The 253059-nt window shown below is 37.7% G+C and overlaps 4 protein-coding genes across 9 annotated transcripts; 2 read left to right on the forward strand and 2 right to left on the reverse strand.

Moving 5' to 3' along the window:
- The first annotated feature begins 48037 nt into the window (after nucleotides 1-48037).
- LOC580280 (hydrocephalus-inducing protein homolog) lies at nucleotides 48038-143396 on the forward strand. 2 transcript variants are annotated; one of them, XM_030977907.1, is made up of 90 exons: nucleotides 48038-48198; nucleotides 54313-54475; nucleotides 54872-54997; nucleotides 55682-55801; nucleotides 56308-56442; nucleotides 56992-57191; nucleotides 58006-58130; nucleotides 58644-58845; nucleotides 59421-59547; nucleotides 60042-60317; nucleotides 60754-61045; nucleotides 61886-62100; nucleotides 62609-62709; nucleotides 63097-63232; nucleotides 63818-63982; nucleotides 64358-64510; nucleotides 66773-66876; nucleotides 67672-67806; nucleotides 68641-68782; nucleotides 69296-69408; nucleotides 69967-70117; nucleotides 70872-71009; nucleotides 71552-71680; nucleotides 72176-72401; nucleotides 73370-73375; nucleotides 73988-74014; nucleotides 76400-76536; nucleotides 76981-77268; nucleotides 77874-78038; nucleotides 79149-79358; nucleotides 80184-80405; nucleotides 81017-81265; nucleotides 81817-82004; nucleotides 82695-82968; nucleotides 83584-83778; nucleotides 84799-84819; nucleotides 86306-86452; nucleotides 86868-87107; nucleotides 87887-88100; nucleotides 88652-88819; nucleotides 89541-89705; nucleotides 90290-90544; nucleotides 91187-91512; nucleotides 92038-92221; nucleotides 92980-93124; nucleotides 93711-93794; nucleotides 94248-94508; nucleotides 95053-95225; nucleotides 95895-96061; nucleotides 96633-96806; nucleotides 97264-97415; nucleotides 98308-98386; nucleotides 98945-99168; nucleotides 99719-99901; nucleotides 100664-100943; nucleotides 101513-101685; nucleotides 102265-102463; nucleotides 103254-103453; nucleotides 104132-104300; nucleotides 104967-105217; nucleotides 105817-105861; nucleotides 108704-108793; nucleotides 109757-109768; nucleotides 112225-112426; nucleotides 112938-113222; nucleotides 113838-113990; nucleotides 114442-114675; nucleotides 115253-115355; nucleotides 116257-116520; nucleotides 117152-117429; nucleotides 117757-118041; nucleotides 118789-118949; nucleotides 119810-120085; nucleotides 120791-121001; nucleotides 121751-121903; nucleotides 122431-122596; nucleotides 123313-123460; nucleotides 124264-124471; nucleotides 125076-125303; nucleotides 130283-130452; nucleotides 135276-135441; nucleotides 136215-136520; nucleotides 137311-137480; nucleotides 137930-138065; nucleotides 138617-138913; nucleotides 139365-139528; nucleotides 140055-140205; nucleotides 140607-140837; nucleotides 141653-141877; nucleotides 142409-143396. In XM_030977907.1, the coding sequence occupies exons 2-90, from the start codon at nucleotides 54347-54349 to the stop codon at nucleotides 142889-142891; spliced, it is 16236 nt and encodes a 5411-aa protein (XP_030833767.1). In that variant the 5' UTR covers nucleotides 48038-48198; nucleotides 54313-54346; the 3' UTR covers nucleotides 142892-143396. The 2 variants fall into 2 exon arrangements, with proteins under 2 accessions (XP_030833767.1, XP_030833771.1); XM_030977911.1 differs by lacking the exons at nucleotides 73370-73375; nucleotides 73988-74014.
- A 1208-nt stretch (nucleotides 143397-144604) lies between these two features.
- Nucleotides 144605-162592, reverse strand: LOC115918425 (negative elongation factor D-like). 2 transcript variants are annotated; one of them, XM_030977921.1, is made up of 15 exons: nucleotides 162427-162592; nucleotides 159811-159959; nucleotides 159039-159148; nucleotides 156774-156883; nucleotides 156137-156244; nucleotides 154909-155061; nucleotides 154078-154208; nucleotides 153229-153349; nucleotides 151039-151218; nucleotides 150076-150215; nucleotides 148606-148720; nucleotides 147735-147830; nucleotides 146655-146795; nucleotides 145887-146016; nucleotides 144605-145495 (listed from the first exon to the last, which is right to left on the reverse strand). In XM_030977921.1, the coding sequence occupies exons 1-15, from the start codon at nucleotides 162472-162474 to the stop codon at nucleotides 145464-145466; spliced, it is 1764 nt and encodes a 587-aa protein (XP_030833781.1). In that variant the 5' UTR covers nucleotides 162475-162592; the 3' UTR covers nucleotides 144605-145463. The 2 variants fall into 2 exon arrangements, with proteins under 2 accessions (XP_030833781.1, XP_030833790.1); XM_030977930.1 differs by lacking the exons at nucleotides 159039-159148; nucleotides 159811-159959; nucleotides 162427-162592 and adding an exon at nucleotides 157658-157759.
- Nucleotides 162593-162652: 60 nt separating this feature from the next.
- On the forward strand, nucleotides 162653-172682 carry LOC115917952 (small nuclear ribonucleoprotein-associated protein B'-like). Its single transcript, XM_011667587.2, has 7 exons — nucleotides 162653-162784; nucleotides 167896-167977; nucleotides 168487-168668; nucleotides 169412-169574; nucleotides 170105-170155; nucleotides 170812-170928; nucleotides 171507-172682. The coding sequence occupies exons 1-7, from the start codon at nucleotides 162782-162784 to the stop codon at nucleotides 171521-171523; spliced, it is 615 nt and encodes a 204-aa protein (XP_011665889.1). The 5' UTR covers nucleotides 162653-162781; the 3' UTR covers nucleotides 171524-172682.
- Nucleotides 172683-182187: 9505 nt separating this feature from the next.
- On the reverse strand, nucleotides 182188-223930 carry LOC100892326. Of its 4 annotated transcripts, none has more exons than XM_030977949.1 (25): nucleotides 223803-223930; nucleotides 221059-221414; nucleotides 220278-220439; nucleotides 218239-218746; nucleotides 213464-214020; nucleotides 212217-212249; nucleotides 209715-209759; nucleotides 208862-208894; nucleotides 205994-206869; nucleotides 205081-205474; nucleotides 204349-204717; nucleotides 203738-204025; nucleotides 202466-202623; nucleotides 197072-197259; nucleotides 195101-195212; nucleotides 191865-192065; nucleotides 189980-190180; nucleotides 189412-189585; nucleotides 187994-188092; nucleotides 187010-187217; nucleotides 186394-186512; nucleotides 185550-185663; nucleotides 184763-184917; nucleotides 184087-184255; nucleotides 182188-183315 (listed from the first exon to the last, which is right to left on the reverse strand). In XM_030977949.1, the coding sequence occupies exons 2-25, from the start codon at nucleotides 221347-221349 to the stop codon at nucleotides 183262-183264; spliced, it is 5508 nt and encodes a 1835-aa protein (XP_030833809.1). In that variant the 5' UTR covers nucleotides 221350-221414; nucleotides 223803-223930; the 3' UTR covers nucleotides 182188-183261. The 4 variants fall into 4 exon arrangements, with proteins under 4 accessions (XP_030833809.1, XP_030833815.1, XP_030833818.1 ...); XM_030977955.1 differs by having other exon boundaries at nucleotides 223641-223927; XM_030977958.1 differs by lacking the exon at nucleotides 208862-208894.
- Between the last annotated feature and the right edge of the window lie 29129 nt (nucleotides 223931-253059).

Genomic DNA, 253059 nt, shown 5'->3' on the forward strand with positions numbered 1-253059 from the left:
TAATTATTCCGTTATCAGTAGGCTATAATTTTCAATTATGTAAAACAGAACTGCATTTTGAGACTGTCCAGATTAGCAGAAATGTTAACGAATGAAGGGGACTTGCTGAAGTTCCCTTATACCAGAAGCCACAAAACCATTGTACTTCATTGTTGTTGTTTATTTGTATGTTCGGTTTGTCCAGGACGAAAAAGCTTCTTTGTATGGTTTGCTAAGTGACCATTACACATTTCCATTGCGTTGGTTTAAATCAGAGAAATCGCCCCCCTTTTAATCAGTAATAGAATTCAGCTTCGAAATATGTTTCTTATATACAATTCTCAAGTACGAATGGATTGACATGCCGAACAATATGTTTTATATGGCAGTGATTTTGATGACATCATCAAGTTCTGAATACCTGATTTTGAATGGTACATTAATTGTGCCCATTGGGGGTTAATTCTCTTGTCAATAATTGCTAAATACTTCCACGTCTTGCATCTACAATGCTACTAACATAAACTGGCTGGCTATTATAGTCTTACGGTCGCATCTTGGAAATGAAAATGTTAATGATCAATCTCTTTAAGAATTCTCTCATATTCATAATATCAATTTGTCTCTGTTGGCGTTCAATTTCGTTCGTTTCGATCTCGTGATCAAACTATCATAAAGATCTCGATAAAAGGTATCTACGAAAGAGTAAACACCCACCGGTGACATGATAGAATTCCCTTCCTTCATTTTCTATTGATGATTAAGCATCAATAATGGCAGGTCGAGGGACTAATAATCGGGTAATTAAACAATCCAGGGGTTGAGTCCACGTCTTGTTGGAATCCTTGTAAATAGATTTTAGCGGTCAGTGCCCCCTTCTTGTATTGGTGTAAGGGTAGTTTCCATTGGCATTTTTTTCTTAAAGGCATCTCTTGTTTTTAGTCTTGGCAAAAAAAACTGGTTTCGCTAAAATGCAAACGTTCCTGAATTTTCACTTTCCAGAGCAACATGTTCAAACATTTTGAGGACATCCCATAGTAGTATACACGGACACCTTTAGCCAAGAGGACAGGATACAATCTTTTGTCTATACTTATAAGCGTCCATGACCAAGATGGCTCTACCTTTCAGCACGTTCGGTTGTAAATAAGAATAAATATGAACACTTTTAACAGAACGACATTTTTTTCTTCTAACATACCTCTACCACAAAAGCTCTTCAAGTGAGCGCCCTACAGTTTAACCAAGGCTTGGCCGACATCATGCATGCATGCGACTTCAATTCTGACAGATTTCTGATTAAAATACGAATTCCAACAAAACATTTGTAATCTGTATTTCTTCAGTGCAGCTTCTCAAATCTCATTCACAACCTAACTCATTCAGACCCCTTTAATTGATCTCTTTACAAATTGTACACTTCTATATATCCTTCGGGAAAATGTTCTCATCTGTTCTATTGTCGGTCCATTGTCGGTCTTGTCGTGATTACTGGGGCGTTAACATAATTAACATTTCGTTGATTTATTTTACTTCTTTCAAAATGCGCCACGAAACCTATACCTATCCAATGGACAAACAGTATCGGTACCATTATTGTGATGTATTGATGCAATATTATTGATTTCTCACTTCAGGAAGAATCTTTCATATATTAGTAAACATGTGTGAACTGGTCCCGGGAACTGGTAAATTAAGTGTGAACGCACCAACTCTAATAAAGTTGGGTTGTGATCAGTAAAGTATGCGCTGGCAAGGGGCATTGACCGAGGGCATGAGGCGCCACAACCTGCTATATACAGTGACACAAATGAAATATATCGCTTGATGATTTGTTTATAGTTGGGGAGCAAACCATTCCCATTTATCTCCCGCTTCCCGTGAACAAATTTAGTTTAGATTATCGTATTTGCGCCTCGCTCCTTCAAAAGCTTTTTTTGTTGCCGGCATTACACTCGGGTGAACCTGGACAGGGGATATTGGTGAAAATAAGGTGATTGAGCGGCTTCTCGTATCTCTGAAGAATTCGAAGGAATTCGAGCGATTCCGACTTGATTGTGCTTGATTTCTTCGACTCGTTACCAAATTGATTTGTTTGTCCTTTTTTTTCAACAATTGTACCCTCAACATGACTGATATAGGATACTTGAATGAATGAACATACCCAATAGGCCATAGTCTAATCAATTTGCTTGAGGTAAGGTATTACTCGAGTATTTTGTGTCAAATATTTGAGCAGATGAAGTGCTTTTGTTGACTAGTTTTGAGATGAAAGGTGTTTCTAGAATGGACAAGAAAACATCTATCAAACGCTTTCTTATCAATTATACAGCTTACACTAAACACATTAAATACAATATTTATCGATTCAATTCAATTCAAAGGTTTATTAAAAACATGTGTCGCAGCCCAGTTGCATATTTCAAACATAAAATACAGGTACAATTGATTTCGCAATATTGAAATATATATATATATATATATATATAGTTAATATGATAAGATTACTTGGGCAGCAAAAATTAAAAAAAGAATATAACATGAAGTCAGAAAAACGAAGAGGAGAAACATGAAGAAAAGAAGTAAAAGAGGAAGTTGTAAAAAATGCATGTACATACAAAAATATGATTTGCATACATGTATTTTTAAAGAGTCATTTAAGACAATATACGAATATAAAAAATAGAAAAGAACATATTTTTTTCATAACATTATTGATGTTTGATATTATATGACGTTTGATAGCATATTTATAGATATACATGTCATGTACCCCCTCCCACACCCCGTCTTTTATCGACCTCAGTTTCTTTTATTTATGATAAAGACTTCACAAAATAAAATGTATTCACTATAATATGAAGCAGAAAATTATTTTGTCTGATGTAAATTCACTTGAAATGGATTGAAATTGAAAACCGACAAGAAAATCGTTTGTGTAACCTCAATGCATTCGTAGACTTCCTTCTAATTAATAATAAGAAATTAACATCTTCACAGTTTTTACACCATGATACCATGATCTATAATAATGATACCATGATTTATAATCTAAGACGTATTCGTAAATATTTAGATAAGGACATTACGAAAAACCTTGTTCATGCATATGTATCACCAATAAGATGGACTATTGTAATGGTCTACTGTGTGAGATCCCTGACTCTCAAATAGCGAGATTGCAACGGGTGCAAAATACCTGTGCAAGACTGATCTCTGGTTGTTCCAAATTCACACGGATCACCCCAATTTCAAGAAATCTACATTGGTTACCAGTACGCCAGAGAATAACATTCAAAATCTTGCTGATATAAAGCACTTCTTGGTCAAGTTACCACTTTGGCACTTATATCAAAGAACTGTTGAATTTCAAACTTAATCAACACAATCGCAACTTGCGCAGTTCCCGAGATACTTTGTTGCTGCAGATCCCATCCTAGCAAAACAAATATAACGCTAGGTGATCGAGCGCATGCCTTTGCAGCCCCAAAACTCTGGAATAACTTGCCATTTGAAGTCATAAAATCACCATCTGTAAATATCTTTAAGTCAAAACTGAAAACGCATCTTTTTAATTAACTGTAAATCTAAGAATATCAGGAGCTCTTGTAGCGCAGTAGAATATATACTTAATGTTGGATAGTTTCTGCGCTCTATAAATGTATTATTATTACTCCTGTTTTTTTCTCGTTCTGTATGGACATCGGCAACGGTTGTGGAAGATTTCCATCAACCTTGTTTACCAAAACGTCATTTCCTCCCTCTCTTGCTTTCCGTGTCAAAATTAACAAGATATTCCCTGCTCGTGGCCCTAATAGGCCTATCGTCATACGTGTTGAGTTATCTTCCCGTGACTATTGATGAGTATGCCTTACCTGTATTGTAGAAAGCGAGAAAAAAATGATGAAAGAATTAAGATCATATTTTATAAAAGGAGCGATGTTACCCATGCATCCATTTCCATCGGCCCGAACTCGTTGAAAGCAATGCGTATCCAGAATGCCAGAGATTGGGAAGTGCGATTGTGATGGGAGAGAAGCAGAGGGGGTGAAAGTAGGACAGAAAGAGGGGGGGGGGGGCATATTCGAACGGACTGCATGACTGTGGGCTTCGTGACCCTCTGCCTCTAATGCAAATAACTTGTGTTATGATTTGGCACAGGAGCGGCTCTACTAGATTTTTGTTATTGAGGGGGTGGGAGGGGTGGAGTTTGGGGGTTCTTGCATTAATTTTCTACATATTATCTCTAGCGAAAATGTTGGGACTTGAGTCGCCCCCCCCCCCCCCCTCGGAAAACGCCGCTAGAACCGTTTCTTATTTGGCAGTTATTCAGTATGGGGCATGAAAAGGTTTCCTTTTTATTAGTAAATCTTAAACAGGAGAAGTGGGTTTTCCTTCAATTGCCATCTAAACAGCTTACGGGACGAAAACGTGACATTTTGAAAGGCAAAATTTTAAATATTCATCTACATGAGAGGTCATTGAAACGCAATAACTCACTCATCGTGCCATGATGCTGGCGTTTTCAGCCCCTTCTGGAATAGAAATAGTGAGATATGCTACGCTCGATTGATTTTGAGGCAGCGCGCTGACATCTTTCTCTCACTCATCACCTAGTCTTTGGTTGCAAACACTTGTCTGCTTGAACTTGGTATGAAAATACTGCAACAATAATATTGCAAGCAACAAAGTTATTACTTCAAAATTTATGAGTTTATTTGATTGACATTTGTATTGCAATATACACCACCGTCCGTTTCTAAATGGACGAATATGATAACGAATGTGTTAAAGAACATCTCGGAAAGTAGTTCTTAGTATCCGGATTAAGCTTGTCTAATGTACGTGCATTGCCTGACATGGTGTCAACGAAGACAATTTGAGGGGTCAGAATTCAAAGACTAAATTTCACCAGTCCGGGGATCGCGCTGCAACTCAAGCGCGCAGGCGATCGCGCATATTTCATTTTAAAGCTCTACATCACAGTTTATCATCGTAGGAAGACGAAAGGACACTGGCAGACAAGGGGATGAGGCGGGGGGGGGGGGGAGTTCTAGAAGAGGAGCAGGGGCTGGAGGCCGAAGACTGGAGAATGATATGTCAGTGGCGGGGTTTTGGTACGAGGAAGATCGAGAGGAAAATGTGAGCGTGTGAGTCAATGTAGTATCCATGTGGTATTAGTGTGTGCGCGTAAACTGTGCGAGTGTGTATGTGCGTGTGTATATTAAAAACACGAAATATATGACATGTTGACACAATTCATGCAAATTATGCTGTGTCATTCATACAATGATATTCCAATTAACCTTATTATTGATAAACCTTTCCACCTGAGCTTTGGAACTTACTTAAATGTAATTTCCGACATATTTCTGCGATTACCGGGCCTTTCAATCGCCCTACTGGGATTTAGAAATATCGAGAAATTAATGAATGAAATTAACATCCCGTGTCGGCAAATTATAAATTAGCTTGAAAGTCCATTAAAATAATTAATGGGAATGATCTAATGGAATTCAAAGTTTATACCCAATGACAAAAGTCACCCATCGCTTGACTTTACGACTAGGTATACTTTTATACGACGTCATAATAAAAGCTATAAAATTAGTTAATGAGTATGGACGACCTTTTGTGAATGACCATGTTTGACAATATTTTGATGAAGTTCACTGACATCTCTTTCAATAAATGGATGGTTCTGGACGTGTCCACTTTTTAGCCAGGTTTAGATGTTGGGTGTGTTTGACGCTTGTACTTGCGACCGGTTTAATCATATATGAAAAAAAAACTTTGTCTGTTTACACAGGGTAGCAACTCAGTATTATTAATGTTGTTCCTAGCGACCATGTAATAAGGAAGTTTACAGATACAATCTGCGCATGGGCAGATAAAGGTCATTTGTACCAAAAAGGTAAACCCACAGAGATGAATACTGGATATGCGCTCATGAAAGTTATGTAACATTATTCATTTATGCACCAACGGTACTCTATGATACGCAGGTGGAAGTATTCTTTCCAAGAGGGCAAACAAAAGCTATTTATGAAGCATATCTAGGACTTTGGCAGTTATTATTCTAATATGCTTAAAGTGGAACTTCTCCATGTGTTAAAGATCTGTGGATATTTGGGGTCATTTGTACCATGTGCTATCTGTAAAATCCCTTATTATGTCCCAAGCTTTGCCAGGTAACCCATTTAAACCTCGGTAGAGAGGCACAAGATATGTGGGCAAAACACCCTGTCCAGGGACGTAAGGTCCGAGCGAGGATCGAACCCTGGACCTATCGTATATGAGTCAAGATCCTTTACAATAGGGACTTTTAGATTCTGCAGGACGAGAACGTGGACTGCCCTTTTAAGGCAATGTGACGTCCTTTTAAGGCACTGTCAGTGACGTCACATTGCCTTAAAAGGGCAGCCCGCGTTCTCGTCGTGCAGAATCTAAAAATCCCTAATATACCACAGAGATCAGGTACACTTGGATCTGTGTTCCACTTACAATGTAGTAGAACTGGGGCTCGGTTTTCATTTTACTAATGGGACGTAAGTAGACGTTTGGGACGAAATTATAAGTTAAAGATAAAGACAAGTTATGGTCATGCGATTGCATTGTGAAAGAAACGTGGAATCGATCAGAAAAGGTTGATCATCTAGCATATAAGTATTGGTGTGTACTGCAAGGTTCTGGAATCATCAAAATGATAAGAAATTTGGCTCAGTCTTCGTGAAGTTACAAGCACTGTACACAGAAAGATGTAAATGGGACTACGCACACGTGCACGACACGTGCGTTTATCTCTCACACACCAATAGATAAACTAATTTACCAAATATATCAATTAGTAGTCGGTTTTCCGGCAAAATTTGTATCATCATGTTTTAGTCAAAACATACTCTTTCACATGATTGGTAATAAGAGCTTCCGTTTCATTTTTTGAAATTGGGGCGTTTCCAATACTGCATGGTCTTTACCTTTAATGTAGGTAAGAACCATTGGTCTTTAATACTCCTTTGCGATCAGTTAGAATTTACATCTCTTCCTGGCCATTGTTGGGGACAGGTCTGGTTGTGGATATGCACTTGCTAAATAAAACAAAAGAACCTCACATTAGTGTATGATAACATCTTGCTATAGGTCTATTAATCAACTGGAATCAAAGAAATCCGACGAAATTTGTTTTGATGGCTTACAAAAATCATACCGTGGGCGGTATGATTAATGCAGTGACGACGACCATTATTGCCTCCTGTACAATATCTTCAAGGAATAATTTTCTGGCTTCATTCACATTCCACTTTGTGTATTCGCGATCAATGCTACAGACTGGCATAAAATATTGTGTGGTGATGTTTCAAAATGTTTATTCGCATGTACAATATATAATTAGTTATTCTGGTCACATTCCGTTACTTACGGAATTGTCCGTGACCTTCAATCAAAACAGTCATTTAATAAGGAAAAAATTGCATACCATATCATATTTCAGATACGATATTTTATCATCTATGCTTTCATTATATTGACAATGATTTACATTCCTCCATTATACGGAGAAAAAAATTGCACAAAGAATGAATATGAAAACTGATATTGATTACGACAATTCAGGATGGAAAGATGATAATATTTCATTCTCAAGTGTGTGATTAAATGTTGACACACGTCTCGACTCTCAAGGCATGTTCCGGAGAGGGAAAGGAAGAATAAAATCTTGATGTAAAAAGAATGTGTAATGCTATTTTTGATGGGTTTATTCATTCCATAAATCAGCAGGATAAATTCTTAGAATTCAACAGAGACGTTTGACGAAATAAGCAAAGAAACCATACGCAGAAATGGGGAAGATGTAAGGTAATAGAGCTTAAAGTGATGTGTTCTTTTTGGAAATAAAAAAACAAACAAAAAGATTTTAATACAAAATAGGGGAATTTTGCAAGTTGAAAAACAGAAAAATGAAGACGAAGCTTGTGGAAAAGAGTCGTCACCCACAGACCTACTGTTATCTCTGACCTGTATAAGGCTAGCTTGAAAAAGATGATAACACAAACTGGTGCTTAATAATAATGAAAATAGTGATAAGCAGGACAAGTTGTAATGAAATATAGAAAATATAGTTTCGCCCCATCTGGTTTGTCTTTATTCCATCGTTTGAGATTAAACTAATCTCAATTGGCCTTCTCTTTTGTTTGAAGATTCAATCTTTAAATCATTACATCTACAAGTACACTGATCTTTGTCGTTATCTTTTGGCTGTATTTCAACTATCTTATCGTACTGTTCGCATTTAGTTGGCGCCATCAACCCCCTCAAACTCTGATTTCAGCAAATAGTAAATACAGACAATGGTTATAGGCTTTTAAAAAAAAAATTCAACCCGAAACTTGAATCACAGATTCAGAAACAATCAAGGTAGTTATTATTTTGTAATATGCCAAACAACGTCACTGAAAGACACGGGCGCTGTATGCTTCCCCCTTTCCTGAGCACACTTTGAGGTTATTATTCACTTGTGTTTTTTGACCAAAATATATATCTATATACATATATGTGGTAATTTTTAAAACTTATCGGTTATTATTTAACTAACGCCAATTATGGTGTTTAGTTTTGTTACCCGTACGTTCATAATAGTAGCAATAACATATTATGTTTTGATTTCCAGGGTAGTCTCATTAGTATCAATAGTAGTGTTCTCCCAAGACATCCTATTAGTACAAAGAATACCCCAGCTTTAGCACGGTGATTTGAAGCAGTCAAGGAATTTCTTTCGGGTTTGAGCCTCGACACGGCACCGTTGCCATTTGGCAAGGCATTAATCTAAAGTTGCCGCTCTATACCAGGAGCAAAATGGGGACCTGGTAGGATGACAAAAGCCTTTGAGTTAATACTTACCATATGCCTTCACGGTGACCATATGGTAGGAATACTCCCCAGGGAGTAGAGATGGTGCGCATTGTGCGTGAATGGATCTGATGCACGGGGTAATAATATTTATAAAGTGCTCCGAGACGGTATTTCGTATTAAGCGCTATATAAATCCAGATTATTATCATCATTATTGTTTTCATTATCATTATTACTAATATTACATGTATTATTATTGTTAGCAAATGACCGTCGTGTCGTTGCAGGGATTCGAACCCCATACCTTGCGCTTCATAGTAAAGTGACATATCCATTACATCAAAGAGGATCTTGAAATTCATATACTTTTATACATGTAAGTTATCCCTTTGTGAGAATCCTTGATAATGAACGTCATGACGGATAGTCTACTGGTGCATCACCATATTGTTTATACTTCTTGATGCGGATCGGTGGACATATGGGCTTAATGCATGGCTCTACCCTCAAAAGACCGGACAGCAGTGACCCTTTAAGATGACCTCAGCGCAATGAACCCTTACGCGAGGGCAGTGGACGGCTAGGTCATTGAACCTCACCCAAAGCTCTGCCGGACATTGTTGTAATGATGAGTCGGCCTTTATCCTATTTGCGACTTAAGATTAATCAGCTCTCTGCTTGTAGGCTGGTAGTCTCGAGGAAAGCAGACCACTTTCTTAACCGCAATCTCGATTCAATTAATTAACAATGGACGAATCATTTGGTTTAATGTATTAATCATACACTATGAGCAATTCATGGATGACCTCTGTATCAATACACCAAAAAAAATGTGAATTGTGTTTCTCCAAGAAGTTACCAGCTTCTTGGTTTCTCTTAGAAAGGTAATTCAAAACGTTTTGAAATTATGTTTACCTATATTTGCTATAATTATTAATACGCATATCGATAATAAATATACTTAGTTTTGTTCACATTATCCTGTATTCCATGGATAGAAAAAATCAACAAATATGAATCATATCTAACATAGGGATATCATGAAGCATCACGCTTGATGAAAGTATCTGTCTGATGCTCTCTGTCACACGCACACTCAAACACACCCACACGCAACACGAACACACACAAGCACGCACACTCTCACGTCTATTTCTTTCTCTCTCTTTCTCTCGTTCTCTCATCTTTTACATCTCACACCCTCCCCGAGGAAAAGGGAGGAAGACAAGCGCCGACATAGTAATACATAAACATATGGATATATCAGAAAAGAAGAAAGTATAGTTGTAGACTAAACCATACCGAAATATAAACCTGTTCTTCATTGTGTCTCGTCTTAATGTCAACTTGTCTGGAAATAAATTTACTGATTGGTTCCAGACAACGATGACGTGGAAGTATCCCAAACACGTCTTTGGAAATTAAGCCCTTTTCGTACATCTCTAGAACGATAATTATGCCGTAGAATTCGTTTGTGTATTATTTTGTAAACACACACAGTACACACAAAACCTGATTAATAACGAAATCAAGGGTCCAAGTATTTTGTAATTCAACGCAGTAAACTATAATCTGTCTGACAAATCTTTTAAATACTTTGGGTAATTTTTTTTTTTTTCAAGTAGGCCCTGATTTTGTGCACTCATTCAATCATTTTCATATTTTAATAACAGAAAAATAGATATAATGGATCACTCTTTTTTTAAAGTCTTTGCTGCGATCATGAAATATTGTTAAAGTTCAAAATTATAGTTTTTCAATATGTTTTGCTTAAAAACACCAGTCGACTGTGCCGGCTTTAAATTGAGCCGAGATCGAAACTGCCGATATCAAACACAGAAAAGGGAATATATGACACGAACATTTATGCTAAATAAAATCATGTTTTCTGCTTGTCCCAAATTGGCGAATTAGATGGGTGTTTCATGATCCCGATTCTGGCTTTTAGATGAGCACAACCTTAAAGGCCTGAACGCACAGACTGGTCTGTCATGTCAAGGGATAGTCGCAACCACACCATTTTGTTCATTCTGGCTGACCTATAAGAAAAAGCGAAAAATACTATCCAGACGTTTGATTAACTACTTGTCAATTTTCATTTGGCGATCGCGAAGATTCACCGTGCCCCCTCGTCTATTGAATTAACCCGGAAAATAGGCGGGAGAATAGAGAAGGGACACGACTTAATAAATTTGACCGGTAGACTCATCATCGGTAGATTTGTCCAACATATATCGGAGCGCTGACCGACAGCGAACGGACAGCCGTTTGGTGCTCGTTTTTCCTTTAAAGGGATCCGGTAACTTTGTCTCAGATTCTGAAATAAAATTCTGGATTTAGCTCATGATGCAATGATAATTATAAACCTTTAGGTCAGTCAGGAACCCCATGACTTTTACAAGCCGATCGCCTGTCTGATAATCAAGATATTTATGATTGGAATTACAAATTTTGAAAACCGTTCGCCTGACGGTTTTCATAACACTACAGTCTATTGGGGAAAACGAGTATGGTAAAACCGGTCACTCAAAGATTTTTACTTTTTTGAGGCACTTCTTGATCATTTTGAAGCGCAATTTTTTTAGGGCTTCAATATTACACCATATCACAGACACTGATATCACGTAGGGCCGTGTATCTTAGATTTAATATTGTTAAACGATCCCTTTAAATAGAAAGTTACGCTCGTGATCATATTCTTTAATTATTAAGCCTTTGGTTGCCTCAGCTATATTGGCATCGCCAGTATCTTGATATTAAAGGCTGGAGTGTTGTTCGAAATTTGCCTATTTCACGAAGAGGTAATATTGTGAAATTTGCCGACAGGGGTTAAAGGTACTATGTCCCTTTTGCAGCCAACCTCAAATTCTGTAGAACTTTGCAGGAATTATGAACATGTCATGTATGTCCTATCTGTGAAATTTAAACGTTAGCAGTGTCATCATATTCAAATTATGCAAGGAAACCCGTTTACTTGCTAGACTTCACTGTCAGACACTATTGAGTGACTGACTGGCTTTTTTCCTTCTTTGGTAATAACATACATGAAAAGAGTTGTAAAGGATACATGAGCATTTGTCTACATCAATAACCCACTTCTTGTGATGGCCAAGATTAAACTGATTGAATCTTTGCGCAGCATAAAACGTATGACTATTCGGTACAATTGTCTGAAAATCAAGACTATTACTTTTGGGCTCTATAGCCCTAAAGTCGATTTGACAACTAATAGTCGTTATTTTCCCACTTGAAGACATTTTCAAGCCCCACCTTTTTTAGGGAAGTTCTAAATTAGTATTATCTTTCAAATGCAGTTGGAATTTAACTTTTTCATTTTTTGGGCCTGCAAATGGGACATAGTACCTTTAAACAGTACACCATGTTTTCAAATTGTCATTTTGTCAAATGTTCTTACGAAAAGGTCATTGATTTCTTCTGTTCGTTTAATATTTAATCGCTGCAAAGAGAGAAATTACTATCTTTATATAAATAGTAGTAATGATATGTCGTGTTTACGCAGGGTAGTCTCTGAGTCAGTTTTAATACTGTTCTCCCTGAGGGCTTTGCAATCCTAGTATTAGCCCTACTTTAGCCGAGCTACCAAGAAAGGTGCTCATGCATTCAAGGAATGTCTTCCTATATTCATTGTATATACTCCTACATTATAATTAATACATTATCAGGATGATCTTCAATGTTTTTTCTTTACTTGGTCCAAGATACTGCTTCAGCATCATTATACTTTTCTGGTGTAAGTGATGTTCAAAATATTGACTAAATTTGAAGATTTTTGAGATCACATCGCGACCGATAAGTTCTCTTTATTAGAAGCAATAATCAAATGAATCCTGAATATGATTTGGTAATATAATTGTAGTTGCCTCGAGTTTGAAAACTGGTACATTGTCTAAACCTTTATATTCCTGAACAAAGAGTTATTGATTACCTTGGCATTCTATGAAGTTCAAAAGGGCATGAGGTTTTAAGTATGATAGGTTGGCAAATGCATCTTTCAGCAGGTGAATAGAATATGTCGTGGTAGTTTTTAGTCGCAAACGTTTAAGTGCAGAAAGGGCGCATTTCGTATACATATATAATAAAGGGACATTTGATAGCTTTAAAAACGAGCACGTTTATGTTTCTAAAAAAAGTAAAAGGAGCCTAGTTCGTTCTTATGACATTTGAGGCATAGTGTTCATTTTCCATTCACGTTTTTGTTCGATGTCTTTCTTTAAATGGCGCATGTTAATTACTGACGCAGTCGTACGTCAGACTAATGACGCATCATCGATCATGTGCTAAAGGTATTACGATGGTTGCAAAGAACAATGATGGTGATGAAGACAGAAATGCATTTGTATAGGTTATGAAAACCGATAATTATGTAACATGCAAAACACCGATCGGTAATTCTGGGACTCTAATCTTAGATTTAATCGAATCCAATTTCTTGCAAGATCACATTGCTTGTGGAATTGGGTTTGAAATTGGCGACTATTTTAACTATTCTTAGTAACAACTCGGGAGATACGGTAATCAATTTATAATGTAGTTGAAGACTCATATTCCTCTTATCTCTTTAACAATATAAAGAAATATATAACATCACCACTTTCATAATATGTGTAAAAGTGTGACTAATTCAAGTGCCATGTAATCATCCTTTTCAATTTCCATGAAACGAAAATAGACAAGATGATCTTAAAACATTTAAAAGAGAAAATCATTTTGTACTGACAGGACTGTTTTGAATCTTCGTTTCGCTTCGAAGAAACATGACAATCTGATGGGCTCGGAGGAATTTCAGTCACTACAAAAACAACTCGAACTTCAATTGCTATCGAAGACAGTTGCGAAAAGAATGATTAAAAAGACGAGATTATGACCAAATTGTTTGGAAAAGCCTGGTTTTCCATGAGATCGGCTTTCAATTTTCAGTGATTCGGATCCGAAGGAAAACAATCTGGCAAAGTTTTTAACCATCGCTCACCCGCCTCGCCTTTCATCTTCAACCATTTACGACGGGCGTTGACGGACAGCCGTAACCCGAAGGTGAGTCAGTGGCTTCGTCACCCGCAGAATTTGGCGGTTTTATCGCCAATTTAGTAAAGCAGCTCGGCCTTCCAACGTCAGCTGGTTGTCCATGTTCGATGAAGTGCTTTGCTGTAGATCGGAGATGAGTTGGAAGAGATAGAAGGGGATGTAGAAGAGGGAGGATAATGAGGAAGAAGTGATAGATACGGCGCATGGAAGTGAGAGAGAAGGATAAAGGAAGAAGACAGGATGGGCAGAGGGGCTTGCAAAATGCGAATTATTGGAGGGGCGTTAGTGCGATCATGGGAAAGATGAAATATATTAGATCGAATACCACACACCTCTGATTAACAGGTAAACGAAAGATAAAATACGTCAGAACCAATGGCGAAGGAGGAAATACAGGAGGCGATATACCATCTTTAAACATAACAAGGAATAAGTTGAAATTGGGACGAGAATGAAATGCCGCCAGTAAATATAGACTATAACATATATACGGATGACATAAATAACGACTAAATGGATAATCTGATAAAGTTATCCTATATATTATAAGCTAATAAGGAATGTCCTTTAATTATCTCAAAAGCCTTGATATTAGGTAATGTAATTTATGGTCACGTCTAAACCAGAATCGAACCACAGATCATTAAGAAGAACCGCAAAACCTTGAAGAAATCATGTCTTACACCATGTACCATAAGCGTTTCGCCTCCATCGTATCCCTCCAAGTGGGAGGGGGGGGGGGGGTTAATCTGTGAACTTTGCAGGACATTTCCCGAGCTTCTTCTGCTTTGAGCTTCGCACCAACTGGACAATTAAAGATGCCCTGGACTAAGGGGACACGTTCAGAAAGAGGGTTTACCCCTCCCCAATAATCTTCCACAAATTCAAACCACGTCACTTAGTTAATACACAACATACATGTATTTATTCTTGAGAAAAAAATAATGCAATATAAAGAATTTCTACGAGTAGCATATTCAGGATGAGAGCATCCCTAGATTTGTTTAAAGTGAATCCCCCCCCCCCCCGAAAATTTGGAAAGAAAAATATGTACACCCATAATACAAAAACATCTTCGTAGTTATACCTAATATCTTAAGATGCATGAACCTCATACCTTTCAGCTGACTCCGAAGTGCTCAAGAAAGGAGAAGGCAAAATTTTAGGACCCCAATCGGTTTCTCGCGTCTCTCACGTAAAATCAAATAAAGATGTTCATGAGATACTGTTGATTGTCAGGTTGGTATTTAGGATAAGTCGTAAATATTCAATCTTTGTACAAACTGACATTAATTGCCTGTTTGTACCTGCTAGAGAAATTTGTAATTTGTAATGTAGCCTTCTGCAGAATGCAGTGGTGGACAGCTTTGGGGTACATCACTGACGAGAAAATATTCAACGCCCCCATCCACACCATCTGCAATTTCAAACTCGGGCAAACGGTTTAATCACAGTCAAGTTCCATCGTACTTGCATGTTCACGATCCCTCCCATGCGTTATTACAGTAATGACTTATTGGTTCGACCGATCTAACCGCAGTGGTTCATTCAACAGGTGTAAGATCTGATTTTTAAGGTAAGCCTGCATGAGGTCACATTCATCGAGATGGTATGACACCTGTGACATAAGACGAAATACCAGGGTAGTAGATGGAGTAAGAGGGAGAGAAAGAGAAACTAAGAAAAATGGGAGAGGAAAAATTGTGGAGAGAAAAATAGAGTGAGAAATTAGATGAAAAAGTATCGAATAGAAGGGGAGATATATAGATAATATAGACAAACTTATTATGGAGGAGGAAAGAGAGACAGACAGAGAGAGAGAGAGAGAGAGAGAGAGAGAGAGAGAGAAGAGGTAGAGGTGTGAGTGGTGCGGTGTGTTTTTTGTTCGTTCGCGCGCGCGCGTGTGTGTGTGTGTATTATGTGTGTGTGTGTGTGAGAGAGAGAAAGAGAGAGAGAGAGAGAGAAAGAGAGAGAGAGAAAGAGAGACAGGCAGACAGGGCCCTAAATCCATGTAAAGACATAGAACATGTTGAATAGTGCAATATTAGCTACTCTACCAGCATGACCAGTAAAACACAAGAGAGAGAGAGAGATAAAAACACAATAGAAAGAGAAAAATAAAGTAGGAATATGAGTGGAGAGGGGAAGAGAGAGAAGGAAAAGTGAATAAGAGAGAGAGAGAGAGAGAGAGAGAGAGAGAGAGAGAGGGGGGGGGGGGGGGTACGTGGAATGGCTATATTGTGCGTAATAGCCGTAATTACCTCGTAGTTTTCTGACCTTCGCGTATCGACGAGAGACTTTCTGGCTTGCTGCGTTCGGCACATGAGAAAACAGCGAGACCCATGTCACTCCAGTTCATGTTCAACATGCTTACTTAATGCTCAGGGGTTGGTGAACTTTTCATCCTCCTCGCTCACTGGTAGCGGGGAAACCTGGAGGAGAGGGGAGAAAGGAGGTGGAGGGAAGGATGCTGTCTGCGAATATCCATTCAAGGAGACACTCATATTGCTTATTTATTGGCAAATAACCTTATAACCACGACGTTGGGACAATGTTCGAGCGACATTGATAATGAACGAGACGGATGACGGATACGAGAGAAAGAGAGACAGAGGGAGATGACATGGGACAACATTTCGTGATACATTCCACAAAATTAATGGCCAAGATATTTCAGACGTTTATAAAAAAATGAACGCTTCTCAATCGATTACAAGTGCACCTATATTATTGGTTACCTCCTCGATTTCAGAGTATTTATTTCAGCGACACATTGTAAATGATTTTCATATGAAGAAGAAGACACCATTAACATACGTTTGACAGAGAGGAAAGGGCTCAGTACACAGGGCACCCGTCTTTGAACCATGGGGTCTATAGGTTCAAGACCCAGGAAAGTTAATAATTACCCGAGTAGTTGGTACCCCGGACTGCTTACATATAAGCAAATAGTAGATTGCTTTGCAGGTAGAAATATCAATTGTCTTATGATCTTAGTATTGCTGTGAAGTAAAACATGTTATCACCAATGTCTACAAACAAGTCTGCATATTTTATGTCTAAATATGATTCGTTTCCCTACAGTTTCAGTGATGGGTAATTCTTCAAAAAATATTCCTCAATTGCGCCTTTAAAAAATATGCAGCTCGAAAACAAAGCAAAATCAAAGTAGCATATTATCTACACGCTAAGAGATGATATGTTTTTTTTTAAATAGATATTTTCATCTTTAAAACAAGAAAGAGATTGTTTACATCCTCTGGCGAATACTCCTCTCTCTGGCTTCAAGACATGGACGTCTTCTGGACGAAAGCCAAGTACTTTCGGTTATAAGACCTGCCAGAGACGTAGTAATGACGTCACAATGATGGGAAACAATATTATTCATGACGTGCAAGGTCTAGAAAGACCATTATTGTATCATGATGTTTTCCCAACATATTTTGCTGACTCTGAATTCCTGCTGGCAACGAAACTATGGTTCAACGCCCCTTTTCGACGTCTGTTTCAATGTGGATCTTATTTCTCCTCACTCCCTCTCTTGTCTTTCTCTTTTTTTGCATTCTTCGAAATAGCCCTGGAAATAGCTTGTGCAACCGAAACATTCCTCGAGTATCGTCATTCGCATGTTCTTCTTATAAAGAAAAAGATTTCAAAGATGGATGTACCCTATTTTGGCACATTATCTAACAATGTAGTACTCTATATAGGAGGGAACACTAACTTGTCTTTTCCCGATGTATACAAGATGTGGTAAACGTGGGATATTGGCTAAATATGATGATCTTGGAAACCACAATTTTCCCAAGTTTGAGACTTAGCAAGTGCTTTCGAGCCCTAAGGAGTGACGTTCATCCCTCGAATGGGAATAAATTCCCCAAGAGAAAGCGCTCTACTTGCTTTCATACTCAGGTGGTGCAACAAGTATGTAACACATGAAATCACAAAATTCAAACAAAGTAAAACCACGAGGTGTGGAAACATAATCATGATAGTGATCGCACTTTTAACTTTGCTGTTGGGAAGTTAGGGAAAGGAAATGAAATGGGACAGTGTCAGTAGTACATGACCGTGGTTAAAAACGCATGCAATAATTTTTGTTTTCTTCCGATTCAATTGTCCTAATATAATGCAATTCTCCCGTGTTGTGGTCAACCGCTGCCGATTAAAGAAAAATAAATCCTTATGCCTTTTCAAAAAGGGTATTGCCACAAAAAACACAACCTAGGAAACAAAATGTTTTCGCGGATTTACAGTTTGGCAAAACTACAGATCTCGCGCTACACCGATCAACAAGTATACCACTAAAAGTGACCTGAAGAATAGCAAGGTGGGGTCCTCGCAAGTTCAAAATTTAAACTTTTTTTCACCCCTGTGGTTTTCCATCGTTACCCCCCCCCCCCCCCCTCCATTTGAAATAGCTCAATGACCTATAATCTCCGTTGTAAAATTAAAAAAAGCTTTCGTGACGAACACTTCTTCCAAATGTGATCTACATGTATGCAAGGAAAGCTCTAAGTGGTCCTTTCAACATTGAACCTATTTTTATCTGTAAATGTGTAATTGCATACATGATTTCGATGACGGAACATTTTTTCTCTTATAAGTGAAATCATTTGGACTTTTTCCTATGTAAATGTTCCTTAAGTCATGTATAATTTACTTTTCATTATTTTAGGGGGATTGATGATCTCTGTTCTTTTAATGAACTAACACAGGTTGAAGAAAAAAAGTTTTATAAAAAAGTAACAGTGGGTAATTGATATCTTTATCTAGTTACACCTCGATTCCATGCGTATGACTCATTTGTGAAGCATTCTTCGAAATGTGCTGAGAAAGAATCAAAACTCAGATAAAGAAATTAATTGATATATAAATCAATCCCCCAAATAAAGCTGTATTTTCATCGGCGACGTGGATTGGCTAGTCCTTTAACATGATATGTGGTTATATTAATCGTTCATCATACTAAAGCGATCCCTGTGTGCTCATGAAATAATCGCTGGAGATAACATAACACATTATCCATAGTCATATTGTTAGTCATGAATTGATTTTCTATGAATGAACATTCATATATCATAATATATTGATTAATCAGCCATTTATTTATTTCTAACATTTATACAGGTTAGGAAACTTTCACCAATAATGCTGGTCTTTCATGAGACACCGTTTGGTAACAATCAAATGCAACAACAATAACGAATTTAAACTCAAAACATTAACAGAAAAACACAACATAGAAGAAAATAAGTATATACATGTATATAGATTCTTTGGTATCCTCGTAATAAATGTCAGACTGAGGACAGCTTATACAATTAAATGTGGTTCATCCTCTAATTTTACCGAAAATTAATTAGTGTTCCTTTCATATGACTTTGAAAACATAGCCAAAGTTATATTGACCCCTAGCCCATCATTCTCTCTCTCTCTCTCTCGCTTTTTTCTCCTCATCTTTTTCCTCAATTCCTCCCTCCGTGTCTCTCCCCCTCTCTCCCGTTCATTCATCCCTTCTGGCAATTCAGCTACCCTAGTAAAACGTGCCCCCAAATCGGTTGTTCCTTCACATACAGCAGACGACAAGCCTTTAATATGATGGATACATTAATTAGGTCACATCGCGATTTTTTCGAGCAGAACATCAAAGGAAACGTAAATGGCGGGAAACAATGTAAAGAGGAAGCCCATTATCAATAGCTTTTTGGTAGACGGGGAGACGCTCTTTGGAACAATTAACACGTTTTCGGCAGATAACTCGTCACGAGTCCATCTGCTTAGCGATCTAGGTCTTTGAACCCCGCAAACTTATGTTCTGGTCTTTTTCTAAATAGCAACTGAATGATTATCAAAGCAGACAGAAACAACGAGGGGAAAAGAGATTAGAGAGGGAGAAAATAATGTGAAGAAGAAAATGTTTAAAGATAAACTTTAGTACTGGTAATGCGATTGCATTGTGAAAGAAAAGGTGTGGAAAGGATCAGAAACAGTTGATCATGTAGCATGTAAGTATTGGTGTGCACTGCAAGGTTCTGGAGTCATCAAAATCATAATAAATTTGACCGAGTCTTGGTAAAGTAACAAGCACTCACATAGAAAGCTATATATGGGACAACACACATGGTGTCGGGGCTAGTACTATCTTGATTTCCTTGTCTTTCTATGCTCATTACTCAGCCTGTATACATTTTCTTCCAAACTTGTTTGGCACATGTCATTTATTTGTAATCTTGAACATTCAGTGTAAGTTTTGTTTGATTCTGTGAGAATTATTATTTTTTTTTTACCAGTACTGGAGTTTATCTTTAAATGTATTAGAGGTAAAAGGTAAAAGCGAATGGAATGGCTAGCTTACGGTGATGTGTATACAACCAAGATAAGAGCAATGAAATACAAAATACTGGCTCTTTCAGGTGCAGGGATTTCAAAGATTATTCCTGATTAAAAGAAAACATTCTCAAGCTTGCTGATGCAGTTATCAAAGACATATTTAACCATCTGAACCTTTCATATCATGACTATTCATTGTTTACCTAAATAAACGTTAAGCAATTGGTGTCACTTGCATAGCCTGAGGTTGGATGGGATTACAATCCCATTCAGTCTTGTTATTACTGTTTAAAAAAAATGATACATAAAAAACCCATCTCATCAATCCTTTTGGCCCGACAGCTCACCCCTTCCCCATGTTGATGTTCCACAAAGCCTTGAATCGGAGAAGATGGTATAGGCCTAACAGCTTCATCGAAAGAGGACATAATGTACCTGCACAACATACATGCCCCCACGAATACCCCCATGTTATCATTATCATTTCATGTATCTAGTTTCATGGGGACAATTAAAAAAGATTAGTATTTTAATATTTAATACTTATAAGAGCCGTCTCACACCAAATCCGCATGCAAATTGATACCACAATTTGGGTTTAGAGAGTGGGTAGTACAATAGCCTAACAGGAAGTTGTTACAAAGATTCTTCCCTGGTCGGATGGACATAGGCATGATTAAGGTCCGAGAACAAGATTAAAGCCCCTCCAAAGTGTTGGTAACCCCATCTTCGCAAAAAACTTGATGGCAAAATTACACTTGAATTGTATCATAATGTGAAAGCGAATGTCATTTTAGAAATACTTCTGCAAAGACGCCCCCCCCCCTTAAAAAAAAATGTGTTTGAAGACAAATATTGATAAAAGTATACATAACTTGGGTTTTCTATTGTACGCAGAAAACCTAAATTTGGTATTCTTTCAGTAATATTCGACTTAAAACACATTTCTTTTGAAGATCATTGCAGAAGTGTGTCTTAAATGACATCCGCTTTCGCATTATGATACAATAATATTTAAGTGAAATATTGCCATCAAATTGTTGAGGCTCCCAACGCTTTAGAGGCGCTTTAACGAGGACTTGTAATGCAGCCGGTACTTTTGTTCAAACTCGGTCGTAGCCGAAATCTTACATTGTGCTTAATACGAGTGGATTTAACTTGATTTTAGTGGAAATAAGGTCCTATACAGCCTAGTGAGAACAGCTCTCCAGAGTGTCAAATCCTAGAGCCTCGTTAGCGCTCATCAAGTTCATCACCCCCGAGCCCATCCCGACACAACTCCGTGTTGCATCGCAGCTAGGGGGCCTGCATGCAGGGGTGGGTGCCAAGTCGGACTACCGGTAGGATCAGGATCTAATCTCTAAAGTGTCTTCATCCTAATCTCTTCCATACACGGAAAAGGGTGCAAGGAGAGTATCGGGTTCCCTGATGAACCCAGAATGAGGACGTCGAGGGTTCATCGATTGCTTCAGGATGTGGTAGAGATTAGAGATGGTGATGACATTGTGACAGCACATACATACACCCGGGCATTCTTCAAGCACATAGCCATTACACCCCGCATTCAATGCAATGTAAATGACGTCTCGTGTACAACTGGTGTAATTGAAACGAAACGCCAATTTGATTGCATTAAGCCTTTGACCACTTGTAATTATTTACCACTAATTTAAGGGGGTAAGATGTAACTCTCACATGGCGCACTAGTCGCTGATTGCCGTTACCTATACATGCTTAATGCACACAAGGCGTTACTTCGGCCTGTAAACTTAATTATTGTATCTGCCAGTAATTTTTTTTTTTTTTTTGCTCCCCAACGTCAGCAAAATGACGCCGAGTGTCCAGCAGCTCATTATACCTGTTGCATACGAAATGTCATTTCAACTGCGTTATTACCTACGCTATTAACGAAACATTATGCGCCAATATAATTCAAAGCAGAGTTTGCTCATTCTGTATTTGGCTTTGGGTACGAGACGCGTCAAAGATCATGCCAGTCGCTGACGCAGTCCTCCGTCAGCACATTGTGATTCGTGTGCAACGGGCATTAGACGACTTAAAACGATGTTTGAAAGTTTGAAGTGGGATCTTCCCCTAGAACACGAAGACATCTTCAATGTAAAGCTAATTTGACTAAGCTTGATAATACTTGACATATTATCTAAACTGATGAACCTCAGATTTGAAAGGAACCATACGGTCACGTTAAAAATTACATGTTTTGATTTTGAACTCTTTTGAAAAAGAAAACAAATAATCAGTAACAATTACAACTTACAATGCGGCAATAAAAATCCATTGCTCCAATCGTCTTTGTTCGGCCACCGGTGATCAATTATAAGGCATTGAACGAATCTGAAAGACGGGGAGTATTCATTTCAAATCGGACACATTACATTAACTAAACGTTGTTGGCAGACCTATTTTGGATACGGCGCCATCGACTGGGGATGGGACCGCTGCGTAGGAAAGCGATGGCATTGGAGAGCCTATAGCGGAATCTGGAGTACAAACTAGGCTAGATCTTTCAGATTTGACGGGTCGAGTGTCTACTCGTTAATCCTGCAAGTGCCTGGGTGGAGGAAATCTATGTTTCGGGTGAAGATAGATGGGGAAATAAGAAGTGAGAGGTTACGCTCAAGTCTGTCAACGACTGGCTTCAATTAGCATTTCATGCTATGGGTTTTAATGATGTCTATATTTCATTAAGGTAAACCACAGTGTGAATGAAGGTCATTTTAATTGTGAAAATGTGTTTTCACTGTTATTTTGGACCCTAAAATAGCATCACTAATAAATGGGCAAGTGATCGAAAGGACCTCAATATCATCAAAAGAGTCCGATTTCACAGTCTGGCTGGATTAACCATTTCCCCTAGAAATAAATTTTTTCTTATTGTATTTATGCGCTCTATTATTTTTTTTAATTATTATTTTACTACACATCCCTTTCCTTCTATAATGTAATGATTTTCCTTTCAAATTATCTCTCTCTCTCTCTCTTCTCTTCTCTCTCTCTCTCTCTCTCTCTCTCTTCTCTTCTCTCTCTCTCTCTCTCTCTCTCTCTCTCTCTCTTTCCCTTGCTGCCTCCCTCTATTTAAAGGTAAAGACCAGTATTGGAAACGCCCCAATTTCAAAAAATGAAATGGAAGCTCTCATTACCAATCATGTGAAAGAATATGTTTTGACTAATACATGATAATAAAAAATTTGCCGGGAAACCGCCTACTAATTCATATATTTGGTAAATTTGTTTCTCTCATGGTCTGTGAGAGATATAGGGTAGTCCCATATACATCTTTCTGTGTATAGTGCTTGTAACTTTACGAAGAATGGGCCAAATTTCTTATCATTTTGATGATTCCAGAACCTTGCAGATGCTAGATGCTAGATGATCAACCTTTTCTGATCGATTCCACAACGTTTCTTTCACAATGCAATCGCATGACCATAACTGGTCTTTACCTTTAATTTCATTTAACCATTATCGATCTTTCTCTCACTATTCTCTTGAATATGCACGATGACTATATTGCTTGTAGATGGATCAGGGCTAGCTGCGAGGAAGATGAAGCATTGTTAGAGGAGGATGGATTGACAACTGTTATCATTTCAAATTTGATAAACTCTTAATGAAATGATTTAGGCCTATTACATAAATTTAGGCCAACTTGTCAACGTTGATCCGACGTAATGCAGCGAGGCCTTTACAAGGGTTGACCCGATTTTATAAGACAAGGTCAGCTATGACAAATGAGGATACCAGGGTTTGTGTCATTGCCACTTCTATCAATTTATATATTCATTTTGTGTGTGTCTCCCCAGGACAGAATGGATTTTCAAGCGTATAGGATCGGAAATTGGACAAGAAAGCGAGAAATTACGATCGAGGGAGTTCGGTCGGAGCAACATCGCCGTTTAAAAAAAAAAAAACCTCCTACTTCATTGCCCCATTTTCAAATGACACAAGATCTTAATACTTGGATGCGAGGAAGCAGAACGGTGGCGTATCCATTCCTTAAAGAAGGTGGCGTACGCCCCTCCCGCTGAAGGCCCGAGGAGGAGCGGGGATCATTCAGATTGCAGTGTGTCTACGAAGGGCAGCACAGATATACATTCCAACTCGGGGTATGGAATGGACAATTTACAAATGATTGAGAAATAGTTGAGTAAGTGTGGGAGTACCTTGATATATTGATGAAGCTCTTGACTCTCGTACGAGAAGTCCCAGGTTCGATCCTTGCGTGGTGCTTACATCCTTAGACAAGGTGTTTTGACCACACCTGTCCCTCTTGACCCAGGTATATTTAATGGATACCTGACAATGCTACATGCATAGGGGTAATAACTGCATGACCCGCGCAAAGAGTAGTATTAATATTGATGTAGCCACCCTTGTGAAATAACAGCAAATTACTACATCATGATTATTTTTAAAGGAAATAATTGAGAAAAGTTAAAATCAAAAGACAATTCAACCTCTCCCCTCCCCTCCCCCCCCCACCCCACTTTATCAATCTGGATTCGCCACTGGCAAGATATTTCTAGCGTGGGAGAATATACATCGATTTTGAGATGGCGAGGTCTGATTGGTGAGCGGGTGTGTTGATATGAATGGTGCCAAGAAGAGTTTGATGTATCGGCCCACTGCCTCGGAAGGACGTGGATCCGTAACAAACTTCGAGCCATGTTATATTGATCGTCGAAATATATAGAGGGACGTACGGCAACGAAAGATAAGTAGTACAATATTTTTGCTTTCTCTTGAGCAATGGCGTAGCTAAGAGACCGCGGAGGGTACGGGGAAGGGGAAAAAAGAACAACGAAAGGGATAAAGAAGATAGGACCCCCTTGCACCCCTCCCCTATTCCGAAGGGCTTTGTTAATTTGCACTTATACAGCTATTAAAAACCAATTCTCCACTTTATATACTGCCCTTTTCCTACGTCACTGCTCTTTATATTTTGCGAGATTGCTCTGGATTTCATTTGAATATTGGCTGTATCAATTAAAGAAAATCATTTTCAAAAAAAGAATTAGCTTCCTGAAATCTTTCTAGTGGTGTGAAGGCGGTAGTGGTTAGGAAAGGATTAAATGTGACATATTGAGATTGGTAACGCTTATCTTCTCAATGTCTCAGGGTTGGTCAGAAGTGAGGATTGCTTTATCACAACTATCACTCAAATACATTCCCGAAATAAAAGATCTAATTTCATTTTAAAGTAGAATTTAACATTCTTAATAGTTAACGTCGGAGTGAACGAAACCTTTAAATGTGACAGATATAGATCGGTAAGCGACAAGACGCGACCATTATTCAATCACAACTGTCACATAGAGCTGTCCCCCTCAAAAAAAAAAAAAAATGGGTCACGGATCCCATAAATAAAATTTCATCGAGAAAATATGGAAAATGTTGGAGTTAGAGTGCATGGCGGTCTCGATCAAAATAATTTGTAAGATTAGAAAATGTGAGAAGGTCTGGAAAGGGATAATTTACATGAGCTCGGGCCTTTTTTTTGCTATAAGTGATTCAATTCATGTTTTCTTCGTCATACAAATTTAAAGGGGAAGTCCATCCTGATACCAAGTTGGTTTTGATAGAAGCAGACAAATGACAGAAATAGGTCAGTGAGAGTTTCAGAAGAAAAAAAAAAGATTAAAAATAAGAAAGTTATGAATTTTGAAGGTGTGATCAATCAAACACAAATTGGCAACACTTTGACGTACCTTGTGAGGTCCCCTCTCATTTACCCTGTACTAAAAGACTTCATCAAATTATATTTTCCCATAAAAATTAGTGAAATGTGTATCTCTGATGTTTCTGCTTGTATCAAAACCAACTTTTATTATCAGGCTGTACATCCCCTTTAAACTTCGATTGTAGGGCCCTCATCGACAGTCCTTTTGTCCACATTTACGTCGACAAAATTGGACCTATGCAGATGTAACTTTCTTTCGTCGAATATGTAAGACAATTTCATTTTGTCAGAGGATTAAAATGATAAATACGATATGATTAGAGAATATATTTTATTAAGCCACTTTATATTCTTTGCCTTTAAATGCATGAAACCAACAATAACTTGTTTAATTCAAGAAATGAGTTCGCAAAATGTGGTTTTTGGTTTAATATCTGAAAACGTATGGCACCAGATGTCGCTCTGACAACTGATATAAAGGAACATAATTTTGTTAATATCCTAGATTAAATATTATGACATTAATAACATAATGGATAAATATAATATATGAAGGGTCAGAACGTACAATTACCAATGTTGATATAAGGGATGACACATTGGAAAAGAAGAAATGGAGTCAATTATTATCCCTCGAAGAGTATTGAAGGAAACAGGGAGGATTCCGAGCTCTAACTAGTTGGAGAGAGACGTATAAACTAATCGCAGAAAATGTCTTCTAAGACGATCACTTAATCCCGAATTTCTGTGGCAGGCAGGCAGAACGGTGGCAGTGCCCTCGGGAGAACATGTTGCAAGGAATATATCGCTAATTGCTACCGGATTGAGTGAGAGGCGAGAAATAAAGAGTGATGAGACACAGCGTCTACTTCACTGTCTGTTTCTTTTCTTGTTGTGTTGGCATCGTCAGTGAGAGAGGGAGGGAGGGTAGAATGCCTGGTAATTAGGTTGGACTTGCCACCCCTAATCACTCATGTACCCCTATCTTTAATCCAGTTAAAGATTAAAGAAAAGGGGGCATTGCCCCCTAAAAGTGCTCTAATTTTTTACAGGAGAAAAGAGACCGAAGACGATTTGGATAAACATGAATGCTCCAGAGAGCATTCGGGTATTAGTGTGTTCGACATAAGCAGGGTAAATTAAAATTGAGGTTGAAAATCTCAACAACAAAAAACAAATGTGATACAGATTTTATTTCGGTTTCAGATATTATAATCACGGAAGCTGTAATCGAAAGGAAAACTTTCTAATAGGATATGAATTTATAGAGCCCTGTCTTCCACGACGACATACGACCCCATACGACACTCGAATATCCATGTATGGTGAAAGCCTCTCTTCTATGTTTTCAAAGTTACCAAGTATATTTTATTCCCAGGGGATGATTAGATGAGCAAGTTGTACCTTGTTATTCACTACTCAGGTAGTGAATTTATCAATTAAAAAGAAACATAAGTCAATGCACAAAGATTGTCTCGCTGTTTATTGCATTCGAATTTGTTCTCCATAGTCATAATGCTTTCCATGTAACGCTTTTGTTATTTTGTGCACCATAGCCCAGAAACTATTTTAAAATGCATTCGGGTATTTTTCTTTCTCAAATATTTGATAATTCTTTTATTTGCAGATTTTGTAATGATGACGACATCATCATGATCATCAAATCACCGTTATCATTCATCATCGTCATCATCATGATTTCATCATCATCATCATCATAATCATCATCATCAACTACAACAACAACAAAAACATCACCACCATTATCATCGTCATCATTACATTATCAACATCGTGATATCAATTAGTGTAAATACACCTTGTGTATCATTCGAATAAGTTGATGGCTTCCTGTAATTAAGAAGGCCTAGACCTAGTAAACAGTAGGCCAAAGTAAGTAGTGTGGTTAATAAGTAGTAGGCCAACTGAGCACTATAGTAGACCTAGTACCTGTACAACTGTAGATCACCTAGCACCGGTTTTTGTTAACACTCGAGGGGTTTCCTTGCGACGCGTGTCCCTTGGAGCGCGTCACCTACGAGTCTTGCGTTACAGGAAGCTAGACGATTGGCTAAAAGATAGTACACAATAAGTTGTAGAAAAACAATATCCATAGAGCAAGAAAATGTGTTCCTGAGTTAACAAATTACCTGAAAATTGGGTCCTGAAGACATCATAATAGGAGACGGAGTGAAATTGAGTAAAGTTCCTTTCGAAATGATACGAGGGCTCCGTTTTATGGAGAGCTGCGTTTCGTCCGAATTAATATCGCTAGTCACATATCTCTTGTTTAGATAAATTTCTCTTTCCTTGTCTTTGTTTAATTTTTTTTAAATTTCATTCACAAAACTTGACAGGTATCTAAAACAGTTATTTAAACGATCGGAAACCTGACAAAGGATGACCGGTGATGTCACTACTTTACGAATTTCAGGCATTTGCAATCTCGATATCACCAGCATCAACGACAATAGGCAATATAAAATGCACCTGTAAATATGTATGTCTTATACAAGATCATGTTTAAAACTCATTTGCCTCTAGCTCTGTATGCGACGCTCCGACATTTGCTCCGTGACCACATTTTGCCTTTAGCTTTATCTCGGAAAAAATAACTGAATACAAATAATAAGTAATTCCAGTATCTAAAAAAAAATGTATTGACCTCCGAGTTGTCGTGCATCGGCCAGCATAAGCCTGACGGTACTTGGCAACTGAAAACTATTTGTGCTGCAATTCTTTCCCCTATATTGTAATATGTTAATTGAAAAACGCAATCAAAGGTATGCTTCAGAGGACAAAAACAGGGAAGATATGGGGGTGGAGGAAATGGGGGGGGGGGGTACAAGCTCCCACTCTGGCACATCTTAACTATATCTTAAATACAGAGAGAGAATGCACAATAGGTAACAATTTTAGACCTATGTGTGACCAATTGTATTACAAAATGATAATGATATTAACAAAATTGGATTTGTATAGCGCCTCTTCCTAAGGATACAATGCGTTGTATATATATTTTGTTTCTTTCTTTCTTTCTCGTCAATCATGGATCTGTCACCGTAAGAGGATTTTGATCTTTCACAACAAGTTACAAGGTCTGTCCACATCTCGCATCCTAAACATGACCGATCTGCAAATATGATGTATTTTCCCCGGTGTATGTGCCTCATCGTCAATTCCATAGAAAGTATTCAATATCTATTTTCGGACTACGCCCAGATACATATCTTGGCAATTTGTTTCAGATGCATTACATTTAGTTTCCAGCAATCAAATGCCCCCCCCCCCCCCCCAAAAAAAAAAAAAAAAAAAAAAAGAAAAAGAAAAAAGAAAAAAAAAAAGAAAAGAAAAGAGAATCAACAAAATCAACAAAAAACTTCCCCTGTGATGTGAAAGGACTCAATCCAGCATACCTTCAGAACCCACTTAATTCATAAAAGAATATGCCAATAATCGCTTCCCCGCATCCATTTTAGTTCCCTAAATGAGCACCAAATAATGCATTTTCATAACTTGTATTTTTCATGTTTTATCGCTTACTTTTTACCCATTCTCATGGCTTGTGCACCCCCCCCCCCCCAACCCCTCCTGGCCATGCAGAGGATCATGGATCAGCCAACGATCATTACCTATAAGATCGAGGCTAGGAAAGACTCCATCAGACATTGCAGAGCCTAATGGGTTGGGTACGGTCTTTTCTCTCGCTGGTCAGGGTTATAGGGGACGATTGATACCCCTAAATAAAAAAGAAAAGGAGAGGGAACAAAACTGGGAAAATTTGTAAAGAATTGAGAGTGACGTATCCCCAAACGACAGCTGTCTGTCATGCGTGGAGGTGTGGAGAGATGTGTATTGTGTAAGAAGACCGTCACAGGGCACCGTGCCGAACCCCGAGAGCCGGGCAGGCGAGCCGTGTCACTCACATCAATCATCGCCGTGTTAAGGGGGTCAACGTGACTGACTGGCTGACTGACTGAAGATGGCTCGATTCCGTTCGCTCAGTTTGAGCGAACGGGAGTGAAATAATGACGATACGTCCATTCATACAGCGCAGCTACTCTACTATACTATACTCTACTGCGCTTTCTACAAAATATCATATCAAAGGATTAAACGTAATGACGATGGGAACTTATGACATGGTCACAATCAAAAAAATTTAACGCGATATCTTCTTACCGAATCATAATTGTCGAAGCCATCGGTGCGTCCTGAGCATCATTCTTACCATGAGCATCACCATCACCTTTCACATAATTTTCCATATTTTAATCGTTGGTATTATCACCAATACCATCTCCATTAAAAAAAAGGACTGGCCATAATGACAACTATGTAACCATTAATTTTTTTAAGCTATAATAACTTTGAGAGATGGGCACAGGAGAAGACAGATTGGCACTTTGACGCCAGGTAGAAGAGAGGAACGGAAAGGAGGAGATGGATAAAGAGAGAGAGAGAGAGAGAGAAAGAGAGAGAAAGAAAAGGAGAGGAAAGAAATAGTGGTGACGGAGGTGGAGATATATATATTTTTATATATATTGTTTATAGAGAGGATGAGGAAAAGAGCGAGAGAAAGAGTTGGGAGAGTTTTAGAACCGGAGATGGAGAGGGAGTAGAGGAGGGTGACGAGAAATCAGACTCCTTTGTCAATGTTCGTCAAATACTGTTTGCACGCAGTCGCGCTTTCAGTTTCACTAACTTTGGCGAAGGAGAGAGAATGCCATTCATATAGCAGCCAGGGCGAACAAAACATTAGTTGACATAACCCGATCAATTTTTCAGGCAAAAATGAAGGTATTTAGGAATGCGGAGATCGGTTTTCGTTGGCTTTATCCCTTGGCCTAAATTCCGAGACATGGAGATTAAATGGTAAAGCTAAAAAAGACGGTAAACAGTTTTGAAAGCTATCGACATGTGAGTTTATCCCCGAGGGTTATGTTCATGGCTAGAATTCTCTGATTATTATGAGCCCTTTTATACTCTTTTCCTCCACCCTTTTGATGGTAATTGAGTTCTCAATTTGTAATGGTGGCGCAGTTGTGAGCATAACAGGGGCAATACTCTACAGTTGCTCTGGGACGAATCTTTGGCAAAACATCGAAAGAGGGTCAATACTCGAGCGGAATTGAAAGAAAAAAAGGGTTTGTCCTCCGTCATGATTGATTAAGTAGAATTTTTAATGATAAATTGAACACATACAAATATAAAGATCAGAGGTATAAGATATAAAGTAAATTCCTGTGATATAGGTTGGTTACGAGATATGCCTTTGGAATACCGATATACATGTACATGTATACTAATAACTTATACAAGCAATACAAAATATTTTATACTTAAAACTCCTATAATTTCCGAACAATATTCCCCCTTTTTTCAAACCCATTTTAGGAGGGGGGGGGGGGGGTGGGGGGGGGGGGCAACACTCAATCATAACAGAAAATGGAATAACTTTATTTTTCTTATATGAGGTAAGGTAATATGATTGCCGGGCCCTCAGAGATAACAGTATTGACACTGATGATGCTACCATAGGTAGACAAGGCATTTTTATTAAGATTTATTATTTTTATCGGAATATTTCCTTTTGCATCTTCAATTAACATATAGAAAGAAGATTAAGTAAAGAGTATACAGGTACATGGGGAAAAGGTCGTAAAATATACAAATAACTTTTTTCTCACTGATCACAAATTTGTCATTGAAATTATGTGCAGTATCTCCATTCACAGCGAAATAACCCTTCCCCCCCCCTCCCCATCGTCCCCATCGTCCTCCTTGTAGACAACTGAAACAGCTGCTCTGACCGACAGCCCTAGATGTTTACACGGTCTAGAGTTAGAAAAGGGCGAAGTCTTCAGCTACCTTTAACCCTTCCTCTCCCATGGCATCCATTTCGCCCTTCCAATCTTCCGATTCTACACGGAATAAGATCCGAAGGCTTAAGGGGAACTGCATGCCACTAGAGGGTAAGGCTTGGCCGAAAACAAGTACCCCTCTTCTATCACATTGTCGGCAGTTTATAGGACACATCCGCTTGCTCCCTTTGAATGGGACATCCTCAATTTGAAATCAAAATAAGCGAGTCTCTGATGAGATGATTATCTCCAACATTCAATTTACGCAAATTCATCCAAGATGAGAACCTGCATTAAATTGTTGCACGTGATCGACAAGCGAACATAATTCTTTTTTCTTTCGTTATTACAATCGAAACTCAAATTCGATGAATATTATGGATACATGAAGATGATAACATTTTAAGAAAGGCGAGAAGTGCTGGGAAGGACATGTTTAAAGTTGGTCTTAAAGTTTCAGAATTATGACGATGTACTCAAAAAGATAGTTCAATTCATAATTCAAAAACAAAATATTATGGAAAATAGATGCCATAACTTGGTATCTATGCAGAATCACTTCATAAGAATTACCGGAAAAAAACGCGATTATATATCTGTACCTAATTGAAGAGGAAAAGGAAAATTTAGACGTCATGATCATATTTAATTAAATTTAACTAACGAGACCCTACGTACCAATGACAAGAAAAAAATACCCCAAGAAAATATATTTAGGGGAAATAGAAGAAAATGTTATGATTGCAAGCTTCGCTTAAGATGACATTTGCTGTTGCACACGAAGCGTCATTTTACTTGCGTTATTACCTCCGCTAATCAAGCATATGGAGGCAATAATGACGCAAGCAACCTAATTCACTGCAATAACTTACTTTTGATTCCGATTCACTTTTCGTACGTTTTCACGCTTGCATGTCGCGTCAAATATCGTGCAAGTTGACTCACGTCATCAAATGGTTCAAGAATATATTTACTTAATCGTTGGTTTTTTAAAAGCATAATTTTTTATGCCACATATAATTCGTTTAATGCAGACATAGAGGTTTTTTTTCCTTCTCAAGAAGTATAAATCTTTTTCGGAACTGCTTAAAAGTTTAAGGTGGAGGCGTTTTTCTTAACCCGACCCACTTTCTAATCCCACGTCCCTCGAACCCCTCTCTCTCTTCATCTCTCTGTCTCTCTGTCTCTCTCTCTCGTGCGCGCTCTCTCTCTCTCTCTCTCTCTCTCTCTCTCGTTGTGTATCTGGCTATCTTTAAGTTTGTTTTCTCTTTCCCCTATCTTAAACTGTCTGAAATATTTATCTATGTATTTTTCCTACACTTTATTATATTTCACCTCTATATTTTATCCCTATCTGTTCATCCCACCCATTCTACATAATTATATACATATACATACTTCAATTGTGCAAACTTGTTACGACTAGAGTCATGATAAATGAAGACGATGATAAAGAATAAAGATAAATATTGAATATAAAGAATGAAAGAAGTTGATAAACTACATGTAAAAGAAATAGAACTACGATTTGAGCATGTTGAGGGTTAACTTAACACCTCCTGTGCCCACCAATCAACACCCTCTCCCTTCAAAATGACTCATCATAAATGCATCAATTTCCTTTCATTGTGCCTCGTCACCCTATTGTTATCCAATTCTACCCTGTACCCCTTTCCCCTGTCTTTATCGCCCTTCCTTGTTTCTTTATCCTATATACCTAGCTTCGACAAAAGAACTTGCTTTCGTGTCCCAGGGTAACTTGATCAAGAAAAGAGTTTCTTATTCGTCAGTCCCGTAATTTGTTTCGTCTCGATTGCCGATCTGATTTGGGAGGGTGTCGGAGGTGCGTCGGGGTCCTCAAGGTTTACTGACCTATCCGTCTGATATGATAGCAAGGTCAAAAGTGTTTCTAGGACATCTTTCCTTGTAGATAGGGTCCTATGGACAATTACCCAGAGACGGTCCCTATAAGCTCCCTATTTGACATTAATTCTATGAAAACTGCTCATTCGACTATCACCCCTGGACAACTTCCAGCTATTTTCTGGAACCACTATTCTCCAAGTCCAAGGATGAACATCATGGAGTCCCGGCATGACAAGCCTGGTTGGTATATAGGACAATCGTCATCCTCACTCTGATAACTCCCCCAGGACATAAATTGTATAGGACAACTACTCCATGTGCTGCCACACTCTAGACAATAATTAACTACCTTCTCATAATCTTTTAAGCGGTGGCCTTCTCTATACACTCAGTAGTAGTCTGTGAATGATAAGTGTCTTAGGGTTGGCTGTCTGGAGGTGGTAGTTCATTATCTTGATGCAACCCCGACAATTTAACTCCCGACAATGATGAGGCAACTAGATGATGAGCAGAGAAATAGTTAGGGGAGGGAAATAAAGAGAAAACAGATGTAGATAAAGAAGAGAGAAAGGACAAATTAAAATGAAATCAAAATGGTACGGAATGGCACATCGTAAATCTTACATTCATAAAAGTGAGCTCTTGGCACAACCTTAAACTTCAGAACGTAATAATCCACTTCCAAAGTTTGATTTATTGTTCTCCAAATCAAAACTCAGTACAGACACATGACCGACATACCCTCAATCGTTCTGAATCTCACTTACATTAAAGTCAATTCAGATATTTATCACAGCACTCCTCCAATTTTATTGCCTTACAAAGAGAAACGTGTTAAAGTATAAAATAGTCCAACGACACATTAACAATTTCGCCTATCCACCATGCCTGCCCCCGGCTCGCGAACGTTGAACTGGGCAACCGATTATTAATCACCTTTCCAACGGCTCACAATACAGGCTTCAATGAACAGCTTTTTGGTGATGTTATTCGTGCTTTTTTTTAAATAATAAAGTTGAAGGGCCTTCCAAAATTAAACCACCTCCACATTTCATGCTTTGGTATTCGGCCTTGATTGTGCCCAAATGCACATTCTATTCAACCCAATTTCGCATTGTGCGGTTCTCAAAGATTGCATGATCGGGTAGTGCCAATGAACTCCAGCGCAGTTATCTCAGCATCTTTTCAAAAAAAATTCTTTTCTGGTGTTATTCTTTTTTCTGTCTTTTCATTCCAATCACACCATTATTTTGCTTTAGCTTACCCTACACTCTCTTCTCCACCACCAAGGTTTGGAATCCTCAGCTCTCTCACACTTTACCGGTCCCTTTTCCACCCGATCTTGTTTGGGATCTCTGTTTTTGTTGTGATTATGTTCCCACCAGGTTAAGGGGTTTTCACGAGTTCAAAAGACTCACCGCATATACACCTGTGCCTGCATGGCGCCTTAAAGACCAATGCTCAGACCAAAATATTTCCCTGGTGGAGAACCGTTTCGAGATCGATGATTCCTATTCAATTTTCGTCGTCCTCCACGTTCGTCGTCTATTTCTTTGTAATTCAAAAAATTCGAAACCCACATGTAACTTTCGTACGCGTTGCACACGAGGCGTCATTTGCCTGACGCATGACTGCGTTAGCGACTAGTGACATCTTTGACGCTCCGTGGTAGAGCGTCATCGTAGGCCAAATGACTGCAAAGTGGACAGTGCAAACAGTATCCTGTGAATAAATGACGTAAGTAGGTTAGTTGCTGTCAAGGGATTGTTTAGCGCAGTCGAAATGACTCCTCGTGTGCTAAGCAGTCAGCTTAATCAGTCAAACGATACATTTATGTTAAGAGTGTGCTTATTCACCAAACTGCTCAGAAAGTGATTAAAGGCTTGTCACATGGTATCTCCAGGGGGACCTAAGGCTCAAAAGTTCCAACTTGGACTTGAACTTTGTCACCTCCGTTTCTAAGACCAGCACTCCACCCTCTGATCCGCACCGGTCTCCTTGATAAACTATACATGTTTTTGTTCCTCGACAGAAACTAAAACGATCTATCACTTTGTCACGCCAGACAGGATCTTGGCGCCCTTTAACTCAGGCTAGATTTGCACCTGCGTACCGCTAGAGGCAGGAATCCTCGCTTCCCCCCAAAGCTGTTTTGAGACCTGAGACCAAACTATGCATCCATCGAAACCCCCTTTTCTTTACCCTTATAGTTTTCTGAAAAACCCCTAACTTAACCCACTTCATAACATTCGCATTACAGGGAACAGCCTGGTAAAATAACGACCGACGGCAAAATATCATGGGTGCAAAAGGTTTGTGTTTTGTTTATGTTTGAAACGACAGTTGTTTTGTGATGGTGTTTAACGCAATCGTTTTATTTAAAAATAAAACGACTGCGTGCGTGACATCTGGTCTGGTCCAGACAGACATTTTTTCTCCTTCAATTTCTTATTTTTCACCGTAAGAGTACGTCTATGCAAGCTTTCATTTTCCCCAGCCATGGGCCTTCTCGATAAAGTTTTGCTGTCCATACGGGATGATGCCCTTTCCACACGTGGTGTCTGTTTGATTATGTGTGTACCCACCCTATAATAAAGCCTATAAATGAAATAAGCGATTGTGCTAGTTATTGCGCGTCAAAGTCTGCGGCAGTAGCTGACGCAGTGCCAGGTCAGCAAAAGACGCTTCGTTTGCTCCTGCACCGGATTCAACATTGGCCTTGATGGAAACTAAAACATGCTTTTCTTTTTATTTCATATTTGTTTCATATTTTACTGAACGAGGCAAAAACTTCACAGTCGTTTAAAATTGACTTGCTTTTCATCCATTAAATTAAATGGATTTTGACAAACAGTTTTTTTCATGACTAATTTTACAAATCGGCTTAATTTCATGAGACGGTGTCATATATTGCATTGTTAGAAAGGCAAAAATATATTTTTGTCTAGACACGGCCAGGTGATTCAATCAAATTCACAGTAGTCGTGACAAATCATGCAGGACTCGGCTGCAAACAGACAAAGCCCGGCACAAATTCCACCAGCATTTTTTAGGGTGAGCAACAAATGGTAGAACTAGAAAAAAACTTTCGGTGTTCCAACAAAAACAAAAATGCGTTCATGCCATTGAACTTGCTGTCAATTTTTTTGGAAAATGATGTAGGTCAAGGCACTTTTTTGACTGAAGTTTAACGACCTAAGCGAAGCGAGGCAAGTCTACCAATTTTTACAACTTTGTAATTATGTTTCATTTGTAGAAAAATACAGATCGATAAAGGTACAAAAAACTAACTGTTGTTTACTTCGTAATCAAACGCAAAATAGGCCATAAAATAGATTGGTGATTGTTAATATGATCAATAGAAATGATGTAGTGTAGAAAGACTGTTGTGAGGTTAACAGATCAGTTATACTTTCGCATAATGATGATATGGTCCCAGGATCCCTCAGTAGCCACATTATACTACTCTTTCAGCAGGCTCTACAATTGTTATTACCTAAGCAACATCAGGTACCCATTCAATACACCTATAGGTTGAGAGGGACAAATGTGGGGAAAACACCCTTTCCAAAGATGTATGCAGCGAGCAAGGATCGAACCCGAGATAGTTCGAATTTAAGAGCCTTCACTAAATTATTACTGGATAAGTCACCGGACTGCGTGTCAATCCATAGTTCGCGGTTCGAGTCACGCCGCGGCACCAATGTCCTTTGGCAAGACGTTTATCTACATTTGCCACACTCGACCCAGGTTAGGTAAATGGGTACCTGGCAGGAATTAATTCCTTGAAAATTAATGCTAGAGCGCCATAATGGCAGCCATGCTGAAGATGGGGTAATAGTTGTGAAGCGCCAGGAGTATCAAGTTTGACAGACAAGAACCCACTATCATTATTATTATTATCATTATACAGGGCTCCAGTAAAATATGAACATTTAGAAGGGACTTCAAATGCACTTTATCATAAATATAACATTTAAGAACATCGAATCTCCTTATGGTATAGCCAGTTCATCGTGTCAGGGAATGGTCTGATGGAGAAGTCTCCGGCTGGTGCATTACCACAAGGTAGACCTACGGGGTTCGAATCCCTGCTACGTCCTTTGTCACACTCGACCCAGGTGCAGAAAGTGGGTACCTGGTTGGATTTATTCCGTGAATGCACTGAGCGGGGAAATGATATCTGAATTCCTTTGGAATGGCATAAATATAGAGACGTTATATTATGCCTCATACGAGAACGGCATGACTGCTGGGCCCTCAGGGAGAACCGTGAGGCTACCCTGGGTTAACAAGACATATCATTATTATTATTATTATTATTATTATTATTATTATTATTATTATTATTATTAATATTATTATTATTATTATTATTATTATTATTATTATTATTATTATTATTATCATTAGTATTATCATTAGTATTATTAATATCATTATTATTATTATTATTATTATTATTATTATTATTTTAATAATCATTATTATCACATTTAACGACACGCATTCTCTAAAAATCAATTATTTAAGGAGGTAACTGCACCTGGCTACATCCCCTTAAGCTCATAATATGAATATTCTGGATTGATATGTTAACGATGTCTCTAAGCGTTTTTTTTTTTTTTTACAGACAAAGCATTACACATGCAAACGCATAGCCCATAATCCAATAATGCGCACGATATTTCATATCGTTATGCCTGTCATGTTTATATCTCGAACATCAACAACTTTAGTCGATAACACAATAAATCATTACTTTTGTAATTTATTTTTTTACCAACATTTCCATCAAAAGAAGTGAGTTGATGCACTAACCATATCTTGGTCATTGAACTCGAAAAGCTAGCTAGGTGCGAGGTTGAATAAAATTATAATCATCATTTTAATTCAGATTTTTTTTTTTAGTATAATGAAATGAAAAGTCGCAATTTTAAAACATCGACGATCCCTCAGGTGACAAATTTAACACCCAGTAAGAGGAAATGTATATAAATAGGCATTTAACTAATTATATCATAATTATCCTGTATGCGATTAGCACGATCGCACAGACTTTCCGAATAAAAACGAACAAACAAACAACCTATGGTAATTTAAATAGCTTTGTTTATCACATATTGAAATATGCGAACGTTGAACTAATCGGCATTTACAATCATGTGGACATGTTTAAGAGTATTCAAATACAATCGAGGTTTTAAGAATCAGCTAATATAACCAACAAGGAATCAGAAAGATTAACAAACTCACTTTATTTCAAAAAGTGGAGAATTGATCTTGGTATTTAGCTTATACACTTCCCTTAATCCAATTTGCCTACAATACTGTTTTATATATTATTATCATTATCATTATAATTTTGACCAATCATAAACAATAGAATAATTATATAAATAGATGTGTTTATAAATTCAAATTCTGTAATTGCTTTATTTTGTTTTTGATCAATAATGTCTGGTAAGAAAAACAAAATAGTGCATAATTTACCGATACTGATAAACTTGGAAGATAGTACATAATTTTATTAACTATACTAATGTTTAGGATAATGCAGGAACCAGAATTCATAACTTTTATTCAATGATACTTTTGAAATAGATGATATGGTCTAAATGATAATTTCAATTAAGTTCGTTTCGAATCTATTGATTATGAAACATGTTATCTCGCGAAGAAAGTACAATTACTTTAAACAAATCTGAGTTCGACGATTGCAGAGAAATGTATTAATTATTAGGAGAATATTGCGGTGGTAAATGACAATAATATAATACTCTTTCCAAGAAAAGGCCACACGTACCACAACAAATCGGATAAAGGGGGAAAATGCCCCGAGAAATTTGACAAAAACTCTATTCTGATTTTCTCAGACTATTTCCGAACCATTGAGAAAGAAGATTTTCCCAAAGTTGGAGAAATGGTTGTTTATGCATTTGGTCAGCCAGTGTATTTACCGATCTTTTGTTCTGTCAAACAGGGGATATATCTTAATGCTGACCACAAGTGGGGAGGGATAAAAGAGGATAAAGCTTTAGCTTCGAGCCCCTTTATGCTCTCAACTAAATAGAAGGAAGGAGGGAAAAAGGGCGAATGGAGGTTCACGCACTAAAGCGGGCGCTTGTCTCCTTTCCAGCACAAATGCAGACGGGCGTAATTATACTCTCTGATTATATATGCATGTATAATATATAAATGTGGCATACCCAGGCGTTCAAAATTACAAAATATATTATCCGGCACCATTGTCTTTGACGACACAAGTTGCTCATTCATTCAAATTGTCATTACTCCATCATTATTACATTATCATCATCATCATCACCATCATCGACATCGTCGTCATCATCATCATCATTATCACCAACATTATGTTAAAAAAACGATTACCACCTTTAAAATACCAATATCGCCGTTAATATATCTATCGTATAGGGAAATCGAACTTGTTTTTCTTGTGTATTTTTTAAATAAAAATCATCACATTTTATATGCCCAAGTAATGATCCTCCCCCCCCCCCCCCGCATTTCCTTTCTACATTCCTCGTAGAATCTGTGCATTTTGCCTTCTCGCATTTATTTATCTTCTTTGTCGTATTTTTCTCAACAACATTTTCATCAACAACCACAAAAACCCTCACCATTATGTTCTTATCCTTGACGATTCTCCTTCAACTGCCGAAGCGACTAGATCAAAACATTTCTCTTGATTATACATCAACCATGAACAGAGTTCGACAAACTTCCAAAGACGCCGTGACTCGCCGAGCATCGTATAAGCATCACCAACCCGTGCTTATCTCAAGAAAGATTCATGGTGCATTCCAAGTCCAAGTTGTTTAACAACCATAAACAGATAGCATCTTTTCTCTTAGAAAGTTCGACACACTTCTAAAGATGGCCAGCACGTCGCCGAGCAAGGCGAAGAAATCGTATAAGCATCAGGAACCCGTGCTTATCCCACGAAAGATTCATGATGCCTCACAAGTCTTAAACAGATACCATCTAATACTATCCTCCCAGAGAGTTCGATAAACTTCCAAAATGGGGCGGGATGTAGCGGAGTAAAGCGAAAGGATCGTCACTTTTCGTCGACCAGTGCCCATCCCGCGACACATTCAAGATGAAATCCAAGTCCAAGTTGCTTAACAATCACAAATAGATAGGGTAAGGTAGCGTGGCTAGAGGGGCATCGGTATCATTGACGGAGAGGAGGGGGGGGGGGGCTTCAGTCTTATTTGCCGGGTGAAAAATGAATACACTAGATAGGGGGAGGTGAAGGGGTCGTAGCGTCTTTTTTTCAAGTTTTTCTTCTTTTATTTTCCCTTCTCTTTATCTTTTTTTTCTTATTATTATTATTATCATTATTATCATTTAAAAAAAAAATCTTTCGCGGACCTACGGCTACGCCACTAACAGATACCATCTCCCATCCAAGAAAGTTCGACAAACTTTCAAAGACGGCCGACGTATCGCGAAAGTGAAAACATCGTCAACTTTCCCATCCCAAGACAGAATCTTGATATTTTGTTCCAAGTCCGAGTTATTTTACAACCATGAACACTTTTCATCTACCCTCCTCCGGTCCATCCCGCCATGCCCATTAGTATGATATTTACGACCACTTAAAATGCCCCATGATCACCTTCGGTTACATCATAACAACAACAAAAACAAACAAAAAAACGAAAGCATTTTAAAGCGTTGAAGTGAATGCAAAAGAAAAAACAACTGTCAAAATTATAATTGTTTAAGTAGATTTTACCAACAAATAGAAAATTCGTTAGAGACCGCTATAATGCCCAACTAAAACCTTTATCAATTCTCTGAAGACACATTTCTTCACCACTTCATGAACCCAGAGCATTGTTTTTTTTCTAGAGACATGCAATTTTGCCTGTTATGCGCTATATACAAATGTTTAATTATTATTATCATCATTAGAGTTTCAAATCAATAATATGAACTATGACGACGATAACTATCACTCGTCAATTTTTAAACTGACCTATGACCTCTTGCAAATCAGGGATCCGGGGTGGCTGTGGGGAGGGGGCTTTGGGGATTGAAGCCCCTGGATCCCGCGCTGTTAGACGGATGTGGACCAGATTCTGGTCGTTTCAAATGTACCTTACCTTTGAATGAATGCGCGTGCTCACCCAGCGAATCCACCTACCCGAAAACTTTGTTCAGAGGGTCTGTATTCGCGCCTAATTAAGTTGATTGGGAAACAAAACATTTTATTTTAGCTCCCCTCATCACGAAATTTTGAACTAGATTTTGGAACCAAAATTAGATTGTTATATATTAATGAGGATGATAATCGTTTTCGAACACCATAAGTATTGAATCTTATTATCATTTTGATATTTACATCACAGTCATATGTCGCCGTCCAACTATTCATAGTTCGTCAACCCGATAGTTCGTCAACCCGACATCAATATGTGCTAAAAGTGAAGTTCTTGAAGATAGAGACAACGAGGGCATCAAACTTTGCAAACTCTTTTATTCATGACAAGGCATAGGACTGCCATCATTCATGCCACTCAGTTATTCCATCTCGCTATCGTAAAGATGAAGATTTATGGTATACCGGCCTTCTTATAATCATAAACATACAACGCCCCTCATCGGCCACGTTCATGCCCCTAATCCTGTTTTCATCCGGTCTCTCGTTATGACATCTAGCCTATTCTCTTGATATTTTATGTGTCCGTGGTATTTTTCGAATTACGATGGCAAAGAGAGATTGAGGTAGGGTTGGATGGAGGGAGAGGGTGAAGGAGGGAGGGAAGGGGGTGGGGTGGAGGGAGCAAAGAGAGGGACAGGTGGTTTCAGCTGCCACATCCAACTAAATTGTGCCCGTTCTCCCATGAGCACCACCACTTTCTGATACGATGGTAGACTTTTGTTGTATTGGGAGGTGTTAACCGGAGTTAGACCCCCACCCCCGATCAGGACCATTTCAAGAAAAATAATGAGGGGGGCTTAGGGGGCTCTTGCATTCATTTTGTACATATGGCCTCGCGAATTTTTTTTTCGGGGGTGGAGTTCTTGAGACTCACAATCCCCCTCTAGAACCATGCTGTCCGTGATACAAATTTCCCCCTCCCGCACAAAGCGCGGAAGCTTAACTTTTCATTAAATGATTAGAGAATGAAGACGATTCGTATTGCCCGAAATTATGAGCTGACGGTTGCCCGAATATTTGCAGTTTCAAGATTTCGCGTTATATGCCTGAAGAACAGAAAACAAAGGCGAACTGGAAATGGGGTGTGGATTATGGTTACTCGTAAGCAAGTAAGGTAAAAGAACTACAATTATGTCACCCTACCCCTCCTCCAAAATATGCATAACCAACCACGAACTTTATTTTGTCAGAATTGTTTAAATGTATATCTGAAAAGTTCGTCCTTACACAAACGCTGAATTTGATTTATTTTCGACTGTCAAACTAATTTCACTTGAGATTTTCCTCCTTGATTTATGGCCTTTAGACACGACTTGTTGTACACTGATATACAAAAACAATTCCCCCAGACGACGAATGGTAATTTAAACTATAGACAAAAATGACAGACTATACAATGTTCCAAAAGATATTTACTATTCAAGCGACATATACTTGTACAAAAATTAGGTCTTTCGATCATATTTTTTCCTTTTTGGTTCCCCATAGAATATTTTATTTTCCGGCCTGTCGTACGAAGGAAATTATAGCTGAAGAAAGGGAGCGGAGCTATAACTGCCAACCAGTCATAATTCTTGAAATTTGGAAGTGTTTATAGTCATTGATTGGAAGAGGCCCTAAAATCTAGGCAACCCAGATTTCCGAAGTTCGCCAAACTTGTTTGGAGTTCATCGACCGTCGTTCGATTTACGAAATGCAAAAGTATCAGTTTTTTATTTTGTCGCTATGGAAATGTGATTTTAAAAAAATACAGGTATCAGGATATAATAATCATCTCATATGGATAACAGAATTTCTTTATTCAGGTTAGTTTTTCGAATTCAGTAAGTTTATACATTTCCTTTTGCTGAATCGTCAAAGGAGCGGAGAATGTGCATACATTGTGTGCGGGTAAGCCTGAATCCGATGACCGGGGTAATAATATGATAGCAGGGCCCTCAGGGAAAACAGTATGAATACTGATGAGGCTACCCTGGGTAAACAAGACATATTATTATTATTATTATTAAGACAAGGCCCTTTTCGAAATCGTTATTTACTGAAATATAGGCTTATAGATAATATTGATAACCTATTTTTAAAATCTTAAGTTGATTATTTGCAAATGTGACCGTTGTTAGTTTTCTCCCTATCACTGAATTAGGACGATTAATTTCACAAGCTATGTATTCCTGAACAATCTAGCTATATTAGAGGCGGATGCAAGGGGGGTGGGGGGGGGGGGCTCAAAACTATTTTTTTCGAAGAAATGCGATTGGAGAGATTCTATTTACGTCCCATAACTTGGAGGCCGTTCGGGCGACAATGAAATGGACCTTGAGACACAGGTTCTTCATAACTTCCTGTCTTCAGCTGTTCTGGCCGCCTACTGCTTGATGTTACCAGTCCATATCCTAGGATAATCCTAGTTGGTCTGCCTCTCTTTCTTCTCCCACTAGTTATTCCTCGCAAGATGGTGTTTACCAGACTATTCTTCCATATCTGGCATTATGTCCAAACCACTGGGAGAAAGTAAACAGTAATTGTCTCTATAACTTACACTACTTAAATCATCCTTCATTTATTTTGCAAGTCTACCTTGTAGAAAAGAATCTATGTTGGGCATTGATAAAAAATCTTTTTCTTTTCATGATTTTCTTTCTCATTAATTTGCAATGAAAGTAGGAAATTGGCGTTTGGTAGTTAAGTACAACGATATCAATTTTGAATTTAAATCATTCAAACACTCGGGGTGAGGTGGGGGAGGGGATAAATTGTTTAACAATTAAATTGTGGAGTGTGGAAGAACCACACTTCTCTTGCGGGGAAAGAGGGGGGGGGGTGGTGGCAGGCGCGTACGCAGGATTTTTTCAAGGGGGGGGTTTTAACATTTATAAATCGGTCCGAAAATTTCGCAACGACTCAGCCAGCCGCTGAATAAGCGGGGGGGGGGGGGGGGGGGGGGGGGGGGGGGGGGGGGGTAAGAGGACACATTTTTTTTTTTTTTTGGTCCCAAAAAAATCGCAACGACTCAGCCGACCGCTGAATAAGCGGGGGGGGGGGGGGGGGGGGGGGGGGGGGGGGGGGGTAAGAGGACACATTTTTTTTTTTTTTGGTCCCAAAAAAATCGCAACGACTCAGCCGACCGCTGAATAAGCGGGGGGGTAAGAGGACATTTTTTTTTTTTTTTTTTGGTCTCGAAATTTGGAAATTTGACATTTTGCTCCGTTGGGGGGGGGGGGGTAAGGTCACCTTTTTTAGGTCGGCCATGGGAATAATTTTTTTTTTTTTTTTTTTTTTTTAATAATTAAAAAAAAAAAAAAAAAAAAAAAAAAAAAATCCAAAAGGGGGGGGTTTTAGGTTTTTTTTAGGGGGGTTTACACACAAAAAATTTCCAAAGGGGGGGGGGTTTAACCCCCCAACCCCCCCCCCCCTGCGTACGCGCCTGGGTGGTGGTATATATACAAATCCGTTTTTGCTTGTTCTGTAATCAATCTGAACTGAACATTAAAAATACACCCCCCCCCCCCCAAAAAAAAAAAAAAAAAAAAAAAAAATCAAACATTCAAACAAACAAACAAACAAACTCAAGACAAATGATGAAATAAAAAGAACACTTAACCGTCTAAATTGTTGCTGGGGGCACAGTAAAAATGATGCCAAATTAGATTTTGTTGGAAGGAGGGGTGAGGGGGGGGGGGGGCTCAAATGACACCGGCAGCCGCCGGACATGTAAATTGGTGTTTGTAGGAACAGTTAGAGGCATTTTGTTATAAGATTAAAAAAGATAACCAGAAAACGAAAAAATTGTTAAAAGGTTCTCCTTTAGGAGATTATAGGCCTAATCTTTTTTTTCCTTCCAGTTACATTTTTGTTTCTCTTTAATCGTCTTTCTCCCAGTTTGATTTTTTAAAATAACCGAACGGAGTATTGTTTTAGATTTAACATTGTTTTGAACCAATATTTATGCTCAATTAATCATACTTTTTTAAAAAATTAGCTAGCAAAAGTATACACATTGATTCTATTGCACTTCAGAATCTGTGTATACATAGATTTCCAAAAACAATCAGGGTCACTAGAAATTTAGTAGATTTGCATCAATAATATTTCGGGCAAAATTGTTAATGATATGATATCTACTATTCAATGAAATCAAAATTTATCTTCCAGAAACTTTTGTCCCGTGTTGTCATTTTTCGCAACCGAATATGCTTGAGGATGAAGGTGCTTTAACTTTGCATATAATTCTAGATTTTAAATAATGTGTTCTTTCGAACAAGAATGAAATAATAATTTGAATAAAGGGAATTCTTGCTTAGAAACATGTGATACTATCAAAGTGAGAAAGGGGGAAAAGAGGGGAACAAGAAGGAGGAGAGAGAGAGAGAGAGAGAGAGGGGGGAGGGGGGGGGGGGAGTGAGAGAGAGAGAGAGAGAACCTAGAGAGTTGAAGCGCGGAAGCTCTTACGTTTCATTAAATCATTAGGGAAAGAAGACGATTCGTTGTACCGTTCTCGACTTTTAATCCTCATCTGAATTCAGTTTTTCCCTTCCCCCCTCCTGCGCGAAGCGCGGAAGCTTTTACGTTTCATAAAATCATTGGAGAAAGAAGACGATTCGTTGTACCGTTCTCGACTTTTAATCCTCGTCTGAATTCAGTCCCCCCCCTCTCGCGCGAAGCGCGGAAGCTTTTACGTTTCATTAAATCATTAGAGAAAGAAGACGATTCGTTGTACCGTTCTCGACTCTTAATCCTCGTCTGAATTCAGTTCCCCCTTCCCTTTAATGAAGCTTTTACGTTTCATAAAATCATTGGAGAAAGAAGACGATTCGTTGTACCGTTCTTGACTTTAAATCCTCATCTGAATTCAATTTTTCCCTCCCCCCTCCCGCGTGAAGCGCGGAAGCTTTTACGTTTCATTAAATCATTAGAGAAAAAAGACGATTCGTTGTACCATTCTCGACTCTTAATTTCTTTAAAAAGGGGGTGGGTTTTTTCTCTCTCTCTTTGGACTCCTGAGAAATGTAAAAAGGAGGTTATAAAATATCTTGAATATCATAGAAAAATTGATCAAATCCCGGGATCAAATTCCTGAAATTCCTGCTAGCTTTGAAAGCTCATTCAGGATTATTTCATTTTGAAAAGTAAAAGTATTGGCCCCCAGTCCCCCTCGATCGACTAGAGCTCACCTGAAATGGGGGGGGGGGGGTTGTACATTTAGCAGTGTTCCGGATTTGGGGGGGGGGGGTCTCCAAGGTAGGAAAAGCCAGCGAAAAGCCGGCGAAAGGGGGATTCAGAAATGTTGGCAGTCCTGAGATAGGGTTGGGGGGGGGGGGGGGGTGGGGGGGGGGGGGGTGCTTTTAAAGGGCGGGAACGAGCGTACGCGTACCCTAAATAATACTAAGTGGGGGAGCCGGGCATCTACTGTACATGATTGCACTTTTTAAGCGCTCGCGCGCTGGCGCACTTTACGTCTGGGCTATAATAATACCTTGCAAAATAACGAAAAGTTATTCTAAAGTTTATGAAGTGCTTGTTCGCGCACGTCGCGCAACTACTCTTAATGATCGTGACATACTATATCCGTGTAGGCTATACAGTTATACTTACATTAAAAAAATAACTCATTTCTCATGTATTATGCTAAAATTGAAACAATCACATTTTTTTCTTCTTCTTCTTCTTCTTCTTCCTTTTTTCTCTCTCTCTTTTTTTTGCAATATCAGGGGGGGGGGGGGATGATTGTACAGGCCATCCCCCCTACTTCAAGCCAGGGGGGGGGGGGTACAGCCCCCCATCCCCCCCCCCCCCGGGATTTACGCCCCTGGTTGAAGGACTCAGAAATATATATAACGAAGGAGAAAAAGGATAGATCGAAGAAAAATGAAAGAAATACATGACAAAGGAGAAGAGGATAGATTGAAGGAGAACACGTACATAATGAAGGAGAAGAGAGAATATATTTAACCCGAAACAAATAACGAGTGTGTACACATTGTGCTTTAGTGTGTTTAATAAGGTCACTTTTAAAAGATTAATATCTATTTTTTAATCGAGAAGAAGTTTTTGCGAATATCGAACAAGCACGAGCCGAACCCAGGGTTTGGAAAATGCATATTCATAAGAAGAATGGTAGTGGTTCTTACGCAGGCGTTCATTCGTCTGTTGCCCTAATTTGCATAATTGATATGCTTCGTACGGCCAATTAGAGAAGTCGATAGTGGAACTCTGGATGAATCCATGACAACCTAAACAGCTTACGAGAAAAATGGCGACAAATATGTTGTTTTGACGAGAAGAATTGCTTCAAACTGTATAATATGGATAGAAATTGAAGTTATAATTTGTAGAATTTGATACTGTTGCATCCAATTTCTTGCATGGTATGTATGACGAAGAATTGTTTATGTGAATGATGGTTTGCCGAGGCATTGATGTCGACTGTTTTTTTCGGGTCAGAGCAAAATCTGGAATTGGTCCCACTCGTTCTATTTGGTGTACTGCTTTTGCGTCTGAAATCACGATGTCGATGATTGATTGCCATTCGTTATGATTTCACTATTCCGCGTGTGGGGTGACCAAAGTTCGCGGAGATTTAAAAAAATGTAAGAAATGTGATATTCGATCTATGATTTCTCATATTTACACAAATCTAGACTCTATTTAATTTAGCTAGAGGATCTAAATAAGACTTAACTCCGGGAAGCTCCGACGCCGATGGCGATGCCGAAGGCGTCGGACTCGGAGCTTCTTCGGGTGTAGACCGAAAGCTTCAGTCTCTATAATCGTCGGTTGTTCCACTGAGACTACGTCTGGCTCCACTAGACCTCCGGTTATAGAGACTGAAGTCTGAACGACTGCCTATGCCAGCCTGTGTTGAACTTATTCCGCTAGATTTTAGCCGCTAGGCCCCTCCCACAAACTTGCCACGGCCGTATTGTTATGCCCCCAAAATCCCCCAAAATGTCATTTGACCTCGTTCATTTCCAATTTTAAATTAGGCCTAGGCTATAATACATCGGTTCCACTTACTAACTTGATTGATATAATCCGTTTAATGGTCCCTTTTAAGGAAATTATCGGTCAAAATCGACATCCATGTTGAAAATCTTGCAAGCCGTGTTAAACTCTCGCTGCCGTCAATCTCATCCCTTCTAGTCTACGCCGAAGGCAAAATGATTATGAAGGAAAAACTGTGCGCCATCTACACGTTCGTAATGGCGTTATCACAGTTTTTCCTTCATAATCATTTTGCCTTCGGCGTAGACTAGAAGGGATGAGATTGACGGCAGCGAGAGTTTAACACGGCTTGCAAGATTTTCAACATGGATGTCGATTTTGACCGATAATTTCCTTAAAAGGGACCATTAAACGGATTATATCAATCAAGTTAGTAAGTGGAACCGATGTATTATAGCCTAGGCCTAATTTAAAATTGGAAATGGACGAGGTAAAATGACATTTTGGGGGATTTTGGGGGCATAACAATACGGCCGTGGCAAGTTTGTGGGAGGGGCCTAGCGGCTAAAATCTAGCGGAATAAGTTCAACACAGGCTGGCATAGGCGATCGTTCTGTCTCTATAACCGGAGGTCTAGTGGAGCCAGACGTAGTCTCAGTGGAACAACCGACGATTATAGAGACTGAAGCTTTCGGTCTACTTCGGGTGATGCATCGAAAAACATTCTAACAGCGGGTTGGGAACCATTATCTCAAAACATGCAAAGGGGGTAATTACAATTTTTGACTTACTAGGTTGCTAAAAGCTAGATCTAACAGTTAGTTAACTTAGATCTCATGATAGGTGTCTGATCGCGCACCCGATGTTGTGTGCTAAAATTCTTCCCATAGAGATTACACGCATCCCTATGCAGTGTACATGCATTGCGCGACCATGCAAAAAAAGTCAATTTTTTTTTTCAATTCGAGATTCAAACCTTTATCTGTTGTGATCCTGAAGGTGATACTCAATAAATGAGGTGTCATATGAAAGAGCAGGTGAATTCCAATATTTCCAAAGGGGCGTAGCCCCGAAATTCTAAAAATATCTTGGTCAAAACAGCAATTTAAACATTGTGTCCTGGCTAACTCTGAGGTCTGTCACTTTTGAGATATGACGCCCCGATCGATAAGTAGTCCCAGTCCTAAGGAACAATTCTATGTGCTTATATTTTCGCTAGCCCCCAGGGATCACAACTGATAACAGTTTAAAAATACCCTTCTCGCTATTTGGTGGATCAGCTAATTAGGAGGCGTGCGCTCCGCTCAGTCCAAACCATGGTTACATCGCGTAACATTTCCGCGTACGAACGAAACCCAAATTCAATTACACATTATAGTGAATGAAAGTATGGGTGGCCGTTCGCGCAATAAACCCGGAAGTGAATACACGTTATAGTCGATGGCAATATCGCGGAGACAACATGCACGTTGTCTCCGCGATATTGCCATTGACGATAACGTGTATTCACTTGCGGGTTTTATGGTGCGAACGGCTAGCCATACTAGTCAATGGCACATATTGTGGAGACAGCATGGCTCAAGCTGCAAGTTGCGCATGACATGCGTACGCTATGCATACGATTGCATATCGCGCGATACAGCTGTTTGGCTAAATTTAGCAAAACAACATAACTCTGCGTGTACGTCTTTTTCGTCGATTCTGAGCAAAATCCTATGAATATTGCAGCGTTTCGGAGGGGCTGTATCTTTTGATCGTTCGTTCGTGTCTCCTTAGATCAAGATTACTGTAATCTTGATCTTCGGAGTAGTTGCTACAACCGGCCGTGTCAGACACGTTGCCCCGGGGTGCGAGATAGGACTCTTGTAGCGTGCCCCCATTTAAAACAATTATACAGTTACAGTTAACAATACATTTAATTAATAGTATGAAACTATTAAAATTACTCTCATGTTACGGGAAAAAATATTGCATATACATGTATTATGAATCAATTGATTTGGTCGATCTTTTGATAGAAACATCGGTGAGACTTGAAATTTGAAATGTATTATTCTGATTACATTTTTAATTCAAATATCAAAGAAAAATGGTGAAAAACAATCCCAAATTGAAAATCGTTCAGACACCCTACAAAAAAAATCCTAGGAAATTTAGGAGACTAGATCATAGATGATTGATCTAGTTCTAGTGCCAGTAGTGGGGTATTGCAAGAAAGTTGAGTTGCAATCGATTGCAAATAACATTATCAGTTGCAAATTTTGCAACTTGCAATAATAATTATTTTTGCTTATACTACACTATAGTGCCTATCACTTACTTTAACACAAGTAAAGGAGGCAGTTTTCGGCCACTAAACAGCAAAATCCTATTTTTTACTCTTTACTTCCTACTTATTATCATTATTTGTTAAAATCATGAAGCCAATACTATTATTATTTAAACGTGAGAAGAATCCCCGAGAAAAAAATCATGATTGCCATGGCAATATTTTACCTCCGAAACAGTGAACATGAAAATGAATATTGCCATGGCAATTCATTTCCTTGTTCACTTTTTCGGAAGCAGTTTTCGGACGATAGTAGGGAGCGCGCCGTGTTTTCGCCTGCTGATCTATAGCATGTGCGGCCAGAGCACGTAACAGACCTGCCAACCAGTACGATTTAGTCGTATTTAGTACGATTTTTAGAAGCAAATACGACAGTACGATTTTCTTTAATAAAATACGATTTTCAAAAAAAAAAAAAAAAAAAAAAAAGCGATTTTTTTTTTTTTTTTTTGTTTTTGTTGTTTTTTTGTTGTTGTAAATTGATATTTTGTGGGTGCGTCCGCCATTTTCAATGGCAAAATGTCCATTCTGTCCTGTAAAGTATCTTACAAGCATCTCACATCGGCAATTTGGGGATGTTCATTGGTTTATCGAACACACCAGTCATGACGAAATCATGCATATTCAACCAATGATCAATAAAAAAAATTCTTCCTGTAGGTAGAAACTGTAAGAGGCATTGATCCGCGTAAAAATCCGTGTTTATTTTCAAGAATACAACTTTTGTCAGTAAAATACAACTTTTGGGACTAAAGAATACAGTTTTTGAACTCCAGAGGTTGGCAGGTCTGACGTAATCCCCCGCACAGCCAAAAACTACACCTGCGAGTGCGGTGATCAGAAATAGGAATCTAAACTCAACAGAGATATGGCGCTATAGTATCGGACTGCAGTGATAGGATACGTGCGGTGAGATACTTTTGAGTTTGCGGTACTAAAAAAATCTGGCTTTAAATCTGAAAAATACTTGAAATACAGCTCATTTTATGGTACCCATATTCCTTACAGATACGCGTAAGATATTCAATTTTTCAGATTCGGGTAGCGGGGTAACCGATTACATCGCTAAAATGTGATACAATGTATTTAAGGATACATTTTCCTTTGCAAATGTGGTTCGGCGAACGGTTTTCAAAATTTGTAATTCCAATCATTAATATCTTGATAATCAGACAGGCGATCGGCTTGTAAAAGTCATGGAGTTCCTGACTGACCTAAAATTTTATATTTATCATTACAGCCTAAGCTAAATCAAGGATTATTTCTAAAGGATCTAAGACAAAGTTACCAGATCCCTTTAAAGGGAGTGTAGCTTGGCAAATACTGGTTAGCGCCATCTACATCTTCTTTTGGACAACTGCACGTAAATGAATGGACTTGATTAACGGTAGTCAGTGACTTAATCTCTACATGGTCAGCGCGTGCTAGCGTTCACGAAACAGACCGAAGTTCTCGATCCTCACGCTTCGGTTTCTGCGTATGTTGCACGCACGTGATTGCTGCGGTCGCGTCGTCTGTAGTCATATTATACCTGATTGGCCCCGAGTCAGGTAAAGGTTTTGTTATTGAATTAAAAAGTCTTTCCAATTAAAGCTTGGTGCATGATACATGTACAACTCTGCCTAGTATGTCACATTTTCAAGAAAATGTTTGCTCCCATGTCATGCTAAAAGGCATTACATCATATGCCAAGAAATCTTCATTTACCGGTATATATCTCTTGTACACGTTTGTAAGATCTATTGCACACTTATTCTTAGGGGTTAGTATTCTCCTTAAACAAAAAATATGAGATTTTGATACCGGAGTGATAACAAATTGCTTACCTGACGTGTTCCTGATGATAATGAGTTACCTTGCGATTTACATTACAAAAACACTGACCTCTTAAGAGAGTTGATGCTGCATGGACCCGCCTGAAATGCAGATACATGCTGTGTACATGAACAAAAACCCTGTTTTCTCGTTGCCAATTTGATACTCTATGATAATGGCGCTGGGGTAAATTCACCGAACTCTGTGTGTGCACCTAAGAATACTTAAAGGAGCTACACAAAGAAAATTCACTAACAACTGATAATTAGAACAAATTACAAATGGATGGAAAGATTTTCTCTTGAAAAACATGAATAATTTGCTGAGAAATCATATAGATATCGTGGAAAGGCGTAAAATGCAATTTTTCAAGACCCTTCTTAGACCCCCCAAGCGCCCCCGAACGTAAGCCAAACACACGAGCGTAGCGAGCTCTGAATAGTGACGTCACACACTGGACAAACGGCTCAGTGCCGTGTAGCAGTCTGCAGCTAGCCAGCCGTGTTCCGTATGTGACGTCACAAATATTGATGCTCTATAAAGGACCGCTGATTAAGGCTGAAAATCTGGATCTCAAAACTAACATTTTTGAGAGTTGATTACTGCGGGCCCCAAACATATTTTGAAGAAAAGAGTTGTTGTATTTGATCAGCAAGGCTTCCCCTTCGCAATGATATGAGTTTTGCATCAATGTAAAACACTTTTGATTCTTTGTGTGGCTATACTGTAACTAATCAGTAAAGTGCCCTTGATTTTACCCTTTATGAAAATTATATGCCACCTTGCGTATGAATTTTGTGCTGATGATTCTACAAACAATTGGTTTGATCAAACTATCTGTGGTTGTTTCAGAAAGTGCATACCGGTATTGTTTTTTGTTTTTTACATTTCTTTTTTACTGAGGTTGGTTAAGTTTATATTACAGCAGTATAAATTTGATTTGGATGATAATTGAAAACAAAAGAAAAATATATCAAATTGCCTCAATTCAACTGCATTGGTTCATGATACAGCAGACAATGTCAGCGTTAACATGCCTGCAAATTAAGAGGCCCCATGTTATGATCTTTTACTTTCTGAAATGCATTTGATGGAACATTAAATCATCTCATTTATAAAAGGAATAAATAAAATTCTAATAGTTCATAAACACACTTCATCTCATATTAGTTTCCCGAATTTCAACTCTTACCTTGAATGACCATGAGAAAGATATTCTGAAATTCCATAGTAATCCAAGCTCAATGAAATTATGTAAAATATTAAATTTTATATGCAGACATGTCATTTAGCCACCTGAATTACCGGTACTATAAATTTTATTCTATTCTTCAAATCCCAAAGCTCCCCTAATATTTTTAAAAATTTGCATACAACCTTATCTCCTGTGCAGAATTCTTGAATGTGCTTAGACACATACCGGTACCATGCCTACTGGATTGGAGAAGCAGACCGCCCAGCGGGCAACAGACTGCGGGGAAACACCTGCCTATGACAGCAAAGTCACAGCTCCCAGGAATCCAAAACTTATACGAGGGCCTAAAGAAGAAATAAAGGTATGTTAATAATGTCATTCATGACTTTGAGGAAAATCGTAACATAAACAAGAACTTTTTTTTACCATGAAATATTATATATAACACCTACATGTATGGACCTTATCAAATTATACAAATGTTTTATGAGGGGTTTACTCTTCATGCACTAATTTTCATATTTTTAATATTTGGAAAATATTTTGATGATCATTCTTTGAATTCAATTAGGACTGTTCATTTGTTTTAAATCTTTTAAATTGGTTGCAGCCTGTACATTGATGAAATGTGGATTTATCAGTAATTGGATATTGTTCTATTTTCATTCTTGTCCAATGCTGAAGTGTCATTTTTTTTTTTTTACAAGTTAACTACTTTGAAAATCTTTCTCAATATGATGTTCTTGTCTTGTTACAGATGACCCCTTCTTCATTTATGAAAGAAATATCACAAACAACAGAGGAAAAGCTGGCAAACACACACTTGATGCACATACCCAAAATCATTGAGCTTATGGATATGGGTGATAATACTCACCAAAAGGTAAGCATAAGATAATTTTCACAAATGTACCGCCCCTCTTGCATACAAAAGTTGTTGTTAACGTAACTCCAGTCCCAAATACGCATACCTGATTGGTTGATAATCAAGTTGTGTTTGATTGTTTATTTGCATTTAAATGCAACTTTTTATGCAAAAGGGCTCTGCTAATAAATGTAACTGAAAAATCAATGATATAGCAAACAGAATTAAGTAACAAAAATGACCTCAGAGAGAAAAAAAATATTGTTGCATAAATACAGTATTTACAAAAATATTAAAAAAAAAACATTATTGCGTCAGTATGTCAGTATTGTGTCAATACAGTACAAACCAGAAAGAATGCTGCGTTCCAGTAAAAAAAAAAATATCATGTTATGTTCCAAGAACTATGACAAAATATTACTGGGAAGTGTCATTTTCATATGCAGCCACTATTTTATAGAATAAATTTCCAGAAAACCCTCGAAATAATAGACACAAACTAAAAGTTCAGAAGTAGTTTGAAAACATACTTATTTGGCGTTTTGTAAGAATCTCACAATTATGAACTCTGTTCTGTAACGCGCATAGGGACATGCAATTATGCCTATGTGTTATGCGCTATACAAAAAAGTTTTATTATTATTATTATTATTATTATCATTAATATGATTCATGTATTTTTACCTACTTGTGTACATACAGTTCTCCAATGTTGATATAGATGAGCCTCTGTTCCAGCCATTCCCATCAGAGGTCACATTCCAGCAGTTTGAGCCTCACATCATCTATGAAGTCCCTCTTCTACTCAGAAATAATGACAAGGTATTCAAAAAAAAAATATATGTATATACATTCTTTAATGTGAGAGTCAACTAAAGAGACCCCAAAAGAGAGAAAAAGTGATCTATGGTGTAGTGTTTGGATGCAGTGATATTTCATGACTGCCAAAAATTCCAAAATGTCACTACATATTGGTTTTTCTTGTTAGGTACATTTACATTTGAAATGATAAGGACTTGAAAAGGGATATGTTTGAAACATAATCTGTTAAATTTGAATCTACAGAGTTGAAGACAAACTGGTAACATTATAATTTGTCTGTATAATTTTATTCCTGTATGTGATTGTAAATTGCAACTCACAATTATAAACCTTCATGTTTTTGTTCCTGTATTTATTTTCAAGTTTAACTCACTACTAGACTGTAACATTAAAAACAAAAAAAAATATCAAAGAGTTGCTACAAAATCTTATGTCTCTCCCTCATATTTCCCTCCTTGAAATAGAGTAACACAAAAATCATTAATCTCATCTTGAAATATTTGCAGGTTTCCAGACTGGTCAAGGTATACCAAGCAGACTCACCGTACTTCAAGATCATCAGTCCTCCAGATGTGACTACCAAGGTTGCTCCTGGTATGGCTACCATCTTCAGGATACAGTTCACACCATCAGAGAAAAGGGTAGGCAAATGAACATGATTTTAACCCATTCTGTGTTATGGGCAGCAGATCCAGCACTACAAAAATGTACAATGCACTGTATGTTGGTCTAAGAATAGATTGTCATGGTCTTTTATTCCTGGACCAGAAATAGATAATTTATCATTCATATTTACAGAAAGTTTCATGTGATCATTTTAAAAGTGACCTCCTCCCCCCAAAAAAAATAAATGAATGAAATGCAAGTATTTTAATAATTGCTTCCAAATTAAGTATAGGATGGTTAAAAATGTCAAAATGATGAAGTTAATTATGTTGTATTTCAAAGACTTGTTGATTGTAGGTAAGTGTCTGTCTATAATACAAAAATGACAAAGATAGACATTAACAAGGAAAAGAGAGGGAAAATTCAATTTCTCTGACAGTTTGGATATCATTCTCTTTTTAAAGCTAAATAAAAATAATATATTCTGCTCATACACACATGTTCCTTACTGCCTTTGTTCTTCTTGGAGAAAAAAAAAATCAAGCACTTATGCAATTCTGCATTGTTCTGTGACTTATCAATAGGACTACATCCACGAGCTAATCTGCATGACGGAGAGGGAGAAGTTTGTAGTCCCAGTGAAGGCCATCGGAGCCAGGGCCATGCTGGACTTCCCAGATGAGGTCAACTTCTCCATGTGCCCGGTCAAGTACCCTAGCACCAAGACCTTACTGGTCAGGAACATTGGCAACAAGGAAGCTCACTTTGCTCTCTATACTTCAGGGTGAGTGATCTAGAGCTAGAAAGCACGGAACACCAAATTTATACCACTATGAACATGACGGACAAAGAAAGAGGACAAAATATACAATTCCTCAGGTAGACAAAGGATATCCCTTCCCTGCTATCATGTAAAAATGTGTAGAACAGATGTCACATGCATATTCACCTGTTCTACATATTTTTACATGATAATAGCAGTGAAGGGATGTTCTTTTGTCTACCACAGCAATTGTTGAGGGTAGAATGAAGAACTGTATATTTTGTCCTCTTTCTTTGTCCGTCATGTTCATAGTGACAGATGCAGGATATGTGCCATTTTCCTTTTGTTTATTCATTTGTTTGTTTTTGGAATGAATGATAACATGTCTGGAAATAGCTGGTATGAATGACTGAAGAGATTGAGAATCGAATATACCATGATTTTTATTGTTTACCATTATTTCTATTATTTTCAAGGAAAATTTTTACTCTCAAAATGGCGAATGTCTAGGACAATAGAAGCTCTGGATTACACATATTATGAAAAAATTATTTATTCAATTTATTAAAAAAAATATGGATTTGACAGTGCATTATATATTCTCTTATAAGTTATGTAAAAAGTCTGCAACAAATTTGTTAAAAGCTATACTCATTGCAGATGTATTTGTTCAATACAGATGTAAAAATTGTCCATTAAAAGTAGTAATAAAATGGTCATTACTTGATTATAGCTGTCAGAGATCTTACTACTTTTTAAATTTTGTAAAATGAATGCAGGAAGAGTACTTTGTCAATGTTGATACATTATTTCTCTTACACATTTCTCGCTGTAGACCATTCTCAGTCTCCCCAGAAAATGGGTCCCTGGCAGTTAACGACAGCCTCCAAGTGGAACTGACCTTTCAACCTATGACCGTCGGAGATCACAACGATAACCTGGTTATCAACTTCGACTCAGGTATTCTAACGTAATGTCATTCCTCATTGAATTTACCAAAGGGTATCTTGTAAATAGCAAACTATTGATTTGATTTTATACTCATTCTTTCATAATGAACAGGTCTTTATTTTATTTTTTTAATAATTTGTTATTAATTTATATTTTGTGAACAGAATTTAACAAAAATGTAAAGAATTTTTATACATTAACCATGACAATGAAATTCTCAGTAGTTCAGCATTTACAGTGGGATAGTTTCAAAATTAGTTGTACTAAAAATCAGATGTAGTTTTTTTGAATGTCAACAAATAACTGATCAGTCCTCTCATTGATTAAGTCATTCATATATGAACTAATACCTGTCAAAAGCACTTAGAATGGTAAACTGATTAAATACAAATGTTTCAATTTGCACTGCTTGTCCAGACTTCTTAAGCTTAAGTTTAAAGAATGTCAGTTTGTCTTTCTGTAAAATTGGAGCATTTGAAACATCCCAGACTCAATCAATTTCTTTTCCATCTATCCTACCAGGTGAAGATGTCGGTGTGAATCTCTACGGAGGTGCTTACGACGCCAACGTGCGACTTGACAAGAATTCTCTGCGCATCGAGAACACCTACATCTCCATGGCCAATCAGAGGACAGTGATTGTCGCCAATCGCAGTGATGTCATCGTACACTACAAGTGGAAACAGTGTGCTACGGCAGAGGAGGAGGAGCAACAAAAACAAGGGTGAGGAATCTCAATTAGTTCCCTAGGCCCTGTCTTACAAAGAGTTGCGATCGATCCAAATCAATCGCAAGTTTGCAGTCTATTATCTCTTATTTACATAGTTGTGATTGATATCAATCCCAAATAAGCTGCGATTAACATCAGCGCTAAGATGGGCCCTGATGTATTTATTGTCCTAATTTACAGTAATTTTCTGATAAATCATTAAGTGTCACCACTAAAGCATCGCCCTGCTGTTCAGAATGGACAGACATTCAACAGGAATAAGTTTGGTATCTTACTAATGTATTGAGATGGTTGGCATCCCATTGAAAATTGCGTTTGAAGGTCTGCAATCTTTCTAATTGCTTGCCTTGATTACTAATGTATGCAAGGTGGAACACATCTTAGACACCTTTACTACAGAAGTGCTATCACACATAACAGCTGAAGCAAATAGTTTTGTCACTAAATGGGAAGAAAAGTTCAAAACTGTAGTGTAACAGGTTCTGTGTTATATTTGCCAAATTTGTGTGTAACATTTGCTCTGACATCATCTTAATATATATTCTTCTTGACATTTTTTTCTTGTGCAGATTTTTTGGTCACATAGAGTCCGAGGAGTCAACAGAGCATGATGCCTTCCTTCAAGAATGCATCATGGACCCTACCCTGAGGGATCGTATGGCTATCCTCACACGCACGTTCCAGAACAGACGCACGGTGAGTACATAGAGAGGATATATTCCCTTACTACACAGTGCAAGCTATAAACTGCAACCAGTCTTTGTAAAGAGTTTTTAGTCCCTTCTTTGCATTTTCAATTTCCGTTCAATATTTTACTGTTATACTTTTCAATTTGGCCGAATTTATCTTGGGGCTGAATGAATGAATGATGCATGTACTTTAATACACATCTGCTTTATACAAAGAAGAAAAAAGAAAGAAAAACAAGCGTACGTAGCCAGAACATGATGTATAATATCCAAATTTGTGGAGAGAATTTTCTACCAGACAGTACATAAAGGATCAAGAAAACATTATAGAATAGTTGAAGAGGTATATTTCTTTTTTATGTCCTCTAAAGAATTATTTGCGTTAGAGATAAAGGTTCCTTTGGTAAATATGAGGTGATGGAAACCAGGGTTCTAAACAACTTAAAGAGTAGAGTTCTAGAAATAATTTGTCTTTGTCCTTGCATTTTTGTTCTGCTTCAGCTTGTTCGAGGTGACGAATTGTTATTCACGGACGATGCCTTCAACATCATGCCCCAAGAGGGAGACATTTGGCCCAATTCAACCTGCGAGATCAACGTAGTCTTCAAACCTACCGTGGCCAAGGCCTATAACCAGATTGCCTACTGTGACATCGTCGGTCGTGAGACCAGGCTCCCGCTCAGACTGAAGGGAGACGGGATCGGACCGCAGGTCTTCTTCTCCTACGACACCATGAACATGGGACACATCTTTATCAACTCCAAGCATTCATACGAGGTGAGTGATGGGGTCTTACCGTGAATATTTCTAGCAGTTGATTGACGGTTCTAATCAAGTGTTAAGTAGGAATTCTTTTTAAAATCCTACTCTGAAGCAACATGAAATAAATAGCAGGATGGTAAATGATAAAATATGAGTTGGATAGCGTTGAAATTTACTTCGCATATTCTGTGCAGGATGGACCCATTCCCTTCTTTTACGTGGCTATTTTCACGAGGAAGAACTCTCGATCAGCATAATTCTGAAAAAAAGAATTGTTTGATGGGCATAGACATTCATGTTATGACATATCTGCACTTCCAATTTTGTTTAGTTGTAGTATGTAACCTGTTTATGGCTATGGCAGTATTTAATCTCGGTCATATTCATTTTTCCTTTCAAGTCATCATGGTAGCTTCAAAATTTTTATACTGATATCTATTTACCGTTGTAGGTGGTGCTTGGTAACCGTGGGGACATCGATGCTGCCTTCCGCCTGGTGCCCTCCGACTCCACCTTTGGGCCTTACTTCAGCTTCTCCCCCAGCTCTGGCGTGCTGGAGCCGGGAGCCTTCCAGGCCATCGATGTGACCTTCTCCTCCCCTCACCTGGGGGACTTCAGTGAAGACTTCTTCTGGGAGGTGGAAGGGCTACCCTACCAGCACAAGCTCAACTTCAGGGGCTGTGTCATAGGACCCACCTTCCATTTCGATGTCCCCCGCCTCAAGTTTGGCACCATTTCTTATGGTATGCATGAAATAAAATAAATTAGGAAGGGAATGGTGAATTTTGTCTTATGGCAGACCCATAGTAGGTGATTGCACACAAATATTTTGAAATGTGCCTAGTGACAAATTAGTGAATTCACTTGCTCCATATTTTTGTACCTCAGAAGTCAGAATGCATAAGTTTGTTACTATGTTTGACAAGCCTCAAGTAATTTTATGGGTGGCACTAGTTATTGTAGTAGAAAATGTATACATATTTAATACATTTGTTAAGGGTACTTAAGGGGAATTGATGAAAATCATGTTTTTTTTATGTGATTTGTTAAAGTACAAGCTTTTGGTTTGTAAAGTATTAAAGTTTCAGATGTATTTTAGTCATGTTATGTGATAGCACTGTGAAGTCTTTCCACATTGTAATATTCCACATTAAACACAACAATATCTTACTAATCAATTTAGCATCTTCACAAAAAAATGGCTTGTCTGTGAGCTGAAGAATCATTCAAGATTTTAAAAGAGAAACAAGTTTATAAAGTAGTAAATGTACCCTATCAGATTTTTCTGTGTATTCCATTCAATACAAATTCAAATTCAAATGACTTTATTTCTCATGCAAAACATAATACAACAAATAAGTATATTACAAATGTAATAGTAATAGCACGAGAAAAGAGGAACTAACTAGAAGCAGAGCTTGTTGAAGTATTATTTGCTCAGAGGCTGTTTTACAATATGTCTTGGAAACAAAGTATACATATAAAATCAATATATTACAAATTTGTAGCAAAGAAATTAATACTTCCAATGAAATGCCCCCAACTCATCATTCTTACGATACTTTCATATCTTCTTCATGAAGGCTTCAAGAGCACCGAGGTAGCCACCTTGGTGAACACGGCCCTGGTACCCATGGGCTTCAGCCTGAGAGTGCCTGGGGACGGGGAGGGTGATGTGGTGTCTGCTACCAGTGGTGAGGTGACCCTGGGCAGGTCCAACCTCAGCACCCCGGCAAGGGAGTTCCAGATCGTCCCATCCTCAGGCACGGTGGACCCGCAGAGTGAGGTCAAGATTGAGGTCAGTGCGCAATAAAATATACAAGTTAAATATTGGCATGATTCCTTTTCAAATCATGATGATTTTGTGCTCATTGGTGGGTTATTCATTGCATTTGTAAGTCAGAAGAAAAGTAAAGACATATTTTCATATGTTTTCAATTTTACAAAGCTGTAGATTACCTGTTTTGCAGTAATTGGTGAAAATCTACTGGGGATTTAATCTTTCGTCTAGTCTGCACAGGGGAGCCATGATACTATGAGTTTCATTTTTTTTCCAACATGTTGCTATTCAAGAGCCCCTACAAGGAAAATACATATAGTTCAAGGAGGTTTTGCTGCTTATGCCTGTATTACGAAAAAATGCATGCCTGACAGGCTTACTTGACCTTTACTTATAATGTGAAACTCTCTGGTCCGAATTGTGTCTAAGATAATTCAACCATTTTTGTTTGCAAATGTGATGTTTACTTATGTGGAATCATATATATTTATTTTATTGAACATATTTTGATATATATTTCTTCCAGGTTGAGTTGACTTCCAACTCCCTCAAGAAGTATGATCTAGCCCTTGTGGTCGATGTAGACGGAGTTGGACAAGAGCTGCTCTCACTGCCCATATCAGCAAAGTAAGTCTCAAGTTTTCCAAGGGAAATTCTTCATTGTTTCCTAATGTATTCCCAGAAACTTTCTTGATATGAACTTTTGTAAATTGTTAATAATTGCTCCTTTTGCCACAAAAAACTTTCCAAGATGCCAATATTTTGTATTGTGATGTGTGATTCATGGTATTGTGTATCTCAACCACTCGTTTAATTCACAAAAGCGTCCTTTACTTTGAAGTTTCTGGTTTTACAATAGATTTTCTCTAAAGAAAACTGTCATAGAATTTATAAAAAATACAGATGATGCTTTGAGAGAACTTGGAAATTGATAATCAGGGAAAATGCATTTGTATATCAGGGTAAGCTAAATGCAGAACAAATTTCACATCTATATTTATGTTCTTTCTGCAGATGTGTAGTGCCTTCCATCTCTGTGGTGACACCAATCCTTGACTACACTCGCTGCTTCCTGAACCATCCGTATGAGCTCAGTGCCAGACTCTGTAATGACACTGACCTCCCTGCTAAATATGACCTCGTTCCACAAGTAAGTAGCAACCTCAGTCTACGAACAATTGTTTTAAATCAGGTATTGGTAAGGATTTAACTTACAGAGATTGTGGTTCCTTTCTTCTTAAGCCTTGTGATTGATTGAAATCAGTCATAAATTGATATCAATCGTAGCTCTGTACTAATGAGATAGGAGTTTTGTGTAAAGGACTAGACCATGTGGTTTGAGTTAATGATTTTTTTTTTCTCCAGCAAGTTTTGATTAGTTTGTATTTTCTAGTTTAGACAATTCATTCATTGTATAATAATTGATGCAAAGTTTATTTAACCTAGATTCCTTCAAAATGTATTTCCTAGCTTTAAAGCCCCGCTGCACTATACTTATAGCTACTTGCACCCTCTATATATAGCAAACAGTGCCTAATCAGTGACCATTGGTTCCCCATGGTCCCCTTCTTCTTATGTTAACTGAGAGCTGATTTGATGAGATAACCACCTGCCAGTGACCACCCAGGGTGGTCTAATCCCTCCTGGCCAAACTAGTGCAGATGGGCTTTCATTACCAATGGCAGGTGCAGGCCACTGAAACCCATTTGATTGTATATGACTTTCTTTGCTACAGGAGGTAGATGAGATGAGCCCTATGCTGTTCAGCAGTCCAGAGCCGACAGGGATCCTACCCCCTCACACTACCCGTCGGGTACCCCTGGTCATCACCCCTCAAGGTCTGGAGGAGCTGGAAACCTATGCAGAGTTCAGTATCTTTGGTAGCATGGAACCTCCTCTGGTGAGTCCTTTGTTCTTGTTCAATTCAATTCAAAATTGGCTTATTAATTAAACAGCATGGTTTGCAGAAGTAAGTAGAATTGCACATGGATACACGTTTAAAAACCACTTTAGAGAAAGATGATCATGAAGTCAAATGAATTATTGAATTAATAAAGAGCTTATTTTGTAAATCCTATTTGGAAAAAGTTTGTAAGAAATTGTTATTCTTTCTGTGTGAACGAATCCTTATTAATTTCTGAAATACAGCAGAAATAGCTCATGTGTTTACATGACTCATAAGTTTATTGTCATTGTTTATTTTTCATTACAAATGCAAAGAATGCAGTATCTAATGAAAATCAAATACATTAAACCTTTGTTCTTCCCCATCCAGCAAGTGGTGTTGAAGTGCATAGGGGAGGGGCCAGTGGTCCATGTGACCCCTACTGAGATGGACTGGGGTCAGACCCAGGTTCTGAAAGACATCTCCAGGATTGTGACCTTGTCCAACGAATCTCTCATACCAGCCCCATTTACATGTCACATGGTAAGAAATGGGTTTACATAATCATAATGATAATAATGATAATTATAATCTGGATTTAGGTAGCGTTTAATAGAAATTACCGTCTCTAAGCACTTTACATATATTTGTACCTCGGGTTTCATTCACGCACAATGTGCACCATCTCTACTACCTGTGGTATTCCTATCTACACCGTGAGGGCATATGGAAATTTCTAAGACAAAGACTTTCGTCATCCTACCAGGACCCCATTTCTCTCCTGGATATGGAGTTGCAAATGTAGATTGATGTCTTGCCATAGGACATTAGTGCCATGTCTGGGATCAAACCCACGACCTTCGCATTTCAAGTCAATTGCTTAAACCACCTGTCTACGACACATTTACATAGTAGGGACCATATTCACCTAAAGATTGACATAAGAGTGGTTGTAATACACAACGGTGTATGTATTTTCAGAGATATTTTGAAAATTTTGCATATATTCCCCTCAGGCGTATGCACTCTGTTAGCTGAAGCCCCATCTTCAGTTTGCAACAAACAGATTGTCACAAGGATTGTGGTTGTCTAATTGGCGATATACACATATAAAAACAATCAATGAAAGAAGAATAAGATGATAGTGTGGATTTTAATTACACAATACAACGAGATGCAACATAAATTCAAGATATTGAGCGTTGACAAATCCAAAATATATCAGCTTATAATTTCCTAAGAGGGTCAATTAAATTAAGGCTGCCATTATACTATTCGTTCAAAGGATAACGCGTTACAAACGTTGGAGTGCGTGACAAAGTCCACCGCGTCAGACGATTGTGTGCGCGAAAATGACCACCGCGTTACATGACCGTGGAATCATGTAGAACGAGAACTGGGTCGAATGGCTCGATGGCTCGTGATGAGTTCACCATATCGCAGGGTAGAAAACAGTCTAAATCGGTCTCTTGTACTTCGGAGAGTCGATCAATGGAATGTGGTTGAACACCACCCTAAACGGCTGTAATACAATCAATAAACAATAATAAACATGGTATCCCATCATATTTTTGATACAAAAATACATCAACAAATGTTCTTAACATGTAAGGACTTTTTCACAATATAAACATACAATGTTGACTTAAACATCATTAATAGAAATACACAAAATCAGTTAGCTTTAACATATCTAAAGACGGAAACTTCCGTTCCATGTATCTCATACCAGCCTTTGTAAACAATGCTAATAACACTTCAAATTATTTCTGACTTTAGAAATGTTTATAAACAGAAACAGTTAATGCATTCTGTTTGCATCAAAATTCAAGATGGCTACCTGCCATTTAATATATTAAAAATGGCTGACATTCAAAATGGCTGACTTCCAGCATGGCTGACTTTCCGTGTCTGCCGGAAAAAAAGGCATTTACAAAAACAATAAATATTTCAAACATGTATTGTGTCGTTTCACATGACACAAATCCCAATTAAATTACTTAAAAACAAATATTCATATGCAACATCTAGAAACATTTCTCCAGGCATCCGTTTACACTATAGGGCATAAAACAGGGTCATAAATGTGAATAAAATGAGAGTTGAGCTTAAAGGTAAGACTTACAGTTATTCTGTAGATTGAAGACCCCGTTGCCTGCCTCCCGGAGGGATCGTGTCCGAAGGACGGTTGTCTGCTCTTTCCGCTCCCAACAGCAGAATGAGAAAGCAGCAATAAAAAAGGGGACCACACTCGCTCTGAACAGCAAGCCCAAAAATCCTCCCTTCACTGTCAAACGTACTCCCTCCCCAAGGGTGACACAGCAGGTCCTTCTCTACTCGCAACAAAATGGCTTCTGCCCACCACTCTCGCTAACGTATAACACGTACACATTCACACTCTCCCAAACGTAACCCAGTCACATGCGCGCTAGTGTTAAATTTGCATATCTAAATTCCTAGGACGAAGGAACAAAGGAAAAGGAATGGGCGCATCCAGACTTCGCATCTGAATAAGAATTAGAGAGTTCAGAGGGCAAATGGAAAGCTATGCATGAATATTCACCCAGCTGGGAAAACCATTAATCAATGCATTTTATTTTGACACAGATCTCACATAACATGTGTATCCATTGTCTATGGTTAGAGTAGCAAAACAATGACTAAATTATATACAAATACATCATAATGTTAAACTTGTTTGCTACTCAGACTCTAATGCAATGTGACCCTGAAACTAAGAAAACATGCAAAATTACACAGCATCAGTCTCAATATTTGTGCCTTCTTGTCTGTCTGTCCGTTCAGGTTCGTCCTAACACCTCGTGGAAGGTTGAACCAAGCGAGGGTGTGATACCACCAGAGGATACTGTGGAAGTCACACTCACTGTCAACCTTGATGATTGCATCAGGTAAGGAGTAGTCTTGCCAATTTGATGCACTTGTAGTGAAGGATTCACATTGCAAAGGGAATTGTATGAGGCCAAAAATAATGTCATATTGTCGTTCATATATAAGCAATGTCTTTGTGAAAAATTTAATCGTACTGCTGGAAATGTTGAAAAATATGACCTCATGATCAGTGGTCTTATTGTAAATGAAAGAACATGTGGTGTCATTAAAAACCTTTCTCTTTATTAAACAGTTGTCTACCAAACCAATTTGTTTATGCTTTTAGCATGCTTGGATTTCTTTGGCAATTTATTTCACTGTATTTCAATTTATTTCACTTGGATCAGGAGTGGCAAAAGTACAAGGATGTCCTGTCTCCAGATATGTTTCATATGAACAATCTCACTGGTTTATTGCTGTTTGGCCTAAAACCAGTTTCTCTACTTCCCAATTGGTCTCTTCCCATATGGTCTAATAATCATTTAATCATAAATAATGATAATCATCAAATGATTATTAGACTTTATGAATAGAAGACGAAATGGGCATTAGATGAAACTGGGAATTAAACTAACTGGTTATTAGACCAAATGAACGATAGACCAAATGGGGAGTAGACTAATTTGAGATTAGACCAAATGGCTATTAGCCGAACTTGTCATTAGACCAAATGATAAGAAGACAAAATGATTATTAGACCATGTGGATAGTACACAGACTGGATGTAGACCATATGGGAATAGACCAATTGGGTAGTAGATAAACTGGTTGTAGACCAAACAGCAATCCACCATCTCACTGCTTATTTTGAACAGGTTCCAGGATAAGCTGGCCATTGATTTTAAGGATAGCCAGACGAGGATCATCAAGGTCCAGGCCTATGGTCATGGGTCCACCATAGTCTCGGACCCACCTATGACCCCCACCATTGAGCTAGGCCATCATTTCAGGTAAGACCTGGTTAGTTTATAAGCCCTATCCCAGCTTTTGCAAAAAGTCATTGGAAGTACGAGTAGGATTTCCATCAATTTTATAAATAAGAAAAAAGCAATTACACAACCTAGATGTGAATGACTATAAATCAGAAATACATCACCTATTGACACAAAAATATCTGTTTCCAGACTACTGTGTAGCATCTTCACTTTCATTTAATTCCTTAAAAAAAAAAAAAATCTGTGATTCCAAACATGTCATCCCCTTTTCTTTTGTACTCTTATTTTCTAATATTGATTTCTCCACCATATGTCCCCCTCCCCCTCTTCCTCTCTCTCTCTCTTCTCCCCTCTCTCTCCCTCTGCCTTACTCCATCCTCAAAACTACACATACACTGTAATAAAGGATTTATTTTTCAGTGCTCATTATTTTGTATATAGTCAAAACATTGGAAGCTGCTAAAAAGAAAAAAAAAAACGACTTCAAAAGGCCTGTCCTCATCAGCTCGAGTTTGCCAAATAACGCACTATTTTAATTATCCGATCGCAGATTATCCAGCTAATTTACGTCTTCATCAGCTCGCAGTAGCAATGAGCGGGATATTTGTTCGAGAAAATATCCAGAGAATTCTTGGTCTTGTCTCCGAAATAGCAGGCTAATTTGCGCACGTCCGAGCTAGTTTGTGATGAGCGTATTGGTCTGGTGAAGACGCAATTTTGAGCTTCGGGATAATATCCAGAGTCTGAAAATAGTGGGTTATTTGTCAAACTCGAGCTGATGAAAACATGCCTAAAGTGAATTAACTTGTGTCATAACTTCCTCTCTTCCTTGAATCTTTTTTTGAGCAGTAGTAAGCCTAGCACAAGGACCTTCACGCTGACCAACAAGGGACGTCGTCATCAGCAGCTATTCTGGACCACAGAGGGCTTTGCTCCTATCAAGATTAAGAGCAGAGAACCAGAATATAACCCACTGGATGTCAAGTATCAGGTATGTATAGCGTTCAGTACTCTTACTGATTTATAGTTGGATGGGGAAGACTTAACTTGGTCAATGTGACCTTTGAGCATCGATCTACTCCATGTAAATCTAAGTGGGATGTGCACTGTGGAGTTGTCGTGGTATAGTGGTTCATTCACTTAACACTCAATCATAAGGTTGAGGGTTCGAATCCCAGCCCGGCACTAAAGTCCTTTGGTAAGACCTTAATCCAAATTTTGCCACTCTCCACCCAGGTGTAAATGGGTACCTGGCTATTGCTGGGGTAATAATAATTGCAGGGCCTTCACGTAGAACAGCATTGAAGCAGATGAGGCTTCCATGGGTAAACAAACTGTTAAATTGTTAAAACTTGTGTTAAAGAGAAACATTATCGCTCCAAACTGTCGAACCTGCACAAGGTCTTCATCCTAGATTGTTAATCATTTTTGCTAATCATGTGGCACTTGAAAGGGTAAATTGCTCAGACATTAATTTGGCCTCTTTTTTTGTCTTGCTTTTTAGAAAATGCCGCCTCCTGCTCCACCTCCAAGACCTGTGTTCAGCCTGACGCCCTCTAGGTTTGAACTTGAGGCAGGAGAGAGTATCGAGGTCCATCTTGAAGGAGCAAGCTCAGAGTAAGTCATCTCAACAGTTCCAGTTACTAGATATTGTTCTGAATTTGTTAATATTGAAGTCAAGATGGATTATTAAATGTTCTGCAAGAATCCCTTTTGTGTAGTTATAATATCTAGGGCCTTTTCAAAGGCCTAGATCGAGCCATCTAAACAGTGTGATTAAACTTTATGATTGACAACAAATGTTTCTTTTGAACAAGCAATGATTTTTTTAATATTTTTATCGCAATCTGTGCAACTTTGTATTAATATTTCTCCACTAAAGATGTTTCTTGCCATTAAAACATGTCTGACCCATGGCCTAGGAAACTGAAGCTAAGGAATATCTGGGAAAGATCTAAGACAAATGTATTTAACATGGCGTTCTGAACTCGATTGTTTTACCAAGTTGAAGAACAAGCATCACATTCTATAACATGGCTCCTGAAATATTCCTCTGAATTTCTCGAATTGAAAATTTTATCTTTATTTGCACTACAACACTACCTAATTAAACAAATTGGATGAATTAAGTGGCTGTACGTAACTACTTGAATGTTTCATTTCAATGTTTTTTAGACCCAAGACAGTGAAGGAGAGGATGTTATGTCATGCCATCATCGGCAGGACCAGTGGCAAAGAGAAGATCATGAAGACAGACATCAGTATCACCTTCATCAGCCCTGTACTAGAGTTCTCCTCCAAGCAGGTGGCCTTCAGAGTGGATAAGGTAATTTCCTGTTCAGTCCAGTTCAATCTGCTTTAAAGCAGTTTACTTGAGTCAATTTCAGTTTGTCTAAAGGTCGCTCATCTTATTCAATTCAACTGAATTCTTTATTCTTACAGCCAGCGTGATTATCAGAAATTAAGCATGTCAATCGAGGTGCAAGATTGTACCCTTTAGGTCATTTTATATTATAATTTTTGCTCTGTACTTGTAATTTTAGATCCAAATTAATGGTTTGTCTTATTTTCAAATATTAAGTCACCATTGCTTGAAAGAAAATTGAATAAATCAAATAGATTGAATCAAATTGTCCAGTTCAGTCCATTTGATGGATCCATACTCCAAGTACCTTTATGGTATAACTTTGCAAAGGACTTGCACATGTCTTTGAACTTCAAAGCATTCATCAAAGAACTCTATAAACTCCATAAAATGAAGTTGCTGAAGTTTTCTGTGTTCAATGTTTTTAAGGTATTTGTAAATTGAATTAAATTTTATGTTAGCCTCAGGACTGCCATACCAACTTAGGAAATCCTTTTGACTTTTTGTCTTACGTTTATTTCAAAGCATCCCGCATGCCTTCAAACTTCAAAGTATGCATCAAAGAGTTATGTAAATTGCGTAAAATGAAAACGCTGAAGTGTTCTGTGCTCTTTGTTTTTAATGTATTTGTAAAGTGAATTTATGTCAGCCTCAGGACTGCCATACCAACTTAGATAAATCCCTTTGACTTTATGTTTGACATTTATTTGTATAGCATCCTGATGATGTCTTGACCATGCAGTACAATGAACTGACCATGACCAATGTGTCGTCACTGCCCCTGCATACCACTGTCCAGCTGGAGAAGCCCTTCCAACTCATTGAAGATGGAATTGAAGCCCTCTCCTGTCTGGTAAGTCTCTGATAGGCTTTCTATTCTCTTCTGTTCATGCCACTACTAAAAGCGGTGCTCGAGGCATTATGCCTATGGATTGTTTTGCTGGTCCGGCTTAGCATTTGTAAAGAAATCTTGTTGCCGTGGTAAGCAGTGCTGATGGGATGATTATAATTTTAAAAAACAGGTGAAATATCTGAGGGAATGGAAAGGTACTGATTTAGATTTTGATATACAATATGACAAAGTTATCCAGTTTTTATAGATCATAATGTTGATTAACAGATTATTTTAGAACCATATCTAAGATTTGATAATTATATGAAAATATAAAAGGAGATAAAGTATTCAAAGTTGCCAACTAATATTTGGCAATGATGGTTTTGATGGGAAGGATAGGAGGAGAATTGTTCCACTTTATGAAGTTTGAAAGTTAGCCACTAAATAGTCTAAATAAAATCAACAAATGAATGCTTCTAAAGGGACTATTTCCAATTTTCAGTCTTTTTCATCTGATAACGTATTTCCTCCCCCCCCCCACCACATTTTCTTATTTACAGGAGGTGCCTCTGGAGGTTGGTGAGAGTAAGCTGATGACCATTCAGTTTGATCCTGCCTATCAGAATGATTCACACAGCCGTATCGCTGAGAAACTGCTGACTCTCACATACCTAGAGCATCCGCACACTGTAAGTAGAGTTTCCTAGTAATTTTTTTCTCAACTTTTTTTTTATTGATATGACTTCTAGAACCATCTGCTTTTTAGGTACTCATAAATAAGGTTAACTTAACATTTAAATGGTAGTTCCTGCTCTCATAATCATTCAGCATAACTATCAATAATTTTTTATTAAACCTAGCACATAGTTTTTTAGTTACCCCAACCACTCTTCATAATATTCCTTGAATCATCCCTTTGAAACGGTTTTGTACATTTATATGCTGTAGCAGCATATGTCACAAGGGTCAACACAATAATACCTTGAACTTGTACTTGATAATAATATTACATGTATTTTTATTGGGATTTCACAGTTTGATACTGTATTCAAAACAGTGTCTTGCTATGGAAAGAATTTCAATCTATCTGAATCATCTAAGTAGGATACAAATCAATGACCGTTTCTGCCACCAGTAAAGTAACTGGCCACATTTCAATCATCATTGGTTTTAATCATGTTCAGGACTACGTCAGCCTGCGTGGCGAGGTCTTCTTCCCCAACCTGACCTTTGAGAAGATGCAGGTCAGCTTTGGTTGCATCCTCAACGACACCGAGGTCACTCGCTACGTCAACATCACCAACAACAGCCCCATGGCCGTCAACTACCGCTGGTCTTTCCTGGAACCTGAGACACCCATCATGCTCTACCCCCTACCAGTCCCTGCACCGCGAGTTGAGCCTGTGGAAGGTAAGATACTATCCTCCTTCTGTCCTGGTTCTGTCCATTTCTAGTATTTACTTGATACACATTGCTAATGTGGTAATTCTCAAGTTATCTTGGGCGTATTGAAGAATTCGATGATGCAAAGGAAATGATTTTCTTTCCGCGCTTTAGAAGATGCAAGACTTGCAAATTTTTAGCTATTGATCTCAAATTGAAGTGGTTAGTCCAAGGAAAATCATTGATATTGTGTTGATTTTATCAAACGCAACTCTTGCTCTAATCTGCACCACATTATATTGTCAAAATATGTGTAGTGCTCTTTATACATGGTATTGGTAATGCCCCCCCCCCCCTGTAAAAAAAGAAAGAAAAATCTGGAAATTATGTTGATTCTGTTATGTTTATCAATTAATTCAGTTAACTGTTTTCATCTGCATTGAGATTTAAAAGTAAAAAAAAAGAAAGATAAATCTGGACATTATGTTGATTCTGTTATGTTTATCAATTAATTCAGTTAGGTATTTTTAAATGCGTTGAGATTAAAAAGTAAATAAAACAAATTCTTAGGTTATTGTTGTACAATCATGTCAGTATTTTTATATTGTGGAGGTATAATATTCTCAAATGGCCAGACTAATTGAACCTTCATTGAATAGTTCATTTGCTTCTGTTGATTATCCATGTCATTCCTGCTAGTTAAGTTCTTTAGCTTTTGTGTTTTACATGATTTTATTTGATGAATGTATAATAGCCAAGAACAGTTTTCAATTCATCAGCAAAAAAAACAAATTGACAGTGATATATATTATTTAACATAAATCAAATAGATTTAAACAAAATATTTTGAATCTTTTGAAGGGTTGGTCCGTTAAGGAGATGAATGATTACATTTGCATGCTGCTAATTCATTCTTCTCTTGTGCATGGTAAATCATGCGTAACAAATTTAGACTAAAATTCCTCATTTTATTTCCTCTGTTCCACTTTTCCCAGAATATGGTAAATGGTTTTGTGTAGCCTATTTAATATTTCATGCATTGAACACTTTTAGTGAACAAATATACACAGATATCACCTTTTCACAATTGATTTTACTGATAGTATACTTCACTGAGTTCCAAGTTCTGCCAACTTTTGCAGCAATGTGCACTTTTTGTACTTGTGCTTTTAGAGATTTGTGCACCATCACATCACATATTCAGAAGAAAAAAAATATGTAGATTGAAATTCAGTGCAAATAATGTAGGCATAAACTGGTGTTAGTTTTAAGTTATAGTTTTGTTTATAGTTAGCATTTCAGTAGGGTGTGACATAACCATTTTGGTAGTATGTAGATTTTTAGTCAAGCAGTTATGGTATAATGCCCTTGCCAAGATAGAGAGGAGACCATTTTCTCATTATTTGATAAAAATTTATATTCAGTTGAAAGTTTATATGATTTTGATATCTAACCATTCTGAGATCTGAAAAGTTGTTATTATAGAACTGCTTGCCCTTAGCCTCTTGGTTAGTACACACAGTTATAACAGAAGTATTCTGATTGTAGAAGCTAGTATTAGATAAACCGTTTTGCACGCACTTGTACTTTCCCAACTTTATTCTCTATGCAAGAATCCGAGTCGGATGAGGAAAGCGAAGGTGAGGTTTTAAGAGATAACTATGGGCATCAATCCTTAGGGAGATACATACTCCCCTTGTTTTAAGGCAGTGGACATATCCCTCACCCCTCCCCCTCCCCACCACCACCACCACCATTCCCATCTCACCCACCATCACATTATTTAAACACTAAACATTCCTCTATTTTTCCCCCTGTCAGATAGTGCCCAATTTCAGCATTTTGTGTGTGATTTGTCTCTAAAACCTTTTGGATACTGATGAAAAGTTGAGAGCCGACACCCTCCTTTTCTTTTTCGCTGGTTAAAGTTTTCACTGTGTCCCACCTGCAAATGAAAATGGATTGATGCCCATGCTTGAAACTACTAGATTTTAGATCCCATCCTTATAACCATATTGTAATTCACCCTGATTTAGTTTTCTCCACTGTTTAATCATTATCGTTTTGTTTTTACCACCACTAATCTAACATGTACTAAAAGTCATATCCACGACTTGGTATAATCATATCAAAGCTAGTTTAGAAATGCCATTGAGAACAAGATGAGTTATTTGTAGGCGATGTAAATGCAAGATGATCAAGTGCTTTTTAGGAGTGCTGATTTTATAAAAATCTTTGTATGGTATGATAAAGTGCATATCAGTATACTATATTTCAAAATATATTTTGGTACAGTTATCAAATGTTATATATTCATCAGCAAATGAGAATATTCATATTTCATTTAAGTGTACACTACCAAATCGAGGAAAAAAAACCCTACTAAAACGAAGAACGAGGATGCAAAATACCATGCCATGACAAGGAAGTAATATTCTTGAGTCACAAATTCTATTCAAAGAAAGCTGGAAAATAAACAAAGAGTTCTAATTTATTTTTTTAACATCAAATTTAAGCATATTCAGCACTTGAGGAAGTAAGTGTGTTTGGATATACTGTTGTGTTAATTTAGACTAACCCATATTAGTATAAAATCCACTTGATACCTCTTCTTTCCTTGCTTTTAAAAATCTATATTCATCAGCAATTTATCAACCTGTTTAAAGCCAAGCTTTGTAATGCTTTCCCATTTTACATTAGAAAGCATTTATATTATCAAAGTGATTTATGCCTATTTCAATCCCCCCCCCCCAAAAAAAAATAGTTGGTATTGTCCATTTTAATTCAGTAGTTCATTTGACATTTTTAAAAGTAGATTTCATAAAATGTCATGTCTGTATTCATGTAGAAAATGACATACAAGAAAGTGTGTATTCATTTACCAGTTCATCCCATTTATATATTTCCAAACTTAAAGTTTGATTATATACAATATAAGAAAAATTATTTTATCATCCATATAGAAGGTTTGAAAGATATCAAACATCTTGAGTATATGTACATCTGAATTCCATGGATTCTATTATTCTTTAGTCTAAAGTGTAGTAAATTTTCAAAGAAATTATTTTTTACTCAAAAGTAGTCACGATATGCATCCTAAAGACAATAGGTACAACCTATTGAACCATCGAGATAGAGCATGAGTGGACTTTCAAAGATTACAATATGCTTTATAATTTATATTTATATTGTATTTATGTCTGTAAAAATTTAACAATGCTTCCTTTTGTTTGAAATTACCAATGACATTCAAGTCCCCATGTATAATATCCAATTTTTGAGTACCCGGTGAATAACAAAATAATACCCTGTTTTTTATGTGCACGAGATAAAATAGAGTTGCACCTATTATTCAAATTTGGTGTGCGATCAAGGTATGAATTTTTGTGACCCTGTATATTGTTTTGCTTCAGTTTGAAACTAAACTAATCAACACCATAAGAGAGAATAGACTTTATGAAGAATATTGGGTTGTCAATTATTGTGCTTACTTTATTTAACAAGAGAATGATAAAGATGAAAAGAATAAAAGGGATTGGAGGATAAGAAACCTAAGTGCTATGAATATGAGTAATTAAGAACTAAATAGTAGAAGTAGTATTGGTATTGTTATGTTTTTAAATCTATTCATGCTGTATATAAACTTGACATGTTGTTGAAATACTGGTACATGTATTCCAAAGAATGGTTAATATGGTAGAAGTGATGGTAACAAAAATATTAGTGATACAGTATATATCATGCTATACTGTTGGCAGGTGAGTTGTTAATTACATTCTTTAAATTTATACACAGATTCAGTAGTAGTGTAAATTTTGTAGTCCTAAAATTGTACTTGTAGTATGTAGGTTTAGAGATGTTATGAATATTAGTATTTATAACAATAGTTGTAATATATCTACCAAGGTAAACTTATACCTGTAATGGTTGAATATATTCAAATATATTCAAATATATTCATTCATTCTACGGTCTACTTGTACTCAGCTACCGGTATTCATGAAATATTTATGTTTCCCAAGCAGCAGAGACACATGTAGCCTTTGAGGAACCTCTCCTTGGTGATGATGATCAACAGATGGAGGAAGGTGAACAGACAGGCCAAGAGAAGGGTGAAGGAGGAGGAGCAGAGAGTGGAGAAGAGAAGATGGATGAGATGAAGGTATGATACTTCTTGCTACTGAGGATGGCCAGGAACAAGTTAGCCAGTAGTTAGTGTGAATGTATAACCTGTAGCTCTTGCTATGAATTTAGTTCATTGGCGTAAGAACTTGAAGAAAATGGAGAATATTGTTAACAAAAACAATGTGAAGTGGAAATGGCAATAACAACAAAACACAAGAAAAAGTGAGTTTGGATTTATCTAATACCGGGAGTATAATTAGAGAACGAAGACACGATATCTATATCTGACATGTATGCAGACAATAAAGAAAAGGTTGCCATAAATATTGAAATAGATTACCAGTAGAACCTTTTAAGTCTTTGGGTCATGAAAGTTTTGAATGTAGTAAACAAGGGAGGGGTCCCAGATTCTATATCCTTTCCAACATTTTTCTAATATCATGACAACCATTTCAAATCTCTTTTTGATTATATTGGGCAGAATGCTGATGACCAAGCACCTCCAGACAACGTCATAGAGAAGCTGGACATTCAGATCCTCTCTCCAAAGCCGCCCGTCGATGAGACCGACAAGGCGACCCTGAAGTCCATCAGCCTTGCCGACGTGACCTCCGAGAAGGAGAGCAAGAAGGACAAGAAGTTGACAGCCAGTAAGAAGAGCCCACGCAAGTCGACGGCAAGGAGCGGAGGCAGCAAGGCAATGAGTAAGACCAGTATCAAGAGCGAGGACAAGGCCAAGCAGGATGATGAGGTTGCTACAGTGGACCAGGTTTGTGCCAACCATGTTTTTCCTTTGAAGCCCCACTGCACTTCTTATAGCTACTTGCGCCCTCCATATAGCAAACAATGCCTAAGCGGTGACCATTGATCCCCCATGGTCCTCTTTTTCTTATTTTAATTGAGAGCTGATTTGATGAGATAACCACCTGTCAGTGACCATGCAGGGAGGTCTAATCCCTCCTGTCCAAACTAGTGCAGATAGGCTTTTAAGAGGGAGGATATGGGTAAATACAGGGGTTGCTCTCTATATATCTTCTCTGCAAATTTGGGGGCTCATTTGACCCACTAAGTAGATCTTTATTGAATTACGAGGGCTCATAGAGAATGAGAATAGTGAAAATTAAACTTCATCAAGAAATATCAAGTAGATGCAACATCAGTAGGAGAGATTGCATCACTAACTTATACCTAAATTCCCTCTAATCAACCTCTAACAAACATGATGCCCTTGGGTAGAAATGCTGGACCAAACTGTCATCTAGGCTCAAGTATTTTTTATCTGCACCTTTGGCAAATGGTAAATACAAGAAACAAGCACACAGCCTCCATCATTATAAAACTTTCTCACTTTCTCACTTTCTCCCAACCATGCAGCCCCTGAGTGACCGTGACCCTCCAGTCGTAGAGGATGAGGTACCGACTGCCCGAGCTCCTAGCCCACTCACAGCTCTGAGGCCTGGTACAGCAGCCAGACAGAGGCTCAACAAGCTCCAGTACATCCAGGCCATCACAGAGCCAACTGCTGTCGGCATTGAAGAGGTACGTAAGGCAATTAGAATTGTGTACACTTACTATTAAACTTGCGTACTCGGTGCTTGCCCAAATTTCTGATCGATTTACTAATTTACCAGACTGCTATGTAAAGCGAGATAAGGAAACGTTGAAGCTTTAATTCCTTTCGAAGTGACTAGGTAATTAAAGTGTAATACTGCACCAAGAGCAAAAGCCATTGGCACAATTACTAGGTTAAAACCTGGAACAAGACTTCTGATCTACACTGAACTGAAAATGTTGCTTGTCAAAGAATTTTAAAAAGAATTTAAAAAAGAATTGCAGTAAAAATGCAGTTATAAATGCTCTAAAGTCCCATGAGACAAGACAAGTGTACATTTTGACCTCCCTATTAAAACAATGACACCTAAACAAAAGGATTGAGTGCCAAAAGCATTTTTTTGAAGCTTTTAGAGCTTCCCAAATAGCTCATTATGTGGGTGCAGATGAAAAGTAAATGCAGTATTTGTCATAATATTTGCATTCGGTAATAGAAAAAGTCCCCAACCACTGACAAGTATGATAGAAGATTACAACACTTTAATACCTATGCATATTGGAGAGTTATTCACACATAAAAATCACAAGTCACTTTTCCAATAGATTGGCAGCTGATATCTGTATGATCCGAGATCCCCTTGTTCTACCAGGATGCATTAGAGTGACTCGGTAACATTGCCTCAGATTCTAGAACAAAATCCTGGATTTAGCTCATGCTGCAATCATAATTAGAAACCTTTAGGTCAGCAAGGAATCCCATGACTTTTACAAGCCCATCGCCTGTCTAATTATCAAGATATTTATGATTCGAAATGGAAATTTCATTTTTCATTTTCTCAACGATTTTTATAACACTGCAGTCTGTTGGGGAAAATGAGTATAGTAAAACCGGTCATTCAAAGATTTTTCCTATTCTGAAGCACTTCATGATCATTTTGAAGTGCAATTTGTTTTAGGACTTCAATATTATACCATATCACAGACAATGATTACATGTAGGGCCATGCATCTCAGATTTAAAATTGTTAAACTATGCCTTTAACTATCATCTCAGTGGTGTAATCCTGATAAAACTTTTTGTGCCATTTTCTTGTTCAGGTGTTTGACATCCTACCCCTGTACGGCACCCTGCTCCCTGGCGAGTCGGATACTGTGACCTTTACCTTCTATGGTCATGCAGAGATAGGGTCAGAGGCTAAAGCCCTTTGCAATGTAGAGGGTGGACCCTGCTACGAGCTTGACCTGCAGGGGGAGGCATCCATCGTCCAGTATGAGTTTGACCTCAAGAACATTGATTATGGCAGACAGGTAGGCGGACAATTAGATATATATATATAAGTATAACTATATATATAGAAGTATAACTATATATAGAAGTATAACTATATATATTGAAGTATAACTATATATATAAGATTATAAGTATAACTATATACAGTGCGACCCAGAAAAAACAAAACCGAGAATTATCAATGTTTTATCATAACTTAATCACAATTATGATTAAGAAATGACACATATTTGTAAAGCTTAGATCCTCTTTCATTTGATACAACTGATATGATGCATATTTCAGGCATGAGTGATTAAAAGCAATTTGAAGGAAGAAAACCAAAAAGTCATTTGGCGGGCGGTATCTGAATTTCAAAGAAAAATTCACATTTCTAGAAAGTTCAGTTTCTGCCCTTTCATATAACACCTCAATCAGGAAAAATGAGCAAGGAATAACAAAGTTCTGTTTGTTTAAAGTGATGCTTGCATTTCTATAATTTGATTTAAAAAGTTCTTTTTCACTGGCTGCCTGCCGTAGCAACAAGCAGAATTGACAAAAGACTTCACTCTGTTTCATTGACAATCAGCCATCAGACAATCAGCCATTGCCAATAGGTTTTTGTCTTCAAACATAGGGAGCAAATTAATGGATGCCATTTCCCAGTATTAAGGGAATATTGAAAATAATGAATACAGGGTTGCATGCTGCTTTGTCATGCAAGCCACAGATAATTAATATAGAGATACCTCTGCATGAGAAGTATAGTCAAAATATGATTGGTTCAGCAGATATCAATATGTACTAGATATTTTTTGAAGGTTAAATCTCAAAGTGACCACCATTCATGTGTTCCCCACTAGATGTACGACCATGTATGCATGGCAGAGATCACCCTGAGGAACACCGGCAAGGTTGAGTTTGACTTCCGCGCCCTGAACATGGACCCATCCACCAGCAGCCGACCTCTGCCAGGGGTCCCTGTCATGGTACCTCACACCGGCCATGTGGAGGCCTACAGCGAGCATAAGCTACTGGTCAAGTTCCTGCCAGGCTACCCGGAGAAGTTCCACAAGAGCTTTGAGGTGAGGGCTAGATGATTCTTGATTCTTGATTACCAAAGGGATTTTTTTCTTCTAGAATCGTCCCCATGAAATTCCTACTGAGTTATAACACATTCAGCTTGTAACAGAGGCCACATGAATTGGAAACAGAAATTACATTTATCTTTTGAATTTGTAAAAACGTCAATAAGATTTTATAAAAAACATTTGATATGTAAATGATACAAAATAGAGTGCCACTTGCCAAGGCCAAGTTATTTTCTCCTGTCTTCATCAGAGATGTTTGTATACATGGTGATTGTATTCAGAATATAGGTTTAAATGGAACAAATACTGTTGAAGATTATACTTTTAAAATTATATTCATTATTCTACAATGCTTGGTGTATGGGACATGATATGATAAAATACCGTAGACGTATAGTCACTTCAGCCAAATTATCTCTTAAAGATGTTTATGCGTGGATAGTCGTTCGTGAAGTACGCAACTTGGCGATCATTACATAACACTGAGCCAATGGGTATTACGCTCCTGTGAGTACGTTCGTGTGCTGCCCTCTATATACCCACTTTAATATCCTGTCATCTCAAATTTATTGTATATTTGTTTGTTTTCTCCATGTGTTCCTCAGATCCAAGTTGCCCACTTTGAGCCTGACTCCATCAACCTGTGCGGAGAGGGTGTGTTCCCACGGGTCTCCCTGGACCTGCCTCGCTTCCCCGATGAAGAGGGGCTCTACTGCTCCCTCATGAAGGAGGCCAAGGAGAACCTAGGGCGGGACATCAAGAAGAAACCCTTGATCCAGTCTGGATCCCCCGTTCCTTCACCTACTCCAAGGGATCCGTCCCAGGAGGATGCAAAGTCCATCATGTCACTGCAGGTGGGTTGAGCAAGCGACATTCAGATCTATCTGGGGGGTGTTTCACAAAGATCCTAAGTTTAACTTATCTCTAAGTTGACTTAACAATTATGGCAAGCCGTTAGCATCTTTGAAAATAATTTAAAAGGCATACTTGACTTTTGACTTTGCAATGCTCAATGCTGGTCAGTATATTATGAAACGAATGACTCTTTTCTAAGTACCCTTTGTCTTCTTCACACATGTATTTATGAGCTTTCTTCTTTCTGAACTTTTGATCTTTGTGCCTAAATTTAGTACACTAGCTGTCCGTGCTTGTGTATTTGAACTAAGTGACCAAAGTTGCTTTCAGTTAAATAAAAGTTAGGTGGCTGTAGGAAATTTGAATAATTTGCAGGTTTTAGACTTATTCCTGTGTTTCAAAGACCAACCAATTTCCTTATAATGCTGATGACATAAGCTATTAATGAAATTCAAAATTTCCATGTACCAATTATACATGTTGTTTCAGTATAAAAGTGTATATACACAAATTATTAATTTATGATACTTCATATGCATCCCCTCTGTAGAACGAGTTCCCATCTGAGTTGGAATTCCAGTTGGAGGTTGAACGATTGCTGGTCAAGGAGTTTGCCATCGAGTATCAGCAGCAGAACGTCATGCTGGACACTGACCGGTCAGCTCAAGCTCTGGCCACTCCAGGAGTCTTGATGGCCAGCGTCATGACGTCCAGAAGCAAGAAAAACGTCAAGGCTAAGTAAGTTCACATTCATTTTGTAATGTTAGCAAATTAATACTCAAGTGCCTCAATAAAAACTAGTTAAAAAATAATTGTATTTCAATAGTCAAAATGTAAATTGCATATATTATTTGTTGTTAGGTAGGGTAAGTCATAATGTTTGTCCTACCTAGCAACAACTATGATGTATGGAATTTGAATTCTGACTATTGAGACACATTTATAGGAAGAGTTTAATGAAATAATTCATTTTGGGGCCTTTCACAAAGGCATGTGCATAAATTTGGTTACATTACAAAAATGGCCTATTCAGAAGCAAGAACTTTGGTTCCTTCATTCAGAAAGATAAAGTAGGGTATTCAACGTGTTGAGAAGGATCAACTCTAGTTTGGGATATTTGAGACATAAATTAATCACAATGTGATGACATATACTCTACTTCATTCTACTACATTATAAAAGTGAGGGCTTGTATAAACATTTCTATCCATTCAGTTTTGTAACTTCTTTCATCCAACTCACTTTCTATTTGTCAATTTCTTCTTCTTGATTGTTGATTTCTCTCTCTTTTATCTGACACTTTCTCCTTTTCTTGTTAGTAGTGAATGTGTGTTTGATAATACTAAATGCAGTGGAAATCAAGTCATAAGCCTTTCCAGGTCGTTACATTTTATTTTGGGACCCGTCTTCCTTTTTTCTCTGTTGCAGGGCTCGCCTGCCAGATTACATGCTTGATTTTGGCTACGTAGTCCTCGGCACTGTCCGAACACACATCATCCGAGCCACCAACACCGGCTTCTTCCCCGTCTCCTTCTCCGCTGACCGGATCTCTCTGGCCGGAACCGGGTTCAACGTGGAACTTGACCGGGTGCGTCACCTACCGGGGTTCCCAGACCACGAGACTGTGGACTTCAGGGTCAGCTTTGACCCCCTTGGGTCTAACCTGGGACTCGGAGATGTGGAAGCGTTGATACCGGTCAATGTAAGTATTCAGCCACATTTTGGCCATTTGTGATAATTAATGTGTCATTGCATTGAATGGAATGGCCATCGTGATGTTTAATCTGTAATGTTTGAATATCACATTTTACAATATTTCATATTGAAATTGTGTTGTAGCATTGATTCATGTTCAGACGTTGAAGTTTTGAAGAATTATCTCTGTAAGATATGTAAGATTGCATAGTGCTCCATTTGTGATCTGATGACAAACTTTGCATGTACGTAGTAAAATAAGCTGAGTAATGTTTCATTAATTTGTTGTCTTTTAAATATGATAACATAATATTCCTTTAGATGTTGAGTTCTCAGGGAGCTTAAAGATGAAAACTCTTATCATCAAAGATTAATGTCTTACCCAAGGGCATTAGCACACCAGCTCCTGTCTTATAAAGAATTGTGATTGATCCAAATCAATTGCAAGTCCTCCAATCAATCGGTTTGCAGTCTCCTATCTCTTATGTACATATAGTTGTGATTGATGTCAATTGCAGATAAGTTGATATCAATTCTTTATGAGATGGGGGCCCAGCCATGACCTCCCTCATTCCAGGCATTGCTGCATATCATCCGAGCTTTCATTCTGTTTCATTCCCAGATCATCAATGGACCTTGTGTATTCCTGCGGCTGCGTGCCTGTGTCACTATGCCCGACATGGAGATCTCAACGGACTGCCTGGAGTTTGGAGACGTCCAGTGCGGTCAGTGCAAGGTGGTGACCATCCAGCTTCACAATCACAAGGAGGTCAAGTGTGAATGGTCATCACTACCCACTGAAAAGGAGAAGAAGTTGGTGAGTTCTTGACCATTATATGTCCTCTTCCTATAATTCATTTATTGAATGCTTCTGAAATCGGAAAGTCTAATTATTAAAAAAAATGTATTTGTAGTGATAATTTTCTCTCACTCTCTCTCTTTCTCTCTCTCAGTTTATCCGTTTCTGTTTATCTGTCTCTGTTTATCTGTCTCTGTCTGTCTGTCCATCTCTCTCTCTCTCTCTCCCTCCCCTCTTGTTGTGTCTCTCTGTCTCTTCCTCCTCTCTTTTTGTGTCACTCTGTCTCTGTCTCTCTCCCCGTCTCTTCTTTTTGTGTCTCTTTGTCTACCTGTCTCTCTGTCTCTCTGTCTCTCTCTCTCATTTTTTATTGCAGTATGTATCTTGGTCAAGATGTGATAGAACATCATAAGAGATTTCATGTTTATGGCATATTGCTTGCTTTGTCCTTCCAAAACATTTTGAAACACAAGATTTCAGCCCACAGCATAGTACTAGAAGTGTCATTTATTCATGTACATGTTTCTCTGTCCATCAGCTCTTCAAAAACTGCAGTAATACTCTAGCACAACATGGATGTATATTTATTTTTTTTATTCTGTATACCAAAGAGCCATGTTCTGTAAATTCCCTTTTAAAACCTTACAAAATGTGTTGCTTTACAAAAGGAATTAAGATATGTTTAGTTATCTTTTTCTTTTCTCTTCATTTAATGATCATGACAATTCTGTTAATTCATTGTGCAACTATACTCTTTTAATACAAAAACTGTAAATATCAAGGTGTTAAATATGTGCAAGTGTAAATTTCAATGGTGTAAATGGCAAACTCTACATGGTAACATTGGCATTTATCAGTTCATACATATATCTTGATCTCCTATATAATTTATATGTCTCAGCCGAAAATTCAGACATCTTATTTTCGCCTACATCGAGTTTGTATTTTCAAAGTACAATCTCACTGCTCTCATCATTCATACAAATAACATTTAAAGTGTATTATGTTATACTATTATTTGTACCTTTCTGTTTTCACTAGCTTCTGGAGAAACAAATGAAGGTACAATTTGCCAATTTTAAAGCACGCACCCTTGTCACAACATTGCAAATTTCACCCTTGCCCCTTTTGTCATTTTATTCATTATTGCTTTTTTTTAGTGTGCCATAACTGAATCAAAAGTGTAACATTGATCATAAAAATTTGTCAAACCTGCCTTCCAACCAAACTTTTGTATAAACCAAAATCTGCCTTTTGGTTTCCAAATTGATGTATTGCTGATATTCCAGTGAATATTGAACATCATACTTCAAACTTCAAAAGTAGCTTAATAAGTAAATTATTTATAATTCAGCACCAGTTATTGAATTCAATTTGATGTTGGAATATATTTGGAATTGAATTTGTTTACAATGGTTCTTGTAACTTGATATTAGGCCTCTAGCTGTGATCAATGCTACTACCTTTTGAGATTGCACTTTAGTACCCAGAAAGTTTATGAAAATTCAAAAGGGTTTCCCCCAAATATCCTTTTTGTGGGTGTCTGTGTGGTAATTTATCACTGTATATGTGTGGAGTCTGCCCATGATTTATTTGTGTGCAGTGGAATTATGTGACGATTAAAAAAATATATATATATATTTTTAGACATTTTGAAGTTAGGATCTCACTCACAAGACAACTCCATTAACAAAGTTTATTTGGATTTTGTTGTTGTTGTCAAACACAATATGCATTTTGATTAGTGTATGAAAGATAATCCTACATAATATCTATATGTAAATCTTGTGTGAAACGAGTTGCCCTCTTCATTTTAATTTTTTGCAGTATGCTCCCTGCTATGTGCTTGCAGTATAATGTTCTCTTTTAAAGATATGCTGTGTCACTGTGTGTATTTGTTTGAAACAAGCTTCTATAGTGAACTGAGCTACAAACCAAATATTTTATCACATTAAATTTCATTTAATAGTTTTTGTAATGCAAAATTGCTAGACATTGCTGTTTGTACACTCTTATTTCATGAGATTTAATTTTTTTGATAAACAGATTAGATTTATTAGCCAAGCTGTATGGGCTGCTTTTACATGACCATTTTCAAAACCGCAAAAAGAAGAAGAAAAGATATGTTGAGCTGTATATGCATCCCTGATCTACAATGTATATATCCTAAAACACAGATCAGTGAGTATTATATGCACAAGGGTATTTGTACACAACAATTTTGTTGGGTACATATACCTCCCTTCCGCCTCAATCCCCAGCATTTAAAAAAAAAAATCTTTATTTTGGCCATATTGTCACAACAAGGTGATTTTAGATAATATAGTCAAATCTTCCTGTACTTCACAACACAACAGTAGCAACAGTATTGAAACAAAAACAAATAATAAAATACATGCAACAATCGCGGTCGTGGGTTTTTAATGAAAATTTCCCCTTCACAAGCGAGTATTGTTACAATATTGTTTCAAACCGTATACATGAAGGTTCATAAGAAAATTGAAAAGATTTCTAGTGATAGGACTCCTTCTTTATCTTCTCTCTGCAGGTCGACAAGCATATGCCTCTTCATCTGAGACGGAAGCTGAAGCCTGCGAGGTCCATACCTCGTAACTTTGAGATGATGCCCCCTACTGGTATGCTGCTGCCAGGTCAAAGGGTCAATGTACAGGTCAAGTTCATGCCTACAGAAGAGGTCAGTCAAATTTGTAGCCTTATTGTTTGATTATTACATTTATCTTTACCAAAAAAAGATTTGCTGTTTTTGTATTTATAGGAAGCAATGATATGTTACGAAAGATAACATTGATACAGTCAAACCTGTCTATAGCGACCGCCGAAGGGAAACACGAAAAGTGGTCTTTGTAGACAGGTTCCTTAACTACATGTTTCAATGAAAAACCTTTTTCAAGGGAAACAAAAAATGTTGTCTTTGTAAAGCAGGTTTGACTGTATTATAATTCATAGCAAATTTTGATAAAAGGTGAATACAGCTAAAGGAAGGACTAGAGCTAAAGCAAGTATTATCTGTAGATTTTGATATAGATTCTCTAGGTAGACGATGCTATGCAAATGCTTACAATCATCCACATCTCACCTCTTGACCCTAGAAACTCTACTCTGAGCGTATCTCCCTGCGCATCAACCAGAGCAGCCAGCGCCTGACCATGATGGCCACCGGCATCGGCCTGGAGCCACGGCTGGAGCTCAGTCAATCGCTGCTGGAGTTTGGACCTATCCTACCACACAGCGCAGGAGATGAGAAGGAAGTGATCGTCAAGAATCCCTGCACCTTCCCCATTGAGTTCTACTCCTTAGAGTTTGATAAGCAGTATCTGACTGAGGAGAAGGTGAGAGCCAGCCAAGAGATCTATGATTAATAATTACAGTGCTTATATAGCGCCTAACACTTACTTTATCAGAAGTCTCTAAGCGCTCTACAATAATGCAGCATAATTACCCTGGCTTTAGCAGTGCAGGTGTTACGCATGCTGCGTTTCAAGGAATACATTCCTCCCAGGTACCCATTTACTTCACCTGGGTTGGGTGTGGCAAATCAATGATCAATGTCTTGCCAAAGGACATTGGAGCAGCGGCGGGACTCGAACCGCGGACCTTGTGATCGACAGTCCGGCGACGTATCCACTCGACCACAACACCTCTACATCTTAATTGCGCTATGTTGCACTGTAATGTTTCATGCATCATGATTCTGTCATATTACATTGAGAGAAAACTTGATGCCAGTTGGGTATTACAGCTTCTCTTAAATTCTGGTGATGTCATTCTGATTTGTTTTCTTATCCATTAAACTGTAAATGGGTTGTTGGGACCAGTCAAAGGTAATTAAACTGAGACAAACATGCTGAAAATTATGTCATTAAAAGCAACTAGTCTTATATTTGTATATATTTGAAGGTGTGTTATACATTTTGTAAAGATAGAGGAAAAGAGAAAGGCAGAGACTACAGAAAGAGTTATGCAGAATGTTCCATTGTGGTAAAGTGTGGGAAGGGATAGGAAGGTATCACAGCAACCAAGCTTTCTTCTCAAAGATGCATAATATCTGACAATAATGAACACAAAGAAACTAATACATGGCTCTCTTTATTCCAATAACCTTTCCAAGATGCTCCGCCTTATGAAGGACTATGACGAACACGGCACCCTGCTCCTGCCTCCCCGTATTCAAGGCGAGAGGCTCCCTTCAGAGATCCTGGAGTTCTACGAGGAGCAAAAGAGACGTCTGGAGGAGGAGGAGGAGAAGGAGAAAGCCAAGGTGGAGGCAGAGCTGGCAGCCAGAGCTACGGCTGCTGCTGCTATAGAGGGAATGAAAGGAGAAGGTAAGGTTCTTGGTTGTTGTATTGCCACAATGTACTTGTTTTTGGTGGTCACCTGTTAAGAATGATCACCAGCCGTAGAAGTATCATTGCACAGTTTCTAATAACTCTAGGTTTTGAGAGCAAGAGTTAAATTAAGACTATATTTATACATACCAATAATTATAATCTTCTTTTATGATTAAAAAAAAAATATCTATAGCTTCGTCATTTGTAAGAGACTTTAAAGCCCCACTGTACTACTTGTAGCTAATTGCTCCCTCTATGTAGAAAACAATGCCTAAGTGGTGCCCGTTGGTCCCCCATGATCCTCTTTTTCTTATGTTAATTGAGAGCTGAGTTGATGAGATAACCACCTGTCGGTGACCAAGGTGGGTGGTCTAAGCTCTCCTGGCCAAACTAATACAGACATGCTTTAACGAGTAGGCTGATTGCATGATCAATGACATACTGTACATTTGCACTCCCGTTCTGTCTTTTTGTGCACGTAGTCTTGTTAAATAGACATCAATTGATTAATCACTAACCAGGAGTCTGATTTCCTTTATTACTAGGAGGTGAGGAGGGCCAGACTGCATCCCAAGCTCAAGCCACACCAGCAGCAGCAGGAGGCGTTGCATTCACCCAGCCATCTACGACTGGTGCTGCAGAGGATGGCATGGGACAGGATGGAGAGAAGGACAAGACAGAGGGGGAGAAACAGGACGAGGATGACACACAAGGTACGATGATGTCCTTGTTATTACAAATAATTTCAAGATAGATATTTAAGATATTCAAGATATTTTATTTAACCAAACCTTAAAAACCATACAAACAATAATAGAAAATACAGTATGGATTATGGAAAGGGCCAAAAGAAAAGAAAATGGCCCTAAAATTGAGAGTAAAAAACAACAAAACAAATACCAAGTAGATACAGATTCAAATTAATCAATTATAGAAACTAAATTGCACAAATAAACATTCATACTCACCCTCCACACACAAATGTAACTATCCTAGGTAGCCACAAAATCTAATTTGTTCATCTGATTGATTCCAAAGTTTTATCCCAGTAGAAGATAATGAGTTTAGAGACAATGTTTATTTTACTTTAGGTAAATGTTTGATATTTTTGCACTGGTGTAGGCACCCTCCCCCTCATAGAAATAGGTAAGGTACTATACCATCCTATTATCCCTTAGTCTAGTCTTATACAGCATCTACCTGATTTAAAATTCTCAATGAAATGTTCTGTTCATTTTTTAGACATAGGTAACTTTTTAATGGCCATGACAATTCAACCTACCCAACAAGATTTCTCTTATCGTTTCCATCCTTTTGTCTCCTCTCTTCTTTTTATAAAATAAAGTTTAATTATTTTTGCTTTCTTTCTCTCAAACTTTGTCTAACATCTTTTTATCTTGCTTTTACTTTCTTTACCATTTCTCCTACGAACAGACAAGAAAGACTCTGCCAGCACCGTTGGAGTTGGTGAGCTGATAGAGATCACCCCTGTCTCTGCATCCATCGCAAGGCACCTTGGCATTGACCTGTCCCCAGAGGGCAAGGCTGCCATGAGGCGTAGAGGGCTGGCCTTGGTGGTCCATGGAGCACCTCTCGCTGGTAAGGATCGCTAGACGTTTCCATGACTTTCTAAGGCATTATCTCAAGTGCAGTTGCTGTAATAAGAATTCTTTTTCACTAATTGCCTTTCTTGACCCGGGTGGAGCTAAACAGGCACCTGTTTGCAAAAATGGATCACTGCTATGTCTTCAAATTGTATAGATGCTCAGAGAAAAGTACATTTTCACATATTACATGACATAACCATCACTTTGATTTCCTTTAAATTTGGAACTTTCTGATTGGAACTCATAGGTGAAATATATAAGTTATAGCTTAGTTTAGTTTATTTTTTAATAAAAAAATCACACCCGTGATTAGACGGCAGGCCTAGAAAGGCCTATGAGTGATACATCAAAATAACAGTCATAAACAATTTGTATGTTAATCAAATCTTTCTTATGATGTATTACTAAGAATTAAGTTAAACTTATTTCAGAACTTATATAACTTTTTAAAATCACAACAGCTCATATTAAAGATTGAAACTGATTTATTAGTAGAACTGTCTATTTGTCCTTAAATCAGATTTATAACTAATCATATAAAATGACTATGCCATCATTTTAATTTTCCATCAACAGGCAAGACCACCACATCTATTGCCTTGGCCAAACACTACGAGGCTGCCCTCCTGACTGTGGACAGCGTGGTACTGGATGCCATCTCTAACGGCAACACCCCAGCAGGCTTGAAGGCCAGGGAGATGTGTGCCATAATGGCCCGAGCCCAGCTGGCCAGGGAAGGGGATGGCAGTGAGGCCCAGGCCCAGGGTACGGGCGGGGCTCTCAGCATGGAGGCAGTCTATCAGCACACGCAGGGACTTGGTGCTGCCTCAGGTACGACTGTCACAGATCAATTCCTGGATTGTGAAGAAAGTAAATGGTTTTGGAACTGTGGAAAAAGAAAACTCATTGCTATGTGCAAATCTGTAATGAAGTTGATAGTTATTGAGCATTTCTGAATCTAGGTTAGGCTTCTTTGAGAAAGGTAGAATGTAGGCAATTTTGAGCTCAGAGGGTACATGGGCCTGATCAATACTCAAATTAACAGTCTGTAAAATAAAAGAAAAAATCGATAAAGAGCAGCCCTTGATGAGAATAGTGTAGACAGGGTCTAGTTGACCTGACTTCGCTGGACCCTGTCTACCCAGCAGTGCTTGGATCTCATCTAGTGTGGTAGGTTGGATCATCTCAAGGGACGATGAAGTGAGAGGATCGTCTGGAGTCAGACTGTCTTGAGTATTATGAATCTGTGAGTGGAAGAACTGAATAAAACTTTAGGCCAACACCTTACTGTTGACATGTGAGCTCTGTTTAGGGTTCAGCAGACGGTTAGCTATAGAAAACAGTTTCTTGGAGTAATTCCTGGACGACCGATAGTTTATGAAAGCGTTTTCTCCACCCAAACTTTTCTTAATATCTCTGTTGAATGCACTGAAACTATTGTGCTAAAGCCTCAGTTTCATTTGTTTTTAATAGCTTCTGTGATGGGCGGCGCCCATTCTGTCATCAGTAACCGCAAGACCAGCACCATCTCCGGCCACAAGCCTGCGCACAGCATGGTAGCGGGCGAAGATGGAGCCCCAGCCCCGCCCCCGCCCAAAGCCGAGAAAGCGGACAAAAAGGACAAGAAGGGGGCTAAGCAGGAGGGTGATACCACCACCCAGCTGTCCAGCAGCCCCCCTCCGGCCGCGCCCATCGCTAGAAGGTTGAGTGTGAGTGCTAGCGTGGCTGGGGAGGAGGGGTTGATGAGCTGTATCTTACCTGAGGAGCTGCTGGCTGAGATCCTGGCTGAACGTATGCAGGTGAGGACCTAGCTGGATGCCATTGTCCACGAAGCAATCTAATTTACACAAACATTTGATTTACATGTTTGTGTTGTTGAAGTTGTGTAATAATACACGTATGTATCATTAGAATAATTTCATAGCATTTATATAACAAACTGACATGGAAGTTGTTACCATGATACAACAAACCAAATTGTTTTAACCAGCTGGATAGGATTTTACTTTGGTATTACATTGATCTCCATAGACTCTGGCCCAAGTTATCTTGTTCTTATCTATCATGGTTACAGTGTTGTGTGCTCTCTTGACTGGCAGACCAAGATGTCCAACAATGTTAAAAACAACAGCTGAAGAAAGCATTTTTATTTTAGATAGTGTCAAACTGGCATATCTTAAAAAAAACTATAAAACAGTAGTGCATGCTGCTGGTCTTATGAAGTGGCTTATGTCATTGCTTAATAAAATGTGCTAGTTTGTGAAACCTTTGAGAAACTGGCTTTTTCAATCATTTCGTATTTTCATTATTTCAATTTCATTCAGTTGAACGACTGTCACAAGGGTGTGGTCTTTGATGGCTTGGAGACACTCTTCAGTCCTAACCAGACTGCTACAGCAAAGGCTCTCCTTGGGGCTTTCAACAACAGGAAATACATCTACTTTGTCACCCTGAAGCTTGACCAGGTGGTCCTACAGGCCAGGGAGAAGAGACTACAAGAGGAGAAAGGTAAACTCAACTGTAGTTTCATATATATATATATCAATATTTTGGAATGGGTATATATCTTCTAATAAAAAAAAGAGTTCGTAGAGGATGGTTTTGATTGCTTCTATCACATTCTCCTGAAAATGTATTGATAGAAGAAGTCGACAGAATCATGATGTAGAGGTGTCGTGGTTGAGTGGATATGTCGCCGGACTGTCGATCACAAGGTCCCGCCGCGGCACTAATGTCCTTTGGCAAGCATTGATCTACATTTGCCACACTCAACCCAGGTGATGTAAATGGGTACCTGACAGGAATTAATTCCTTGAAATGCTAGAGCGCTGTATAAACAGCAGCTAGGCTAAAGTCGGGGTAATAATAAATGCGCCTCGGAATAGAATTATCTAGATAGACAGCGCTATAGAAATGCCTATTATTATTATTATTATTGATATATCAATTTCCTCCATTGTTATTTTATTTAATTTCAAGGTAAACCATTATGTGAAAGATTTATAACCCAACTACTTTGAAGAAGAAAAAATAATCCAACCAACAAATTTTTCCATTATGGTTTCTTTCTTTTCTGTTAACTTTTCTGTAAGGCAGTAAAATTGCAGCGTAAAATTAACTTGTCCAAATATCCTCACCTTACATGACAATCCCCATGTATGCTTCATGAACAAGAGTTGTAGACAGTTTCTCTGAACGTGAGTTTCACTATCAGAATCCAACCTTACCTTTCATGATCAATCCCTGTTGATTCCCCCACCTTGCAGATGAACGTGAGAGGGAGGAGGAAGAGGAGGAGAGGCAGAGGTTAGAGGAGATGTCTGAGGATGAGTATGATGCCCTGACGGAGGAAGAGAGAGCTGCCATCGATAGGAAGAGACTCAAGACCAAGAAGGAGAGGCTCCACAAGAAGTGAGCAACCTGTCATCTTATTCGTCCATTTCTTTCTCCAAACTTATTTGCATTCTGATGAAAATTACAGAAATATTAGCAATTAAGAAACCGCAGTGATGAAGGGTGATTGATGAAAATAATTATAATCTACAATACTTCTGTTTTTGGAAGACAGTTATTATACATAGATCTTAATCTCTCTCCATTTCTAAAGTAATAATAATGTCTCTGAGCACTTTACAGATATATCATTACCCCGGTCATCAGATTCAGGCTTGCCCGCACACAATATATGCACATTCTCCACTCCCTAGGGAGCATTACAGCCAGGCGTCATTTTACAGATGCTCACAATGCTGAGCAAACTACATAAGATTTTAATCAGTGCTTTGTACACTGTGACTGAAGTCCCAAGGGAAACACAAAAAGTGGCCTTTGTAGACAGATGGTCACTAAAGCATGTTTGACTGTAGCTACTTTATGAGCTAATACTGCATTTGGTCAGCAGGGCTTTAGTATGAGGATTGGAGCATTTTGTTCATTTTGCTTGTGTTCCAGATTTGATATCTAATATTGATAATTTTGGAAAATATTATTATTTCAGAGAAATGGTGGAGCGTCTTGAGAGGGAACGAAAGGAGAGGGAGCTTCATGCCTTGATGGAGGAGAAGAAACTGGAAGATGATAAGTAAGTCCAGGGTCCCTTCTTTATACAAAGATTTACGATTGATCCAAATCAATCATAAGTTTGCAGTCTATCTCTTATGTACATGGCTGCAATTGATATCAACTCTTTGTAAGAAGGGGCCAAGAAATCTTCAAAAATGATTATAAAAAAATACTCATGCATGAATCATTTCTGTTGCACTTCTCTACTGGGAAATTAGAAATAATTGAATGATTGATTTCTAGCCAAATATTTCATATTACCAATGCAAAGGAAATAGTATGACTAATTGATAGTATACTGTAATCATAGTAGTTCTGTTAGATTTGGTGGTATCATTGATACATAATCTAGCCCATATATAATGCTTACATCTTCAAATAAGTTTCATACAACTAGACAGAGCTGTATGCATGCTGCGATTTTTGCACAGAGATCAAACTTCATTTTTTCTTCATTCTGTATTCCTCACAGAGGCAAGAAGAAGAAGGGTGCCAAACCAGGAGACAAGGATAAGGATAGCACCAAGGGAGGACCAAGTGGAACCGCCCAGGCTAAGAAGGGACAGGATGGCAAGGTAGCCATGTCCTCCAGCCAGGCAACCATCAGGAAGGGGCCCCCTGACCCAACGGCTCCATCGGACCACGCCCTGAAAGGGGTGCAGTCGGTTGCCACGGACAGACCGGAGTCACATGGTACAGCTGGCAGTGATCAGCCCCAGGATGAGGGAACAAAGTAAGTGAATGATGATGACGGTGGTGATGGGGGTGGTTACTGTGGCGATGATGATGTTGATGATAGTGAAAATGATCGAGGAGGAGGAGGAGGATGGTGCTGATAATAATAGTGGTGGCTTCTTATAGCGAACATATCTGACACGTCGTGACGCTCCTTGCGCTGCCCCTATTATTACCCTGGCTTTAGCAAGGCGGCCATTACAGCGTTCTAGCATTTCAAGGAATTCATTCCTGCCAGGTACCCATTTACATCACCAGGGTTGAGTGTGGCAAATGTAGATCAACGTCTTGCCAATGGACATTAGTGCGGACCTTGTGATCGACAGTCCGGGTTACGTATCCACTTGACCACGACGATGATGATGATGAGGAGGAGGAGGAGGAGGAGGAGGAAAATGATGATTATGATGATATGAGGTTAATGATAATATGTGACAATAAAGATGATGTGCATAACGATGATGATGAGTTGGTGATAACGTGTATTGATAATTGGGTCAAAGTTATCATTAATTTGCTATGCTGGTTATCTCCTTTATTAGGAAAAAGAAGAAGGAGAAGGGCCGTCCCATTTCCAACGAGGTGGCGGTAGAGCCTGAGGTTGAAAGAGACCCTGCTAAGGAAGCTGAGATGTATCTGACTTGTCGCTTCAAGGCCTTTGAGCATGGCATGAAGGACATTGACAAGATGCTGGCACGATGGGAAAGGACCACAGGTGAGTTGTTTAATACAGCGATGGAATTAAAATTGAATGAAAGGAATTATTTACAATTATCATAGATCTAAGTTATTGAAGAAATGAGAAAATTCCTGCTGATAATAGAATTCAAAAATTGTTTTATGAACATGTACAAAGAAGACAGGGAGTTGTCTGAAATACGTTAGAATTGTTTAGAATGGTGTGGGCATTAAGTGGAATGTAAGGAAATAATATGGCATAACAATCCTTTTTACAGGAAATTATATGAAATAGGAAGGAATAGGAATGGAATAAAATGGAATGGGGTTGAAATCAATAGAAATGATTTTGAATCAAGTTAGATAGAATGAAATGGAAGTAAAGTTTGAAAATGGAAAGGAAAATTTGAATTTCTAGGAAAAGAATGAAAGGTATATGGGTGGAAATGGATTAAATTCAAATGGAAAGGCATTGGTTGGAATGAAATGAAATTGATATTAGAGAGAGTACTATATAGTGCTGCATCTAAAAGAGATTTTATATTCGGAACTCGAGGTAGAAACAAAAAGAGCATATGACAATTACTACCAACACATTGGATGTACATAATGAAGCTTAATATTTAAGACTAGCTTCATGTTTTAAAACGGAACCCTGGTCACAACTCTCTTATCTCATTCTCCACATTCCTTCATGCACCCTCAGGTCAGATTGTCCCAGACACATCCGGTGATGACCTGGAAGCAGAAGAGACCCCTGCCCATCCTCCCTCAGGCAGGAAGGGCAAAACCAAAGCAGAGAAGGAGAAAGAGAAGGAGCGAGAGAGGGAACGACAGGAGAGGGAGAGGCTTGAGAGGGAGAAGGCCGAAAAGGTAAGGGTTTCTTGTTTGCCCTTTTAAAATGTGTTTCTGTTATGGTATTACTAAGCATGAAATAAATCTTGACAAAGGCAAATGTCAATACACATTGAAATGTATCATACAGTACTTTATGATATAAAGGGTCACAATAATCAGCTAATATGGTTTTCATCTGTTTTATACAAACAACTTTTTGGGTGCTCATCACCACATTTTCGAAAATCTGTTGCAGCAGAAAAAAAAAATCTAAAAAATATTCTCATGCATAGGAGTTGAACGGTTAGTGTATGAATAAACAATGTTGTATGTGTAGACAAATATTGCTGTGCAAGTACGGGTAGGTCCAAATTTATATGGAACTTATAACAGACTTGACATAGGGAAATGGCAGTTATTTGCATGTATGTTATCCAGTTGTCTTAATTTGACGGGCATTTGCTAAAGAATAAGAAGAATGCACTAGACAATTAACTTGTTAAACCAGAGCTTTCAGGGGCCTTTAATATTAAAGCACTGTCTGCTGATAAGATAATCCCTGATAATCCCTGCCATTGTTTACTTTGACATCGATCCTCTTACTTAGGCTGCAGCCGAGTCTGGAGAACAAGGAGAGACCAAGGAGGGTGAAGGAGAGGGCAAGGAAGGAGAGGAGAAGGAGCAGCTTGGAGTACCTAACATCGTCATCGATGCCAGCGAGCCTGATGACATGATGGGTCAGAAGGTCCTGGACATTGGACAGTTGCCATCCTGCCAGGAGGTAAGACAGACATGCTTGATATGTTCAGGATTGCTAGAGATAAGTTATGGTTTGACTTTGGCAGTTTCCTTGATGCCTGGAGCAACTATTAAAAGTTTATCATTGAATTATCAAAAGAGAAAAATAAAAGGAAGCAAAAATACATGCATTAAGTTTCCATTGAAATGCTAGTAAAGTATCACTGGCAGATTCAAAGATTAAACACTGATTAATTAAACCTGTTAGCGATCCTTGTCATTGATGGATGAAAATGATGTACAATAATCTAACATGCTCATTTTCTTATAAAAAACTCAGACTTTTCAGGTTATTCAGTATGCATGTGACTATACTTTAATAATTACAGTAATTTACTGTTTATTTGTGCCACACAGAGTCAAAGAAATAATTGATTGATAGTTGCAATGTGTATTCAGAATGAAATGTAAATGAATTTCACAAATCTCTTTGGTTCCAGGTCTTGGATGGTCTAGGTCTAGGACCTAGTGGTCCACCCATCCCACCTCCAGCATCATTTTCAGTCATCCCCTACCCTGTTAAGCGTAAGCCACCCCTTGGCTTTGACCCTATGGGGCACTACTACTTTGTTGCCAATGGACCCGATGATCCGTGAGTATCCATTGAGGGATTTCAAGTTGGGTGTTAGTGTTAGTGTTAGTGTTTAGAGCATTCAAGAGCTCTTAAATCGAGCGAAAAATTTGCTGATGAAATTAAGAGCCCGATACCGATATCAAAACGTCACCACATACTTGATTTCACGAAGATGATTAAAAAATAGTACATCAAAACTAAAGATATCATGAAAAGTACAGAATAAATTTACACCTATTCCTCTTGTCTTACAAAAGAATATATGAATTACCTGATTCACATATTTTTATTTGATCGTCAGACAATAAATTGGCGTCGTTCCTGTGCTGACTGTGTGCGGGTACAACACTAACACCGAACTGGAAATCAACATTTGCTTAATCCCTAGGGGCTAGTGTTAGTGAATAGGACATTTGTACGTAAAATATAAACACCAGCCACAAAGGTCGGTTCAGCAGACGACAATTTTGCAAAATCGATAACACTAGCTACCGGAAGTTGACGATATTCAGAGGTCAAAGCCTTAACACCAGCTGATTTCCATTTCAGTGTTTAGGCTGGTGTTAGTGTTTATTAAACACTAACACCAGCATTAAACACCCAACTTGAAATCACTCATTGTTACCTTTACAAATCTTAACGATTCTAACATCATGCTAGTCTCATATGTGCGTAAATGTAAGTTTGGTTGTTCAGTGCATTTGAGTCCCAATAATGTTTCATTAACTAGTTATCATTATGCTAGTCCAAATAATCCATCTAATGCGCATGATAAACAAATAACGGTAGCTTTGTCACTTTCTCTCAATTGATGTATATTTTCATTTTCATTGCAGAAACTCTTTGAGATTAGATTTATTTTCAATGTTCAATGTCACCTGTTCATATCTTTCATCTGTAAATTGTTTAGTAATATTGGACAAGAAGAGAAACCTAAAGAACTTGATGGAGATCTAGAGGCTGGGACACCAGACAAAGGAAACACCAAGGTAAGAGGAGTAACAATAATAATAACAATAATAACAACATTTCATTTTTAAAGCGCCTTTTCATAATTAAGATACAAAGCAAAAGAACATTTTCATACAAACCTTACATTGATTACAAACAAACATATTTATTTTTATACACCTCTTGAAAGCTGCAAGAGTATGGAAATTCTTTAGAACAAGGGGTAAGGAGATACATAATAATAATAATAAAAGGCATTTTTATAGCGCTGTCTATCTAGAAATTCTATTCCAAGGCGCATGTATTATTACTCCAGCTTTAGCCTATAGCTGCCATTACAGTGCTCCCAGCATTTAAAGGAATTAATTCCTGCCTGGTACCCATGTACTTCACCTGGATCGAGTGTGGCAAATGAAGATTAATGCCTTAATCTATTTGTAACTTTTCCATAGATTATCTGAAATCCAGGTTTTGGGGTCCGTACCTGAAAAAATATAGTAGAAGTAGGAGAAAAGGTACACAAGTTGTCCTAACAATGTACCACAAAAATAGATTATTCTTTGAAATAAAATTTACCTTCCTTTTTAATCCTCCAGGATGACTTCTCTACCCCTACCGGTAGAAAGGGAGGCAAGGACAAGCTCAGGCCTGGAGCTGAGAGCACTGGGTCACGCCGCCGCTCAGCCAAGGGTTCTCGTAACCGTAAAGGGTCGGTCAGCGTCGCCTCTCCGCCCCCAGGTACCACCACACCGGGGTCAGACTTTGATGGCCAGAGCAGCACCACAGGGGATATGAACCTACATGACTCCAAGAATGTCAGGTGAGGCCATATGGTTTATTTGAACAATGTTTTAGTCTGAGATTATCTTCACCTGGTAGATCAGAAACACTTCCCAATTTTATGAGGACAGTATTCTCAGAAATAATGAGATTTGCTTCATATGTGTTTTTAACTAAATCAATAATGCCATACTCTCAATTGTATATGCTGGCTTTCTCCATCATATGTATCAATTTCTTTATAATATTTTGTCATTTTCATAAAAAAACATTTCCTTGATAAACTTGATTTCATGTAAAGAAGCCATACTTGTCAATGGAAGTCCTTTGGGATATTTTGAATAATAATGTTTGAGAAGACAGATCAAGGAAAGTTTATTGAGTAAAGACAACCCTAGGGAAACGGAACAGCTGTCTTTGGAGACAATAATATGATAGGTGATGATCGTTATAACCTATTATAACCAATAATATAAGTTATTTTTTGTTAAAGCAGATCCGAATGTACCTTTCTTGGTAAAGATATATGCCAACAACTATTAAGATGTTAGATTAAATAATGTCACCTTCAAAATATTCTTCCGATCCAGACTATCTATCTTCAGATGGACCGTACCAGCCGAGGGAGAGGTCACCCTCAAGCTACGCTTCCAGTCCGATGAGCTTGGCCAGTTTGACCAGACGCTCAACTATGAGATCGTTGGCACCAGGAGGCGCTATCAACTCTTCTGCAGGGGTGTCTGTTCCTTCCCCAACATCAGCAGAGAACCAAGGTAAGAACAGCTAGGGCCCCATTTCACAAACTTGTCATTAGTGACAAATGACAGTCTTTGTTATAAGCTACTGAAATCCCTGCTTCTGATTGGTTATCAGCAGATTTGTCACTGATTTTTGTAATTTGTCATTGAAAAAAGGCTTTGTGAAACCGGTCCCTGATTTGAAGGGTTGAAGGCACTGTTTGGAGAAGAAAAAAAAAACAGAAACATTTGCATATCTTGAACTTGCAGCAGATTATTCATGTATTTTGATTATAGAGAAAACAATAATTAAGAGATGCCGTAAAGTGTGTGTGCAGTGCTTTGTAACCGCAAGGAAAAGGCCATATATCAAATATCTTTTGGATTGGATTGGATTGGATAAAAAATGCTATTTAGATGTTTACCTCTGGAATATTTTTGTTGGTGATACTTGCGTTTCTGTCCCATAGGAAATCCATTATTCTTCATTTGAGTTAGGCCCTTAATTGGCCTAACGAAAAGCAAGATGGGAAGGGAAACGTGGGGAAATATTTCAATAATAATATGAATACATTCATCATGATACTATGAAGTCTTCCCAAGTCTGCATTATCAAGTCTTTTCATGTCTTTACAATATGCATTCATTTTTGAAGTTGCTGTCTACATACATATCTACATTGCGTCTCCAAAAGGTGAACAGGAACACGCTATATTTTGTTAATACACTATAGTTCGTTAATTGTTACTATCACTTCTGTGTACGTGGCTTTTAACCTGTCCATATTACCCCCACCAGGATTGTGTTTCCACACCGCAAGAAGAGCAAGAAGGCAGATGAGATAGTCCACAAGAAGTACATTCTGAGTACGGAGGTCCTTCAGATGGGACCTCTGCTGGCTGGTAAGACCAGGGACCGTTACAAGGAGGGCAAGTACCCAGAGAACATGGAGAAACTGACCATCAGCAACACGTCCCCGCTGGAGGCCGAGATGACCTTCTGCTTCCAGCACGATGGTAACGGAGCGACCTTCTTGCTAGATCCACCCAACATGGTGCTCAAGCCCAGCCAGACACAGGTAGGTATCCTCTGTGAATGTTTCATCATACGTGTGTCGTGATAGACCATGGCTTCTAATGGTCTTGGTCCTTGTTTCCTGTCGTATGTGTGTAGAAATTGGATTTGCACTTTCAATGTCTTTCTGACGATGGAGTCCAGTTGTGAAGTTAAATGAGAGACCTTTCACACTGAGCTTTTGCTTCATTGCCTTATTCTGGCGGAGACCCAACATTTGCTTTAGCGACATATGCTCTGGATTTTTATACATGTATGTCTTCAAAGATGTAGTTGACTAGGGCTTGGGTTGCCATTAAATTTTAGGTTAAGTTTAGGTTGTGGTTAGGTATAGTCAGATGTCAAGGTTGATGTAAGTAATCAGTGCTACAAATTGGCTGTGGAGCATTTATTGCTAGAACATGTCATGTAAATACTGTGATATAGTTTTAAATGTGAATAAATCCTAAACAGGTTTTTTTTCCTTTTTTCCCTCTCATTCTTTTCGATTAAGTCTTTGACAACAGCATGAACTCCCGCACCCTTTTAATAGATCATTGTTAACCCAAACTCCATTTTTATCCATTTCCATAGGAATTGACAATGTGGGCGTACCCCAAGAACCAGGGTTACTTTGAGGATACCATAGTATGCTGTATCAAGGAGAATCCAGAACCTGTCCAATTCAAGATCGCTTGCTACGGAGTCAGACCAGAGGTAGAACTTGATAAGAAGCAACTCCACTTTGAGAAGGTGCTGCTCCACAGGTAAATCTTGAACATTTACGAAGCGTGACAGGAAAATGTTTTGTCACTGTGATCTGGAATGTTCTCTTGGGCTAATTATTAAAAATTGTCTTTGACAACGATTCTTTCCCCAGACATCTGCTTTCTCCTGTGAAATAAGAACAAGTTTAAACTTGACTCTGGAAAAGAAAGACAAAAATTATCCAAAACTATATGTCATGAAAGCGATATAATAAGTTCATTTTTTATTTGAAAGTTTCTCTCAAGTTAGTTATAGTGTTCATACCATTTGCTGGTTCCTTTCATTATTAATAGGTTTGCTGTATATGCAGGTTGCTCGCTCTTATCATTGTGAATGTAACATTCCAATTTTGTTTTTTCTGCCTGTGAACTTTTGTAGACCTCCATTGCTTTTAACCTGCATCCAAGCAAGTTAAGTCGTGGATAAAAGAGATTTAAAAACAAACTTTGTCATTAGATGCTGCTTAAGAAAGAAAGATTACTGACAGTCCTTGTCAGCACTCCCCAATCTTCCCCCTCTCCCACATGGTACAACCGCAAGCCTACTGTATAAACTTTCTCATGTTTATAACCCTATAGGAAAGACACCAAGACCATCTACCTTCGTAACAGCACCCTGCTACCCGTGGCATGGAGGGTCAGTGGCCTGGAGTCTCTTGGTGATGACTTCTCAGTCAGCACCGATAGTGGCGTCATCGAACCCAAATCTGAGTTTGCCCTCAATGCTCACTTCAGGGCCATGAAACCAGTCAACACTAAGAAGATGATCCGTCTTGAGGTAAGCAAACAAAATTATAAACTGAGATGGGAAGATGAAGAAACTTGAGTGGTCATTTGATGTATTCATCATTTTGAAACCATTTTCAACCTCTACTTCCATTACATTCTATCTAATTTGATTTAAAATCCATTCTTCATTGGAAACTTTTACTACTTGGACAGCGATTTGTGATCTTAGAGCAAATTTGTTATTAAGATTACGTGCAAGTTAAGGTTCTGCTATTGAAGGTGATGGGTGTTCAGTAAGGAAAAGTTTCAAGCAAAACCAAGAATGAGAAGAAGAGAGATGGTTAGATTCACTGTTTATTGTAGGAGACTCTATACTGCCGAGACGCCTTTTTTCTTTTTTCCTTTTTATATCTCAAATAGTGTGCGTCTGCCAAAATGCATTACATTTGATATCACTATTAGCCTGCAAGTCATTGTTTGTTGCAGTTTTCTTCAATGTTCTGCAGGAATCGTTGTTCTCAGAAAATCATTAACATACAGAATAGATATGACGTATGCCTCAAACTTTTGGCAAATGGAAGGGTATAAGCACAGATAAGATAGGGTTTCCTATGGCAACTAGTTGATTCCTTCAAAAAGAAAAAAAGAAAAAAATGAAAAGAGAAAGTCATACATGTCTGCACTTCATGATGATCAAGTGCAGATCTGTAGAAATTGTAGAAGATATTAGAAGGTGTTACTTTTTAATTCTTGTTTGAGTATATGGTTGCCAACTTCTATAACGATCAGATGGCTTTTGACTAGTAAAGACACTGTATGCTCCTTCTCTCCTTCTCAAGGTCTCTGATGTGGAGAACATCATGGGTCTCCTGCAGACAGAGAACATCCAGGTCCTGGCTGAGGCTTATGACGTGGCCCTGGACATGAGCTTCCCCAAGGGAGCCGATGGAGGTCTGGACTTTGGCGTGATCAGAGTCATGGACGAGACCAAGCAGACATGCTCTCTCAAGAACAAGGGCCGATACGAGATTGCATTCAGGTAGAGTAGCCACAATAGCTGGGGTTCACAAAGTAGATGAGTCCGCCCCCCCCCCCCCCCCCCCCCCCGGTCCCCTTCTCATTGGAAATAATTTGACTTTTATGGTATATGGACTAACCTTTAAAGAGGAATGAGTATCGACAGGAGAAAGATAGACAGGATTGTCCAGTATACTCTGGGTTATTCTTTGTACTACAGATATTGTTGACGTAATTTTCATGAAGTCATGATAAAAAATACCATGAAGGGTGGGGGAAGAAAGGGACACTTCTTTTCTGTAGGAAGCACGCTACAACAAAGCTAATTTGTGCCAACTTGGTCTGAAGAGGAAGCTAGAGGCATCTTGGGTTTGATGTGATAATGTGGCAGGAAACTAGGAAAGCATTAAGTACATGATTCTAACCAGCAAAGTAAATAACAAAAGCAGAGAGAATTACATGAACAAATATGAAGAATGGAGAAGCTACCCACTGATTAATTCTCTAGACAATTAAGGACCTTTCCAAAATGTGAAACAAGCAAAGCACATACATAATACAGTACAAAGGAAAAGAATAAAGAAAACTTTATGATAAAACTATATATATACTGACTAGTTCCATACTTGCTAGAGCCATGCAGTCATCAGAGGTCCTATATGCTTATGCTTATGTTTTCTTCACCCTTTCTTCTCATCAGCTTCATCTTGGAGGCAACTGCTACCAGCGGTGAGGAGATCATCAACCTATTCTCTGTGATCCCAGCCAAGGGAGTCCTGGTCCCTAACGATAGACCGACTCAGGTCCAGGTCATCTTCAAGTCTAGGAAGGAGATCACCATCAAGGACCAGCCGATCCTGAAGTGCCAGGTATGATGTCTTCCAGCTATCCAATCAACTTTGCAAAGGCTTGAAAAATGATTTATCTTTGCTTTGAAACTCCCACTGTATTATTCTTGAATTTTACTGATTTTCTTTAGTTACAGTGAAACCTGTATATGAAGACTGCTCAAGGGACACAAGATATCTACAGATTCCTTCAGTACATGATAAATGTTCAGTCAAGTGCAATGATAAACCAATTTCAAGGGGGAAAAAATGTGATCTTCATAGACAAGTGGTTGCTAAAACAGGTTTGACTGTAATAAATATCCAATCTGTCCTGCGGTCTTCCTAATTTCTTAAAATCAACTTGAAAAATGCTTTTGGATACTAGAAAAAAGTTATAAATTAAGTTGAAATTCATATATCCTGCAAGTGGACTTAATTATTATGATAAGATGCTTTACCTAAGACTGTTTTTTCAGTTTTTATGGATTGGGGATTTCATACTTGAGATGGTGGTATGCATGTGCACAGGATATATATTTTTTTTAGCTGTAACTTCCTTGATAAGAGCACTGCTGTCTGCTACAGGTCATCGAATCGGGTTTGTTAGATTATGTTGAAGTAATTATTTGTTGTTGTTGTTTGATCTGTCTTCTTGAAGACTAACATTAAAAACTAAAACTAATGTTGTTCAAATTTCTACCATAGGTGATTGAGCCCAACCTGAAAGATGGTGGAGAGACTATCGCCAGCATCCCGGTCAAGCTCAGCGTCCGATCCATCTTCAGCAAGTATAACGTCTACCCCATCAACGACATCAACTTTGGAGCTGTCCTTGTCAATCAGCGTAAGCCACGCACCTTCCAGATCGAGAACAAGGGAGAGTTTGACTTCAAGTACACCGTCAACCGCATGGTACGCGACATGCCCATTCAGCCGGCCATGCTGCGAGGAAGAGCGTAAGAGATTTTCCTTTCTTATCCCTTTACAACTTGAGTTTTGTCAAGTATTTTTCTGGTTTGGTCTATGATTCTCAAGTCATATTTGTAGTTGAAATTTCAGAGAGACTTTCTGTCCTTTTGCTTTACAATTCTTGTTTTTCATATGTTTTCTTCCAGGCTCCATCCAGGGTTGGTTTATGCCCCCTCTGTAGTTACAAATCCTGAATGGATTTCTCTTTGGAACTCTTGTTTTCCAGAGACTTTTTCTTCTTTGCTTCCAAATTCATTTCACAAGTAGATCTTCTTCTTTTAGCATAGTTAGTTTACTTGAGAGCTAGATTCTTTGGTGTTAGCCTTTTCAGCTTTTTCAAAAATATGAATATCAAGTCATCATTTTATCATTTTATCTTTTTATTTGATACTGTCTAACATTTTTGTAGATTTTTTTTTTTTAAATGACTGCATGGTTTGTTCATTGTTAGTAGTAAACCCTCTTTTGCATGCATTTCTATCCTCTGTTGTTTTTTCTTCAATCAGTTTAGTTCATTTACTGCATGCATTCTGGTTCATATGTTCTGATTAGTAACCGTTAAGTCACCATTTTCTTTTCTATAAAGTGGATCGAGAGCTTCCAAACTTTCCATGTCAATGTCTCTGTTGAGGTAATTATTCTCAGAGTTTGACCGTTTGCATCCAATCTGCCATCTTGACCACTGACACAATCCCTAATCTTCAGTCATACCGTAATATAATTACTACCATTTCATCTAACAATATTCGAGTGGAGTGTATGCCATGCACATTTATTTTGACCAGCTGATTCCATGCATATATGGGGATATATCATGTATGTAAGGGGAATGACAGTCAAATGATTAAAACTAAGTTCTTTTTGTCATTGTTTATCTTTTTTCTTGTTGAGGGTTTTTAATGTGGGGTGAGAACTATGCACAGTGCTCTCACAAGTGTTTGATAGATTCTTTACGTGCTTGAGACATGTGTGTACTAGTGTGGATGTTTTGATTTGTAACCCAATTTACACTCTAACATCCATAGCACCATGTATCCTAAATTTGAAAGATTTTTCTTTTATTCAGGTCAGCCATACAGATTTACTCTATGGCTTTATTTATCAATCAAGCCATTCTTTTGAATATACAGGCCCAATGAATCTAACTTAGCACACTGGATTTAAAAAACAAACTTGTGTCTTTAATCACCATCTCAAAGATTGTTTGTAAAAAAAATGAAAACTTTTGAGTATTACAAAATATGTGAGTGAGGTTTACGGTTACACCAGTATTCTTTCAAGAGTGATAGGTGGCGCTGATAAGGGCTCACTCATGCTCAACATTTCGATAGGTAGTACCTATCGTCTTTAGGGTAATTAATGTACAAGGAAGACAATGGGTAAAATTAACCTATCAAAACTTCAAGCATGACTGGGCCCTTAATTATTTGGGCCACCTAATCATTCTCGATAGAATATGTGGTGTAACCAAAACTCTCGCTTGCATCTATCGCCATGGAAGCCTTCAAATATTGACACAGTGGTAATGCTACTAATATCTCTAGATGCCCAGCAACAGGATTTAGTGGTGATATTAGAGTTTTTTTTGTGTTTGACCTTTGTGTACCTGCATGTGTCGTTATGCTTTGATTTTTGCAGACTTGAGTGATAAGAACGATGTGCCGTCACATTATGTCATATTGAATATAGCATTCCGCCAATTATCATGTGTGTGCTTGTGATGGCATTACACTTAAAGTTTGCACTGATTTTACAGCCAAAGACGTGTCTATATCCCACTGATTTACAATGAACTTCAAATCAATGCATAATAGTGCCATTAATGTGTGGAATTAATCTCTTTATAAAATGGGTATAAGCTGTTGATAGTTTTTAATAGATTTTAGCATTATGGTGGTTGCAGAGATCATGTATACTACCAGTATTCAATTCTGAAAACAATTGGAGAGAGAGATTGAGAGAGAGAAGGAAGAGTTGATAAAGTTCATCGTTTTCTCAGCTTTATAGAATGAATATCATATGTATTCACAGTTATGAAGTAAGTCATTTATGCAAAATTGCTTTAGCCATTAAATATGATATGTAATACTTCTCTTATGCATGTGTATATTTCAACACAACCATTCCATGTATCTGTAAATGTAATTGAAAATGTGATATTGTGCTTATATGAATTCAATCACAATTACCTCCCCCCCCCCCCAATTAAATCTAGATTTCATAATCATGCATTTTGTATGACAGACAACATATTCATCTCTAATAATCCTAAAATAACACATTTTGAATCCAAAGATTATTCATTGATACTGATAATGTCTCATCTCATATTCCCCATTCCTCTTTATTAGACTGATATATAATAATCACCACATTTCCATAATGTATCATTGGTATTTCATCCTGTGTACCAAGTGATTTTAGTGTTTACTCTAACTCACTTGTTATAAAGTAACTCCATTTTAATCCATGCCATGTAAAATCTGGAAAGCCAACTAAAGCTTTGTGCACATACTTACCTATTGAGAGATACATGCAATAAAATAGCAGGCATTCACAAACGATATTCAATATACTACTAGTTTATTTTTAAACACAATCATTTCTTAGTTCGTGGAGAAGTCGGAATACTTGCACTGTGCCACTTTATCGACGTTTCTCTTTTTTAATGTAAAATTAGAACCAATTTTCATTATTTGACTTGACATGCACACATGTTTTGTTTGACTTCTTTGTAGTTTGCTGTGCAGTACACTTAATGAGATTCAGTACCGTAATTAACGTTGTATAAACCGCCCTCGTGTTTTTTTTTTTTTTGCCGACTTAAAAAACAGTAGAGAACCTAGGATAGAACCTTGTGGTACGCCGTGTAATAGAAGAAAAATTGGAGGAATTATTATTATAAACTACATATTGAAATCTATCAGAAAGATTACTTTCATACCAAGATGACAGACAAATTTGAGTGTTGTGCTAGTTTCCGAGTGGTGAGTCAACACACCGATTACTGACCTGGGAGACATTGCCAGGCATAGCGCCAGGTAGAGGGGCATAAATCGAAACTTTAAAAAAAAATTGTGTACCGTGTATAAACCGCACCCCTTTGAATTTTTTCTGTGGCAAAAAGGTGCGGTTAATACACCATTAATTACGGTAGTAAAAATATACAAATTAGATCTAAATACATATATATATATATAAATTTTATAGCACCAAAAAAAGAATTGGAATACCGGTACTAATATTCAGAGTACAAATTGAAATTGAACCTTAACATTTCAAGTGTTCGAAAATAAGATTTTGTGTGAAACAAGGAAAATTGATTTATACAGACACGTTTTGTTTGTAGTTGGATTATGAGCTTGAAATTAGGTTGAAAGTTGAGTTAGAAAATACCTGATAATCCTTCTGCCTTTACATGTACCTACAAATATTTTCATGCATTTCTTTCCTATCTTGCGTTAATCATACAGACCACCAGGTACAAACAAGCGTAGCAAGTCCAGAGATGGGTCAAGCTCAGGCCGGTCAGTGGCCAAACCCAAGAGAGCAGAGTCCATCAGGTAAGTCAAGGAAGCCATTGACCTTCGACCTTTGACATTTTGCCCCCTTGATATTTCTCCAATGGAGTTTTGAGTAATTGCCTTCTCTGGTCAGATTAGATGTCATGATATTTCAATTTCTGCAATGGACTGGTTTACTAAAATATTCAAATTTTATGGATGTTTCTTTCCTGGGGACCTATAGTGACAAGGAATTCCACTAATTATACTGTTATTAATGAATGAACTACAATAATACTTGGAATCCAGTCTGAATACATTATTTGTTGTTTCTTTAAACAGTATGCATAAAATTTGAATATATTAGTAAACTTGTCAATTCTCCATTATATATATAGGCATATAGTTGATGACAAGTGTGGTCACACACATCCTCTGTATACGTGTATATGATGAAGGAAATATTTTTAGTTTTAATAGTCAACAAGTAATAGTTCCAAAAGGCTCCATTGTTTATGATTTCACATTTAATCATTAGGTGGGGAAAACAGACTTTGATACTTTGTCTTCCGTATTTTATCTTAGTCTGTAAAGAAGGTTTCCATCTCCTTTGGAAATTTCCCACAAATCAGGATATTTTAAAAGTTTGGTACATATATTTGATATTTCAAAGTACATTGATACTGTAGCTCAAATCTATGGCATGTGTGAAATTTCAGTGAAAATAGAGCAACCAACTTTCAGTCAGACACTCTGGCTGGTCGGTCATGTGATAAAAAATGAAAATGTAAACTTGCATCTTATCATTGATTTGGATTTGTTTTAAAAAGTATACTCTATCTTTGGCATATTGTTTTTCTAAAGGAATCCTGAGGACAAGTAATATTTCAAAATTCACTGCGTTTTCTTTCTCAAAATGCTCTTCTTAGAAATTCACCATAGTTCTGATTCATCATCTCAACAATGCACTCATATATTTAAGTCATGCTTTTTCCCCCTTGGTATTTCTCTTTTGGTCTAAAGATTATCCACCAGGTAAAAGGAAGCTTGTGTTTTTCTTTCATCAATATATTTCCTTTCTGTGTTTCAATGTCACACTATAGTATTCTCTTTCCGCAATTTGGTTTTCCCAGTATCATTTTGTGCATTTTTGTCACTTTTGGTATGCAGTATTTAGCAGTTTTATAGTGCTGAGGTTGTACCCTCCACAAATGCCATGCTTCCTTCTCTTTTTTGTCTTCTCACTTTCATGCATTCCTCACTTGTCTTTTATTGAATTAGTTTTAGCATTTCATGGACAGATTTAGCATACTTTTTATGTAAATAAACAATATGCTTCTTAAGGCCTTCTGTCAAAGAACAAAGGAGAGAAAAACAAACAATCATATGTGATGATGTAGCCTGATAATGGACCAGTGACTTGAAATAAATTTTTAAAGTTAATTTTATGTGATGCACATATTTCAGAATAATCATTTTTGTATGCAGATTTTGGACCTACTCATCCATTTAAAGTCAATTTAATAGGCATTTCTTATTTACTCCACAATGAATATTCAACACATACATATACTGACACTTAATGTTAAACGTATGGACATCATGAAATATATATGAATATGAATATGAAGTACATTCAGCCCGGGCATTGATACAAGATATTCTGTACCTAAGAATATTCTGTACCTAAGAAAAATAGACTCATTGTCAATACTGGTAGATTGTTTCGTTTTTTTTTAAATTTTGGATTAAATTACAGACCATTTCTAAATAATGTAGTATCAAATTAGTCTCCCTTTCCTTTTTTTGTTGGGGGGGGGGGGGTAAGATTAGCAAATTGTTTTATTTTTCATATTGATGATCAAGCAAAACTTCAAAATTTGATTATTTTCTTTTCTTTTTCTAATGCAGTTGATTTTTTTTGGAGTGTTAAATGTTATTCCCCCAAAGTACCTCATAGTGTGAATTTTGCTTCAAATGAAAATGTAGTTACTTAAGTAGCACTTTGAAGTTGTCAATACAATGTGTTTGTAGATTTCATGTTTTGGGTAATTGCTGTCAAAGTGTGTTGCATCTCATATCTGTGTTTTTTCTTTTGATTTCTTTTGGAAAAATTAATATTGCAGTCTTATGAGTATACTCTTTCAAATATTAAGCTTGGCAAATCCTTCCCTCTGTATTCTAAAAGGCACACAATGAGTCTATCTCTTGTTTACATTATACTTTTTACTGACCCCAACCTTCTATACATCTACATTTGATGTATCTCTGCTTTTAGTTTCTTGGACTGAGATATCTTCATATTGCCTATAATCTATTTCATGCAACTTGTTTGCTGTCCTTGTTTACAGTAAAATTTGTTTGCTTTGATGCTTCAAGATTTCATGAGTGGAGGCCTAGAAGGACTTGTTTACACAGAGTTATTGCCCTTCTGTATCTTACTACACAACACACATTCTGTAACTTCACATAAATCACTTCAGTATATCTACTGCATTTAATCTCTTTTTAATTTCAAGTACAAAGTGTAATTTTTGTTGCATTTCTTTATTTATCAGTTACTTTAATAGTATACAGGTGGGTGTTCAAATCACAATATTCAATGATTAAACATTGTAATCTTAACTCTGGGAAGTAAAATGTTAAAGAAACTTCATATTTAAGATTCCAAACTATATATTTCATCCAATTCGTTTCTGTTGATCAATATATATATGACGTATTAGTCCATACAAAATATTATCATTATCAGTATTGCCATCATAAAATTGCTATCTTCATGATCATCATCTTTGTAGTAATTTTTATCATCACTATCATTATCTTTTTCTTAATCATCATCATTCAATGTCATCGTCATCTCAATTTTCAACTCCACCACCATCATCATCATCAACATCACCATTATTATTATCATCATAATCCTCATCATTATTACTATCATCATCTTGTTCATTATAATCAACATTCATTGTCATCCTCATCTCAATTATCACCATCTCTTTCATCATCATCATCATCATCACCATCATAATAATCATCATCATCCTCCTCATCATCATCTTGTTTATTATAATCAACATTCATTGTCATCCTTATCTCAAGTATCACCATCTCCTTCATCTTCATCATCATCACCATCATCATCATCATCATCATCATCATAATCGTCATCATCATCATCATCAACGTATTCATCATCAATATCATATTCTTCATCATCAACGTCATGATTATTATTATCATCCTCCTCATCATCATCTTGTTTATTATAATCAACATTCATTGTCATCCTCATCTCAAGTATCATCATCATCATCATCATCATCATCATTATTATATTCATCATCAATCTAATATTCTTCAACATTTTATCTTCATCCTCATGTCAATTATCATCTCTGCCATCATCATCATCACCATGACACCCTCAAAATCAACATCGTTATTTTCGTGATTATCTGTATCATCTATTTTCCTTCCACCTTCAGACAAGATGTGGGTGCTGCAGGAGGAGGAGGAGGAGGCGGCGGTGGTGGAGGCGGAGGAGGCGGTGGTGGTGGCGGTGGTAGTCAGACCCGTCTCCAGCTAGGGATGTTCACAGTCTATCCAGCCTATGGTTTGGTATCTCCTAACAACCAGGCTACGGTCAGCGTGGACTGCCTTCCAGAGGCTGTTGGCTCAGGACTGGAGGTAAGTTAGGACTAATTGTTCAGTCTTTATTTGGTGTCCCCAGTTTCAAGTATGAAATATGTGATAAAAGCTATTGAGACACTTAAAATTTCATGTATTCTTCAAACCTACACATTTTTTAAATATTGTAGATATGAAAATGGTGATTCAAAGCATATTTCTGTCAACAATTACAAGCATGGAGATATGCCAATAACAAGGTTGACTGTCTTTCAAACAGATGAGGAAAATACTCATTCAAAGGCTCCTCAAATGATAGTTTTGTGGGTGATGACCCAATGAAAATAAATAGGAAGCAAAGACTTGTAAACCTTTTGGTATCTTTTGGACAATTTCAAGGTGTAAAAAAACCACTGAGATTTAATGTTCTGTACCATATGTTGGGGGTGAAATGTCTTATTTGATCCTCTCTGGTTCTATGCACATTTCATATTGTTTTTTTCAAATGATATTGCTGTATGATATTGAATGTTGTACTAGCTCCTCTGTTCTTTCTTCTTTGATCCATCAGGACCTCGCAATAGAGATCTCCGACCGTGACCCGACCGACCACCCCCAGGGCATCCCTTACAAGGTGATGGCCGAAGCCTGCATTCCTGGTATCAACCTGACGGACTTGGGCTCCATCTTTGAGGAGCACCGCATCGTCAAGAACCTCAGCGTCTTCCTCAACACCCATCAGCTGGAGCTGGACGGAGGAGGAGTCTTCGGGGAGGACGAGAACAAGTTCATCTTTGGTCACGTGCTGGTCGGACGCAAGGCCAAGGCGCGCTTCAAGATCTCCAATCCCTACAAGGTATGTCAGATATTCTGCTAGAAATTACTTTATGACCAGCCTACATTTACTTGACTGATCTCTGAGAAGTGACTAAATTTTGTTTATAAGTGACCCAAACATTATGGAGGGGTGTGTGCAGCGCTTTGTAACCGCAAGGAAAAGGCGCTATATCAAATATCTTTTGGATTAGATTGGATGTTGTCATTCCTGTCCCTGTTTAATACAGGCTAGGTTCCTTGACCTATTTAGAAGACAGACTGGAATACTGGGATATGTTTTTTTATTGGATCGATATGTATATAAATATAACTTACATATTGGAGTAATGAATGTAAAAGAAGTTTCAGGTATAACATAATTCTGGAATTGTATCATTTTAATATTTTATTGACTTCATGCTATTTTGTTAAACAAAGTAAACTATGTTTTAAGATAATCAGCTTATCAGGATAATACCCATTTATATTATTTGAGAAGTGATACTTATATTTGGTTAAAACAATTGTTGCTTTAATTTGACAGCCCTTCAGTCAAATTCTAGAATGAATTTCCACCATTTAACTCAACTATGCCGTCTTCGAAATCGTACTAAACCAATACCTTAATCCTTCATCTCTTTTATTTTCCATACAGGTATCATGTGATGTGTTGTTCTCTTGCAAGCTCCAGACGAGTAAGCCTTCATCTAAGCTCCAGGATATCTTTGATGTGGAGCCAGCTAGAGCCGCCATCCCTGCTCACGGTAGTGTCTATGCCACAGTCACCTTTTCACCCCCATCCATGCAGGTGTGTTCTAATTCTGTGCAAGTAAAGATTTTGATTTGAATAACAGTTAAAACATGTCATAGTGGCCACCTGCTATGATAGCAGTCTCTGATTCTGTTTATCCAAAAACATTTTTGTTATGGTTCCTCTTTTCAAAAACATTTTTTTTTCCTTAATTTTATTTCAAAGAATTTTCACTAATAGAAAGAAAGAGTCTGAAAAATCTAGCCAAAAGAGAATATAGCATTCCTTCTATGCAATAGAAAATACAGATAAATAGAATTTATTCAATAAATAGGAGAAATCTTGACAGTGAATGCCTTAAATGTTTGTTTTTTGTAAACCCACTTTTTATCGTGGATCTGTAACATAAATGATCATTATTTTTTTCCCTCTTTTATGAAAATGTTATACTATATAGTGCATGACATTTAGTCTAACTTTATTTTTGCACATTTTCTTCATGTTACAGACCTACACTGGTCAGTTTGAGGTGGCCATTGAAGGACTAAGCGGACCCCAGGCCAAGCTTCGTAACCTGTCCTTTGAGGTGCAGGGAGAGGGTAACCTGCCCCGTGTGACGGTCCTCAAACCCTCTCTGAGGAACAAGAAGGGTACGCCCCTGCTCCTCTTCTCTCGTCTACTCAGCGGTAGATCCCAGACCCTGCCCCTGTGTCTGTCTAATGATGGCACCCTGCCCAGCAAGGTAAGTGCATGGTCGATGGATAAAACGGGGTGTGTAACTTTACATGGGGATGATTGAGAGATGCCAGCTTCTATGCAGTTGCTAGGCTCAATGACTTCTAGTTCTTATTATATCCCACAGCTAAAACTACTCATATTGCAATATGTCATGTATCTTTGGAAAAAAAAATCACCTACTCTGTCCCTGCATAAGCTAAAATATTTTACTTAGCTAGTATTTTGACATGATATGGAAGTATACAGTTAACAACTAAATTATTCATACCCTTAACATGTTTTGTAATTTTTCAAGTATGTGAAAAAAAAATTTGTCTCAATTTCTTGAGAATGTAAGCTATTATAGCTTACATATAAAAGTATTCAACATAGGCCCTAATTCAACAAGTCCATCTTTCATTCTTGAGTTATGAAAAACACAAAAAACATCATTTTTACAAGGGATATATATGTCTCTACTAATTATGTTCATGGCGTTTCTTTGTGTACATGTTTATTTTGATGTTTAAAAAAACGATGCATGTTACATATATTTCTCCTATTGAAAGATTTTACGCTTTGCTTTGATTGTCTTTATACAGGTTGATATTGATCTTGAAGATACATCAGGTTCGTTCAAGCTTCAGAGTTCTGCCAGAACCAAGCTCATATACCCAACCTATAGTGACACTCTGCTATCAAAAGGTAAGAGATATTCTGTAGAGGTGTCATAGTCCAGTGGTTTAAGCACTTGACTTGAAATGCAGAGGTCATGGGTCCAATTCCCTGACATAGCACTAATGTCCTTTGGCAAGGCATTAATCTACATTTGCCACTCCATACCCACAAGAAATATGGGGACATGGTAGGATGACGAAAGCCTTTGTGTTCGTAATTGCCATATGCCCTCACGGTGACCATGGGGTAGGAATACTCCCCAGGGAGTGGAGATGGTGCACATTGTGTAAAAATGAATCCGATGATTGGGGTATTAATATCTTTATAAAGCGTTTAGAGACTGTATTTAGTATCAAGCACAATATAAAACGCAAATTATGCTGTCATGTTTGCGTATTGATTCCCACCAGATACAGTTATTAGCAACTCAATAGTCTGTACTAATTTGAGTCAAGGTCATGTTCGTGATTAGGTAAAACCACCTCACAACCTCCCTTCATAGACAGTGTTACCCGGTAGTAGCTTGCTCGATGAAATATGATCTACCATATTAAAGCCCATCTGCACTAGTTTGACCAGAAGGGATTAGACCTTCCTGCGTGGTGCACTGGCAGGTGATTTTCTCATCAAATCAGCTCTCAATTAACATAAGAAAAAGGGGACCATGGGGGATCAACGGGTACCGCTTAGGCATTGTTGGCCATATAGAGGGCGCAAGTAGCTACAAGTAGTGCAGTCTCGCTTTAAGGAATGGTTTTGAGATGGTATTATGAGAAAGTGCATACTTGAACCATTAGATGCTTCATCTAATGACTATTTGAAAAGCAATAAAAAAATTCTAATCACCATTATAAACTCTATAATAATTATAAATATAAATATAAAAGTAAAACATTGGATAAAACTTTACAATGTTGCCAATTTTCAGCCGACTCCACCAAGCAGCACCCCCATGCTGCATCCCTCATCATCCAGCCTAACGAGAGTGCAGAGTTCAACGTGGTCTACACCGCCTCCAGCACAGGACGCAGCGCTGCCCAGGTCCGCATCGCCGTCACCGATAACCAGTTTGAGAACCAGCTCATCCAGCTGGTTGGAGAGAGTTACCTTGACGATGTGACTCTGGACAACATCCATAGCCTGGTGACGGAGGAGACCCTGGATGGTACGGTGGAGGAGGAGCAGATAGCTGGTGAGTGATCGATGTTTTCTCTATTTTGCCCTGGGACCCGTCTTACAAAGAGTTGATATCAATCGCAACTACATGTATATACATAAGAGATAGGAGACTGCAAAATTGCAATTGATTGGAGGACTTGGGATTGATTTAGATCAATCACATCTCTCTGTAAGACGGGGCCCAGTATATGACCACTTGACATGAATTGGCCTCTGTTTGATGCCAATCCATATATTTGTCTATTTCATATTTGTACACTGATATTACCCCTGTTACACGTTAATCAAAGACAATGGAATTGGTTGCACTAATCATGTTGTTGATAGTATTTTGATGATACACATTCTTTGACATGTTTTGGCTGGTGAATAAAAATTGTGTATTCGCAGATTAGGTGATTATTTAGGTGAATCGATAATCGATTTTGTTATCGCTTGATGTTGAAACCCAAAGTTTCGATTAAACGCATATGGAAGACAGGAGTATACCATAGGAAGCATTTAACCAACCAGATTATGCTCCAATGCAGTCCTCTCATTTCCCAAAGAAGATGGGGAAATTTTGGCGCTCTCCTCCATATATCCATTTATCTTTCTTTGGGAGTTTTTATCTAAAGCATTTCTCAATTTTCCTTTGTTTGCAGCTGCTCCATCCAACCACATCCACTTCAGTGACTGTTACATCAACGATGCCCGCCAGCTGAGTTTCACCATGACCAACCACAGCCAGACGGACACCATCCGCTTCCACTGGCCAGAGAACCATCCCCAGCTCAAGTTCTCTCCAGCCATTGGTCATCTCCATGCCGGCTGTGCCAAGGATGTGGTCATCACATTCAAGACGACCACCGCCGTCACGCTGACCAAGGCTTTGGTGGCATGCAAGATGTGCAAGATCAACTTTGACAAGCCAGTGGATCAGGTGAGTACTCAAGATTTTTCAGCTCATCTTTGCTACTAAATTTTGCATTGACTGAATCTAATGTTATATTATCCCTTTGCCATTTTATCCTTGAAATATACAAGGTAGGGGATGTTCAGAATATACAATTCTTAGAGGCTTATATATATATGATTATTTTATTCATTCATTTATTGCAACCTATGGAGGAGAATATAGAAAGGCCATAGAACTATTTTGCATTAATTAGCATAAAAACTTTGAAGTCCACACTATAACTCTTGACTTTTGTGTAGATTTTGAAGGAACGTTCTTTCATAACAAAGCGATGCATTTTATATTTTCTAGGTAATGGACTGGGATGACCGCTTGCGAACGGTCAACTGGGTTGACCTACCAGTCGCCAATGCTCGACCAGCCACCTCTAGCGAGCAGACTGGCGGTCGGCCTCGCTCCACCCAGGACCAGAAGCGAGAGGATCGAGAGAGCAGGACGAATAAGAAGGGTGCAAGCAATGCAGCCGCCCAAGCTGCTGCTGCCGCTGCAGAGGCTGCAGAGAGGGAGAGGAACGAAGAGGAAATGAGGAGGAAGATGAACGCTACCAACGAGGTGCCACGCCCAACCAAGAAGAAGGTAAGAGAAACGAAGAAAGAAAGAGAGATATGCTTAAAGAGAGAGAGAGAGAGAGAGAGAGATGGTGAGGGTAAGAAGAAACTGCCATAAATCGAGACAGAAGAAGGGATATAGAGACAGAGACAGAAAGAGAGAGACAGAGAGATATGTTGAGGTTATGAGAGAGAGATTTTGAAGATTAGAGAAAGAATGAACAATAGAGACACATAAGACTGACATATTCTGAGTTCTGGTTTATATTAAACTAGAGTTTAAATTTGTTCTAAGTCCAGTCTAAATCAAAAAGTCCGGCCTAAGTCTGGTTTAATTTTGTACAAAATTTATATTGCACCAGACTTTCAGAAACAGAAATGGAGTTAAACCCGACTTACACTGGACTTGAAGTCTAATTCATGTTTAATTAAACTCTGATTTAACTTCTACTGGAGTTTAAGTTAAACCCGACTATCTAATACAGGCCATAAAGAAGAGATAGAGAAGGAAATGTGTGAGAAAGAAATATGATAAGAGTTAGAGAGAAAGACAGAGAAGTGGTATACAAGAAAAAGAAAGAGATCGATGCCACCATTATTTCTCATTTAAAAACATCTAAACATAAACCTAAGAAAATGTCTTGCCAGCTTCACAAAGTGTCTTGTTTGAATTGTAGAACCTTGAGATGTCATTATGCCGTTGAATTCACAGCAACAAATGTTACAAAACCACATCATCTTCTCCTAACAATCCCATGCATTGTATCACCTGTAGGTGATTGAGACCGAGCCTGAACCGACCCACTCCGTGAAGGAAGACTCTAGCCGAGAGATAGAACTCAATGTCAGTGCCATTGCAGACTATTGCAAGTTCAAGTGCAAGACCGAGGCTGTCCACTTCAAGGATACACTTATGTTTCAGACCAGGATCTTCTCGTATGTAGCCCTGTTTTGATTTTGAACTTTTTATTATAACGTTATACCTCATAGTAACTGTCATTGCATATGTTAAAACTTGTGTGCATAGAAAATTTCATGTCAACATTGCCCGAACTTTATATCTGCACACTCAAATATAGAAATGAAGCAAATACATATAAAAGATATATCCTTGTTTTACCCTTGGAGGCGAGTTGACCATTTAAAAAAAAAAGTACTTTCATAAACATACCTATGATGTTCCTTTTCCATTCTATATTCCAAAATGATTTGTAATATTAAGTTATTTTGTCCTACCAAAATGAAATTAGGACAAGGACTGTGAAACAGGCCTTGTATGTTTAGGTGTGCCCATGTCTGTGTGGTTAAGAGTGGGTATGTATCTGTTTAAAACAAATTAGTGCTAGCTTTGCTTGTCCATTATTTTGTGACCAATCTTGATCTTCAAATCTTGATCTTGTTGCATAGATTTTGTTTGACTTCATTGAATTTATGTGTGAAAGTCAGGCTAATAATGCACTCTTGCAAAAGAGTGCCAGAAACAGATCTGTGCAAGACAATGGAATTACACAAAAGAGAATAGCTTAATTCTATTTATATGAGGTGTCTTGGTCTAGTGGATACGTCATCGGACTTATGATCACAGGTTTTGCGGTTCAAGTCCCACTGTGGCACTAATGTCCTTCTCAACCCAGGGTGTCAAATAGGTATCGGCAGGAAGGAATTCCTTGAATGCTGTGAGCACTCATGTGGTAGCCTAACAGAACCGGGGTAGTATTGGAGTGCCTTTAGCACCTTGGATGATGGATATGTGGCTATATAAATATCCAATATTAATATTCTTATTATTATTACAGGTTTTTGGTGACAAACAAGGGAACAGTGGGGCTACCATTCAGCTGGCAGGTGGTCATGGAGGATGATGCATCGCACCACAAGAGTGTCAGCTTTGCCGATGGTGAACAGCTGAGACTCCCGTCCCGCTGCAGCACTGCCGCTGATGGCGCCGTGGACGTGTACCCCTTCACCGTAGAGCCGGACATGGGGTCCATCGGGCCGGGCAAGAAGCAGAACTTCAAGGTCAAGTTTGCTCCCTTGGATATCAAGGATTATGAGGGCAGGCTCATCTGCAGGTAAATTGATCTTGCTTATCAAATCAAATTGAGTGATCTTTGAATATTATATTTAAATAAAATTAACATTCTATGTTTGCAATCGGGAAAGAAAAAACATTGCACAGAGAAAAGTGTTGAATCATATTTTACTTGCAATCATCATACCAGTATATTGATTTCACTTATGAAAAAAGAGAATACATGCAAGAAAATGACAATCTTGATTGGTTAGAAAAAGTTATGCCTTTTGAGAGAGAAAAAATATGTGATCCCCATTTTGTAGAGCAAACAAAATTACTTTATAAACATATAAAGACAGCTACTGCCTGCACTCTGTATTACATCTGCCTGATAAGGCAAGTCTAGTATTTGCATTTATCACATTTTCCATTTAAATTGGTAAATTGCCATTTGTGAAAATGTTATTTTGTTTAAACCACAATTAACAATGACAATTCCACGTTTTCAATTCAGGTTTTATTTCGGAAAAACAGAGTACAATGATGCACATGCTGCAAGCTAAAAAGCTGAAATGTATGTGTTTACAATGATCAAGGATACATATAAATAGAAAAGAATATCTATTCACAAAACAGAACATTTCTACTGTTTTAGTATGGAGAAAGAGCTTAAGAATAAATTTTGTTGAGGATGTTTGAAATCAATCAAGGAAAGATTTTGTAATTAGTCTTTGTTAATTTATCTGTATTTGAATATTACCAGAGTGCCCAACCTAGAAGAGGGCAAGCAGGGACCGGTCCTGGCTGTCAAGGGTAAGAGTGTGATGCCTTACTGCCACTTTGATCTGGAGGACTCGGACTACATCAACGGAGCCAGGCGCAATCCAGAGCTGCCTGGACCAGGAGGGGCTCCACCCGGCTCCACCCTGGATCCCAATACCAGGGTCCTGGAGATGGCCTCCATTGGTGTGCAGGTGAGAAGGAATGGAAGGGTGAAGGGGGGGGGGGGGGGGGAGAGGAGGAAGAAGAAACTTAAGAGAAGATACCAGGGGTATAAACAGTAAAATAATGTAAGGGAGTTAGTGAAAGTGGCTCTTGGAAAATCAAATGCAGATTTGTGTTCAGGAATAACAAGAGAGGGAAGGAGTGAGAGAAAAATGAAGAGAGTATATACCTTGCAATTTGCTATCAATATGGAATTATTAATGTTTATGAGCAAGGTAATCTGTGTCTTCAAGTTTACCTTGTGATTCGTGACACAAGACAGAAATACATGTAGCATTGTTCCAGAAGAATAATTACAAGAAATGAGAAAATATATGCATTTCAAACAAATGAAATACATTTACATTGTGCGTATTACTTAAAAATTTGCTAATAGTACAGCATTTGCAATTCAAAAGGAAGTGGAGATCGAGCATTATTTCATTTACATTGTTTCACTATTATATAGTATATTTGAACATAATATCAATCTCTGAAGACAAGAAAGAATATACCATAAATAATAGGCATTTATACAGCGCCGTCTATCTAGATAATTCTATTCCGAGGCACACAAGAAAAATAGAAAGAATAGCTGAGTTTGGATGAGTGTCATAGTGCCAAGTACAGGTACGGTATTGTTAAAAAAAAGATGAGATTTCAGCTTGGATTTAAAGGTCTCTAAGGAAGTTACGATTTGACTACCAGTATTGACCATACGGCTGTGTTCTCATTGCAGGTGCGCAACACTCGTCACTTCTTCATTGTGAACCCGACAGCCACGCCCTACACCTTCATGTGGATGTGTGAGGATGAGGTAGACCCCAAGAAACCTACCGTCTTCAAGTGTCTGACCACACAGGGCCAGGTGGCATCTGGCAAGAAGACACAGGTATGTATTGTAGGGATTTGAACTGTTAGCCTGTAATGAATGAAATATATTGTATTATGTACAAGTTTAAATTGCCAGGCAGGATGCGCAGCAGAAGCACGAAACGGGATGATATTCCCTGTAAAATAAACAACCAATCAATGAATAGTGATTAGGGCAGTGTGACTCTGTAGTTTTGATACTAAATCAATCCCTTAGTTAACAAGAATTAAAAGGCCCTCCTGTAATTGACTTTGTGTTGCAATTCAGCTACAATATCTCTATCTATATGTATTTTACTGTGATTATTAAGACACTTTAAAATGATTTATGAAAATAATGTTCATATTATATCTATTCTTGAGAACCTACATAAAACAACCTATGTTTTCCAGTAGGTTCCTGTTTCATTTCATAATTTTGAACTTACTTTGTCAACTATGTTCTTTATTATGCAAACAATTGATATGAAATGGAATAAATTTGAATCAATCAATCAATCAACACTTACTCAATATCTCACTCCCATGTTCGTCATTACCATGCAGGTGAGCTTTGAGTTCTTGCCAAACCAGCTGGGTGTTGTGGAATCCTTCTGGAGGTTCACCATCCCTGAGCAGAACATCTCCGTCCCGTTCCTCCTGGTAGGTGATGCCCATGAACCTGCCGTCTCCACAGATAGATCCCACATCAACTTCAAGTCCATGCTTCTTGGTAAGTATTGATTCATTCCTCGATTTCAAAGGGCTATAGTTCCCACAGATTACCTGTTATGGACATACATGATTATCATTTGCTATGTAGAGGTGGGGAAATTTGTTTTGTCATTTCCCTTTTTCAATGGATAATGCATTTATGCACACCACTTTATATGTCCACAACAAATTTGAACCCTGCAACTTAAAACGTGCCATTCATACATTAGTATATGGGCTTCCATTATACTTTGGGTGCATTTGTTGGAACGAGCCCTCAGCTCATCAGAGCTCATTTATCCTCACTGTGCATACATGCATGTACAATGCTATTAATATAAAGTCATCAATGTTATTTCTACATTACTAATGTCCTGAAGGTGAAGTGGAAAAACAAATAACGTTGCAAATTTAACTCACAAAGATGGAATGCAGCTTGTTGCCAGGATGGGTTAACTATTCAATTATTTGCTTATTTATGTTGTAATAATGATTTAAAAGTTCTTTTATCACATCCAAAAGGAAGCAGTTACCTGTAACAGTTTTGATTTCTAGACTTCTGACATCTTCCTCAGACGTGAATTGGCAGACAATTGATGTGATACAAGAATTTTCAAACCATTATTCCTTCATTTGCTGTAACCCAATGTTCTGTGACATGCAGTTCCTGTTTACAAAGGTGGCTCCTGTATTTAACATGCTTATAATTCCAATATTATCATCCTCTTAATTTAGGAAACGAGGCCTATGAGAGAATTTTCCTGATCAACAACGAGGCACGAGCCTTTGACTTTGAGATCAACGAGACGTCTTGTCATTCAGAAGCATTCTCATCCAGGCTCCATTTGACTCCAATGAAGGGCACCATACTACCCAATGACAGGTGAGTAGAGTCAGCTAGTTAAAGGGGGAGGGTCGTCAGTTTCCTTGTGCAGAAGGTCATATCAATTCGTTGACACCAACTCGGTTGGAATACCATTAATGGGTGTACAAGTTGGCATACAACAAACCCGTAGTCCTATCAAGAAATAACCCCCCTAGTCTCTTGGAGAGTCTTTTGGTGAGGGAAATGTAAGATAATGACTTTACCGTATGAGGGAATGAGTGGAAAATGTAGTGCGTTACATAAGGTCTGTTGGTCATTAAACTGAAGCCTGCTAATCCTGGTGATTGACAAAACTTGTTATTGGGTAAACACCTGAACGGTGTCAAATTCCCCATGAGAGCCCTCTACAAAGTGTCTTTAAAGATATTTGAATGATAGACTGAAACATAATACAATAGTGTATTTCACTAGCTGAGATAATATTCTACGAGTCAGCACTAGTGAAATATTTTACTGTGAGTGTGATACCCTTGTGTTCCTTGAGATGAACTCCTTTCATGTTTATAATTTGTGTGAAGATTACCATCATTCTTTCAGTTTTCACTGCCATATCTTCACTCTGATAACATTGTGAAAGGAGAGTGCATCATCCCAGCATTTTGCCAGCCTGCTTGCATTGAAACACACATTTGCCTTTTATACATTCACAAGTTGTGAGTTATTACAAGGTTATTGGGAGTATCGTTTTTCAAAATCTTAAGAAATTGAATATCTAATGGCTATTGAATAGCCATCCACGTACTAAGATGCACTGTTTTCTGATAAATAATAATCTTCACCATTTCCTTCTAATTTTGCAGGATTCCCATCGATGTCTCCTTCACCCCCCGTGAGGAGAAGGTGGTCAACTTCAACGTCCAGATCCAGGTCCGGAAGAAGACCCTACCAATCTGCCTCAACGTCAAGGCCGAGGGCTACTCCATGAACTGCATTGTCCAGTGCGAAGACTCGACCGGTCAGAAGAAAGACCTGTCCAGCACAGGCGTCAACTGCATTGACTTTGGAGAGGTCAGTCATATCATTTTTTCTCAACTGGTCGTTTGACCTCTCAACTTGTTGTTTGACCTCTCAATTTGGTGTTTGACCGTTTCACAAAAGCGGAGAGACTTCAGTTGTTGGGTTGCTTTTGACTTGCGATTGAGAATGATCATAAGATTTTGATTGAAACATATTTATTCCTTAGACAATGATTTCCAGTCAAAGACCAGGCATTTTATAGCGTGTTGTCTCTCTCAACCCAGGTTTAGTAAGTGGGTAATTAGTTGAATTCTATTCTTGAATGCCATGTAAGCTACATTATATACATTGCATGCCAATATGTTCAACTAGTCAGAGTAATAGCTTTTGAAGTACACAGAGACATGATGTGTTTAATACAAATGTTATATTGTTTATGTGCAGTGTGACAAGTAAATGAATCTTTTTGATGTATCATTGTATCAAACCGAGTTCAAGTTCATGTTTGTCTGTACCACATCTAATTTTGATGGTCTGCAAAAAACTAAAGATTAAACAAGAAAAAGAAGAAGAAGAACAAAAAAAGGATATATCACAAAAACTGAATATTGAAGTGCTGCATTATTAATCCCTTGTGTAATCTCTCTTGTTTTAGATTGAGGTGAACGAGAAGGCAGTGCGTTCCCTCTACATCATCAACACCGGCAAGTTCAACTTTGACTTTGAGTGGTTCTTGAAGGAGGAGACCAGGGGAAGCAACCCAAAGCTCTTGAGTATCTCACCAGACTTTGGTGGTGTACCTTGCAACGATCGCAAGCGTAGTGTCCTGTCGTTCAAACCCATCTACAAGACGACCCTCAGAGGGTGTGAGCTTATCTGCAAGGTGAAACATCTTTTCTATGTTCTTTCTTTGTTTAACTTGTTTCATTCCAAGTTCCTTGGGTTATATTTTATGCCTCCGCCACCGAAGGTGGTGCCGGAGGCATCATGTTTTCGGGTTGTCCGTCCGTACGTCCGTACATGTACGTCCGTACGTCCGTCCCGTTTGACCGTTATCACAATATCTCAAGAACCATTTAAGATTTAAACTTAAGACTCGGGAATAGTATTTATCACCATAGGAAGACGATCTGATTAGATTTTGGAGTACGTAGGTCAAAGGTCACAGGTCACAGAGGTCAACTTATGAAATTCCTTGTATTCAATTCAATTCAATTCAATTCAATTCATTTATTTTTTCCTCTTTCAATCGTTCATATTTACAATGATGGTATATTTTAACATATTCACATATTTATATACATATAGATCAATTTGCACAATACAATACATTAAAAAATAAACATGAAATTGAAAGGGAAGGAGGGCCGACTAAAAAGCAGAGCTTGTAGGGTGTAAGCCCCCCTGTAAAAGTAATTATCATGAATTATCATTTTATGAGAAAACAAAACAAAAACAACAATAATAACAGTAACTGATTCAGTAATACAAAAAAAAACAAAAAACTTTTAAACGCAAAACATTGATAAATACATACATGTTTATAAAGAGAAATAATCAAAGTTGCATAAAGTCACACTACAAATTATATTTGATTGGGGAATGCAATAGCCTAGTAACTATTCAGAAGAAAGCTTTTAAGTCTCCTTTTGAAAATTTGTATCGAATTACACTGTATAATATCATTTGAAAGAGAATTCCACAGTTTTGGACCTGTAAAAACAAATGTCTTTTGTGCAAAAGATGTTCTATTTAATGGTAAATGAAAAGAGCTCGCCTGGCGAGTGAGTTAACTATGAATCGAATCATTTCTTACGAACATATCATTAAAAGGCAAAGGTAATTGTTTAGTGTTGAGCTTGTACATTAACTGTCCAAGCTGAAAAATATACAAGTCTTTAATTTTCAAAATGTTATTATTCAGAAAAAGATTATTCGTGTGTGCCCGGAAATCTGCATTATTAATAATACGAATCGCTCTTTTTTGTAATATAAAGAGTCTATTAATTTGGGAAGTTGCTGCACTGCCCCAGGCAATAAGTCCGTAATTCAAGTAAGGAAGAATAAGCGTAGAATACAAGGATAACATAATATAATGGGGTAGGAAGTGTCTTAATTTACTAAGGATACCAGTGTTGCGAGCAATGATTTTGCAGATATTGTCAGTGTGCGCTTTCCAAGATAGTTTTTCATCAATAACTAGCCCCAAAAATTTAGTTGTTCGGGCCCTTTGAATGACAGTACCATCAAAAATTATACAATTAGGCAAAGTTGCAACCTTATTACTAAATAGCATGTAACTAGTTTTGTCTAAGTTAAGTGACAGTTTGTTTGCTTTTATCCAATTTGCCACATTTTTAAGTTCGTTATTTAGTATTTGCGTCAATTGCTCTGGATCGCGATGTGACAAAAAAATATTTGAGTCGTCAGCAAAAAGTATAAATTGAAGCAGACAAGATGACCTCTCGATGTCGTTTATATAAATAATAAACAAAAGTGGGCCAAGAATACTTCCTTGCGGAACTCCGCAAAGGACAGGTTTACTTTCAGAGAAATTACCATTCAGCGAAACAAACTGGGAGCGCCCTTTAAGATAATTCTTGAACCACGTCAACGGTTTTCCCCTAATTCCATAGTGAGAAAGTTTGTAAAGAAGTACATCATGATCAACAGTATCAAATGCTTTAGAAAAATCTATGAACAAACCAACCGTATTAGAAGACTGATCGATAGCTTTGGCAACCGTTTGAACTAAAGAAAGTATGGCATGGGTAGTGCTACTCTTTTCTCGGAAGCCAAATTGAGTATCAGAGAGGATGTTGTGCTTTTTAAAGAAACTCATGGTCCGTATGTGGACCAACTTTTCAAGGATTTTAGACAAGGTTGTAAGCAATGAGATTGGTCTATAATTACTTGTTAATGTACTGTCACCCTTTTTGAAAATTGGGATTATTTTCGAAATTTTCATTGATTCTGGAATATGTCCAGATAATAATGACAAATTAAATATATAAACGAGAGGATCAACAATATAATTCATAGTTTTCTGTAAAAGGTTGTTATCAATTTCATCAAATCCTGCACTCTTATTTATTTTTAGGCCAGATATAATCTTAATTATCTCTTGTGGGTACGTAGGAGAGAAAAATATAGAACTTTCATTTCTCTCCCCCAAATAGTGGTGAAATGAACGGTACGTGGATGGTATGTGCCTAGCAAGATTAAAACCAACTTGAGAAAAATAATTGTTGAAAATATCTGCCAACTGAACTTCATCTTCAACTATTGCATCATTATGTCTAAGCTTAGTAATCTTAGAATGCTTTGATCCATTGTTGATGGTAGAATTGATGATCTTCCATGTTCTTTTAAGATCATTTTTGCAACGATTGAATTGATCATGATAATAATCTTTTTTAGCAGTACGTATCACTCCTGTAAGTTTATTCTTATAATTAGTATACTGGATCCGTGTTTGATCAGTTAATTTAGATATATATTTATAGTATAATTTATTTTTTCGATTTATTGAACGTAGAATCGAATTCGTTATCCAAGGTAGTCTGGGTGACTTCTTATAATTTTTAGACTTGGGTTTAGAAAAAGGAATATTTCGATTTACATGAGACATAAAAATTCCAATAAAGATTTCATACGACTGGTTAACATCATCTGTATTAAATACGTCATCCCAAGATTCTTCTTCTAGGCTTAGTTTCAATCCACATAGGTTTTCGTCATTATATACACGTCTTTTAGGTGCATCACTAGGAGAGTTATTTGCCTGAAATCGTTCTGAATAATACATGAAAATCGGGAAATGATCAGAAATATCTGACAGAACTATGCCAGCTTTAAATTCAGAGCGTACATTTGAAAAAAAGTTGTCAATAAGAGTTGCCGAAGTATTGGTTATTCTAGTGGGTCTAGAAATAAGTGGCAAGAAAGAGGCAGAGAGGAATGTCTCTAAAAAATCATGTGCATGAATATTAGCATCACTCGTTAAGAGATCATAGTTGAAATCTCCCATTATGATACACTTTTTGTTTTGAACGGAGTGATAGTGTAATAAATTATTCAAAGTGTCCAGAAAATCAGCATGGTTGCTCTGAGGTGGCTTATAAACAACTCCCAAGATAGTTTTTCTTCTATTGCGATCAGTAATTTCAATAAACAAAGTTTCTGCAATTTCATTCATCACTTTCATGTCTTCGATTACAACATATTCAAATTGACTTGGCACAAAGAATGCAACACCACCACCTATTTTGTTTGTACGATTATTTGTAAGTATATCATATCCAGGGAGAGAAAACAGTGTATTATTTTGATCTGAAAGCCACGTCTCAGTTACGCCTAATACTGTATTTTTGGGAACTCCTGTGTTATCTATAAACGAACGAAACTGTTCATAATTCTTGTTGAGACTTCTAACATTAAGATGTAATATAGACAAGCAAGAATCAGTTATACTTTTGAAAATATTTTTGGCCGAGGACTCAGTATAATAGTTTGAGGAAATGAGACCCGAAGCATTATCATTTGGATCCAATCCACATTTCAATTCATCATTATTAGCACATAATATATCCTGTGTGACATTATCAGAATCACTGGAAATGTTCGTCATCGTGTCAAAGTCAATCATTATTTACAGATAAAATTATGAATGTACAACAAGGCAGAAGCATACTAGGCCCTACTTAATGTATTGAGTTTGTTAGCGCGATATCTCAAGAACCATTTGAGATTTAAACTTCAAACTTAAGGATAGTATGTATCACCATAGGAAGACGATCTGATTAGATTTTGGAGCACGTATGTCAAAGGTCAAGGGTCACAGAGGTCAACTTATGAAATTCCATACATTGAGATTGTTATCATGATATCTCAAGAACCACTGGAGATTTAAACTTCAAACTTAATGATAGTGTGTATCACCATAGGAAGACAATCTGATTAGATTTTGGAGCACGTAGGTCAAAGGTCAAGGGTCACAGAGGTCAACTTATGAAATTCCATACATTGAGATCGTTATCGCGATATCTCAAGAACCACTGGAGAATTTTCACTTCAAACTTAATGATAGTATGTATCACCATATCATAATATCTCAAGAACCACTGGAGATTTAAACTTCAAACTTAATGATAGTGTGTATCACCATAGGAAGACAATCTGATTAGATTTTGGAGCACGTAGGTCAAAGGTCAAGGGTCACAGAGGTCAACTTATGAAATTCCATACATTGAGATTGTTATCATGATATCTCAAGAACCACTGGAGATTTAAACTCCAAACTTGTTTAAATTGCTCTATGGCGGAGGCATAATTTTCGACTGCGCGCAGTCAAAATTCCATCTAGTTTAAATTTGTATTTGTGTAAGTGACTAGTTTTGATATGTGTATGAACTTAAAGGAACTCAGTTGAAACCTTTTCATTTCAGTGACACTGTGTGTTTGATTCTATTGGACACTCAGCTTGTTTAGCTCTGTATGTACCACTGCAAATGAAAACATGATTATCATATTGCAGTCCTGTAGTTATTGGATTGATGAAGTAATTATTTTATACAAGTGATAAGAAAGTATGTGTTTTTCTATACACATGTGTCAGCTCCAGATGACATGCAGCTCTATGTCTTATTTTAGGTGTCAATTACTTGAGGATGGGTGCATTGTCCTTATGCCTTGTGACTCTGATGAAGTCTCAATTCTAGGCCTTTCACTTCCAAGACCATTGCACCATCTACTGAGTCATACCATCTTAGTATCGTATCAACTAGAAAGTTACCACCTGAGATGTTTATGTTTATCTGCTCTGAGGTTTAACTATACCATTTGCATTCTTGATTCTTCTAGATTGCCAACGGTCCGACCTATGAGGTGAAGGTCATCGGCCATGGGGTAGCGCCTGGGCTTCACTTCTCCTTCCCTCAGTATGACTTTGGGCCATGTTTCATCCACCGAGCCGGGATGCCCACCCACTCTAAGATCCTGACACTCACAAACAGAGACAGCAAAGACATCAGGTGGGTCTACACATAGAGAAATTGACAGGGGCCAGAGCGGTACAGTTATTGTGGTACAGTCGATAAGTCTCTGGACTTTGAACCACGAGTTACAGGGTTTGAATCCCTGCCGCAGCACTAAAAACCATTGGCAAGACGTTAATCTACAATTGCCACCCTCCACCCAGGTTAGGTACCTTGAAGGATTATTCCTTGAAATGCACTGTGGACTGATATAACAGCGGCCAGAACTAAATCTAGAGTAACAATATACAACAACGGAATATTATTATTATTAAAAATACATTTACCTCGTGGGCCCCATTAAATCTTTATTCGACCATATGTAATACATGTTTTAGCTGTCACCCTGTCCTAAATATCCTCTTAGACTGCCCACAAAAATGTAGATTTGAGCTGCCTCTTCACTTTATATTTAAAATATCACTTGATATTGGATAACCATAAACTCTAATTCACTTAAGATCAAATTAGATCTCTGCAAATATCCACTAATACTGTCATACAGGCAATGCATTACTCTGAAAAGCACTAGATCTCTTTCAACAGAGTGTATGACGAGTTAAGAATGTTTTGATAAATAACAGTATATAAGTAATACGCTAAGGCTCCGCGGGGGGCGCGACGTCTCCGCGAGCCTTTGTATTCTATTGTTTTTTAATGAGATCGCCGACCGAAGTTGGTGCAGCTATCTCCTCCTGAAGCCTCCCCTCGGGGTACCCGTGCCCGGTGCCATCGTCCGCGGGAGAGTCTACTCTGTGGAATTGGCTATACTCCGCCCGAGGTCCTCCTCCGTGTCGACGTCCAGGGCGAAAACAGACGCGATATGCATAATGCAGGATATGCGTGACGACAGAGATACCTCATGGATATTCAACATTACATCCGTAGACACACGACCGATGACTATCCACTCACATTAAGTTGCGTATTAAATGCACTATGCACAGGGTCGGGATTACCCATAGTAAAGCGTCTTGCTATATGATGTGCTTTGTAGTAGCTGTATCAAACAGACACACAACAGATGACCATCAACTCACATTATGTTACGTATTAAATGCTCTATGCAAAGGGCGGGATAACCCCGAGTAAGCCATCTTACTATAGGGTGTGCTTTGTACTCGCTGCACAAGCCAGAGAGATACACGGGGCTAATTCCCGTCGACGTCCAAACTTAGAGACCTATTTCCATCATGATTGCCGCGATTTTTATATAGTTTTCGTGAATGGAGGTATGAAATCAAAGCTTATTTTGTGATTATTACGGCCATTTATACTTAATTATGCCTCCGCTACAAAGTAGCCGGAGGCATTATGTTTTCTGGTTGTCCGTCCGTCCGTACGTCCGTCCGTACGTCCGTACGTCCCGTTCTCGTGATCGCGTTATCTCAAGAACCAATTGATGGATTCTCTCTAAACTTGGATCATGTATGTATCTTGCAGAGCCAATGAACTGATTAGATTTTGGGGTCACGAGGTCGAAGGTCAAAGGTCACAGGGCTCATTATGTATTCAAAAATAGCTTGTGATCGCAATATCTCAAGAACCGATCAATGGATTCCTGCCAAACTTGGGTCATATATGTATCTAACAGAGCCAATGAACTGATTAGATTTTGGGGTCACGAGGTCGGAGGTCAAAGGTCACAGGGCTCATTATGTATACAAAAATAGCTTGTGATCGCGTTATCTCAAGAACCGATCGATGGATTCGTGCCAAACTTGGGTCATGTATGTATCTAACAGAGCCAATGGACTGATTAGATTTTGGGGTCACGAGGTCGAAGGTCACAGGGCTCATTATGTCTACAAAAATAGCTCGTGATCGCGTTATCTCAAGAACCGGTCAATGGATTCCTGCCAAACTTGGGTCATGTATGTATCTAACAGAGCCAATGAACTGATTATATTTTGGGGTCATGAGGTCAAAGGTCACAGGGCTCATTATGTATGCACAAATAGCTTGTGATCGCATTATAATGAGAACCAATAGACAGATTACTATCAAACTCAAGACATGTATATATGTATCTTGCAGAGCCAATTAACTGATTAGATTTTGGGGTCACGAGGTCGAAGGTCAAAGGTCACAGGGCTCATTATGTATTCAAAAATAGCTTGTGATCGCAATATCTCAAGAACCGATCAATGGATTCCTTCTAAACTTGGATCATGTATGTATCTTGCAGAGCCAATGAACTGATTAGATTTTGCGGTCACGAGGTCGAAGGTCAAAGGTCACAGGGCTCATTATGTATTCAAAAATAGCTTGTGATCGCAATATCTCAAGAACCGATCAATGGATTCCTGCCAAACTTGGGTCATATATGTATCTAACAGAGCCAATGAACTGATTAGATTTTGGGGTCACGAGGTCGGAGGTCAAAGGTCACAGGGCTCATTATGTATACAAAAATAGCTTGTGATCGCGTTATCTCAAGAACCGATCGATGGATTCGTGCCAAACTTGGGTCATGTATGTATCTAACAGAGCCAATGGACTGATTAGATTTTGGGGTCACGAGGTCGAAGGTCACAGGGCTCATTATGTCTACAAAAATAGCTCGTGATCGCGTTATCTCAAGAACCGGTCAATGGATTCCTGCCAAACTTGGGTCATGTATGTATCTAACAGAGCCAATGAACTGATTATATTTTGGGGTCATGAGGTCAAAGGTCACAGGGCTCATTATGTATGCACAAATAGCTTGTGATCGCATTATAATGAGAACCAATAGACAGATTACTATCAAACTCAAGACATGTATATATGTATCTTGCAGAGCCAATTAACTGATTAGATTTTAGGGTCATCAGGTCAAAGGTCATGGGGCTCATTATGTATGACTATAAATAGCTTGTGAATGCATTATTATTAAAACCGACAGATGGATTACAATCAAACTTGAATTTTAAAAATTGCTTCCGTTTTGGTTTGTAAAGTTGCTCTATGGCGGAGGCATCATTTTTGACTGCGCGCAGTCAAAATTCCATCTAGTTTTGATTATCATTTTCTAAAGGAAAGTTTTCACAAGAAAACCATTGGACTGACAGTTCAGTCGCAAGCTAACTTCAGTCAACACATACAGTATACACGGTGCTGCGGCTGGGGCGCTTTGACCAAGACTGAGCTGCGCTAGAGTCGAAGAGTTTGGGGGGCCAAGCAGGCCAATATTCGTACAACTATATAACTACACATAAGTCTATCCATCCATCGAAGAACCCGTCAACACAACAGCGTGCGGGCCGAAGTGGCAAAAATTTGTTTCTTATCTTTACAGTAAATTACAAGAAAGCATTGAATAAGGTTATGAATTGTACATTTGCATAGAGTCTATTAATAGTTCAATATCAACCATGCAGACAGAAGCATGTGACTTCATGCATTGCAAAACAATCAGTTGCGTAATGAGTAAAATTGTTTGGGGGGGGGGGGGGGTGCAGAAAAAAAATCGGCATCACCATGCACCATTCTTGCATGTTACATGAAGGCTCCAAGAAACATTTTTCAAAGTGGGGGGGGGGGGGGGGGGGGGGGGGGGGGGGGGTCAGTGAGATCGCAGCGGGTTGAGTGTATATAGGTGGGGTCCACGGGTTTCAAGGGGCCATAAACCCCCGAAAGCTCGGGGGTTTTAGGCGTTTAATTAGGGTCAGATGAGCATATTTTTAATACTTTATTTGTGACACTTGCAGGTTACTAATTGGCGTGGGGTCAATACGTAGAGTTGCGTAGTGTTGCGTACCAACTACGCTGGCCTACGTTACTATATGCTGAGGGAAAGAAAGGGGTACGCAAGATGAACGAAAACAATTCAACATGTTAAATTTTTTTCGCGTACTTTCAGCGTAGAAATTTGACGCAGAAAGTACGCCTTTTTACGCAACACTACGCTACATGCCTACGCAACAGTACGGTACCCTACGCCAGATCGACAAAGCAGTAAAAGCTTTCCCCACAGTAAGCAACCATAAGCAAACCTGTACACCAGCCTACGCATAACCTACGCAGGGACTATTTTCCCATTAATACGCAGCCTAATTTCTGCGTAGTCGGTACGCCACACTACGAAACTCTACGCAGTTCCAGTGGCTTAAAGAATAACTACCGGTACAGTTGGATCGTTTTTTTTTTTTATATAAGGCCAAATTAAAAAAAAAAAACATGTTTAGCGTCCTGTTTTTTCGAAAAATGGGAAGGAGGAGACCCTTTTTTTTTTTTTTTTTCTTTCAAAATGGCCGCTCCGTACATTTTCCCTGACATTCGGGCTATTTTTCAAGATAGCGGCCGACATTTTTTTTTTTTTTTTTTTAAATCAGAAATAAATTTTAGCAGTGCTTTTCATGTTTGTTTTCTTTCAAATTTTTTTTTAAAAATTCAAAAAAAAAAAAAAAAAAAAAAAAAGCGGCCCCCAAAAAGGAAGCGGGCGGGGACGCTGTTTTTTTACCTTCCAAAAAAAAAAAAAAAAAAAAAAAAAATTAAACAAATTAAAAAAAAAAAAATTGGAGGCGGCTCCCAAAAAGGAAACGGGCGGGGACGTTAAACATGTATATTTTTTTAATGGCCTGAATGGCAAATAAAGTTCTTGGTGGTTTTAATTTAGACAGTCTCTATATATCTATTTACACCCCCCCCCCCCCCCCTCTAGAATCCCGCGGATTTCCGCGGGTCCTGCTAGTGACCAAATATTCAATTAGGAAGAAATATTATGAATGAGTGTCATTTGGATACATACACTTCAAAGAAATGTTGATTATTTTGTATTTATATATCTCCCCCTTCTCAATGAACACGTTTCCAATGTACCTTTCTTTCGCATCCAGCGTTGATTGCCTGTATACAAGTACATCACACCTTCATCTTCAGTTTGAAGCAACCGTGCTGTCACCCGGAGAGAGCAAAGACATCACCTTCACATTCTACCCCAGGGAGGCTATCAGATATCAGGAGGTCATACACTTTGAGCTCAACGGACTCTCTCGTGCTCAGGTATGTAGGAAAGGGCATTTGAGCTTGTAGTAATGCATAGCTGCCAACCACTCCTATTGTGGATGAATGATTTCTATTTTGAGGACTTCAGGTTATTGTTTTGAACCCTGGATTCCTCTCTGTTTCTAAAATATTCTGTATGAAAAGTATATAAAATAGACTCTTCCTATTTTTGCCTTGAGAGATTCCTAATGTTTGCTGTGAAAAGGTTGGCATGATATAGAGTTAGTAGTAAGCTGGACCAACTTCAGAGATGCTTCAGAGATTGTTCATTATTTTAAAATGCTGTAAGTCGGTAGTGGATGGGTTATAAATCTAAAGAGACTGCAGATGCATGCATTATGTACTATATGAATCTTGAATTTCACTGTATTAGTCTGTGATGGGTGGAGCCTTACATGGCCTGCAAATCCCTACCTGGATATCTATCTCAATGAACCACACACATGACGATATATACCCCTCAATGAATCAATATTTAAAAAACAACAACAAAATTTTCACTTTGGCAAAGTTTTTGCTTCTCATTTAAATTGCAGGAGAAAATTTGCGATGCTTTTGATTGCTTTCTTGTGGTACGAAGATGACAAGTATGCAAACATTGTCAGCTAGCTGCTAGAGTTAGAATTCTCAATCACGATCCATCAAAATGTGTTGGTAGAGTGTCTGACCTCAGTGAAATAAGAAAGGAAGAAAATAGGAACTTGTGTTCATAATGCAGAATATTTTGAATAGCCGACTGATTTCATACTACTTAACCCCTTTATCTCCAGGTTGAGATCTTTGGACTGGGTACTGAGATGCGTGTGGAGGTGGCCAACTCAAAGGACCGCATCGTCAAATTCGGAGCCATGCGCATTGGCCAAGTCATTAAACGCTCTGTACCTATCATCAACAACAGCCCCGCCCCTCTCTCCTTCAATGTGGCCATCACCCCTCTCAACCCCATCCTGCAACAGGTCCCCACCGTGCTCAAGCTGGCCCCTACTCAGGAGATTAGCCTCAAGGCCAAGGGAGGGGCCTCGCAGCTGGAGCTGGTCTTCAGCCCCAAGTGCCGCATCCCGCAGTTTACTGAAGAGGTAAGATGATGCACAAGCTATTTGGTGGAGTAGGGTATTTTTTTTAGTATTGTTTTCAATATTCTTTGCCGTTATCATTGTCACCATCACTGTCTTTATCATAATCTTTATCACCATCTCCATCATCATCAACATCTTCAGTAAAATTAGTATGTTTATTATCTTTGTCATCATTCTTAATCTTTATGATTAGTTATTTATTTCTCAATTTATAGTTAAAATGTATGATAGTTTTAGTTGGTTAGCTTCTTTAGGAGATGTTGTAATTATAGTTTATATATATATATATACATAAATCTTAATGCAAGGATTTGGTTGTTAAAATAAGGGAAAAGCAAAAAAGATGTAAGTTTCTATTTGTATGTGATATGTTTGATTGGAACTTTTGCCTCTCCTAGTCTGATATGCCATTCGGAAGAAAAAAATTTGCTCCTGCAAAATTTACCCAATAAATATTCTCCAAGATAAGGAAATTGAATAGACAAGATGAGACAAAAAACAAAAGGAAAGACAAAACGAAAAACAAAATCGCAATCTCTACATATCCTGTGGAATATTACATTGTCGAAAGCCACACTGTCCTACTTGTAGCTACTTGCTCCCTCTATACAGAAAACTTCCCCCTCGGTGCCTGTTGGTCCCCCATGATCCTCTTTTTCTTATGTTAATTGAGAGCTGAGTAAATGAGATAGCCACCTGTCAGTGACCTCGATGGGTTGTCTAATCCCTTCTGGCTGAACTAGTACAGCCAGGCTTTAATATATTGCTTCTTTCTTTTACCTCTTGCCAGGTGATGTTAGAGTGTGCAGGTCTCTCTCAGCCTCTCCTGGTGGTGACTGGATCATGCCAAGGAATAGAGATCAACCTGGACCAGGAATCTATTCCATTTGGAGCTGTGGTCCTGAAGAGCAGTACCACACGCAAGCTCCTCATGTACAACACCGGAGACGTTGGTGCTGCGTAAGTGACTGCAGAGTCAATGCTCTTCATATTGATATTTTTGTTTTTGTTTGGCGGAATGATGTATAAAACAGGCAGAAACAATTTACTTCACATTCTGTAGCAAAACCACAAATTTCATTTGACATAGATAGGGAAACAACCTTCTACTACAAGAGTATTTGTTCAAGAAAGTTTTTTTTCAGACATGACAAGTTGATATAATTGTTTACATCTTGGAAATGATCATTTATGTTGGTCAAAATAAACACCTGACTTTCAAACCAGGTCAATGAGAGTTGATTTGTAGACTAAGGGCTTACTTCTGAACCATTTCACATCTTCCATTAATATATCACAAAATCTAAATCTTTATTATCAGTATTGCTGTCATCATGATTGGTACTTTGCACAGTAAAGATCAAGATATTTTTGTTTACACTACTTAATGTCTTGATTTATATAATTAGATTCAAGTGGAATGCAGAGAAGTTTGCACCCGATTTTGCCATCAGCCCATCGGAGGGTTACATCTCCCAGGGTATGACTGTGACCTTTGAGGTCAAGTTCCAACCCACCAAGGTCTGCCAAGACATCAGATATGATGTAAGTTTAGTCACCCTCAATCACCTTTGACATTGTTTTATTTTGTCACTCTGAATGTCTTGTCTGCTGACAGCCAGAAGGATGTTAGCTTTATGTAAACCAAAGAGTTAACCACCCTCCTGACTCTTAGCAGTCAATAGGTTAGTCTTCTATGCAAGAGCAGACACCTGTCCATGATCCTTTAATTTTGAAAATGGTAATTTCTGTTTCAGAGCAGTTTGTTTACACTCATCTGTATCATCTAGACCATCAAATTACATATGTACGAACAATTTCTTTTTGGATGTGGACATTAAATGATGAAACAAAATCTGCCACTGGCAGTCCCCCAAACTGGCAAATTTATTGACAAGAACATTACAGTTTTTTTTTAAATGGTCTACTTTTCTTGCATTGAATATTATGGAGTGTTAGAAGTACAGTAGAAGTAGTGAACTACTTAACATGTTTAGGGCATCCCTTTTCTCTAACAAAGTTCATATTTGAGAGTCCAAATTAGATGATGCCAGTATAACAAACACTTTTCCATCCCTCTGTGATCTTCTACACAGAAACTGAACTGCAGCATTGAGGGAGGACGCCCTCTCAAGTTGGTCCTGACCGGCATGTGCGTGGGCTGCCAGCCTCAGAAGGAGATACTCCACTTCAGCACCCATGTCCGGGTCAAAGACACCCGCAGTCTGACCCTCCACAACCGCACCAACCAACGCTGGGAGCAGCTCAGACCGGTGATCGAGGGTGAACACTGGACCGGTGCGGAGGCCATCACCGTGGAGCCCCAGCATAGCAAGGCCTATGAGCTCATCTACAGGCCACTGATAATGACGGCTGAGGGCAAGAAACATACGGTGGGTTACTTATGGAATGTATTAGTCTGAAGAGTAAGCATAAAGGCCAAAGGTACAAATACAGAGCATAATTTTTCTTATTTATTAATTTTTTTCGGTCTCAAATCTTCAAGGCTGAAACAAAATTGAAGTTTAAAACAACATACAACCCTCTGTTGTTCTCTTTTTTTTCTCTCTCTTTCTCTGCCTTGCTCTCTCCTGCTTCTCAGGAGACATGTTTGTTGGAATGATATCTTTTAATTTCTTCACAAGACTCATTAGTTCGTTGTCTTTTTATCTGACCTAATTTTCTTATTTTAAATATCTGTTCCCAATTTACTCCCTTGTCCTCTCTTTGTTTTTCTTTCACTGTTTTATCAGTACTTGAGCATGAATTTTTTCCCCACATGCCTAAGCCAAATCTTGTTAACTCTAAAACACTATACTTTATTTGTTTGTTTTCCACCTACAGGGCAGTGTATTCTTTGCTCTACCCGATGGCTCAGGACTCATGTACAACATGGTAGGTGTCTCTGAAGCACCTAAGGCAGCAGGGAACATCACCAGAGATATCCCCAGCAAGACACACTACACAGAGAGTCTCTCTGTATCCAACTGGCTCAAGCGGCCCCAGAGGTATGTAGACATGTCGTCTGGCAAACTGGTAGCAAGCAGCAAATTTCCCTCATAACTCTCTGCTGTTTTTTAATTTTTCTTTATTAATTCTGTTGCCCCTGTCCTATTTGTTCAATGGAGTGACATGTGTGGAGCAGGAGCTCTGAAGCACTACTCTAGCCTTCTTTCATGTGGACTAGTTTTTGCTGCTTTAATAAAATGTTATTTCACTTAGTCTGGATTCGAACAAGTCGTCCACTTTCTTTTCAGTTACCAGCTGAGAAAGCCAAACTTAGTAACAGGATAAAACGTTATGCTTGTGACAATTTTGACCTTTGACACACCTAAAAAATCAGAAAGTCAATTATCATTTGAAAAGACAGCCATTTCAGATTTACTTGAATTGTCTTTGTAGTAGGATGAAAGTTTATAAGAAATTTATTATTAAACCATTTTACTGTGATGCATTAGATTGTGATGTCAGCATTTGGAAATGGAAAAAATTAAACTTTATTTAAATACTTTTTTGCATATTCTAATGTTGTAGATTCAAGGCCATTATCGAGATGATTAAACCTGACAAACTGGACCCAGCTACCACTCTGAAAGGCTTGGACTACATTGATGTTCCAGGTCTTAGTAAGAGGGACTACAAACTCAACTTCTTCTGCCACAAGGAAGCTTCATATGCTGCTAAGGTAAAATTATAGTCAACCAATCATAATCCACATTGAATCAAATCTTGACCAGTCACTGTACGAGTCATGGGAAATTCTGCATTTATAATTTTCTAGGGATCGGCATTTGTTACCCTTCCTCCTTTTGAAAATGGTATCATGGTTCAAAAATTCAAAGATAGCTCTCTTGGAATAACATATCATGCCGTGAACATATTTAGTGAAAGGTGTTTGGAAATACATATTTTATGCTGCAAATGAGATCAAACAGATAAATGTTCCCATGCTTTAACATGTTTTGTATATATAAATACACAGTGTGCACCAAAATCACAATACATCCAAAGTCAATTTTGGTGAACAATGTAAATACTTCCAGTCAATGAGATTTACATTTTCTTTTTTTTCCGCTGCCATGACAGATTCTCTTCCGCAATGAGCAGACCAACGAGTTCCAGTTCTACTACATCACCTTCAAGAGTACCCCACCGGGCATCATTGACCTGGTGGAGATGAGTACACCGGTCCGTCTCAGTACCTCTCATACCATCACCCTGGAGAACCCTCTGTCCTTACCCGTCACCTTCCAGACTATCTGTGCCATCAATGATATCATGGTCCCACCGCAGCTTATGGTCCCTCCCCAGTCAGAGGTAAGGGTCCTTGTGAAAGTACCATTAGGTATGTCTTCATCAGCTGTAGATTGCCAAATAGCCCGCTATTTCTGATTTGAGAAATAAGCCTTGCGTCTTCATCAGCTCGAGACTCGACCTGGAAACTCGAAACTCAAGCTCGAGAAATTAGCTTGAGATATTTTGCTCAGCGTTCATGTCTAGTTCGAGTCATCGGGCTGGTGAAAACGCACCAGACAAATAGCGGGATATTTTGCAAACTAGCCCAAGATATCTTGAGATGATTATCTTGACCAAATATCCCGCTAATTGCAACTGCTGGCTGATGAAGACGCAAATTAGCTGGATAATTTGCAATCGGGATAGTTAAAATAGGAGGTTATTTGGCAATCTCAAGCTGATGGAGACAGGCCTTTTGTATGTATGGCAAAAGGGCACGTGTAGATGCAAGGACAATGGATGTACATTCTGAAGGGGAATAGAAATGCATCCACGGTTGACTGTTCTTTGACTAGGTTTACTACGTATGTTTCAGTTTGTACATTCTCCAAGTTATATACAGTTCTATTTATACATCAAAAATAAAAACTTAACAGAACCATCTGTTTTCGAAGATGCTACCCACACTGGGTGACAGAGCATTCACAGCTGCTGCACCCAAACTGGATTAAACCTAACCAAATTTCTTTGCAAAAAGGAATCTCTCTATACCTTTAAACAAATATCTAAAAATTCACCTCTTCTTTTAATAACATGATTGTAAAGTGCATTTTAAGATGTGTATATAATGGAAAATGCACCATATAAATTCATCATTAATATTATTATCATCCCAGGGTGTCCTGAACTTCGAGTACCTTCCTCTCAAAACTGGAGAGGTCTCCGGCAAGATGACCCTGGCCAGCAATGAGCTCGGTCAGTACGCCTATGACCTCCAGCTGACTGCCACTGCAGCAGGACCGGAGAAGGCTGTCTTCTTCAGGGCGTCGCTTGGTGGAAACCACACCCAGACCACCAAGTTCACCAACTTTGCCAAAGTGAAGACAGAATATTCTTGCAAGGTGAGTGATTTTTAGTTTAATTTTCTCATTAAACCCATGTAGATTACATTTATTTACCTGTATATAGCACCTTAAAGCAACAGGTTGTGTTACCCTAATAACAAATTTGTACAACCTATATGCTCCAGCAAATCTTTCACCATAAGTAATTGCTAACACTTGCTGAATTTCACCCAAGACTAGACACTTTACCCAACCCCAATGTAAAACGTACCCGTAATTCTAACCCAAGTCTTTATCTTTGATGAAAGAAAGCCTGGAGCATATGTTTCATCAAAAGTAACACATATGAAGGAATAAGCATCTATTTTAAAGGATATGTAATAGATTTTCCCATTTCATTGGTTCATGGATTCTTCAAAGATTAAAATGAGAGTAATTTATCTATTGTAATGATTTCTCTGTAGGCTCTAATCTTTTTCTTACATGTATTTGCAAACATTATCGATGGACACTTTATTTTTTGTGTCGTTTATATTAAAATAGATGAAATTGCTACAGAGAATTTCCATTTCCTTTTCCTCACTACAGATTGACAACAATGACTTCCACTGTGATAAGACCATCACTGCTGCTCCTGGCTCCAGTGGTGGTAGCGAGGTCGGCTTTGACATCACCTTTGAACCGTCTCGTTTGGGCGAGACCCGCGGCACCCTCACCCTCCACTCACCTCTTGGCGGGGAGTACACCTTCCCCCTCTTCGGCACTTGCATCGCCCCCAAGCCCCAGGGACCGTACACCATCAAGGCCGGCTCCACCACCTCCATCCCCTTCAGGAACATCTTCTCCCACACCACAGCGTTCATCTACCAGGTGGACAACCCCTCCTTCAGCTGCAAGCCTGGAGACCAGATCCGGGGCAAGAAGACCCACAACATTATCATCGGCTACGAGGGCAACAATGACGGCACCAAGGCCCCCAAGATGGGCAAGCTGGTGGTGACCTGTGCTAGGTCAGCCGGAGGTGCTGCTAATGTCTCCTGGACATACTATCTCAAAGGCATCACACCCTGAGGATCTGTAGTAGAGAGAAGGGTTAGACTGAACCAACCCTTCAAGAAATCTGACTACCGGTAACAATCAACTGTAAAAAAAAAAAAATGCAGTGCAGAGGAATAGCTTACGGCGGATAATTCCTTTGTTTTTAGAAGTTACACATGAATTGGTAATCTTTCCAATTATTCTTCATCTGATGCATCTTGCTTTAATTTTATAAGAGATGCTGTGGCTTTGAACTGTACTACTTTAGGTTCTTTCTCCTGCTCATGGATGCATCAGACTTTAATGTTAGTGTGTTTCATGGATGCTGCCGTGTTCAGGACCTTCAACAAGCCACATAAAACTGCACCTGCAAATTTTGCATTTTATCACTGCATTATTCTTTTATGTATGCAAGCTGTTATGCTAAATTTTTCTTTCTAGAGATTTGAAATTGACCAATAAGCATGAATACATTCATTCCATTAAGAACACCTTGAAAACAATCTTTCATGAAGACTTTTGTAATTCTAGTTTATTCCTATATTCTCAAAATACAGGATTTGAATTTATATATCAATTATTGATAAATTATTTGGAGAGATAATTATCTATTGTAAAAGTAAAACATAACTTCTTGTGAATAACTGAAGGGGTTTTTAATAATGTAATGCTATTTAGGTTGTACAGAAGAGAAGTAGAATGCAAAGTTCTTGTTTTATTCATTTATTGTAAACTGTACATATATACATATTATACAAACATTACATTGCATTGAATTGAATGAGGCCTTGACTTTCACAGCACAGCATGGATTACTTAAAAATATTGTGTTAAAAGTCACATGATACTTTTAACACAAGATGCACTTAATATTGTGTTACAGAAGCCTTTCTTTCTTTTCCAATGAAATTGAAAATAAATTGATGACACTTTAAGTGAATATAGATGCTTTCACTCTTTGAATGTGTATGAATAGCTATTTTGTCTACATATTGTTCTATGGAAATAAATTCCGTCCTATATTTTGTTGTTGAAAAGTGTGAGAATTTCTTCCTTGTTATTGAATAAAATGTGATGATACACAACACACACAAAGAGTTAGCTTTATTTTCGTCCATGTTTGAGAAAATGACTGGAGATGGAAGTTCTAGAAGGAGAATTCATTCTGAATAATTCTTCATGCAGTTAATACAAAGTCTTACATATGAGGATATATGATGAGCACTCTCGACATACGATTCCCATACCAGATTAACTTTAAGGAGTATTAGAATGGAGAGTATAACTCACAATGCATAAAGAGCGTAGCACTAGGGTTCTACATGTAACATTGAGTGTGGCACATATATATTCAGTGAATATACATGTATTTCAAATACATGAAGAGAGTGAAATGTCTGTCACACCCAGTTCTTGATTCATCTATTGCTGAATGCATATCCATATATAAATCCCTCAAAAGTCAAAAATAATTTTGCAGTGACAGTTTCAATCCCCGAATACATGTATCCAATGACCTGGCTACCATATTCCCAATGGCATAATTTAAGGAAAGTGTCCTTCCTTTATCTTTTTATTTACACTAGCCCTAGTACAAGATAGATTCCTAGACATCTAGCAAGTATTGATGATCTCTGTCAATTTCCTATAAAAGGCTGTACATCAAAGCTATTTTGTCCCATTCGCTACCGACCATATCTAAGATTTCAGTATGTCTGATGACTAGCTAGCACATACATGTAGCCTTGGGTACTTGTGATGAATCGGACAAAACCTTGAAACATGTTCACAATACCATAATAATTTGTAATACATTGGACACACATTGGAATTTCCCACATATACAAGTGGTACAATACAATAACGAATTTTAGCAATATATTTGAATTTTCATTCCCACCCCCCCCCCCTCCCCCCTTAAAGGGAAAGTCTGCCCAGATATTAAATTGCTTTAATACTGACTGATGACTGAATAGATTTGTTTCATACAGGGGTTTATATAGGGTGAATGTATGATTGAAGGGGGGGGGGGGGGGGGGGACTCGCAAGATACGTCACAGATTCGCCAATTGTGTTTGATCGATCGCAGCTTCAACAATTAATAATTTATTATCTTTTATTGTTATTTGCTCATACTTTCACTAAACCGTTTAATTTTTTCTGCTTCTATTAAAGCCAATTTGACATCAGAATGGACTTCCCCTTAAAGGTCAAGTTCATGAACTGTCTTTCTCTCTCCTGGGTACACACTGGCAAACTCAGATCACTGTCTTGCCTCGGGCCGTTCACATCAAAGCTTGGATTCAAACAGGCCAGTCCATGTGGAGCCTCTGGCTGTGTCCACAGGAGAATTACGATGCCTTCAAGCCTTCCGTTTGGAATGTCAGAATCCATGACTTTCCAGTCATGTGCACTGTAAAAGCATTTACAAATTGTGTCCATCAGACTCTGCGACTCTTCCATTCCTCTTTGATAACCCAGCCAACTTTTATAACCGTTGCTGGTTTCTCACAGTAGATAGCAAGTTTATGTTCAGGTTTTAGCTTGAGCCAAATTCAGCTGTTCCAGTTCTCTGAAGGTTGAGCATCTCCTAAATGTTTTCTGCTCACATCATGATAAAATGTGTCTTGCAATGCACTGTAAAGACAATAGAAGATGGAAGATGAAATCTTTTAATAGTCAAATACAAGTAAAAGCATAATTTCTACCCAGTAAATTTGAGAGGGAATAACTAATTGCTGCCCTTCTGATACTTGCCAACTAGAATATTAGTGTCAGAAGTTGCTTACTAAAATGTAAGTGATCAGTTCTAAGTCTTAAATCTTTGGTCCTTCAACCCCCCTAACGTGGCTATCAAAGTTATTTACATTTGCACAAGGGTATATAAAAAAAGAAAGATCTTTGCTAAGATAAACTACATCATCCCCTTACAAATCCATTTGAAATATTTATAACAAAGGACATCCTTATTTGTCTAAAGGTCACTTCGCCCTACCAAGATGCCCATGTTTATATCTATGCTACTTACCGATGAAGTCTGATACAGGATCTTTGCCATCTTCATTGCGTAATGAGTCTGTGATGTCACTGTTCTCTATGACTGGTAGGAAGAGCTGTACAAAGTCTGATGTGTATGGAGGCGCTATCATGTCAAGAACCTAATTGGGAATGCAAGGGGAACAGAAAATATAACATATTGAATTTAAAATGATAATTCTTTCTATTTTTAATTTGTACATTTATTTATTTTTTTGTTGTTGGGGGAGGGGGGGGGGGGGGGCAGGGGGCATCTATAAATTCCAATTCTACCTAATTGGTAAGAAGATCTGGACAAAGTATGCTGTGTATGGTGGGATGCTGGTGTCCAAGACCTTTTAACAGTATATATAAACAATGAGACAGGGAAAATGGAGCAGTAAGAAGGTTGTTGAGATGGTTCCCGGATGTTCGTTCATTTGTGAATCATTTTATGGCCACACATATCCAACATCAGTCATAACCTTCCTTTTCCACAAAGTACACAATGTACATCACCCTGTAATTTCAAAATAATCAGCCTAAAATCATCTAAAAGTCTATGTACATTGCAAAGAGGCTCCATCAGCATGACATGGATTTTCCAGCCACCAAGTCCAGAAACTATTGTCTCTCTACCATTGTAGTCTGGTCATTCAAATACTTCACTAGAGATTCAAAAGGTCATGGATTCTAGTCACCCCCCCCCCCCCCCACCTTGTCTGGGGGATATAAGCACTCCACAAGTATCCAATATCATTATCTATCATTTCTTGTTTACCTCTGTAACAAAATGTCTAATGAGTGAGATATCAGTGTCTTGTTTCTCCACACACTTGGCAATGTACTTGATGACAGGTACCACAAAGCCTCTGCTAAGGAGATGAACCATGCGGTCCAAGATTGTCTTTTTCAGTTCCATCTGGAAAAAAAAAATCATTGAAAAAAAGAAATATCACATTCAAGTTCTATTCAGAATGATGAGTAAAAATGGAAATAACTTGTATAACAACTCAGAGCAGTGCAAGTTACAAAATTCTGATATACTTTTGAATGGTGTTTTTAACGTGAGTAAAATCACAAAGAACTAGATGGACCTTCGACTGCGCGCAGTCGAAAATGATGCCTCCGCCATGGAGCAATTTTGCAAACCAAAACAGAAGCGAGCTATTTTTGCATACAGTGTACATAATGAGTCCTGTGACCTTTGACCTTGGATCTCGTGACTCAAAAATCTAATCAGTTCATTGGCTCTGCAAGATACATACATAACCCAAGTTTGGCGGGAATCCATCCATGGGTTCTTGAGATAACTCGATCACGAGCTATTTTTGCATACATAATGAGCCCTATGACCTTTGACCTTGGATCTCGCGACCCCAAAATCTAATCAGTTCATTGGCTCTGCAAGATACATACATGACCCAAGTTTGGCGGGAATCCATCAATTGGTTCCTGAGATAACGGGATCACGAGAACGGGATGTACGGACGTACAGACGTGCAGACGTACGGACAGACAACCCGAAAACATAATGCCTCCGGCTACTTTGTAGCGGAGGCATAATGATGTGAATCAAATTACCGGTAAAGATTTATTAAAACTCCACATGGTACTATACGGCTGTATTTTATATTGCATATAGATATCATATCCTAATGTGATCTGCACTATACAAGAAAGAAAAAAATTAACAAATACATCTTAATTTTTTAAGTATTACAAATATATTGATGATACAACTATGAATGGAAACAAGATATAACTTAAAAAAAATAATGTTACAATACTGATATGAATAAAGTGATAATACTTCTATGTAGTGGGATAAAAATGGGATAAACATGGAAAAGGTAATCACCTGAACCATCACATCCAGTTCAGGACATGGTGCTGAAAACTGTCGCATGAGAACGTCAAGAACTTTGGAATGCAGTAATTGATGACAGTTCACAACCTAGTATGGATATAAAACATTTAAAAATTCTTATCATTTGAAAGAATATTGCTGCAATTTGCATGCGGGATGTGGGACACCCGTCTTCCTTGGTCGACAGAACTAATAAGGCCACTGATAAGGGGAGGGGTGTGGGAGGGGGGGGGGGTCTTGTTAACCTTCTTTCAGGCATACTTTTGTAGCTATGCTCTGTATTCAAATAATTTGTGCCATGATGCGACATGTCTAGCGATTTTTGTTATGCATCTTTATGTGATATCTGAAGTGTTTAATATAACTATTAATGAGCTGTAATATCATTTTAACTGGCGCCAGGATAAAACCCATATGAAGTTCAAGTGACTGAGAAGCACGGACACAGAACAACATTATCTGAGCAAACTTGACTATGAAAGCTTTTTAAATATTGGATTGAATAATGTAGAGGAGTGAAGTAAGATAATACTATGAACAATTTTGATTTTGTTTCAAAATAATCATGGAAACTCACCTGTGTGTTTACACTCAAAGAATGATAGTCATTAATGACCTTCAAAAGATAAGCCAAATATGGCTTTTTTTTCTTCTTTCTTCATATGCTTGAAGAAAATCTTAAACGACCTTGAATTGTTGGGAGTTCCATATGCTGTAGAATATAAAGCCTGAAATGGGGGAGGTGTTAGGGCCTGGAAATGGGCATCCCTCATATTGTAAATATTTTTAAAATGAGAGGACTTGGCAGAATGTTCAGTTAATGGACTGATGCTGAAAGTTACTTAAACAATCATTGCCTTACCTCATCAAGAAGTAGTAGATGTATGGGGGTGTGGTCTGTCAATCTCTGGAAGTATGTGGGGTCCTGGACCACGCAGTCTACCCAGTAGACTACACCCATGGCTATCACTGGGTACCTGTGGTAATAAACAATTAAATTCAATACGGTTCAGTTCAGTTCAGTTCAGTTTAGTTTAGTTCAGTTCAGTTCAGTTCAATTCAATTCAATTCAATTTATTTCAATTCGATTTGATTTTAATAGTACAGTTCAGTTCAGTTCAATTCAATTCAATTCAATTTGATTCAGTACAGTTCAGTTCAATACAGTTCAATTCATTTCAATTTGATTAGATTCACATTTATTTAAATAGAATCTACCTTTATGGATTATCTTCAATACACAAGTACATACAAAAAGTATTGAAATAGGTTGAAAGAATAATTGTGGAAAATCCATTAAGTATGCAAATATTCAATATACCATTACAAAATGCAAAGCAAAAATCAAATGAATTCTTGAAAATCCATTGATTGTACAAGAAGCCAAAACACAATTACAAAAGAAGAAGCACATTGTGTGGGATTATCATCAATGCACTAGAAATTACAAAAGAATAATTAAATTAGGTTAAAGTGAATAGTCCCATTCCATATCATCCCCCTTTTATTTCTCTTCCATTTGTAAGACTGTATATTACAATGTGTATGTCTGTTTCTCACTCATTCTGTCTTTATCACTCTCTGTTTGTATCTTTGACTTTCTTCCTCATCCTCCTCTAACCCAATACATTGATTATAAGCTGTAATGAGTTCTATCTATTTGTGGTCGAGTGGATACGTCGCCGGACTGTCGATCACAAGGTCCGCGGTTCGAGTCCCGCCGCCGCACTAATGTCCTTTGGCAAGATATTGATCTACATTTGCCACACTCCACCCAGGTGAAGTAAATGGGTACCCGGTAGGAATTTATTCCTTGAAATGCTAGAGCGCTATAATGGCAGCACAGCTAAAGCCGGGGTAATAATATCCAAGTTTTATGTCATGCGCAGTTGAGTATATACATATAGAAACTGCGCATTATAAATTTACAATTATTATTATTATTATTATTATTTGGCTTTCAGTACTACCCCCCCTCAACTAATCCCTCTATTCCTTATACATCACTGTTTGTCTCTCTATCTCTTTCTCTCTCCTTCTCTCTTCTTCCCTATGTTGTATTCAATCGGCTTCTCTCACACTTTATATACTTCTAATCCCACTCTCTATCTGTCTCTTCCTCTCTTCTCTTCCACGCTTCCTCATTCATATTTCCTCTCCATACCTGATACACTGATAGACCATAGTGAGTTTCATACTTAGTTCTGATTCTCCTTTTCGTGCCTGTGCCTTTTCTATCCATCCCCATTTCTTTCTTTCTTTCTTTCTTTCTCACCTCCTTCTCTTCCTCTCTTCTCTTCCACACTCCCTTATTAATATTTCTTCTCTATACCTGATACACTGATAGACCATAGTGAGTTCACTGCTGAGCTCTGATTCTCCTTTCTTGCCTGAGCTACAGATAGCATGCACCTTCTCGATGGCAATGTTGGTGGCCTTCAGCTCATCTTTTGTCACAGATGTTCTCTTACCCTGGAGTGATAGCAGGATTTAAGGCAGAATTATTTATTTGAATTGGAATAATCTTGTCTTCAGTAAGAGGGTATAAAATGTCCATATGTTGTTGAACTATTTAGGGCTTGCACCTCTTTAGTTGAATATTTTTTTCATTTCTCATTATCAATACAGTCATCTTTATTAGCATCATCACCAACGAGGTCATCATATCCTCCTCCACCTCATTCCTATATTAACATCATTATCATCACCAGAACCACTACAACATCATACCAGTCTCCACGTCTCAAGAGTGCAGGTAGCATGAGCCATTATTTCAATTAACATCCTCCTCCTCTTCCTTCCCATCAATCATCATCATCATCATCATCATCATCATCATCCTCGTCGTCATCACCATCAATCATCATCATCATCATCATCATCATCATCATCATCATCATCATATCGTCATCATCATCATCATCCTCCTCCTCGTAGTCGTCGTCTTCATCATCATCATCATCATCATCATCATCATCATCATCACCACCACCACCATCATCATCATCATCATCATCATCATCATCACCACCACCACCACCACCATCATCATCATCATCATCATCATCATCATCATCATCATCATCATCAAAATACTCCCCCTCCTTCTCCTCCTCCTCCTCCTCCTTGTACTTGCCATCATCATCATCATCATCATAACCGTCATCATCATCATCATCTTCATCATCATCATCATCATCATCATCATCAAAATACTACTCCTCCTCCTCCTCCTCCTCCTCCTCCTTGTACTCGCCATCATCATCATCATTATCATCATCAATATCCTACTTACCAGCCTCCATGTTTCATGAGCGCAGGTAGCATGGGCTAGGAGATAGGTATACTTGGGTCTGTGATCTGAGTTGATGGTAGCACCGGGCTTGAAGAGTGCCTCCATGAACAGGGAGAAGAACTGAGGGACCCTGATCAGCTCCACAGGGGGAGGGTCGGGATCACTGTACATCTTATACAGCTACATTGAGATAAGGATAAGAAAATTGAGATATTACATGATGATTTACACTGTTTCCCATAAAGTTGGAACAAAATTTTCTTACCTCTCTTCCTGAAATGATTGTAACAATGTGATATATTCTTGATAAATAGAGTTATGAGATGATTTAAACTTTAGCTATCCCCAATAAAAAAAAACATTGTAAAAATTATTTCATGAAGAAAGGTAAGACAAATTATTCCAACTTTATAGGCGGCAGTGTGTATTAAACAATTAATTCATAAATTTACTAAATTGCAGGTTCCAAGCACCTGTAGAGGCACAAATTACTGTCTTCCATGATAACAAGTACCACAGGGTCTGATTATCTAATCTGTAGGCTCTACATCGACCCTGGGCTTTCTCGAAGCTACAATGTATATACGTGTATCGGGAAGCTGAGCTCCACTTAACTCGCAACACAACACATTTTGTGATTGTATATTACTCTGGCTTCAGCAGTGCTACCATACATGGTGCTCCAGGTATTTGACCCATTTCTTCCTATCGCACACCCATTTCACACACCAGCGTTAAAAAAGTAATAAGTTTACATGTAGGTAAATCTCTTGCCATAAGTCATTATTACAACGGATGGAGTAATAACTAACTAACTTCATACTAACCCTAAGGCGACAGGCAAGAAAACATGTTTATTGGACATTGGGATAGCATCCAACCCCTTACCTGTCCCGAATCCAGGAGTGTTAAAGGGACACTGTCCAGGGGCGGCAATTTCTTTTCATGACTGGGGGGGACGAAATGTGAGGGATAAGGGAGCAGTGGCGTAATGAGCAAAAACGTTGGGGGGGGGGTGGGGGAGAAAAAAACCGCGTTACCACCACTCTCACATGTTACGCAGGCACTGGCAACGTTTTTTTCAAAGTTGGGAGGGGGTGCTAAGTATTTACGATCAGGTAGAGCAAAGCGAGCGAAGCAATGGAGTGTAAATTGCCGTGGGGTCCAGGGGCTAAGCCCTGATGGGGGTCAAGGGGCGGAGCCCCATGAAACTAAGGGGTTTTAGGCATCTAAATAAGGTTAGATGAGCATCAAGGGGGCGGAGCCCCCGGAAGCTCAGGGGTTTTAGGCATTAAATTAAGGTGAGATGAGCATCCATGGGGCAGAGCCCCTGGAAGTTCAGGGGTTTTAGGCATTTGATTACAGTCAGAGTAGCATATTTTGATACCCTATTTGTGACTTGCACTGACATGCAGGTCACTAATTGGAGTGGGGTACAGGGGGCGGAGCCTCCAGAAGCTCAGGGGTTTTAGGCATTTAATTACGATCAGATGAGCATCCAGGGACTGCCTTAGGGCATTGGTGGGGTCCAGGAGGCAGAGCCCCCGGAAGCTCAGGGAAAAATGCCATTTCAGCAACATTTGTAAATCACTGGTATCGAATTAGAAATAAACCATGTTTAATTTTTAAATCAATACGCAAGTGCGAGGGAGCATAGTGAATGAGAGGGGTGAAGGTGACGGAAGTGACTATCCTCTCACAGGTTTTGAAGTTTTGGTTGTATTAAAAAACTACATTCCTTAGCAAAACTATAGCATAAAAACAAGCAATATAATTTTTTCACACTTCACTTTTCTCGGTATTTACTTATACACAATTTGAAGGATATTATGCGAGGGAGCGTAGCTGCTGAGTGAGAACATTTTTGCATTTTTATTTGTCTAAACGCTACACTCTTTGGCCCTCCAGAGCCTAAAAGTGTCTTGCAATCTTTAGTCAGTATTTGCTATACATTTTTTTTTGCACTTTTTTCAAATTTTGAGGGGGGGACGTGTCCCCCCCCCCCCCCCCCCCCCCCGTCCCCCCCGGGATCGTCGCCCCTGACACTGTCAGACCTGCCAAGTTTTCCAAACTGCACTGTTCCCTTCACGACCCTATAACAATCGGAAAACATCACAGACGTTACAGCTCATTCAATATATACTCCAGAACCGATTATCAGAGTGAACTAGGGGAGGGTAGACTACGTACCACTGACATATCCGCTGGGTTAAGGGCTTTGCGAGAGATCATGGAGACCAGTGCTTGGCAGGCTCGAGGGTAAGCAGTAGCACCGCTGACCGCTAGGCTGATTTGTGTTACACCTTCACCCCTGTCAGCAACAAAACAAATTGACATTTATTACACAGTAGATCTAGACTTCATTACTTTTCACATGTCTTTATTTAATTCTATCCAAAAACCTCGACTACAGACAAATTTCTTTTGCTATTCACACATGTGTGTATTTCTAGTACTCATCTCTCACCAAGCTAATGGAACACTGTTTGTATACTACGTTATGGCAAATAAAATGATTTTCAATCCTTGTAACATGAAACTAAAAGTCACTCGTTTATTCATTACTACCACTGCACATACCTGTTTTTATTTGAGAGCTCTTTCATCTCACCCAGAAAGTAGCTCCAAACTGAATCAGCTCTTACCAGTGTCATTCAATAATACCTCGCTATCCTATTCGATGTTATTCCACTTTGGTACAATAGAATAGAAGTTTGTCATAGAGAACAAATGTTGATATGTCCTATCGTTCAATAACCCACTGTTCTACAATCCGCTAACAATGAAATCGTCCATACCAAAGCACTGTGCATAACAAGAATTCTCAGGAGCTTTTACTATAAAAACAACTTAAAGGGGATTAGACCACCCATGAAGGTCACCTACAGGTGGCTATCTTATCAACTCAGCTCTCAATTAACATAAGAAAAAGAGGATCATCAGGGACCAATGGTCACCGATTAGGCATTGTTTTCTATATAGAGGGAGCAAGTAGCTACAAGTAGTACAGTGGGCCTTTAAAACTAATCCTAAACACACCTCTGATATCCGACGGATTGGACTTCTTGACATAATCTCCTGATGATGGACTCTCCCCCATCTTGCCTGGCAAGTAGCTGCATCATCACCTCAGCGTACAGGAATGTATGCTGACCATGGCATACCATTTTCTGCAGGAGGAAGGAGTAAGGTAGAAGAAGGGGATGATATTGCCCCCCAAAAAACAATACATGCCAATGAGATATGTGTCCCTCCCCATCACATACAAATAATGATGATCGATTGAAAGGGTATTATCTTGTTTGGAACTAGAAGGGGATTAACTCTGTGTGAAATGATATGAGGTAATACACTTTTGGCCCCAAACAGGAAATACAGGTGATGTTCATTCAGGATTTTACTTGTAACATTAACATTGCTGTAGCATTCTGTATAAAAGAGGGTCCACACTACACCGGAGATGTGAGTTGGTCTAGCGGTAATATCCGTGATACGGTCAGCTCTCGCTCTCTTCGCCTATAATCTGACTCAGGCGGACGCCTGTTCGAGACCGAGTAACGTCTTTCGGATGGTGACGTTAAAGGTCTGTCACCAGATGTAATAATCATATCTGATTGATACATGTCTGTGAAACCCCAATTACACAAACACAACACACACCCGGCTCTCAACTTCTAATACTTGTGTTTGAATACTCCACAATGTAGCAAACTTGATAATAACCACTGAACATGACATGTATTACCTCACGTTCAGTTCATTATAATAATATCATAATATATCAACCCTACAGTAGTTTCTAATCATTTTGAGCTAAGTATATAAGTGGCCCTTCAAATGATGTATTATTCTTAAAACATAAAGACTTACACTGAATTCTGGTAGATGCTTAACGATGGCCTCCTCCCCTCCCTCTAGGAGTTTATTGATGGATGTCTGGAGGACTTTGGAGAAGACTCCAATCTCATGGCAAGCTGTGGTAACAACCCCAATCTCACCTTGGAAACCAGCATCAGATATAAGCTGTAGAGAAAACAAGTGGAAGGTGCTTAACCTGTTAACTGCTGAATTATCTAATTCCCATAGGCTTGATACAGAGATCAATCGGTTCCAGTAGGCAAGGGGTTAACTTTATGAAGATTTAGCAACTATTCTAGGCTGGTTCATCGACACTAAATTATGTGCACCCAGTGTATAAAGACTGTACAATGAAGACAATAATACTATTGTCATGTACAGGTTTTTATGATACATGAGACACACACTTCAGTCGACAAAAAAATTGTTGTCTTCACAGACAGGTGGTCACCGAAGACGTTTAGACTGTAAAAGCAAGGGGTGGATGTTTGCATCTTACTGATCATCATCATCATTGTCAGTCCATCGTTAACAGTGCTGACATGATATGGTATACCCTTTGGTGTTTTATTGAATGGCTCCACAGTCCAATTCTGTTGGCACTGCAGAACCCACACACATCGCAAGCATAAGGTTTGTCAATACATTCAGGACAGCAGATTTCTGCAGCATGCTTGGCTTGGGAGCTCTATTGCTCTCAGCAGCTTGACAGAGCTCTGTTCCTGCCTTATTGGCTGCTGTAGCAACAAGTTGCCCCCATCATGTGCTACTACATCACCTGTTATTAAACTATGCTTCTCTACCTTTGTAAGGCGAGTGTTAAAGAACCTGTCTAGAAGGGTCATCAGTCTACAGGGGCCACAATTTGTGTAGCCCTTTCAGTGATCTTTGATAGACTGATTTGAGTGTTTAGGCCTGTCTTCATCAGATCGAGATTGCCTAATAGCCCGCTATTTCTGACTTGGAAAATCGCGTCTTCATCAGCTCAAGATATTTTTTCTCAGCGGTCGCGCACAGTGTGAGTCTGTGGGCTGGTAAAGATGCACTGGACAAATGGCGGGATATTTTGCAAACTAGCCCAAGCTATCTTGGGATGATTATCTCGACCAAATATCCCGCTAATTACAACTTTGGGTTGATGAAGACGCAAATTAACTGGATAATTTGCGATTTGGATATTTGGCAATCTCAAGCTGATGAAGACAGGCCTAATGTGACTATGAAGTGGTCAATATCTCACCTTGATAGTAAAGTTCAACATGAGGCAGTCTGGGTAAGATTCAGCCAGCTGATAGAACAGCGCCCTCCACGTCCGGTGCTGAATCATAGCTTCTAACCATGCTGGAGTCTGAGCAAGGAAAAGAGAGACAGACAAAGAATATTTACAGGTCCATCCATTAATCTGGATTTTGTCACATATTAAACTGAACTTCATGGCTGTACTTCTGGCAGAAGGGCATGAACTTAGAAAGTGAATTCCTAAGACACTAAAATAGTAGGAGCGCCCCTGCTAATGCCCTTCTGTCGGTCTCACGATCAATTACCCATATCTGTTGCAATTTATCTAATAGATTGTTAAAGGTAAATCACCATGTTAACAATAAAAGAATTTAAACTACACAAAACAAATTGATGTAGATATTGAATTCAGATGACAAATATTTTGATAGTATAACTTTGGGGTATTATGAATTCCGTTATTTTTAATAAACAACACATATGGTGTTGATTTTTATTTTGTTACTGCCTTCAGATTTAGGACTTATCTGAAATGGTTAGAACTTGAAATACACAAATACATAGTGTAACCCAAGTTTTGAAGGAGAAAACTAAATCACCCATCTCCCACCAATCTATCAGGAGTCTGCCATACTCACCCCTCCTTCTTCACTGAAGATGGTGTCGGCTTTCTTAGGATCAAAGTGCTTCACGATCAGCACTTTGAGATGGTCCTCCACCATTTGTTGTACTTCTGTTGGGTTTACACCTAAACAAAAACAAAGGTTTCATTAAGGACTGGTCAACGGTGCATTAAACTAAACAACAAAAAACAAGTTAACTACACTCTGCAAAAAAAGAAAGTGAATACTCTTTATTGTTCAAAATGTTGATATAAAGCGCCAATAAAATGTAAATCTTAAAAAATTAATACTCTACCAAGTACCAACATCAACTAGATCAGGTTTGATCACTTTACTATTAGATGGTCTGATTAAGAAAATTGCAAAAATAGAGCAAGCAGACATGTTGAACGTGTTCAAAAAGTCTGGATATGATTCTGAACTAGCATCAAATAAACATGGTTCTAATCACCATATGAACACGTCATTCTGACATTCATTTTATGTAAATCAATACTAGTGATGAGGTACATTGCCTTTAACGTATAAGTATAACTATAAGCAAGATCATAATCTTCTATATTCACTATATGGTCAATGCCATTCTAACATATACCTTGAATCTCTAAGCAATTATACTCTGCATATGAGAATCACTGCTCCACCAGAGCGCCACTTCCAATGCATGTTTAATCAAGCTACGTACCCTACACCCATCTCATACAGCATATATATATATACACACACTCCCACACATAGGAGAGATTGTAAGTGTAACCTTCATCATCTCGCTTTCTTTGTCTTCCAAATTCTAAGAGAGAAACTTTTAGAAAACTCAATTTTCTCACCAACTTCAGTTTTAATCATACAATAACTAAGATGAACTACTAACTTGCGATATAAAGAGAGTATATTCTTACCAAATTTGGGCCTGTTGTAGCTGTACAATAAATTTGAACACACTCTTTCTAAGACTTCTGCAACTTAACAACTTCACTGTAGTAGTTCACTTGAACACTGAACACTGAGTAGGCTTACAGTTGCACCATGTGAGAGAGGGGAAGGATTGGGGAGTCCTGAAAAGGACTGTTTGTAATCTTTCTTTCTTAAGAGTGTGTGAATAGTCCTGAAAAGGACTGCTTGTAATCTTTCCTGAGCTTATAGTTCTAAAGAGATCTAAAGAGAACTATCGCGCTGGTTGGAGAGGATGGGTAGTAGGAGTGGCTAGGGGAGAGGGGGGACTCTATTTTCATTAGATAACCAACAAAGGAGGGTCTAATACCTTGACATTGGCACTGTGGTAGTCTATAAATTGTTGTTGTTGTTTAGGTTATAGGCGTTTATCATTCAGAAGTGAATATTTACAATAGACCTTATTCAACAAAATGTTGTAACAATCCATACTACACTGCTGTATTGACAAACAGTATGATTCCAATATTATCTTAAATAGGAGTAATTTAATTATATTTTGATATATAAAAGATAAATTTAACTTTATATTAACTATTTATTTGTTTATATCTATCATAATGTCCACATTTTTGTTGTTGCTAAGTGTATATATATACATATGTACACGTCACTAGCACCTGGAAACAGTTCTCCGCCATTTGTTAACCTCTGTCTGTGGGGTTAGTACATTTAAATATGAATATATTATACCAAATTTTCAACATTTGTGTTCACCTGTAAATATGAAGTTTGTATAGAGTATTATGGTATACTACGCTAACTATCAGCTCCTAGAAATGATGCTTCTGCCATATGTTGTACCTGAGTGCAATCATGAATATTACCATGAGCAGTTAAAGCTAAACTTGAGTTCTGGTAATGCGATTGCATTGTGAAAAAAAAGGTGTGGAATGGATCAGAAAAGTTGATCATATAGCATGTAAGTAATGGTGTGTAATGCAAGGTTCTGGAGTCATCAAAATCATCAGAAATTTGGCAGAGTCTTGGTAAAGTAACAATCACTTACACAGAAAGATGTATATGGGACAACACACATGGTGTCAGGGCTAGTACTACCCTGATTTCCTTATCTTTCTATGCTCATTACTCAGCCAGTATACATTTTCTTCCAAAATTGTTTGGCACATGACATTTATTTGTAATCTTGAACATTCAGTGTAAGGATCGTTAAATTCTGTGAAAATTCATTTTCTTTTTTTACCAGAACTCAAGTTTATCTTTAAGATTATTGGTCAATACATGCGGGTCAATCTTGTCCAAAGCGGCAAGTCTTGTAGAGTAGTAACCTGTAAAAGCAATGAGATTTATCCAGGAGTTTTCACCTACCTGTGAATATAAGCCACTCTGCCAGGAGATTTACAGTCTGAGCGACAGCCGTGTAGTGCTCTGATAATAACACCACAACCTGTTCCGGGCCCCCACCTGCCTTGAAATACCTGCATTGATAAACAGAAGTAACCAAGAAAGAAGAAATGTAGAACTTGTCCATGTCTGTTGCGCCTTTACTTGCAGGAGGGTATTTTAATGTGGATATAAATAAAGGTATCACCAAAGGGTACGACACACAGGCTAATTTCCAGAAGTGTTGTGGAATAGAACAGGGCCCCCAAGTTTAACAGTATTTTAACTACTGATGGGGCTACCCTGTTGAAATAAAACTAAATAAGATAGAAAATCCTCTTTGAGCCCAAACAGTGAGTGGCTACAGCCCCTTGCAGTTTTTGACGTAGATCAGCTAAAGTCAGGACCCTACAATATGCTTCAATTACCAAATATTCTTTATAAGTTTATTTACAAGATAATATATAAAGAGAGACTTGAGAGAGTTTTATTTCTATTATCATGTAGGCTGTAGATTGAGTGTGTCCAACTCCAAACATGTACTGTTCTTTTGAATATTTGTTATTGTTTTTCCCCGTGTTGTTGTTGTTGTTGTTTTTTTTCACCTCACCATCTAACATTCACAGATTCATTTTTTTCTGTCTCGGAATGTTCTTGAGCTTTTCCTTCATAGACTATTTTCCATCTTACTAATGGCTTAACAAGGTTTGTAGAACCCAAGTTGTAGAGTTAGCGAGACATGTTCACATCCATTCACCTCTTGAGATCTTTGAAGACTCCAGGCTCCATGATGTAATCCGTACTGGCGAAGGCTTCCAAGCATTCTTTGGTGATCTCTTCATTCTCTTTGTATCTATCAGGGTCTTCATCTTCTTCTCCTTCCTCATCCTCATCCGCAGCAGTTTCCTGAAAAAAAGTGGGACAATACAATGACATCATCATCAGACAAGCAAAATATATATTCCCAGACTTTAGAGTGATCTGAAAGAAACTGGGCGACTGGAGTAGAGAGAATGTACGTTAAAATTGACTCTTCAAAGATGTGTATTAATCACGTTTGATGTCACTATCCAAAATTACAAAAATATGTGGCTTATTTTAGAACAGGGGACCATCTGTTTCAGTTTGTAGGTGACGAAGGAGCTGACCGAGCGAATATAACGCTAGACAAAGACATTCCGTAAGTCAAAGCAGATCGGGAGCCAAATATCTGAAATGGTGTTTAACAAAGATCCTAAGTCGAACTTAACTCTAAGTTGGACTTAAAGGGATAGTTGAGTTCTGTTTTCAGACCGCAAATGCCTTAAAAGTGCATGGTTATTGCTCTTATTCTTATCTTTGACATTTCTACTGCCCTTTTAGAACCTAAAATTGCTATGAAAGTAATTTTAGACCCCAAAATGTGTGAAATTTAGCCAATACAATCATACTAATTTAGCTCCACTTTAAAAAAAATACGGTAATTAAAAATAACAATACATGGGCCGGCTGGTTGTGCGTAATATAACCAACACGAAAATGCCAACTAAAAAGCCAACATCGGCATTGGCTGAGATGCAAAGTAAAAGGTGCTATTTCGTTTTTTTCAACGGCTTTTTCAAATTATCTAATATTTGTGGTGGTACACAAGTATTAGAAATCGTTATATTTATGGATATTTCAGCCGTCTCTGAACGATTTTGATCAAACAAAGATGATTTTGTCATTTAAATTGTATGTTCTTTCAAATATGACACTCAGTTTTTCATTATCTCACAAACAATATTTTGTGTAGCGCCGCTCTGCAACAGAACTCAACTATCCCTTTAAACATTATGGAAAGCCATTTGCTGCCTAAAAATAAAATATATTCAATATTGTTGGTCTAAGAGCAGAGGCAAAACATGCGGGCCGCCATCTTGGATTATAATGCATACCTACATAATCCAAGATCCAATCTCATGTTTTGCCTCTGCTCTTAGACCAATATTATTAATTTCAAAGTCATGAAAAGGCACTAAATATCAACAAACATGGTCTACAACAACTCTAAATGACAAAATAATCCCAGCCATGAATTTTTTTTAAGCATTTGATAGCCAAAAACTTGAAATTTTTTTGTCATTAAAAAAAAAAAAAAAAAAAAAAAAAAAAAAAAAAATCGGCTGATTTTTTTTGTCGATGTTCCGATCCGATACCGATCAAAGGTGCGAGGGTGTCGCTCCGATCTTCCGATCCGATCAGAGCCCCAACTTACAGGGTTAGTATCTCCACGCCAGAGGTACATGTCAAATTTTGGATAGACTTCTGAACTAGCGCCGGGCCATTTTTTGAAGATGGCCACCGGCATTTATGTTTTTATTGATTTTTTAAATCAGAAAAAGTTCAAAAAGATCATTTAGCAGTATGTTTTTCATGTGTTTTCATTTTTTTTTTTGAAGAAAAAAGCAGGCGGTCACTCTCGAGCTCTCATAGCATAGATTAGTTGTACACAAGTGCTACCCATGTCAATCAAAAATGAATCAACATGAACATCAACATCAACAGTATACGGAAAGTTAGTCCTGTTGGTCTTACGGTCGCAACCTCTGAAATGGACCCTAAATATTTAATAATGGCGTATAGGACCTTTTCTAAAATGACCCTTTTAAAAAAAAACATTGAAACCTGCAAGTGTGAACTGGAAAAAGTACTTTTTTGGTTTTTGTGCGGAAAACGTCGACGATGTCAAACATGTGAATCTGAAGTGAAAAGGTACCCTTTTTGGGTGTTTCGTTTACCCGTACTGGATGCGGGTGCAGAACCGCTGCACAAAATACAAGTGCATAAAGACTCTAGTCTAGTCTACATACCTATGTTGTTGCGGGCGGGTGCCCGCCTGTGCTGTGTGAATTAGTTATCTACCGTGATGTCTCAGATCCTCATTATCATGACATGTAGATCTAGATAACTTCACACAGTCGCGTGCCCGTCTGCAATTACCAACCATCGGTATGCACTTGTATTTTGTGCAGCGGTTTGCCTTGAACCCTGAGAAAAAGTGTATAATAATCAATGTTTTTCTGAAAAATAGGTCTAGATCTAGACTACTCCAAAAATAACAAGAAAATTGTCACGAAACAGTAAATAAAATAAAGTAGATCTAGATCTAGACCTAACATAACAAATTTTAACTCATGATCTTTACTTGGACATTTCATGAATATTTACTTAATTTTGGGTATATTTTAGTAGGGTCAAATTTTGGATAGGTTTCTGAACAAGCGCCGACCACCCACCTGGGGGTATTACCCACTGCCGCTATGCCGCTGGCTGGCCCGCGGCAAACGCCGACAAAGTGGACGTGGGATGGGAGTTATTGTATTACTATTAAACAAAACTAGACTATACGTACAGCTTGATCGTAGTTCCAGTCAATATCTCCATATTCATCTTCATCCATTTGAAGTGACGAATGTTTAAACAGACCGATGAAGTATGTCAAAAAAACTTAAGAGTAATCTTTGTATTCGACAGGGACAAGAATTACACGACCATGGGCGCTGCCATCTTTGTTGTGTTGAATGACCAATCAATGTGCTTGTAACTTTCACACGACAAGAGGTAGACTTGAGCTGCAAACTGTGATTGGTTATATTTCTAACGCGGCGTCTGTGATATCTTGTGAGCGTGTCGTTTTGTGGATGTTTGCGACGATTGACGAAAGCGCCGAATATCCTTCTACATCGGGGCAATAACAATCTCTTAAAATGGTAAGAAAAGTTTAATGTGTTAAACATAGATACTCGAAATAGAATATATCCATATTTATGTTGTATGTAATGTATTTACTTCACAATTAGTGATAATCCACGGAAGTGCAATTTTAGTATAGTACAGTGCCCCACATATAGGTTTTTGTGTATGTTTTGCTGTCTTCATCAAAATGTATCTTGAGATCGAGGAAATATTTGACCTCATACTTTGAATGATTTACATTTGGAAGAAAAGTGTAATTAGAATACTGGGGCTCGTTCCTAGAAACCAACAACAAGACTGTCGTAACTTTATCCGCCAACTACCATGACTACGCTACGGAGATGTCTCTGATCTTCCTAAAATGTTGCATGAAGAGCTAGCCTAGTTACTAGTAGGGTGTCTGAACGATTTTTCAATTTTCAATTTGGGATCGTTTTTCACCATTTTTGTTTGATATTTGAATAAAAAATGTTATCAGAATAATACATTTCAAATTTCAAGTCTCACCGATGTTTCTATCAAAAGTTACAGCCCCTCCAACACGCTGGTATATTCATATCATTTTGGTCAAAATCGACGAAAAAGACGTCCACGCAGAGTGATGTTGTTTTGCTAAATTTAGCCAAACAGCTGTATCGCGCGATATGCAAGCGTATGCATATCGTACGCATGCTGCTAAGCCAATCCGCGACTTGCAGCTTGAGCTACGCTGTCTCCGCGACATGTGCGATTGACTAGTATGGTTGGCGTTCGTCGCACAATAAACCCGGAAGTGAATGCACGTTATAGTCAATGGCAATATCGCGGAGACAACGCACGTTGTCTCCGCGATATTGCCATTGACTATAACGTGTATTCACTTCCGGGTTTATCGAGGGAATTGCCAACCATAATTTCAGTCACTATAATTTGGGGTTTCGTTCGTGCGCGGAGATGTTACGCGATGTAACCATGGTTTGGACTGAGCGGAGCGCACGCCTCCTAATTAGCTGATCCACCAAATAGCGAGAAGGGTATTTTTAAACTGTTATCAGTTGTGATCCCTGGGGGCTAGCGAAAATATAATCACATAGAATTGTTCCTTAGGACTGGGCCTACTTATCGATCGGGGCGTCATATCTCAAAAGTGACAAACCTCAGAGTTAGCCAGGACACAATGTTTAAATTGCTGTTTTGACCAAGATATTTTTAGAATTTCGGGGGCTACGCCCCTTTGGAAATATTGGAATTCACCTGCTCTTTCATATGACACCTCATTCATTGATTATCACCTTCAGGATCACAACTGATAAAGGTTTGAATCTCGATTTGAAAAAAAAAAATTGACTTTTTTTGCATGGTCGCGCAATGCACGTAGGCTGCATAGGGATGCGTGTAATCTCTATGGGAAGAATTTTAGCACACAACATCGGGTGCGCGATCAGACACCCTATTACTAGATCTAGATCTAGATTATAGATGTAGACTCTAGATAGATATCTCGTGAGATCGATATTATCGGCAAGAATGTGTGTGTGTGTGTGTGTGCATTGGGTTTTAACAGAAGTGTATCAATCAAATCTGATTATTTACGCCTGAGGACCGACCTTAAAACGTCACCATCCCAGATCTGTCAACATTGTAAAACAGTTGAAAGTATTGAGGGGTGCTGGTCTGAGAATGAGGATCGTCCTCAAAAACGAGGATATCCTCATAAACGCAGACAAAATGCGTCCTCAAAAATAAGGACCGTCTGCATTTTCGCGGACGTTTTTTTTCATCGGCGCTCCGGGGGTTTCGGGTTACCGAACCGCCCGCTGGCAATGCCAAAAATGGATTCCCCAGAGGAAAATAACCCTAGTTCACCATCTAATTTTATGGGTTGTCCGTCTTCCCAAGGATTTATTGCTCATAATGTGAAAGTCGATGTACAAAGTCGATGTAAAATTAGGCCTGAGTCATGTCGGGATTTTCATAAACCGGGTCCCGACGGCGTTGCACCGATCGGGACCCGGTGTCCCGAAATCAGCTCGCAGGATTTGTCACTTGCCTCTATAAAAAGCTAATATCATCAGTATGTCCCTTAAAAGTGAATTTTTTTATCAATCAAATAAATCAACACATGCATACCTCGGCCCAGATCGGTATATTCTTCCATTTGACATTTTTTTCATCCATGATTGGCGATGTTTAGTGCCATTATCGTGCCTCTAAAAGTAAAAAAAACTAGGGCAGAAATGGAAAAACAACATTGGAGCCGCCATTTTGATTTATGCAGGTTGAATAAATCTGGTCAAAAAATATGAATGTTATAATAAGAAAACGGCTTTCTAAAAAATTCTTCTGTACAATATACCGATCATATAATATTTTAAAGACAAAATAAATATTTATCTCTTATTTTAAACATCGCATGCTTGTTTTTAAAGTTGAAAATTACTTGGTAATCACAAGAAGTTTCGATACGGATAGCTGTTGCAAGGCAAGTTGAGACTAGTCTCGGAAAAATGCGCAGTGCTCCTCGTAATTAGCTGTAATGCGTGCCAGAACGAACCCAAACAAAGACGTGATCGTAACGAGAAAAAAAAATCATTAAAAACTACGAGAGCACAATTGGAAAGACAACTACTGCTCAAAATTACCATAATCAGATAGATAACTTGGACAAAGAATTTAATTATCGCCCAAGAAATGCCACAGAAATTGTGATAATCGAGGAGTAACTGGGTACATTTTTATCGCAAGGGGCCTACTGCGAATACTTGAATCCTTTATATACTGCTTTTTACCGTAGAGGGCCTTATTTGGTTTCTAGCCTCGTGTTCAATTTAAACACGTGTAATTCGGATATCGCAGCAGCTAGGCCCTTCCGATAATGATTGTACCTATAGTAACTCCTTAAATATCACAATTTCTGTGGCTTTTCTTGGACAACTATTGTATTCTTCCTCCAAGTTATGTATCAGCTTACGATAATTTTGAGTAGTTGTCTTTCCAATTGTGCTCTCGTAGTTTTTAATGATTTTTTTCTCGTTACGATCACGTCTTTGTTTGGGTTCGTTCTGGCACGCATTACAGCTAACGAGGTGCACTGCGCATTTTTCCGAGACTAGTCTCAACTTGCCTTGCAACAGCTATCCGTATCGAAACTTCTTGTGATTACCAAGTAATTTTCAGCTTTAAAAAGAAGCATGCGGTGTTCAAAATCAAAGAAAAAATATCTATTTTGTCTTTTAAAAATTGTTCGATCGGTATGTTGTAAAGAAGTACTTTTTAGAAAGTCGTTTTATATTCAAACATTAATGTTTCTTTCAACCTGATTTAATAATCCTGCCGAGAGACCCGGCCAGTACAGTAGCTAGCTAGCATGCTAGCTGGCAACAACAACCCCATGGGGCGAACTGCTTTGCAACCCATATTTATATCAGCAGTTCGGATTGATTCAGGATGAGCTAGAATATGATTGGTAACAATTAAAAACTTAAGTTTTAAGGTGGATTGATTTTAGTGGTGTGCAAAACTGCCATTTCTTACATATTTCATTATTTTTTTCGGAGCGTCGGTTCTCAAAAAACGAAACCGGGACCCGACGGCAACGGTCGGGTCCCGGTGTGACCGACCGTACCGACTCAAGCCTATGTAAAATGCATCGAGAAAATCATTGCGCAATCCGTTTTTTGGATCGGCAATGCGCCGATCAAAAATATGAGACGTCTGCAAAAATGCAGGCGATCCTTATTTTTGAGGACGCATCGGTCTGCGTTTACAAAGACGATCCTTGTTTATGAAGACGATCCTCATTCACGGACCAGCGCCCCTGTTGGAGAGGGAGCGAAGCGACCAAGCCGGACCAAGCGCAACGAGGGAGTGTGGGAGGGGGCCTAGCAGTGAAAAAAATACACGGGGGCTCAGGGCGAATTTGCCCCCGAAATGCCCAAAAGAGCTCCCTTACATTTGCATAGAGTTCAATGCAAAAGATTTTTAGAGTGTTATTTTTATGCAGGCAAGCTTGAAAAGTAGCGCCCGAAATGTACAAAGTCAATGGGAAGCACGCGCGCTGTGCGTTTCCCCGCTGATCTATAGCTCTAGCGGACGAGCAGGTATCCCACGCCAGAGCTCGCCATGCCGAAAATATCTTTGCGCTGATCGGAAATTGGAATGTGAATTAGAGAGAGATATCGTGTGTGCAGTGTCCGGCTGCATTGATTTAATACCTACGACGAGATACTTTTGAGCTTGCGACTCACACAAAATCAGGCTCTAAATCTGAAAAATACTTGAAATAAAGCTCATTTTATGGTACCCATATTCCTTACAAACACGCGTAAGATACTTGATTTTTCAGATTCGAGGAGCAGGACTGCCGATTACATCGCTAAAATGTGATATTTAAGGATATATTTTCCATTGCAAATGTGGTTCTCCAGTGACTCTGGCATGTTTTGGTATGTGTGGGATAACTATGATGCAATGTATTTTAATGGGATTTTACCATGCATTAAAAAACATGCATCCTAAAACTGCCGACGGCCGATTACCCCCTCCTTTACTCTATGCCTCATTTTGATATTTTACCGGATGCATACTCGATTTATTTTATATTGTAAATTAGGCCTAGGCTATAATACATCGGTTCCACTTACCATCTTGACTGAATAAATCTGTTTAATGGTCCATTTTCAGGAAATTATTGGTCAAAATTGACATCCATGTTGAAAATCTTGCAGCCGTATTTTAAAGGCCCACTGCACTACTTGTAGCTACTTGCGCCCTCTATATAACAAACAATGCCTAATCGGTGACCATTGGTCCCCCATGATCCTCTTTTTCTTATGTTAACTGAGAGCTGAGTTGATGAGATAACCACCTGTCCAGTGACCTTGCAGGGCGGTCTAATCCCTCCTGTAAACTATGGCAGATAAGCTTTAAACTCTCGATGCGCATGACGTCATCTTAATTTCATCCCTTCTATTCTACGCGCAAAGCAAATGATTATGAAGGAAAAACTGTGCACGAGCTACGAGTTTGTAATAACGTTATCACGGCAATCTGTCAGTAGAATGTTGGATTAAATCTTGGTAAATCATTATGGACCTCCATTTGATGAAGTCGTGTTTTTTTCTTTCTTTTTCCTTTTTCCCTGTAGGTGGTGGGCAGGACTTCTAAGATGGTGCAGTACATCAACTACAGGATGAGAGTCAACCTGCAGGATGGACGCACATTCATTGGTGAGAGGAATATTAATGCTTTGAGAAGAGGAGAGAAGAAATGAAGCTGGCCAATATGTTTGTGATGAACAACATTTCGTACTCGACTCTGGCACTAATATGGCATTTAAGGAGTTGAAAATCATTGTTTGTGATAACTTGATAGTATAATATTGTAGAGAGAAGTTTGAAGTGTGATGAGCATTATAATGGGGGCTGTGAAAAAGTATGTTTAAGCTGAATGAAATTAATGTATCTTCCTCTTTTTTCCATACAGGCACATTTGTTGCCTTTTAACAAACACATGAACAATATTCTTTGTGAATTGATAGTGCAGTTGAGACAGTGAAAGGTATATATTTTCCTGTCTACCTATGGGAAGCAGAAAAAAATGACCACTGTAGACAGGTGTCCTGTCTAGACAGGTATAACAGTACATGTTCCTTCATAGAAGGAGTCTGTATAGGTGACCACTCTGGATGGATTTGATTGTATGTTTGATCTGAATGAAATATGTTTTATCCACACAGGCACATTCCTTGCCTTTGACAAACACATGAACATCGTTCTGGGTGACTGCGAGGAGTTCAGGAAACTCCGAGCTAAGAGTGCCAAAGCCCCTGCCAAAGAGGAGAAGAGAGTACTAGGTCTAGTCCTGCTCAGAGGAGAGCATCTTGTTTCCATGACAGTAGAAGGACCAGCAAAAGATTCAGTAAGTGTTTTTTGTTTTAGCCTCATTGTGAACCAACCATCAGGCAATGTTTTGCTCTGGTTTCAGGGGGTTGTTTCACGAAACTACAAGATCAACAACATCTTCATGCTGTTGCTCGACTTGTCCGCAAAGTGTTTCACAAAACAAGTATTGTGGAAACATTACCAGATTTTTTTCTTGAAATCCAATAGCATCAGATCACTGAAAAACAAAAAAAATATCTTATCCCAACGAGAATAATGATACAGAAAACAAAATAAAAAGACAAGACTTGGTTTCTCTGTGTTAGTGAGACAGGATTTAATAAACATGGATGCATCAAAATTGATAATCATCACATGAAGACTGGTTGTTTTATTTGACACCGAGGTAATATGATATTCATTGATGACATTGTAAAGTACATATACACCTGTATGATACAATTTTGATTGCTGAGGAAAAAAAATGTGAGGAAGATATCATGATAATGAAAAAGATTAAAAGAACAATGACTTGTTTGATTAATTCCATTTAAATTTATCATTTTCCATTGCTGAGGAAATGCAAAAGAGGGAGAGAAAAAAATAATCAATGACCATAAGATTATTCCTTGTGAATGTCATATATGAACTCATGAAAATTATGACATGTCACATTCTTCATGAGGGCAAGTTTAGAAGATTTTTTTAAAAATATTTGGGGTCCGCATTTCTATGATTTATAACGTCAAAACCACTGTTTGTATCTTTTTTTCTCCACAGGGTCCTAGGGTCCCCATGCCCGGTGGTGGCAGTGGACCAGGTATGGCTCGTGCAGCAGGGCGTGGTATCCCCGCAGCCTCTGCCTCAATGTCCGCACCAGCAGGACTGGCAGGACCAGTCAGGGGCGTCGGCGGCCCATCACAATCACATATGACACCTATGGGTAAGGACATGGGTGTGGCAACTTTGTGTACTAACCATATCACAGATTCTTGGATGTGTTTCATTTTCAATGTTGAGAAACACATCCGAAAATCTGTGCTATAATGTATAGAGCTAGGCAAGAGAGTATGATTATAATAATTCTTTTAATTATACAAATTATTATTGGGCAAGTGAGTATATTTGATTATGAATCAATGCAATGTACATGTAATTAAAATTTAGGTGTTCACACTTTCTATCATGGATAATACTTCTACCAAATGTAACTGACATAGAATAGAGTGAGCTTAGCATTTGACCATTGTTATCTCATTGTATGGAAATAATAATCACAAGGTGGCGATGGTGGTGGTTATGATGATGACGGTGATGATCATGATAAGAGGGATTTATGAAATTTGTTTCCCCAGAGGATAATTCCTTCCAATTTTATATATCTAGAACAATAATCATCAAGGTCTTTTGGTTTGAGAAACCAAGTTTTCAGCTCTCATTATTAACCCAACTGATTTGTTTGTCTTGTTACAGGTGGACCAGGAGGCTATCCAGGCCCAAGGGGACCACCCAGGGGACCTCCAGGTAAGAAACTTGTTTATCATCATTTCTTTGATATATTTTATTCTTCTATGAATGGTTTGCTGCTTGTAGAAGTGGAAAATGTCCCACAGGGGTCCGGTACCCATGGATGCCTAGTATTTTAACTCTAGACTTTAAAAATGTTAACAGAGACCAACTCGGTCACACAGACCCCTAATATTTTGAATCTGGCAGTTTTCAGTTGAATCAGACACATTTTGTTTGCCTCTTGATATATTTTTTTGGTTTGTTTGTTTGTCTCTTCAATTGAACTTCAATTTCACAATCTTCATTTTTTTAGAAATCTTTTTTTTTCTTCTTCATTTTGTTAATAAATATTTGAGATTCAATGTAGTCTTCTGTTTTTTAGTTGAAATTGCAGTTGTATATTAACTGTTTGTGTCCTTGGCAATCTTCAAATATGACTTGAAGACTGACATCTCAATTCTTTTGTTTTTCTTTATTTCAAACTTATGGGGTATTTGTACATTGTTCCATTTTTTTTCATCACCTCCTAAAGAGGTGTTTTTTTAAGGGGGAGCAGGAGGGGGTGCATTTGACAATTGAAAGTTGACAATTTAAATGGTTGTTTTACACAAAGTGCCTTGTAACTCATCCCCTACCCTCCTCTCTCTTTCTATCTCTCTATATTGATACAGGCATGGGACCACCTGGAATGGGACCGCCCGGTATGGGACCACCAGGATTCCGAGGAGGACCCCCAATGGGACGAGGAATGCCCCCCATGGGTATGGGACCACCACCTGGCATGAGAGGTAAGAATTACGATGTTAACTACTGTTAGTACAATATTTATGCAATGCAAGGAATGTGGTCTGAGCTGTGTATTCCGTTTGAATTGGTGTAATACTTCCAAGTTAACTTTGACAATTGTTATTATCAATTTTGTTATCCTGTTTTCACACTATTTTTCATTTAGGTATCTCCCTCTCTCTTCAGAAAACTGCCCCTGCCCTTAAATTTTTTAATATCATGATTATCATCCATTCCATCCTCTGTCCACCCATTTCACTGCATGTGTTTTTCTGTACATCGAGAAAGTGTCTTATCAAATTTATGCGACACATGAAGTCCAAATAGTCATCCCCTGATAATGTGTTTTTGTTTCATAAGATGTCAATAACTTGAGAATAACATCCTATCGGTATATTTGTGCCTCTGCCATGGTGTCAGAAGCATTATTTTTCTTATCTTTCTTATGCTTGCAGACTACAAAAATAAGCTCCCTAATATGGGCATTTCTTATATTGTGGGATGATTTATGGGATTGTTCAAAATGTTCAAGAAAATTCATTAATTAACTTTCTTTCCTTTTTTTTTTCTTTCTATACAGGTCCCCCAAGAAATTAGCGTTAATTGTCCGTCTTCACGTTTGTAAATAGTTAATATCTTTTGTGAGAGATCGTCATCCAGTTAAGAATCAATGCTGGTTTGTATTCTTGGAACTCTTTATCAGCTGAATAGTACTGCAACGGATGCAACACTTCTACATCATATTGGACTTGAAAGCTCCATTGGTCCTTCTATGGTGCACAGTCGGTCAAAGAACAGCCTCAAACTGAACAAAACATTTCAAGTACAAAATTTATGAATTGATACCCTGATTTTTACAAATGATTGGTCTTTTAGCTCATCAGGCATTCTGAATATTTGATAAATGTTATTTGGTTTGGGTCATGGTTTATTTTTAAATATAGTATTTGGAGAAGGAAGCTGTTCCTTAAGAACAGATACTACATGAAGATCTTGCACTCGATGTAAAATACATGTAATGTTTTCAGGGTGCTGCAAAATTACTCGGCTGCATGCTCAGGGCCACAAGAAGTTACAGGTGAATTGCATGGAATTAGCTTAGACGTCGGCAACTTTAAAATAATTTATTTGTAGAGCATCTTTGTTGCGTTACACATTCCTTTATACCCTCTTATGATATTTGTAATTTTTTTGTAAATTGCCAACGCTTTTCCATAGCCAAGACTCGTCAACCTTCGAATCATAGAGGGATATGTGGTACACCAACATAAATAGCTTTGGAGTAGTCATTGATGACAGATGTCGGAAATGAGGTGTTTATAATTATGTTAATGGAAATTTGTTTGTGGAAAGATGAAAGTCAGAGTAAAAATACATCTGTTGGGTACAAAATATTTGGATTCTTCTTCAATCATTTTTTAATGTGATTTTTATGACACAGTTATTATTTTTGAGGTAATGTTTGAAGGAGGATTGTGTATTGAGGAAAATAAGACTCAAATTCACTCTGTTCCTCAAGTCATTCAGGGATTTCATTACAAGAATCATTTGGTTTTAAACTTCACAAGTTTTATATTTTTGACAAATCAGCACTCGGCACCTGTCATCGTTATATACCTACTTTGTAAATGAAATCATTGGAGGGATCCCTGTAAATGTTCTTGGATTTTTTGTACATCCTTAACTTGTCAAGTATTTTTTGTCATTGGACTGATAGGATTTCTTTTGTATAATAAACAATTTTCATGATAAATTTCATCTGTGCGTTTGACTCTATTTAAGATGACAGTGATATGGTGGTCGATTGTGAAGTGTGCTTGTTTTTTTTATAGTAATGTCGAGACAGCTTTTTAGCAAAGATATTGTAAATGTGGGCTGGACTTGATGATTGTTGTTGTTCATTGGTTGCTTTTAATCATATTCCATGCAAAAAATGCATACTAGTAATACATTTAACAAAACATTGACATTTCTTAAGATTATACATGTATGGAAGTAAATAATCCTGAATCATTATAATTAATAACATGAAAGAATGAATGTTCTGTAAATCATGAAATAAGTAGGGTACATGTACAGAAAAAAAACAAATGAATACACTAAACCAAGACAAAAAGAGAAATGAAACAAAATACAATATGTTACAGCTTTAGGTTGATAGAGGAATAAAGGGAGGGAGGGGGGGGGGGGGGAGAAAAAAAAAATGGGTAGATGAAGAGAGAAGGGGGGGGGGGGGCGAGGCAGAGAGATGAAGTGAGAAGTAAAGCAAAGGAGAGAGGAGAGGTTAGTATGGAGTAAGATGGGACTGGTAAATTCTGAAATGCTAGGCATGGATGCGAGATGAAAAAATGAACAATAATACATTGACAAAAATAATCATTTTACACTGCCGGAGAAAATAACGTTGCATTACTGAAAAAAATATTGAGTGGGTCTCTCTTTCAAATCATTGGCAAGGGAATTCCAACATTTGGGTTCTGCAAAAGTAAATTGTTCATAGGATTTTTGATGGCCAGCTACTGGTGAGTAGCTGTGTAATTCAGTATTTTTTCCTCAACATTTAAGGCATTTATCAACAACGTTTCCAGTTTTACAAATCTGAGATGCATCAGTACTTATCTGTGATATGGTGCAATATTGAAGCCATACAAGCATTGCGCTTCAAAAAATTGATTGTTTTTTGAGTGACTGGTTTTAAATACCCTACTCATTTTTCCCAATAGATTGCTGGGTTATAAAAAAACTGTTTGGCATACAGTTTTTGACATTCCTAATTTCAATCATATCAGACAGCTAGTGATGGGCTTGTATAAGTCATGGGGTCCTGGCTGACCTAAAGGTTTATAAATACGATTGCAGCATGAGCTAAATCCAGGATTTTGTTTAGAATCTGAGGCAAAGAAATACCCAATCTCTCATACACACATATATTTTTGGGGTACTTATAGACTAAATAAATTATTTTATAAATTTTCTTTGAAAGCTAATTTGACAACAGTTATCAGTCTGGTCAAATAATTTTACATCTATCACATGCATTCCTCCCTTGAATCCCCCCTTTCAATATTTGTATAAATAAAGACTTCCCAACATGGAATGCACACCATAGGCGGAGACTAATTTGTATGTGAGAACGTATTTCAGTGAAATAAGCCTCTTTACACTGCTACAGCAGTAGAATCTTGAAAGGCAGTTCCATAAGAAAAAGTTGTACACAAAAAAAATACTTTAAACTTAAACCTATTTATTTTCAAAAAGGAACTAAAATAAATTGATCTTTCATACAATGTAGATGGTTAACTATTCTAGATAGCATATGAAAACAGATACTGTATACATGTAGTGCATTTTAAGCCTCCCTCTATTTTGAAGAGTTCATAGTACATGTACACTCTGATTTTACAAATTTGTAGATATTAAAGTAATTAGTCTTCTGTGATAAGATTTTAAAATTTATTTCAAAATATCTTGGTACACATCATAGGAAAACATGAAAGGAAATGCAAAGAGAAAACAAAACTGGTTTCGCTGATTTTGCAAGTAATTTTAATAATTCAAACAAACATAACTGCAATACTTTTACATATAATGGCTAGAAATTTGCAGAACTTTTATATACAGCGAAAATGTATTTTCAAATAACACTAAAACTATATAAAACAGACTACATGGATAAATGTGGTGGGTGTGAATTCTAATGAACGCACTTGGTCTACTATCACGAGTCTACAAAATAAGGCAAGTCTTGCGGAAATCATCGAATGACGATGGAAACGCCATTAATCGCAACAACATCAACTAATTGTCTTTGAAGGCCCTATTCTGAGATTTTAACCAATTGTAAGTGTCATATTGCAGGGTCTTTGCATCCCCAGTCGAGTGATTTTTATCACTCAACAATGAGACCTCTAGGATCACGATAAAGACGAGAAGATATCACCTCTTCTTTCAAAAATCCCTCCATTTTTGTTTTGTTTTGTTTCTGGAAGTGCATTGTAATAAATGTACTCTGGAATACAACTACAGCGGAAGAGTTGACTGCCAATGACTCGTCTTCCAACTCGCATCTTCCATTGATGACATCAGGATTGAGGATTGCAGAGCGGGAAGCCTGTAAATAAAAACTGGATAAATATGAATATTAATTCCCTTAAATGTATTTGTTGTAAATGTAATGGTTATATATTTAAAAACTGGTATAATCCAAAGTATTTTTAGTGTAAATAGTTTTGAGTGTAAATAGATCCTCGTTTAGGGAAGTATACTCTAGTAGAATACAGTTTTACAATTTTTATAATAATTGTAAATATATATATATATATATATATCACGGTATATAATTGCAACTAGTATAAGGAATGTTTCTTGCCAATGTATATAAATGCATAGATGTGTTAATTGTTACTGCAATTTAGGTTTTGAAAGGTGTCAAGTTTTACACTTGGCTTTTTCAAAATGAATAAAGTTCCTCTGAGCCTCTATTTTATTCTTTGGAGTACATGAATTCTAAAGAATCATCAAATTATCCTAAATGAATAAGGAATATATTAAAATGAACTAAACCAAGAAGGAATTTGAAAATCTCTTTCAAATGCAAGAAAATTTCACTTATCAGTACTTTATTTAACAAATTAATTTGAAATCATGTAATGTCCCTCCCCCCCCCCCCCTCTTTCATTTTGTCCTCTAAATTAAGTAATAATATTTCTGGCAGATTAGCCCTGTGCTAAACAAGTTATCCAATAAAGTCTAACTACTACTACGACTACTACTATACTATGCATAAATCTACATCTATTTAACTATATTTACAATGCAATATAAAATAAAAGCAAGCAAAATGCACATGTACATGCTTCATGAGTTAAATTACAACTGAACTGTAAACAAAAACAAAAAACTTTCATCTATAAATGTGATTATTTAGAAGAACATTTCAAAACATAACAAAAGATTCAGATTATTTACAAAAATTACTCACATGCAGCTGATTGTTCTGTTTTTAATTTAAACAGCTAATTAAAAGCCTTATATAGAAACAGAAAATATCTGTTTTTAATATCATGGAAGTGTTTGTTGTTGTCTGTGCCGGGGGGGGGGGGGGGCGAAAAAAATTTGATGTCTATGAAAATATATGCATTCATGTGGTATATAGAAGATTTGGGCCAATGATACAGTACACATGTACTGTAAATCAGTAAATATGTTCATTGCCATTAATGGATTTGCATCCTATTTTGGGGTGTCTTATAAGATAACCCCCAAATAGGTTCCATACACCAGCAAGGTGTATGAAACCTTACTGAAGGAAGTAAGGAAAGTGCCCAAAAGTCCTTTTGGAGGGAAAAGTGGGATGGCCAAGTTTATTGAGCCACCCTACTTTCCATAAGCTTTTTGGAGAAAGAAAAAAAATGAAAAAGTCGCTCTCTTTATTTTTCACAGATATACGACACATGAACATGTATAAATAACTTTATATCATCAAGGATAATATATCTACATGTATTGTCTGTTTGGAGCCCTAAGAACATTAACTCTGTGTTAATCAAAGTACAAGAGTCTATTGCCCTTGTGGCTCAATCAGTCAGGATGATATAATGCAAAGTAATATAAAAACTTGCCCAAGATTTTTCATTGGTTCATATCATAATCAAACTAAGTTCACATAATAAGAAAGACATATTTGTATTTCAATATTGACCAGTACTCGAAAAAGTTGAAAATAATGAGGGGATAGCCAAGTATCCAAGCTAGTTCTCACAATACTTTTTTACTCGAAACTCAGCAATGGAGTCATTATGGAACATTGCAGATCATTCCCATACATGTAGAATAACAATAAAAAGGAAGTTTTGGGGGTAAACGTTTCTCATAAACGTTGGTTGGAATGAATGCAAAATAAATGTTTGAATACATAAACTAAATTAATAGTTATCAGGCACTTTGAAGTTCATGATTGCATGCTGTTTCTTATCTTCAGTTGACATCCTCCAATACTGTAAGAAAATTAGTACTTCTGAAATCATCATAATAAAAGAGATTAAAGGTCATCAGACTTGGCTCTGCTTGGTATCAGTAACATATAGGTACAACACATCAAATATATTAATTCATACAAAAATAAAGATTTTTTTTTGCAATCCGGGTGACTCAAATTCAGTACTTATTAGATGCATCAAAGATTCCCAAAAGAAATGGATCTATTTCTGAGACATTCAACAATGTACGCCTACTAACACAGGCGATACATGTATTATTGCACTAATTCGTTATTTGAACTGAAGATATTTAACTAATCTATTTTCTTTTATTTTATCAAATTTTTTTCTTTTTTTTTTTTTGTTTGTTTTGTTTGTTTTTTGTTTTTTAATCAGTTTGTGATTTTTTTTTCTTTTTTAACTTTAGTCAGTTTGTGATTTTTTTTTTTTTTTTTTTTTTTTTTACATATATTTTTTTTCTTTCTTTTTCCAATTTTTTTTTTCTTGAACAATTTTTTAAGGTTTTTTTAAATAGTTAATTTACAAAACACCTAGCTTTCAAAGAAACATATGTGGACAATGCAGGTGTATTTACATCTTGCTCAAATACAACATATAGGAGTGAATAAATGTACATCACGACGGTACACATGAAAATATGGTAAGTATTTAGCAATAAAGAAGTAATCATAAACATTCATAAACATTAGAATGACAATGAGCATCATTCTAGACTGAGTGACATATCCGGCATATAATATGGAGCAGGGGTACACCCCCTCCCCTATGAAGGCAAGGATAAAGAAATAAATGAAAACATGTATTGAAATCTAATCTCCACCAGCACAATCACTCCCTACTTGCTGCATGCAAGCCGTAGATGACGTGATCCCCGAATTTCTACGCCCGGCGAGGCTAGTTCATAAAACTCGTCCATACAGTATCGATGCGAACGGATCCGTGAATCATTTCATCTCTGGCTTGCAGTAGATAAGGGATGGGAGAGATGGTGATCACGAAATAAAATAACACTGTCCAGATCCTGGACTTGGCTGTTCCCAGCACCTGCATACATATACAGTTTGCCCTATTGTAGGGAGGGAGGAGTCACCCCTGCTTTAACTGGATACGCCAGTGACACCAAAAGTAAAATTTCATCAACATACAGTCTTTATCTACTTGTTGTATATACATATTTATATGACAAATAGAAAGTCATATATACATTTTGTATTTCCATCATATATAGGGAACCCATTTAGGTCTGCATAAAAGTCAAACAGTTTTTCTTTTCACATATATATAGTTCCCTTTAGAGAATAATTATAGTCTAAAGAACATGACACAAGCCAAACTGATATAGATATCTGTACAGATAGCCTGCTACAAGGGTAATATACAGATGCAAGTTACACTTGTGTATGTAGATACATGTGTAAGTGTTTCTACTTATAAATTCCATATCTCAAATGAAATAAACTTTTCCAATTTTTGACTCAGCCATCTTGTATACAGTCTCGTGACATTTTACAAACTTTTCACCACACATGGGAAAGTTTGTACAATGATCATATATTTACAACTTTACATTTCAAGTATAATATCAACTATTTGTGTATAATTATTAGGAAACCACAGTCAAATAGAGTTCATACACAGTACTTCACGTAGATGCCCTGTACACGTACTGTATACAAAACAATTACTTAATCCATTGGCTTGTCCATTTTATCTTCTTAATATATATCTTTGCAGTACATGTAAATGTATTCCAGGAAAAGAGCAATAACAAATATTAATTAAATACAATCAAATAGACTAAGGATCACATGGCATATATCGAATAGAGACTAAAAACTCCACCATTTTGTTGGTGCTTTATATATGATTTTGTTTGGTAACAAATCCAACACCTAGTGAACATATATATATATACATCATAGTTTTTTGTTGCTGTGTATTTATGGCATAATGAGATGTCATATCGGGCTTATCGGTTATATACAAAAAAAACATTAGGCATCTTAGTACAGGAATTGAATTGTATATATATATATATATATATATATATAACTGTACATAAATATGATCAGACATAAACAACTTTCAAAATGTGACTTAATTTGCTACCGACAAAGATGTATATTCGTAAAAATGTTTTTAAACATAACAATATGATCTCTTACCATATTGGAGCTGTGAAATGAACATGATGTACAACAAAACCAACTGATCATATGTTTCAATAACTAAATATTTATACAAAAATATAGACATGTTTATAGTACTTGTACTTAATGAAATCAAGCAAAATATTTGTGGCACTGTGTTCGATTTATCATATTATTGCATTTTGATGAAGTTTGAAGTTTCAAGACATGTAAACTTAGGTGGCAAGATCCTTTAGTAGTAATAGTTATGGTGTAGTTAATATTATTGCATCAAACAAGTCTACTCAGTGTGTGTACCAGAGAAGCATATAAGTAATACTACATGTATTCATTTCGACCATATTGGAATACCAGAAAAATCATTGCTTTGGTGTCTATTTTATGCAGCATAATATAACAGAAATGTAAAATGTTCACTATTAGTACCTGTTAGAGAGATAATGACTGAAATATTTCATTGTCAGGCATTAGTGCACTGTGCATATCGTGATGGAAACACACCCCAAGGAATGACCACGGCGTCATACCTTGTGTGCGAGTACAAAAATATATTTTTCTCTTGTAATGAGAAAAAAAAAATCATGTGAATTTGATTCTTATAAATCAGAATGGGGAAAATATCCTCCAGAGTGTCAGTGGTTTTTCTGCCTGATAGACATTTCTTTCAGACCAGCACAATTCCTATAAGACTTTAGTTTTTACTTCTTAGTTGAAGTAAAAGTCCCACTCCTGTGCCATACTGAAGTCCCATGACTATACCACAATTCAACAAAATAACGTTACTCAGATTAAAGCAAGCATGTGATGTGGGAAAAATATGAATGAATTCATGAAATAATTTCATAGGACATTGTATCGTAAATAAGGCAGACTTGAATCCTGTAGAATTGGTTCAGAAATATATGTTTTTCGGTCATTTGAATACACATGTATACATGTATGTACTTGATTCATGTTTTAAAACTTGTATTTGTATAAGTGAAGAGAATGTTAATTGCACAATTATAGAACATATGCATCCAAATAAAATTATGAAAATCGTCTTCATCTAAAAAACCTGGAAGTGCAGAGCCTTTTAAGTACTTGCCTCATTTTGATTTATTCTATATGACAGTTCCCATATTGAAAGACTGAATATAATTACTTGATCTACTTGTAAACAAGCCTAAACATACGAGAAGTATAAAGTAATATTTCAATATCATAACCCTGTTGAAAATGTCAAATAACGTCAATAAAGGATATATCTTGTACTTATATAAATTTATGTCTCAAATGTGTGAAAATGTAGCACAAGTTTTATCATGTATGTCAGGTGTGCATATTTTTCATGCTTTAATTTCTCAAAAATACAAATATAGTTGTATACCATTTTCAACAATGTAGTCAGTATAATTCTGTATCCAATCGATACATCAACAGTATTTACAATATGATAGCGTTCATGCTTTTAGCAATTAAGTAGTAGTTTGTTCAGAGCCACGCTTTATACTCTTTCTCAAAGGTACATGTATACATATAATCGCATTGAATCAATTTATGAAAGTACAGTATTTACAATATATGATCAAATGATCATCATAACATATAAAAGCAATTAAACAGCTGTTTTGTTGCTTAGACCAACAGTCAAATGGCAGTTATTTATATGAGTTTTGCCCCTCTGGCTTTCAGTAACATAACACTATTCCATGTAGAGAAAAAATATACTCTCATGGTCAAGAAGAGTCTTCCTTTCACTCTGTGACAGATTAAAAAAAATATATTGACATCATAGTTTTTAACACGGCATCACTCTATGTACAAGAAAAGCTTTCTGTTTTACTACCGTCTCCAGTGTGACAAAGTTCTGAGGTGATAAAAAAAAGCATCATTATTATCAACATCACTGTCTGGAACACATCACTCTGTGTGCAAAGTTGTCTTTGGTTTTAGGACTCTGGAGTACCTTTAACAAAAACTCATCATAAATCGACATCATTTTGTTTTGAATCATGTAAAAGAAGAATCTTCTTTTTAATAAAGCCATGACTCTGTTGACTTTCCTACAGAATCATCATTAATATCCTTGTTTTTATAAACATGCAAGTCTAAAATACTGCATATATAAGAAGAGTTTTCTGTGTGGAAGTTTTTTTCATTGACGGGACTCCTCTGTAGTGATTCATTTTACTATATATTTCATATCACACACAGAAAGAATGTTTGCAAGTGCATCAACAGCAAAATTGCACTGCAAGAATATGAAGTCACAATAGTGAAATGAAGCAAACTCTGTTGAGTTTCTTTGAAAAACTGAACTACAAAACATTCAGAAAATCCATTCAACCGGTTTACCCTCCTGATATAAAACGATTTTCAGATCATATAAATATTTTATTAAAAATGTTCACTGAAACCACTTGTTTCTACAAACGAAAATTAATGCCGTCAATTGACCCTTTACTTCTATTTCATCTTATTTTCGAGTCACAACATGAGTAAAACTATTAAAGTAATCACATTTTTAATGTGCAATTTTATGTGAGAAAAAAAAAATCAGCATATAACCTGATAAATGTTTGAGTTATCAACAGTATGATGAAAATCTTAATATGTTTGTCTGTAATTTGAGATTATATTTTACTATATTTTCTCTTAATTACTTTGCTCCATCAGTCGAGATCACTGGACTAGCTGCCACTAATGACAGCCTATCTAGCATGATTTTCTCCTTTGTAAGTGTTTTACCTCCTCACAGACTTTTCTTTAACATACCTCACCCCTCTAATCCTCCTCTTTCTTCAGTCTTAATTACCCTTGTCCTTCCCATCCCTTCTTCTGAAGCTGCCATACCTACAAAAGAATGGGAGAGATAATCATTCTACCTACAGTAGAATGATTATCTCTCCCATTCTTTCTTTCTTTGTTATGTATTTTCTTTTTAGATGCCATGTAGTGACTTATCGCAACCTCCTGCTCAGAAAACCTGTGATTCAACATTTCTGATAGTTTTCATTGCTTGAGTAAGCAATGAAAAGCAGAAACAAATATAGGTACAAGACGTATTTTTGTCAAATCACTTCTGTTAGATTACACTTTTCAAGCTCCTTCTCCTCTTGGTTCTATCTCATCCCACTTCATCTTTCTCCAGATCCATCCCAGAACCTTGTTATCCTCCACCCTCTCCTCCAGCCCCTCATAACACTCCTTCTCTAGCTCATCCCCTCAACATCATTCTCCTTACTTTCCTCATTATCCTGCGTCTTCTGGTTCCTCTCCTCCAGCCCCTCGCAACACTCCTCCTTGTGCTCTCAGGCTCCATCACATCTGGTACATTCAGTGCCTTTCTAGTGAAGATCCCATCACGGTGCATCCTCTGATAATCCCCTTCTTCTCCTTATCCCTGGTACCCTCCCTATCATCCTCACCTCCACAACATCTAGAACATTCCATCCTCTTCCCACGAATCTCCTTCTTTTCTTCCAGTCCGAATCTCCTTCATTTCTTCCAGTCCGAATCTCCTTCATTTCTTCCAGTCCAAATCTTCTTCTTTTCTTCCAGTCCGAATCTCCTTCTTTTCTTCCAGTCCGAATCTCCTTCTTTTCTTCCAGTCCATATTTACTTCATTTCTTCCAGTCCGAATCTCCTTCTTTTCTTCCAGTCCGAATCTCCTTCATTTCTTCCAGTCCGAATCTCCTTCTTTTCTTCCAGTCCGAATCTCCTTCTTTTCTTCCAGTCTGAATCTCCTTCTTTTCTTCCAGTCCGAATCTCCTTCATTTCTTCCAGTCCGAATCTCCTTCTTTTCTTCCAGTCCGAATCTCCTTCTTTTCTTTCAGTCTGAATCTCCTTCTTTTCTTCCAGTCTGAATCTCCTTCATTTCTTCCAGTCTGAATCTTCCTCATCTCCACCATCCTCTACTAGCTTCCTCCACCCATCCATGAGCGTTTCCTCCTCTCCTCAGCATTGCTGAACTCTCCAAACCTCCAGCAATCTTCCAGCATTCCTTCCATGGATCTTTTTTCCTCCCTCTAGCTTTATCTCTGGATGCATTATTTCTTTTCCTCCTTCTATCTTCTCTTCTCCCCTTTTAACTTCTATTTTGGAAGCAAGTTCCCCTTTTTTCCTTCCAATTATGCATGCAGCCTTCTCTTCTCCTTTATTGCATCTATTTTTCTTCACTGCAGAATTTAGTTGCACTTTCCTTTCACCTCACTTTGTCTTTTGAAGCCTTTTTAAGAGGAAGTTGAGTTTGCACATTCTAAATGAAATGAAATGAAAGAAATACACTTTTGTTATGTTTTTGCATGTCATGATTTTCACTAATATGGTCTTAGAAAAATAGATTTTATGAAATATCAAACTTAGATACAATACTTCTTAAAGTTAAATCTACAGGTAACTCAATGTCTATGTAGCTAACAGACAGAATCTTACCTCACACCTAACTACATGTAAAACCTACTACATCGTGGTGCATCCACCATAGGGTTGAGTGCCCCTCCCCTTCCCCCTCCCAGGGGTGATAGTGAGTAAAAAAAAAAAAGGGATTGGGGGGAAAAAATGGCATCTAACAACATTAGCGGGGGTCGCACTCAGAGCAAAAATGTTTGTGTAGCGTCCAAACCTATGACAGTATTTAGCCCACGGGGTTAGCTAGTACGGGGTGGCGTGATCAGCCAATCAGAGTGCTTGTTTACTTTCACATGTGCAAACAGGTGATACAACTTTTCTGACGTCACGCAAGCGTAGAAACTCTGCGTATTCAGAGTTGCGAAACTGCATATAGATCGCACAGGAGCTAGAGTAAGGAGACTGTCAAGGCTCATTTAAATACCCCGTAGGCAGCACTTGCATCACCGAGCGAAAACTCGCTAATCTATCGCTCTCTACGACACACAGGGCTGCCTTCATAGGATCTGCCTCTCCATATATTAGCAATAGAAAGCAAATTTCTGTATCACATATAAATCTATGGAGAATAAAATTTGAATCTTAATCTTGAATATGTAAACAAACTAAAATCAGCTACCTGAAGGAGGCGCCTCCTGTAATCGGGATCCGCTTCACCTGGCCGTCTGTCTGGAACCGCGATCTCTTCACGCTTCAATATAGCATCCAGCTGTGTGATGGGGAAACTCTTAGCTGGGTCAATGTTCTTAACGTTGATCAAACCCACTAGGTACTCAATGTAGTGTAGCCTTCAGAAACAAATACAAAATAAACATAACCATTGGAACAGAATTATGATTTTGTTGTAATTGCTAATTTGGGGTAAAATTTTGATTCCATTCCAAACACATATTGAGAAATTGTGTTCAGTTTAATAGTAAGCCAGGTTGAAAACGAATTGCTTGCTTGGGTTCACATTCATTCAGTTGGTTCGATGAGATGCGATATGTTTTTGTTAAACAATGGGTCAGCTACAGAATGACCAAATAGAAAATGAATAATAATTTGTTTTTTGAAAAAATTCACGAGATGTTTAATCCAAAATAAACATCTGATAACTTTGTAGAGAAAAAAACAAAAAATGTTTTTACCTAAACTACAACTTTGGTCTACATTTCTACCACTAAGCTAAACAAAAGAGAAAAATAAATGAGCAAAAACCTATTAATAAAACAACCTTAAACAGCAATAAGACATTGATCGTGGCAAAGAAACGTGCCATTGAAAGAAAGCAGAAACGTGAGATGATGCCCTACCTGCAGAGTCCGGCATTTCCATGGGTCACTTTCCTGCCGCACTTATCATCCTCCAAGCCAAAGGGCCCCTCCTTCTGCTCCTTGACCCCACATACCCCCTCCTCGTTCTCCTCGGCTCCTTCTGGAGGCTCCTTGTTGTACTCCACGTCTGCATCCTATCAAAAGTCAATAGTCACCAGATAAACAAAATGTTTACTCTTTCTCTGCTTTTGGTCGACTACTAGAACAAACACTGGACTGCCACGGTCAAATTTAGTCACAATTACAGTGAATATGTACCTTATACTCCGATTTTGCAGTCCCGCGCTTTAATCATTAACAAATGAAGAGTTCAACACCTCTGCAACATGCAAACATTAGATTTCATAAAACAGCTGAGTTGAACCTAATCAAATGTTTAGATGGGAGATAGTCACTTTTTTTTTTATTAACTCTAAAAAGTGTGATATTTTTAGCACTTAAATAATATTAAAAATAAAAATGCCTCATTAGACGGGCATGTCTATCTGTGCCTGCGCATACTTACATGTACTACACAATGTAATTAAAAAATAAAAACAATTCATGATTGGGCACTTGAGTGCACTTCCGATGAGGAAAGAGATGAAATGGAAGAGCCTCTCATGAAGTTTTGAAGTGTAGCAATAAACGTGTTGTTAGAAACAAATTAACACTTTCGCTTCAAGAATGAATTCTCAAGTGCACTTCTGATGAAGAAATAGACAAACTCTACAGGGATAAAAACTCATTTCATTCAGGATAGGACTGGGGAAGAGGAGACACTTACATCGAGAAGTTTTTGGAGGAAATTGATGTCCTCATCCCGGAGATAAAAGAGACAGTCCCTAGGATGGTGGGCATGGAGACCCTTACGAAGGCAGGAACCAAACTTGTTACAAGCCTGTAATAATAAGAGAGAATAGGTAAACATGCTTGATATCATTCATACGTTGAAGGGAAAGGAATTTGCTTTCATTTTGCACTTTCACTATCCCTCAAAAGCTTTCAGCTTGATTGCCCTAAATCCAGTGTAAAAATAAAGTCCTTTGAAGACACCTTGATCATCCCTTGGGGTGGATATGTGTGAAATGTAAATGTAGCGGTATCTATTATTATCATCATTATTAATTCATTTCATTTCATTAGCATATAAATATACCATACCATAGTCTATTATACAATGTTAATGATACAAAATAGACATGCATGAACCAGTCAGAAAATAAAAACATGATCTAGTTAATCATGACATATATGCTGTACATCAAATAGATGTCATGTATCTTATGATAGAACATTCTAACTTTTTATCAGATTGGAAGCGAAATAAATTATTATGACTTAAATTTGTATAATTCATGTTGAACATTTTGGAAAATCAGAAAAATGGGCAGACAAGAAATAAATTATGATGATTTAAATAACAATTTTGTATAATGCATATGGAACACTTTGGATACTAAAAAAAAAAGGGCATCTTTTTTTGTGGCCTAGTGATGTTAACTATGCATTTGAATATTCATATACAAAAGTATCTAAAATAAACAAATACTCTGCTGTAAAGCTATTCTACATTTTCTTGTGCAGTATTTAAAAAAAAAAGAGACAACATAAGCATCATTTGAACTTACATCTCCTCTTTTGATTGGTTGACTGCATCCGCAGCAGAATTCAAAAGTACACTGAGGACATTTGAAATGCATACATCCACCTTTGGCCAACTCAAACCTCATCTTACAGCGAGGACACTCTGTGGAGGGAGAAATATTATAAAACTTTTATAATGTATATGAAAAAGGGGAACATACAGTCAATAATTACATCATTCATACCCTTACTAAGTTTTGTAATTTATTTAAGTATGTGAAAAATTAATTTGTCCTGATCTATTTTTCTTTAGGAGGTGACATATTAAAGCTTACATCTAAAATCATTCAACAAAGGCCCCAATTCAACCAGTCCACCTTTCAACTTAAGTTACAAGTTTTAAAACAAAAAAAACATCAAACTTACAAGGGGTATTACTAATTTGCTGTATATCAGGGAAGTACATGTATGACAACAAAAACTGGGGCACATAATTTGTTACCGTAAGGAAAATTGAGACAACTTCAGATTTTGTATTAGAAACAAAAAATGTGGCCTTTGTGTAGACAGGTGGTCACTTAAGCAGGTTTGACTGTTAAACTAAACACATCCAAGGGTCTTCAAGTTTGCCACAATCCAGGATCCCCTAGCTGTACTCACCAATGCCGTTTTCATTGAGATGGGCAGCCAGACCCTGGGCTTGTAGATCAGGGTCATTGTTCTCTTTCCACTGCTGGAACGCCTCGCAGCTGATACCCTCGTGTTGGTCCATCCATTGCTTCTTACAATGGAAGCACGTCAGCTTGTTGCACTCGGGACAACGCATCTTGCGCCTGTCTGGTGCTCCGTTGATGAAGCCAGAATTGCACTGCAAATGTGTGGAGGAAATATTGATTTCACAGAGTTAATTACAGTTATTTTTTCCAACTGATAAAGATTTGTGTAGTTATTACCACTGACAAGATTAAAAGTAGGGGTCTGAGTAGAAGGTGATATCCTGTACATATTAGAGTAGTAAGTGCACTCTTCAAAAATAGCGTGTGAATTGTCAGGACTATATTAATTTTACAGGGGAATAGATCTGTTTCTGAACAGGGCCCTGTATGACAAAGAGTTGATATCAATCAAAACTTATTTGCGATTGATTTCAATCGCAACTATGTACATAAGAGATAGGAGATTGCAAACTTGTGATTGATTGGAGGACTTGCGATTGTATGTACAAGAATTAATAAGTGGAGGCTGCCATCCTGTTTTAAGCTGGCCAGGATCACTAAGCCTAAAGGGTATGACATACACACTTACATTCTAAAGGATACTAACATAGTCCACAGGCAACAAATCCTTTAGAGAATCTTCTACCTGGTACTTATTTCCTCATCGACTGATTTGGTGATGGACCCATTACATACAACTGCTTGATTAATTACTGAGAGGAGATTAAAGCCCCACTGTACTAGTTTGGCCAGGAGGGATTAGACATCCCTGCATGGTCACTGACAGGTGGTTATCTCATCTATCTATTAACATAAGAAAAAGAGGATCATGGGGGACCAATGGTCACCGATTAGGCATTGTTTGCTATATTAGAGGGCGCAAGTAGCTATCAAGTAGTGCAGTGGGGCTTTAAGAGAAAGGACTCACATGTGCACACCAGCAGAAATTCTTATCCTGCATCAAGTTCCAATCCCGGAGCTTCCTCTGAAACAGCTCATACACATCAGGGCTCAGCATGTCACGCAGCTGAAAGTTATACAATTATAGATCATCATGCTTACATATATGTACACAGTGATGATGATGATGATGATGATGATAATGGTGCTGGTGATGGTGCTGGTGATGATGATGTTGATGATGTTGATGATGATGATGATGATGATGATGATATGATGATGATGATGACGATGACGATGACGATGATGACGATGATGGTGATGATGATGATGATGATGATGATAATGATGATGAAGATATTAATGATGATGATGATATTAATGATGATGATGGTGATAATGATAATGATGATGACGATGATGATGATGATGAAGGCCCAATCATTTTGTTAGAGCATGGATTGTAATTTGTTTATGTGGACTCAACTGGTCTTTTTGAAGCGTTTTTTCATTGTTTCACCTTTGTTTCACCATCATTGACCTTTGACATTTGACCTTGTTACCCCCAAATTTAATCAGTTCATTGGCTCTGCAAGATAAATACATGACCCAAGTTCGGTGGGAATCCATCAATGGGTTCTTGAGATAAAGCGATCATGAGCTATTTTTGAATACATAATGAGCCCTGTGACCTTTGACCTTGTGACCCAAAAATCTAATCAGTTCATTGGCTCTGCAAGATACATACATGACCCAAGTTTGGCGGGAATCCATTAATGGGTTCTTGAGATAACTCGATCATGAGCTATTTTTGCATACATAATGAGTCCTGTGACCTTTGACCTTTGATCTCGCGACCCCAAGATCTAATCAGTTCATTGGCTATGCAAGATACATACATGGCTCAAGTTTCGCGGGAATCCATCAATTGGTTCCTGAGATAACGCGATCACGAGAACGGGACGTACGGATGGACGGACAACCCAAAAACATAATGCCTCCGGCTACTTTGTAGCGGAGGGGAGGCATAAAAAACCTATGGACTTGATTGGAATTTAATAATGATCGAGGTGGTGATAATCAAGTATACAGTAGTCTACTCCATTGGATAACCTGATAGTAAGCACAAGGGAAATTTGTAAAAAGGTTTCGATATGTTGTTGATGATAATCATCAATGATAAAGACTTTATTTCACTTGACTGCTATGAAGGTATACTTGTAGATAAATAGCAGGAGGACATCTGTAGATAAGTAATAAATGGACTTATGGCTTAAGTTCTACATTGGTAATTACTAAAGGGCACAAGTGCGTCAACTTGGTTTCCATCCCGAGACCTCCTAGTTTATATAAGACCACTGCTCTATTACTGAGCCACCATGCCTTCTGACTGTGTTGATGATTCAAACTATCCAAGATATTCTAATATTTCAGAAAAATACTCACAAGGATATCCAGGAATGCAAAATAGTCTGCTGCCACGGCAGGATCATCCAGGTCAGGCTGATCACAATGCGGACATTTGCCTTTCATGATGCTCTTGTCCTTGGCAATGATCTCGAAATGCTCGATGACGCATTCACGACACATCATGCACTGGCAATTGATCAATGACATCAGCTGCGCAAAAAACAAAAGCAACGATCATGTTATTATACTTATAAGGAAATTCCCTGAAGTTGATATTAAACGAGTGGCAGAGACAGGGGTGGGGTAGCGGGGGAACAAGAGAAAGGGACACAGAGAGAACAGAGTCAGGAAATGACAGTGACAAACAGACAGAGACAGAGACAGAGACAGAGAGAGAGAGAGAGAGAGAGAGGCAGAAATTGGGGCAAGGAGAATATAAGGCTTGATAATAATACACACAACTAACATGTTCTGCAAAATTGTATCGATACATTCTAATATCACCATCGTCATCAGGATTATTAACATCTTTCTATCCCTCTTCTTCAGACACAAAAACAAACCACAGGTTACAGATAATTTAAAAAAAAAAAATATCACAGACCTTGTTTCTTGGTAGATCAATATAACAGACTGAGCACGTTTGCTTCAAGAAGACTTCGGAACGTCGCAGATCTCCGCATTCCTCCGCAGCTGTCACAACATCGTCCACTAGAAACTCCTTGCGTATGATTAGCTTGGCGGCTGTCTGTGCACGGCCCCAGCTGCGCATGTTATACTCAACCATTAACATCCTGATAGAGCGCTGTTAAAGAGGATGATGATGATACCAAATTTACTCTTACATTCCATCTTCTCTGCTCTGAATCAACCTACTAAAATGTATCTTTGTACTTCTGTAATGTACATTACAAGCAGAGCTGCCAACCTTGTGCAACCAAAAAAAGGAATCATGATGGCAAAAAAAAGGAATTTCAAGCCAAAAAAAGGAATTCATAAAAACGAAAGTTACAACCACGCGCGACACACTTCCAATGCAGAAATGTTCATTCATCATGCTGTTTTTTCCATACAAGGAGGAATTTTTTTGGTATTATCGGCATTTCATTCTTTTTGAGAATATTTTTCTTTTCAAGTATGTTTTAAATTTAGTTTTCTATTGAATTTGTGATCAAATCACCATTTTAGGGCAGTTGTTTGACGTGCGGAATGTAAAAAAAAAAAAAAAAAAAAAAAAAAAAAAAAAAAAAAAAAAAAAAAAAATTAAAAAAAAAATTAAAAAACATATTTTATGAAGAAAAAACGTAATGCCGTAATTTGGAGGGAAAAACGGAGTAATTCCGGCAAAAACGGAATGGTTGGCAGCTCTGTACAAGTGAAAGATTCTCAAACTCTCATTACAAGGATGTGTAGGGCACTTCAGACATACCAACATTATTTTTATTCTTTGGGGTGAGGTTTCCTTTAACCCTATATAGCCCGGGCTATTTGGAAACTGCATAGCCCGTGAAATGACCTATCGCTGCAAAAATTTGCATACATGTCAAGTGAAGTGTATAGAATACTATGGTAATTTCAATTTTTTTGAAAAATTCACTCATTTGCATATTTATGGTAATTTATGCAAATATGGTAATAACATTCACATTCTTATCCATAAATCATATATTCTTCATATTTAAACATTAATTTTCACTACATATATTATTTAGACCATTTGGGATAATAATACAGCCAAAAAAATTGGAAGAGCCAGGTTATTCCTTATGTTATCTATTGTTTTGATAATTTCTTATGTATTTCTTTGTTTTTTTAACTCATGTATTTCATTGTTTTTGTTGTTTTATTTCATTTCCAACTATAATACAATTATTTTGACCCCAAAATAAACACCTTAACTATAAACAAGACCAAATAACTAATGTTTTATCTCTTCATTTGAAAAATGAGATTACAATATGTTTTGTACACAAATAAAAAAAATGAGCAATTTTCGGGCTGACATGCAAAGACAAAAGGACACGTGACTTTGTAATGGTAGGTCTGATTTTCGAAAAAATTTCTTGCAAATGATGCGCAAGACTCGAAAGAAAAAAGTCCCAAAATTTCAGTGCAAGATTTTCTTGCGTTAAAAAATTATCGCGAAAAATGTAGAGGGGGCTCCTAAAGCCCCCCCCCCCCCCCGGGCTAGATAGGGTTAATATATTATAGTACTACTACTATATACTATATAGGTTATAAAACATATACAAACATTATCTTATTGGCAAACAGAAGGTGCTTTAGTTTCAATTGAAATGTTTCTAGAGATTTAACATTTCTGATGCAACAGTGTAGCATGTTCCGCAATTACTATTGAGCCACCTTTGCCAGTGATACATGTAACAGTCATGTAATTGAAATACCAGATAATCAACATTATAAAATCCCAATTAGGGGCCACAAGTCCTTCTTTCATACATATTTTTCATCATTTCTTCATAACTCACATCATCATTTTTGATGGCCTCTTGGAAGTACTCATTGTCATCATCATGTGTTGGTGTCCAGACCCTGTCCACATACTCAGCCATAGCCTTCACCTGGAGGGCGTCTAGTGCCTTCTCAGGATCCCCCCTCACATCATCCTGCTTCAAAATGGCAACAATGTCATCCACGGAGTAGCTACCGACCTCTTGGATTTCTAAGATCTAGTTAAATAAACAAAGATATGATGCAATGTCGCACAAAAAACAGTTATTTACACCAGTCCAGTATTTTGGAATACCGTAACATAGATCCATCTCTTAGACAAATTACCAGTCTATACACATTAAACACATATGAATCTTGGTTTGTTTGACTCCCGGCTCAATCTCTATCTCAATCCATACATGCCAACATTTGAAAATCAGAAATCTGTACAAATTATGCTATTTTCAAAAAAAAGAGGAACAATCCTAACTCTCCTATTCAATACTACAGACAAATTTGTACAGGAAGAGGAACACCTGCATTAAAATGATAATTATCTTCTCCCCAAAAGAGGAATGTTCCTCTTTAATCTGAACAGTTGGCATGTATGTCAATCTCTTTCTCCCTCATTCTACTGATCTAATTTCCTTTTTCTAGAGCGTTTGCAATCATTCATTTTCCCTTCTTTGTATCTTTCTTTCTTTTTGCCTCCATTTTTCCTCTTTTTTATTCCCTCCCCCCCCCAAAAAAAAAAAAAAAATCTAGAATTTCTTAGCTTCATATTTGTCTATTTATTGATTTTTAAGCATACTTTGTTCATGTTATATTGTAAAACAGCATCTGAGGGAATAACACTTCAACAAGCTCTGCTTCTAGTTAGTTCCTCTTTTCTCATGCTTTTTCTATTATATTTGTCGTTTCATTGCATACGTTTTGTGATATAATTATTCATTGTATTATGTTTTGCATGAGAAATCATTTGAATCATTGAATCACATGACAAACACAAGAGGTGACTGACTTCATGGTAGCAATCAAGATAAGGCATGTCCTGTTGATATTACTTCTAAGAACTGTGATAATTATATGAACCACAAATAAACTAAGCTAACAGTAAATCATGACATACATGTACCACACGTAATCAACCTCCAGATATGGGGAGCTCAAACTTTTTGTCCCTTTAGGTTTACTTCTGGTTTATGATTTGTTTGTGAAGTACATGTGTAGCTTATCATTAATGTACCATGTCACTTGTATGATCGATTTGCAATGATTTTGCGACTGAAAGCCCAAGAAAAATTTATGTTCTACTAATTCAGCTAAACCAGATCAACCCTGGCTCTAAGATAACATTTAACAAAGGAAAATTTATACCTCGGACTAATTTTTACTTTTGAGCAAAAGCTTAAAGCCCCACTGCACTACTTATAGCTACTTGCGCCCTCTATATAGCAAACAATGCCAAATTGGTGCCTGTTGGTCCCCCATGATCCCCTTTTTCTTAGGTTAATTGTGAGCTGATTTGATGAGATAATCACCCATCAGTGACCGTGCAGGGAGGTCTAATCCTTCCTGGCCAAACTAGTGCAGATGGGTTTTAAGCTCAGCATCAGGTTTGAATTTGAGTAGAATATGGGTCGTAATCTTTCTTACTTCAAGGCTTTTTCCAGCTTATGATATGTATGTGAATTAGCTTTGAATCTATGCCAAGGCACCTTTAAATCTGGGGTTTATCAGTGGTGAGTCACTGTCAACTTCCTGTCAATCGGGCAAACTTTTTAGGGGAAGTTGCGACATTTTAAGAACACACTTGGAAGCATGTGACCTTGTTACGCAATGAACTTTGGAACGTGACAGGAAGATTTTCAACAGAATAAAACTAGTAAAACCTAACTACATGAACTTCCTGAATATATTAAAAACAGGGTTAAAAAAATGGGAAACCGCGGAAATGATAAAGGAAATTTCGCAATTCAGCTGGGTATTTTGGTTGTTGTTTTTGGCCTCAAAAAATCTGGAAATGTGGGAAACTCTCATGCCAGATAAGAGTATCAAGTTACCATACCACAAATTTAGAATGCAGCTATTATAGAACCAAAATGTAAAAGAAGATGAAGAAAACATCACCATTTTGGGATTCGAACTAAGTTTTTTACAATACTGCAAATTTAATGCTGCTTTTATGATAACAATAATATGGCTATTTATATACCGTAATTAATGGTGTATTAACCGTGTATAAGCCGCACCTTTTTGTCACCGAAAAAATTCAAAGTCGGGGGTGCGGCTTATACACGGTACACCAAAAAAAAAAATAATAATAAAAAAAATAATAATTAAAGTTTCGATTTATACCCCTCCACCTGGCGCTATGCCTGGCAATGTATCCCAGCTCGGTAATCGGTGTGTTGACTCACCAAAACTAGAACAACACTCAAATTTGTCTGTCATCTTGGTTTGAAAGTAATCTTTCTGATAGATCTCAATATGTAGTTTATAATAATAATTCCTCCAATTTTTCTTCTATTACATGGTGTACCACAAGGTTCTATCCTAGGTCCCTACTGTTTTTTAATTTACATTACCGTAATGATCTTACACAAACAACAAGGGCGAAAAAGAGGGGTGCGGTTAATACACGAGGGCGGTTTATACAACGTTAATTACGGAAGCGGTGCTATCTGCCAGGCTCTGACGCTCATGACGCTTTACACATCTTACCCTGGTTATAGCCAAGCTGCCAAAGTAACTAGCGCTCAAGCATATCAGGTACCTATTTACACCTGGGTGGAGGGTGAAGTTTTGAAGACTCAAAGGACAATGTTTTGAGAATGCCACAGTCGTAACAGTCACCAGTGTAGAAAGACCACCCATCTATGGAGACCACAATTTCTGTCCTCAAACTGACCATTTCACTGAATCCAATTCAAGGGAACATAACGACCATCTGGTTATAAAGACCTCTTGTTTTCCTGAAGTGGTATTTCTATTCAGGTTAAATGTATTCTTTTTTACCCAAATCTACATATTGTGAAGTCATCTAAATTTCTTTAAGTCAATATGAACATCTTTTTGACATATGTAACCAATAAGTATGGTTCATAAAAACAAAATGAAACAATGAAGACAGTATGCTCAACAGTCGTTTACTATGCTATTGTTTTACAAACTCTAGATTCAATGATGTCCCATTATCTTTGTCTTGACAGGATTTTGCAAGTACTTAAGTAGAAGTAACGTCATCCTTGAAGTAAGCCAAGACAATCACCTTTTCTTGTATCCTCTGAGTACACTCCTTGATGGCTTCCTGCGTGTTTCCGGAGCATTCCTCAAGGCACTTCTCCGCTGATTCCTCACTCAACTGGACAAGCTCCATTATTCTAAGGTTATGAATAACAAGAAAGGTTTTCAAGAGAATGTATAGTTCAGACTGAAATCACAAACATAGAGCTCTTAGCAGTTCAAATTCAAGTATTAGGAAACTTTCACATACAATTATTAAAGGTTTTTCAAATAATGCACAATGACCCTGCACATTTTCTGGTGATTTTTGCTCAAGGTTTTCATCAAAGATAAAGGATAGGATGATGGTTCTGAATTTTAGGTCTAGAGTTAGTTATTGCACTTGGTCCAGGGTTGAATTCACGATTTGGGCAAATGTAAAAAAATTGGCCGCATAACTTTTGCAGGAGTGCGAGTAGTAGAACTTCATGATTGAGTTGTGTCCTTTTTTAAAATTTGCAAATCTAGTCACAATAGACTGTATTTGATTCTTCCATGCAATTTTGTTCAATCTCTTAGGATCACCAAATTGATAAGCACATATCCAGTTGTACATTGTAAATTGACACCCAAAAAGGGTACTATAGCAATTTGTTTGTTTAAACAAATTTTTGGCTTACACCCAGTAAATGAAGACCGCGTGCTCGATCTGTAATTGAAAACAAGTCAGAAAAAATCTTGGAACCAGCGGGCATTAAACCTGCCTTTGAGCACGCGATCTTTATTTACCAAATTTAAGCGAAAAATGAGTTTAAACAATTGAAATTTCTCCATGGAAGCATTACATTTATAACTAGATGGAACTTCGACTGCGCGCAGTCGAAAATGATGCCTCCGTCATGGAGCAATTTTACAAACCAAAACAGAAGAAATTTTTCAAATCAATTTCAATTGTAATCCATTATATACATATATGACCCTTTGATCTTTGACCTCATGACCCTAAAATCTACTCAGTTCATTGGCTCTGCAAGATGTCCTGAGTTAAATAGTAATCCATCTGTCAGTTCTAATGAGAATGCGTTCACAAGCTATTTTTGCATACATAATGAGCCCATGACCTTTGACCTTTGACCTTTGACCTCATGACCCAAGAATCTACTCAGTTCATTGGCTCTGCAAGATACATACATGATCTAAGTTTGGCAGGAGTCCATCAATCTGTTCTAATGATAATGCGATCGCAAGCTATTTTTGCATACATAATGAGCCGCATGACCTTTGACCTTGACCTCATGACCCCAAAATCTAATCAGTTCATCGGCTCTGCAAGTAACATACATGACCTAAGTTTGGCAGGAATCCGTCAATCGGTTCTTGAGATAACGCGATCACAAGCTGTTTTTGCATACATAATGAGCCCTGTGACCTTTGACCTTTCATCTCGTGACCCCAAGATATAATCAGTTCATCCGCTCTGCAAGATACATACATGACCAAAGTTTGGCAGGAATCCATCTATCGGTTCTTGAGATAACGTGATCACGAGCTGTTTTTGCATACATAATGAGCCCTGTGACCTTTGACCTTTGACCTCGTGACCCCAAAATCTAATCAGTTCATCGGCTCTGCAAGATACATACATGACTAAAGTTTGGCAGGAATCCATCTATCGGTTCTTTAGATAACGCGATCACAAGCTGTTTTTGCATACATAATGAGCCCTGTGACCTTTGACCTTTGACCTCGTGACCCCAAAATCTAATCAGTTCATCGGCTCTGCAAGATACATACATGACTAAAGTTTGGCAGGAATCCATTAATCGGTTCTTCAGATAACGCGATCACGAGAACGGGACGTACGGACAGACGGACGTACGGACGTACGGACGGACGGACTACCCGAAAACATAATGCCTCCGGCTACTTCGTAACGGAGGCATAAAAACAATTTGTTTATATCTAACAAAAGGTATATCTTTTTTTTCATTTCTCTTTCACCGAGTGTCACACGTACTTGGTGTCTACATCAACTTCAAGATTTTCCCTGAGCTCCTGGGTGGCCTTAGTCGCAAGATCCTGAACAACATCTGACCAGTTGTCAGCGATCCATGCTATAGGGTCAGTGAGGTCATCCCCTGTCTCCTCCATGATGTAGAGGGCGCACTGTATACGTCCCGGGGGTATGCCTTGAGATTCAGCCTCCTGTGGGTGTGTGAGAGAAAGAAACAAGTACACTGCCTTCATGAGTGTGAAACCTTTCTTATCATATCATTCCAGCTTAGAAGCTGTAGAAGATCTGGGTTTAGTGCTTAGCCCAATCCCATCTTGGTAGTTAGTAGGCAAAAGCAAAAGATTTGGTTCTAGCAGCTAAGAGAGGAGGGGTACTAAGCACTGCACCTAAACAGACATGCCTTAAAACTCTGCTAAGCCTTGATATAAGAATGATGCAGTTGACAAATCTCACCACATAATTCAGACTGTATTACTTTTGGTCTGGTTGTCATACTTAGCCCTCTCTTGTCTTGGGTGGTAGTAGGCAAATGCTGTATGGTTATCAACAGATTTGGTGTTAGCACCCAAGATACGGGAGGTACTAAGTACGACACCTTGACTAACAAACCCTAACCCTTTTAGTAGAAGGCTTGTATTAATATAAGGATATAAATATAAAGAAATTATACCAGTATATGAGTTGTAATGCACAGTAGATCAAGATGTACTCACTTCCGGGAACACTGCTCAATTTCTAACACTGAACTTTGTGTCATGAACAAATTTTGAAGCGCATAGAGACGTTTAAATGTGATATGCGCTGTACAAGAACCGAATATTATTATTATTATATAGATAAGCTTCTTCAAGATAGAATTGCAATGCTCCCAATCGTGTCTGTTCACAGTTGTAATTCACATATGAGCACATCTTACTACAATGCATACTATTATGTTATTTCTTACTTTTTATCCCATTAGAACTGAAAAGACAAGCCTATCGATGTCAGAGAATGTCTTGTATCTTTCTGATGAGGATCTAATTCTGTAACATGCAACATGCAACATGCAATGAATGAAACTGAAGCATTCAAACCTCACGTCTGCTTGTCTCTAATTAGCTACAAAGCAACTACAATGAATGAAGTCAGAATGATGTGGGAGAGAAGCCTTTTTGCTCATTAGTAAAGTTAGTCTAAAAAAAAGACTCACAATGGCAAAAATAATACTTTTCTCCTTTTTAATGAAGTATAGAGAGAAATAAGAAATGCATCATACGTTCATAGATTTTTGTATTTAAAGGAGATACAGATGGGGTGGTATTCTGCAAACTGTTACCTTTACTGTTTATTAGTGAGAGGTATTTTATTTTGTTGTTGTAACTTATCAAAGTCACTGATTGGGTGCCTGTAAAGATGGCTGTCAAACTAATCGCAAAGAGATGTGCAGAAATGTAATGTTTGTTTTTATTTGGGTTTGTAATGACATGGAATGATATAGGTACCTCTCACTAAAATAAAAAGAGAAAACATAATTTTGGGAATACCATCCATGGAAAAGGGGAGAAAATGGATGTCATTTTGTTAGTAGTCACTGCAAACCAAAATTAAAATATAAGTGTTAGTAATCTTCATAATGTCTTATCATGTAAGAATTTTCTAAAAGGCTTATTCACATATGAAGGTATTGTGGTATAGTGGTTCATTCGCTTGACTCTCAATCCAAGGGTTGAGGGTTCAAATCCCAGCCCAGCACTAACATCCATTGGCAAGACATTTATCCAGATTCGTAACTCCCTACCGAGGTGTAAATGGGTACCTAGTAATTGCTGGGGTAATGATAACTTGAGGACCACCAGGAAGAACAGCACTGAAGCTGATGATGCTTCCCAGGCAAAACAGAATTTGCTATCTTCAGTATTATTAATTGCCCAGGTAATCTGCTTCAGAAAAAGCAGTTTACTGCAGGTACATGTGAATGAGCCTTGAGAAACTGTGGTTCTCCAAGTAAATATCAGCTGCAAGATCTGCACAAGTGAATGAAATTTAAGTAAGAAAATGATGATTCAAACCAGGAGGGATTTGAACCTGAACCACAACAGCTGCTATCTGGGTACCTACCATACATCCATTTCATCTCTAATCCATGTCATAGACTTCATGAATCACAAACAAACCATTTCATTCTGACTATCAATAAGACTACCTGTGGGTTCAAGTTCCTCCCTGTGTTTGATTTTCTGACTCATTTTTCAGTCATTTGCAGTATGTGCAGCTGATTTTAATTTTTCAAGAGTTGAAGCAATAGTCTTTCTAAAAAATTACACGTAAAATAGTTCTCCCTTTCCAGAGATCATGAACCTTTAAACGTGTGTACCATCTCATATATACAGTGTGCATACCTCCATTAAGTACAAAGGCAAAATAAAAAGGATTCCATTTGTATTTATGTCCACATAGCCTTGTATTGTCATAACCTCAATTTATGATTGGAACATATTTCATCATATATCAGGTACACCGGTACATGTATGAGATCTCATGCCTTGGTTGCTATCTTAATGAGATACTGCTACACTGCTGTATAGACAGCAAAATGAATTTAACAAATCCCTGTCTATAACCTTATAACAAGTGCAGTACTATACTAAGTGCTGTGACCCGTTTAACCAAAGAAATGTGCTCTAAATTTGAGATAACGTACTTGGGGAAGACATGGGTTGGATAGGACAGATATAAAAAGGACAGATGTGATAACAAAAAGATTGATGGAAACATGAGAAAAGGAAAGGCACACCAGAAAGGAATGGACAGATAAAAGGATGGATTGATGAGAAAGGAGGGATAGATCAGGAAAGAATGAACAGGAAAGGATGGAAAGATATGAATGGAATAGCCAAATATAAATACTGGACGGATACGAAGAGGATGGAGGGAGAAGAAAAGGATGAACAGATAAAAAAAGAGGATGGATAAAGAAGAATTGAATGGCTAGAATAGATGTAATAGGAGATGTTAGGAACAAGAAAACAGATTTATAAAGCGAAATAAACAAAATGATTGAGAAAAATATGAGACAAAAATCATAAACAGTATTGCAGACTCACACAGCCATTTTTTGCTCCAGGATATATATATTTACATGTACATTGATCTTGCCATTTATGAAACATAGGCCTACCTGCAAATACCTCTACCGGGTATTTGAACATTGCACCTCTATAATTGGGAAAGGTGCAAAATTAAATAAATGAAAAAGTTAGGGGAGAAAAGGGTACAGAAAAGAAACACTGTACATCACAATATGAAAATTAAAACAAATAAATAAATAAACACTTCACTTGTCACTTAAAATATGCATATGAAGAACAATGGCAGAAAATGAAGAGATTACAGACTTTTCTACAAAGATACTGGTACTAAAATGGAACCATATGGAAAGGAAAAGGTTAATAGGAATATTGCTGGTGGAATATACTGAATTTCGTTTATATTTGTAGGTATAAATGTAATATTGAAGTCTGATGTAATAAAAAAAATGGGGATTGATTTTGATTTGTCATGCATTTTGAATGGTTTTGTCTCACCAAGCTCACATCTTATGAAATATATACGAGAAAGTAAAAGGTACACAGGTCATACAATTTGTGCAACATATTCATGCTGTACATGTCATGCTTTTCTTGAGTAATCCTTTCCATTATATTTACAAGTATGCAATGTGTATATTTAGTTTTTCAATTGTAAAATCCATATCATTCCATTGGTACATTTTAAATATTTTCTATCATGGGAAAAGTTTAAACTAAACGTAGCAATGCATTTTGTTTAAAACCAGATCCAATTAGTACAAACGCTGCAAATTTTATTTCTGTTATTCTACAAATAGAAATATTCATAGGAAATGCTGAAAATTCAATTTGTTAATTGGGATAGAAAAGGAAGCCGGTACAATGTACATGTACATTTGTAAGTAAAGAATTGCAAATCAAATTTTGCTTGAAATTATGAAACTATAACCTGAGGTACAGCTGAACAAGATTAGGAAGGAAGGGGCTGTTTGTAAAAGATTAAGTTCTCTAAAAGGTTGCATACAATATGCTCAGAGACAGAAAAGCATTATTAAACTCGTATGCCTGCAATCGACACAGATTATCCGTTATCCCCTTTCTTTTATGTCTTCTTGCTATAAATGTTTAAAAGGCAAAATATTAATATGTTGTTGCTTGATTGACTCCAATCACAGAAATGAAAACATAATGACCAGCTATGCAAGATCTTTTTTCATGACCATTGCAACTGGTGTATATTAAATTTGAGATTTTGATTTCTGACAAGAAAATTGAGCGTTCACTGAGTAATCACAGGTCAAGCTAGAACAAAAGCCTATTTGAGAAAATAAATGATATCCATTAAATCTTATTTCTTATGATTAGGTAACAGGGAAATTTTTCATCAGAGGCTAAACAAAATAATTATTATAAAAAGTTTTTTTACAGGCTGTAGGAGGCTGATTGATTTTAATTATTAAATCAAGATAATCATTTTGCTTAGGCACATAATATGATTACACCTTTTAGTCAGTGCCATTCAATGCATCTATTAGCTTGGCAGCCACTTTCAAGCGTGTATCAGCAGCATATTTTTAAATAATTTGTTTTGGTCAGTCCTGATGTGATTGTGCTGAAGAAAGAACAGCATAAACATTGAAAATCACAAAATTTGACGTGCAAAAACTTGCATAAATGTATCAAAACATGTTTGACAATGCATACAGCTTCCAAATTTCACATATTAACAAAATTAAGACAGTAGAAATATCAATCTTCCCTCTACCACAATATCCTTAAACAGAGCCCTGAAAAGTACAATCCATTTACATTTTGTGCCAAAAAAACCCAAAAATTTACCAAACTGCTTTCCCATTAAATGACAACCTTCTGATTAAATAAGATCCCACATACCTTTCAAAAAAGCTACATTTGGTGAAGAATTATTTTTTTCGTGCATGATTAATGGAAAATTGAAGAGCAGATGTAGATGCCAATCATTCAGAATTTGTATTATGTGAAATAAGACCGAAATCTACACCCATGTGCAAGTTAAAAGGAAAGAATGTTCAAGAAATGGTTTTGGTCAATGCTCTTCTTGGCATGGCACTAAAATGACAACCAAATGCAAATCACAATAAATATTAAAATTCCAATGAACAGCTATTAATGAACTGCCAGTAAATGACTTAAAAAATGAAATCTGAGTCCTGTATGTTATCACCTGAGGGCAAAAGGGCATTACCTTTATGTAGAATGATACAAGTTAACACCTTTGTGGCTCTCAACAGACAAAGGACTCTTACATTCATCACATCTCTCACGTAATAAGAATCATATCAAGTCAAAGAACGGAAACGGTACATACCCTTAGCTCGGCGATGAGGTTTAACGATGCCGTGCGCATCTCTTCATATTTCGTCTTTTCCTCGCCCTTCAAGTACGAGAGGTCCCCAAAGCTTGTGGCATGGGACAGCTGCTGCTGCAGCAGACTCTCCTCAAAGGTATCATGATGCCGTGTAAAGCCTACAGGAATGACAGGAAAAGATGGAATTAACGTAGGTATCAACCACCACATACATTAACCCTGGCAGTACTATAAGTAAACTAGATGGACCTTCGACTGCACGCAGTCAAAAATGATGCCTCTGTCATAGAGCAATTTTACAAACCAAAACAGAAGCAATTCTAAAAATCCAAGTTTGATTGTAATCCATAACAGGTTCTCAGAAAATTGTGACTACAAGCTTCTTTTCATATACATGTATGACCCTTTGATCTTTGACCTCATGTTCCTCAAATATAATCAGTTAATTGGCTCTGCAATATACATACATTTCCTGAGTTTGATAGTAATCCATCTGTCAGTTCTAATGAGATTGCATTCACAAGCTATTTTTGAATACATAATGAGCCCCAAGACCCATGACCTTTGACCTCATGACCCCAAATCTAATCAGTTCATTGGCTCAGCAAGATACATACATGTCCTGGGTTTGACGAAATCTGTCCATCTGTTCTGATGATAATGTAATCACGAGCTGTTTTTGCATACATTTTTAGCCCTGTGACCTTTGACCTCATGACCCCAAAATCTAAATTCTTTAGCTCTGCAAGATACATACATGACCTAAGTTTGGCAGGAATCCATCAATCTGTTCTTGAGATAACGCGATCACGAGCTGTTTTTGCATACATAATGAGCCCCATGACCTTTGACCTCATGACCCCCAAATCTAATGAGTTCGTTGGCTCAGCAAGATACATACATGTCCTGAGTTTGACGGTAATCTGTCCATCTGTTCTAATGATAATGTAATCACGAGCTGTTTTTGCATACATAATGAGCCCTGTGACCTTTGACTTCATGACCCCAAAATCTAATCAATTCATTAGCTCTGCAAGATACATACATGGCCCAAGTTTGGCAGGAATCCATCAATCAGTGAGATATCGCAATAACGAAAATGGGACGTACAGACGTACGTACGGACGGAAAACATGAGCATGTCTTTGTGGACTGCCAGAAGGGCTTTAACCTGTAGAATAATTAATGTCCTTCTGGCTCTGAGCAGATGGTCCATGCCCTGCAGAACAGCAGCTCAAACAGACAAGGGAACAAAATATTCAACAAACGCACCTGAATACTTCTTGATCTTCTCTCCAAGGCGCTCACACCCGATCTGATACAAAACATTTGCAAGAAACTCTCTCTGGTCGATCTCAGGTTTATGGTTTCTCCAGTCCATAAGCAACCTTGTGGTTCCTTCCCTGGGTGACCCCAGGGCAGCTTCATGCTGGTAGCGGGTTATCGCTGCCATACCAAACCCTAGATACAACCCAAGGTGTGTGATGTTGGAAGCATTGAGAGAGTCTGCCAACTCGTATAACTCCATATCAGTGATGCCTCTGGGTTCCCTGGCTTCGACTGGGAAACAAAAGGAAATTGTGAATGGAAAATTAGATGGTGAAGAGGCTTCAAGTTCACTTTAATGTCATTCAGTAGTACTGCAGAACTGCATTATATCGAGGGTGCGCACATTTGTGTCAATGTGTGTTGTGTGTGTGTGTTTTAGCTTTTGTTACAGTTTGTGTCAAGTATCCACTAAGTATGATTATGATTAATCATGTCAAGGAGCCAACCTTCAATGTCATTACCCAAGATATAGGACCAGGCTTGAACATTACATTCAGTCATTGCATAGGTAGACTAGAGAACTGCCCACTATATCAACTAGATCACAAACTCACTGTTTGGTTTTGAAACAGCCTCAGTTACAGTCAGTCCCCCTAAACTGGAATCTTTCAGTATGTTGTTCAACTCTCTGCGTTGATCAGCACGTGTTGTCCGACTTTTCCACTCCTGCAGCATGTTCAATATGGCATCCTGTGCATCCATCCTGTGCATGTGCAAGAGGTGTTGTACTTTTGAATATGGGAATCGAAGTTCGAACCCAAGGTCATGTATCTTGTCGACTGGGATCTCCCTTGAGAGTAGCCAAAGGTCTTCATCTGAGACCTCACCAGATGTTGTCATACCACTGGGTGTGGACATAATGCTAGGTGGAGTCATACCGTCACGTACTGCCTTTGTTCTCGTTGAAGACACCCTGGGTTCATCTAATGTCAGACAAGAAAATGATGTTAGTGATATTCAAGAGAAACACACAGAATGTTGCAACTGTGAGGTACCATGACACAATGATGGCATAAAAAAGTACAACCTGTGAGTTGATATCGAGAAGAGGTTTACAGAATAACCAAAGTTACTTGGCTCTGTAAATCCCAAACTATGAGTGTCCAGAAACAAAATTACATTTATAGAGCACCTATACTGTCTTCAAAATGAGTACCTGCACATTAATATCTCATTGAATAATTGTACTTTGATGATTATCCTTGCAAGTAAAATAACCCCACTTCAAATTAACAAAAATGGACCATTGGTTGTTACTTGGTTTCCTTAAAATGATAAGGCCTTACCTGGTCCTTTGGTAAACCTGTTTTCATCAAAAAAATCAACATAAGCACGTAGATCTGCATTCACCAAGGCCTGCTTCAGCTTTGGTCTCTGCTCGTGTCCTCTGACATCACCTTGCCACATCTTCAGCATTTCATAGGTGCTTGCCCCGATGGTTCCTGTTGGATCCCTCACTTTTAGTCGATTCAGCTCATGATGAGAAAATCCAAGTTCAAATCCAAGCTTGGTGAAGCTACCGGTACTCGAAATTGCTTGAGAAAGTTCCAAGAGATCAGTATCAGAGAGTGGTCTGGACTTCACTACAGCTTTCTTTGGTTCCTGACCAGTAGGGTCAGCCTGGAGGCTTCCAGGATTTCTGGAATATTCCTCTTTGGCATGCTGTTTCTCAGCCAGCATCTGAAAATCACAAATAATGAATGATGAAGAAAGATAAGGAAATGTGAAGGACACAAGAATGACAAGAATGGAAGAGCGTTAAGATGAAGCCTATCATTAACAACATCATCAACTATCATCCTACAATGGGTACATGTACCATGTACTGGAAATGGCTACCTTTAAGGGTTATTTAGTCTTCCTCAAGAGGAGATAGGGAGGTACACATTGTTTTATTTCGTCTGTTTTATATGCAACCCAGGGACAGACTTGAGCTTTTCACTTTAGGAGGGAAACAAACTTCATCTCTCTCATGCTGAAATATCCTTCATCTGTGTCCTACAGTTTATGAAAAGAAAATAAATATTACAGAAGCAGAAAAGATCTCTGGTGTACAAAACATATGCATGTTATCCCCCCGGCCCCCACCCTCTTCATGAAAATATGAAAGAGTGCCACTACTCAATATCTCCAAAATTAAGATGGTTCAATCAAGTTTCACAGTGAGCTCAGAAGTTATTGTGTCATCAAAAGTCTTACCTCTGCCTCTAGCTGCTGATAATACTCTGCATTCTTCTTCCTCCTTTCTACTTTAGTGAGAGGTTGGATCTCCACCTTAGAATTTGACTGTTCAGGTTTTGTTTCCTTCGATCTCACTGTTGGCTGGATCTTGGCCTTTAGGAAGGACGTCTTGTCGCACATTGAGCAGACGTTTGATTCCATGTTGGTGTTGAGGAACGTGCAGTGTTGACAGGTCCATCCTTCTTGGTCATCCTGGAGAATGTCTCTGGATTTCTGTTTGGGTGCCTTGGCAGGATCAGGGATCTGCTGCCTGATCTCTCGGGGACTGGTGGATGAAGCCATGTTTCCTGCTGAAGTCACAGAAGGAATCACCTTGCCTTGGGGTATGGTCATTGCAGCTCCTGCAGCAATTACAGCACCCGTTGGAACCTTCTGTGGACTAGCCCGTTGAGTGCCTGATGACTGACCTTGAAGTACTATCAACTTCCTCTCCAATTCTTCATGCATCATTGTGAGTTTCTGTTCTTCTCGCATCAGCTCTGCTCTCTTAATTGGATCCATTTCATTTTCTCTCAGACCTCGTACATTAAATAACTTCTCTAAGGTAGCAATGTCTTCAGCGGTGATGATGCCAAGTTCAGTCTGGAAATCAGCTTCTTTGCTTGTTCCACCGACAGTGATGTCCTGTGGAGTTACATAGGGTGATTTCTCAGAGTCGGGTGATTTGTGTCCTTGTTTGGTTGGTACGCCTGCACCCAGCATTGGTTGACGATAACTATCAGTCGGAGGTGCTCTGACATCAAGATCTTCCTCACTGGTGAAGTATGATGCATCACCAGGTTCAGCAGGTTCCCCAGGGACCGAGTAGTAGTCTGAGACTAATGAATCAAGTTCCTAGTAGAGAGGATGATTTTGAGGTTGATTTTTTATTAGAAAAAGACATGTTGAATAATTTTTAATTCATACAAAATGTAAATAGAAGTTTGTTTCAGTTGCATAGATGTTTCCCTTAAACCACATTTTAACCCATTTTTCACATGCTTGTGTGAAGCTCATAAGATTACCGGTATACAAACAAAATAATGCATAATGTGTAAATACATGTATGTTAGAAGATAAAAATGTAATATAATTGACAAATATATATTGATGAAGTTGACTATACAGTAATTCCACAATGATGATTGTCAGCGCTGATGGTTGTTATAACAATGTAATACTAACACTGATTATATGAACTAAAAACCAAGGTTACGTACAGTGGAAGGACACGCATAGGATATGTTTTAACATAAAACTAAGAGACTCATTTAGGAGAGACTTTTTTGTATTTTTTCCATTACATATTCAAATACGTTAATCACACATGAGGAAGGAATTCTATAACTTGCTTAATTCCGAACATGACGATCTCAATTTCCAAGACGTTTAATCTAATTTTCATTCTAGTCAATACAATCATATGGGGGCAAACACATGCAGATACATACTAAGATGCAATCTCTACTAAAAAGAATTTCTGCCAGTGTTGGGTGAAAATAAATAATGACAATTAGATCACCTGGGAAGCTGTCTTCTTTCTGTGGAGTTGCATGTTTTTATTCAATGTGTTGAACATTCATTTAAAGATGGAAATGAATTGAATAAAGTAAAATGACCTGAATCATTCATAATAATGTGTTTTGTAGCATTTTCTACATCATATTCTCCTAAACATGAGAAAATGATTTTATAAACATAAAACATGATTACAAATGAAGACATCATTTTTTTCATTTTAAATATCATATGACAGACATACTGTCTATACATCTATATATGTGTATCTAGATTACAAAGTTTACATAAAACATGAAAAAGTATAAAAAAAATATATAAGGCAAGCTATTGGACATGAACAAATTATTCTAAAGCTAACTGGGGAGGCAGGGGGGCAGATCCTCATTCCTCTCCCCTGTCTACACCAATGCTTTTATTCAAATCACGAGCTGTTGTCATTTTATTAAAGATTAGCATGTGATAAAATCAAACAATGTCAACAGAACGACTGTTCAAATGCAATATTGGCTTTATATACCATTTCAATATTTGCTTTAATATAAACAAATATGCAACTCATGCATGTAGGTATAACAAAATATACCATATAGTGGGTGCAAGCTCTTCAGTATAAAATGTAAATGCAATATGGAAAAGCCATCCACAAGTGAATGGGAGTGAATGACAACTGCCATTTCCTTAATTACTTTTTTCATTCTCTATCGGTTTGTAATGTGTTTTTAAATTACTCTGTTTTTACAATCAATTAACAGGTGAGGAAGAACAAAACAGCTGAAATTTAAGAGACAATTCTCCATAATTAAATCAAAATTAGAATTGAAGTGGTGATACATACTCACAATGAGCCCCCCCCCCCCATGCACAATTCTTCTGAGGGGCATCTCAGAATAGGTGTACATTTGTATTATTGAAGTGCATGCATGCGACATGCACTGCTTGTGGTAAGAAACATATAAAATCTTTGTTAATGTTCAACCAATGGAAAAGAATTTCAGATGAATCACTAAATTCAATTTGATTCAATTCAATTCAATTCAATACAATACACTGAATGTTCCATGTAGAGAGCCAGACAGGCATTCACTTTAATAAAGAGTAATACATGAAGTAAAGCCCTATGCATACACTGTATGAGGGGGTACGTTTCTCAGACTAGGTGGGAATGACGTAGCACAAGAAACATTCTCAAAATTAAACTAAACTTTCTTGAAAAGCCATGATTCATGAGACTGACAAAAGTTTCATGCATGTAAAACTTTACAGTTATAAAGTATTATGAGTATTGAGTATATGCACACAAGAAATCTTCATTATTCAGATTTCTACCTGTATTTCTGGTTCAGTGGAAGAGATGGTGAGCTGATAAGAGCAAATACAAAATAAATAATACAAAATAAAGTGGTAAGATAAACAGATGCTAACAATTCATTTTCTGCAGTTATCATGTGTGAATAATACATGTTAATGCTTACATTATGTGAAAAATTAGTCGATAATTCATATTAAGTTTTTTTAATATGTAGTACTTGAGTGAAATTTCAAAGTCTCATCCTTGTTCAAAGAAAAGAAATTCCTCAAAGCCCCTTGTTTGAGGATGAAGAAAAACGTTTTCAGTGGCAGATCCAGGAGGTTGGATAGATAGGGGGCAAGGGCTCCCATTCCTGGCTTTTCCAAATGTGCAGCAGAGTAAAAACCTGCATACATTTTACTCTTATGCCCCACCCCGACCAATTTGACAATTAAACAAAACAATTAGTACAAAAAAAGAGTCCAATTACAAAAGTAGAATGTATAACAATTGCGAAATGCTACAAAATCCCTGGGTTTTTTAACCCCCCCCCCCAACCAATTTGAGAATTCAACGAAACAATCATTACAATCGAGGGTCAGAAAATTATGAAATGCTGCAATATACGTGATTGAAATCTGAATGTATTATTTGTGTGTGTTGTGTGTGTTTTCATTTTCATTTCTATTTTCTGCCAGATATATTTATCTATCATGTTTACAAGGCAATTTTCAAATACAGTGTACACATCAGATTAAAACACCTCCTATAATTATCCTAAATCTTACTAGTACCATGCTCTCCTTCTTTAATATAATAGAGATTTTTGCCCTTTTTTGTATTTGGCCTTTATCTGTAATGATACATCCACAAGAAACATCTATTCCTTACCACATTTTTGGGCAGCTGAAAAGGGTCTTGGTCTGGCAACATGGTCTGAAAATAGAAATAGAAATAGAAAATTGAGTAATACAGTGGACCTTTGTTAAAGAACATTGTTATACATATAGCGAAATCTCTTTATAGCAAGGCAATTCAGCCGGTTCTGTGTCTTTGTATTTTATTGTTTTTTAGTCTCGACAACAGGGTTTGGGCAAAATAAGGTCATATGCTTGGCCCCAAGGTTATCATGAGGTTCACTCAGAGGTAATGTGATCATGTGATGAGCAAAATAAGTTTTGTTTCATGTCATGTTTTTTCAATGTCTCATATGATTAAATATAATGAAAGGAAAAAAAAACATGTGAGAAAGAAAGCCTTCAGTTCTCTTGATAACAAATGATTTTTTAACCAATTTTCTTACTTTTAGGCCATATCACGTTAGCTTGGCTAAAGCCGGGGTAGTAATAAGATTGCAGGCCCATCAAATTATCATATACTTAAAGCTAAAGAAGAATTTTCAACGGTTTTTTCCAGCTTCTGAAGTTCTGATTCAACCCCCCCCCCCCCCCCCCCCCCCCTGAGTCACACCAAACTGGCCAAACTCCAGCTGATGCAATCTGCTTAATATCAACATATCCTTTTCATCTTACGCATAAAGTATTTTTAGTATAGGAAAGACCCCCGACTTGCAATATCCTCCCAAATCACAATATCCTTCTGAATCTTTCATTATTTGATTTGCTTGATCCCTACTTCCAGACATGACAAATTAAGTTGTTGCCAATATTCGACATTTATAGGTCCACTCTTATTTCAGGCATTTTTTAATCATACAAAGCAACCATTGAAGTCATGAAAAGCAGATTGAAATGAAAATAATGTATAGATTTCAGCAATAACATATGGCTCCTTTCAGTAATCTGGCCCTGGAGATATGATTTTCCTTCGAACCTTGGTCATGAGAGATTACAACTGATAAGATTTCATATCGATAAAATGAATTTGAATAGACCATTTAATGTTAATTCATGAATACAATGACAAATAACCAGCTGCTACCCTCCCCCCCCCCCCCCCTTTCCAGGTACAAAGAACAATTTTATCCCTCGGGGTTACTTTACTGATAAGATGACCTAGCTTTTATCTGCACTTCTGCACTATAATCATGATAAAGTTCACATATGATTATAGGACAAGAAACTACATGTCGTTAAAGGAATTATTGTGCATTTGTTATCTGACTAATGCCACATATCAAAGTAGCTGTGAACAGGGGGGATCCAGGTGGTGGCAAGGGAGGGGGCCCAATATCGGCCAACTGGCCGATTTAGCGGGGGGGGGGGGGGGGGGGGGGGGTAGTGAGATCTATTTTTTTTTTTTTTAAACCAACATACCCCCTCCCCCCTCCTTTGAGCAAAATATTAAAAAAAGGATCCGCCCCTCCTGGATGTGAACAATGACAAAAGTAAGTATCAGATCTACATGTATCTACATCAGTGCAATTTACAGACGATTCATATTGCAATGCACATGTACTGTATTCTTTCAGTAATTTCTCCATTGATCAAATGTCCATTGCCCTCAATGGTGGAATATACAATGTATATTAAGACACATAGGAGTGGGCTCTCATGGGGAATTTGACACTGTCCAGGTGTTACCCAATAACATGGTGTTGTCAATAACTTGCTTTGCTATTCCCTCACCAGAGGGACATTTCTTGATACAACTCAGGGTTTGTTGTGTGCGAAACTTGTATTTCCATCAAGTCTGGTGCCAGGGAATTCTGGCCTTCTGCACATAAAAACTTAGGACCCACTTCCTTTAAGCCTTGAACATTGTTGCACAATACCTAATCATGATAATTCCAAAAGTGTGAGATTGCTTCATCTACAGATTTCCTATTTTGAGACTTACAACATACACGCAATGATGCCTTTAACGGATGTGCAGCTTTCAGGGAATTTAATGGACCATTCTTTTTTTTACTCATTCAGTTCAAATTGAGTTCATAAACAGCCATTGCAATGGAAGAAGCATAGCTTTAGTGAGGGTGTACAGGGGCATATGTCCCCCCCCCCCCCTTGACACACATACAAATGGCATAAAATAGGAAGACAAATAGAGAGGGACCACCACCTCCCTTAATTCATATTCAATCTACCAAGTAACACCTGTGGCCCCCAATCATGCTGGTGGACCCTAAATATCTGAACCCATTCTATACTACTGTATGCAGGAGTACTGATGTTAGACAGACATGCATGTATAGGCTGTACAGGGGAAATGTGTCTGGAGATGTGTAGCACATTTTTCTAGTATTCAAATGGAAAATACTGTTTCATCTACCGGTATATGACACACGTCAAAATAATAATTTAAAAACAGCAAAATGAAGAGATAAACAGATGGCTACATCTTACATGGGTTCTAAAACTACATGTACATAAACACTTGATGAAGATGAAAAAATAATTAAAGAGCAAATTATGCCTGATCAATCATTCTTACCTGAATGTCGCTTGAACTTCCTGGTTGAGGAGTCTATTTAAAAACCCAAAGAAACAAGGTTATACAAAATAGAAAATCAATATACCGGTACATATATATTTGGATGAAAATACTTATCAAACCATATCCTAGTATGACATTTGAGAGCAAGTAATATATGTCCACATATTACTTATTAAAAACCATGCATCTTTTATCTTTTTAGAGGAAGTTTCATTGTTTATTTCCTTATAATTTAACCATTATCAATACTTTGAAATATGTATTTTACAAACTAGGAACTTCTAGTACCGGATATACTCTACAACTACATTATGTATATCTACTTTTCACACAGTACCGGTATATACTACTAATAACGGTTTTCCCCTTATAGTTTCATGCATACATTTCTCAAGGAATCACTTGTGTATACTAATTGCTTGGCTATATTACATCAGTAGAAACCGAATCTATGTAGGCTAAATATGAAAGGAGTTTTATTTCCGTTTTCTTTTCACAGGGAAATATTAAGCTCTGTGCAATTGATCAAACTCCTGATACACAGTAATGAGCAATGGCATAGTAATTGATCAAGAAGTGTTCTTATATATTTAATTAATCCAACAGTGAAACGTGTCAGCTCATGATCTATAGTTATTCCTGGTTGAATGCCAGATGATCATAATTATAAAGGTACTACTAATTTCTTCTATAAATCACTCATATACAATATCCTTGAAACTTTAGAACGATGCACAAATGATATCCAGCAAATTCACTCTAGTGAAATACAATGGAATTAATAAATAATTAAATTGCCTTGGTGATCATTTACAATAATAATAATAATATTGGATATTAATATAGCCCACGTATCCACCTTGCAAGGTGCTCAAAGCGCTCCAATATTACCCCGGCTCAGCTAGGCTACCGATTTCGGTGCTCACAGCATTCAAGGAATTCCTCCCTACCGGTTCCCATTTACTTCACCTGGGTGGAGTGTAGCAAATGTAGATCAATGTCTTGCCAAAGGACATTAGTGCCGCGGCGGGATTCGAACCGCGGACCTTGTGATCGACAGTCCGGCGACGTATCCACTTGTCCACGACACCTCTATGTAATCATTTATACTTTTCATTTAATAAAGTTTCCTTTAAAGGACAACTTTTGATTGATCAAGTTGAATTTATCTTTTCCTGCACTTATAGGTGCGAGTGAGCAAACATCTTGTTTGTTTGTATATAGGACAGGGTCATTATACATGCCTGTGTCACATCCTGTCTCTTGTGGCTCTTTCTTCGTTGATTGCTGTGCCGCTTATCATCGCATTCTAGGCAGTATGTCTCCTCACATGATGCGCAAAACTTCTTGCCTGGCTTTGTACTGCAGAAGTCACAATTCACAGAAGGGGCTTCCGCCATGAGCTCAAGACCTTGCTGGAGTTGAGGCGAGTCTAATGGACCGTTAGTTCCAGCCAAAACAGTCATTTCCTTGGACGAAGATGCCTCTGGAATGGTAGACAGTTCATCCGTCCTTGCAGAAATACCTCCTGGCAGACGAGTCTCCCTGATGGTTGCCTTATCTATGACTGGTGGTAGCACAAGTGCACCAGCATGCCTTTGACTGATGTCTGCATCAGGCTGCAGCACTCTTGGAGCCTCAAGTTCCTCTGGAATGATCTGGTGACGTGTGTGACCCTGTCGCTGAGGATGCTTGTGCCAGAGCTCATCACAGCGTTTACAGCGGGGCTGGGAGCACATGGTGCATCTCACATTTGCTGTGTTCTGCTTGCAGATCCCACATTTTGTCAACTTGACTCTCACTTGAAGATCAAACCAACATCAAGAAAATGGTTAGATGATAACGTAAAGCTCCAAGTGAATATTCAGTGTGAATTGTGAAATGCATGAAAATAAGCATTCAGAGATGCATTTAAGATTTAGAATCTGCTATGATAAGTATTTGTAAAGATACATGCAAGCTTCATATCAGAAAGATGGCCAACTTGTTCAAAAGCAGAATATTTGTTTTCTCCTGTTCATGTTTAAAAAGTGCTGTCAGCTGAACAGAGATGGATGAAAGGTCCTCCATGGTATAAAGCCATCCCTCATATCAAATTTTTCTTAGTATGATTCTTCAAGGTTCTGACCTATGTAAGGTCTTATTTCCTTCCCTTCTTCTTCATATAAGGTTCTTCAGCTCTTCTTAAGTCTCTTCTTAAAAGTTTCGTAATCGTATAAGATCTTCTAGATATGTCTTATTCTTAAGAAGGTTCTCAACCAATGGTTTGTATTTATTTGTGTTGTTAACATCTTCTTCACACATAAGGTTTATCTGTTTCAGGTTATTCCTCTTTAAGATTCTTCTAAGGTTGCTTCTTTGCTCTCGGTAATGTAGAAACGCAATGTTTTATAACAAAACTAAACAAATGGTGCCCATTGTTATATTGGTTCATTTCCATAATATAAAAACTAAATGCATAATGTATTTTCACCAAACTAAATGCATGTTGAAAACAAGTATGATGACAATGATTTGATTAATAACTTTATCATATCTGTAGGGTTGAATATCAAGGTTCATCAACAAAGAATAATGTGAAGAATTTGAGAATGACTCATATCATATTCACATGAAAACAATTGTTGCCTGAATAAAAGTAGAGAAATATCTATATGACTAATTGTCAATATATGTACATTATACATATAACATTAGGGCAATTCCACGGTAACGGAAGGACACTCAGACAAGATTTTTGAACTTCAGGTTCATACTAAAAGAAATGTTTTATTAGTATGTATTAAACTATGGGGAACAAAATGTGTTTCAGTCAAGTGGAAAGCTTCATCAACTTCACAAAGTTTGGATAAACACTAATTAACTGGAAAAACCATGTCCATTTTTATGTCCTTCCGTTACCGAGATAATTAATATGCACATTCTTAAACTACTTAACTATAATGACAATTTTTTTTGGGAGAATTAAAGGCACTTATATAGGTATTATATCTGTACTGTTTCACATCTTATACTAATAAAACAGTTCTTTTAGTATGAACCTGAAGTTCAAAAATCTTGTCTGAGTGTCCTTCCGTTACCGTGGAATTGCCCATTACTCGTAATAAACAATATTGTTATGACAGGTTTCAAGGGTGATGTTTACAAAATAAAAACAGTAAACAAAAGACTGATCATATTTGTTCATACATCAACAAACACTGTCACCAATATGATTCAGTGTTAGCAATGAAGTGATGATAAATCACAAGGTAAAAAAAACAAAATAAATCACATGATAACCTTAATCACGTTTGCTCACGTATGGGGAGGCCTTATGTAAAACACATTGCATGTCATGAACATATATAAGTCCACACCATATGACTTGGGTCTAAACTCAAATAGTGCACTATTCTATTCTATTTGTTATATAAGTCATCTAAAAATACATTAGATTAAAGATACATGTAAGTAATAGTGCTAGAACCATATTTCAAAACAAACAGTCAAGAAGAAATCACATACACAAAATTGCAATGTAAAAATAAGAATATTGCATGTTCGGGTTACCGAACCTTAACATGTGAAATTAGATTCATTATGACTGAGAAGTGCAAAATAAGAACACCTTTAATACCAGATATTTGTCTTGTAAGTAGTCAATAACACACAGTACATACAGAAGACAAAAAAAAATAAAAAATAAAAAAGAACCAATAAAAAATCAAACAAGAATCCCAGATCTGGTTGTCAAGACCATACCCTACATGTAATGCACTTGGTGAGAGGTAAGAGATAGTGTTGGGTAAGCGTTTCCTTGAATCAATGGAGCATACTCATGGTCCTATATTTCATTGATTTGGGATCTCATTAGACCAAGCCCTTATTCCTTGAATCAATGGAGCATACTCAGATGTTGGTGATCATAGTTTTTGTTGTTGTAAGGCTTTTATGCCACCACTTGACAAGGATCCTCTGCATGTTTGGTGGAGGGATAATTAACAAGTACTGTTCCTGTTCCTCAGTAATAGATTGTACTGGCAGTTCCTCAGAACTGGTTATTGTTATTATTATTATTGGTAGTAGTAACTAGTAATAGTAGTAGTACTGTAGTAGTAGTAGTAGAAGTAGTAGCAGTAGTAGTAGCATTAGCAGCAGTACCAGCAGTAGTAGTAATAGTAGTAGTAGTGTAGTAGTAGTATTTTGTTTGTTTGTTTTTATTTCCGTCATATAAAACGAATAGAAAGTAACAAAAGAATAACAAATTGTATAGACTTATACATAATTTACACTTTACATAGGGAAGCAAGACAAATCAAATGGCATGGAATTGAAACCAAAACAACATTAAGAAATGAAAGAATGTACACCGAATTAAACAAAAAGACAGAGAAAGAGATGGCTGGATAGCCCTTTTTTAGCAGTGCACTTGCATAGTACAGCTGGACTTCCATGGGGACCAGAAAGAAAAAGAAGAAGTAGTGGAAAAAGAAGAGGGGGGGGGGGGGGGGGGGACAAGACAAAGCAAAACAACAAGAACAATGGTATTTAAAGAAAATAAAGACAAATTCTATTAAGGTCTTATGGTATTAATTAATTTAGTAGCGAAAGAGATTGTTTGAATAAGGCCAGAGATGTGCAATTGTGAATAGGTTGGGGAATGCGTTTGCACTAGTTTGTTCCGGGTTTGGGGACGGAAAGATTATTGTACCGTAGCTGATAGGGTCTTGGGGTATAAAATATGTTTAGAGTTAAATAATTAGTTGTCATGTTCTTGGGGATTTTAAACATCATACCCAAATATGAAATGTCTGGCGAGATTTCAAGGTCTCCCCAGGCAGTATTTCATACATTGAAGTATCAGAAAAAGTCATTGAGCCTTTGTTTTCAGAATAGTTCTTCCTGCTCTATTTTGTAGCTTAATTGTCAATCACAAATTGATTAATGAATTTTTTATAGGAAGACTGCCATATTATGTCCACATAATCTAGATGAGGTAGAATAACAGTTTGGTATATAATTTTTAAGTTTCTTCTATTAAAGGTTTTTCATAAACGACAGAGAAATGAAACCATGTGACCAACTTTTTCACAAATATGATTTACATATATACACCCCACTACAGTTCTGCATAAGTGTACACACCCAAGTATTCCAAGAAATTCACTCTATTGATTTCATGACCATTCATACTTATATCAAGTGTGGTTTAACTCTTTGAACATGCTCATAGTTTAGTCATAATTAACCTTCAGTCAATTTTTCAGAAAAGTAAATCACAGTGCCATCTGCTTACATATGAGGTTTGCATGAATGAAATACTAAGGGTAAATTGTAAATGAAGTTTCTGAATAACCATGGACCCAAAATAGATCCTTGGGGTACCCCAAGTTCAATAGGGAATTATTCAGAAATACAGTTCCCTATACAAGTTAATATTCTCTGATCTGAAAGGTAGTGTTTAAACCATGTGAGTGACGTCCCATTGATCCCTATTAGTAGTAGTACAAGTATTATTATAATTTGTAGTAGTAGTTACTACTACTACTACTACTAATAATAATACTTGTAGTAGTAGTACTAGTAAAATTAGTAGTATTAGTAGTGTCATTATTATTAGTAGTAGTAAAATTAGTAGTATTAGTAGTGTCATTATTAGTAGCAGTAGTAGTAGCAATACTGGTTATTATTATTACTGTTATCATCATTAACATCCTTATCATAATCATCATTAACATCATCATATTATCATAAATTGTTGTTAGTATTATTAGTAATTAGTAATATACATACATGTACATTGGTTTGTATCTTTGTTATAGATCAACAATAAGAACTCTGTGTACTGAGCATTTTACCTATTCCCTCTTGGTTTGAAGGCACTAACAAAGAACAAAATTTTTAATAACCCTTTTGGATGTTATAAAAAACTGAAATAACAAATACATGAATCTTTTGTTTTTAAATCTCGGATGAATACCCCACATAAACTTCACATGCATACATGTAATGAACCATTTAAAGACATATATGTTACCTTGGTTATATAATGGCGATGATTGTGATGATGACTGCATGTTGATTTGTCCAGCTTGTTTCTGTTCAATATTTGACTGCTTCTCCTTCCCCATATGTGCAGTAAAAACCTTTGGGAACCCCTCTGGTTCGTGCGTCTGATAACTACTTTTAAGAAGGGGATTGTCTTCATTTCTAACATCATGTAACATGGACTCCTTCTCCTTCTCTTCTAAAACTGAACTTTCTGAGCTGTGACTTCTATAACTTGGAGAGACATGGACAGTATGTTTATCGGGGTTCTTAGAAGTTTGTGTCCTATTCGTTGCACTCTGAATCATTGTCCCAATCCTTTCAGCATGTGGATGGGAGCTTGAGATGTACATGTCAATTTCAAAGTAAGCAATAGCCAAGTCTGCAGCGACCTTAGCCACAGTAACAATGTTTGGAGTATGTAAGGCATCTGGGTAGCTCAATCCATAACTCAATTCTTTGGTATAACCGTACAGATAGAGTATTTGTTTGTGACCCTGCAGATGTATGCAATAAAAAGGAGTAAAACAAAAAAAAAAATGATGAAAAATTAACACATTAAACATAATAAACATTAAAAAGACAGAAGTCAGAAATTGTATTATCAGGCAGCACTGTATATACAACTGAGTTGAAATAAGGTTCCCATGACAGTAGAGGTAGAATGATTTGCACATCTTGGGGCGATATTCTGAAATCTCTTGTATCTTCACTATTGTAATAAAATTGGTATTCTTAAAATTCTTGTAGCTTTTCTTGTAACCTTTCTTGCATCTTTTCTTTCATTTCGGGCATAAATTGAAATGGCACATAATCCAAGGTAACATAATGCACACAAGATAATATCATCAGATAATAGGTACAATGTATTCTGAAATTCTTGTATCTCTTCTCTTATCTATTCTTTTCTTCAATGGTAATAACAAAAATATTCACAACAGGGTATAGGATATTTTATATGATGGCATCATTGTAAAAGATTTGATATCATAATCTAACTTTTTAACAAAAAAAATTCTAGTATCTAGTATAAAAAAATCACCACAAATCATTCATATATTTATAATTTAATACGGCAATGTGATTATTTTTCATATGTTGTTCGTGTTTTTTTGATATCATTCAGGTATTTTCCCTTCTTTATTCTATATGAATATTAGTTACAAAAATTTGTAAGTATCAGCTTCACTGAATAATTTATCTTTTTCCAACAAACCATGTACCTTTTTCAAAACAAAATTAATTGAGTAGAAATCAGAAGAGAATAAAAAAAAAAAAAAATCCTCTAAAAAAGAAACTATAATTAATCTTATACCCTCTTATTAACATATACTTTAACAAAAAAATTTTTTTTTACTTTCTATAATGGTCGTGTCCTTTTGTTTTGCTTATGAAAATTAAGCAAACAAGGAAAATCCTTGTGAGACTGATACCATCACCATCATAAGCGCATGTTTGCACTTGTTGGTATAGTTTGCCCATAGTTGGCAGAGGCATACATGTACATCATACTGCATGCATCAGTGTATGCAGTGTTTTACCCCAATATTGCATTCCAGACCTATGACAACCTTAAACCTAAAAAAAGGGGTTTGTGTTCATGAAAAGTGAAAAATCTGTTGAAAATTAATATTTCAAGAATATGAGCATCCTCGTAGCTGGCGCTGTGCAACAAAGCAAGGCTATCCTATGGTTGACTGAATCACAGAGTGAACAATAGAACATTGCCAATGTAATAGAGGTGGATTGCGTTGTTTATCAGATGTGCACTGTGCTAGTCCAGATTCAGTCCGTTCGTTCTTTTTATCCCCCACACACAGCGCGGTCTCTCCACTGATCGCGCAATCCCCAAATTTCCGTCCACACGTATTCGGGACCCAGATTTAGAGGAATGGCTAGGTCTACTTTCAACGTTGAGGGTGTGTTATTTTATCAGCTGATCGGGTGCGCTAAACGAAAACGGTACAGAGGCTGGACTAGCACTGTGCATGTACCAGCACATGTACACAATAAGTCTTATAAACTCACCTTCAAAATGTTAACTTTAGAGCTATACATTGAATTGTCAAAACTGATGACTCTCCAGGCTGTACTTGTAGATACATCTGGTTTCAACAGGTTCACACCATATCTGAATAGCAGGCCAATAGCATCTCTTAGCGCAACCATTTGTGTTATATCTCTGCATGCCTGTAAAATGAAAAAAAGATTTCACGTCTTCTGTTTGGCCTTCTCGCGTGGTACTCTTGCTATTCATTAGTGACCCAGCTTCCCATTACATAGAAGCAATGTTTATGTACTTAATTGACACAAACACATACTATACGTATTACCTAAAATAACAGGTAGAAACATATATGCTCAATCTGAAATATATACATGTATATTCTTTATTCTGTTGATCCCCAAGTTCAACCTATAGGAACCATTTAAGTTTTTCCTGGGAGTAATGAAAACTAAAATTTACCCGTTGGTCCTAAACCCTATGCTCCGTATTTCACAAACAAATTACCCGACGCTGGGTTTAAGTTTTTTGTTCAAAATTGTGTTTAACAAAGGAAGTTGGTTTCTGAGGTCTGAGATTTTCTTTTTTTATTTAAAATGATGGACCCTGGGTCACTGGGTCGGGTTTCACTAAATAAAGAGAATAAAGACCTATTAGTCCATTCGAAATCTCTACCCAAATCAGACATGTATGCGGAGAGGCCAAGAGACCAACTGCATGTACATGTACGACTACCGGGCTGTACAACAACATATGCAGGTAAAGAAAAGGGATGACATCCTCAATATAAGCAAGTAAACTCACCTCTTCATTGAGTCTCAAGATATCAGGGAAATCCAAGCAAACATAAACCAACCTCCAGCTTGTTTCAACAACCCACTTCAATGAGATGATTCGCGAACACAAAGACTGAAATATCACTATTGAAACTCTAATCCTCCTGTCCAGACATGAAGTTTTAATCTCCTCCTCCAGTTGGTAGTGAAGAAGGTCCAAAATTTTCACATCTACAACAGGAGAAGAGTTTTTGACTCCCCTTATCAGCGGAGAAAGAAGTGGCGTGCTATAACTTGGTTCTTTTCTATGAGGCTCCATGGTTTTGCTGTAGCTTCTTTATCACAGGATCTCCAGAATTCCTAATTCTTCAATAAAGGATGAACCTGAAACAGATTATGTTAATCATGATGTTAATATTAAAGGGATAGTTGAGTTCTTGTCTAAGACCACACATGCTTTCAAAGTGCAGAGATTTTGCTCTTATTCTTATTTATGACATTTCTCGTGTCCTTTTAGGACCTACAATTGCTATGAAGGTAATTTTAAACCATAAAACGTGTGAAATAAAGATTAAATACAAACATGCCAGTTCAGCTCCACTTTTAAAAAAATAAGGTGACCTCTTATCAATTAATTAATAATAACAAATGAACAATACACAGGCTGGCTGGTTGTGCATATCATAAATAACCAACACCAAAAACTAATAGCCAACAAAAAGCCAATATTGGCATTGGCTGGAATAAGCGCCATCTTGTTTTTTCAACGGCTTGTTCAAAATTATCATATATTTATGGTGCCCCACAAATATTAGAAATAGTTATATTTATGGATGTTTCAGCCATCTCTGAACCGATTTTGATCAAAGAAGATTAAGTCATTTAAATTGTACGTTCTTTCAAATTTGACACTCAGTTTTTCATTATCTCACAAAAAATATATTGTGTAGCACTCGCTACAACAAAACTCAACTATCCCTATCATGTACACAGTACATGCACATGACTCAGCATTCGCTATTGCCCAATCGACAAATAAAAGCTTTCCGCCCACAAAGATATTTGCCCTTTGACTTTGAAAAATCCATTGTCAACAAGTGAAGCATGATAGTCAATAAAGCAAGTCCATATTGGCACATACAAACTCTTTTTCCTTTCTTCTTTTATCTGTTAAGATAGTTCTCAAAATGTGTCTAGTAATAGTATTTATGATTCATATCACTTGGTGATGTCATCTTTCAATAATTTGGCGGGGTACTACTACTCACATATTAAGACATACAGGGGTGTGCCGCTCAAATGGGTAACTTTTTCACAAAAAATCCCTAAACATGGGTCCCACTTTTAAAAAAAACAAACATTAAAAATGGATCTGTTTTGTCAAAATTTCCACAATTTTTGGGTGTTTGCCATGCAAACACCTGAATTTTTGTTTAAATACCCCCGTTATATAGGTCTTTTTTTTCCAGAAGAATGACCATTAATAATGGTCCATGGGTTTCGAGGCTTGAACAGCAAACCCTGTCCAAACCAAATCTGAGTATCCCTTCCCCCTGGGTACCACACAAACCAATCCCCATGATCCCACCTCTCTGCACAAACTACATGCCTCCCCTCAAGCCACTAACCCATTTTCTCTATGTTTATATACAGAGAGGCGATCAGCTACAACCAGACGCAGTTTTAACTCGATCAGCAGAACCGTCGTTATCAGAGACTGAATCTTTTGGTCTATATAAGCACATACTATTTACACAACTTCTATTTTCTTTCTTTGACATGGCCTGCGTGGGATGGTGCTGCACTTATAGACTGCTCACTGACAAAGGGCCAATAGTGTAAAATCTAACGACCGATCATATGAACATCTGGGTGGAACCCTTTGTTGCTTCTGAAGCTAGCAATAAAACAGGTTTCAGACAGTTTGCTATAAACTGTACAAAGACAGACAGCAGTGATTAAAGAAACAGTCGACCCCTACTTAGGTGGGGTTTTTTTCAAATTCAAATTCAAAGTTTATTCAACACTCTTCATAAAAAACAAGATAGTGATAACAAATAACAATGGCAATTTATGAGAGCATATGGGATAGGCAGAAACGAGAGGTTCCTTATAATGAACAGAACAACAACAAAAAACATGATACTAAAACATACTGTCATAGGTCTATGTACAAATAGAGTTTTTTTTCAGTGTCAATTACTAGCCCATGCTATTACTAGATCTACTGATTATTATACTTATTTAACAGAAATAGTTTAGATCTATATTTAATTTTAGTTAGGCTTAGGTCTAGAGTCTAAATCATGAACATATGGACTGCATTTACAATACATACATAGATCTAGATCTAAGTTAGACCTAAAAAAATCTACATGTAGGTTTTGTAGAATGTAATTGTAAATAGATCCACTCAAAATGCATTTAAAATCCGCATTCAATTTGTTTTGATCCTCCTTCGCTCTCTCTCTCTCTCTCTTGCCTGGTACGGGGAATTATCTAGTAATGACATAATTTGTCAACCTCCTCCAACTCCAGCATATAGTCTCACTCTCAACAAGCGGCGCAGAACAACCGTCGTTGATGAATTAAAAGCTATATCGGTTTTACCGTATCAATTCGACAAAGGGCACGAGTTGGAATTCCCCAAGCCAAGGCGTGTGGTACATACATGGTGGTTACGACGTACTCCCCAAGTTGGAATTCCCCCTACAACTACACAAGGTACGCCCACTACTCTACAGCTCAGAAGACTCGTTCCATTTTCGTTACCTATATTCCAGTGTTCACCTTCTATTTCCTGCATGTGAGCTATAGCCCGATTGTAGATCGATGAAATACTGCACTTAACCGTACGCGTCGTTGCGACAACTGATCGTGATCATCAGCGACCATGGCACAACTTACCGTACGTGCTGTACCCCAAAATAGCAATGACGTCGCCTCGTTTATTATGAAATCGAACGCATTAGTTGCGTACGTACGCATACAGCGTAAACATAAAACGAACACTCCCTCAGAATTATACATTGTGGGGATTTCCAGTCAGTTCCTGTCAATATTCCAGTCCAAACCAGGTCCAAAAACAGTTAATGACCAGTTAAATTAAGCAACCGTTAGTGGTACCAGTTGATTCCAGTTAAGTGAACTGGTTTCAATCAGGGGCGTTGCTAGACCTTTTTCAGTGGGGGGTGGAGGCCACCGATTGCCTACAAAACTAGCCACCAATTACAGACAAAATTTAATGTCCCCATTTCAATGTCTACAATATATACCCGGAGCCGAAGACTACCTTGTTTTTCATATGAACTAGTACGCAAATGGTCCTTTTCCTCGACGACATAAAAATATACAAATTATTTCGTCAACTTTAATAGTCATCCTCTACAAAAAAGTTCTAAAGAATTCTATAAAAAAAATTCTATAGAATGTTTATACGCAATTCTATAGAAATGTTTTATAGAGATTCTATAGAAAAGTGGGCCACTTTTCTATACAAATTCAGTAACGGATATCTATAACGGACCTCTATAGAATCTCTATAAAACAATCTATAGAATATCCTGTAGAATTTTTTTATAGAATTCTATAGAAGTTTTTTTGTAAAGAATTCTATAGACCATTTAATTCTATAGCAATTCTATAGAAATGTTTTATATATAAAGATTCTATAGAAAAGTGGCCACTTTTCTATACGAATTCTATAGAAATCTTTAACGAACCTCTATAGAATTTCTATAAAACAGTCTATAGAATGGCCTATAGAAATTCTATAGAATTCTATAGAAATGTTAGAGATTCTTTAAAAAAGTGGGCCACTTTTCTACACGAATTCTATAGAAATCTATAACGGACCTCTATGAAACATTCTATAGAATGGCCTATAGAAATTCTCTAGATTTTTGTTCACAGAATTCTACAGAATTTTTTTTGTAACGAATTCTATAGACCAAGTTTTACCAGTTGAAAACAAGTTGATTATTCAGTAGCGACCAGCAATCAATAAAATTGCATGACATCTGGCTACTGACTATAATATTTATATAGACATTTGAAGCAAAATACAATGAGTATATTTTTAATTAAGTAGTGTGGAGATCTTACAAGCATACAAAATTATACATGTTTATACTGGTTAGTAAATTACATATATCTATATATCTATTTATGTCTTAAGTTACATGTTTAAAAAAATCGGGAAATATAATATATTTGTCAATGATTGACTAAGAAAATATAAATCACAAAATTGATGTTAATTGTCACATTTGCTTGGCAGATCATGATTTAATTTTCTGTGAAAACATGCAAATTATCATGAATATGCATAAGATACATATCTATAGAAAATAAAAAAATCTATAGAATTCTATACAAAAACTGATTTCTATAGACAACCTTAAACATTCTATAGAGAAGCGGGAACGCCATTTAAAAAAAATTCTAGAGAAATTTAGATCTATAAAAAAAACTTATTCTATAGACTTCCATAGAAGAAACCGATCTCTATAGACAACCGTAAAAATTCTATAGAAAAGCGGGGACGCCATTTTTTAAAATGAACTTTTCTATAGAAATTTAGATCTATAGGAAACTTATTCTATAGAATTCTATAGAGGAAACTGATTTCTATAGACAGCCTTAAAAATTATATAGAGAAGCGGGGACGCCATTTTTAAAAATGAACTTTTCTATAGAAATTTAGATCAGTTTCTATAGAAAACTTATTCTATAGAATTCTGTAGAAGAAACCGATCTCTATAGTCAAACGTAAAAATTCTATAGAGAAGCGGGGACGCCATTTTTAAAAATAAACTTTTCTCTAGAAATTTAGATCTATAGAAAACTTATTCTTTAGAATTCTGTAAAGGAAACCGATTTCTATAGACAACCGTAACAATTCTATAGAAAAAATGGGGACGCCATTTTTTAAATTAAATTTTCTATAGAAATTTAGATCTATAGAAAACTTTCTATAGAATTCTATAAAGGAAACTGATTTCTATAGACAACCGTAAAAATTCTATAAAAGCGGGGACGCCATTTTTAAAAAATGAACTTTTCTATAGAAATTTAGATCTGTATAAAACTTATTCTATAGAATTTTGTAGAGTAGACCGCTTTCTATAGAGAATCCTTAAAAGTTCTATAGAGAATCTGGAATTTTATAGAGCTCTATAGAATTCCATAAAACTTTTTTGTAAGTGATTCGCGTAGATAGGATCTTATTTTAGAGGCGGTAGTGAGCAAGCGCGAAGCGCACTCCCCTTATAAAGGGGATGGGTGAAAGGAAGCTTGGACGTTTCATTCTATTATAAGAGAAAGAAGACAATTCGTTGTACTGTTCTCGACTCTTAATCCTTGTCTGAATTCAGCTTTTCCCCTCCCGCGCGAAAGCTGTGACGTTTCATTAAATTATTAAAGAAAAAAAGACGATTCGTTGTATACAGTAACTGTTCTCGACTCTTAATGTTTGTCTGATTTCAGTTCCCCTTCCCCCTCCCGCTCGAAGCGCGGAAGCTTTGACGTTTCCGTAATTATAAGAGAATGAAGACGATTCGTTGTACCGTTCTCGACTCTTGATCCTTGTCTGAATGAAGTTTCCCCCTCCCGCGCGACGCGCGGAATCTTTGACGTTTCATTGAATTATCATAGAAAGAAGACGTACGATTCATTTACCGTTTGCGACTCTTAACCCTAATTGTCTGAATTCAGTTTTTTCCCTACAGCGTGAAGCGCGGAAGCTGCTAGTTATGTTTCCTTTAATTATTAGGGAAAGAAGACGATTCGTTGTACCGTTCTCGACTCTTATTCCTTATCTGAATTCAGTTCCCCCTCCCGCGCAAAGCGCGGAAGCTTTGACGTTTCCGAAAATTATGAGAGAAAGCAGACGATTCGTTGTTCTGTTCTCGACTCTTAATCCTTGTCTGAATGAAATTTACCCCACCCGTGCGAAGCGCGGAAGCTTTGGCGTTTCATTAAAATATTAGAGAAAAAAAGACTATTCGTTGTAACGTTCTTGACTATAAATCCATATTTGAACTTAGTTTCCCCGAAAATGTTAAACCTCTGATTTCTTTAGCTGATATTATAGGAAAGTGAAACTTATAGTATTATAGTTGCAGGAAAAAAAAAATTGTCGGCCGACCGATATTATACATCTCACTGACTTCGGAAAACTTCTGCATTGATATAGTACACGAGGATCAAGCAAAAATACCGACACTGCTGACCCGACACAGTAACATTATGTGTGTCTTTTTATTTGCTCCCTCGACGAGACGACTCCACCCAACAACCCCTTTCTCTTTTACTCCCACCCTTCCTGTCTCAGCTACCTCCCCCTATCTCTCATCTCTCTCCTTTTTCTCTCTTTTCTTCTCTTTTTTCCTTTTCTCCTTAGGCTTTCTTTACCTTTCTTAATTCCTCTCCTCCCTTTTTTCTAGTTCTTTTTTATCTTCTCTTTCCTTTCTTTTCCTTTCTTTCCTTTCTTTCCTTTCTTTCCTTTCTTTCCTTTCTTTCCTTTTTTCTCTTTTCTTTCCCTTTCCCTCTCTTTTTTCCCTCCCCTTTCCTGTTGTTTCTCGACGGCAGCGCAATTTACTGACAATATCCTGACAGGTGGGGGCGTCGCACCCCACCCCCCCCCCTTTGGAGACGCCCCTGGTTTCAATATGGAAATTGGTAGATATGGAATCAACTGGATTCAAGTTAAGAAAATTGCAATATTGCATTCATACATGCACCAGTTGGAATACCACTTGTCAACTTGAATCAACACCAGTTGGATCCAGTATATTGGAAACACCGCTAACTGGGACCAGTTGAAAAACCAGTTGACATATCTGATACCTGTAGATATTTCCAGTTAATCGAAAGCCAGCGCTGATTACCAGTAAATTTACCATACCCTTTGAAAACCAGTTGATACCAGATGAATATCCAGTAGAGACCAGTAATCTAATCTATAATCAACATTGGCATCTTAATTGCCATCAACTACTATATAGTATAGTAATAATGACTGCTATGAGAGACATATTATATTGTTTTTAAACGCTCAAGGGGGGTTACATGCATAAACGTGCTATCGCCCCGAGGCGTGCCGAGGGGTGATAGCACGAACATGTCATCTCCCCGAGAGCCTATAATATACAAATAATGAATGGTTATGAGTTCAATAATGAAAAACATTCATTATTTGTTTTATACAACATCGAAGAAGATCTAATAGATCGTTAATCAACAAATTATGCTTTACTCCTTATATTTAAGATAAATTAAAGTTGGAGTCAAGCCTTCTCGATTACATTTAGATTGTCTTGTGGCAGATTAGCCCTGTGCATGCTAAACAAGTTATCCAATAGATGCACGCAGGGATACGCGCACGGCAGAGAGGTTCGCAGTCTGCATATAACCAAAAATGCACGGCGAATATAACCAAAAATGCAGGCCCGTGCAATAACATCTGTTATACACCTACGTGGATCCTTGTCATTTGATTGGAGGATTGTTGGTCACATGATATCAATAGATGACCAACAATCCTCCAATCAAATGACAAGGATCCACGTAGGTGTTGTATAAAAACAATAATGCATGGCCGTACAGAGGATTTGTTTATGTTGGGGACCGGGGTAAAATGCAATGAATTGTTGATAATTTATTGCATTTTCTTTTTTTCTTTTTTTATTTGTGGAACTGCCCCCTACCCTAGCCCCCGCTGCGTACAGTCATGGTTCAGTGGCAAAGCAATGGCCTCGTAACTGTGAGGCCTAAGGATCAAAACCGTGTCGATGTGCTATTAGTGCCCTTTTGTGGGGCATTAATCCTCATTACTGTCATTTATGAGTTAAGGGCGTAGGTCCCCTATAGTTGATAAGCATATTAGCATACACATGCTTTAGCAGTCACGCAAAACAAACACTGGCAAATTATTATTCAATTAAATATGAGAATGTATATTTATTATTATTACCCGTATCAGACATCTGAGCTGGTCATTTACAAAACCGTATTGCCCTAGTTTTCACTAGCAGTGGGAACGGAGGGGTATATTCTTTGTATTTTCCTTGGTCTCCCTGCGCGTATTGACTTTGCGTGTAGAGACGAGTGAAAATATACCTTGGTATTTTCCACGGTCTCGCATTTTCATTGCGCATCTATTAATATTATGCGTACGAGAACCTGCGCACTTTGCGCGCACTCTATTGTGACGTAATAATCACACCAAATACACACTGTTTGTAGTGTATCGAAAATTTTGTCCAGCACTGGATGCACAGTGTTGGTTTGACAAAGTTTGTTCAGTTCTTGAGATTGTCATGGTGGATGTCTCTATTTGCTCTAGATGTCTGATTTGGATAACAATAAAAATATTGACTGGCTTTACTTTCGGGGGATATCAGAAATATTGACCGCGCTAAGACCATATTGCCCTCGTCTTTCGACTCGGGGCAATATGATCTGAGCTTGGTCAATATTTCTGATATACCCCTCAAGGCCAGTCAATATTATATAATTATCTAGATCTATTAGGAATAAATCATTGTCAAAATACGAATTCCATAAATTGGGGTAAAAAACAAATATTCCAACGTTATGAGCGACAGTGTAGGTAAAAAATGAATTTCTGTATAAAATATAATACAAGCGAATACCGTATCATCTCTTCCTCTCCCATTATTTTTTTAAAGTTTGTGCCATTTTTTTTGTAGAGCAATATAATAATCATATGAAAAACTTTCGTTCAGTGCTCCGCACGCATCGCACCGTGAGCTACAACACGTGAAATTCCTTACCATTTCATGCATTACCTACGCTAAATCACAGCAACAGCCTAACTGAACCCACTTTTAATACCGTCTCGGCCTGTGTTTTAAAGTTCAATGTTTTCTCTTTAAAATGATGTAAATTTGAAATAATTTCATTTATGGGGAAAGGTTGCACTTTTTGCTTTAAAATGATTAAACAAAAAAAAAACCTGGAAAGGTTGCACTTTTTGCTTTAAAATGTTAAAAAAACAACTTTCGCGACACTTTTTATATGGAGGTTAACCGATTTTCGCCCCAAAATCCGTCAACTCTCCATTATCTTGGCTGTAGAACTGATTCGATGGCCGAATTGCACCGTCTCGCATATCAAATTAAAGCAGAGGGTTCAACGATTCCAGTAACGTATCATTCATTTTGATTGGAAAAACGAAAAAGGTTGAACTTTTGCATCGAATGATTTGCTGTCTCTCATGTATGCTCCTTTTTGCGCACGAGCATGACATATGCTGCACTACACGAGTTCCATAGACGTACACATTAGCGTGCGAACTTTTGCGTTGCATGTGATTTGAAACAGCACGTTTCCTCTCGGAATGTTCTTCGAACCTGTCCATTTTGTGTAGTTATTTCTATCAATAGGTGAGTTTCAACCTTAAATATAGAAAGAAGAAGATATGTATACTGTAGTAATGGTAATTAAATGGTGATACATCATGGATTTGTTGTGTAATTTGCCAGTGACCATGAAGAAACACAAAGGATTTTGTAAAATTGTTCGTCGTAAACCTCAGACCCTGAGAGAGGAACATTCCATTTGATTGTGGGGTTAGATATATAATAAGTGAACTCCTTGATATTGAATTATCGACATGAATTCAATCTTCAACAGTTTTAAAGTCTTGTTATTGTTTTTGTGTCGTCTTAGAGTTTCATTAAAAGAGTACATGCAAATGAAATCGTCCTTGTTTTATGTTTATGTTATGAACAAGACCCATTCTCCCTGTTTTGTCATAATGGACGCACCTAGTGACCAGTTTACTCTCTGTGTTACGCGCCAGTGCACACTGCGGTACTTGGTGCGAACTTGAGCTCTGTGCAGAGTTGACCGGCTCGGTGAGCAATCCATTTTATGAACGAATTCGCCCAAAACTTTTCCATATATATAAGGCAAGGGTCGTGCTAAGTTACGTTTTTGCGTCTCGGACTCACCAAAAACCAAATTCACCCACACATTTTGCATAAGCAGTGCGTAATTGTATTCCGCAGGACGCATCACAAATTTCCAGGGTGGTTTCCGGAAGCTGGAGAAGAATCGCATTTTGGCATCATACTGCATGCTTATAATTTAATGATTTACACATGTGTTCATTATCAGTGACGGATCCAGGGGGGCCCGACCCCCCCCCCCCCCTCCCGTGAAAAAATAATGTAAAAACACGTTAATTTTACCTTTTTTTTATTTTTATTTTTATAGATGGGCCCCCTCCCCTAACGCTCAAGGGGGGGGGGTGCGATTTTTTCAAATTTTCGAGGGCCAAAAAAAAAATGGTGCTCGCTACCCTCTCTTCAAACTCTTTTTAATCACTCATGCGTAAACTATGCATCATTTATAAGCGTTGCATCAATTGAAAGAAGAGAATCTAAGCTTTACAAATATGTGTCATTTATTAATTATGATAGTAATTCAGTTATGATAAAACATCGATAGTTCTCGGTTTTGTTTTTTCCGGGACGCACTGTATAATACAAAAATTTTAAAGTTTCGTTTTTTTCTGAAACATCACATCTATTCTAACTCTTCCTGAATTATCAGTCTATTTACAACATTTCAGCAGTCACTGATCATGACACAACGATTCTCTTTTTTTCAAAGAAGAAAACAGAAATTCTGTAAATCTTAAAAAAAAGTGATTTTATCAATTTAATAATTAATATGAGATCAGTAATCCTTCTAGTTATTATTACCTTCTCCATTGAAGTCACTCCTGCTCATGTAGTCAGCCCCAAAATTCTCCTTACCTTTTATGGCTTCTACATGGTACTGGTAGGTTTGAAGGATAAGTGACCAGCGGAGTACTCTACCGCGTTAGCAACCTTTTCTCTCTTCGTCGCCAACAATGGTTCTTGGTCGACATCCAGAACGAACTTTCGTCCATACAAGTAGCGGGCTCGAACTTTTGCACAGCCCATACCACGGCCAAACATTCTCGTTCAATGGTCGAGTAATTACGCTCCCGGGGTAGTAATTTCCTGCTAGCATATGCCACGGGAATCTTCTCTCCATCACTTACCTGTAATAGAACAGCACCCAATCTGTTGTCAGACGCATCGGTTCCGAGGATGAACTCGCGATTGACATCTGGGAGATGGAGGATGGGGTCATTCGCAAGCCTAACTTTAAATGTCTGAAAAGCTTGCTCTTGTGTGTCTTTCCACTTGATCCGATTTGGCTTGCCTTGCTCCGTTAAGTGTTTGCTCGGTCAGAGGAACAGCTATAGCAGCGAAAATAGGCACAAATCTACGATAATAACCTGCGAGTCCCAGAAACGATCTCAATTACTGTTTCTTTGTCTCGGGTCTTAGCCTCTAAAATTTATTCAATCTTGTCATCGTTGGGCTTCAGACATCCTTTCATCACTTAATAATAAACACAATCTTCTCGAATCCTATGAAGCATTTGCTGGGCTTCGCCTTCACGTTTGCAGACCTCAGGCGCATCAGTTCTTCTCCTAGTACCTCCAAATGCTCTTCCCATGTTTCCGTATGAATGTGTATGTCATCAATGAAGTTGTCGACATGCTTCACCCCACGCAAGACTGTGCTCGATCATCACACGACTGAAGGATGCAGGCGCGTTGATCAGCACAAATGGCATCGTCTTAAATTGGTATCAACCATCTGGTGTCACTAAGGCAGGGTTTAGCTTCCTCTGTAAGAGGCACTTGCCAATAACCCTTTTTCATTTCATTTCATTTATTTATTTAAATACGGTAACTCTCTGAAGCCTAAACAGCTGTTTTTCAGAAAGTCCGTGTTAACTGAATACAAAATATACAAATTATATCACAAAAACCAGTAACGTAAGATCGAGTTTTGTGAAGTACTTATCCTTAGCTAACTTCGCAAAAATCTCTTCTAGATCTGGTATTGGCTCAGCATCAGGCACGGTGATTAATTAAGTTCAACTTGCGAAAATCGCTTTCACGAGCGCGATCGGAGATGCGTATGGCAACATTGATGGTTCGATGACGTCATATACTCTAACATCTCCTTGATCTCGTCCTTTACCTCTGTCGAAGTTCATGTGGTAAAGGGTATGGCCTGCTTCGAATAGGCCTGTCATCAGTAAACTTAATTTCATGAAAGCCTATCTTAGTCACACCTGGAACATCGGTGAATACATCACTTTAACTTCTGAGCAATTAGTGTTGAAGTTGCTCCTTCTGAAGTGCAGCAATCGTCTCACTCATGGCGACGTTGTCGACGGTTTGAGTCTGTCGAAGCTATTCATTGAAGGGGATCCTCCCTCAATGCCTTATTCCTCTATCACGGAAGTCGCCGCTATATCCAGCGTTGTTGGTTGATCAGCTTCTAGCATCTGATCTAGGTCTCGTCAAAGATACTTCTTCAAGAGATTTGCGTGGAATGTCGTCACCGTCTTCCCAGTGTCGATTCGGTAGTCCAACTTTCCTACAACATCAACAACACGGAAAAGACCCTTCCAATGCATCAACAGTTTATTTCGATCTGTAGGTAGTATAGCAGTACAACTTCGTCACCTACCTTGAATGTTCTGTTTCTTGCCTTCCTGTTGTATTGGATTCGGTACTTCTCGTGGGACTTTCGCAGTTCTCCATGGGCTAGCTCACATGTCTGCTTCAACTTGTCCTTGTCGACTTGGTCTCATGTTCTGTGTGCTTGTTAGTCCAGAGTTCCTTGATGACCATAAGCGGTCCTCGGACAACACGACCATACAGCAGTTCAAAGGGTGCAAATCCAGTACTGTCATGTGGCGTCTCCCTGTATGCGATCATGCATCAATGTACCTATCCCAGTCAGTCGGTCTCTCCTCGCACATCTTCTTTAAATCATCTTCAGAGTCCCTTTGAATCGTTCCACGCCGGGTGGTACGGAGTAGTCGTATAATGTATTATTGACGAAAAACGACTTACCCCTCGCATGAGGTCAGAGGTGAATTGTGCCCCTCTGTCTGTCAGCATCTTTTGTTGAAAATAATAATAATAATAAAAACGTTGCTTATGAAGCACTTATTACCACCAAGTCTCTAAGCGCTATAAGATGATAAGCGAAAAAATGCTCAGCAAAGCCTCGGCTACTGTTGTTGTACCAATATGACGAAGGGGAACAGCCTCAGGGTAGTGCGTTGCATAATCCACCCAGGTGAGGATGTGCGCTGTTATATCCTTCTCCGTCATGCGATTGGTCCTACAAGATCAAATGCGACTCTTTTGAACGGCTCGTCGCACGATCGACAAATACCGTTTTGCATCGAAGTGAAGTCCCGGCCAGAAGAAATTGCCCATCATTTTCTCTGCCGTCTTCTTGGAATCTAGCTAAATACCCGCCGATTATAGTTGCAACACCTGTCTCCTATACTTCTTGGGAACGATGAGTTGATAAAGCATATCTTCTCGTCTCTCGATCCTTCATTATGAACTTGGCCTTGTTACCCCTACCACTCATGGACACGTCCTGTCTCTCGACCTTCTTCCGGATACTGATAAGAGATGGATCATTCTCCTGATCCCGTCGAAACTCATCTGCTGTAACCGACTCATTCTGGTGTGGAACCTTAAGTGTCCTTAGGGGTTCATTCTTCTTCTCCCGCTGTCGCTGGGTCTCTACTGTGAGCCCTACTTCGTTGGTCGTATTCTCTGGAATCCATGGACGATCTAGATCGAATGGTTTTCGGATACCCTGTCCATTTCCTAAGATGAGATCATATACAGGCTTCTGAACACATTATACTTCCAATTTACCAGTATAATAAGGAGTATCTACAAATACATGTGCCACTGGAAACTTCCTGACGGTCCAGTCAATCAGCAAACAGGTCTTCACTACTCAAATCATCTGATCAGCCGAAACCATACCAGCTCTTGCGATGGCAGTCGAACATCCGCTGTCGCTTAACACCTGGACAGGTTGGTTCTTGAGAAAACCTTTCTTCACGGGCATGCATGATCTGACTGCCTTATATACCCCCACATGCTGCACTCAGCATTGGTAGTTCACCACTGTTAATATGACCATCGAAAGATCGGTGTTCCTGTCACATGCGGAGCACAAATCTACGAGCAAGCATACGTGATCGCCATCTGCATTCTCGGAATCACCAACTTCCTCATTATCTCGGCAGTCACCTGGAAGTGTTGACGATGTTACGTTGCCGTCGGCACTGGAACGTCCTTGTTCCTAGACTTCTCTTTCTTCTTCCTTCTTGGTCGATTGCTGTTAAGGCTGCTGTCGTCATCAGTCAGTCCTGCTCCCAATTTTTCCGGTCTCAGTCGATTCGGACAGTTATTGGCGAAGTGCCCGTAGCTCCCGCAATTATAGAACACTCGGGGGCTCCCCTGGGGGCGAACCTTGGGTTTGTCTTCCGCCTTAGCTCTCCTTTCGACGCTGGAGAAAAGGAAGAAGGGTTATAAGAGTTACCGCTTTTATTAGACTTTCTATTCCATCCCGATTTAGTTTCACTAAATCTTTCAGAGGATGGATTAAAAGAGGTCTGTTGAGACTTACCACTAGTCCATCCTGACCTAGCATCCACATATCGATCAGCAGCTTTCACCAATTCTGCCAATGTTCTTGGCTTCTGTTCCTTTATGAACACAACTAACTCTCGTGAACTACTGGAGTAGAACTGCTCCATCAGTACAACCTGTACTAAATTTTCGAATGTCTTCTTCCAATCCGAAATGTCTAACCATTTATAGGAGATAACCCTGTAACCTGTGTCCAAATTGTGCGGCCGTCTCCTCACTGTCTGGTCGAGCCGTGCGTAGGTTCTTTGTATATCCTTCACTAGTCAAAGAATATCGTTTTAGAATTGCTGACTTATACTTATAATCCTGTGCATCAAAATATGACAATCTAGAATATGTGTCTAATGTGTTACCTGAAAGCAGTGCACTTAAATTAATAGCCCAGTCATATGTTATGGCCATTGTTGTGCAGTATAGCGTATCTTTCAAAACGACCAAAGTAAGCATCTAATTTATCTTTACCTTCAATAAAGAATGGTAGTTTAGGCGAATCAGAGGGTCTGAGAGTATGTGCATTTTTCTCATTCCTATCTCATATTCACAGCTTCGGCTTTAGTAAGTTCCAGCTGTAAAGCCACTAATTCAACTTCCTCCTTCGCCCTAAAACGCTAGCGATTTTTGTTGTTCCCTAATGAAATTCTGCAACTCACTACCACTAAGGCTTAGCGTCTCTCCAGTACGTGCGAGTTTCTCAATCTCCATTCTCAAACAACAAGAACTCACACGAGTTTTTGATTTTTTCTTACAGCTTTTGGATCTTAATCATTACTAGCGTTAGAGTCTCTGCCACTATCTCCAAGGATTGCACTAGCCAGCCACTGTTTAACCTGCAAAATGATACTAATGAAAAAATACACTGTAATCACAATATGATCATTGAAATATCCTAACTTCCCAACGTTTCCGCTTTTTAAGTCCCTTCGTGGTGACCAGAAATTGTCAAGGAAACCTAGGATTACATTACTATTATTAAACTGTATACAAAACACACTGCTCAGTCAAGTAATATAAAAATTCAATTCAATTATTTATGTGTTTCTATTCAAGCTTCTTTTATAGAACACAAAATATAAAGAAAATACACATACAATTAATTCTGTATGGATTTGGACATAGTACAATCATCTGCTTCCGTAATTCTTCATTTTCTTGTAAGAAAACAAGCTGAAAAGAACAACTTGCTCCCACTTTTTAGCCTCTTCTTCAATCCCTTATTCACACACAAGTACAAGTTGCAAAAAATGCCTGCCATGAATGAGCTGACTGCCTGCTCATAAAAAAACACGTCTGCCGTGTACCAAGATCTTTGGTACAGTACCGGTATACCTTATGCAGGGTGCGGTACTAGCAATATGCAAATTACTAATGCAATGCTTCAAAAATAAACCAAGCGGCTCAAAACAAAAGTATCACGCGTTGGTCAGAGTTTAATAACGGCAAATTTCGCAAACTCAAAGACTGGATTAAATAATGTTAATTAAGTTATTCACAAAGCAAGATAAAGACTAACCAGCTTTTCCTGGTTCAAAAGAAAGTGGCCCTGTCTTGGGACACGCAGCGCTTTGCAGGGTTGAATCCCGGGGTTGAATTTCATATGGCAATCAAGGGACTATTTTTTATAGGTTGCCAAGATCCTCTTGAAGAAGTGCAGCATCCTGCTCAGACTGGATTTCTCTGTAGATGAGGCAGTCGTCTGCGAACAGTCTGATGGAGGATGAGGTATTAATTGCAATATTATTAATGTACAGTAGAAAGAGGAGGGGTCCTAACACGGTACCCTGGGGAACACCGGCGTCTGCAGTCGCGTGAGATGATGTCTAGCCATCAACAACAACAGCCTGGGTACGATTTGTAAGTCAGTTCTGGATCCGGTTGTGGGTAGATCACTGAATGCCGTAATGATATAATGTTTACAGTAGTCTCATGTGTATGGTGGCCCTGAAGGGACATCGCGAATAGACTAAATCGTGAAAAATATGCGATAAAATTCACGATATCGTCAATTTTATCGCATATTTTTCACGAAGAAATTCACGAAATTGACGATATCGTGAACTTTATCGTGAACTTTTCACGATGAAATTGACGATATCGTGAATTTTATCGTGAAAAGTTCACGATATAAAGTTCACGATATCGTCAATTTTATCGTGTACTCTATCGTGTACTCTATCGTGTACTCTCCTGACGGGCGCTTCGTAAACAAAACCAGCCCTAGCTGGGGGAGACAGAGAGAAGGAAAAAAGGGAAAGGGAAAGAGAAGATAAAAGGAAAGAAAGAATAATAAGAAGAAAAGAGGGAAACGGGGGGGGGGGGCGAAGGGCTCTTGCCTCCTCCTCACTCCCCCCCCCGCCAAAAAATAAATAAGGAGAGAGAGAAGGGAAAGGGAAAGGGAAAGAAAATATAAAAGGAAAGAAAGAAGAGGAATAAGAAGGAAAGAGGGAAACGGGGGAAGGGCGAAGGGCTCTTGCCTCCTCCCTCCCCACCCCCCGCCAAAAAAATAAATAAGAGATAGAGAGAGAAGGGAAAGGGAAAGGGAAAGAGAAGATAAAAGGAAAGAAAGAAGAGGAAGAAGAAGAAGAAAAGAGGGAAACGGGGGCGAAGGGCTCTTGCATCCCCCCGCCCAAAAAATAAATAAGAGAGAGATAGAGAGAGAAGGGAAAGGGAAAGAGAATAAAAAAGGAAAGGAAGAAGAATGAGAAGAAAAGAGGGGCTCTTGCCTCCTCCCCCCTCCCGCGCCAACAAATAAAAAGGAGAGAGAGAGAGAGAGATAGAGAGAAGGGAAAGGGAAAGGGAAAGAAAATATAAAAGGAAAGAAAGAAGAACAAGACGGAAAGAGGGAAACGGGGGAAGGGCGAAAGGCTCTTACCTCCCCCTCCCCCCTCCCGCCATAAAGGGAAAGAGAAGGGAGAGGGAAAGAAAATATAAAAGGAAAGAAAGAAGAGGAAAAAGAATAAGAAAAGAGGGAAACAGGGGCGAAGGGCTCTTGCCTCCTTTCTTTTCTTTCTTTTCCTTTCTTTCCTATTCTCCCTCTTTTTCGTTTTTCTCTTTCTTTCTTCTCTTTCCCTTTCCTTCTCTCTCTCTCTCTTATTTATTTTTTGGCGGGGGGCGGGGGGACGAGGCAAAAGCCCTTTGACCCCGTTTCCCTCTTTTCTTCTTCTTCCTCTTCTTTCTTTCCTTTTATCTTCTCTTTCCCTTTCCCTTCTCTCTCTCTCTCTGATTTATTTTTTGGCGGGGGGGGGGGAGGGGGGGGCAAGAGTCCTTCGCCCTTCCCCCGTTTTCCTCTTTTCTTCTTCTTCCTCTTCTTTCTTTCCTTTTATCTTCTCTTTCCCTTTCCCTTTCCCTTCTCTCTCTCTCTCTCTCTCTCTGATTTATTTTTTGGCGGGGAGGGGGGGGGGGGGAGTGAGGAGGAGGCAAGAGCCCTTCGCCCCCCCCCCCCCGTTTCCCTCTTTTCTTATTATTATTCTTTCTTTCCTTTTATCTTCTCTTTCCCTTTCCCTTTTTTCCTTCTCTCTGTCTCCCCCAGCTAGGGCTGGTTTTGTTTACGAAGCGCCCGTCAGGAGAGTACACGATAGAGTACACGATAGAGTACACGATAGAGTACACGATAGAGTACACGATAAAATTGACGATATCGTGAACTTTATATCGTGAACTTTTCACGATAAAATTCACGATATCGTCAATTTCATCGTGAAAAGTTCACGATAAAGTTCACGATATCGTCAATTTCGTGAATTTCTTCGTGAAAAATATGCGACAAAATTGACGATATCGTGAATTTTATCGCATATTTTTCACGATTTAGTCTATTCGCGATGTCCCTTCAGGGCCACCATACATGTGGGCTACAACATCAAATACTTTCTAGAAGTCGGGAATTAAGCAGTCGCGTTGTTTTTTCTCATCGATGCCACTGCTGAGATCCTCTAAGGTTGCTAACAGCTGAGTTTCGCAGCTATGATTTTTCCAAAAGCCGTGCTGGTAGTCAGTCAGGATGTTTTGCTGGTCAAGATGAGCTCGGATGGTTTGGTTTGGTTTCAGGGGCGGCCGAGCAACTTTCAAAGTGGGAGGGGGGGTGCACCAAAAAAAAGGGCATTTTCTGGAAAAAAAAGAGCACCTACAGTGGGAAATCTCAAAGCGAAAATATACAATTTTTAGACATTGGTATATACCCCTATATTGTGATTACATTATCAGGGATGATTTCAATATTTGTTTCTCTTCATACATCATACAAGATATCGCTTAAGCATCAAACTTTACAGTTGGGTGTGATGTCTGAATATGCATTTACGAGCAAGCGAAGCGAGCGAGAAAATTTGTAAAGATCTGTGAGGTCGCAGTGCGAAAAATCACATCTTATAAAGAGGAAAAAAGCCAATCGTGATGGGGTTATAAGCACATTCTCATAACGGAAGACTGAAAAGACCTTTGATAAGTAACATAATTATATAATCTTTAAATGCGAGCGAGCGCAGCGAGCGAACTTTGGGGGAAACTGCTCTTAGTCGCTTTAAATAAGGGGCACGTTTAATGATTAAATGAAAAGGGGACAATTATTGAAAGGGATAAGACACTTATTAGAAAAGAAAAGGAAAGGAGCACGTGTATAAGTACAAAGGATAATTATAAGAGGTGAAAATGAGGCATTTTTTCACTTGAAAAGAGGCACTCACCAATGATGAAAAGGAGGCGTTTACGAAAATGGGAAATAGGCATTTGTTGACGGAAAAGGGGCACCCATCAGATTTTAATAGGGTCATTTATAAGAGGTGAAAAGGGGATAGGTCCCTTATTAGAAAGGAAAAGGGGCACGTATCATTATTAAAAGGGGAATTATCAGAGTTGCAAAGGGGAACTGACCAGATATGAAAAGGGGCACTTATGAAAATGTAAAAGGGGCACTTATAATAAAGGAAAATGTGCATTTGTTGAATGAAAAGGGGGCACCGTTCAGATGTTTAAAAGGGGCAGTTATGAGAAGGGGAAGGGGAAGTTATGAGAAGGGGAAGGAGCTCTCTCTCTCTTTAATGGGGTCACTTACCATAAGGAAAAGGGGCACTTATTAGAAAGGGAAAGGGGAAGTTATGAGAAGGGGAAGGAGCTCTCTCTTTTTAATGGGGGCACTTATCATAAGGAAAAGGGGCACTTATTAGAAGATAAGAGGGGCACATGTTAAAATGAAAGGTGCGTTCATCCGAGTTTAAAAAAGGGGTAGTTATTAAAAGGAGAAGGGGCACTTCTTACAAAGGAAAAAAGGGGAAGTTGTCAAAGTTAAAAGAGCACCTCTCAGTTTTGAATAGGGCAATCATCAAAGGTGAAGGGGGCACTTATTAAAAGTGAAAAGGGGCACTTCTCGTACCTGAAAAGAGGCACTTACTAGAGATTAAAAAGGGCACTTATTCAAGATAATTTCAAGATTCATGAGAATGGAAAATGAACATTTATTGCAAAGGAAAATGGGAACATGTCGAAGGAAAAGGGGCACGTGTCAAAAATAAAAGGGCACTCGTCAGAGGTGAAAAGGGGAAAGGGGCACTTTTACTAAGTAATAGGGGCACTTGTCAAAGTAAAAGGGGCACCTTTCCTATGTAAAAGGGGCACTTCTTACAAAATAAAAGGGGCACTTTTCCTATGTAAAAAGGGGCATTTTGGGGGTATCTGAAAAAGTGGGGGGGGGGGCACTATGCCCCCCTGCCCCCCGGGAGAGCCGCCTCTGTTTGGTTTGGTTTTATTTTCCGTATAAACATTCAAATACATACCAGAATACAATTTACAAATATAATACAAATCAAGAATTAAAAAACGGCTGGAATATGCTCTATTCAGAGCCAGAGATAGATAATTAAACATAGAAATAAAACACAAAATATTAAGAAGATATTACATACGCACTATCCAAAAACCCCTCCCAAACCCTCTATATCACATCATGAATACAATTATAACTATCCCCTCCCCCCTCCCCCCTCCCGTTCACATCAAAAGTTTATACATGAAAATCTAGTATCCATTCATTTAGGCGGCCATGCCGAAATAGATTGAGTGTGTTCGGTCTACGTAAGTTAATTGGTAATTTATTATACAATTTAGATCAGCGATAAAAGAATACTCTCCCTCAATGGATTAAGAATAGCAGTTCTGCTGAAGTGTTTAAAAACAATCTTAAGAAATATCTGTTTAATTTAGCTTATAATTGATTACCATAAACTTTCATGTCTGTACCTTTCCTATCGCACTTTGTATAAAATAATGTATCATTTATGTATTTCATCTTTTGCACAACTGAGCAAGTGGATTTGGCGCCTTATAAATCTTATGTATTATTATTATTATTATTATTATTATCATAATTAGTTTTTAGGTTTAGACAAGACTCGGTCATTATAATTGGTTTCTTTGTAAAAAGAGATTATTCTGCATATAATCTGGAGTGAAATTGTGGAAACATTTATACAGCATTATGTACATGTGCTTTTTTACGTATGGTTTTGGGGATTCCCATTTTAAGAGATCGTGAATCTGATATGTTGAGATATGATTATGACGGTTCATCTTACCAGTCCTATTTTTAAGTTTTTGAAGTTGGTCCAGGTCTTGTTTTTGGAGAATTGTCATATAACGTCAGCATAATCAAAATGAGGAATGACTATTGATTAAATTTAAAATGAGTCTCAGCCTTCCCAAAAAGCTACGTTCTTGATTACTTCACACAGATGAAAGTCCCATTTTAATTCACAGTCTATATTTATTCCTAAGTATGTAATATTCTTAACCTAATTAATAACATTACCACCTAGTGTAAAGTTTAGTGTTTGATGTTTATGAAGCATTGAATTCGTTCCCTTTAACGATACTGTATTTTTCACAATGTATATACAGTTTGTTATGGCTCATCCAATCGGAAAGAGAAATTAATTCATTATTAAGAACAGACTGTACAACAATAGGGTTTACATTTGAAAAATGAATAACTGTGGTATAAATAATTGCATATAAATGTAGATGACAATAATAAAAAGCATTAGCTAAATTATTAATGTATATAAGAATTAAAATTGAGCCAAGTATGGAGCCTTGAGGGACACCCTACGTTAATTCATTGGAAGAAACATTATTTATCGAAGTAAACATTTTACGGTTAACCAGATATTCATCAAACCACTTATGCATTATACCCATCTTTAGACAATTTTCTCAAGAAAATTCTGTGATCGCCCAAATCAAAGGCTTTTCGCAGATCGATAAAGAGTGCTACTGTATATAAACCCTTATCAACTGATTGAAGCCATTCATCCGTAACCTTTGTAAGAGAAGTGTAGGTAGAATGGTTCGGTCTGAATCCCGATTGATCTTTGGTTAAAGTGTTTGTTTTTGCAAAAATCGAATTAAGTGTTCTTGTACAATCCTTTCAAATATTTTAGACAAAAACATACAAATACAAATATCGGTCTGTAATTATTAGCTAAAGCTTTATCACCCTTTTATGTAGAGGTATGACCTTAGCCTCCTTCCATCTGGAGGGGACTGTACCTTCAGACAATGATCTAGTAATTAAATATATGAGAGATTTCACAATTTCCAGTGCACAGGCTTCCAGCGTGTAAGAATCTATTCCATCAACCCCAACTGATTTATTATTCTTTAATTGGTAGATTTCTTTCAGGACATCTGACTGTGTAATTACAGGAACAGAAAAGGTCATTCTGTGCTCTCAATCGTTTCTGTACTTTCAAACTCTTCGTAACTGATACATGTAATACTATTACTGCTATCAAATTGTTTTCCAACATTGACAAAATGTTCGCTAAAATCATTTGCTACTCTTTTTCATTCATCAATAGGATAAGGAAAATTCGTGGCTGATTTCATATTGGGTATAGTGTCTTTAATATTCTCCAAGATTTCGCTTTATCCGTTCAAGCTCCTAGTTTTTCAATGATTGTTTTTTTTATCTTTACTCTCCTTATTCCAAACATTACATTATTTGTCAAGCGCTTGTATTGTTTCCAGTAAACGTCTTGTTGTTCGTCTTTGCTTTACCTTTTTTTAATCACGGTCTTTCATGAGCTTAAATATATATATTTATTCAACCAAGGGGAGTGTTTTTCGCATACCCTTTTTTCTTCAATGGCATGTATTTGTCTATTTTGTCCAAAAATAGTAGCCTACTTTCCATTCGTTTACAGCTTTATCGAGGTCGATACTCTCTTCAACTTCATCCCATTTCTGTGATCTAAGATCGTCTTTCAACTTGTCAAAATCTACCTGGTGAGATTTTCTAAAGGTTACGTAATTAACAAACGAATCATCATTATCTACCTGAGCTTTCCAGACTCATAGAATGAAGAATTAAACCATTGTGTAAAACACCAAAAGAACTTTCTTTGTCTGGGCAAGTTGTTAACATGTGATCAACCAATGATGAGCATTCAAGCGTTACTCGAGTGTATTCAGACTTATTAATTTGACACAAATCATATATATCATTAATTTGTGAATATTTACGAGCATCGCAAGTAAGTGGAAGCTTGGCAATGTTATAATTAACATCGCCCATTAATACTATTGGAGTATTAAATCCTCCTAGATATAACAACAATTCTTCATAGAAGTCCAGTAGACGAGTTTTATTTGGCGGTCAATACCAATTTATAAAAATAAGAGATTTTGTATGTTTTAAACGAATCAGAATGTAAAGAATTTCCAGTTGATCTAGTGTCCTGGTGAACTAGGCACTATTAACTTTTTAAATGTAACATGTTCATGTTCTGTCTCTATTGTTCCTGATAAAATTGAAATAGGGTATATTTATTTCATTATCTCAAACTGAGTCATCAAGTATTGTTTCATTGATAGCTAAAATGTGAATATCATTATGCATAAAATAGACCCAATTTCATCAAATGATCGTTGTCGCGGTTGAAATCAAGTCTAAAGTGATGAAATCGTGAATAACAACAGGGGCGGATCCAGGAATTTCTTCCGGGGGAGGGGGGGGGGGCACACGGGGGATAAGAGCACTTTTTTTTGGTCCCAAAATAAATCGCAACGACTCAGCCAGCCGCTGAATAAGTGGGGGGAGGGGTTAAAGGGGCACGTGTGCCCCCCCCCCCCCTGGATCCGCCACTGAACAAACTCTTTATGATTTATAGCTCCCTGAGTCAAGATTGATATTACTTTAGCTTCCAAACAATGTTTCTTGACTAAAATCGATAGATTTTCTATTCCCGTTTTGAAATTATAATTCAGAACTGCATATTCCGAGATTTGCATGGTCACAGCTACCATTGTATTGCCGTAGGCGCTATTTGAATTTTTTTATCGGGAGCACCGATAAATTTGATATTTTAATTTCTCGAAATCCCTAGCGTTTTAGAACCCAATTTATTCAAAGTTGCTTATTCTAACAATAAGTTTCACCATAAAAAAGTCAGATTTTAAATAATCCAAGCCTGTTGGAATATTACCAAAACTTTGTATTACTTTTAAGCGGTCCCGGACTCCACGCCAAAAGAGCTTTGCACTTCCCGCTCGCAATTTCGTACATTTCACCCCACTCCCCCCCCCCACTCCCTTTGGAAAATTCTGGATCCACCCTTGCATATATGAAACATGTATTCCTTGTCTCATGCAAAAGCATATCTTATCAGCATCTTGGGTGTTCGATGTGACAAATCAACTATTTCAACATTATGCATAATTTATTGAACAAGATGTTTTGCAAATCATATTCAAATTTTATACTTATATGTTTATATTTCACCGTTTTAAATTTGTGGCTCGCGATTTATGATGAAATAGTATAGATATGTTGACTGCTATGAGAGGCATATCTGTTGACAAAGGTTCAAAAGTACTTTACATCCTGTTATGACCCCGAGGCGCGCCGCGGCGTTCCCGAGAGTCAGTACAAAAACAGGTATGCATCGGATATTAAAGCAGTCCATATATCTTTTACATACCGAATTCACAAAAAAAAAAAAACTACAAAGGATTCTTGCCTTATCCTTTTCTTGGGTAATTAAAGATTGTTTAAACATCACATAAAATCTGAGACACTGTCTGTTATTAAATCTTCGCTGGAAAGTTGCCTGAATGTTACGATCATTCGGGAATCGTACACACACTGTATGGTATCCACGTAAACCAATGGGGATCTCAGCAAAACTTAACTATGCGGCCCGTTACCCGGGGCAACGGGCATCTTTGTCATTAACTATTTCCAATTATTCGGGGCAACAGGCACACTTCGTTTCTTTACGGGCATAGCTAAAATCACGACTCCAATTTCGACCAACTAGATGACTAGACTTATTCAAGATACTAAAGAGAGGTACCGTATATATTCTGTCGCTTATAAAGTTGGAAGATTTGTTTTAACCCAATTTATGGAATTATTTTGACAATGATTTATTCTTAATAGATCTAGATAATAGTATACATTCTCAGATTTTATTGAATAATAATTTGCCAGTGTTTGATTTGAGTGACTGTTAAAGCATGTGTATGCCACTATGCTTATCAACTAGGGGACCTACGCCCTTAAGTCATAAATGACAGTAATGAGGATTAATGCCCCACAGAAGGGCACTAAATATGGCACATCGACACGGTTTTGAACATGGGGCCTCACAGTTACGAGGCCATTGCTTTGCCACTGAACCATGACTGTACGCAGCGGGGGGCTAGGGTAGGGGGCAGTTCCCACGAATATAAAAAAAATAAAGAAAATGCAATACATTTTCAATAATTCATTTAATTTTCTTCGTTTGTATTAAATCCCAGAGTACCATACATACATGATGGAGAAGCTCTTTTCATCTTTATGCATATATACTGATCCTATTCAAAATTAACACGAAGATTGAATTTGGAACTGAAGTAAAAAGTAAAACAAAATTTCATCAAGCTATCAAGAAAAGAAATCTTGTTTATTATTTTTTGAACAATTCTATTAATGATGTTATCATACCTCAGTTTTTTGTTGTTGTTGTAATTCTTTATTTCAAATTCCTTGATAACGTTCTGAAATAATGTATTATATAAATTATGCCATAGATCAATTTATTGTCACGCATTTCGATCAGAGTGAAAGGCTGTCGAAAACATTCACAAAAGCACAGATTATAATTATCAAACTCATTGTAGAGGGCAAATAAAATGTAATATGTTTAAAAGCCTATATATATCAATACAAAGATTACGAATTATTATATTGGTATCATAATCATGCACCAATACTATATATGACAAGTGTCACATTTTCCTACTTTGCCCACTACGGTAAATGGTAAAACTGGTAGTTTGATAGTGAACATTATACACACCAATTTTATTTTTTTTATAGTTGGGACGTACTCCCATACGTGATGGCTACACTATTTTTATTCATACAAAATAATAGAAGAAGAAAAAGAAACGGACACTGTACTTTTTATCGAAAAACGAGGGAAAATATTATCATATTTCCAGGCGGCACTTATTAGAATTGAAATAGGGCACTTATCGGATGGGGAATTAAAGGGCACTCATTATCAAGGTAAAAGGTGTGAAAAGGGACATTTAGAAAAGGGGGAAGGGGCACTTATATATAGTGAAAAGCTATATAGTGTCGAAAAGGAGAGTGGGCACTTAATATTGTCAGAGTAAAATGGGCAATCGTCAGATTTCAATATAGGGGTGCTTATCAGAGGTGAAAAGGGGGCGCTCATCAGAAGGGGCACTTATCAAAATGGTAAGGGGCCCGGTTGTAGGCCAATGAGCCCCTGCATGACAATCACCCCCGGCCGATTACCAGCGGGACAATACCCCCGGAAAAAATACCTCCGTGGACAATTACCCCCGTGAAAAATTACCTCCGTGGACAATTACCCCCGTGGAAAATTACCTACGAGGACAACTATCCCCCTGAAAATTACCCCCTTGGACGCTTTTATTAAAACCAACTTAGTATTAGGGTGGACTTCCCCTTTAACGAACTGGGGCTAATGTTACTTATTAACATATGTAAGTTGTACCACCTGCATTCGCTTGGCGCCATTTTTTTCAGCGTAAAATCGGAGTCGGGTGCCCGCTTGGTAATGATCTCAGACTTGTTTTCTCCATTTTTGCTTTTATCGCATGTCGACGGGCGTGTGTCATCTATGATGAAGAAATTATTATTCTTCAGAGCCTCTTTATATTTGCGCGTTATGTTTACTTTATCTCGATAGGATAGCAGCTTTTACGTTCCAATTATGTTAGTTCTCCGTTTCCAGGATCGACATTAGGTATGGTTATTGCCAATTATACCATTAAAGATAAATAGCGTCTTCATTCTTCCTTACTTTATTTCTATTTCTCTTTAACATACTTTTTCACAAAAAAGAGGGGGCTCGAGTCCCCCGAGCCCCGACGCTCCGCGGGCACCGTTACTTATATAAGAAGAGGCCCAAAGGGGCACTTCTTGATGTGAACATGGGCATATTTCTCGAAAGGGATGCAAGAACTGAAATCAATGAGTATATTGAGTAAAAGCCTAAGGAACGTGAAATTTTGGAAGAAAGATGGAAACGATACGGTCACGCCTAAAACGTTTTGAGAATCATTCAGGTAGCCTATCCAGGTATACGGTGAAAGTAATATTACATAGATTAAGAATGGGAGTTAAATTCTTCAACCGTGAACCAACAAAAGGCAAAAGTATATAGCTAGGTTTATCTGGAACAGAAACAGAAGAACATTTTATATTTCATCGTAATAAGCATAATTACCATTGAACGAGCAAGACACTAACACAATAGGTCAGAAGCCACACAAAAAACAAAAACAATCTTCAATTTCCACACAAGCTATAAGCCAGTCTCAGTTGCGCGGAACACCGTTGATAAAAGAGACTGAAGCTATCAGTATCACCGTAATTCCCCACAAGAGGTTCACTCTAACTATAGCACTGGTTAGAAATTGAACTGTAGAAAAGTCTGGTTCCATGTTCGCCATATCTAGCTAATTCATTCTTCTTCTGTTCAGTTCACCTGGTTTATAATGTTAGCCATATTTCCCTGCATGTGACTGCACAAGCCTGACTATATATAGAATGCACGTAGATTGAGAATATTGCGGTTTACACTGGTTTCAACTAGCTAACATCAACACTGTCATATCCGCAAGGCATACACGGAAATAGCAATTGACGCCGTTAGTTCCTAGTACATATTAAAACGAACATTTTAGTTAACCCGGCACTATGTCAGTACGTGCTTTGGGTGCGGGAATTCCCCGCCCGGATTCCCCGGCACAACCTGATCTTTTCTTCTGCTATTGTTAATCTTCAAAGGGTCATGGTATATCACGAAGATATCTATAACATTACAAGTGATTATGCAGGCACACTAAACACCGGGTTTCAGGTTTACACGCTATACTCTTTGCGAGAAGTTATTGTGTAACGTATATAACGTACATAATGTAGTTAAGCGCAGAACATGGTAAATCTCTACAAGTGCACAACAAAATATAGTTTATAGTATTACTACAAATGTACATAGATGTCCATTATTTTTTTGCCAATGTACACCTTTTGAAACCCTGCCATCAATTTAAAACGCGCCCAAAACCTTTTGTGCTAGTTAAAATGCAAATTTAGTCTGACAGCCCCCCCCCCCCCACTTCATATTCATGATCTTGATATTCATCATTTACGTTTTTAACAACGGTTAATGTTGAGATGAAAATGGAAAACCATTTACACATTCCATTACACAATAATATAAGCTTAATTCGGTTTGATAAAGAAAAGCTTGGAAGTAAGAAAAAATGCAAAGAATTAAGAGAAGGAGAGAGTGATTGGTTCAATAAAAAGGGAAGGTCAATAAAGTAAACTACGACAAAAGGGTGAAACTGCCCCATTTTGGGGCTGGCTCGTTCGTTTGGCAGAGTAGGTACGCCCTGTTAGGAAAACAATGAAACATAAAAGAAATGTTGTGTTTTAAAATACACTCGTCCGGCAAATGAAGACACAAATGTCTTTCAATATTATTCAACAAAATACTGGTCCAAAAGTAACTAGAATCAAAAAAATAAAATTCTAACTTAATTGGAGAGCAGATACTATTAATGGTTTTCACCTGACCAACGACTACAACTAACCATATCCACAACTATTTTCTTGATAATGGCAGTATAGGGCATACCAAATGAAATGATATAATCCCATCAGATGTGTACGTCTGTAATAATTAAGTGTTTATTAACACAATTAATAAAAATACCACTACAAAAAAGTTTGAAGGAAATCCCCTTAAACATTGATACTATGAAGTTGAATAACATAAAGAGTTACCACAACAAATCCATAGTCCTATATTGAAAGAGGTCACAACGTGTGACCACGCCTATAATATATATAAAATGGTATATTACATATCATAACTTTCTTGGCATTGCTTCCAATTATTCCTCACAAAACAAATTAGTAAAATTAAATTGCGTGATTGGTAATGTTGGGAAGGAGGATGCTTTTTTTTTAGTGATTCCTGGAAGGGAGATTTAAAAAACACCAGAAATTCATGCCATACGACTTTTAGTACCAATTGCAATTTGTTAACATGAAATACAAATTGTTTCCTTCTTAGTGGGAAACAAGTTTCAATTTCAGTTTATTGTTTCCATATTCCACATGATACGCATAATACAATATAAAACTATTCTTTGAAATTACAATCACACAAAATAAGATTAGATACATGTTACACATTTAGTTATTGATTCAACAACTTTTACAAGACGAATATATTTATTTGATAGTGAAATACTAATAAAAAGCAAATCTTGTAAAGAAGAGGTTCCGTACAAAATAATTTTGATGAAGAAGGTCGTCGATAATTCGACATGGCGCGATGAGAAAGATTTAAAAAAAAAGTTAATGTAATATACAGATATATATCGTATAGTGCAAGTGCAACGAACTTAAGAAGAACGAAATACGATGAAATGCTGAAGCCATAGCTCTTTAACAGGCTCGTTATTTCTGGATATGATATTTGTATATCTTTCTTCACGTTGGTTCAATAGATGTATAGGCAAAAAATAAAGTATAAGCAACTTATGGTTTCAGAAACCGGATACATTAAATGTGTAGACCAGGTTTGGAAATGCCCCCTCTCAAAATATGAAATGGAAGCTCTTTTATTACCAATCATGTGAAAGAATATGTTTTGACTAATACGTGATGATACAAATTTTGTCGGGAAACCGCCTACTATATATTTGGTAAATTATTATATCTATCCGGACTTGATATATATCGCATAGACCGATTTACATCTTTCTGTATAAACAGTGCTTGTAACTTTACCAGGACTGGGCCAAATTTCTTATCATTTTGATGATTCCGAAACCTTGCAGTACACACCAATACATAATGCTACATGATCAACCTTTTCTGATCGATTCCACAATGTTTCTTCCACAATACAATCGCCTGACCAGAACTGGTCTATACCTAAAAAGAACACAAAACGCTTCAGTTAATTTTGAATTATCTTTTTTTTTTCTTCTTCAAATCTTTAAGTGCTAAAGTAACAGAATGAATATTTAATTATAAATCCTTGTGATTACCACATTACCCGGAATGAAACCATTTAATTAACAATAACAAACAAGACAGGCGCGGATCCAGGATTTCTTAGGGGAGGGGGCCCAACATTTTTTTTTTTTAAAGGTAAAAATCACGTGTTTTTACATGATTTTTTTCTCAAGGGTGTGGGGGGGGGCGGGCCCCGGGCCCCCGGGCCTCCCTGGATCCACCACTGAAACAAGATGCACTATTGATACCTTAATAAGTCTCGCGCATCTTGTCACTAAACATTTTAAACTCTGAAAACTGTCTTTATGATTTAAAATGAATAGTATCAGTGTCTTATGATTTCTTGTAATTAGAAATGCTAATGACAACATTCCACATTTAAAAATAATATGATATTTACCATATTAGTCATTTTACTTAATCTGAAAAAACAAAAACATTACCTGAGTAGAATATTTTTGTTATTCAAGCGAATATTACAGACAAAATCGGAATGGTTCTTCCTTAGAGCAGGTTTCGAGAAAATATTTGTTACTTCTTCAAATCACATGTTAGTACAAATTTGTAATCACCTCACAGTAACATTGATTATGACATTGGTAAAATTAGATCCCTGTAGTGGTGCGAACAAATCGTTATTTATTCATTTTATTTATTTGTTTCGTTTTATTTCAACAGGGTAGCCCCATAGTAGTTAAAATACTGTTATACTTGGGGGCCCTGCGTAACATAAAATACATATAAAGATACATGAAAGCATCATTACATTGTGAATAGTAAACAAACCAGAAAGAATACAGATTAAATCTCAAATGTAAATTTAAGTAAACAAAAAAAAATCCAAAAAAATCATACATAAACAAATTTTGAAGAAGAAAAAATATTATATTGTAGTTACAGTGTGTCTAAAATAAAAAGAAACCGTGACAGAGACTATAGGCGACTAAGTTTTCAAACTGAATCATCTCACCAAAAACTTTAGCTTATAGCAAAGATGTGATGGTCTTACATCTCGGATACGCGGGGGATAATATTGATCAATCTAAACGAGTCTTGTAAAATTATGGTTGGGAATATAAAATTATATAGACAACTTTCTCAAACTAAAAATTAGAAGAAAGCGGTATGCCAAATTGTGACATGGTACTGAATACAAAATACAGCTCTGTCGTCCGACCCGTTGATTTCAGTACACAGTAAACGAGCTGAAAATAACAGTAGACTAGTTTAACAAATAAAACGCGTTAGTAAATCATGATGATGTTGTAATTTATTGTTTGCTTTACCCGGAAGAACTAATCTTTGTCGTATTATACTAGTCAAACTAGGCAAAATATGTGGTTCTTTTAGCAGAATGAAGATGGATGTTTAAAAAAAAATGGACATTTTAGCGTGATTTCGTTTATCAAAGAGCATACGTCCATTTGAAAGAAAAAGCAGGTACTTTTTCAACTGAATCCTGAAGTAGGTCTATGCGTTTGCCTTAGTTTAGGGGTATTTTTCTATAGATCCCGACTCCAAATTGAAAACTAGTCGGGAATAAACCAGATGTCTATAACTATCGGTTACGTCATCAGCTTGCTAAATGTAGAAACACATTGAATCCCATACTATAGCCAGCATTATGTCCGGGCATTATGTGACATGCTTGTTATACCCTTGAGGGTTACGTCATCAGCCGTTGGGGAGTCCCCGGGGGGGGGGGGGATCCCGCATCATCCCGGTATATTATGATCTCTGAATCTCTGCCCGACTATATAGGAGTACACTTGTGAAATACCCTTGGATTCAGGAGAAAAAATGCACGCGAAGTCCTCATTTAGGATGTATTTTTGCTGCATGGAAAACTGTGGTCACGATATGTATCATTTATATATGCCTATACCCCGGTCCCCTCACTC

Source organism: Strongylocentrotus purpuratus, unplaced genomic scaffold (genome assembly GCF_000002235.5).
Source record: "Strongylocentrotus purpuratus isolate Spur 01 unplaced genomic scaffold, Spur_5.0 spur5_contig_810, whole genome shotgun sequence".
Classification (NCBI taxonomy): Eukaryota; Metazoa; Echinodermata; class Echinoidea; order Camarodonta; family Strongylocentrotidae; genus Strongylocentrotus; species Strongylocentrotus purpuratus.

Bases quoted from the DNA above. Each gene is read 5' to 3' on its own strand.
- LOC580280 (XM_030977907.1), top strand. From the start codon at position 54,347: ATGCCTACTGGATTGGAGAAGCAGACCGCCCAGCGGGCAACAGACTGC. The intron at 54,476-54,871 runs GTATGTTAATAA...GTCTTGTTACAG, and splicing joins GGCCTAAAGAAGAAATAAAG to ATGACCCCTTCTTCATTTAT. The intron at 104,301-104,966 runs GTATGATGTCTT...TTTCTACCATAG, and splicing joins AGCCGATCCTGAAGTGCCAG to GTGATTGAGCCCAACCTGAA.
- LOC115918425 (XM_030977921.1), bottom strand. From the start codon at position 162,474: ATGGATGAAGATGAATATGGAGATATTGACTGGAACTACGATCAAGCT. The intron at 146,017-146,654 runs GTAAACAAGAAA...ATTCCCAATTAG, and splicing joins TTAGACATTTTGTTACAGAG to GTTCTTGACATGATAGCGCC. The intron at 145,496-145,886 runs GTAAGTAGCATA...TTGTCTTTACAG, and splicing joins TCCTGTATCAGACTTCATCG to TGCATTGCAAGACACATTTT.
- LOC115917952 (XM_011667587.2), top strand. The intron at 168,669-169,411 runs GTAAGTGTTTTT...TTTTCTCCACAG, and splicing joins AAGGACCAGCAAAAGATTCA to GGTCCTAGGGTCCCCATGCC. The intron at 170,156-170,811 runs GTAAGAAACTTG...ATATTGATACAG, and splicing joins ACCACCCAGGGGACCTCCAG to GCATGGGACCACCTGGAATG.
- LOC100892326 (XM_030977949.1), bottom strand. From the start codon at position 221,349: ATGGAGCCTCATAGAAAAGAACCAAGTTATAGCACGCCACTTCTTTCT. The intron at 195,213-197,071 runs GTACGTGTGACA...TCATAACCTTAG, and splicing joins GAAGTTGATGTAGACACCAA to AATAATGGAGCTTGTCCAGT. The intron at 185,664-186,393 runs GTAAGTTCAAAT...TTATTATTACAG, and splicing joins AACCAATCAAAAGAGGAGAT to GCTTGTAACAAGTTTGGTTC.